This window comes from Bombyx mori, chromosome 23 (assembly GCF_030269925.1).
Source record: "Bombyx mori chromosome 23, ASM3026992v2".
In the NCBI taxonomy this organism is placed as follows: Eukaryota; Metazoa; Arthropoda; class Insecta; order Lepidoptera; family Bombycidae; genus Bombyx; species Bombyx mori.
In genome coordinates, this window is record NC_085129.1 from 11,040,022 (window position 1) to 11,264,239 (window position 224,218).

Below are 224,218 nucleotides of genomic sequence, written 5' to 3' on the forward strand. Positions count from 1 at the left end.
GCGTGCTCTGCGGAAACGGATAAAGTTTCGCCAAAATAATGTAAGACAGAATTGTTCCCCTTTAAAAGATCTAAAAAAAAGTCCGCGACGGCATATCTATATGTTAAGGTTGGCTCACTATAACGTTTTATACGCCAATAATTTTTTTTCTAAATTATAGCGTTATTTCTGAAGGTGTTTTTATAAAGATGATATTAATCCTTATCCAAATAAATAAGTTATTCATTACAACATAAATAAAAAATTATTGTCGAATTGATAACTTCCTCTTTTGAAGGCAAAAAATCAAAATAAAAAATAAATGTTTGGGGTGGACAGCCTTTATCACTTAAGGATATGAAAAATAGATAGTAGCCGATTCTCAGACCTAGTGAACATACTATTGATACACAAATAAAACCAAAAAAACATGGCTGGCAAGCTACAATTGATACACAAATAAAATAAAATAAAACATGGCTGAAAAATGTATAGTGAGTAAGACAGGAGACAGGCTTCGTCCTCATCCCTACTATGTAATGTTTGCTGGATGAGTGGTGACACCTGGCGGGGATAACTGATCGATTGATAGTTGATCACTAGTCGACCGGCGAGGGTGGAAGATCAAATTGAATTTAAAAAAAATCATAATTAAAGGAACTTGAAATTATAAACTCTGAATAAGAATTTATCGTACTACAATTGTATTATATGATTGCCATCTTGCAACCTTATTGCGGATCTGTGAATAGAATTAAAAAAAAATTCGGGATGGAAAAATAGGGGTTTATCGTATAAGAGTGAAAATTGAGAGTAATATGAAATTTTTTAATAATAAAAAAATTGCCAAAAAAATTAAAGTTTATAATTAACAAATAAAAAATAGGGGTTGATCGTAGAAGGGTGAAAATTTAGGGTTATATGTATTTTTGTATGCTGTATCATAAAAAAATAAAAACAAAGCATTTTGGCTAAAAAATAAAAAATTAAATTTAAGGGTGGACCACCCTTAACATTTAGGGGGATGAAAAATAGATGTTGTCCGATTCTCCACCCTGGCCGATATGCACGCTAAGATCACGAAAATCGGTCGAGCCGTTTCGGAGGAGTTCAATCACGCACACCGTGACACGAGAATTTTATATATTAGATAAAAGTAAAAAAATCAATTCCAAGGAAGTCCATGCCTTGATCTCTAGTACGGAATTCAAATCTGAAAATCGAATGACTGTAATTATGTTTCAAGATCTTCAAAAGGCAAATCAACATAAATTAATTGTAATAACATAAATTATGAAAACTGGTTTCATATATTTTATTTGATCCCTAAATTAATTTCAGATAAATTGAAGTCGTCGTGGCCTAACGGATAAGACGTCCAGTGCATTCGTGTTGAGCGATGCACCGGTGTTCGAATCCCGCAGGCGGGTACCAATTTTTCTAATGAAATACGTACTCAACAAATGTTCACGATTGATTTCCACGGTGAAGGAATAACATAGTGTAATAAAAAAGAAACCCGCAAAATTATAATTTGCGTAATTACTGGTGGCAGGACCTCTTGGGCATCCGCACGGGTAGGTACCACCACCCTGCTTATTTCTGCCGTGAAGCAGTAATGCGTTTCGGTTTGAAGGGTGGAGCAGCCGTTGTAATTATAATTGAGACCTTAGAACTTATATCTCAAGGTGGGTGGCGCATTTACGTTGTAGATGTCTATGGGCTCCAGTAACCACTTAACACCAGGTGGGCTGTGAGCTCGTCCACTCATCTAAGCAATAATGAATATAAGGGCGACATTTGAGAAAGCAATATTAATATCAAAAAATTAATTTATGGGCGACATTTGAGAACGCCAGGAGTAAAGTTTACTTGTTTTATTTTGTTAATTATAATTTCTTTAAACTCAAAAATGTAATAATAGTGACTTATTAAGTTATTACCTACCGCTTTAGTATCCGTGACTGTGGACAAGTTTAGGAACTTGAATCAAAATCTGCATGTTTTCTAAGTCTATTGAACTCATGAAATTCTCACCATTTAACTATGAGTTTATTTCATTTGATTTAATCTCATACAAAATCTATTGGTTGTTACTCAGATATTTCACTTCATTTTCTGGGTTTTAGAAAAATTGTTATGAAGTATGTTCCTAATGCCTTGCAATTTTGCAATGGCCGATAAAAAAAATCTTTTAGGTTATGTTGTTTACGATCCGTCGTGTTCAACGTTATTGTTTACTTAATTTTTGTTAAGTTTCAATATTATATTTCGATAAAACCATTGAACGGTGTGCAACTTTGAGTAAGACTAGCTGAGTGGGATCAGTGAAGTTTAAACTGCTGCCTAATCAATACCACTTACGGTTAACTTGTTTGTTATTTTTATTATATTAACCTTTTAATTAAGAAAACCATGCCACAAACGGGTGCAACTCGTTACCAAAAATTTCTTAAGTCTGAAAAGGCAAAGACTAAACTGAAAGCCAAAAAGGATCTTCCTAAAGGAACAAATGTTACTAAAACAAATTTTAAAGTGAAGAAAATTGTCATTAAAGAGCAGCTTAGAAAACGTACTGAGAAAGAGGCGTTGTCTATACGAAAGCTGAATGTTAAAGAACTCATAACACGTCTAAATCATTTTAACACAAATACCCGGAAAGACGCTCTCGATGGACTCACGGAACTAATTTCAGCTCATCCGGAAATTTTAGAAAAAGATTTAGGACTAATTATTCATGGAGTTAGTCCAATGATTTTGAATGTTGAAAAAATCGTAAGTATTCTAACTGATTATAAATCAATGAACCCACCAATATTATTTTTATTTTGTAGATGATAGTTCTGGGTTATTTGTCAATGCCTCACTCACATCACAGACTGATGCTTAACTTGTGACATCACAGCCTGACTCATGGTGTAGAGCAGAAATGCTGACCATTTGGGCATATTTTTTTTTAGATATAGTCATGTTAAAACATGAACTCTTGAGATGAAACTCATCGTTAAGAATCTGCATTGCCTTGCTTGCATTCCAAAGTATTCTGTCATTGTGAAATGCTGTCCATGGTGACCTGGATGTAACGGCTTATTAACCCATCATCTAAGCCATAAATTATTCTTTGACTTGTGAAGGCTCAGACACAAGAATCATTGATTTTGATCACATTGTGCCCCTTTGTGCAAATAATAAAATACAGATATGAACTAGTTGGTTCAATCACCAGCAACAGAACCTACTATAAAAATCTGTTAACTATAGTCATGTATGTAGGGTCTGTCTGTGGGCTGATAGGACAGCTGTTCTTGTGCGATTTAAGTACACAACAGTGGCCACATACTGGCTTCGGCCATGAACTATTATAGTTGCTTAGACAAAACAATCTGTGACCTGTAGTGATTGCAAGTTCTCCCTACCTATATAAAAAAGATACAATGTAGGGATGTTAATTTACAAATAAATATTATTGTAGGGTAACTTTCTGCGAGACTAACTTTCTAGCGACATCTGATCACAGAGACTCAGGTCTTCATCCAGTTTTTGTGATGGTAATTACCTTGTGTACTTGCCCACTGATGTATGGAAGCTTTGGAGGGCAAGTCTCACAGTTTAAACCTATATATCTTGCAGATTTTCAAGTCTCAACAATAAATTTCCATTTGTTCAGTCTTCGACCGAGGCAGTATACTACATAAACAAATAGTTAAGCTACCACTAATGCCTTACAGAGGTTTTGTTTTAACTCTTGGTTTATAAGAAGCTCATAGTCAATAAATAAATAAGTAGTAAATGTGGATAAGTGCAGAGTGATAAAAGAAAACATTTAAAAAATAAATAAAAATCTTTTAAGTACAAATCAATTAAGAAATTTTTAAGCCACATTGAATGTTTTTAATTGAGGCACAAATTTTTCATTTATCCAAATATTGATTAAGGTTTGTAGAACTTTTATTAACATTCGTGTTTATTTTTAGGTGCGCCATGAATCACTGAAAGTTTTACACTTGATACTTTCGAATTTGAGTGTTGAGAAGATAGATCCATTTTTTGATGTTATGTCTACGTTTCTAAGGAGTGCTATGACTCATATTAACAGTAGAATTCAAGAAGATTCTCTACTATTCTTAGATATTCTCCTTCTATGTGCCCCAATGAAAATGGCAAAAGATTTTTATAGAATTATTCCAAATTTTTTAGACATGATATCAAAATTACACATTGACTCAAAACCTGGACGAACACTTACAGTTAATATGGAAAGCCAAATTACAAGTGTTCGTTGGAGATCTAAAGTTCTTCATAGACTTCAAGATTATTTACAGAAATTTGTCATACACAACAAAGTTCTTGAATTTGAGAAACCTATAACAGAGTGTACAGAAGTTTTTGACCAAACTAAGCTAAAGTATTATCCATTATTTAAGCCAACTTACACATCAGTATGCTATTTGAAAATGCTATCATCCAAAAATTCTCAAGAGATTGTATCTGTTGATGAAGTGGAACAATTGAAAGGCTATATAGACAACTTGATGCCACTATTATTTGAAATATGGCTTGAAGTGTGCCCAAATATGAACAAGGAAAAAAACATTGAGACTGTTGTAAGTGAAGATGCTGCATCATTATTAAAACATTCTCTTGAGATTATATTTTTGTTATGGGACCTAATAGAACATCTCAACAAGAAGAATCCGAGTTCAGATATAGAATCATCTTTTTGCCAGAAATATAAAAACTTATATACATTACACTTTGTGAATGCTTTTCCTTATGTGACAAATGTTAGAACCAAACAAAATAGTGATACTTCCCTTGAGAATGTGATTACGGACTCAAAATTGGTTTTAGAAAATTTGAAAATATGCCACTTGTTCATATTATTAAATCCAAAGATAAATTTGAAGTTACAAAACAAAGACATTGTTGCTATCTTGCATTATATAGAAAAAACTTTCAACCATAATACTAAAGATGAAGTAAACGATGCCATCATTGAAATCATGCACACCATATTTTCAACTGAAGTGAGTAACTGGAGTAAAACATGTAGTGTAATGGATGGCTTATTCCGGAAAATTATATGTGCCTACTTCAATAAAAATATGTCCGGATCGTGGAAACAAAAAATATTCGGGGTCCTATGCAAAGTTGCTCTTAATGATAAACTAAGTCATTTTCATGCCATTGATGCATATGAAATGTGGCTCAAGAATCTACCAGACATTTTATTGGGTAGTTCAGTTACAGAACAAACCATAGATATTATTCATAAATTTGCTGTACAGAGCAATGACAAATTTAATATAGTCATCAAACCTAAGTTGTCAATGATTATAGAAAATCTGCCAAATATTGTTAGTTCAGAAGCTGCTAATAATCCAAACATGTATTATAAATTATTTTCATTATTTTTTTGGATACGACCTTGGGATAATGAATCCTTAAATGTTTTAGAAAAACAATTATTGGACAGCAAATATAGTGATGATCATTGTAAATATATTATTGATACGTTAAAAAGTAGAACTGGAAGCACCTAATCCAAATCTGTAATGTATTAAAAGAAATATAATTACTATTATAATGTATTTTTAATAAACTCAGACACTATTTTATACAAAACCAACCCAATCGACTATCAAATAGTGTTAAGGGTACAAACATTACAGAACAGGTAACAAAACAAGCAGGACAACATTTTCAGAGTACAAATAAAGTATAAGTTGCTTATTCACAAGAGCGAACAAACAAGCAACGTTTAACCTTTATAATATTTAAGTTTCTTATATTATTTATAATACTGCTAAATTTTACAATAATATATCATATAACACACACTCCCAATGAAATTGTTAACATAAAATTTAAAATCATAAATAAACATCACATACGTTTTTCAAACAATAAATTTCACCCATTAAACCTGCAGAGTTAAAATGGTAGAAATATCGACCAATTTTAAATATGCTTCTCACATTTGTACCGTTATTCGTACATCTGAAGCGGTGAAACACAGGGTGCATCTCACAACGAAATATGATGTTGATGTCAGCCTCAATGAAGCAGTTTCCTTACATTGTTTATTAAGACTAGTATTTCCATTTAATAAATACGTAGTTAAACAAAATAAATTAGCTACACTCTTGAGTAAATCTAAATGTTTGGCAAAATTTGGCTAAAATATAATATACACCAATTGAGAAGTTTAGTACAAGTCGACGAAATTCGAGAAAAACTTAATATTTCGTTATTGTATCAAATAACGTTTTTGCGCGTTGTAGATTGGAGCTAAAACCATTATTTCCTATTATGCAATAGGTACACTTAGCTACATAAGAAGACTAATAAATGAGTATTTTTGAGAACAATTTTCCTCATAAAAATAATTATGAAAGTGCATTTCATGCGAAATTGTATCATTGTTGAATTGTTGCATCAATAAGTTTATTATCATTTTGTTAATTTAATTGTGAATAATAAATTATGCTGCTTATCAAAGTTTAGAGTAAAAATAATGGATGGATGTATATGTACCTAATTTAAAAAAATATATATTGAAATTTAAAAAACTAAAGAATGGTCATTGCATAAAACGTAAACGTGCTTTTTTCATATGAACCAAATTTCCACAGAAAGAGCGAACATTCAAAGCCTTATGCTCCAGCAGAAAGTAAGCTAAATTTAAGCTTGAGCAGACCTCTTTCAAACAGAGCGAAGCCTTATCTCAATACTAAACCAACAAGCAATAAAATGTTTATATATAATTATAAAAGATATTCCTGATTCTAAAGGAATCATCTCAAAACATGAATTGTCTTTCAGTAATTGTATGAGATAATACATTATACTAAGATCTATTTTCGAATCTGCCTTATTGGGTTTTCCTTTTATTGGATTTTTTTGCGCGGGGTATTGTAGCAGAGGCCGTCAGCATTGCCTGGAAATAAAAGGAGTACATTGAGAATTAGCTCAAAGAAGCATAAGCACCCAATTTTTTTATAACAAAAAAAGAAACTCTCAGCAAAAACACAAAATACCTGCCAAGGATGAACAACTATTCTGACGGCAATATACAAGTGATTATGTATTTGTTTAATCTTTATTCGGTTATTAAAGTCTATATCAAACATACAACACAAACGGACAACAAAAAGAACACAATAGTTTATGCAAAACAATAATTTAAAACCAACACTTAAAAAATTAGAATTATTCATGTTTATTAGTCTAATTTACAAAATAGTTAAGAATATTCACATGCATTCTAAGCCAAACAAAAAAAATAATACATTATTTACGGTTTTTAAACATCTGTGCTTTTCGATGTTGTCTGTATTTCTTCGTGCAATGATAAAAACTTATATTCCGGATAATTCTCCAATTTTGCATCAATGATTTTCTGTAACGCATCACTGGTTTTTGTTATATTTTCATTGTTATACGCTTCGACGCAGTCTTTAGGATCACATGTTATTTCAATTTCTGGTACTTTTGTGACACCACAAGGATTACTCAGATCGTGGCAGCTTTGAAATTCGTCAATAATTTTGTCGGCCGTAGAAGATCTCCTACTATTGCACGTAGATGTTGAAGAATCATTATCGTCACCTTCCTTCCCACCACCTTCTGATCTGTGTTGATCATCAGTTTTACTCCAAAAAGCTAGTTTACCTGGCAATTGTAACAGTCTGCTTATACTAGAACTATTAATCAGCATTCTAGCTGGGGATTTAGATTTGTCACGCACTCTTTTTGCAGGTTTACTATCTCCGAGTGTTTCACTATCGTTTTCTATGATAGTTTTCTCATCTCGTGTATTATTAGCTATATCTATTGAAGATTTTTGAAGTTCTGTCATGTTATTTGAAAAATCTTCTGCAGTTTGGTGGATGTCGTGTTGTATTAATTGTTTTTCCGCTGCAGGAACCGGAGGCGGCGGCGCTTTGCCTTTGCCATATTTGCCTTTAGGTGACTTTCTTTTGCTTTTCGGTGAATTATCAGGGGTGCCGAAAGAGGCTTCATCGTCAGCTGAATCGATACTGCATATATCCACTGTTGCTTCAGTTTGGACATTAATGTTGTCAGTATCTACAGTTCTAGTTTCAGTATCTATAGTTCTAGTATCAGTATCTATAGCACTGGTATCAGTATCTATAGCACTAGTATATTTATTTTCGTGTCCTTCAATATCAATATTGGCGTCACTATTTACGTTATAAACTAAAGTTTCATTGTTCTTATCAACAAATGAATGTGTTTCGTGCTGGTTAATTGGCTTATTTTCTTTTGCTTCAGAGTGAAACGGAATGTCCAAATTATTATTTTGTTTTCTTTCATATACCACAATATTTTCATCTACATTATCAATTACTTTTTCGGAATCTTTGCTTAACGTAGTTTCTTTAAAATTAACTTCTTTTTGGTCCCAGGTATCTGCATTGTTGGATTCATTGTTAGAACTCGATTGTAACGGGTAATTACCTAGCACTTGTAATATTTTAACTTGGTTGTCTACATACTTGTATAAGAACGGGGGGTCAGTGTGGGACAAGAATAAGGGAGTTGAGTATTGTACAAGGGGGGGTATATTCGCAAATTCAAAAGCATCGTCGTCGTGTAGCTCCTCGATGATTACTTCACTTCCCTTTAAATAAAAAGTACTTAAGTCTACATCAAAATAAAACTAAACAAATGATTAATTAATGCTAATAAATGCTTAACAGACTTAATGATAGGAATACATTTAGTACATGTTATTATTTTATCTTTTTTTTTTATAAAGCTTAGTTATTAGATTTGTGGAAACACTTTGACTCTACATAATTTTTTAATAACTTAATTGTTGCAGCACGTTTACAACTTTTACTCCATTGTTATTTTAGTGAAAAGTACCGGTGTTTGTTTTTCATTGCTACTAGATATTGTATATCAAACCCAGCAATGTATTAAACGTCAAAACCAAACGACTGATGATGATCCGATAAATTTCATTAGGAAATGAGCGTTCTGCGTTATTTCATTTCTAAAGCTATGCTTAGCGATACGACAAACTCATTCTTCTCTCTTTACTCAGCACCTTCCTACCCTGACAGACATACTGTATTATTCGAATCAAATTTTCACTTCTATAAAGATATGCCGTTTAATCTATATGTAACCGTGCCTAATTCGTTACATTTCATAATCAATACTATATTTATTAATACTATATGCCTGTGTCTCTTAAGGATTCACACGCCGTCAACACCAACCCTTTAATAAGAGTGCCGTGGCCGTCGGCTCCACTCGCAAATACATCGCATACGTTATAGCAATAACTATAATGCTTATATGCTACGCTTTAATGCTAAATATTGAAATAATTTAATAATTCTCACAAATTACAAGCATTTAGCAAACTCTCAAGTATTCTCGTCGTAACTAATAAAGCGTTTTTTAACTTTATCAAAGATAGACTAAAAAGTGTTAAAGAAAATTACAAGTACATAAACCGCGATACTATATTAGAGACAAGATAATTATAATATCAAATATAAATAAATAATAATATCAAATAACATTAAACTATTGTTTCATAACATTTTTTTTATCTTGTTTTAAGTTCCGTATTCTATTTTAAAAACAACTCACACAAAATTTAAATTGTGTTTACACCCAACAAACACATCAGTCTATAATATTTCCATACTAAGTGATTTAAAAAAAAAACACTTCTAGAAATTTACTCTATTGAAATATATCTCACCTTTGAATGGACTTACAATGACTATATAACCAGTGCTTCACTGCATCAATCAAAGTTTCTATTTCACTGAACTGGTTTGATAAATTGTAGTAAACAAATGAAATACACAATGTGTCTCGGAAAGGTTACATCAAAACCGAAATATGTAGCGTGTACTTCAAGTATTTGTTCATTTTCATCATCATTCTCCTGCCCTTCTCTCAGTCACTGTGGGTCGACGCAAAATGCTTTCTCCTTCCATACTCCTCTATCATATACCATTTCTTTGCTCACTCCCCTCTTACAAATATCGTCTTTCACGCAATCCCTTCATTGCTTCTTAGCTCTACCTCTTCCTTTGATCATTACCCGCAAACCCGCAAAATTATAATTTGCGTAATAACTGGTGGCAGGACCTCTTGTGAGTCCGCACGGGTAGTTGCCACCACCCCGCCTATTTCTGCCGTGAAGCAGTAATGCGTTTCGGTTTGAAGGGTGGGGCAGCCGTTGTAACTATACTTGAGATCTTAGAACTTATATCTCAAGGTGGGTGGCGCATTTACGTTGTAGATGTCTATGGGTGTTGAACTACGGTGAATGGGTTCCAGTAACCACTTAACATCAGGTGGGCTGTGAGCTAGTCCACCCATCTAAGGGGCCATCCATAAAGTACGTCACACTAATTTTAGGACTTTTGAACCCCTCCCCCCCTCCTTGTCACAGGTTGTCACATTTTTATAACCCCCCCCTCCTGATGTGACGTCACACATTTTTTTAATTTATGTATGTATTTAAAAATAATCGAGAGAAAACAGCTATTTTCATTTTTTACTTATTTTTATTAAATAATAATCTAATAAAATCAACATAAAGTCCAACATTTCATAAAACCGAAAAAACAATATAGATCAAGTTTGTAAATTTTTAAAATTTTTAATTCACATACAAACTTTGCGTTTTAGTATTTTAAATTTTAACATGTGACGTCACAAAAGTATTGACCCCCCATGCCCCTTGTCACACGATGTCACACTTCGGTGATACCCTCCCTCCCCATTAACGTGTGACGTACTTTATGGATGGCCCCTAAGCAATAAAAAAATTATTAACAAACAAGTCTGAATTGCAATGGCTCAGAATAGTACCACCCTTTCACCCATACGTTCCCGCGGATGTCGTAAACTAAAACTAAGGGCTACACCAGACAATGGGCAGCAGCAATCTCAGAACGTTATACCAGCGTATGGAGATCGTTAAATGACATTTACTGGTAGTAGCGCGTATTGTAAACCCACTCTGGTAGGTAGCACCATCTTGCCAATTTCTGCGGCAAAGCAATTTCGAGGTTACGTCAATGGCCGATAACCACTTAACTGCAGGAGGGCCGTGAACTCGCTCAAGTGTACACAGAAAAATACTACTTATCTAAAAAATACTACTGTCAACTATTTAATAATTAAAATTAATGGCAATTGAATATGTATGCAAAAATAGTGAATACTTTTGCAATTGATGAATTTTAAAATTTTGTTGATTTCTATTTTTTTAATACTATAACGTTTCGGTTTTTATAACCTTTCCGAGATATCTAGGTATACCAGTTTTTAATACTAATCATCGCAAAAGTTACAACTAAATTATTACATTAGTCGTGTTCTTCGTTTGTTTTGAACCAACAGACAAAAAAAAGTCGATGATGAGAAAATATTCTTTTGAATATCATCCACAATAGTTCGTTTCTGTTACAGATAACAGTTTAAAATAGTTTTTATTATAATAATACCGATTTTGGAAGAAAGTATTATATTTTAAATGAAGTAGTATTATATGTAATGTTGCTTCATGAAAACTAAATATTCTAAATTCAATATCCAATCCAATTCAGATCTCAATTGTTGTGATGTATTTTAAATTAAAAAACGATTTAAAATATTTTCCATGAAATCCGTAGGTACATTTTTGTGTCGCCCAAACATTGAATCGTATTTATTTTGATTATTATAAAAGTTTTCTGTTCTATTCCATGAGATTAATGCAATCGAAACGGTCAATTAAAAGTTTACCAGACCTCGGCGGCTTGGGGTCGTTTGATGGTGGTGACCGTGGTCCGCACCGGGCGGGCTTTAGTTCTCGCCGACGCGCCCAGCGACGACGTGCGGGTCAACGACCCCGAGTTGTCGGCACTCGAGTAACCAGAACTTATGTCCTCCGACGATTTTATGTGACTGAAATAAATCAATATATAAAATTTAGAATTTTTCAACTTAATAAAAGGTTTAAAAAAAGTTTAGTTTGGCATTTTTTTTTAACAGTAAACTAAAATATTTTAAAATTTATTTATTGGTGTTACTACATTGTGAAAACTACTGGTGTTTGTTTTTCATTGCTACTAGATATTGTATATCAAACCCAGCAATGTATTAAACGTCAAAAACAAACGGCCGATGTACGTTTATCCGATAAATTTCATTAGGAAATAAAAATATTTTTAAGCTATTGAATAGATTTAATCGCGGGCCTTGAGCGCGGCTTGAGAGCGGAATCGTGAAATTCCGTAACGAAAAAAACCTTCCACCCTTCAATACGCGACACAACGATAGCTTTTGCGTCAAGCGCGCATCTATCGGCGACAAACGGAATTGTAAAATAGAAAATTATATCACATTATAATGCGTTGGGCGTGCCATTTTCTATCACTTAGTCGAAGAATTTTATTACTACTCCTACTACTCATTCAGTGATTGGAGTGGCATTAAAAATAAACTAGCTAAACCGTTGATTCTGGGCGAATGAGAGTTAGAATTAGCATCCAAAGGCGTGTCTCTATCCCATGTAGCGCCCTCTAGTCAGTGCGCGGTCAAAATGGAATACTCACAATGTAGCAGCTTCATTGAAAGTTAGCCCACTGAGTTTCTCGCCGGATCTTATTTTATTGTCGTTTTAATATTAAATTATCATTGTCGATTTATAATTGCATAAGTTGATAAAATGCTATGCAATAGCTTTACCGCGGCAGTCTCCGCGTGCCACACGTCTTTTTTTATTTACATTTATTGATTTAATTGAAAATGTTTTTAAGTCCAGACTCGACGAACGCTTTAGGTGAATAGAACGATATGAGCACCACTTTTTGACAAGGACTCATACAGATTCGATAACTCTACGAATAAGATTTAAAATATATACTGCTAATAATGAATCATTGTAAAAAAATCAGACTACGGTGACCAAATTTTGGGGTTTACATAGGAAAATCACGAGACTCTAGCTAACCTGAAATCGGGTTCGTCGGTTCTCGGGCGGGGGCTTCTGACGTCCACGTCGACTTCAGGAAAATACATCGGCTGTCGGCTGTTCGATTCGGAAGCACTACGACGATAACCACTATAAGATAATATTAATCTTCCTTTAATTTTTTTTATTGCCTTTGCAAACGACCATACGGCCCACCTGATGTTAGGCGGTTACCGTTGCTTATGGACGTCAGCAATGCCACGGGTAGAGCCAAGCCGCTGCCTACCATTGAGTAATCTCCACAAGCCTCGTTTGAAGAAGGACATGTCATAGCGCTCGGGAAACACCGTCGAGGGCTGTTCATTCCAGAGACGGATGGTACGTGGCAGAAAAGATCTTTGGAAACGTATTTCGCATTTGTATTCTAAATAACTCAGTTTAAGTATACCACATTTATACATGAGGGGTAAAAGGCTTATTTAGTTTATGCGACATTTTGCATTTTGCAACTTTAGAGGAGAGCCATTTAAACATTAAATTAGGAAAAAATATAACAAGAAAACTTAATTGTAAACTTAATTGAAGTTCAATTAAAAATGAACTGTTGATGCTAATACCAAATAAAACGGACCTTTAATTATAAAGATAAATGTTGCTTAAACCTCTTTGGTTTCCCGCCTTTCAGATGGCCTTTCAACCGTCGATATGTACATATTTTCTAGATGAAATAATACGGGCGTTTCAATTTTCGAATTGCGGCGATTTTTTTTCTTCTACCTAAGCTGATAGCCTTAGAGGCTATTTCAGCGGAACCTTAACTAGTAGGTGAGCTCACGGGGCTCAAACCTGACGACGTTGCTAACACGAACTCTAGCAAGAGCCGTGCTTCGCAGAATTCACCATCGGATCGGAAACGCGACCCACTGAGAAGATCCGGCGAGAAACTCAGTGGGCTGTGTCTGAAGGTATAAGACAGCGCCCTTTTGACTTCCGCCATAGGTAGAATCGAACTCTCAACCTTCGGTGATCAACCGCTAAGCCACGAAGTGTACATTGCGGCGAACATTCACCGCATTTTTAATGTAAGTCTATCCCAAATAAGTATTAGGATGGTAAGTTTTTTTTTTAAGTAGGCAGCAATCAATTCTATTAAATCACCTTTTGGGTCCACGTCTAATCAGTCTAGGTTCGGTGAGCACGTCGTCCGCTTCATCCTCACCTCGCTCTTCACGAGGCTCGCACTCGGTCAAATCCGATAGACTATAGCTTTTACGGATTTGCTGTACGAGCCCGCCGCCGCCCTGTAACATTATTTTAAAATATTATATTTCGCTCTCCCTAATTTTACATTTAGAAACAACGTAATGATATCCATTCTCAACAGGGACGAGCCACTTTACTTAATTATACTGTAAACCTAAGTCTTTTCTCAAACAAAAAGCCAATTTACCACAGTTTTGACTAATTCTGCGGTGAGCCAATCATGCTTGTCTTTGTAAAGGGTGGAAGACTTCGACATTGGGTCTCAAAGTCTCAAGATATGCTGGTTTATATAAACATTTCGCTGGCTGACATTTTCTTTATTGAGATAAGGATTATCATTCTACTAAGCCTTTTGATAGTATGTTTTTATGTATACAACGCGTCTCTCAATTAACTCTTTGAGGTTAAGTGAGCTAAAAACTGCCCCACCTTTTGTTTAGTTTTTTATGCATTGTAATATATACTTTAACAAACTTCAAAGTATTGAAATTACTCATAATCATTCAGTTTTAATAAAAAAAAATTAATTTTCACTCGTTTGGCGATTATTTTTTAAAATGTTATTAATTATTTTTCTTAGTTTTGATTAATGATTTATGCAAGTTAATCAAAAAGAATATTCAATTCCATTAAAAAAAATGTACAACCATTTACAGCTTTTATTTTCTTTAAAATCGTGTGCCCCAAAGAGTTAAACGAATACGCTATTTTAATATCACTTTAATTATTTGGTGATTTCATTACTATGACTATGTAATGTAAAAAAACTATGTGTTATTTAATGACAACATTTGGACGGAGCTAATTAATAAATTGATTGTACTTACACGGGCTCCGAGTTCTGTGTAAAGCTTTGTAAGGCAAAGCGCGTGCGTTATTAAATTCTATAATACCTTATGTCAAGAAAAACTCGTAAACAGAGTAAGTTCTATTTATTTTAGAATAAAACGATAATTATATTAAATCAGTCACACGATATTAAGAACTAAGCACACACACACACAGTTGGCACGTATTCATGCGAACATTACAGCTAAAAACTAAACTAAACGAATAGAACGGGTATCATGCTAGTTATAATAACATAAACAAAATGCCAACATGATTGTGTGAGGTCAGGAACAACGAATTTAATGCAAATTACAAAAATTTACACGGACGCTTTTCGTTTTTAAGTTGAAAATAGATAAATAGACGTGAGAGAGAATCGTGTAGTGTGAACACCGAGAAATAAAAAGATACAAAAGTTCAAAGAGATTTTATGAGTTCATTAAATATAAATACATCTTCAGCTTTGGTTCGATTCGGAGATTTTGGCCTTAACATCAGTGGCCGATATTGAAATATTAAACTATAAACCGTGATATGTTTCTAATAACCTTACTAGTTGATATTCGTATAATAACATTATTGACATTAAAATAACCACGTGCGTCCTGCGCGAGCGTCCTGTTTTATGAATTTCCTACTGAATATTTAATGTTTCCTGGCAAAGTATCAATCAAAAGTCGTAAAAAAATCGAGATCGAAAGTTTATCGTACAAAATTCCTCAAAATAAAACTCAAATAGAGCGTTCAATACAAACTAAATGTGTCGAAACGTATTAACTTTATCACAGAGCGAGATGTGTGAAGCGGACTTAGCCTTAACTCTGTCTGTGTTTAGGCCTACATTGATAGTTATAATTTTTGTGTACTTAGCTATTATTAAACTCGTTAAATTAAACGATTTCATTTACGATTATATTATAAATGTTACTTTGCAAATTATATTTTAAAAAAAACAACAAGTGTAAGCAATTTTATGAGGCGAAATCACCTTATTATCGGGCGCTAGTTGTCTTTCAGTCTTATCAATAATATATTAACGATTTTACGCTACTTTTACGTTTTGTTACTTTAAAAACTTTGAATCAAATATATTTTTAATTTCGATCAAGTTAACTAAAACAAAACAAAAATTCTTACTATTTCCATTTTAGTATATATTAAACTCTATTGTGTATATATCGAAAACGGTAAGGTGAAGGAAATATGAATTGAATAACATTAACGCAGGCCAAGGAAATTGTAAGCACGAGACGACATTCAATTCCGTGTTGAACAATTTCCTGTTTGACGATAGGGTTGATGCAAGCCCGCACAAGCGGCCACCGCCATCCTGCTCACTGTTGCCTATCTACCAATGCAGTTGAGACTTCGGTCTCATACCTCAAAGTGAGCTGCGGTACCTATAGGAAAAATATGAGTAAACGCTTAACATCAGAAGAGTTGAGTTGTAGTGGAAAAAAAAAAGTGTTAATTTGGCTAAGGCTGAATCCGCTTTAAAGATCGCACCCGTAGTCTCGAAACATTTAAAAAATCACAGTTGAGAAGTGTTTGGATCTAATAATATAATTATTCAGTCGACCAATATTTCTCTTTCTTGTGCGGTCTGACTCCTCGTTTTTCGTCCTCTGGATTTGCTTCTAGATTTTTTTTCTTTAACGGTTTTCCGCTTGCGTACAATGTTGCCTCGACTTCGAGCAGCCGAGTCGGGTTCGTAATCTGGGTCGCTCAAATCTCCAACGCCCATTTGAAAGTCTCCGCCTTCATCGTTATTTTCCAATTCGACAATTTCCACGATGCCGGGCATGTTGTCTTCTGAACGTTGAAATTCTAAATCTTCATACGGTTCTTGGTAACCATCTGTGACGTCACGGGCTTGGATCGCCTGCCTAGCCCTCCCATCCACGCCCTGTTCGGGACTCGGCAGGTTGAAGTTCTGAGTGAAGCAGCAAAGGAAAGGATTTTCGGAAAAAGAACAAGGTAACGGACGGGGAGAAATTAAAAAAGCGTGTTAATAAAATAAAATAAAACAACATTAAATTAATCGAAGCCGATGTGGACGTCAAATCAAAGATGATCAAAACGAGGTGGACATGCTTGATGGTTGTGTTCAAGTGGATTTTACTTTACAACGAGATTTTTACAAGCGCTGCAGAAAATTAGAACTAGATTATACAAACAACGTTGAATGTGTTTAATTATTTACATAGACTTTATCAAACATGCCTAACCGTTTCATTGTGTGATTGTCTATAGGCATTGCGCTGGAGGTGAGGGAAAAACAACAAAAAAAATACTCATCTAACTCACTCGTGTACTGTTAAAGGTTAAAGCCCGCTCTTGCCCTTGTTTAAATTAGCACATCATAAGAGCTGTTGGATTCGAATCATTATTACATTTTTATTAGTCTGGCGATTCAATGTGGTACTGATTTAGATAAATAATAGGCAATGATGTCGAAGGATTTGTAAACTGTCAACAGGTCTTATTAGGTATCTGCTAAGCATGCTGTATTTCTAGTCAGTGTTTATTTATAACAAACCTTGATAGCGGTCTGCATGATGACCGTTGTAGCATAGTTGACGCCCTTTGTGCCTAAATTAAGCACAGTATGGTAGCCCTGATCTTTAGCTTTCGCTATGTACTCATCTATTTCCTGAAAGAAAAAAAAATGTTATATGATCACTGTTTACCAACAACAAATTTAATAGTTATCTGTATTTAAAAATATAACAACTCTTATAAATTACAAATTACAATTAAAATTTTAGTGATTAAAATAAAAACAGTGATTTGTTTACCTGTTCCCGCCTGCACAAAGCCGGATGTACAAATTTTCTGTAGAGTATGGAGGATCCTTTCGTTGCTGGCGACAAAAGCCACAGCACTAAAACAATCTTCACCTCGTAATAGAACGGAAACCATGATAGGAATACATCAGTGAATGTTTCCGTGCACGTGAACAAAGCGAAAACTATCCAGTACATCATCCATTTTACCTGAAAGTGGAGTTTTGGGATGAATAATTAAAAACACATTTAAATACGCAAGTCTTGGTGTGAAGATGTTTATAAATACACAATTCATATAACGCAACATAAAGCTTTAGATAATATAGATTTTTTTTTAAATATAATTCTAATAAATAATAAACAATCGCGATTTGATATATAAAGAGCAATGCCTAACCACTTAACCACGAGTGGGTCGCAACCTGTAAGTTAATCACTTACGCTAATAAAACTGTAATAATAGTGCAAAACCCGAATTTTCGCTGGATTTTTTCGTTCTAAACATGTACAACAACTCTAAAATTCAATATTTCAAAGAAATTAAATAGGCAAGTTTTCTTTCAATTGACGTTTCTTTACCAGATTTATATACTTTCACATGAACTGTAATATCATTGTTTTCCACTGACCTATTTAAGCAATTGAGCGCTTTACCAATCAACGCGTAAATTGAAATGAGGAAAATTATTGCCAATGTTTAAAATAACTTTTTAGGTCATCTGTTTAAGTTAATAACAATTAATTCATTTATGATTAGGACAACGGGAGAGCGGTGTTAACTAGGATATTTAGTTGAATGTAGGAAATCAGGAACAAGGTAAGGCCACAACGGGAATTCAAGCGTTTCAATGTGAGCATAGGCCGTGGCAAGGGCGGTGTTGAATTTCGAGGGCATTTACGTATAAAATAGCACTATTAAACCACACTGTACTACCATTTATTAAACTTTATGCCCCAACGGTGGCGAACTTAATGTCTAATTCTTTATTAGTCAACCAAGAGTGCTGTAGATATCATGGCTTTATTGTCAATTATTAAATATAATAAAACAATAATAAAATAAGTCTGCATTATATACATACATATATACAGTATACATGTGCATAAAATTTCACGCAGTATATATAAATAATACTTAACTATCTAGGTGTATTTTTTTTATTAAACTTACGTATTCCTTCAAATTCTTCGTCCGTACAGCTTTATATGAGGCATACGCCGGATACAGAGTTCCAAATACTAATCTGCAAAATGGATATACGACCAAATATGAAATCATCCTTGGAGCAAGCAGTCCTGTTGTTAGGGCGAGTAAACAGAAATTCCCGAGTGTAACTCTAGGAATGCATTTCCTTAAAGCGGGTCCCAAATTCACAACTAATGGTTTCCAGACTCGTCCATTCGATTCGTCGAACGGAAAGTCTTCTGCGGAATCTTCATCGATGTAGGGTTCGTATCTTACTAGATCGCGAGTTTCAAAACTTTTACATTCAATTGCACGCGTATATTCGGATTCGAGTTTGTTTATAATACAGCGGACACTGGATAGTCCGAGGCTCAACACCGGCAGGCGAGGACTGTCGTCACGGTTACGGAACACGCGACCAGCCTCCATGGATACGTTGCCGACGACATTTGTAGCCTACCGACTGATGTAATATAATATACGATTTATTAACGTCCACTCAAATGCGTTCAATTTATTATTTACGATGCGACGACCGTGAATCTCGCACGATTTGGACTGGTCCGATAAAGAACTGTCATGTTATAGTTGGCTTTTGGCGTGCTATTATGCACCTTGTAAATAAATATCGGCTGATTTACGGGCGCAGGTCGTTCAAAGCCCAAGTAGAGAAATTAACAATACCTATTGCTTACAAAATACCTTTGACTTTGAGTGATTGTACCGTGTAATTTAACGACGTCACAATAAACGATTTTCTAATCTTTGTCAAGGTCGTAATTGTCTATTTTATAACAGTAACTGTCCTTAGTGGTTTTTGGGGCTGTAACTTTCGTTGTTTTTTTTTAAATTTATTATCTATAATGGTGCAATATTTTTTAGACAAATATTATAATATTCATCTAAATTCTAAGCCATATTTTTACTGTTCATCCTTCATAATGAATGATATCTAAAAAGTAGGAATGCAAATCTGTTTTTAAATAATAATATTACAAATAACTAAACAGTCGTGTCATATTTGATCAATTCGGCCTAGAAAACGCTAACAACGTTTATTTTTTAACAGATATTAACAATCTGGTTAAATGCACGAGTGCGTGAAAATAACGAGTTACCGCGAACAATACGGAAAGTGGATATTGCGTTTCGGTAAAGTTTATGTGAGTCGGTAATAACGAACAGTACAGAAAAGAAAAACAATGTAAATAGCGACAATTCAGTGAATAATGAATATTAAATGGTCAAGCGGTCTGTAGGCGATCATGTAACGTCCAGTCTAGGATGATCTACCCTGATCTTTGTATCCTGCTTTGTTTCTGACTCACTACTGCGGTCGCAACAAAATGAACGACTTTAAAAATAAACAATTGCAGATGTCAGTGTGTAGGCATTGCTGCATTGTGTCTTTGCATTGTATCGAAACAATAGATTAATTTTTAACTAAACAAGAACGTTTCAGAATTTAGTATTCTAAGAAAAAAATAATCCATTTACTATAAAATTAATTAGATTATAGTCAGTAAATAGAGTAACTCGAACAACTCTCTCTATTTGGACGAAAGTAGAACACGATTAGAAACGATCACTGACCAAGTATGTTTCAGAGCTTCCCTGGTACCGAATCCCAAAATAACAGGATGAGCAACCCGATCCCAATGCTCCAAATCCCGATTCTCATAACATCAACCAGTCGTAAAATGAACTCTGTCTTTAATCAAATTGTGAATGTAATACGTCTTAATAAAGTAACAATACTACGCGTTATTGTTAGCGCTCTAATATACTGTTATCTTTAGAATATTGTACTTGGAATTTGTTGTAAATGATATTGTTAATTTCTCAGAACTTATCACGTCCTAAAGTGACTACGAAAATATAAATATTTTTCGAGCTTGATTCATAAACATCGGTCGTTCGCTCGAAATCAGTATAAGATATTGGTGGTACACTAACCGGTTATAATCTATTTACAAAAATAAACTCCTCATGAGCATGTAGGTCAAGAACCTCTCTGCAGCACTGATGCATCTGTATGCTCGCTCAGCATGCAATGTTAGAAATCCTTTGTTCAATATTCAAGGACTTTAAATGTAATCGTACAAGAATTTACGCAGTATTGAAACTAAACATTATATTATTATGTATTAAAAATGTATTTCAATTTGGTCTTGTTATACATATTTTTGACTGTCTCTTCCAGTTGTGAGTTCTAACTACTTCACCACGAATTAAATTGAAACGGAAATCATAATAATTGAAGTTTCTCTGAAAAAGTAACCATGAATCATAACATTTTAAAAACTCAATTGCAGGGTTCCGTATCCCGTATCTGGATGACCGTTCACTTGTTGAATCCAAATTTAAACTGAAAATTTTACCTTATCTCAAAAACTACTCAACATACATAAATCATTAAAAAAAATCTTTTAGAGTATCGTTTATGTTTGATAATGTATTAGTTTTGCTTATTTTTTTTAATTAACATGTAGCCCAGCCCTCACATATTCGTATCTTTACAAGAGCATAATGTAAGTACATATTTTGTTTTAAATTATAAAAAATCACATAGACACCATCACTTAATTTCCAAAACTTTTACCCTACACACGTTTATATGAAACACGTTTATAGTACATAAAGCGTACCTACATTCCATATTTCGGTCAGTCAATCTCTATAAAGGTAAGACGGCTGTGGTATTCGGACAGTAAAACCTATAAACCCAACACAAAAAAATATAAAATTCAATATTATATCTCCAAATAATACTGTTTTTTTTTTATTCGTTGACCTCGTTACACAACCAAACAATTATTGGATCATCACTTTAGCTTTCTCAATTATGGCCAGCCCCAGTCTTACTTTCACCTATATTCAACACACGTTTCATCATACGTCCTGTAAAACCGGCGAATCCTTTCAATAAAGTACAGTTATTGGTGAACCGAATAAGGAGCGGACGCATCGTACAATTGTTTCATAAACCAGGGTCGATGTAACGACTAGTCGAGCGTGGTTGCATTGTAATAAAAATCATATAACAACTGAGTAAAGACAACCCACTTTACAAATTGTTTCCAATGATGCTTTAAATAACAATTTGGGAAGGTCGGTAGAGTCCCATCGTTAATTGTTGAGCTAATTCGACTGATCTATCTTCTAATGGGGTCACGCCAAATACACGGCTTATTTTGTAGTTAATCCGGTAAAATATCGAGAACAATACTATGTTAGTTCTAACAGTCTAAATTAAGTAACTAGTGCTACACTATGCTTCACGTCGGGATGTTTATTAGATTTGGTTTTTTTTTTTTTTTTCCTACCTAAGCTGAGAGCCTTGAGAGGCTATATCAGCGTAACCCTAACTTTTGTAGGTGAGCTCACGGGGCTCAAACCTGATGACGTTGCTAACACGAACCCTAGCAAGAGTCGTGCTTCGCAGAATCTACCACCGGATCGGAAACGCGACCCACTGAGATGATCCGGCGAGAAACTCAGTGGGCTGTTTAGCTTTGGTAACTGCTTAAATTCAGGCTTGCTGTGAATCCAATCTATGATAATATAAATGATTTTCTAGGTAAATTAAGTTTTTCATACAATGACTAACGTTAATTGTATGAAAAGCATCGATCTATTAACACTACTCGCGCGCTAATTATCGTATATTTAATAAAAGAAACCTTCTCTGGAGTGCCAATAACAAGAGTACTAAGAATTATCCCAATTGGATAAAATTAAATGGCTTAAGAGCCTATAGACAAACAATATTTTTTTTATTTATGATAGATAATGAGGTCTATTAAATCACAAAATTAAAAAAGATTTTTAACTTAAAATTCAAATTTTAACACAATATGTATTTATAAATATATTTAAATTAGATTCAATTGCCACTCATAAGCGGGAGCATCACTTGAGATACTTCGAGCAATTTAGCTGATTGATTTTTCGTAGTGTTCGTAATTTCCAGTACAAAGTTTATATGATTATAATTTTTTTGGAAATATGCCGTTTTTTTTAATGCCAGTTTTAAATGAGTCTTTGTGGAAAATGACCTAGTGCGATAAACAAAGAAAACAAATTATATCTAATGATTTCGTCACGTGATAAAATGACGTCTAAAACACTTTGTTTACGTTATTGAATTATCGTTTGCAACTTGCGCATTTACTTTAAGAGATTGCACATGTTGTAAGTCAAAAGACAACAAAAACTATCGAATCGATCGGGCTTGTTCAATTACAATTTCAAATTAGTTTCGTTTTGCTGCACCAGAAATCAAGCCACATCCGCGTTTAATCAATATAATTCAAGTAATAACAATGAACATATAACCAACGTCATCACTACATAACAAAGTCGCTTTCTCTGTCCCTTTATCTGTCTGTCCCTATGTATGCTTAAATCTTTAAAACTATGCAACGGATTTTGATGCGGTTTTTTTAATAGATAGACTGATTGAAGAGGAAGGTTTATATCTATCCATTAAATAGTGGAGAAATCAATAATAAATTACAGTTTCCGAAGCGAAGCGAGGGAAGGTCGCTAGTAGAGTATAAGTGTATCTGAGTTGTCCTATAAGTGGATCACGGTTGTATGTTTCGAAACTTCCGCTGAAGAAAACACAGAGTGAAACAAACGGAAGACTGTAGTGATGAATGACTTACGAAGCTTTTCAGTTTTTATATTCTGACTTTTAAAGAAGTCATTAACTCTCCGCCCAAAAAGCGCAGTTGAGTGGGCGCTTTATATGTTTTTATAGGGCTGGCTTCAAAGATATGTTTCAAAATGGCCTTGTTTAGCTACCAAATTATTTATTATATTTAGATCTCTTCAGTCTCGCTTAGATATTGGCGGGAAAAATTATCTTCGTTTTAGGTTATAATTACGTAATGAATGTAAAATCTATACTTGTTAAGGAATATTTTTTGAAAATTTAGTAGTAATGCAAACTATAATCGAAATAATCAACGTAGTTTAATAATAGCTCCCAAATTACCGTCCTGTGTCAATTATGCTCTTAACTTAAATACCCTAGCTTAGTAAATGAATTTAATTAATCAAAAAATAACAAGGTAAATAGAAACACAACTGATATCTTAAGATGTATTCATCATGACCATATAATTATACATTCAATTGTCATGTAATTTATTAACATACCTACTGTATTGAAAATTAGATGTATATAACAACTACATGGTCTTCATAATATATCGTGATCCTAATGTCGATTTTAGTACGATATGACATTTTTATACAAAATAAATTAAGCTCAAAAAAATAGTTAAAGAAACACGTAATTCAGCCGAGGCTATACCTAAAAAGGCAAAGCAAGTGTTCTCAATTCGAACGCAGTGTCGGAGTCAAGGTGTACGTCCTTAAGTGTACAGTACAGTATGAACGCACTTGGAACAGATGCTAATAAATCGTTTGCAAAGATTAACTGTCGATAATGAATCACACTACTGTTAGATGTCAATGCACTTCACTTTGCACGAAACAGCAACGCCGACGCAAGTCGTGGACGCCGCAGACCACGCTTAACTGCTGAACACAGGCGGACCGGCCGGGTTTTGTCGAAAATAGCACCCGGCAGTGAACCGGGACACCCCGATGACGAATTCCGCAACACTGCTGTTCCTTTGTTTGTGGTGTCTCGGATATCGTATTACAATATTGCCTTTAAAATATTCTAAATTGATGCAGGGCAAATTGACTATTCGCCTAGAAATTCGGATTACGTCTGAAGGTGAAAATATGTTTACAACCCACAGCAAAACGCAGTGTGGTGTTGCCAAAATTTTGGATAGCCAGCTAATACTAACTAACATCAATGTTTTTGGAACTATGCCAGGTGTTAGGGCCGTATTTTACAATACAATAACATTATAAATGTTTGAATAGATCTAGATGTTTTGTCAGTAGGTAAATAGGTTGATACCTTTTGAAACTGATACATCAGTGTGTATAGTGAAAATTTAAAGGCAGTTTATGCATTTTGTATCGTAATTTGCATAAGTATCAAGATTTCAATGCAAAAATCTATATTGATTGCTTTTATTTAGATAAATAATAGGTAAATGAACATGTACAAGCTCATGAGCCATACTATGATCTTAAACTGGTGTTCACAGGCTCCATAATTAAAATACCATATATGTAAGAGTTATGGCCCATTTCGTAACAATAGTAACTGGCATTTTAAGGATGAATAGACAATTCACAGCAGAAATACTTAGGTTGTCTTTTCATCAATGAGGAAATAGCTTAACTGCTTTGGCTTCAAAATTAACAAATAAACTCTTAAAAGGAAGAGCTTCTTAGTCCAGTATACTGCTGTCTTGAAATATAAATAAACCATAATATTTCCTTTTTTATTTAATTGTTGAATATCAATTTACTAATATCTACTAATATTGGTTTCAAATGCAACATTTCTGGACATTTTAGAAAACTACATGTTTATTAATAATAATACACTGTTGTGTTATTTTTAAAAGGAGAACATAGGTTTATGGTAAACCAGTATTTTTTAAATTTTGTAAAAACAAATAAAATTTACTCAGAATTTTCAGATTCTGAAACTGAATTGTAACTGTAATTAAATTCAAAATTTAATCCAAATTCATTAATGAGTATTTAGGTAATTTTTATTAAAGAATATTTTTAGGCATGCTGGCAGATTCTTTCAACAGGAAAGAATTTTGGGAGCAATGAATGTATATATAGGCTAATGATGCTGATACAGCAGGCATAGGAACAGTACTAAATTTGTCTTTAGAAATATTATAGTGAGGCTTCTTATTAAAATACTATTAATTCAAACTTCTTTTACTTTACAGTCGCCGCGTATACAGTACAACTTGAAACTAATTGAAAATTCATTAAAAAGTGAAATAGGAACCATACACCAGACATAATTGAAAGGTAAAATAAAGATAAAAGGGGATGAAATGGGATATTAAACTTTGCATCTTAATCATGTCACTATAAAACCATAAAAATATTACTTATAATTTTGTTTTATTGCCTTTGTAGGCAGACGAGCATACGGCCCACCTGATGGTGAGTGGTTACCGTCACCCATGGACTTCAGCAATGCCAGGGGCAAAGCCAAGCCGCTGCCTAAAAACTAGTATATTATGCGTGTGACTTGTTATCCTTATTTGAACGTGAAGTCTGGATTTACATAAGTTCATGTAATATTGAATTACAATTGTTGTTCATGTTCACATGCACTTTAAAAATAAGGAAAATAATTTATCATTTTGATATTGTTTTAGTATTTCAATTTGAAAGCTTTATACAGAAGTAAAGGCTTAAAAAGCAATGTTATACTTCGATTCATTGATAATTTCTGAAGATCGACATTTTTTTTAAATAGAAAAACTTCAGGATCATTTTTAGAACTGTTACTATCGATATGAAATGAGGAAAATAAGTAATGACAAGATAAAGTTACTATGGGATCCACAACCTGTTGCTATCACCATTAAATGATTTTAATCTAAGTAGGTACATACATATAATTTTAAATTATCTGCTAACAAAGAAAAATATTCAAAATTTTTCAAATATTTTTTTATAAATTTTCGAGACTTACATGACCAGTCGGGAGATTATAGACGATATCATATTAATTTGTTACATAAGAAAAATAATCTTAATAAACCACAATAATAATCATAGCAAAACACAAGCGCTTGATAAACGTCTAGTCTGCCATGTTGATTTTCAGTTGACTTGACATAACTTTGACAACTGTTTTGGTCACGTGACCAAAAATCAATGTTGGTGTTGGGATAATTATTTTTGTGCTAATAAGTCTGTAAATTGTGAGATTATCAACAATGGATCAGCCATTTACGAAAAGTAATCAGCTAATAATTAACTTAAAATAAAATTGGATAAATTAATTTACGTCGCGACAAGAGTGCCATCTGTTGATGATTTAAAAAAAGGGAAATAGAAATAAACTTTAGGATTTCCTTGAGGGTTTGAAACGCTTTTGTGTAGTGTGATATTGTGTGTGAGCGTGACTTATTATGTTTTTTAACATTTCAATACAATTAATATGAATACCTAACTTACTGCTAAAGATCATTCACCTCGCTCCATCTATCGTTGAATAGCTTTTTGTTCTAATCTTTGAATAGAACAAAGAACATAGATTAATAATTTGGACATTTTACATGAATTTCAAATACTGAAAAATAAGAAAAAAACAATTAATAAAAAGCTTACATTGCAGATTGAATGATGTTAAAAGTACCAGAACTAAATATTTTGTAGTGCCACCTCAAAATCTATTTCAATTCCTTAAATTAGAAAACTCTAACGTGATAAATGTTTTTTTACCTTAGCGCAAAATACTTGTTTCGTACCAGATCATCAAAATAAATTGATACAAAGAACGCCATCTGTAAGTATTTAACAATACTAAAACCTATTCAGAAGCTCTGTGATCGACTATATCAAAATCCAGCTTGCCTCAAAGGAAACTCGGGAAATAGTACCATCTAAATTTGGTAAGATAATATCGGCCTCAATATAATTCTGTAGTTTTATAAAGACACCCGACTTCACGAATGTTCAACTGTTCCACAGCATTTTCAATTTAAGCGCATAATACCATTAAAACCTGCTGTACAACTGAATGTTGTACGTTCGTTTGTCACGTAGTTTCTCTTCATTCTGTGAAGAGTATGACGTGTAGTGTGTTGAACGTTAAGTTTTTAACGTTGTGTAGTTTTCAAAAGTGAATAATGTGATTGTGTACTTCGTTATGGCCTATAAATATCGTGAAGATCTAGTTGGCAAACGATTTCTCGCAGTGAGTGGTTTAACTAAAATTAATGTGAATAGAGTTTCCGAATGGGGTTGGAAAGCTGGTGTTATCAGAGCAGCATCACTCAGAGATAACAAGAATAAGGAACTCCAGGTAAATAGAATACCTTCGGAAAAAAACCCACTTAAATTAGTTTTAGTTTCATTCATGTTTTTATGTAACTTGTTATGATTATCCCGGAAATGGTCTTTGAACTCGCGCTCTCGAAATACGAGCGATCTCGCAGTGAAGAATTTACCTTTTGGCCAATTTCCATAGTTTTATTTTTGCACAACCATGTTCGAAATTATTATTAAGAAATATTATAGTATTCGTACGTACATACCTAGCATAATAATTTCTTTGTCCACTTATTTTTGTTGTACGTTTTTAATAAATATATAGTTTGACCTTGGCTCGGAATTCTACCTGTGTAGGTAGTTGATGATATTTTTAGTACAGTTGCGCATAAACCTCACACGTCTTGTTAGTTACGCTTTTTAGTTTATCAGTTAATTGGACTGGCTCTCGGTCCATTTGGTCATAAATGGCTACCAAAACACATAGCAATTATCCCTCGCTACCGTTAAAATCAGAACGCAGTTTTCTTCATTGCAGAAATGACGAGTATTGTATTATTAGTTTGCACTAAGCCCTTCGAGATAAAAAGAAGTCAAACAAGGTCTATTTTGCCAACAAAATAAATATTAATGGTTTGGCGCCAAATCAGATTTTTATACTACATATTTTTATTGAACCATGAATAGGTATATTTGGTTTCTTTTGTTTTCTTCATTCTTTCACGTACACGTATAATGTGCTAGTTTTTTTCGTTGTGTAAATTTCAAATTCATCTATCCGGTATGGATAGTCTGCAGACTACAAGTAAGCTGGCTGGTTTTGCAGGCGGATCGACGAAACATATAAGTCGTAAGGGTTCGGTTTTTTCGCCATATGTCTTTGTATGAACTAGGCAATCCTAAAAAGCATAAATGCAACACGGCCGTTTTTATTTTCAATGTTAATTTAAATAACTAAGTTACTAGCTGATAATGTCGGAAATTGTTACAATTAAAAAACAAGAAAAAACCGCGTCATGTTCCAGGCAAATAGTTATTCCTAAGAATTAGAAAATTTCTGCTTCTTGCTTTGAGCCAAAAATTGAGCTCTGTGGTCATATTTAGACAATCCTATGTCCAGCAGTGGACGAGTGTGAGTTGTTAATGATTTTGCGCAATAGTTACAAAGCTCTCAAATTCTTGTTACGACGATTTTGCTAGAGGAGAGAGGCAATTCGGTGGAGAAATTAAAAAAGGCGGTTTATGATTCGCATAAATTTACAACATGTTAAATTTATCAATAGTAAGGACGTTGGGACGCATGGTTTAGTAATTATTTGAAAGTTTTCAATTATCTCAATCGGTTATGGGAGTGAAGAGAACTAAATGCATAAGGCGCTGGGTTCAGTGACCTCGCTCTCACCGCGTTCGATGCACCGACCGCCCGCCGTCGGCCGTATGCTGTCGACGAGTCCGACCCAAGCTCCCAAACTTGTGTTCGTTGATTCTTGCTCTAAAGAAAAAGAATAGAGAGACGAAAAGATTTAACGTTTTAGCTCGATACTCGAATTGAAATTTCGGATAAAATAAAATATTTATTTTAACTTTCATTTGACTATTAAATGTTCGTTACTTTGATAATTAAATAATTTAATATTGCTAAGAAAGGTTTTTATATGAGTCGTAAGGCTAAGCTGCTTTTGGGTGGCCATCCCGTTTTGACTTCAAGTAATTACATAATCTTCCAAATAGTAATTAAATAAATAATAAATTCCAAAGAGATGGTGCGACATCGTGAGACGCATCAAGTCTGCCCCTTCCAATACTACATGACGATCACGACCACTCTGTCAAGAGTGACCCGATTGAGAAGAAGAAGAAATAGTAATAATAGTTAATACAACCAATATCTACTAAAGAGTTAAACTATACTGTTTTGAAATTAAAATCTAGTTGTAGGTATATGTTTATTGTACTTTAATAACCAACCAGAATTATCACGTTAAGTTTTAAATGGTAATAGGTTGTTAATCTATGTACTTATGATTTTTATAATCAAAAAGCCATTACTAGTCAATGTTTCCAGATGTCCTGTCCAGAAGTGAGTTTCTGCGCGAATTATGAATGAATTGGCGAAACCGTGCTTACAGGTGGATGTAAAATAAAAAATAAGGACTATAGACTCCTTTGTTTGTTTTGTATAAATTATACAAAATTTAAATTCAGACTTCCACATCTACATAGCTGTGGGCATCAGTGTTTCCGTTCATAAAAACATGAATGATTAGCATCGCCGATATGAAATATACGGGTGTACATTCAACATGCCATTTTCTACGAATGCGAACCCCGTACGATTCAAGACTTGCTTTCCAGAATAAACGTAGGCTGTGATGATTTCTTCAAAACATGTTTTTGCAAGTTGTTTCCGTGTTCTATTGGTATGGCTCACAAAGTTTGCTCTTCGCTTCTCAAGTCAAATTCCTTAATACTCTTCAGGTTTAAACCACGTACTTAACTTTTGCTTTACCTTTTTGCCACGTACCATCCGGCTATGGAATGAGTTCCCCTTCACGGTGTTTCTCGAGCGCTATGACATGTCCTTTTTCAAACGAGGCTTGCGGAGAATATTAAGCGGTAGGCAGCGGCTTGGCTCTGCTCCTGGCATTGCTGAAGTCCATGGGCTACGCTAACCACTCACCATCAGGTGGGCCGTGTGCTCGTCTACCTACAAGGGCAATAAAAAAAAAAACGAAGATTTGCTATTCTTTAACACTCGCTAGGATCCTGTGGTTCGGTACACGGCTTCCTAACACTTTCAGACTGTGACTGTTTCCCCCGGTGTCGTTTATACATGCTTTGTAATGTAGAACAAATCACATTTACTTTTTGGAAAACATAACTTTGACTGCAACCAACTTCAATCAACACTATAATCACTATTTTTACATTACTTTTATATTATAATTAACCATCTTTGTAATGTTGCTTATTGTATAGAATGGAAAAATATAAAGAGTACCCTTATTTGAAAATCAGTCTATGAAGTAAAAAGGTCATTAAAAATAATCAACGTTATATTAGTATGTGTTTGTGACAAAGTTTTAACGGTGTAATATATACAATATCATATTAAACAAATAGATAGAGGTGGTGAACTAAACTTTCAATTAAAAAACAGTAGATATTACAGAAAGTCAGGAAAACAGGATTTTCATCATTTTGTCGCGTTTTCTTTATCAGTATAAAGTTATTATTAAACAAATCATTTTATTGTGTTGAATTGCTGTTCGTAAAATGATATTATATAATTTATTGGCGAGTTAATCTTTTGACTTTGTTTAATTCGCTCTTCGTCAAGAATTACTCGTTTTAAGGTAATTTACTTGAGAGCCTTGACCAATAATTATATTAACCGATAGCAATCTGCATTTCAATTATGTTGACGCATAAACATCGTTAGGCATAGAAAAAAACATGTGTATAATCAGTTTATTATCAATGTCAAGATCGAATTTTTTTTTTAAATTTCGAACACACTCTTTTTTAATTCTAGCAAAAACAAGAATTAATTTTCACCCAGAATTACCATATACTCACAAAGATTTTGACCGCAAGGGAGAGGAAAACTCAGGCTACGATAAAAACATCTTGTTCGTCTGTCCCTTGGCCCACTAAGCAGGGTCGGCACAACATGTGGTCGTAACCATTATACCATAACATTATAATATAGAATAGTATGTATAGTATCCGATTTTGTAATAATGTATACAGATTACGTAGAGGCAGATGATGGTTATTTATTTATTTAAGCTTCATTGTACATACGCGTACCTCCTGCGTATTTCAGCTGTAAAACAGGTGGTAGGGAATCGTTCTACAGTAAGGTTGTGACTTCGACAGTATTCACGTTGTGATTTTTGCGCTATTCGCTATCTTCGGTAATCACTGAACACAAGAATTATGAGTGCGTCGGCTCAACAAGAGTAATGAAATAAATATAAACAGAACCTGTTATGTTATAATGTGATTAAATTATAGTTTATTTTCATTATAACGGCTGGTTTTTTTAAAAATAATAATGATACTAATACAAAAGTTTGTACCCGCGATTTCATACTCATAAGTGGGAAACCGTATTATATTAGTTGCTCTTGGTTGTCATAACTTTTTTTTGGTTGTACACTGGCTTCCATTGTACCGAATTTAAGTCAATTCGCTGTTAAATATGTACGAAGTTTTAATGAAAATTGCTTCAGTACATTTTGCGCGGTAGTCCCGTTCCATTTTGCGATCATACCAGCCGCCTTCTGAGCAGGATTTATCGTTGTCTTGTCTATATCGTTATTGTCGACCTGTCTATATCCCTATCATAGCTGATGAGCATAACCGATAAGCGTGGTGACCACTGTAGGACATTTAAGCTGTAAGGTCGTTTCTCTTCGAAGACAGTATCTTAAACATCGTACATTTTTATAAATGCAAAAGACTTAAAATATTATAAGTAAAAAAGTATAAGTAAATAATTATAAGTCTATATAGATCGATTTGAGCTGCTCGTTTTTAACGATAATTACAAGTAATATGCTCAAAATACAGAAAAAAACTATGTTATTATAGGTAATATTATAATTGTAAGTCGAATTCATGTATTTACTTGTAGAGTTGGAAATAGACATTTCAAACATGATAAATATGATTTTAAAATGAGAACTGCATTTATTATTTGAAATGCTTACATCCAGTCTAATATGACATTTATGTAGGTACATCGTTATTTATATTGTAAATGCTGTAATGATTATGATAATAATAATAAACCTATTCTGATAACACAAACCTAAATGATAGAGAACGGCAAGATGTTACTACAAAGAATTACCATTTATTTTATTTTATTAATAGACACTATTGTAATGTATATTTTAAATTTTTGATTTCCGTTACAATTAAACACGCTTCAAATACTCGTCGTGTCTGTCGAGTCATACTGTCGCGTTCCAACAAGAAGAGCTATTGTCGACCGGTCACAGAGACTTACATTACACAAAATCAAGGCACACGACAAAAGCCAACTCGGGCGGTGATGCGTTCGCACCGCTGCAGCGTTCCTCAGATATAAATAGAAGACATATCTTTGTTTGTACCACTGCAACGGTGTGCGCTCTCCCGCCGAGTGAGGCGCACCAGACCAACTTCGAGAGTCCGCTATAAACGCACGCCATGTGATTTGTTTGGATTGCCCATTCGGCTCGGGCTATTGAGGTCGAATAGTTTTTGACACAGGTGTCTCTTCTGAAACAAAAGTAATCTGAAAACGAAATCTCGAGAAACTAGTCTCGACAGAAATATGTTGACTACCGTTACGAAGTGAATTTTACGTGTAGGGTTATTTAGCTATAGATATAATGTACAATTTTTTTTGTATCGTAGATGCTCAGACTACCTTGCTGGCCTTAAGCAGTTTTCGTTAGCGTTGCTGTTATTAAATTCTAATTAATACAAATAATACCGTAATTTTTTTTTCCATTTTGAATTTTATAAAAAGTATCTTTTCGAGCTACAATTTCCGTCTGTCATTCTGTTTTTTTTTTGTTTTGCTACTGAAATTCTTTCTAAACACATATTCGCGAATGACTTCCACGATGAAAGAATAAAATCGTGTAATAAAAATCAAACCCGCCATAATTATAAATTGCGTAACTAATGATGGTAGGACGACTTGGGGGCGCACGGGTAGGTATAACCGCCTTGCGTATTTTGCGTGAAGGCTGAGGCAGTCATTGTACAATAAAAACTGAGATTCAGAGCTCATGTTTAAAGGTGAGTGGCGGCATTTACATTGTTGATGTCTAGAGCCTCTGGTAATCACAAAAGCCACAAAAAATGTTCATGCCAGATCATTTAGATCATAAAATAGTAATAATATCTTACCTCATTTTCTAACTTAAACTCAGCACAGAATTTTGCCAATAACGGGATTGCTATATATACTATATAATATATACCTAAGTAAAATTGAAGACAGAGACTGGTCACGAAATTGTAAGCTAAATCAAACTACGTGAATACGTGAATGGTATAAAGGGGGAAAATAATACACTTATTTTAGCTAACCAATAATCGAATACGTAAAATTGTAATATATGAAATAAGAATCTTAAATTAACACTGAAAAATATTCTAGAACATTAGAGGCCCCGAGATCGTTCATTTCACATTTGAAATAACGCTTCGTTAATTTTACCTACGGCGAGATGAACGTTTGGACCAAAAGACCATGTGTGACCTAAATATGTCGTAATAAACTACCTATTTAACCCTTTGATGCGCGAGGCGAAACGTATTCAATTTTTAAAGGCCTGTTTTATTTACGTAGTTGAATAAATAACGACGCCTAATTAAATATTTCGAAATATCGTTTTTTTTTTATTAAAAATTAATCGTGTTGACTGTGATTTCTTTCATAAAGACCATCGTACATTTCTTCAGATTTATTTTTGTTGTTAAATCAAATTGATAAGAACCATCCGCACTATCTTGATAGGTTAACCCTGTGGTTTAAAATATTCGTCTAGTCGTATACAACGAAGTCTAGACTAGTTTAATAATAATCACAGACCGATGACTAAATCTTTGCAACATACGTAACCAAAATATGAACAGCTTGCTACTGACCTTTACATATATTATACTATCATAACTTCTACTATAAACTTGGACTATGCTCGGGAACTTGATCAATGTGGTCAGTAATTACAAAAATGTATTGTTACGTGAAAATAGGTTAGGCAAGGAGATTATTTTTTAAATGTAATACGACTCCCGATCTTTATGCCTATCATAATCTAATCAAATGTAAATTTTACAGTAAAGTTTTCTTCATAGAATTACTGTCAGTAATGAACAATCATTTAAAGCTTTTCTTGTAATTAGTATAATCTTTTAAAACATTAAAATACATTTTCTTCTCTAGATTGATTGGTATCCTTTTACGTAGCTGTGTAGTTGCGTTCTTTTTAAATTAAATAGCTCTTTATGTGGAAACCAGAAGCAATAAGTAGTTCACGTTAAAGAACAATAACTGGCTCGAATAAGTTTCTAATACACTTTCACAATACGGTCCAAATAGAGGAATGCTACAATCAACACTATCATCCAGCTGATATGAGTATTGTGCAAGTGGCGAACAGCACAGATCGCGAGGGCGAGAGAGGTAACTAGGTCGCAAGGGTGCGGAGGGAGCCCTTAGGCCACTTATCAAGCTGGCTCGCGGCCGTACGCGGGAAAGCGAGTCCGTCTCTCGAAATTTTGTAGATATCTGCTGCTTTGTCGCAATGTGAAAATTTGAAATTTGAACACAAAGTCGTTGACTCTGACACTGCTGTGGCGAAAATAAGATTTGATTGTTATGTCTGTAGCGCATAGTACATATTATGTAGATAGTTATATAATAATTCATGGCGACCCTTAATACCAACGAGGCTGAGATTTGGACTATTTAATATGGTAGCTAAATACATTTCTTTATGCAGTTCTACCACCCATTCTGTTGTTAATTATTTATTATATTTTCCAATTTTATGTAAGAGTCGACTCGACGAAACGAGTCGAGAAGTCGGCGAAATAGTTCCAGGTTAATTCGGACAAAAAAGTCAGACAAAAAACGCGTGTTGTTGTCCTAACATTCCAATCACTGTATTCTTGGCTTCACTGACACTTGCTTCAAAACAATTCTTTGATTCGTAATCATATATGGACGCTACTTACTGATACAGATTAGTACCTACTTCGACAAAGGCTAATAATAACGTTCTTCAGTAGCTTAAGGTATGAAGAAAACAAGTTATAGTAATTATCAATATAACAACAATCTCATCAGGCATAAAACTTCCATGTCATTCACGATTTGTAAACAGGAATATATATAGTATTTTAATTACCAAATTAATTCATTCATCCACTATCCAATAAAAATATGGAACCTTTTACACGATTACCGATCTCGTTACTTTATCCATTAGTTCGTCCTTTTTTACTCAACTTACTATCCCGCTCGACGAAGCCGGTGGTTTTAAAACAACTGACGTCGAATCCATTGGCTGGCTACTATATATATCTATACTCGTATATACTAGTCGTGTATACCTACAATATGTATATAAACCTATTTCATGTATCTGACTTTCACAAAAAAAAAAAAACATTGTGATAGTGTATATCCAATCTCGAATCGAAAGACGAGAACCATAGATAGCGTTGGGCCACGTAAATGATAATTTTCCTGAAATAATCACTCCTAGTATTGGAACTTGTCGAACTGGTTTTTAGTTGTGATACATTTTCTACATTTCAAGTAACTAGATAGGCCGGTTGTTCTAATTACAAGACTTTGAACCGAGTATATCTTCAGGCTATTCGAGAAATGGCATTTTAATTGGAATAAATTATTCGAAACAATAATTTGTCAATTATGAGTATAAAATGTTTAAAACTTCCCGCTGTGCCTTTTATTAAAGTGGAGAATGCGGAATACGAGTTGAGCGTACGCGGCGTTATGTAACAGTCAGACATAATCTCGATTACAGTTAGTTATCTTGCAGAGGCTTAAACATCGTTTTCTTTACGATATTGTTTAAATTGACGATCTGTCCCTATATAGTATTTGTGTGACCTTGTACAGACCCTTTGCAGGCAACCTGCGTGGCCTCTCAGTGCCATCGACCAAATTATTACTCGTAAACTTGTTTTTACAGGTCTTATATGCTTATATTTTGAAGAAGTTACACAGAAAATGTAGTATTTCAATCAAATTAGTGTTATTAAAATGGTGTCAAAGTTATTTTAGTAAAATGAGCTCTTCCTGGATCATTAAGTAAATGATCACATAATATATATGTCTTTGTTAGCTATTAACCAATCCAATTAATTTTTTTTTACGATGGTTTATTAATGCATTAATTACTAAATCGGTCTTACCGTTACGATGTAAGATATGTTATTGTAAATGAGTTCTACGATTAATAATTACTTACTAGTAGTCAAATTCTCTTTTAACGTGAATTGGAGGCCACAATAATATTACCGTTTTAAATAAATACTTTAATTTTATTAAGATCTCCCAAGTGAGATAAAATAGACCAATATTTTAATTTCGTTTCATGATTTGATGTCATGTAATCTACATAGATTCAATGTCAATTCAAGAACATTTTTATAGTGAGTAGGTACATTGCATATGAAAAACATCTTGAAACCATAGTGAATTGAAAATGCATACTTATGCCTACTCATAACAAAGTTATGTCTTCCTTGTTCAGAATCCTTTTCACGAGGAAGATTGGAAATAGCTTACCGTCCAAAATGCAGACAGGAGTCGACCCAAATACCCGTGGAATCTTCACGTTTTATGGACTGAGATTCCATTCTTTAAATAGCTTTGTCATCACCAAAATAAAATTACCTTTTTTTATATCACCTGTCTACGCATCGTTTCGCGTTTCACTCATGAAATCAGAATGAGTATTGTAAGCTTTGTAAGCCAGTGTTGTAAACATGATGATGCCTGCAGGATTACTTTGTTGGATTTTTAGTCTTGCAAACAAAAGTAATGTATTACAAATGTAAGAGACATGTGATGATGTTTACTGTATTACTGTACAGTACAATCATTTAATAATGAAAAGGAACCTAAAAATACGTCAAACCATAGATAATACACATAAATTAGCAATAGATAAGCAACTCAAGCACTCAACAATAATGTTTACGGGCGTCGGCCACTAGATGGCTTCGTAACAAATTACCGATCCTATATTTTATTTTTATCAATTTGCCCATAAGAAATAAAGACTTGTATGATTTACTAAATTTTTTTCTGTATTTAGTTACACAATAATTAAATGTAATAATAACTTTAACAACATATAAGTTTATGGGCATTCGCTACAAGATGTCGATACAAAAAAAATATTTGTCTTAAAGCATCGCAGTTTCAGGGCCCTGTCTCAAACGTTCAAAAAGACCAATGCTTTCTTTAAGTATTTTTCTAATCACCGAATGGTCTAAATAAATATTCTAAAGGTTTTAGGTAGTGTGATATATGTATTGTAATATAAAAGATACGTATAAAGCAATTTAATTTAATAGGTTTATTCACACTTACCCAGAATTGCATAATTAATTAATTTACGTTAGTTTAAGATCTAACCGTCAAGAATAACCACCAGGAACCTATTGTACAGTTAGCTTGCAACGATTAGCAACACAATAGCTGAAGGTCTATTGTCTACCTTACAGCAAGGCACTTAGTACATATATTTAATTTTAATACAACCATCTTAAGAACAATGGACAATTTACATTTAACAATCAACTTCGTTAAATCTTTAGATCACAGTTTGATTTCAAACTCTATTGATCTAGGATCCAAATTTTGACAGGCCATTTAGTGATGTCCAGTACGTATCGATCTATACATTTTATAATCCGCAACTGAAAAACCGAGGTCAACGGTGGTCGGTCACGCACTACTAGTTTCTTGTTTCTTCAATTCGATAGCTCTGCATTCTTAGTAGGTCCTATGAAAATAAACAAATGATTTCATACAAACGATTGAACTCAAGGAATCCACCGTAGAAGCGAAACAGGAAGCATAGCGGGCACGCGACGGTTTCTAACGGAGCGTGACATGAGAAATTAACTGTTATTTATACCAACAACGATGGACCGTTTCAAATAACCTGTTACAGCATTGACGAAAGTATTTTAAAGTGTGAGAGTGAGCACGAAACGCCCACAGCGTCACTAATGAGAATCATTCATAGACGTAATTAATTTCGCTATAGGTAGATATAGGACTGAATGGTAATGAAGCTTTAGTGAATTTCAAAGTTTTAATTACTGTTTTTATCTGCACGAAGTCGTGCTTGTTGTATGTACTGCAGTGAGCAACCATGACCACAGACCTTCCTCGGCGAGCGGGCCACGTCGAAGGTTTTTATTCCAAGGTTTTTTTCATGATGATTTAGCAATATTACGACCGATTTATTGTAGTTTTAGCTCTTTGATTTTCTCTAAACATTTGTAGTTTTTTTTTTTATTTTTTTTTTATTGCTTTCGATAGGCAGACGAGCTTACGGCTCATCTGATGGAAAATGATAACCGTCGCCCATAGACATCCAAACTACATCAGTGACTCAGATGCGCTGCCTATCCTGGCCTTATGTATGTTACACAGAACCCTACCACCAGTTAGTTTTTATCGATCGTTTACAAGAACCTACATCATTTTAGGCTAAATGTTTCTAATGGTAGTTCTGTCGACACATTGGGATGTGACGGAAAGCATTATATTTAAATCATCATATTATTAAACTACATTCACAGAATTTGAGAAGCCGAAGACTAAAAGACGGTCATATGATCACGATTTTTTTTAAATTACCCGAGACCAAGATTTTTATTAAGTATATACGAGATTGTAACTATACTGAGACATTAGTACTTATATTTCAAGGTGGGTAGCGCATTTACGCTGTAGATGTCTATGGGCTCCAGTAATCACTTAACAACCAGGTGGGCTGTGAGCTCGTCCATCCCCCTAAGCAATAAAAAAAAGATTAAACCGTAAAATTGTATTTAAAATCGTATAAAAAAGTTAAAGTTTATCATTGCTTTAGGAACGTTATAATTTACTACTCATAGTAAAAATAGAAGGGAATTATAAGTTACGGTTCGCACACCGCCTGTACTTGACGATCGTAATTACGCAACGGCCGAGCGCGGGGCCCTAATGAAACCCCCAGGACTAATTAACATTCTACATAATATAGGCATATATATACGCATAGACAAATGTATAGCGTAGCGACCAAATTTCACGGAGTACTAAAACTTTTGAACGAATTTGATTAGCAGCAGTTCCAAATCGTTTGTAAAATTTTGTTGTTAATTTAAACATTTTTGTTATATTAAAAAAGGTTTTATGCTACAAATATTATACTTACTACTACGACTGGTGATGTTCGTTTTAAACGCTGTGCTTTCATCTTAAATGGGAGCCTCAACCATATTTATAGGGCGTGCTGGATTTTTTAATCTATGTTAGATTCAAAATCTATTTTTTTAACACGTTATGATTGAAAAATCGTATTATTCATGTGTAGGTGCTTTGCACGCAATGTATGCGAAAAAGGTAAAAATCAGTTTTCACTGGGATTTGAAGATCCCCAGAAAACTGCAGGTTTTTTCCGTTCACCTTAGAGTTTGTTATTGTTTTAGAAAACAGCCACGTGGTATTTGGTCCACTTTATATCCAGGAGTGATTATCGATGCTCATGACCAGCAGAAACCTCAGGGGCATAACTAAATTGCTGCTAACAGCTTAGTTAATTAGCTAGCTAGTGAATTCTCTTATGTATATGTCGCAGAAGAGGCAATCGTGCAAAGAGATTGCGCAACACCAAACGATGACAGTTCTGAGACGTATTCATTCTTTCTCAGTCAGCCAACGAATGTGTTTCGATTTCACTTGAGCGATGACACCTCGACTCTGCCGAAGCAAACCACCATCCACTAGATGGCACGCTTTCGTTTCGTTTGTCGTGTCCGAATGCAACATTTAAATTGTAATTCTTAATGTCCGCAACCCGGTGGTAGATTCTGCGAAGCACGGCTCTTGCTAGGGTTCGTGTTAGCAACAACGTTAGATTTGAGCCCCGCGAGCTCACCTACTAGTTCGGTGAATCTAGAATAACCCCTCGAGGTTACTAGAATAGGTAGGAAAAGAAAAAAAGGAGTTCACTCCAGATCACAAAATACAGAGAGACAGATAGATGATCAGATACAGATCTCTGAATGAGCGCAATATTACCACACAATGTACTCTAAGAACTGTATAAAATAGAAATTATGGAATCATCTCAAAGAATTCCTCTGACTCGCCATAGAACCTACGGTAAAAATACAGAGAGAACCGAAGTGCCTCGGTAGACTCAGAGGTTACAAACGATGCATGAGAACGAGATTATCGACATTCCGAACGATGCGGTAGTACAATAGTTCATTCGTCTTTCAACTTCGGGAACAATCTCATTACACCCTGTATACTTAATGCTATGCCTACATCCATTAATTACATGTTTTATTTAGATAAGTAAATAAATATAGATAAACATAACAGGGGAACTTTAGACAAAATTATTTATACAATAATTATTTGTAGGTAATGAGAAACGTTATCACTTCGCGTGTTATCTCAAACAAGAAGTCATCCGATGTATTATTTATACATAAGGCAAATAATACATTGGATGACTTCTTGTTTACATTTAATTTTGGTAAACAAGCGCAGCAATAGAAGTTATGTTACTTAATAATATTGAAAACTAATTGTTACTTCCTTATTTATTATTAAAATGCATATACTTACAGATAAGTATAGTCATGGTAGTCATATTATTAATAAAGATAACTATAGTAATAATATTGTAGATTTAAAAAAAAATTTAAAATGCACTCAGTTCTTATTTTTATTTGGGTTCCTGTTGATTGACATTATTATTTGTGTTTATTACAATAGACTACAGAAGAATATAGTCTAAACCCGTTAATGAAGTTCTGTGCCATAAGTGTTTAATGACGGGGAATGAGAGTGGTATGTTTTTGTGTAAACTTGGCTTTCATATTACTTAAATGACTACTGCGAACAGTGACGTCATAATTCAATAAAGTGTACCCTCTATTTTATTCTTTCTCTTCCACTCTTAATTCTCGCACCTCTTAATCACTTTCAACATCAATGCTTTATTTTTGGGCCTATAAACTCACTATCTATTGCTACTGGCAATTGAAATTATTATACACTAGCGGCCCGTCCCGGCTTCGCTTGAATAGTAGTTCACGCGATGTAAAGAATTTTATTGGAGTTTTAGTAAGGAACCCTAATTATTTTTTAAATTTATAAATATAGCCTATATCACCCGGGGATAGTGTAGCTTGCCAACAGTGAAATATTTTTTTAAATCGGTAGTTTCGGAGCCTATTCAATACAAACAAACAAATCTTTCCTCTTTATAATATTAAGTATAGATATACCGTAAATATCTATCTTAGACGGCACATTTGAATAAGAATATAGTTGACTAAGATCATGTGTATTTCTGGAAGACAGTATCTTTGCAGGGTATAAAGATTATATCTTTTGAGTATTAATCTCGTTGTGCAATACAATCTTGCTCGTTTGGGTCTCGTTCCAAACCGGTTCAACCAACTGAGTATTATCAGATTTTACGTTTGGTCATTTTGACACTTCGAGGTACTTAATCGTATGATTCCGTTGTATGATGGTCTACCATGAAAGCTGCGGCTGTTTAATCGTAAGCTATATCTGAATGATAAACATCTGAGTTCGACTGGATAATATTATTTTGTAGTACAGTAACACGTATTAAAGTTAACGTGTATTCAAATTTAGATTTTAGTGACATGACCAATTAAAAAGACTCAAAATACCCAAACCAGACCAGACTAAAAATTAAGAAATAAAGACTTATTATTATATATTTGCTTAACATTTTATGTTTATGTTTCCGTTGGCCAAGGAATACAAAGCATCGAGAAAAATACATACTCTATATCAATTACAATCTTATTTGTACATAGTTTAATATAGCAATTTAAACAGTTTTATTTCTTAAACTGAATTTTAAACGAAAGTAGGCCTGTATTTGTACCTTTTATACCATGTAATTTATTTTAGCATTTCAGATATTCATTTTGAAACTTATTTCGTTTTGAATTTGTATTATTTAATATATGTCAACCCATTTTATTAAAATATTCATTCAATAGGTTACCGTTTTGTGAGCGATTATATTACTGCGATTTATTATATCTATTTTATGAATATTCTAATCATATGTCCTGGGATCTAGTTTATATTGTATTTCATAGGTATTCCAGACACTAGTAAAAAAATTTTTCTTTGTTCTGTTTTTTTGTTTGTTTCTGTTAATCAGAAATTTTATTTGTATTATGCTACAATGACATAATAATGAGGGATTCCTTTCAATCAATTCACGGTCGAAAAATTAAGCTACATTTTGACGAACACATAAGCTACATTTTGAAATATTTATTTACTATTTATTCATAAGCAATAAATTATCAAGTGATAAAGTTTAGTGTTTAAATGTTGTTAAATTATTCTTATATAACCATGGAGACATCTTTGCCATTGATTTTGTCACGCTCTTTATCCTATTTGACTATCGCTATTTTTCAAGGCGTTAAATAATATAATCAGCCGAAACAGCGACGGCCTTGCTTGCTTAACATTTCAACATCGGCATACACAACAAACTACGGTCATCGACCTAATGCCAAAGAACCTTGTTATTGTTCATTTTGAATCAATGCAAATGAAATTTTGAATAGTGAAATGATAACGCTGTCGCGAAAGATGATTTATGGGTTTGTTAAATTAAATATAAGACTGTGTTTTCTTGTTGTTGCAATCATCTAAGAGTAAATTAACAACGCAACCTTAATTTAATGGGATGTTTTGTGTCTCCTTAGGAAGTGCTCGGGTAGCTGTTAGCAAATCCCACCCCCTCCTGGCTGAGCCTTTGCTCGCCCACCTGTCCTGGTGAAACTGGTAAGGCCACAGGGCCACCAGTAATCCTTCAATCATTAAAAAATGATGTTTTGTTTTGTTTATAATCGATAGCAAATACCGTTGATTATTTTTTAAAACAGCATCAACGTTGACTTTAGCATGACGTATAGCAAATTAATGAAAGGTAAAGTGAGTGCGTAGCAAGAGCATCTTTCTGTCTCTCTCGCACTTCAAAGGCAGTGAAGTCATAAATCGAAATAATAATATGTAATTTTTTTCTTTTTAAAACCTTCGTTATTAGGTTTGAAAGAATTGCCGCTCTTCTGAACGAGTTTTTTTTTCACAATTTATTAACCAATTTTTTATAAAAACAATGAACACATTGACTCAACGAGTCTATCTACCTGAGTTTGTTATGTAAATTTTCTTATGAAAGATTCTCTAGTTATAATTTTAAATAGCTCAAAAATTTTGCCGTAAAATTCTCTGATGACGAATACAAGATAAAGAAAAATGTTTCTATGAGTAGTAAATATTGATAAATGATGAACGGAAATATGATTAATGTCTGCGTTGAAGGAAGGAAGGAAGTAATAAGTTATGCCCTTTTATGCGTTGATAATATGCCATTAACAATAAATGCCGATATTGACAGGGCTCGACGCATTTTTCAGTTTGGCCATTTATATAATATTATTAGCTAATTAAAAAATTATGGAATATCAGCCTTTTAAAATAAACCAAGTGGTTTTTCGAATATTAATACGAACGACCAATTATTATCAATGCTCAAATGTTCTGTATACTTCATTAGAATTATAATAATTATACCGTTTCGAAATACAAGAAAGAGACAGCAATATTTCGAGGTGATTGAAACCCTCCTAGTATGAGGGCAAGGAACGATTACATGCAACCCCATTTTAAACCTACCGTGGAAAACGAGCGGCTTCCAAAACTAGGTCAGAACGTGAAGGGACGAATTTGGGACGAACCCTAAGGGAGAAATGGGAACGTTGGTTACTGCCTCCGAGTTTATATCTCCAGCGAGATGAAATAGAAAATCCGCCCGAAAATATTACATTTAAACTGGCTTTATCCGTATATGTATTTAGATAAAACATTCGCTGTCTTTATTGTGATCGATGGATGTTCATTTATGTCAGATCTATCGCACTATTATCGAAAAATGTAAATTTATCACGTTTTACATTCAATAAGTACCATATGTTACTATACAATCTTTGTATTCACGTAAGTGCTTTAGTCATGTTTGCAACTCTCGAAAGCCTTGGAAAATACCAATCCGTTATATATTTCATGAATATGTATTACGTGTGCATTTTTTTCACTAGAAAACAGATCTGCATGTATTGTTTAACGCGGGAAAGTTTCGTTGTTGTAAATGATTGAACAGCTTCTGTAATAAAATGCACCGTCTAATCTAAAATATTTTTCTATTCAATTAATATTTGTAATTTATCATCAAACTTATTATGTTCTATAATTTAATTATTTGAATAAAATGCTTATTTTTAGATTCTGAACTTCATGATTTTATTAAAAATCCTTGTACATTGCGTCTCAGAATTGTGTGATTGAAAATTAGGGGTGTGTTGTGTTTAACATATACCCCGAATATTTTTTTGTATTACTTTGTATACATTCGTATTTTGGATTGATCAACGCAGTTTGGACAATTGAAACATTGAAACATCGGAGCCCACCTCGAGATATTCAAGTCGAATCAAAGCATACCGAGCCACGAACCCTTTTTAAGAGCTATCTAAGTCTTCAATAATGTAATTTATAATAAATGTACATACATTTTCTGATCTTAATTAACACTGACAGAGCCTGCCATCTTCGTCGGCAATACTTTTTTTAGCTAGATCAGTGGACGAGCTCACAGCTCACCTGGTGTTAAGCGGTTACTGGAGCCTATAGACATTTACAACGTAAACGCGCCACCCACCTTGAGATATAAGTTCTAAGGTCTCAGTATAGTTACAACGGCTGCCCCACCCTACAAGACGAAACGCATTACTGCTTCACAGCAAAAATAGGCGGGGCGGTGGTACCTACCCGTGCGGACTCACAAGAGGTCCTACCACCAGTAATGTGCTCTGCGTCCATCTGGTCCGGCGGCCGGATATTCAACTTGGCCGTTTATGTGCAGGCGGACGACGTTCGATCCAAGCGGAAGTTCGCTTGAAGCATTTCACTTTCAGTTGTATGGTGTGTTAGAACCGAAATGTAACATATTTTCTTTTGTCCCTACTTATTCGCTGGTAGCCTAAGGTGAGCTCACGGGCTCAACCTGAGAGAATTTGCTAACACTAGCCCCTAGCAAGAGCAGTGCTTCGCAGAGTCTACCACCGGAACAGAATCGCAACCCACTGAGAAGATCCGGCGAGAAACTCAGTGGGCTACTGTAGCATCATTTTGAATCATAAACCGAGGTCATATCTCCAAATACCCGGTGTTGATGCCGGCCGCAAACTAGGCAGCTAGGCAGCTATTTTTCTTATTTTAAATGTCTCGATAATTTTGGTCCTTGTTAAGCGTGTTGGAAAAATCGTGTTGTGTGAGCTTCATTGTTTTTATTTATTTTTAATCATTATTATATACTATGATTATGGTCGTACAAGGTCGATTTCAACGGAGAAAATCACCATAATTAACACCCGTAGATATGTTATCGACATTCTAGTGGATTTAGATATTTTTCTTAAAAGTTCTGAGTTATGTATTGCAGAATTGTCTTTATATTTCCATTGTTTACATAAATATGTTTTCTTTAGTCATAACATAGTGCTTTATTTACACGGTCATCGTTATGTGGTACAAAATAAACTATTCGCTTATTCAACGTGATTTGTTTTACAGTTTTGTGATTGGGTTAAATGGATAAACATAAACAAAAACTGATATAATGATACATTAAAAAAAGCAAGTTCATTGTGATAGCCTGACTAAAACAAATAAAAAATCTTTACAATTTTCAATTAAGGTACAGTATATAAATTTTCACAAACAAAATATTAGACCATATTTAGATTTATTCTAAACGGGGTCAGGCGTGTACGTACAAAATGTTATAGTATAAACCGTTAGTAGAGGGTTTTCGTGAAATACCAAACAACGGGTTGTGTTCTTAATAAAATTTATAATGCGATGTATAAGCATTACCTACGATAGCAATCGAATTTGAAATCAAAGCACGTCGCAAAGAGGCCAGCTGGTGGCGGTTGTGTTGTGTCGCAACTACGAGATTTCGTAACAACTAATTTTGTTTCTTTGACGACATGTGACGTAATTTTCATAGCGTTATTTGTACACTGCCATCGGAATAAATCGCGTATAAAAACAAAATACAGTACTGTTATATGTATTTACAAAATCAGGTACCTACAACAGTCTTGCGTTATGCGTAGCGCCCAAGAATTGTGTTGAACAAAATGATTCTGTACGAATATATTACAAAATATCAGTTTGATTCCAACCTTTTACGCTAACCTTTAAAGAATTATAAGAAATATTTTTATATCACCACACGTCTTACGTAATTTAAAATTTAAAAGGTTATGTTAGTTACTTTGTTTAATAAAATTGAAAGGTGTTATATTACATTGTTTTTTGTCCATTCACCTACTACTAATGTAACTATTATACATTCTACCAAGTTCCATTATTCTTTACTAAATCCGCTTACAAACATTTTATGATTATTCCAAAAACGTGTTTAATATTAAAAAGTACAACAAATATGACTACATTACGGTACTGAAAAAAAATATTAAGTTACGTATTTACCGCCAATAAATACATAGTCTAGCCGAAAAGCTGATGCAATAGAATGGCTCCAGACTCAGTTGCTCAACGAAAAAGTATTAACATTGATTTAAACTTAAAATCTTTGAAAGTTTTATTTTTCTGTCCACGAGCCAACCCTGAATTCAATTTCAGTTAATTCATTTGGGTTTTCTGTGTTAACCAATGTTCCAAATGCATGCCCAAATACTTAACCAAATCAGAGTGGGGTAGACTTAACTGCAGGTTTCACTGAGGGCATATGCTATATGTGATGCTATATGTCACCTGATTTGATTTGCAGGCACTAAAGCGACAGATATTTAACCAACTGCTGTTTTTAAACAGTGCTCCTCGAAGGCATAAGGAAGCTTTGTTGGAATTGGAACAAGTCTTGGTATGATAGACAAAAATTTTACCAGATCATTTATCTGCGAGAGAAGGTCTAAACTGTAAATTGACTACAGCACGAAAGTAAGCACCTAAGCTCTCTGAAACTTCTGCATTAATTTCATGAATTGCACGGGCATCATTTTCTTTGTCTTGAAAGATTATATTTTTAAGGTATGAAAAGCAACCAAATGGGTATGTGAGAGGAATAAATAACTGACTGAATAAATAAGAATTCATCATCATCATTTCAGCCTATCGCCGTCCACTGCTGAACATAGGCCTCTCCAATAGATTTCCAGTGCGACCGGTCCATTGCCACCTGCATCCAACGAGACCCAGCGCTTTTTACTAGGTCGTCGGTCCATCTAGTAGGTGGCCGTCCCACACTGCGCTTGCCAGTACGTGGTCGCCACTCCAGGATAATAAGAATTATTTATGCCATAATGTGTGAAATAACTGATGTATATCGAAGATACTGGAACCATACTCTTGCACTCAAGGAAGCCCTTATCTTGTACACTCGATGCACTTGTTCTGTTGTATTGTGTGTGCGTGCATAGCACTGATATACTCAATGGTGCATAGATTGAAAATTAACTTGATCGTCGTTGCTTTTCGGGTCGACAATCACAAACTTTAAGAGGAATCGGCAGGAGGCTAATGAGAAGATAGGAAGTTACAGTAATAGCTTGTTAATGGGATTTAAATGACTATAATAGTTTGTGATTGGAATATAAATATCTGAAATTACCATTTCTGAACACTCTGGGAAACGCAAATTTTCGTGGCAGCTCCTTTAAAACATAAGGTTATGAGCCCGGGACAGATTTCAGCCAAGTTCATGCGTTCGTTCAAAATCATTTTGCAGTCAATTTTAATACCACAAAGATATGATACAAAACACGTTTAAATATTTCTTGACGCGACTTTGTTTCCCTAAAATATTACTGCTATTCAAAATAGCTTCATTCTTCTCGCAGGGTTAATTGTGAATACAGAATTCCCTTCCTTTAAACTTTGCATTTAATATTTCAGAGCCGTTAACGAACAACAAAGATCTTGGAAAGTTAATAAAATGATAATGATGTTAAGGGGTAGATAACATATATAATTCAGGAAAAAAAGGAAATTTTTCTATTGGCTTCAGTGGAGAAAATCTACAAAGAACAACAATATTCGTATTGAATCACGTAATTGTAAAATATCGTAATTTGAAGCGTTGTTGCTCAGGTATTTTTTAAATAACCGTGTTATTGGACCTAACGTTTCGTATTAACATAGTTATTTAATTTGTAAATTTAAAATGTTCTAAGAATTAATATATTCTAATATAGTTAAACCTTTGTGGTATTTTTTTTCTTAGAAGAATTGGCTCAGATCTTTGCTTATAAGAAAAAAATGGCCTAGAATGTGCAATTCACAGAACGCTTTTTGGGTGTACTAAATGGGCATCTACCGACCTTTTTTTCCTACCTAAGCTGATAGCCTTGAGAGGCTATGTCAGCGCAACCCTAGCGTGTAGGTGAGCTTACGGGGCTCAAACCTGACGACGTTGCTAACACTAACCCTAACAAGAGCAGTGCTTCGCAGAATCTACCACCGGATCGGAAACGCACTGAGAAGATCCGTCGAGAAGCTCAGTGGTGGAAACATCTGTAGGTTAATTTACTCGCAGAGCCCATCGTCGCAAGCGACGGGTTCGGCGGTAACGATGACCGGTGCTTGAGGAACCTAAAAGTTCCGTTAGTTGATCGGGAGGATCCGAAATGACATATTTAGGACGACGTCGACTTTTTACCATCAACCACCGGCTAGCCTATGAACTCCAGATTGATAACTGTGGATCGGGAGACAGTCTGTTGCACCCTGTCGTAGCCTAAGATCCAATTCTATACTGCGTAGTACCCAGTATAGGCATTGCAAAATTCTGATGTTAGTTAATTTAATATGTTCTTATTAGATCTTAAGTTTACAAGTCACGTTTGGGACTTAACTACTATTAGGCCAAAGAAATGAAAAACACGACGTAATAATTTATTTCATCATTCTTTTGTCAAGCAAAAGACACCGAAATTTATTAAACTATTATTATATAAAACTTACACGTGTACATACTGTCCAAAATGATTGAATTCTCCAAGGACAAAGTAACAACGCGCCTTATTGTCAAATTGTAGTGATAACCATAATTAGTTTTAATGCATTTTGCGTTGTGTGTGAGAATGCGATGATTTTTTTATATTCAGAAGACTGGTGTTAAGACGGCAATAACAGATAAGTGTGTGTACCATAAGTGTGTATTCTATATAGTCTCTCTCTCTTCGATCGGTTCCTCACTGCTGAGGATCGTGACTCCGTCCGATTTCGTCAACCAACTGTCTCCATCGATCCCGCCCTGCAGCCCGGTGGAGTAATATAGTACATAGTAACGAATCAAATTTAGGTTTATTTACAGTATCCTTGGGAGCTTATGAAAAAAATAGAATTCAGTAAAAACTAAATTAGTTAAATAATTGTGTGCCAAAATTGGACACAGAAGCCCTTTTTCCCCTTCTTATTCGCTGGTAGCCTAAGAGGCTATTCCAGCTACGCCCGGACGGGAGAATTTGCTAACACTAGCCCTAGCAAGAGCAGCGCTTCGCAGAATCTACCACCGAATCGGAATCGCGACCCATTGAGAAGATCCGGCGAAAAACTCAGTGGGCTGTGTCTATGGCGAGAAGCCCATAATAAATAGCGATAAAAAAAATCTTAATGCTAGCGCTCCCTCGCCGTTGCATCGTATGCCTCAAATTATGAGATCTTATCAATTACTCTATCTTTGGAATAGCCTCAAAAAACGGGAATCCAGATTCAATGTGATTAGATCGGTGAGTCCGGAGCCAACCGTCTCGATCTAATTTTTTGTACCTGACGGCAGAGCATATAGACATATTTATTTTTTGATACTATAGAAACTTGTTTTAACAACATCTAAAAAGTATTCAAGAATTTTACGAAGACCAGTCTTTGAGAGTTGTGAAGGCGTTTATGTTTCAGAATATTAGATTCATTATATATTGCTATTATTTTTTAAGTTTATATTAATGACTAGTGTATACCGGCTACGCTTCGCTATACATATGAAATACAATCATTTGTTGAAAAGATTCGAGCACCATCTATCTACCCTCACTTGAGAGTATATTACAATCTTTCCCCGTTTTTTTAAGGGATTTAATGACCTGGTAACTAAGACCCTTAGGTCAAGTCTAATTTTAGTTTTAATGAAAACTGCACTATCACATTTTTATATATGAAAAATGATAATATGAAGTGAAATGTAATAAAGTTGATTAATATGAAACATGGCATGGCATGAAATGAAATGAAATGAGATAAGATAAGATGACATGGGATGAAATATAATCTCAGAAAAATGGTGGTTATTTGCGGAGACTTTTTCTGTGGACTTTTTGCAGGATCTGGAGAAGTTATGTTCAGCGGCTTTGTTTTATTTTCCCACATTTGTGCACTTTCACAGATACTAAACAGTTAATAACACAGCCCCCGTTATTAGACATTTAAAACTGAAGAAACACATCTCACGGAATCCCCGAGAGTCTCTGCAAGTGGATCGCTAGCTTTTTGGATGGGCGGAGCATCACGGTCGTTGTAGACGGTGACTGTTCTGATACCATGACCATTAACGCTGGCGTTCCACAAGGTTCGGTGCTCTCCCCCACGCTTTTCATCCTCTATATCAATGACATGCTGTCTATTGATGGCATGCATTGCTATGCGGATGACAGCACGGGGGATGCGCGATATATCGGCCATCAGAGTCTCTCTCGGAGTGTGGTGCAAGAGAGACGATCAAAACTTGTGTCTGAAGTGGAGAACTCTCTGGGGCGAATCTCCAAATGGGGTGAATTGAACTTGGTTCAATTCAACCCGTTAAAGATACAAGTTTGCGCGTTCACTGCGAAGAAGGACCCCTTTGTCATGGCGCCGCAATTCCAAGGAGTATCCTTGCAACCTTCCGAGAGTATCGGGATACTTGGGGTCGACATTTCGAGCGATGTCCAGTTTCGGAGTCATATGGAAGGCAAAGCCAAGTTGGCGTCCAAAATGCTGGGAGTCCTCAACAGAGCGAAGCGGTACTTCAGCACTAAAGCACAAGTCCGGCCTCGCGTGGAGTACTGCTCCCATCTCTGGGCCACCAGAGTAGAGTTCATCCATAGTACCTGAAGCCACTGCGGTCATCCACAGTGCGTTTCCAGAGGTCTTTTTTGCCACGTATCATCCGGCTATGGAATGAGCTCCCCTCCACGATGTTTCCCTTGCTTGGCTCTGCCCCTGGCATTGCTGAAGTCCATGGGCGACAGTAACCACTCACCATCAGGTGGGCCGTATGCTCGTCTGCCTACAAGGGTAATAAAAAAAAACACCAAATAGACAAAATAAAACAAATCACACAACTTCACTCCTCGCGTTCCCGCCAAAAAGTCCTTCGTTCCTCGAAGTGCAATTTGGGCAAAGATTGAAATAATTCAGAAAACGACGAGTTAACTCATAGAATACGAATAATATTACAGTAAAGAAATTGTACAAATATCCATTTTTATAGATAATAAGTGAATGTTTTCTATAACAACAACAAAATGACTTTCATCATTGTTATCAGACAATCACCTCAGTCAATGTACTTACTTGGCTATTTGTAATATTGATAATGAAATTGCAATATCTGCAATTAATGATTGGGTTGTATTGGATTGATAATATTAAAATTGGTAAACAATCAGAATATAAGTTGATAAACAAGTAATGTTTAGGTTATTCGGGTTAATTTTCTATTAAAAGATTTAAACAATAATAATACATTTGTTCTTTTATTGTCATAAAAATAATATTAAAAAATATTACATTAAAAGATATTGAAAAAAAGTTATAAATAAATTGAACTAAATATGAAAACAATCAAAAGTATGCCATGTGAAAAACATACAACTGTCTTAAAAAGAGAACAACCAACTGGCCAAATAAATATAATTTAAAATATAAATTATGGGTTCGTCCGCGATCTATTAGTTGTGTATTGGTACAGTAATTATTTATAGATTTCTTCGTTTAGTTCATTTTTCGTTGTCATTGCCACTAAATTAGAGCCTTCTGGTGGACCATCGTGTGCATGCAATACTGTAAAACAAATGGTTGACTTTTTATTTCAGTAAGAAAATCGTCTGACTATCAATGGGTTGGTGAATGTCGTAGTTGAACCAACTCCACAACTACCACCAACACCTTCACCACTCTGTATTTTGACAGCTCTTATCCTTTGGGGGTTTGTCATTAGTGCAAATCCCATGTATCCAATGTGTCTGAACCTTTCCTCTGAGCCTCGTTCTCTCTATCTGCTTACCTGAAAACATTCAGATCTTTTTTTTATTTGTTGCTTAGATGGTTGGACGAGCTCACAGTCCACCTGGTGTTAAGCGGTTACTGGAGACCATATACATCTACGACGTAAAGGCGCCACCCTACTTGCGATATAAGTTCTAAGGTCTCAAGTATAGTTACATTCCATTACTTGTAAATATGAGTGAAGTACTCTATTACCCTATATAGAAGTTGAGTTCTAAGAGGATGGACACGTTGGTACGGTGAGCCACAGGAATATTGAGCATTTATTTTCAATACTACATCTGGTCGATTCAAATAACTATATTTGATTTATCCATGCTCAAGATACCTCGACATTGCGATTCGCTACGAACACTGATGTGACCTTGCCACAAACAGAACGTACCTAATTGAGTGAAACACAATTTTTTATCTCCCTTTATTTCGTTTGTTCTCTTAAAAACATCAAAAACTTTACCTTTGCTCTCTATTTTTTATATAAAAATAAAGTATTACCTACAAGAAAAAATAAAAGGAACAAAAACTAAGTATTCCATCTCCATAAAGTAAATACACTAAAGTTCACTCTCATTGGGAAAAATCGAAGCCTATAGTGACCCAAATTAAAATGGTATTTTTAAAAAAGATTTGTTTTGTATCGAACTATTTATTTTTAAAGAAACAACTGTACCTGAAATATTCACGCCCATTTCGTTGCTTGATACCAAACTACTAGATACTAAATATTTTAATGAATAAATATTTTTCCGAGACGTTTGGTTCTTAACTCTTTTATTACGTCATTCTTCAATTATAAATGCAACTCTGTTTCCAAGGTTGTTGGAAAAGAAAGATCTTGAAAAGGCTATTACAGAAATCTAAACTGCCAAGAATCTTCCAACTGCCCGTCATTAGATAACACCTAATTCGTCTGTTGCCTTGAAATAGAACTCAAAACCGAATTTGGACTTGGTCACTTGTTTTCCCATCTTTAGGGTTAATAACACTTGCTGCTGATGGATACGATAAAAGAACAATTTAGTAATAAATGATCGAATATGATATAAATCAAGAACTTGTTCCCTTATTAAAATTAATAAGAAACACAAAACTAAAGTGTGTCGCGTAATTAAATAGAGAAGCGATAAAACCAGGATCTTTAAGTAAGTAAAATGGAAGTAAGTAGTGTAGTGTAAGTAGTAAAGTCAAATATTTTGTTGAGTGATATAATAATTGAATTATCTCTTTTGTATCACTGCGACTGTGTTGTTCACTGCCATATTTACTTTCTAATGTAGGTATTATGCAGTAACTACCTATTCGACCTACTTAAAGGGCGAAAGCCGTAAGCTTGAGCATTTTTGGCGCCTTTATTATTTCTTTAAATTAACTATCACCGGCCTCAAATAATGATCAACAATAATTATAGCAAACACATCCAATGTGCTTTTGTAATCTTACTGTTTGTTAAGATAACAAATAACTATGGACAATAACACTTTTGTTTCTCAGAGCTAAACTACCTGACCAAACATAAATTAGCAAACATTCTGCTGTAGGTAGGTAATAAAATAAAAATCGACACGTTCTCAACAAAGCAGAACGTTCGCCGTCTGATGAGTGTGATGACCGCTAAGAATGCATCTCACGTGCCGCTTACAGCTGCTTCCCCATTCTGTTCGCGGCAAGGAATATTTGAATAAAGAACAGTTCTTTTTAAATGCAAAATAATTTAGGTGAAAGAATTACATTGACCATTTTATGAACACGAACTCTTGAAACAGTACAAGAGAACTACTACATACAAATATATTTGACCAATACTGAAACCGCGATAGAAATTCCACTAAGTCAAACGTTATACTTATAATAAATAATAAATAAATTTAAAAAATTTTCCATTTTTAAAGTTATTTACGTATATATATTTTGTACGTATGTACTCAGAGTTAATGTGATCTGAACCCCCGTTACCGGTAGCTCCCTTTATCCCGCCGGACTGGAGGCTTTATCAGAGGAGCTTTATAATCAACATCACAACGCAAGGCACTTATAAATGGAATCCAGCTTTACTGCCCGGACTGTGCGCCCGTCGAAGGGAGAATCGTTAGGAAGTACTCGTAAATATTTTATGTTACAGTTACTGCGAGTCTTCCATTTCAGTATTTTTACCAAATAAGAAGCTTCCATACAAACACTTTTATCACGTACTCTAAAAGCAAAACAAATAAAAGTATTGTCGATTTCGTGCGTGGTACAACTATACCTATGCTTAGTTCTGTCATGGTACGGTGTAAAATACTGGCTTTTGTGTCGATTAACCGTTATTTCAATGCAGTTTCGTTTAAAATCCAAGAAAGGTTTTGATCACATGTTTCAAAGAAGCGGCAGGATTTACGTTGTGAATTCTATAAGCCCTGGTAACCGTAGAAAACTAGGTCGGGTACGAGCTGATCAGGCCATTGAAGCTAATACTTGATTATTATTATTTTGCTTATATGGGTGGACGAGCTCACAGCCCACCTGGTGTTAAGTGGTTACTGGAGCCCATAGACATCTACAACATAAATGCGCCACCTACCTTGAGATATAAGTTCTAAGGTCTCAGTATGGTTACAATGGCTGCCCAACCCTTCGAAGCGAAACGCATTACTGCTTCACGGCAGAAACCACAGAAAACAGAAACAACGGCTGCCCAACCCTTCAAAGCGAAACGCATTACTGCTTCACGGCAGAAATAGGCGGGGTGGTGGTAACTACCCGTGCGGACTCACAAGAGGTCCTACCACCAGTGGGTATGAGTTTTCAATTGACATTAGGCGTTGCAATGCTATGTGATATTGACACAATTTACTAGGATTTCTCTGATAGTAGCGATTTGATAAAACGTATTTGATAAATAGTTTTTTGTTATCTATACCTTTGCGGAAGGGCTAAAAGCATTCTGAATGTAATGTATCATGTAAAACGAAACATATTATTACAAACAAAGGCTGATTGTTTTTTTTCTTCGTCGCAATATTAGTTTTTTTATTAAATATGTCCTCTTAAAACATATTCATAAAAACTTGTAAACCACATCAAACACATTAAAGAATGTGTTTGATGTATCAAGATTAAGCAGCCGCTTAATGACCAAACACACCAGTATAACATGTTTAATAATGGTAATACAAAAATGGAAATAAGTAAGTTCGTTGTGATGAACCGATTTGCCCGCGTAGTGTTGTTTCATTGAATATGGATCACGCGAGGTCGGTCACTGCCAGCAAGGTCAATAATAAATCGATCGTCAAATAATACAGTGAAAATATTGTGAGATTTTAATATGTTTAATTATGTTAATTTTATTACGTAACTCGAGCGCTTAATTTCTATGACAATAAAAACTTTTTTACAAAATTATTGATCGACTTCTTATCAGTTTCGTCTCGTTTCAGCAATCATTAACTACAACGTATAAATAAATTACAAATTTTCATTTGTCATTAAAACCCTAAAACCATAGAAAAATTAAAATTATTTATCTTAAGTTTTCAGCACTATACCGCCTAAAAATATTGTTTAGTCATCGTGTTTTTATAATGAGACCGACTGTTTATGATAACCAATATTCGCCCAACGATCGAAATTCAACCATAATCACTGGGTATCTTAAGATTTAGATTGATTTTTTGTTTTCCATTTTCTCATTTATTTCATTGTTGACGTTTTCAAAAAAAAATCTAATCAGCTGAAACATGTATCGGCAGGTATTGTAGATACATGGAACATGGTACTTAACTGTTTTGTCTTTTCTTATCTAATACTAGCTGACCCTTCAGACTTCGTAGTGCCTCAATCGATAAATAAAAGACCTAAACTTTTGTATAAAATAAACTTAAAACAAACAAAAGGGATCCGTCCGACGGGGGACACATCAAACGGAAAACAAAATTGATATTTTTATTTAATTCCGAGCATTTTCATATTTATCTACCTTTTAAACCTTCTCTGGACTTCCAAAAATAACTCAAGACCAAAGTTAGCCAAATCGGTCCAGTCGTTCTCGAGTTTTAGCGAGACTAACGAACAGCAATTCATTTTTATATATAAAAGATAGATTTATGTATTTCTCGGTTAATATTTTTATGAATACTCTTACAATAAACGTGAACTAAAGCCTTGAAAATAGCTAGACGTAGTTTAACCTGCTTTTAAAACACCTGCTTAGTATCTTTCGCTTGGAATGCAAATTCTGCAACAGTTCGTGTGTAGCCATTCCTATAACAAAAGCAGTTTTTAAAATTATATAAATATTGACTTATATATTTACACATACGATAATTAATTAACTTGAGTACAAAGATATATTCGAACGCCTTGTCTGGCGATTTGGGTTGGGTTTGACATTTTTGGGATTAATGTACCTGCACCACGTAAGTTTACGAGAGGCGTCAAGGTGAACAACCACACAACTGTTCTCATGATCTGTTTAAACAAGTTTCGTTATCATAATTTCGGTAGGTATATCATTACTGCACAGCAGTTCTGAGAAATACACTTTCTTTTTACTTTTTACTTTTTTTTAAGTCTCAAAATATTACGCGTATCCATAGATAGAGAGACGAATTTCATAAAAATAGAAATTCTCCGTGTTTGTCATTACGCGAGAAATCTAAATATGGTGAGAATTTGTAAATGAATTAAAAAAAAATATTTGACTGCGTGAACGGTGCTAATTTAAACGTTTTAAAAAGCGAAAGTAAATCACATGCAACAGAATTAGATAACACGTCGGACTTGAAGATAATAAAAAAGTTCTGATTCGGAATCAATTAAACTGTTCAGAAATATACAACAATCTGTGACTAAGACAATGCAACGAACATACAGCTTTATACAAATGTACAAGAAATTTTGTTTTATTGTTTTTTTTTCCTACCTAAGCTAGTAGCCTTGAGAGGCTATTCCAGCGTAACCTTAACTAGTAGGTAAGCTCACGGGGCTCAAACCTGACGACGTTGCTAACACGAACCCTAGCAAGAGCCGTGCTTCGCAGAATCTACCACCGGATCGGAAACGCGACCCACTGAGAATATCCGGCGAGAAACTCAGTGGGCTGTGTCTGAGGGTTAGAAGAAATTTAGTTGTTAACAGCGTTTGACTCTAAGCTAATCTGTAGATAATATTTATAATACAGTTACATTAGAGGCAATTCCACGTTTCGTTTTGCCCAAGGATAGGCAAGGAGTGTTCTCGTCGAATTAGTCGAATACGACAAAGTTCCAAAAAGAATAGTGCCACGGATAACCATAAAGAACCTAACACTGTTTGTTCAGAAAGCTTTATTATATTATTAGATGTTTACTATTTCAACAGTCGTATCGCATCCATATCATATCCAAAACCAGAAAGGTGTAAAAATGACCAGTAACTACACTTAGTAATTTTTTCATTGGCGGCATTGTTTTGTTTTACCATTACCATGTTACTAGAACTAGGGCCTTGTAAGCCCGCAGTCATGTGTTCCAGTTTTAACGTTGGCATTATCGCTATTTTACACAATTGAGATTTAAATATGTGTCAGTGTGGGGCTCCATTAAAGTTATAATGTCTATGGGTTCCAGTTAGACACGAACCCTCTCATTGTGACCACTGCGCCGGTAACTACATTCCCGATCGTGCGGACCGAATGGTAATCAGTCGACATTGCCCAAAGCACGTCATTTCGGATCCTCCCGATCCACTAACGGTGCTCTTAGGTGCCTCAAGCACTGGTCATCGTTCTCGTCGAACCCGTCGCTTGCGACGAAGGGCTCGGTGAATAAACTAACCCACAGACAGAGCCCACTGAATTTCTCATCGGATCTTCTCAGTGGGTCGCGTTTCCGATCCGGTGGTAGATTCGGCGAAGCACTGCTCTTGTTAGGGCCAGTGCTAGGAACTTCGCCAGGTCTGAGTCCCGTGAGCTCCCCTACTCGTCTGGTAATGCTGATGTAGGCTCTCAAAGCTATCAGCATAGGTAGGAAAAAAGTGCGTCATGAGCTCGTTCATCCACCTAAGGATTAAAAAAAGTGTGGAAACAGGGAATTATTTTTGTATGAAAATTATTTTAAAAGCACTAATGGCTTGGTATGACTCGTGCGGCATAAATCTTCTGTTAAGTGCCGACAATAACAGTAACTGTACAAAGCTTATAAGATAAGATAATTTAGAAGAAGATAAAGGAAAAATCGTTACTTTAAACTAAGAACTAAACAAAGCATAATTCATAATTCAAAAGCATGTATTGCTTTGAACGTCCAAGGTTACTGTTATCATGCCGATATGCAAGGAGTGTTTATCAGATTTTCTCACGCTTATTCTACTTTTGAATTGTAATGTGTTTGAAAAATACGATTGTAAAGAATCAAATTGATATATGTATTTTAAAAATCCAGGCGTGCTCTATAGGTACTATGCATACAGGTTAGGGTTTCCTAATTGGGATGAACGTACAAGGTTGAAATTCAATGTAAAGGCTAAAACAAAAACTAAAATATCTTTGGCTCAAACAACTTTGAATGTCTTGTTTAAACAAATTATCATTAAAATATTGTTTACTTACAATAACAAAAATAATTCAGATTTTCCTCGAGATATTTGAAAAGATACAGGAAACATGACAGTTTTTACGATTTTAGTAAATTCAATATCTACACAACTTCATAAACGTTTTCTGATGATATGGGAGCTTATAATATTAGAAAGAAGAAAAAAAAAGACGTGTGGCACTCGGGGACTGCCGCGGTAAAGCTATTGCAAAGCATTTTTTATCAACTTATGCAATTACAATTAGTAATAATTTAATATTAAAACAATAATAAAAACATTAACAAAATCAAAACATTAACTGTCCCCTTCACACTCATAAGCTAGACCGCGTGAGAGAGAGATGGGCAGACTTTTCATGATGTTCATGCAGTGCGACGTCACGCCGCGCGCTTATTCACAAACACTACACCAGCGCAACGTATGAATGTGTTGAACGCGAGCTACATAGTAGGCGTAGTGGGGGTGTCAGGTTATTTTCGTTACGGAAATTCTTGATTCAGTCGCCGCGCTCAAGGCCCGCGATAGAAGCTATGCAATAGCTTAATCATCGGTTTATTTACTGAAGCCATTTAAATTGAAATAATAAAGATCATTTAAATTTTAATTTAGAATGTAAGACAGAAAAACACGATTCTGTAGCACGTTTTACCTTTTACGCTTCTGCACGCTAATATAATAATGAAATCATCTGTTCAATATGCTAATGTGTTATGTGCGTTGACCTAAAGTTTTGTTGTACACACTAGTTTTCCGTCTCAAGGTCGGCGAATGTTTAGTTTCAGATACAATCGTGAGATTCATAGTTTGTCCGCGCCGGTAACAGCGTTCAATGACCCACTGAACCTAGTAGGACCGGGTACTGCTCATAAGATACGAGTTATGTGCGTATTCCTCGTGGAACCCAGAGGCTCAATATTGTTGCGACTTGTTATATTGTAGATCAAATTTTTTTTTAGTTTATAAAAATTTCATTTTCAATAGCGTAATCCGAATTTGTGGCATTTTCAATATAGTAATTTTCAGATCGTAATTTCATATGATAATGTAGTTAGCTGATTGATCACATAACCTACGTATTTTTGAATACTACTTAGTGTTCTAGTATAAATATTCGGATGCATGTTTTGCGTTCACAAGCCATACGCATTGATATTAATAATTACTGTAACATCCACCTGTATGTTAAATAGTGTTTTATACCATTGAATTGAAGTAATAATAATCTCGCGCTCGGCCTAGTTTTACAACCTTGACGTAGGTACTAGACGATTCTAATAATAATAGCAGACTCGTTTCCACATCGCAGGAGTGCAGATTCAATGGATAAGTAAATAACAAACTGTGACGTCATTCTTGTTGTGTGACCCGTCGGAATTCAAAAGTCGTGAATGTCGAAAGACGACTGACTATTGCTTCGTGCGGTTTTCTAATCGTCCAAGTTGTAAACGTTTGGCTGGCGTACAAAGCCTGTTTACACAAATAACCAATATTTCAACACCACATAATTCATTCGAACATTTCCCAAACGTTAACGATACGGCGATTGATGAAAATCAGATAACTGTACGGATTAACGAAGTACTAATATTTAATGCGAGGCGTTTCATTGGATTCTTTTAAACGGTTGCTAAGGTCTTCGATCGTTGTTCTTAAATGTCTTTAATCGTATTTGACCATATCATCCAGATTTTTAATAGCGTGCTCAGTAGTGTATAATTTCATATACCAAAATAATAAAAAAAACCTTTTTATTTATTTTTTATTGCTTAGGTATACACATTTTTGTATTAATAAATAATTAAAAATTATGTAGACAGGCCCCATCCCTCAAACCGAAACGCATTACTGCTTCACGGCAGAAATAGGCAGGCATGGGTGGTACCTACCCGTGCGGAATCACAAGACGTCCTGCCACCAGTAATTCCACAAATTATAATTTTGCGGGTTTGATTTTTATTACACGATGCTATTCCTTCGAAGTCAATCGTGAACATTTGTTAAGTACGTATTTCATTAGAAAAATTGGTACCCGCCTGCGGGATTCAAACACCGTTGCATTACTAGATACGAATGCGCCGGACGTGGTCTTAATATGCACATAGAAAATTAACATACCTACTAATACATAAATTATTGTCGGGCCGAGTTATCGAGTTCTAGTTGTAAACCAAAAAGAAGAGGGTAGATAGATTTGTCTGCTCTTAACATCCTACCCGCATTCTTTAGTCTACCCGTGATAATGGCAGTTCGTTGCAACAGCGCGAGAAATTACGGGAACACATTTAATATGAATATCATGGTAAGAACTCTTTAAATAACAGTGTTAATAAAATAATACAGATTCTACTTACATGTCATTGTATTACATAACTTTGTTATGGATCTTTTTTTGTATAACGTCGATCCGAAGAGGAATTTTTGCAATGAATCAAACGTATTAGTTTCGTGTCTTAAAAAAATATTATTCCATAATTTTATGTATTCAGAACACGCAATCAGTGTTATTCGTGATTTGACGAATGAAATTGAGTTTCTTTAAAAAAAATCACTGTAAAAAACATAATTTAAAAATATATGCGAACGTCTCGATCCATTTCTAGTTTATTAAAAATTGTAATACATTCTTCAGTTCCATGTTCTAAAATTAAAAAGATATTGTGTTAAAAGGTAAGTGTAACAGGAACGCAAAACAGCAGAGCTAAATACCTCGATGAAAAACAATAACAAAACAATTGCGTAACGTTTAATTTTAACGTCTCGACAACATTGGTGTTGCATATAAATCGTAACGTGTGTCCAATGCATTCGATGCACCGTCTACATGTTTTTATATTCAGTTTGTTTGCGGATGTGCTTACGTGCCCAACATTGATAAATAGGGGTCCTGTTTCGGTACTTTTCGATTATCTTTAAAACGATACAAGCAATGGGTTTTTTGTGTGTATGAAGTTACTAATGTTCTGTAAATATACTTATGTTACTGGCTGAAACAAACTCAAAAGTTCATATTTTCTATTGAACGTTTTGTTACATGCATGATCTGTTATATAAATCTTTATTTACATAATTAACGTATATAGGCGTTGTCATTTTATTTTAACTAGGCTAATTTAATTTTGCTTACCTAATGAATTTGGTGATAGACCCAATATTTAAGTATTAAGTATCTTAGATACGTACGATACTAAAAAGAGTACTACTGCTGGTCTTTCTTGATTTACAGACGACCGGGAAGTAATTGTCGATGTCCACGGGCAGCGATGTCGTTTTTATATGTTCGGACGCATGCCTATTTACCTAATAAATGAACAAAAAATCTAACTATGTCATTCATTAATAATAATAATAATTCGAAAGAGTTTCGTTAACTTAAGCGATCTATCAATTACGGAACAATTATCCACTAAATTAATGAAGAAACATTAACTTATTGTTTAGTACGTAATCATAATGAAGCATCTAAAATACATTCAAATGTATTCACGATTAATCGAGTCATCGTTTTTTTTTATTGCATAGATGATTGGACGAGTTCACAGTCCACCTGGTGCTAAGTGATTACCGGAGCCCATAGACATCCACAACGTAAATACCGCCACCCACCTTGAGATATGAGTTCTAAGGTCTTAGTATAGTTACAATGGCTGCGCCACCCTTCAAACCGAAACGCATTACTGCTTCATGATAGAAATAGGCAGGGTGGTGGGTACCTACCCGTGCGGACTCACAAGAGGTCCTACCACCAGTAATTACGCAAATTATAATTTTGCGGGTTTGATTTTTATTACACGATGTTATTCCTTCACCGTGGAAGTCAATCATGAACATTTGTTAAGTACATATTTCATTAGAAATATTGGTACCTGCCTGGGATTCAAACACCGGTGCATCGCTAGATGCACTGGACGTCTTATCCTTTAGGCCACGACGACTTATAAAATCGTGCTTCAAGGAATAATAAAACTCTTAGTAATATTTTAGTTCAGGTAAAATTTCATTCAAATAATCTTGAATTTTGACAATGTCTTATATCACACCTAAAAAAAACCTCATTATGCTCTATTCGATACATTAAAGGAAATATTCAAGAAAAAGCGTGACGGTGAGATTAGTTTCTACCATTATTTATAATATAAAATAGGATTTTATAAAATACTAGCGACCCGCCCTCGCTTCGCTTCGGAAACATTAAAACACACATGAAACCAAAAAAATAAAATAAAAAAAAATAAAAAAAGTAGCCTATGTTCATCAGGGACAATGTCGGCTTCTAATGGAAAAAGAATTTTTCAAATCGGTCCAGTAGTTTCGGAGCCTATTCGAAACAAACAAACAAACAAATCTTTCCTCTTTATAATATTAAGTATAGATAAAGCTAAAACAGTCATCAATTACTATTTACATAATATCTACAAAACACAAACTTCACTAATAAAACAAGAACTTGTATTAACATTCGAAGTCGGTCAAAAACAGCTGTCATATTATGATTCGGACTTTTTTATAAACTGTCTTATTTTTGTGTTCTGTTTATGTTTAGCATAAATAAACGTTACCGTAATTATTGTTTCTTAAGATGTAGTGTATGTGTAAAACTAATCCTATAACGGCTGTCTTATGCTTTTTTTTTAAATGTTAATTTAAAAATCTGCAAACGGCTTAAAAAAAGGGTATAATAGTTTTCATGTAACAAAAAGTTTGACTATTTCTTTGCATAGCGTTGTGCTGGGCGGGGTTTTTATTTTATATCACTTTAGTATAATAGTTACGCCATCTAGTAGAATTACTGAGAAGCTTATGTTCCAAACATACTCATGAAATAAGTTATGCTACTCGATGATAGGTGGCGCGAGCTTAGTAAAATAACTAAAATACAAGTTTAATTTTATATTTCGTTGTTGATCGTTACTGACCTCGTGTTTTTGTTACAGGTTTTAGTGGAATACGATGGTGTAGAATGGCAACGACGCGAGTGGGTAGCTGTGTATTCGCGACGAACTTTTCGCGTGTTTTTAGTAGAAAGGACTTTAGTTTGGGCTCCCAGAACCGTCGAGGGAAAAGAAGTGCAATGGCCAGCGTTGGTAAGTATTACATACTTCCTGTGTTAATCCAAGAAATTTACAGTACCTACAGCATGTCTGTCTGAAAAGTTTCTCAATATCTCCGCTAGGTAGACCTACCTGTAACGAAATCAACTATTACTTTGTTTTCACTTGTGACGGTAGATGGCGTTAAAATTCAATATGCAACATTTATTTTATTATTTTAAGAGCTGAACCCTTTAAAGGAGTCCTTTTTTTCTACCTATACTGATAGACCTGAGAGGCTATTTCAGCTTCTCCTTCACGTGTAGGTGAGCTCACGGGGCTCATACCGGGAGTGTTGCTCTGAGCCCTAGCAAGAGCAGTGCTTCGCAATACAATCAATCACTCTACAATACAATAATTCTATCTACCACCGGATCGGAAAAGCGACCCACTGAGAAGATCCGGCGCGAAACTCAGTGGGCTGTGTCTATTGGTTAATTTACTTCCCTTCGTCGCAAGCGACGGGTTCGGTGAGGACGGTGACCGGTGCTTGAGGTCACCATAGTCAGTTACTCTTGGCAAAGCAGTCGTAGTGATGTGAAATCCTTGTTTATTATAGCCTTGACAGCTGTTCTCCATATTTCGCGAACTGAGGCTAGGAGCACGCACTCGTTAAGTGGGGTTTTGGTAAGGAATTTCACTTGATCAGTTCAGTACATGGGGCTTCATCCACAAGGACTTTTACCGTTGTTCCTACTCTGAACAACAAGTTTCTCGATAGACTCTTATAGGAGAGGCCTATGTGCAGCAATCAATATCTGTTGTTGATGATGATAATGATAATATGAGATACAAATTAGCCTATTATACATAGGGACCAAATAAGGTCAGCGTTTGGCGAAATCCACAAATGTACTATTGTCCACGTTAGTAACGGCGTCCATTAAGATCTTTAAACCGGAACCCATTAAGTATTACTTTTTGATACAAATAGACAGGACGGTGGTTTAAACTCGTTTTTTTTTGTTTACGAAGTATAACGGCCCACCTAATGGTGAAAGGTTAGTGTCGCTCATGGACTTCAGCCAGGCCAGAGGCACAGTCAAACCAAGTAGAGTGATAGCCTCCATAAGATATATCTTCATAGTAAAAATGCACTTGCACATGCACACTTAACAAATCGAAGCTATATTAATTAATATTTTAATCAAGTTTAATCTTTTACATTTTGCATCTGTTTCGAAAATACAGCTTTAATTTTTTTATTTTCTACATTTCTATATTTAATTGTATCATTAGTGTTTTTTTATATATTTATTTCAACTGTAATTAAGATTCTTGTTTTTTTGTTTAGTTGTATTAATTATTTTCACATGAGCTCTTTTGGTTTCCTGACTCTAGTAATTATGAGTGCAACACGGTGTTTTCTTCATCAAAAATTTTTATAACTGAAGAAACTGTTATTGAACTGATATAGTTCTAATGCTCCTTTTCAAAATTACCTCTTTTATAGAGATTTCTTCGAGATATCATTATTTAACCTTATAATTAGATGGTAATACCTTTGGCAGTGTTGGCAATCGTTTGTGCACTAATTCAAACGCAATGAGAGTTAGGTAGGTACCTACTAATTTCTTTTACGATTCTCCTGCAACTGCGGCATGTTTTAAAATGAAACACTGATGTGACAGGCACGTGCCTCTGGCGCGACCTCCAATCGTGGATTCACGCGCGGCCCTCTTTAACATGGACATCACGTTCTGTCTGAGGTCAAAACAAATTTTGTCTCCTTCGCGCCGAAACGAAAATGTCTTACGAGTCTCTTAAGAGAGTTCGTTGTGAATTTTAAAACGCAATCCTTACGTTATCCCCAGGATGCATAATTTAAATGTACGTGTTTTTACTATAAGGCACGTTCAATCGGCTTGTAAGTCTGTTTAGCAACCCTAAAACGACCTAAATCACATTTGAATTTGCAAATAACGTTTATTTCAATAGATGGCGTTGGTAGAATTAAAGTTTTGACGTTAAAATAAGTTTCATTTTATTATTGTGTTGTTTTGTATTCATCGTTGGAGGTTATCAGAGCGCTAATAAATAAATAAAAAAGTGATCATATTTATTAAGTGTATAGGTAGTGTTAGAAAGAATAATATAGAAATAAAATACATGAAATTATCTTATAAGTAATTTATGTTTAAATATGTTACGCTCAAATACTGTATCTTCTATAATGTTGCTTGAACCAAGTTTTCACGAAATATTTTCATCAATTAAGTCAAATTCTCTCTTTGTTGCAGACATTCACACAACTTGCAGCTGACCTGACGATAGAGGCTGACGCCCAGCCAGTGGAATATTTGCATGACAAGCAGCTCCAATTTATGGACTACGCTAATCTACTCCCATATCAGGTTATTATTATTTGTTTAATGAATATTAAGTAGTCACATCTGTAGGAAAAACTAAATTTATGTTCCAAGTATTTGAAATTTGGTAAAAATATTATTTTTATAAAAATAAAAATACATTAATGTAAATTATTTTTAATCGCATTTGATGCATTAAGAACTCACCACCCAACTGTTGTTTAATGGTTACCAAAGATATAATGTCGAAGTCTCAATTCCATAGTGAGTCCCTGAAACTGGTACACATGACAGCTAGAAAGTTTAAGAAAAGTGGCAGGTATCGAATTGCGCAGGCTTATAATAAATCACCATCAAAATGTAATATTAACATATGTACATATTAAAACTAAACACTTACATATTATTTTAATACAAATGATTCTTTCGTTTGTATTAAAAATGAAATGATAGTTTTTCCCGTTTATGTGTATTTCGGATGTCTTAACACAGCACCTATTTTATACTCACCGAAATATCATTCAATCTAATCCAGTTATTAACAAACATGATATGATTTATTAATTGTTTAATTGATAAATGTATATTTTTTATTACTGTTGAGACACTGCATAAAGTTACATAAGAAATCTGTGTTATATAACTTTCTAGGGGAAAATACACATTTGTTATCTTATTTTATGTGTATAAATTATAATTCTGGCTCTTGTTGACATATTAGCTAGGTATATTTTATAGAAGCGGGAACATTTAAATGGGTGTGGGATGTATATGGCGTTCTATATTTAGGCATGAATAACTGTTTGTCCTCCAAATAAAATAAATTTTAATATTTTAGTATGGTTTTATGTATGCCTCTGTAGAATCGTTATACTTCTGTTACATACATATAATACATCAAACACTAAATAGGAAGGTAGGAATATAGGAAGCTTGGTTAAGTAACTATTTACTGATGGTAGGGCATATTATGTGCCCGCATAGTACATCTAGTACTATACAATTGCGACTTACACCTCACGTTTCAATTTCGGTTCCGGTATTTGTGTTGTGACGTTTTTTATTGCTTAGACGGGTGGACGAGGTGACCTGGTGTTAAGTGGTTACCGGAGCCTATAGACGTAAATGCCGCCACTCACCTTGATGTATGATTTCTAAGGTCTCAGTACAGTACAACAGCTGCCCCACCCTTACAACCGAACCGCATTACTGCTTCACGGCAGAAATAGGCAGGGTGGCGATAACTACCCGTGCGGACAAGATGTCCTACCACCAATAAATACCACGTGATGTGATGAGATGGCTGCAGTAACCATTAAACTATAGGTCGGTCGGGAACTCATAAACCCACCTAAAAGAAAGTGGAAACAGCGAACTACTTTGAATAGAAACTATCTTAAATACACTCATAGCTTAGAGCGAATAGCGCAACATAAATATTTTCTTAAAAGCCAACAATTACAATAACTGTAGAAATTTTACAAAATAAGGCAATTTAGAAGAAGACAAATGAAAAATAATTCGCTTCGACTAAGATCTAGAACAAAGCATAATTCATAATTCAAAAACATGTATTGCTTTGAACGTCCAAGGTTACTGTTATCATGCCGATATGCAAGGAGTGTTTATCTGATATTCTCACGCTTATTCTACCTTTGAATTGTAATAATGCGTTTGAAAAAGACGATTGCAAACAATCAAATTGATATATGTATTTTAAAAATCCAGACTATTGCATGCTTTAGGTACAGTGCATAACTTATTGGTAGGTTGTTCAATAATTTATGCAGTAAGTAAAAAGTGACTAACGGAATTAGAATCGAACCCAACTCCTGAAGTACATTGGGTCAGGATCGCTGACCGCTAGATCAACGAGGCGATTGAGCGTAGATATAGAACTTGACGTAATATAATTTAACTACATTTGTATTGGATGTATTGTATGTAATTTAATTATATTTTATTATTCTGTAAACTAATTACAATGAAAGAGCGTGCAATATTTAATGTCGTACTGATTAATTTTTAAATACAATTGAGCTCTATTCGGATTATGTAAACATATCCTTAACATCTTCCTCACCTTGTGACCTTCCGTGGTAACCTCACGATCAATAAAAATAAAGTGTTTTAATCAACATTAATAATAAGAATGATGTGACAAAAATCATATTTTTTACATTTATTTAAGAACGCCCAGTTGTTCATTTATGAAATACTGAATCTATAATTCGTATAATATATTCTTAGATTATTAAAATCACACGAGGCTTAATAAAATTATTGTGTTCTGAAATGCAATAATATAATTCATGTGAAGTGAAGTGATATGTATGAGATATTAAATAAAATATCAGATTTAACGGAAACATATCATATCATTTGTTTTTAACATATTTAAGTCTTTTATAACAAAACAACAAATGCTATGTTTTGCAGAGAAAATGTAGTGCTATTTTTTAAACAGATTCAAAATTCTTTTTTTCTTGAACTGCCCTCAGAGGCAGTGGTAGAGGTAGGCAGAGGATTTGCTGTGCCCCAGGCATTTCTCGCATTCATAAGCAACGGTGATCACTCACTAACCACAGTTTACTTAGCAAAGGTTTCCTACACTTTTATTACTGGTGGTAGGACCTCTTGTGAGTCCGCACGGGTAGGTATCACCGCCCTGCCTATTTCCGCCGTGAAGCAGTAACGCGTTTCGGTTTGAAGGGTGGGGCAGCTGTTGTAACTATACTGAGACCTTAGAACTTATATCTCCAGGTGGGTGGCGCATTTACGTTGTAGATGTATATGGGCTCCAGTAACCACTTAACACCAGGTGGGCTGTGAGCTCGTCCACCCATTTAAGCAATAGAAAAAAAAACAAGCTTGCGTCTGATACTAACTTTGACCTTTCCCATTTTTCAACAATTTATAGTAACCGTTGCAGGAAATCGAATGTCGTTATTTAACACAATTTATTAATACATTCAATACATTAAATTTATTTATTTTTTATCGATATTCTCTGACTCCAGATAGATTTCTAATGATAGATTATCTTATCAGGTCGAGACCGTAAACACGTTTCATATTGTAAACCAAAAATGTTTTTTTTAATCATCTGAATATTTATCTCATCTTAGTTTTATAGTGGTATTTTGTATTGGGTTATATTGCGGTATTAAAAATTATAACAAAATGTTTGTGAATTTAATTTTGAGACTAACATATAAAGTTTTAAACTAGTCCACTTTAATGATTTCTCTTATTGATCTCAGATTTCGTTTTGTTGATTAAAAAACACTCAAACGATCTCAGTGGCATCGTCAAATGACCCCTTATGACCTTTTTTGAAGCGGCTGCAAAACTCATTTCAATTATTAGACAAGCTTTAAGAGATTATACCCCGGTTTATAGATAACGTAAGATACCGTCTACATTGAGGCTTAATTCCTCAATAAACCTCTATTCGGAGCACGTGCTAAATACGCTTTTGTTGGCGCTTGGCTTTGATTTTTTATATTGGCAACAAAAATGGTAAACAAAAGAAACAAATTTGTTTTTTCCCTAATAAATCTATCTGATCTCGTTTATCAAAATCAGTTCAATGTCTTGGTGTAATTTCTGAACGAAGTAACTAATTATAATAAGACGGCAGACCTGCATAGAACAGAGTTCAAACCAAAAATGGCGGTAAATTAAGACGGTTATATTTTTTGTATATCTCGTTAGGCTTTCAGTTTTTTTAGGTAAATATGAAATATTTCTTAGATAGTATGGTTTTTAGTAGGCATCCAGTACTGAATTATCAAACTGTATTAACCTCTTCAGGGACATGGGCACATAGTAGTTTTTTTTTATTATTTAATTATTTTCTCACACTGAATGGCCACTTATAAATGGACATATTCTTTTTAATAAATAGTCACTATATTTGTTAATTTTTGTAGTTATTGAATTGTTTTCAATATGAAATAAATAAATCGCACATAGAGAATAAATTAAATTTTTGTTTTTTTTTTACTTTAAAAATTCGTCCCTGAAGAGGTTAAATATATGTTATTTAGCTAAGCCAAACTGGCTTTATCAATAGTAATTAATCATAAATGAACATCGTAATGTATGTATATAATCAGCCGACATTACTGATAACCTAAATCTACTCAGTACTAATAAAATCAAAGGCTGATTTTCTTTACTAGCAGTTATTAATAGAGAAGTTTGAATAACCTTTTAATATTTCCAACATGTTTATTCTTGACAAAAAAAACAAGTATAGTATAAAATAAATTTACATAGATGTACATAAATACAAAACGATTAAATATAAATATATATATTTCCTTATTGAAATTTCCTTGAACACAAATATCAAAGAGCTGTGGGTGTAAGAATGAAGTTCAAGTTCAGAGGAATTTTCCGATAAGTACATGGAATATGTTCATGTGGAAAATTTCCACCCCTTCGAAAGCATCTGTGAATTCTCATGCATCTTTAATTCAAAGTTTTTTTTTTGCCAATTTCGTTGTTTCATTGATAATACTAATTTGCAAATTTTGATACAACAGTTACCGGTCCGCGGTCGAAATAGCCTTTTAGGCAATAAACGATTACGTAGGGGGAAATAAAAACACCACCCAAAATGAATGAACCCAGCTATTACTGAAGCACAGAACACTATTACTTCTACTTCTGTACTAAAGACAAGAAAGAACAAAGAGAACTTCTGAAACGAAACATTTTAAGTGTTAAAGTGGAATATACAAACAGTATTGTTCTCCCATTTAGATACTTATTTAGTGAAAACATCAAAGACCTAAAAAGATAAAAGGGCCCCGGTATGTTAAAAAGCAAAACGCACAAGCGACCCAATTTCAACTGAGACGTTCAGAGTGTTTATCCAAACTTGCGCGCCCGGGCAAAGTGGGGAGATCAAGGACGGTGTCTGCCAAACACGGGGAGGGTTTCCCCGGGAGACGGGAGCCGGGAGGTGAGGGTATGTTTTGATGCCAGCCGCCGCGCCCGTTTTATTGATTTTCACCCACACCCTTACACGCGACCCGCACCTCCCCTTTATTATATAGGTACATTTATGGTGATGCAGCGGATATCCGGCCACTATTCGGTATCCGATCTTTTCGTTTGTTCTACCTGGTTATTGTGATTGTATTAACAATATTAAGAATTTAATAAAACAGCTGTATAACTATTGGCTGTCGTTATGATTTTAATAATTGACACGTTCGATTTCATGACTGAAATCAATCTTTTTTATTATACAGAATTATATTGTACATTTCTATATTTGGCTTCGACGTAAATTGAATGTTTTGTTGTGAATTTCTATCACACGAAAATGTGCGTAGGCAGTTTTTCCACATAATTGAATCATTGAAAAACTATTTTCAGCATAATAGCTGAGTTCTCTGAATTCTCATTCTTCAATAATTCATGATAAACTCCACAATATCGTGTTCACGATAATATAATATGATTGATCACTTTTTATTTCGCAAAGAGAAAACACTGTATATTTATAGTACTACACTTTAGGGTACTTTTATACGAGAGTTATTTATACTTCATATTTTCATCGTCTAATGTTCCGACGAAACGAAGTATATACACAAATAAACACACATTTTGTTTTGTTATTAAAGCTTGAAGTTATTTGAGTGGAAAGTTTATTACGTAAGTCTTCTACTAAGAGTAATTTAATATTCTCTATGTAAGACTATGTACAAGCGCTTCAGTAGTCTGAACGAAATGTTATTACGAGGAGGGATGTTCATTAACGTTAAATTTCCTTTCATCGCCAGCCAGCCGTGTTCCAGTCAGCTCCACCTATTTTTTCTCTCCCTTTGACGACTTGCTTTATATCAGTTCAAAAAGCAAGTTCTCAACTTTGCTTTTCATTATTTCAACTTTCGTTTATTAAAAGAATACGAACACTTGTTTTAAATAATTTATGCTGTTTAATTATGTCTGAAAGGTAAATTATTATCTAAATAAATGTCTTGAAATGTATTAACGTCAGTCTGAATTATTAAGTACGGATTGGGCTGTGTAAAAAGTAAATCTATACTAATCTATACTAATATATAAATCTACAGTGTTTTTTACGGATGTTCCGTTATAACTACTGAACCATGCATCCAATTGACTTGAAACTTGGTATCCATGTAGAAAATACATGTACTTAATGGATAGGCTAATATTTATATGAGTGTTGGACTCCCTATACCAGTTGCGGGGGCGTTAATGATGAGAATCTTTATGGGGGTGAGAAATAATAATGTAAATTTTAAATGCCCAGCGAAGCGGACGGGTACAGCTAGTAATATATAAATCTACAATGGTTTTTACGGATGTTCCATTATAACTACTGAACTATGCATCCGATTGACTTGAAACTTGGTATCCATGTAGAAAATACATGTACTTAATGGATAGGCTAATATTTATATGAGTGTTGGACTCCCTAATAATAATGACAATAAATAATAATTTTAATTTTAAATGCCCAGCGAAGCGGGTGAGTACAGCTAGTAGTGTATAAATATGAACAGTAATCTAACTTTTGAAATGAGGAATCGCCGTCATGCTAAAAGTTTTCTTTTTTGTTGTTACTCTAGACGGGTGGGCGAGTTCACGGCCCACCTAGTATTAAGTAGTTACCGAAGTTCATAGACATCACAACGTCAATCCCATCACTCACCTCGAGATATAGGATCTAATTTAATTGTAAGGCCCAACTACGATCGAGTTTAAGGGCTGGAACACGTGATTACTGCTTTGCGACAGAAATAGCCAGTAAAGTGGTAGCTTCTCGCGCGGGTTCGTAATGCGCTCAAGAACCAGAAAGAATACCACGAACACAAACAATACTATATAGTCGAGTTCAGTCACAAATGCTAAAAGGCTATCACAATAATATGATCTGAGATAGCTTATCTTGTCAGATTATTTGTCTCATATTGCTGCCTTTATATTTAGATCAGGCAGTACAATAAAAAGTAATACTTTTTTGTTTTCATGTGATAAAGTTGCTTAGTTTTATTAGTGATAGGATAGCGAACGTGTTACGTAACTATTCGTTGTCATAACAACGGGAGAAGTTCGTTCATTTATCCTTGTAATCGAAAGCCGTTCTATTATACGTTATTGTATATCGAAAAATATCTTTATTAATATATTTGATATTTAAATTGGACGAAACTGCGACATCAATTTTCCAAAAGTAATAACGTATTTGTGAGGAAAAAATAATATAATTATTGTTGATATAGGTGTTAAATGTTTTTTTTGTGGATAGAAGAGCTTACGATCTACCTTTGGTTGACTAGTTACCGGAGTTTAGGGACAACAAATTGAAAGGACATAATTTCATAAATTTGTTAATTTTTTTCTATTGTAGTGATACTAGATACTTTCATTTGAAATCATACAGAAGAAGGCTGTTTGAACTGTCGATAATAACGTTCTCACAGAGCGTTCTAGACCCTAAATCTACAGAGGGACTTGCTTGTCTGTGTTTTGTACTGATGTTCCATGAAGAGTACTTTCAGCAATTGTTTGAGATTGACTGTTTTCCAAGATTTTTTGCCATCTACAATCAAGTTTTGGAATGAACAATCCTCTCCAGCATTATGATAAATACTTCCTTAAGCGATAGTCAAGGAAAGTTTTCAGCGGTAGGCAGGGGCTTGGCTGTAACCCTGGCATTCCTTATGTCTATGAGCGATGATGACCACACAACATCAGGTGGGCGATACGCTCGTTTTCTTACTGTGGCAATAAATTAAAATTAAAACTTCTCTTGTGCGTGTAATAATGATTGATGCCCTCCATAAGCAATACCCTACGAGTACTGTACGGTAGTAATAGCATAACAATTACTCTGTAATTTAAACCAGAACGTTTGAAGGCTTCATCGTAAAAATAGACACCTATGTGACTGGCTACCGGTATGTAATCAGAACACATTAATCACAAAATATAAATGTTAATTCTGGCAATAAGTAAATCCGACCATTCATCACTGGAACTTCAAGATTTCAATTAAATTTCGTATTATGTAAATTACATTTTGGAAGAATAATTTAATGTTTCCAGATTTGTTTGTTGAGCACTAAAGCTGCCAAGCAACAATTCAAAGAAAATCGAGTTACAAACAGAAGAGAAAATTATGCTTAACTGTTTTATATAATTGTTCTGTTTTATTACAAGTCGTTATTACTATATCGTTGAAATTGTTCGTGAACATTGGTGTGTGGTTTTTCTACCGAAAAAAAACCACAGGGTTTTTCTACATCAGTCGGGGGTTTTACGTATTAGGCCACAGACGCTTACCGTTGAACAATTAGAGTACAAAAAGGCACTCATTTCACGAATATTTTTTTGTCACTTTTTGGAGAATTCAAATCATTAAATAATTGGAAAAACATGAATCGTTTCAGTGTTTTGTTTGAATGAAATGTGTGATTCGGGAATATGTATATAAAAAAAAACCACGAATTCGTTATAAAGTAATTTAAATGAAAGACGCAATTAAGAAGTTGATGTGAAAAGTTAAGTTTTTCAACTAGCTTGCACGCAGCGCGACTTCACAAAGTTACCGCAAAATTTAAACGAGGAAAGTTGGTTTCAGTTAGCTTACTCCACTGTCCGGTTCGCCTCGTTTGCCCCCGAACCCCCACCCTGAAAGGGTGCAGGGGAGAACGGGGCGACGTGGCATTGATACAGGCTTGTGTTAGACACGAGACAATGTTGCTTTGATCATTCTCCCTGTTTTACGAAGGACGTTATTATGTACGAAATTGCTTATTTGTTATGTTTCTCGGACCTTGATTCTTGAAGGACTTTATGTAAACTAGTTAGGTTTCTAACTCATATTTTAGCATTGTATTAGTTTAATTAGGAATGGTAATTTGTTTACTGACTCATTAAATCACGTGGGCGAATGTTTATAGTTGTTATACTCAGCTATGGCAAATTCAGGGAAATAGTCCGGCTGGACAGTGACGCATCAACTTATATTAAAGATTTCATCTTTGAAATAAATATAACATCTTTTCATTTGATATTTTAACAGTAACCACTTACATTTTAGGGAATTTCACCGTGTTTTTTTATAGCACAGATTACCTACCACCCACTTTCATATAATTAGTGTTGCTTGTGACTTATTTAGAGCAGCTTCCACGAAATCACGAAATTTCATCGTCTTTAAATTTGTTGTCTATTTTATGCTTAAATTGAGTTTGACTTGTTTTAGACGAACCCGCTTTTAGCAAATGGCTAAATAATTTAAAACCTAATTCGATTTAAAATAATTTAGTTAATAAATTCGATTAATTCGAACACAGTTTAAAAGCGAATTTGCTGCAAGTTGTCCTTAATTTTTCAAATACTTATTGATGCTGACACTAATCTAAATTTTTCAACCCCGGTGTAAGAAAATAGAAAATTCGATGTCGTTCTCTTATAAATGCATATATGTATCTGAAACTGTTGTTTGGTAACTTTTCGCAAATCATGTTTCGTCAGTTTTTTTTTCTAACCTAAAGGTATCGAACTTCCTTACTCATTTGTTCAATGGTTCATATTTAGAAATGTACATATTATGTATGTAAAGACGACAAATTTTCTGACAGGACCGCATTATATCAGCTGAAGCGCCGAAAATGGTGATGGGTCCGATACATTGGGCTATGATTGGGTCAAGAGAATCTACTGATATAGTGATAGATATAATGAACACAAGGCGTATCGTAAGCTAAAGAATCTGCAACACAAGCAGAACACACGTCGTCAGCAGACAGATGATATCTGCAAATATAGAGACAATTAGATAAAAAATATATTTAGATACGAAATTGGAAGGAAGAGGAAAAGAAGATCTGTTCCAAAATGAATTTCAAAACACACATACATATGTAACAAAATTACAAACGTAGACATATTTACAATTGACCACGAGCAAAGATGTAAAAAATGTCACAATCTTAGAATGACAACGTAAACTTAGTTATGAAGAGTTTTTTTTTATATATTTCGTATAAATTTTAGCTATCCCTTCAGCAATTTGCATCGGAATTTACTCACGAATATCATTGTTTTCCGCGTCGCTTCCCCCTTCGTACATGTGTAAATACAAAAGCGCAATTTATGTTTACGGTCTCAGTGTGTATGTGTTTGCATTTTCCCGCTCGTCCGCCACAACGGAGGAACGCATACCGCCAGACGTTTCATCTCGCTTGATGGATAGGGTTTAGTGCATTGTCTACGAACCTAAAACCTTTCGTTTACGACCGCTCGGGTTCGCAGGCGAGTAATAAAGCTACTCCTGGAAATGGCAAGCTAGTCGTTTCTCTGTTAAAGAATACCTGCGACTTAATGATTCTAAAATATAAAACTGCTTCATTGTTTCGCGATTTCGCTTGAATTTCATTAACAATTTCATTCTGATTTTGCAAAACAAGGTCTTTTATGTTCTTTGTTCATTGACTTTTTATTAAACTGAAGATTAATATGTGGGTAATGACAGTTAGTCCCCAAAACTTGTACATGGATAGTAAAAACCCTTGACTTATCTATTAGTTTTAGATTTATTATTCAATAGCGGGATTTACGATAGGATACAATTAATCATGTATTTGTTACTTTATCATTTGTTTCGAAATAATCTAACATTACAATAAAACAATAGACTTATTTATGACCCTTATTAATGTATGATAGTTTTTTTCTTGATTCGTTTTTATTTCTTTCTGAGATTTGCTCTTTATTAGTGTTACAATGATCAAGTGATTTATAATTATATATGTATTTTATTTATGTTCTACTGTAATATTTGGTAGTGATACTTAGTTATACACGAATAAATTCTTATGAAATATATCCCAAAATATGCTCTCATGAATGTTCACTATAGTGAAATGAGTCGCAGACCGTTAGGTCGGCACTTGCTGCATTTAGCTAAGAAAACTAGCATTAGAATATGAATGTTTGATTTATGAGTAACCCGCAAAATTAATAAAACAATAAATAACAGTCATTTAAAGCAATTTTATTGATGAGAATGTATCCAAAATGCGAATCAATTCTAATATCTCGGTATCTAGGCGGTACATAATCCGTGGGCATATCAAAGCAGAGTCTACAGGAAATTAAATGAGGACCGTACTGTCGCGAATGTATGCCAGACATAATAGCTCCCTGATACAAGGCACTGGCTCGATTTAGATATAACAATCGTGTACTGGTTACGGTTATATAAAACACTAGTAGGTATGAGTTACGTAACTTCATCCGCCTTCTTCTACTTTTATTTATTTCTATCTAATACGGACATTACGATGTAACTGTCGCTGCTTACCTTGAGTCATAGGTCAAAGTCTAAACTGGCTATTCTACCCATAAAACTGGAAAGCATTACGGCTTGGCGGCAGAAACAAATAACATGGCGATACTTACCCGTGCGGGTTTATAATACGCCTGTATAGCTCTTAAGGAAATTTCCATCAAAATATTTATAATGTATTCTATTTTCGAATACCGATACTTACATATTACCAAGGCTAATTCACTGAGTAATCTTTGATTTGAATGCAGCTTTGTTCTTATTCTTTCTAAATATAAATTTAAAATCTGTGATTTGAATACAGCTTTGTTTTTGTTTTGTAGTGTGCTATGCTATTTTGTGAGAATTAGGGTTTGAATAGAGAGAACGTACGTAACGTTAGAAGTACGTAAGTAAGAAGGGAAATTAAATAAAATACAATTCACGTTACAGAATCATTTTCACAGTATGTATTTGATTTCATTGATTGAATCGAAAATACTTACGAACGAATATGTAATACACGTGAGTGAACCTACGCGAAAATAGACGAGAGATAAAACCGTAGACTTTATTTTCCCTTATGATTGTTTTAGACATAAATGCCACACTTTGTTACATAAACAGGTAACATTTGCTATTTAGTACTGTAAATGTCAGAGGGTGTATAAAGTATGATAACAACCTCCTTTAAATTCGTATCACGGAGTGTGACCTTACTCCGTGATATGAATTACATTGAAGTCATAATAATATATACTTCAGTGGTCGCACCGAAGTTTTGGGATGCCTTTAATGAAACGACTACTGATTTATGTTGTTTTTAAACATTAAAAAATGTTACACTATAGTTTTTGTGATGTTTGAAAACAACAATCAACCTAGTATGTAAATCTGTCTTTTATAAAGTTAAACTTGTATATAAATGTTTTAGGGTTTTTATTTAGTGTCTTAAAAGTTATTTTGTTAGATATTGGTACCCGTATTTGTATAAATATAATAAAGGCTATCATTGACTATTTAATGTCTTTAGAACAATAAAGACCATTCTAGAGTTCCAACGATCCCAAAATGTTATAATCATTATGATTCACTTGTAAAACATCCACTAAACATTTTACGATGTCGATCAATCGTAAAAGGTTTACGATTATCGATAAATCTTCATTGTTATATCGAAGAGTAATACTTCAATGGAACTCTAGATATTACACGAAATGACACGCTTTATATGTATAAATATTCATCACTTTGTCAAACAAGATCAATTTTATCTATGTTCTCAACTTTAGGTCATGACTGCGTATTAATGATGGGGCGTAAAGGCGTAATCTCTCCAAATAGAGCAAGCGGACGGGCAAAATAAACAGTAATGCTCGTAATGGCTGCAGCCGGATTGCGTAACGCTGCTGACTCACCGCGACCGGCCGAAGCTCATCAGACCGTGACTTGACAACTTACGGCTTACGATTACAAACGTTGCGAGTTTCGAAAAACTGTTTGGCCGTGAAAAAGGGCTCCCACGCTTATGTTACGTGGCGTCTGCGTTCCACAATTTATAACCAATTCTTTCTGCCGTCAGATTTCAATTTGATCTACATTTTGCTTTATTTTACATTGGAGCTTCGTGAGCTTAGTGATTGTTCTATTAAAAGCTCTAAAAGTAATTATCTGAAGCTCAATTAGGAACGGTTAATACCCATTTTATAAGGCCTAAATAATTCAAAGCGTCCACAAAGCGAGTGACCCTGAACAAGTCAACAGTGTTAGCACACAGGCGGATACAGTAGGCTGTATCTATAAGTATAGTATAGTAGGCTATAGCACAGCTGCTGCAGGGAGAAGAGGGGGTCTGAAGGGGGCAGGTTCAACGCACCGGATACGTCTGTCGCCGCTCGTGTGCATGCAATACATTGAAACAGGTGTGGGTCTGGTTGCATGTGTGCGTGCGCTCTGTAACATTGACATAAATACTAGTGCATTCGTGTGCATGCACAACTTCTCATACGCGAGATACTTATGTTAACTGCGGTGAATTATTACTGCATTTAATACGATGTACGTGAGCAAGTATAATGCTGATTTGTGGTCTTGTGCGAGTGGTGTGTCTCTCTATGTGTTTGTAGGCCGTGACGCTCACATACATTTGATCCGAGGTCGATAGCGTAAAACGTGTTGCTTTAATTGCATAATTAATAGATTTGTGATCGTGATAAAAAGTAGTAGTATTTTAATAATACTGTTATTTCCGATTATCTTTTTTTTGATGATTTTCTAATTCTTTTCCTTTGCATTAAATAAATAAGAACTTAAATTTAATTTAGGAATTTAGATATATTTTGGTACTGATGGACATGTTATATGTATGTTTAATTAAAGAACAAAATTTGAATTGTTTAGTAATATAAGCTACTCCACTATATTTATAAGTTCTGTTACTCAAAGGATGTGAAAGTTCTTCTAGATATTTTTCTTTCTTGACCTATTAATGTTCAGACAAAAATCATTATACCATTTTAATTATGTTTACACGTGAAAGTGATATACTGTATAATATGTTTTGCTATTTGATCATTTCTTTTGGAGGTTTTATACTAATGTATTCATTAAGAATTCACACCAGCTGGTATCCTCTGGGTACTCTTGGAGTTTGGCTACGTTTGGAGCCTCTGGGTCTGCGGAGGGACTTCGGTTCCCTCTGTATTTTGTACCGTATGTTCCATGGGGAGTGCTCTGAGGAATTGTTCGAGACGATACCGGCATCTCGTTTTTACCATCGCACCGCCCGCCACCGGAGTAGAGTTCATCCATACTACCTGGAGCCACTGCGGTCATCCACAGTGCGTTTCCAGAGATCTTTTTTGCCACGTACCATCCGGCTATGGAATAAGCTCCCCTCCACGGTGTTTCCTGAGCGCTATGACATGTCCTTCTTCAAACGAGGCTTGTGGAGAGTATTAAGCGGTAGGCAGCAGCTTGGCTCTGCCCCTGGCATTGCTGAAGTCCATGGGCGACGGTAACCAATCACCATCAGGTGGGCCGTATGCTCGACTGCATACAAGGGCAATAAAAAAAAAATAAAAAAACTTTCTACGTATCACTGTCTCAGCTCTATTTGCCAATTTCTGCCACGCAGGCACTGCAGTAACTCAGGATAGTAATGATTGTGATGAAACGGAGACTCCGTATTTATATCTATGGCGGTATTGTGATATGTGTGGGTTTCGGAGAATGCTTTATATAAGGTCACGCCTTCAGCTCGATTGGGCATAAAAGCAAAAGAAGAAATCGAAACGAAAATTTATATAACGGAAGTTCTCGTGTTCGGCGAACTATCTATACTAATATTATAAAGCTGAAGAGTTTGTTTGTTTGAACGCGCTAATCTCAGGAACTACTGGTCCGATTTAAAAAAATCTTTTAGTATTAGATAGCCCATTTATTGAGGAAGGCTATAGGCCTAGGCCTAGGAAAGCTATATAACATCACGGTAAGACCTATACAAATGAAAGAAAGAATATTTCAAAATAGGGGTTTAATACTAATGTAACATTCTTATAACATTCTATAATTAACTTAACATTCTTAACATTCTATAATTCAAAAATATCATCACTTTCTACGTAAATGAAGTGGGGATAAAATTTAGCGTTATGCCAAACTAACTATTCAACGCGGACGGAGCCGCGGGCAAAAGCTAGTTTAAAATTAAAATAAATATTGTTCCAGAAATGGGACGCTCACCTCGCCGGTTCAGAGTCCGGTGTCGAGTCCGTTACTCTGTCAGCTCTGTCTGCTGAAGCGTCAGAGTGGCGGACTTCCCAAGACGGCCAGAGAATATTAACCACAACGCCGTCGGTGCTGGGTGGATGTAGAGCTCAGGTATACCGCGCCGCAGGAGCCACTCAGTGGTATACGGCGGTCATCGTTGGAGTCAATGAGCATACGGGGGTGAGTAAAATCATCTATTCTAATATTATAAAGCTGAAGAGTTTGTTTGTTTGAAGGCGCTAATCTCAAGAATTACTGGTCCGATTTGAAATATTATTTCAGTGTTAGATAGCCCATTTATCGAGGAAGGCTATAGGCTATGTAACATCACGCTAAGACCAATACAAGCGGAGCCCTAATAAAGAATGTTTCAATATTTTTTTTATTTATTGCTTAGATGGGTGGATGAGCTCACAGCCCACCTGATGTTATGTGGTTACTGGAGCCCATAGACATCTACAACGTAAATACGCCACCCACCTTGGGATATAAGTTCTAAGGTCTCAAGTTTAGTTACAACAGCTGCCCCACCAAACTGCTCAAACCGAAACGCATTAATGCTACACGGCAGAAATAGGCAGGGTGGTGGTACCTACCCGTGCGGATTCACAAGAGGTTCTTCCAAATCGGGGCTATTTTTTCCTTTTGAGAGCTTTCGCTGCGTCCGCTGCAGAAACGGTTAAAGTTTCGCTAAAACAATGCATGACAGAATTGTTCCTTTTTAAAAGATCTAAAAAAACAGTCCTCGACAGCATGTCTATATGTTAAGGTTGGCTCACTATAACGTTTTTATGCTAAACAAATTTGTTCTAAAATAAAGCATTATTTGTGACCTATTCCACGCAGACGAAGTCGCAGGCAAATGCTAGTAGTATTATAATATTTAATGTAGACAACGAAGACTAAGGACTAAGGTGACTATTACGAGTGGGATAGTCTATGCAGGGAATTAAATAGCTCTTCATACTAACATACCTTGAAGGTGGTTTTAACGAAGTTTCAGGGGCATTTGAAATTAAATTTTGTGTTCTATTTGGGTGCCTGTTTCTGTGTTCTTGTGCTATGGTTTTTTTTTGTGAAAGAAAGAAAGCGATTCTACGATTTTCTGTTTCTCTCTTATTCGGTAAGAAATTATCATCAACCATTTTCGACGAACCTTGATCTTGACCTATCATCAAGCATAATCCTTTTTGGGTTAAGTTAATTGAATTTTGTCAATAAATGTAAAATGATTAAAATGCCAAATGAACCGACCATATCTCTAAAATAGTTTTCCTTTAATGTCTTATAAACTAAATTGTTAAGTTTCTCTCGTAAAGGGCAACACGTATTGGATTTCTCGTTAGATTTTCCATTATGTTTCCGACTTTAGATCAGTGCGATGTAGCTAAACGACGCTATATGATAATCAAAACACCTGGTGAAAGCATTAACCCAATTATCGGTCATTTAGCTTGTAATGTCCTTAATCGATACATAGAGAAAGCTACCGTTAAACAAAGCCGAAAACACAGAAACTGGATACATACTTACGTTGTCTAGTACATATAATTCTGCCTATCATTATTAAACAATTAATAATTTAAAAAGAGCTTGTCCTTTTAAGTTTTAATGAAATGGAATCCAATTTGAATTTGTAAAATGTTAACTCATGTAACTGCGTAACTGTAAAACACATTCTACAACATAATTCCGAAGCAGGAAGTTCTGGACGTAACCGGTTTCGTTTACCGAACGCGTCGGCATCCAATGCGGCAACAGTACCCGATTTAAAAGGGCATGGTGTAGCTATCGTCGAGGGTATAGGTATGATGTGTGTTCATTACCCGATGTACAAGGAAACCTGTCCTATAGCCATTCCGTGTCGGTCCACAAACGAGGAGCAAGTATTCCGAACTTTCCACCTGTCTTCGATTTTAATTAATTACGGACCGAAAAGGGTAACGGCCCAGTCAATTTATGGATATCCAGTTGGAGTGGTTAGTTATCTCGGCACATAATTGAGGCCGAGTTCTAATAACAAATTGCCTGAGAACGACTATTCTAATATGTAATACCATACTAAACTCGACACTGTTGTAGTTTTATGTCTGGGCGGAGGTGGTTTTTTAAAGCCTTGCGTAATCATCATTCTCCTGCCCTTCTCCCAATCACCTCGGGTCGGGTCGGGTCGGCGCAATATGTTTTCTCCTTCCATACTCCTCTACCATATACCATTTCTTCGCTCACTCCCCTCTTACACATATCGCCTTTCACGAAATTCATCCATTTCTTCTTAGGTCTACCTCTTCCTCCTTTCGTAATACGAGTACACAAATAAACCAGCACCTTATCTACTTTAAGAAATCTTTATTCAACTAAAGAAAGTTTGTTTATCTATGATAATGAAGATAAAAAATTGAGGGTATGAGGGAACCCTTAATTTTATTTTAGGACTTCATATCGGCAATCCCAGTTTATTTAACTGATTAAATTAATTCAAAATGGACCAACCTATCGGTACAACCTCGTGTTCAACTTAGAATTTGGATGCCACTTCTGACCACGTTTACCCTCTGTCAACTTTAATAAATAAACTTTGTTGTTTTACATTACTAAAACACGCAAATGTTTTTAATTCATGTACCCAGTGTGGATTAATTAAATTTTCTTTTATGCGTCAGACACAAACAGTTGTTATAAAAACTAAATGAATTAACTTTAAAGTTTATTGTTATAGTATTTCAACTTTATGGAAAATTTAAATTTCAATAGAAACTTTAGGTGCTGATTTCAGTTAGTTTCACTTTATTGTATAATAGATACATGTTTTGTATTATTTTACATCATGCGTACATGAAAATATGATTTTTTTCCTTTTCCCATCTGAGTAACTGCGAAATGCTGACTGACTAAAATGCTTTTTACGTTTTAAATCTCTATTATTGGTTTTAGTAGAAAATTCTGTTATAATGTTCACATCGTTTGATTATATTCAACTAGAAAATCAATTTCAGTAAAGAAATATGTAATTTGATAAGTTCGTATTGAGTGGAGCAGTTGAATAAACACTTGATTGCGAGCACTTCTGCACAATTTTGTTTCGAGTTTTGTTACGTGCGGCACGCTCGCCTACCGTACAATTATTGAGATAACTCATCAAACTCTTCACTGACTGTCAAAGTTTCTGAGTACTCCAATCTATCTCGAAGTTCTCTAAGTAATTACAGTTAAAAAGTTGAGACGTTAAACAAATTTATACTGCGAATTAGCGAGTGGGAAACTTGCCCAAGTTCGCATAACTGGCGTCCGTCGTTGAAGTTTTGAGTAAAACCCCCTGTTCGCCCCCCTTCCGGGTTTCTAAAGTAACTTTCTTGGGAGTTCTCTCTTTGTTTCTAGAAAGTTCGTGCGCAACTTCGTCTTTTGGAAAACGACGACTTGTATTGAATACACTGTGTGGTCGATTGTTGCTTTTGTTGATTGGAAAGGCTTGTCTGTTTTCCCAACCGAATACTACTGACAGTTTTCTCAAGTTTTAGAATTATTTGTTTTATTAGGACTATTTAAATTGACTTAATTAACTACATCTGTCTTGTTTAATTCGCACTAGGACTTGTTGAACAGTAACGAAGTAATGTAAACATGCAAATGGGTTCATTGAACATTGTTAATTAAATTGGACATCTTTAAAATTAGTGCTGTCTTTTGGGTAATCTGTTTTTCTCAATTATAAGTAAATACTTGATGCATTTAGTAAAACTGATTAAAAATATTCAGAGCCAATATTCAAACGCTGTTAATCATTGAATCCCACACCGGAATTTATATACCTATAAAATAAGCATTTCTTCGTAAAAACAACATAAAACAGGCCCCTATGAAGTTTACGTTACGAAGCCGTGAGAAAGTTTGTATGAGCTTTCAGGAATTCAATTTGGAGATATAAACGTCGAAAAAATATTGCCGACTTTTTTTATACTTCAAAGCATGTTGTTTACTCAGATATTGATGAAATTTTGAAGGCTATTTTCGACTTGTTTTGACAATGTGAAAAATATATCATTGGTTAAAAACTATATTTTGAATTAGCTTCTCAAGACTGTGTTGTTTTTGAAATATACTTTCTAAGAACATAAAATGGCATAGCGTAAGAGATCTGTTGAAAATATATTAAAAGACCATTTTTGTCCACAGGAGCTGACAGTTACCGATGACACTGTTTTAGAAGAACATAGCGAAGATCCGTCTCTAGTTCAAATGAGGCTTCTCGGTGACGGTGGTAAGTAAGGTCCAACCGTCTTTTATAGTTGGATAATTATAATGCAAAAACAGGAGCTTGAAAATGACAATTTTTTGCCTACTAAAAGGATCTGGCGAAATATTGGTTGGGTGTCATTGGAACCCGAGATAGGATCGGTGAGGAAGCTTTTCAGAAAAATAAGATGAATATACCTAATACGGACGAATGACGGAAACTATCGTAGTACTTTTAATTTTAATCACTAATCTGAGTAGAATTTAATATTAAACACGACTAAAATATCGTGATTGGAATTATTGAAACTGTTGTCAGATTAATGTTTTAAATATTACACTTCTGTAGTGCAGATACCGCGGTAGAGTATTGTCCCGTACCTTATAATATCTATGCTGTTACATAATTTATAACTAAGGATCTAATGGCCCACACCACTTTAGAACAAAGGATATTGTATTGCATCATAGTAAAAACGATAACTGTTAAGAACAATGAATAATGAGTTTTATTTATTAAATCGTTTTATATGTTTATCAAAGATATTAAAGAAAACTGTAAATTAATTAGAAAAATATAATAGAAACCATTTGTTTTGAAATTTAATAAATAAACATGAGTACTTCGTACTAACTACATGCGTACTGTTATAATAATTAGCTGACACAACTAAATGTGTAGTAGAAATCATGGCTCCCATTTTTTTATAAAAAAATATAATAATATTCAATCATTTCAAAATATCCTACTATGTACGTTCTGTCTTCTGCACAATAGAATAAGGTGAACTTATTTTTACGAATCAATTGTAATCTATAATAGGCAACCGGACTCTAATAACAATAAAAAGGTATTATAATTATTTTGGGTGTTAATTAAATTACAATTATATTTCAGCGTTGATTTTCGTGAAACATCATTGGTTTTTATAATTAATCACTAAATAAAATAGAATTCTCCCAAAAAACGTGGAATTAAACCATGAAAGTAGTTTCAATTATGTCTTAAGACTCGCGAAAACCAAAGAAGATTTTTAATAAATTATAATTATTTATCATAAATTTTATCATTTTTTCACGACAACCTAAAACGCCAATTACAAAATATGATGTGATTTGTGTCTTTGTTATAATTAATATATTTGTGCATAGCCTTTAGTTTTTGGTTTGGCTTAGCCCCAAATGACGTCATTAGTTTTGAAGTTAAAGAATAACTAATGCCAAAATCCCATTTTTTTAATTTTTCATTTATTCGAGCATAATACAATAACTAAGTTGGGCGATTTTGTTGAGTCACTTTGTGTTTAAAAGCTTAGTATCAGATATATAAACTGGAATCTTATCTATGATAGCAAGAGCCAAAGATATGACATTGAAAACAACATTTTTTGATAACGAAATATAACATGATAAGCTCTCACTTCAAATATTATTTACATTTAACTATTAGTTAAACTATAAGATTAAAAATACAAAGAAATAACCAGACGATAGTTCTATTTGAATTAAATTATTATATTTCATGCTGTGACTGGGTCCTCAATTCACGAGTTCATCCAATGAGTTCTCAATCCACAACGTCGTGGTCATACAAAATAAAAAATTTAAAAGACATCTACACTAAATAAAATGAAAATATAATCAACGTAGTCGAAGCTAATCAAAAATACACTATTAAGAATAACTTTAAAACTACTGGTCAGATTTAGAGATAAAATTTAAATGTGACCACATGAGCAGAAGCACCGGCTTTCAAATAAATAAAAAAGAATGAACAAAATCGGTTCACCTAGAAAAAAGTTCTAAGCTCTATAGACGTAAAAAATACAGCGGAATTGAGAACCCTTCTTTTTTTTGAAGTCCGTTAAAATCATCATTGAAACTGCTTGATGCCACTTGAATTCGAAACTTCCCCCCTCCTAAGGATCGAAACTTACTACCAATAAAAACTAAAATCATTGACATTTTATTAAATTACGTTTTTCCTTTTGTGAAAGTCGTTCGTTAGTCGGTCATGTATATCCAATAACTATTTTCCGTTCACTCAATATATTTAACACTGAACTATAAAATATTCCATACAGTTCGTTCGTAGCATCTGTTCTTAATCGCTCTTTTGTTTAGATAGCGGTTGATGTGTTAATAACATCGGGATGTGTTACGCAATGTGTTTTAATTTATCGAATGTACGTGTTATATCATGCACAGCATAATATTATTGCTCGTAGTAAGCGCTCTACTCAGTGAATATATTCTAAAATCGTGTTGTGTGCCTCTCAATGAGCATTGCTGTCATTCAATTTTTATTAATTAAGAATAAAACATATTTACCGCTCGAAGTTATCGGCGAGTACGTTTACCTTGACAAGCTGTCCAATTAGGTAAGTCGAACCATGAGAAAGTGGTCAACCGTCGAATCGGATGACATATTTCGATAATTATAGTACTTAACTTTAAAATAGTCGTAAGATCAGGACTAATCAATTAAAACGCAACAAATGTAACTATAGGAATAATAAATATGTGCGATGTATAATACACAACCCTATTTTCAATTTCGACACACTAAATGTGATACATGTTTTATTATTGAACCACGTGCACATTTCTCGGATAAGTTGCAAGAGAACTCGAAGCCTTTATTTCTATGTTCGTAAAGTAAAAAGCATGCACGTTCTAAATGTGATTCCGTGTTATGTAATTCAGCGTACAACGACCTAAAGATGTTCTCGTAACATGTAAAGAGTAGCATTACCTTTATTCGCGTAATTGGATTGAAACCTTGCTAATGCAATGTATTTTTGCTGTTAAGGAAAAACACTATGCTGTTTAACGCTGATGTGGTCTTCCTGAACAATAATTTCAACTAACCCACAAGAGATGGCGTTAGTGAAACGCTTAAATAACAAAATGATGCTTGATAAACTTATTAAGTCTACAATCACTAATACCTTTTATATGTTCCTGATGAAGATCATATTTACAGGGGAAAACATTATTTTGCATTGGATTGCTTTTTATCTTTTAAATGTAAATAAAGTTACTTTCTACGTATTAAAATGTATAACATATTATGCGAGTTAGCTTAAATGTTTTAAGGCCTAATCTCTTAAATATTCTTATTAAGAATACTTTTGAATGACATAAAATATTTGGATATATAATAGATAGATAATATAATTGAATATTAATTCAACATAAAATATTTGGATATATAATAGATAGATAATATAATTGAATATTAATAGCTCAGTTAATATTCCAATAAACTTACGTTTTATAAGTCCTTATAAGCGAAGATTTATATTGGAGATCATTTTTAATTAAATCCGTAAGTCTTAGAGAAATACTCGAATGTTACGTAATTTTTTTCAAGCATGTCAATTAGCGTCCTTCTCATCACGAAATTAAATTTAAATCCCCCTTCTCTGTATCTCGAAAGTGTAATTGATACTTTATTACGAAATTCCTTGTAAACGTCTCGTAAGTAATGAAACTCCTTTGTTCCAGTGATAGAATCGATAATGCGAGGAGAAGTTGTGGGCGTTATGCCGCGGAGATCCCGTTCCAACCTTCAAGTGAGTACATGTTTATATTATACATAATTTCGTTATAAATACCACCCTCGGAGTTCGAGCTAATTTACATAATAAATACGTAATTATTAGCGTAATTGAACACAAAACTAATTTTCTTTTGCTTTTCAACAACATTCATTTCATTTTATCTTTAACGATTGGTTGATTTCGAAATAATTTTATTTTTCATTTGATAGTCACTAAAAGTATTAGTTATAAAATCTTTAATTTACATTTAAATGGAAACTATCTAAAAATATATTTATGGATTTTATTGTTTTTGAAGTATGTGACCAGTTTGTAGAATGAATGAAAAAAATATTGAATTATTTATCGATTAAAAATGCAATGTAGCTCCGTTTGTTTGATGATAGAATTCAACCCGTGTAGTGTCTTCTTAATTGTCTGTCACAGTTCCGATTTGAGGGGCCAATTATGAGTGTAAATCAGAATTTAAAAATATATTATGTATGTGCCGTATTTTTCTAAAGTAATACCCATGTATTTATCAAATTAAATGGCTCATTACCGTAGTTCCTGTACAAGAATATAATCTTATAATTTACAGAAAAAACATAAAAGAAACTCCCACGGCCCGCAGAAAACGGATTGATGTATTTTTTTTGTATTTTTATTAATTCTCCGTTACATTAAAAGAATATATTTCTAAAAATGTTTTTAAAAACGAAACAACATCGATCGAACATTTTGAATGAAACGAATGAAAAAACGGAATTAGACAAAACTCGTAATCTTTGTTCTACAGCGCAATGGAAATTATTATTAACTAGTATTGTTAAGTAACTGGAACTAACTTCACTATGTCGTACGTCGTGTTATTACAAACAAGCCTATGTAATTTTCAAGAGATATACAGTTCCTGTTGTTCACTATCATTGAATGCTAATACCGTATGTAAATTTGAATGTCTGTCTGTCCGTCGTCAGTTTATTTTGGTACCGAGCCGGTCGCGACAGGTCGATGGCGCCATGTGACGCATGATCTAACATTATCCTGGACTTTTCATTGCTACGTCTATATATGGCAGTAATGACTAATGGATCCCACTATCGTGTGGTACGATTTCAAATATACTTTTTTATCGGCAGTTTATGACAATATTTGAAAGCCCTGATAATAAAATTACATTCCTTACTAAATATTGTTCTGTTCACTTTTAGATTGCTATTTCAATTAGAATTGGACAGCGTCCTTTAATATCAATGCTAATTCCTTAAAAGCCATTGAATAAGAAAGATAATTGAAATTCATTTAGATAATTCCACAACGTACAATAACTTGGTCGTTTCCGAACAGAATGGAAGTCTAAACGGTCGAGTTTCTGCACCACTGAACTCATTTGAATATTGGTATGGAAACACCGAAGTACTAAGAACTTCGTTCGGTTCTCCCGACATTGTTTTCAACTAATGTTAATCTGAGGATGTTTGTGTTGGACGCGAGCGGGGCAAACCTCTGAATATACATACACATGTATGCTTTTAAACTTTGGCTGAAATTCTTAATTAGATCGGTTCCCTGTGCTTCGGCGTTGGAGATAATTAAATTTTAGCCGGTCCGTAAATAAGTCTAGTCTAAATTAACTTCTAAGATCCGAGTGTTTTCAATCTGTTTCTCAAAGAGGAATTAATTAGATTCGTAGCTGCTCTACGTACTGTGGGCGTGACAAATAGCTTATTAAGAAGCCTTGTTTTTGTTGCTTTTATTGATTACGACGTTTTGATCTATTTTAGCTTAGATAGGCTGACAAGTTAACGATGTATGTAGTGTTAACCGATTATCGGATTATGTGTAGATCTCAAACCGCTTACGTTGTAATAAAACCTTTTTTTTTTTCCTACCTAAGCTGAGAGCCTTGAGAGGCTATTTCAGTGTAACCCTAACGTTTGTAGGTGAGCTCACGGGGCTCAAACCTGATGACGTTGCTAACACGAACCTTAGCAAGAGTCGTGCTTCGCAGAATCTACCACCGGATCGGAAACGCGACCCACTGAGAAGATCCGGCGAGAAACTCAGTGCGCTGTGTCTGAGAGTTCATTTACTCGTCGAGCCCTTCGTCGCAAGCGACGGGTTCGACGAGAACGGTGACCGGAGATATAACCTGGAAGTCACATTTGCATCAGAACAAGAGGAATTGGAAACTTTCGAAGTGGAATGTATTCTACTGATTCGCGGTAGTAGTAGTTTTTACAGTAGGTTGGTTTGCTTTAAACGATGTTGTTCCTTTAATTTAGAAGTAGTTCGTGGATATGTTACGTCATATGGATATGTTCGTCGTTATGAAAACACATAATAGGTAAATATGATGATTATTTTTAAATTCAATATTGATTCCCTTATATAGTCACGTAACTTCAGGTATCATCTTCTGCTTCTGTCATACTGATTAGAGCTATGGTTTTTATTTTGCCTTAGGTCTAAGTTGAATAAAACTGTATTTAACAAAATATTTCCTCGTTAAACCATTGTCAGGGCTAAAAATATGAATAACAATTAACCATTTTTCTTTTTATGAACACGAAAATAGACCAAGAGTTTGGAAGGCTTCGTAAAGTTTTTCCGAAGAAAGCCAAAACAATTTTATTGTATTTTCATAAAGAAAAACGTTACGTTTTTGCTTAAACAAAATGTTGTATCCGGAATAACTCTGATTCAAATAAAAACTCATTTTCGTGATAACTTTTGTTGCTTACAAAGTACAATCAGAAAAGGGTACGATTTACTTGTACGTAAACTAATTTATGCTCAAATTTCGATTCAAAATCCCCAGATCTGGAAGGTAGACAGCTGTAGCAATTTAAGTGGAAATCTTGAATGACTAATTAATTACAGAATTAGTCTTCAAAGAGAATATCTATTCTTCAGACAGTTCGTTTCCATTTTGGTCTTAATTTAAATCTATAGCATTGATTTTGGCTAATTCCGCAGTAATTTGTTGAGACCACTGTCTCATACATAGTTATGGCTTTAGTTTTTTTTAATAGTTATCTGCCAAGTAAATTGTATTTTTGCTCTGGGTCGATCCGGTTTAGCCTCAGTCGTTTTACACTGTATATACATGGATTAAGCTCACATGTCGTTGACATTTTCTTTAGATATGTAAAAGGATTTTGAAAGCCAACCACGAGGGTACGGTCTAAATTAATTGGCTCTGTATGTGCACCCACAGGGGATTTTCCTTTAAGTGTTGCCTATGATGGTGAAATGTTAGCAATGTTCTGCCTAATTGCTTGTTTACTTTGGAAGTAATAAAATTACTTGATCGTTTCGATGTAAACATACCAAGAACCTTTGAATAAATTAATTAACAAATAATAGTTAGTAAACATATTATGTATGAACTTGACATCGACAATCTCTCTAAAATATTACAGAGTAAAGTGCAGAGTAAAATTAATGTTGATTTATTAATACAATACTTAAATACTTTGGCACTAAAAACCATATAAATTCTTCTTCTTTTTTTTCAGAACGGCAAACGGCTTATTGCGATGCCATTGTTTCCAATTTCGAGTTTTTAAAAAAGTTTTTCCGTTAAGAGAATGATTTTTAGAGAATAGATAGGGCGTGTTTCCAAGGTAGGGCAATACATACTAGCCCATAAGAATGAATTCAATTTTACTTAAATTTAGACACATTAGAAATACATAATATATATTCCAGAGAGAACTGTAAAACTTTTTTTTTCCAAACCTGAAAAGGAAATGGTGCCTTATTCAGATTCAGTTGTCTGCTTTACATGAGTGTCACGTACAGCCGTGCAATGGTCGATAGTGCTCATCTCGTATGCAACCAATACATACGCCTATAATTTAGATAACGCCATGTTTGGTTACACCAATCTGACGACACGCTCTACGTAAATCAAGCCACCGGTCTTTAACCACGATTGTATTTTTACTATTCATTTTAGAATTTTATTTTTCTATAACCGCCTTTCTCAGTGAACAATATACCATACTCTAATTTTAAAGTCCAGTTAGTGTATAGTATTTATTGTATCCTAAACAGCATAAAAGAGTTTTAAATTTGCAATTTTTTATTGTCATTCCTATTGGTAGGTACTACGTACAAAAAAGTTTATTTTTAAATTTAACTGAATTCATGCCGTTTCTGCTCAACTTGTTAACAAAGAATTACAAAAAAACTCCGCATTTGCATATCCGTCGGAAACCCTCTCCTTTGTCTGATTTTAATTTCCGAAATATTCACTCGACGTAGAACCTACAAATGATACGATTAAGGCGAACATTGCACGCCGAATTGACAAAAGGGGACGAATCCTTTTCGTTACAATTTGTCTGGTTCACCGACCCTTTTCGGAGAGATGAATTCACCCAGCGCCCTGAATCTATAAACAATTCATCTTGCCAAATCTACGGACACAGAGAAAATGTCAAAATCGTTATGAATAGGTGGTACCCTCCGACCACATCGATATAGAAAGTAGTTGTTTTTTTAAATATTCTTATTTCGAACGATATCGTGTTACTGTTATCTCTTTTCATCTCTTAGTGGAATTTAGCTATAATAGCATTCACCTATTGCTCTCTCACGTTTACGGGAGAACAAAGAGGAGACTTCAGAATGCACTTTGGAACGATTTTCGATTGCAAAACTGTTCCCGGTATTTGTGACTATGAAACTACTATTGACTCGAACATTCTACCATTGAAACTCTGAAATTAGTAAAACTTGTTTGAACTCCGATTTTAAATGCCTGTTTTAAATTTAAACAAAACCAAGTTATTTTTTTTAGGAATTAGTAAAATTTATACGTCTTACTCTAAAAACTTAGCCTATATTTGGCACGACAGGTGTCGGAATATACCTGTAAAATAAATTGAAACAGATTTAAGACAGTCGTACTTGAAATGACAACGAAAAACAAACAAGATAATATCTCAGATAAACTTAATGTTAACATCACGTGCGTATACCACAACTCCGCTCACGGCTCGAGGTTGTTACTATTAATCGACTGCTCTCTCGTCCGCTAACCTACTTATGTCGTCGAAGTGTAAACGTAGGCTTATATAAAAATAGACAGATTATTTCTTATTGAAGTGGGCATAAATTAACCATAATGGACGAGACCAAATGCGAACAGTTACGTGAGTCTGCTTGCGCAAAAGTCCGCAAAACTGTCCACTTTTTTTTTACCACATTAGCTTTATTAAATGGGTAGGCGAATTCACGGTTCTGAGGCATTAATTGTACTGTATCCACTAACGCTATAATCACATCAAAGTATATCCGCTGCCTCCTCTGCTTCCTTGAAACTTGAAGTCCATTTCTCAATTAAATTGAACAGTATTCAGTTCAACCGTGTTCTGTTCGTTTTTATAGTCTTATCTACATTGTTTATCATTTTTTTTTAAATATAATTCTACATCAAGCTGCGAACAACATGTTCTGAAGTTTTTGTGGAAACAGTTTGTGATTCCCGGACTGGCGATGGTTATAAAATTCATTCTAAGAGGGTATATTTTAAAAGTCATTACTATTGATGCTGCTATCTATAATATTTGTTGTTTGTTCGTTGATTAAAAGCCATAAATTAAGTTTAATGTGATATTTATTGTCGATTTCGTACAGTTGAGCATTAAGAATAGTTGAGTTAGTAACGCCACCCACCTTGAGACATGGAATTGAATTTTGAAATGGATTGAAATAGGTATAAATAGGTATAAAGGGGAAGCACCCCGTGTGGACTCAGAACGTACTACTCAATCCTCCGTCATATGGGTGATTTTACAGTTGGTAATACTACTGGCAGCAAAATATTGAAACGGCCACGCTTGGTGTTCGGGAGTTAAATTACGTATGCAGTAACATTACTGAGAAACTGTTTCACATTGGATACGTGCCAGTATCGAATCCGCACCTCCGTAACTTACCGATAAATTGTTATTAGATACTATCTGTTGATAAATAAGGATATAAATAGTATTTTCAATAAAGTAAACACAAAACGGCTCTACAATAAATTTGCCCAGAGGCAATGTAAATAAAATGAATTGTTAGTTTTACGATTGATAATTATCATTCATACGGGAATCCACATTCTGGCATCGGCACTGGGGTCATAGATCAACATAAATTAATTCAGGTTGAAACATAAAATAAAATAGCAGATAAAATTATAGGCGAGGAGAAAGTTAGATATAGCTTTGTATTTTTTTAACATTTTAAAAATACCGAATATTACCGTTAAAATGTTATTTTTTGGAATGTCCATGCATTAGTCGGCGTGTACATTGGTAATTAGTGCATCGAAATCAATTGTTAGATAACTGTGGGCCGACGAAGAGTGACGTAATCAGAATATCTCGCTGTTTTTCGCAAGCACGTAATGTAATAGTGATGACGTAATGACTGCATTTCTTTTTTTTATTTGAGAACTACATATTTATTTCAATATACATAGGTGTTACATATTCAACCAAATTTGTAAATATATTTGTAAATATATTTTATGTAAAACTTCAAGGGAAAATTTTGGTAAGAGCATGGAAAAAAATAGTCAACATTTCATTTGTCATCTATACATAAAACTGGATTATGACAGCAGATTGTAGGTACCTACCTACCTACCTAGTCGAAAATTTAAATTCGTCTCATTTGAATTTGGAACATTGAAGACACGTGGAATTATTCATGCAAAGATCTAGTTCCATTTCAATGAGCATTATAGAAAATGTAAAGTTTCTCATACATTGTTCCTAACACGTGTTAAGTTCGGAGGTCATCTGTATGGAGTTAAACTTATTTATTGTACTAAATGAATTAACGAGAGATCACGATCATCCTGATTTCCCAAAATATGGCGCGCCTAATATTACCATTGTTCACGGACACCGGTAATGCTTGCTTGCTGTACCTTCTTTTCCCCTACCGATTCGCTGGTAGCCTAAGAGCTACGCCCGGGCGGGTAGGTGAGCTCATGGGTTCAATCTGAGAGAATTTGCTAACACTAGTTCTAGCAAGAGCAGTGTCTCGCAAAATGTGCCACCGGACCGGAATCGCAACCCACTGAGCAGATCCGGCGAGAAGCTCAGTGGGCAAATATCTACATTAAAAGAAGAAAGAAACAAGCATTCGAAATAATAATAATGTTTACTGTATGCACTAGGTTTGTGTTCCAAATTCTTCTTTCCTTTTGCGGGCCTACTAGAACAGATTTCAACATGAAATAAGTAGTGCCCTTGTACTCTGTATCCTTATTGTCGTGTTTTTTCTAACAGCTGTGTGTACAAAATATATTAAATAAAATAAATAAATATATAAACGAAAAAGCGAGTATAGTACCTATCGTTGTTTACTTTTGTTCAAAACCATTTCCTTAACGACTAATTTATCTGAATAGTATGATTCAGTTCAGTACAACGTGGATAGGAAAAAACCATTTATTTGTCTATTCAAATCTAGGTCACCGACGACAACGCAACAAGAATTTATGACTCATATACGCAGTTTGATAGTTTGAGCTGCTGAGATCGTCCTATATTTGTTTTGAACTTAGCCTGACTTTACTGTTCTGCATAAATTATAATATGAACGAGTTTACGGTTCACCTGACTTTGAGTGATTACTGGATTCTATTGTATGTTTCGCCGTTCCAACTGGAATGCATGATAGTTTCACGCCAGAAATGGGCAGGATGGTGGTGACCAGTGTGTACGCAAATTATATTATTTGCGGATTCAATTTGTACTACAGAACATTATTCCTTTCTGGTCGAATGGTATGTTATTTTTACTGGAATCTTGTGAGCCCACACGGGTAGGTACTATTTGTGCCGTAAGGCATAGAAGATAGAAGCAGCCGTTGTACTTGTATACTTCGTTGTGTACTTATGTACTACGTTGTATTGAAATAAGAACTCAAGGTGGGGGTGGCATTTACTTTGTTGATGCTATGGGCCTCAGTCTTCGCTTTACACCAAGTGTGGGCCCTGAGCTGGTTCACCCGTCTGAGCAATAAAAAGTCATCTGTGAACATGTGTTAAGTACGTATTAAATTTCAAAAATTGGTATCTGCCTGCGGGATTTTAATCGGTTCGGTTAATACATAATATTAAGTAAACTGTAATATTACAAGTAATTTTATAATATGCCGCTACTTATGAAGGTAATAAACAGTGATCAACATAATTAAGAGGTATTTCGTATTGGTTTATCCTGTTATCGCATCCAACGGCTTATTATCAAAATTTGCAATTAAAATAATTAAAATATGTTGTTAATCGTAATTCATCGTTTTCTAGTCTATATATCTGTATATACAAAAGAATAGGCAAAGACAAAACAATTTACATTTTCTCCTCTTTCCAATCAAACTTCTTTTATCTATCTATATATATAAAAATGAATTGCTGTTCGTTATTCTCGCTAAAACTCGAAAACGGCTGGACCGATTTGGCAAATTTTGGTCTTGAATTATTTGTACAGAGAATGTTTAAAAGGTAAATTAATATGAAAATACTCGGAATTAAATAAAAATAATAATTTTGTTTTTCCTTTGATGTGTTATTTTATACAAAAGTTTAGGTCTTTTATTTATCGATTGAGGCACTACGAAGTCTGCCGAGTCAGCTAGTAAAGAATAAAATAATCAAAATATTACACATTTTAAGAAAGCTACTTCCTCAAATTCTTTCTCCCTTCGAAGCGTTTCTCGTTTTCGAAATCTGTAGAAAAAAACAAATGCCCTAAATAATGAAAGGGCGCTCTGTAATAAGTTGTACATTCATTTAGAAATAACAAAGAGGGGTGAGTTCGGGTAATCGGTAAAGTTTGTAACAACATCGACCGAGTTTCGTGTCCGCAAGCCGGAGTTGGTTAATGCGAGTTCCCGTACGAGTATCGATCGCGACAAGTACCTACGGGATGTCTGGATTCGTCTGGCGAGCCCGGGAACCGAACACGACGGCCCGCCTGTCCCCACCCTCGCGCCCGTTACCGTCAAAAGGGTCCGGATTAACGTGCCACTCACTACTTTGTTCTTGTTTTGTTTTGAAAGTTAATATTCATTTCAACCTGAATGGATGTGTAAACCTTTAGTTACAAACATAGATAGGGTTGTCCTATCTTCTTCCAAACCATTACCGAGTTTTTTAAGAATACAAAATATATAAAATTAGTTGTCAATTTGGTATGTGCTAGTTTTTATTCAATCAAGGATTTCCAACAAAAAAGATCTGTAAATATAAAATTCTTTATTTATGAAAGTACAACAAAGATAAATTAATACATACATGTATGTAAATTTGTTGTTATTTATTTGTTTCCCTAGATTATAGATTCTTACTTAAATGAAAAATATAACCGGACGACTCTTTGAGGTCGAAATTTCAATCGTCTATTACAATAATAACAGTCCTCAAACTTCATGTTCGTCGTTTTGCGGCAGTCTTGGTAGTAATAGGATTGATGCCAAGATTGCCGCTAATTGAATGCCATGCCATTAATTAGTATGAAGACAAATTTATCCCAATTACAAGTATGTATTCATAATATTTAAGAAATAAAAAATAAACATTAAATAAAATAATTCTTACACAGTAATTTTGTTTTAAGAATGGACTTGTTAATAAAATAAATCTAATATCTATCAAACAGTGATAAAAGTTTCTCTGTTAAAAAAATATGGACGTAATCTCATTGTTGTCAAATTTTAAAGCTTATCGGTGCATCAAAAAAGTTGACCTTGCATTTGCGGAAGACGCAATGTGTGTGAAATATAATTGGTTAATTATGCAAGTGTGTATGTCTGGTGGCCCGGACACGACTACGGGGCAGGCCGGCGCGGTCGAGGGGAGAGGGATGCGGGGGGCGCCCCTCCCCCATGACGCCAGTTTGCGCCATTCTCCCGCGCCGGCATCACTACGCTCGGTTACTCGTTGCTCGGAACGGTTTACCCAACGCATCTTTGCCTTTCACCGCACTACATGTTTTTGGAAATTCGAATGTGTGACGTCATCGTGAAGTGATATTGGTGCTTTGTGGCCGTTTCAGAAGGTGGCGCTACCGTGGATACTAGCGGTACTTGATGACTCATTAATTATTTTCAACCAAAGAACTAGCCTTAAACGTTCTGTGCTAATTTATAAACCAGTAGATGTTCATTGCTTTTATTATAGAATCATTTCATTATCATAACTAGTTCTACTATATCATTAGGTATATGTCTGTCTGAATGTGTTAAGAATAAATTGTTTTTTCCTGTAGCGCTTATTTGTATTATTTGTTAATAATTCAGCTCGCGTTCGTAGTAGTGTTGTCACTCGTGTTATATTTTATTTCTTTTAAATGTACACATACTTAAAAACCAATCATCGTAATTATCGTATTTTCGTGTTATCGTAAAAAACAGCTTGTTTGTTAATAAAAATACATTATTAAGTAAGTACATACAGATATGGATTTGCTAAAGTAATCATGTTTCGGGAAACTAGTTAACACTTTTTCCACGAGGCTGTATGAACGCGACTATCTCATACATACATACGTGCACATTACGTTACACGCAACAATGTGGGTGCAAGTCGCATACACCGAGCATGCATACAGAATATACAAGTAGATAGGCCACACCCTGATATAAATCGGTCTCTTTCCTACATGATCCGAATACTATACCGATTCATTTTACCTAGATATGGCTTTAATGACCGCTTATTTCTCAGAAGCGTTTATGGTAGTTCCAGAAAACAAGTTCTCGTGCGTTCTCGGATGCCGGGAATTAGAACATGTTGGCTGAATCGCGCGCTTCACTGATCGAGCTGTGCCACGCACGAACTGATGCCGACCGTATTGTTATTATTTTACGTACAGAAAGGAAACAGCTCGTTCACCGGGGCCCCTTGTTTGCTTTTGTTCTTTTCTAATTTCTTTGTCGGGTTTCATTGTTCCTCGCGCTGTTGTCGTAAACAATATTTACAGACAGTTAGAGCAGTTGGATTTGAGAGAAGTTAAAATTATATGAATAATAAACCATTAAGGTCGTTCATTCGTAAGTCATTGCTAAATACCGGTTTGCATTTAGCAATGAATTACGTAACTACGACAGGTGTTGGTTTAATTTAAGGCATTGTTGTCAGTGGTTTACGAAATAAACGATGCCCGTAAAGAGCAATAAAATCCGAATATGGCCTTGGTGCTTGCTAGACAGAGCTACATAAAGGCGATCCATGAATACCACAGAGTCCGTTTACGACCCACGCACGCCTACTCGCCGCATATTAAACTTAGGTATACGTGGATAAATCTCACCTGACAAAGCGGGACAGAATCTTCTACATATGCAGACATAGGTCTAATTTAACGTAAACGTATATAATAGGTACATACACGCGGCTCAAATTGCTAAGACCGTGGCTGTATCTCGAAAACAGTAATTTATATTTCAATTTATATTACTTAGATTTTTTCTAATCTGCTTTTTGCGTTTACTTATAACAACGGGTAATGCAATTTTCTAATCTGCTTTTTGCGTTTACTTATAACAACGGGTAATGCAACTCTCAAGCAGTTTAGTTGTTTGTTCACAACAAAAAAAAATGTTACAATGGAATTTTAATAATAATCTGTGGACCGACGGAGTGAGATGGGTCTACAGATTGAAGTTCCGACAAACGTTCGCAACGCCATTACGTTCCTATTTAAGGTAATCTCCGGCAGGTCGCATTGGAAAATCCATTATGTAAATAGCTCGTTTTATTTTAGAATCTTCTAAATGCTGACGTAACTTTACGATGATAGTTAAATGCTTTAATAATAACATTCTTTGACTCTTGCTTGTTTCGTATAGTATTAAACTACTTTTTTATTACTTTGGTAGACAGACGATATTACGTTTCACCTGATGGTGAGTGGTTACCTTCTTCCAGGAACATCAGTAATGCTGCACAGTCCTCAAACAATCCTCAAAAAAACGTATACATTAACAATTATAATTCCTTTATTGTAATACATCTTATATTTTAGATTACTTTTTACTGGTAGTAGGACGTCTAATTTCGCAGGGGTAGGCACCACCACCCTGCCTATTTCTGTCGTGAAGCAGTAACGCGTTTCGGTTTGAAGGGTGGAGCAGTCGTTGTTACTATACTGAGACCTTTGACTAATATCTCAAGGTAGGTTACATCAAGGCATTTACGTTGTAGATGTCTATAGGCTCCGGTAACCACTTAACACTAGGTGGGCCGTGAGCTCGTCCACTCATCTAAGCAATAAACAAATAAAACTAGTAGGTAAAAATTTTATACAAAAATTCTCATTTGAATCTACATTAAGATAATAATATGATGAAGTGAGCTCAAAGGTAGTTATATTCTCATCTTTATTGTTTCGACCTAGTTTAAAACGACGCCTTTGTTATATTCAAGTTGATTAATTACGTATTTCCCTTATACATATATACTGCGTAAGACATTAATTGAAGTGGGTTGGGCGTAATCCAAGTTTCACGTTTGGTCATTTACGAGTCAAACGTTAGCATTTAAAATAAAATATTATTTAACTGTGTTTTTAAATAATAACTTTAAATATAAATACGATTGTGAATTAATATTTTATGGTGTTCAAGGAATGCTTAACTATACTATCAACGAGAAATACACGTTCTGTCATAAAGTATAACTAGGCAATGAAAGATAATGTAATAAATGGTTCGAATAGAAATGATTACAGAACGCATTTATTTAAGTACTAGCGACCCGCCCTCGCTTCGCTTCGGAAACATTAAAACACACATGAAACCAAAAAAAAAAAAAAAAATTTTAAAAAAGTAGCTTATGTTCATCAGGGACAATGTCGGCTTCTAATGGAAAAAGAATTTTTGAAATCGATCCTGTACTTTCAGAGCCTATTCGAAACAAACAAACAAACAAATCTTTCTTCTTTATAATATTAGTATAGATAAATATGATTAAAATAAAACATAAATCTGTGTATGTTTCTTAAGACCATTAAATACCAGTTTGTAATCTAGTTAGTCAGTCCCCGAGGCTGGGTCCGGACCAAACATACCGGTTCTAAAGAACACACGAGGGAACTCGTTCTCAGTACGAACGGTCGTAGTTATTGTATTCGGCGTCCACCCCGGGGCATTGCAAGATTGAGAGATAAATGTACCGAGAACGCAGCCTACATCAAAGTACTGCCTACAGGCGTTTGGTACTTGAGAAAGCTAATATAACTAGAGGTCCCGCAGTAGTCGAAATTCGACTATAATTAATTGGAATTGTAAGTTTGTACACTATTATGATTGTATTTTATACTTCTGTAATCACAAATTTCGCCAAAACTACATTATAAAAATATTAACAAAGACCAACAATATTTAATCTATTCTCAATTTGACAACAGACGTCAGGAACAAAAGTTTGACAATAAATAGTATGCATGCGTGTGTGCGTCAAATACATGGTATGTAGTGTGTGTAGTGTTTCCTTTATTGATTTAATGTATCTTTTAAGCATTCTTTTAAAAAAATATTAGCATTGTGCACTTCTTCTCTATATTCTCTATAAGTGTGGAAAATTTCATAGTCCTCCGTCCGCGCAATTTTCGTAAAAAGGGATACAAAGTTTTTGCTTCACGTATTAATATATAGATGAATTGTTGACTTCACTCTTGTAAAAACGTCCTATCCAATTTTTACCTACGACATAGTTTTAATCTAAATTTAAGTATCGCGAGAAGTTGAAAATTCTCGTTATTTTCTAAACACAGGTGTGTTTCAAGGATACTATTGAGAAATGTATGTTTTTTAACTTTAATCTAAATAATCTTTATCGGAACAGATAGGTATAGTTTTTTGTAAAATTAACATTCCGAATAATTTCATTAAAAGTCATCGTATTGCACAATAGTGAAAAACTACTATGGCGTCGCATTATTTAGCATATTGTGAACATTAACCTTGCTTTCCGTTTGCTATGACAAATATAATACAAAAAAAAATCCTCAGTTACTCAAAAACAAAATGAAGAAAATGATTTAGTTTTTTTAGAGTCACTGACAATTATTATTCTGTTAATTATAATTAATGCCGTAGAAACGTCGCGAGTTCCAAAAGAATTTATTCAGTGATGTTCGATTTTCAATTTTGAATGATATGGGTATCAAAATTCGAAAACTAACTAACTTTATTTCTGTTTGTACGAAAATAATGACCATATTTATTTACTCTTAACTTTGTTTTGTAATCAAAACTATTTTTGACTCCGTTCCAATGTTCTGTTGAAATTAGGATTTTCATTTTCAAAATAAACAAAAAAACATTACTTTAAATGTAACTTATATAATAATAATAATATGTAATGTGAAATAAAAATATTCATAAATTGTTATTTCGTTAAACTCTTGTATAATCTTACAAACATCTTATTTTATTTAAATACCCGAGCAGACAAAGGTCAAACGGTCATAAATGTTGAGTAATATTTAAATACATTCAACAGTTTATCTGCATTGTTATGTAAATGTGCTTTTTGTTAAACTTAAAACAAGTTTTAAGCAGATGTATATATTTAAAACAGTAAGCAAATGTTATAAATGTCGTGGTAAATTTTCATTAAGTCTGTGAAGTCAATGCATTAATTATTACCCAAATAAATTTATGTACAATAATGTTTAAAAAAATGTACAGTGCAATTTTATTCCCAATTTATTATGATAAATAATCCGTAAATCAGATTATTAACATTCGATTTACGACATGATTAACTAAACTCATGCAATTTAATTAAAAGTTCCTTTCCCATAAAACTATGAAGTGAAATGAAGTCGTTACTCTTGCTTATGGTCTTAGAATGTTCGAGGTACCGGGAGACCGTTAACCTTCTGTATAAATGAACCGGTTAATCGAGGTCTGTTGATCCAATATTGCTTTAACTACTTTTCTAACTCCTATCATAATTTTGTAGAAGAGAATTGAGCTCATGCTAAACTGGATATCTTGTTGATGCTATCCCTCGGGGAAAGAGTACGAGCGAGCCCTTAAGGTGAACTTGTAAATAAATCACGCTCTACCACTTATTGTGTCATTCACCTGATGTTTACTAAAGCTGCGGGTGTTTTGATGGAAACGTTGAGAGGAATATCGAAAATTTCAGTGAGTTCTCGCACGTAATCTTATGTTTAAATGTATTTCTGATGATCTGGCAACATGCCTGAGAGTAAATGCAATTTCAAAGTAAACAGAAATGGACAATCATTAGTGTTCGTTCAGGCTTCGAAATAAAATGTTAACCAAAAATATATTAAATAACGCCACTACGAAGCTAGATGTCATTTAATAGGTGTTAATTAACTTTATTAATAATTAATTTGATTCAAAATATCAACCTGCTCCGAAAACAAACCTCACATTTAATTTGTTTCTTTACTCTCAGAAAACATTTACATAACATCAAATAACTCGGAAACCCAAACCGTGACTCAGTAAAATGTAACAATCATAGAGTATATGTGCGGATAGCTTCTTTGAAATTCACTACAGCCATGAACAATAGTGAAGCTATTTCATATAGAATATTGAATTTCCTTGTTTGAAACATGATATTTGTGTTTGACCTTTTATATTCTACTTCAAGTCTGATATTAATACAAAATGTTTGTTATGGTTGTTTTCGAGTAATCAAGTTTTTTTTTGTGTAAGAATTTTAAAAATCATATCAATTTTATCGAGGTTTTTGGGATTGGATTTAGAACGAGCTCCCCCCCACTACGATGTTTCCCGAGCGCTATGACATGTCCTCCTTCAAACGAAGTTTGTGGAGAGTGCTTAATTATAGGCAGTGGCTTAGCTCTGCTCCTGGCATTGCTGATGTCCATAGGCGACGGTAAACACTCACCATCAGGTGTGCTCGTCTGCCTACAAAGACAACAAAGAAAATAAATTAAAAAACCCATAAGAAAACAATGATTCCTCGCCAAATTATTAATGAACAACATTATTACGTAAAGATCGATACGAATCAAAGGTGAATGAATGCTTTGATAATGTTCACGATCTATTGATACTTCAAAAGGCTTCAAAGCACATACATAATAATACGCAGACTTTAAACTGCAAGTTGCTGTCGAAACCACTTAGTTACTAAATTAACATAGAACTCAAGTCAGTTCAAAGAACATAATAATATTCTACTGTTAATAATAATGAGACGCCCACATCAAAGCTCTAATTGAGACAAAGCGTGTTTCAAATATTCTGTTATTGAAATGCTTACGCTTATTTAATTAACACAATTACCTTTGTAATAACAATATAATTTATATTTAAATTAAATTCTTACATAATTACCGAAACTAGTGGTCCCGCAGTAGTCGAAATTCGACTATAATTAATTGAATTTATAAGTTTCAACATTATTATGGTCCTATAGTTACAGATTTCGCCAAGACAAATGCTCGTAATATTAAAGATAAACAATACTAATCTATTCTCAATTTGACTGCAGACTTTAAGCAATAACAAAATTTTGACAATTAACAAAGACTATATGTGTGTGTGTCAAATACATGGTACTGTGTGTAATGTTTTCTTTATTGATTTAATGTATCTTTTATGCATTCTTTTAAAAATATATTAGCATTGTGCACTTCTTCTCTATATTCTCTATAAGTGTGGAAAATTTCATACTCCTCCGTCCGCGCGATTTTCGTAAAAAGGGATACAAAGTTTTTGCTTCACGTATTAATATATAGTTGTCATATTACCGAAATTTCATATACATATAGTTAAACGCCACAAAGAGTTAACTGATTATAGGTTCCATCGCATTCTAGAGCGAATGGCATGGTTAAATTTAATATTGCATAAAATGGATCGTTGGTTTTTATGATGAGCTGTGAAATGTAAAATATATTTATTCATAGCAGTAGGTTTTGATGCTTAGATCAAAACATTTGTCTGTGTATATATGAGACCATAGTACAGTTTTAACGATACTTTTAATTAATGTTTAATGAGATCACTGAACGTACCTTTTACGACTACAGCGTATTTGTATTCTAAATTTGATACCATTCGTTTCATTTATTTATTCTAACTGACAATGAGTATAGAACATTATCGTCATAAATAAATACGATTAGATTAAAAGCGATTATCTGCCTAATTTACGATTGTGTATTCAATGCAACTAATAAAATTTTGAAGTTGATAAATAGTACATTGTTATAAACAACCTGAACAATTTTATATTCCCTTGATATATTTTATTAATTCGTGAATAGCAAAACGAAAATAGCTTCAATATTCCACTGCCATAAATTATTAATTTGGGGCGTTGCCAAGCGTTTAAATTTAGATAGAAACTACTGCTTCTTGTGTCGTTGTCGCGTTGGACATCGTCTAGGAGGGATTTGACGGATTAAAATGGATGGACACAAGGAAGCGTGTTATGTTAATAGGCTGAGAAAATGCAAGGCGTGCATTCCTTGTGTAAGTAGCAACCATGGCTTAGTTTGTGTCGCATTGCGTAGGTCAGTCATGAGTGCGGTACAACCACACTTTCTCTTTAATGCACCATTTCACTTTCACTTCAGACGTGATTTTGTCTTAAATATCTCGCTTTGATGTGGGAAGGTGACAGGAAATATGTGTTTGATGTTTTAATGTGCGTTATTTTTTTTTGTGAAACTGCTTTTATTATGATTTTAAACTTTGTTTCCTAATTATAATTAAATGGGCGTTTTCGGATGTTAGTATTAAACATTATAAAAATGAATTTGAAGTCATTTTTAAAATGAAATTTAAACTATCGTAAAAATATTTTTTTTATGAATACTTCTGTGGTATTGTCTGTAAATATATATTGATTGATAAATTGAAGAACCAGTTTAAAATTCGGAATCATATCGGAATCCATTGCCATTGTGACTTAAACTTTAAATCTTAATTTGTACGGTTGATATGAGCATCGGTAACAAAGTATGATACAGATGGTACGCAACACCATACGGCTTATGGAATCCTATCCCAAAGAATATTTGCTATTTTCGATCTTAAAATATTTATTGAACAATGATACCTATATTGTTTACATGAATAAAATTATTCCGGTACGTATACTTAAAAAAAATGGAATCCATTTGCTTTTAAATTTTCGTATGCAAAAATGTTGTTTGTCAATTTCCCGATGACGTAGTTTGATTTCAAAGTAGTGGCCTGCTGTGCACATAAACAAATCGGTCGGTGGGGGCTACTCAAATACCTCCCCTTTTAGGGGAGGAAAAATAAAACCCTGTCTCCCCAAACTGTCCTATTTTTCACGAGCGCTTCGCGTATCGTGTCGTTACTGACGCACCATATTTATTCACCCCTCAACTTTCGCATGCTTCCTGTTTTCTTATTTTGAAAACACGCGATTGGTCAGCTGAGTCAACATTCAGTTTAGTCGATAAGGTCTGCCGATTTATGTACTGCTTTCCTTTAGACCTTTTAAAAAAAAAAGTAAAATGCCTTCGATTACCTATAGGAATCTATAGAGCATTTGTTTTCCAAAGAGATAGTTATATCTTATCATAAATTCCGTAGAAGCTTATCGATGAAAGTAGTCGGTGAAATTTATTAATATAGTATTATGCTATCTATTATCAATCAACATTAGTGCAGTATAGTGAGCGGCCGCAGTGTTCTTATTCTGCTCGGTCAGCGCAATAACCGCTGCGATGGATCGCTGCTGTGTCGGCAATACTCGGCGTTTTCTTGCCGACACCGGCGTGACTCAGCATAAACGTCGAATGCCGTGACTCATGACTCGACGCAATTTCGACTAGGATCGCCTGCCGTCAGCTGAAATAAGTGGATTGGCGCTTTACGACTGACTGATTCCATTTTAAAAGATCGTTGTCTAATGTGACTACAAATGATCACGACAGAGCTTAACTATCCGATAAAACTTTGAAAATCTTTTTATGAAAAATATGCATTCCAGATATGATTCTCACAAAGACTTGAGTCTGTGACCCAAATTACTTTTTAATGAGGGTTTTTTTATATAGGTATTACTGGTGATCCGGAGGCTCTTCCCGTACTAGGACGGGTGGGCGAGGGGTGGGTTTAGCCGGGTGGCAATTGTCCGGGCATTCTGGGGGTGGTGCATCCATGACATTCCTCCGTCAAAGTCTGTTTGTGAACGCGCCGCGTTTATCCTCGGCGGGATTTACCTTATGCTTTGCAAACAGAGTACATGCAATTTTCTCTTTATTGGCACTTACAAAACTTGTATACGGCCTATAATGACCTATACGAATGTGGTGTTCGGTCACCCGACCCACACGCACTCAATTTGAGCCGCTTGCCCCTCTCAAGGGCAGCTGCTTTGCGAATGCTACTATCGAGTCGTAATCGCGACCTACTAAAAAAATCTGGCGAGAAACTAAAACGCCTCAATGTTGCTTGCTTCCTCTTGGTGTCCATTCTAACAAGTCTCGGAACACCTCTACAGAATCATAACACAAAAAAGTGATTACGCAGTACATTAAAATTTTAGGCCCAAATAAGTAATGTTAACCATGCTTGATTAATTAAACATTATTTGAATTAAAATAATTTAAGCCGAAGAATTATTTTCAAATTGACCGATTTATCTTGTTACAGAGGGTTGAGCGGGAAACAACGAAAAGTCCAGCAACTACTGGAAACAGGAAGAAAACAGGAACCGTTAGGAGCAACGGCCAGATTGCTCAAGTTGAACCTACTCCCCCACCGCCTACAGGTGAGAATAACAACACACATATTCAAAGTAATAAAGTAAAAAAGTAAAAAAAAATGACAACGTATAAATACACAAAATTATACGCTTCTCAAAAATCCTATGAATATAAATGTATTATATCAAATATGTAAATTGTCTGCGGTTATTAATTGGGTCGACAGTAGGTCTTACTTAAAAGGTTATTCGTGTGGCTCGAGCTTATCTCTTGAAAGTAATTACCGTAAATGTCAAGAACACTTGCATGTGAGCGTGAACCATTAAAAGCTATGTCACATTTTGTGAACGACGTTTCGATCCACCACTTAAATGTATGAATTATTGTATACAAGTTTAATGTTTTCAAATTATAATGAGCGCGTTCAACAATTTTTAATGTTATGCGTCTTGAATTTTACTGGACGATTTAAATTTTTTCATTTGTCATAATATAATACACTAATTTGCGTCTATGAATAGCAAAAGTTCCCACTGGAGTGGTTTCTGCTTTAGCCTTAAATGGGATTGAATTCAGAGCATGTAGGTGTGCCAAGGTACCTGTGGTGCCGTCGTTTACGTCGTATAGATTCAATGCACCATTCACTGGGGCTTTCGCTTAATTGGAATGTGGGTCTTTGATACCGAACTTTGATGCTGAATTCATAGAACACGTTTGGTAATGTTTGGTATATAATATTAGCTCAGTAAATTTCCACTATATTTTTTGGCCTATAACAGCTGTGAAAGAAATGTACATTAAATTCATTTCGTATTTATTGGCAATATTTAAATATACGGAAGATTACACGTTTACATTTGCACACTTGCATTTCTAAATGTGAGTTTTATGAATATGTACATTGTAAATGTTTTCGTATAATTCATCGTGTTTATTTATATACGAACGTTTTCGTTGGCAATACGCCAAGTCTGCATCAGTAAACGGGTTACTTAAATAGTTCTCTCGAATTTGCCGATGCCCGGTTACTGACTTTGTTACGTTTATTAATTAATTTTAACGAAACCGAGCAATATTTATTTTAATGACGGGTTTGTTTATTTCAAGAAGAGGGAAGTTTGGCCGTTTACACGTGCGTTTGTTCGCACGTTCTATTCTATAAACACAAAAGTTAATTTACCTTAAAACATGGTAAGCTTTTTTAACTGCTGCATTTGCAGAATGATTCTCTAGAAAATATATCTATGAAGAGCTGCAGTGAAAGATTCTTTTAAATCACCAGATACGAATTTATTATAGTTTATAACTGAGAAAATTTAATTTATTCATTGTACTGAATTTTCATTGAAACTTTTTAAACAACCAGAACAATTTCATTAAAACAACTTTGCACAACATTACTTGACTTAAGACTTTGCTAAAATTTAGTGGCAGATCAGATTAATCTGGAAGTTTAACTTAACAGCTTATTATTACATACTTACTCCACTTTTTCAAAAACTGATGACCGTGTATCCTAGATGATTACGTTAAAAATGAATGGCCTCCATTTGACATAGAATTATTTAACCTACCTATTCCTCTTTAGAAGTATTGTGCATTGTAAAAAAATTAGGTGAATAAATACAGGAAGGAGGCTTAAAACTAAAGTGCTAAAGTAAAGACTACTTGTCTGATTTAATCAAGTATCGAGAAGATTAATTACATGTGTGTTATAAAGCTTACAGTCTCGATGGAGATCGAACACAGAAATGATAAATTATGAGCATACACGATTATTATCTTCTCGATAATCCTACACGAGAACTGGTTTTGCAGTAATTGAGAATACTCATTTTGAATGGCACGCCCGAGGCATTAGCGTAATAAACTATCTGCTTCGGATACATATATACCGTCGTGTAAGATACACCTCTGAGATAAGCTCTCATAAAACTACTCCGACTAATGTATTTTTAGATATCAAGACATTTAATATTTGCCTATAATATAACGGTAGTCAGTTTTTTGTTTTCACACATTTCAAACCAGAATACCGGTTTTTACGTTTCTGTGAGTGTTTAATTTGCAAATAAATGACCAACTTGATTATTACTGACTGAATCGAGCGAACACAAAATAAATTCAACAATTCTTTGTTTCTTAACGTCTAGGTACTTTCTAAAAGTTTTCTTCTTGTTGACTTAATTATTTCTCTTTATTGATTTAATATTTAGCTTTTGTACAATGTTGAAGAGCAAAAAACGTTTAACTTAAAACAGGAAGCGAGTTCTTTTGTGTCCTCCTAAATGTCCTTTGAGTGGAATAATACGTCCGCGATAAAACCCGATAAAACGTGCTTTCATTTCGTGCGACAGTTGGGAGTGACAGTATTGTGACGTCACTGAATCGTTCGCCAACCACCCCGCTTACGAGGGTGGCTACAAGGGGGTCGACAGAGACATGTAACGTGTCACATTAATCATAAAAGGCCATATATAATACCATCAACGTTCGTTATAATGAGAATTTGATATCGCATTGTTTGACTTTCAATAACTTACCTATATTTTTATTTATGTAGTGTAAAAGACTATTTAGAAAGATAATAAAAATAAATTCCCAAATATATGTTAGATAGATATTTCGCATAAACATAAATTACTTATGCAAGCTATTACAAAGTCCGGCATTCGGATTTTAACACCTAGTCTAATCTTGAGCTTTCTAAAAAGATTTGAATGAATTATAAAAACACGTTTTTGTTTATAGTTATAAATTTTAGTGTCTATTTATTTAACAAAACCGGTTTCTTTCGAACAAGTTTTATTTTTATTTACGGTTTGACCTTCTGCTACGCTCAATTTGAATATTGTCACGGCTCAATATGTTTGGCGTTTACGTAACGACAATGCTTAAAAAATATTAAACAGGGCACACAATTTTAATGCACGTATTCAATGACAGCTCTTTTTTTCTTTTTTATTGCTTAGTTGGGTGGACGAGCTCACAGCCCACCTGGTGTGAAGTGGTACTCGATCCTATAGACATCTTCAACGTAAATGCGCCACCCATTTTGAGATATAAGTTCTAAGGTCTCAGTATAGTTACAACGGCTGCCCCACCCACCCTTCAAACCGAAACGCATTACTGCTCAGCTACGAAAGCTCAGTTTATATTCGCTTTAAACTTGATTCCAGTGAGAAGAGATACGGAACAAATATTGCCCGGATGGGTAAAACTTTGTTGGCAACGTGGTTCAGTCAAAGTTCGGTCACTTTCGTTCAATGTTTCGCGACTTGCTTCGTCGGCGGGAGGCCAACTTTTGAATGTGACTTAAGTTTCCAAGGTTGGAAATAACTTTTCTAGGTGCCCGGTGGCAAACAATATTGCTTTACATAATTATGTACTCTTTGTCCTTACTCGGCATAGTCACGTTTTAAAAGCCCTATCAGTTGTTTTCGTGGCAACGTGTATTGGACCAAAATTTTGTTTACGTTACCTATACACAACGCACACAAAACTTTCAAGACCGGGAACTTAACTTCCTTGAAACTTCTACACAGCTCTTAAACATACTCGATTACATAGTAAGGTTATGATTGAAACTATAATTAAAAAAATATATTCAAATTTGTATCTCAGAGATTACGATACGAAATACATAGTTCCATTATGTCTCTAAACCAATATGTATTATAGCCTTGGGTACAAACGTAGCAATTTGAACAGCTATGTACTTAGTACGTAGCGACTCGATTCTCCAAACATGAGATATTTGCTTGTGTGTGCACAAAGCGACGTGGTAGCGACAGTCCTTTGTACCAGTTAACGGAATTCAGATATTGGATAAGCTTCCGTCGAGCTCCGCATGTATATATCTAACAATTTAATTTTAATTGGTTGTGGCGTGTCGGAATCGTATTTCGTTCGCGTTGCGTTGTTGCGCTTAAACCTTAAGCTTGAATTGCAAGCACGAGGAAATTTATTGGACATGCTATTTATAAATGAGTTTTTGGACAGTTGCTAATTGATTTTGCGCTAGTCGTTTCTTTCAAATTAAATTCTCAATATTCCTTTATTAGAGGATATTAATCTATTCAAAGTTTTTTTTTTTATATGGTCGATTCGAAAGTCTCATAAAATTTTCACAAATGGCAATGAATTTGAATATTAGCGACCACAACGCACACATACAAATCTACTGTCGTACACGTAATAAATGAATTCTGTAACAACGTAGGAATCACGATAAACTACCTATCGGTATAGCAACGTCGGAGGAATATGGTGAATTTCGTGTTTTAGTGTGCGGCATTTACAGTTTGCATAATTTAGCATATTTACCGTAAATCTACTCGAAGCAAGATACTGCATTAGGAATGCCACGTTTAAATCACATCTCATTGAAATTGTTTTGGGAGTAAACTAAAAGTAACGTTCATATGCTTTCAACGTACTTTAATACATAACTAGAGGTCCCGCTGTAGTCGAAATTCCACTATAATTAATTGGAATTGTAAGTTTGTACACTATTATGGTCCTATTGTTACAGATTTCGCCAAGACTACACTATAGACAAATGCTCGTAATATTAAAGATAAACAATACTAACCTATTCTCAACTCGACTACCAACTTTAAGCAATAACAAAATTTTGACAATTAACAAAGAGTATATGTGTGTGTGTGGGTGTGTGTCAAATACATGGTAGTGTGTGTAATGTTTTCTTTATTGATTTAATGTATCTTTTATGCATTGTTCAAAAAAAATATTAGCATTGTGCACTTCTTCTCTATATTCTCTATAAGTGTAGAAAATTTCATACTCCTCCGTCCGCCGAATTTTCGTAAAAAGGGATATAAAGTTTTTGCTTCACGTATTAATATATAGACATAATTATTTGAGAGAAAGAGAGAGAGAGAGAATACACTTTATTGCACACCAAAACACAATTTACATTAAAAAATAGTCAAAAAGCAGTAAGATTTGTACAATAGGCGGTCTTATCGCTAAAAGCGATCTCTTCCAGACAACCGTTTAATTTAGAGAAATAAAATTTGAAGTAAAACTTTATACTTTATACGCAAATAAAATATACCTGAAAATATAATCAATCAAAATCAGTTGGTTCAATGCCGCTAACATAGTTTTTTTAGGTTTAAAAATAAGATGCCGTTAGAACGCTTTTTCATGACATCAATGCGACACGATAACCTCCCCTTTAAGATAGTCGCCACTGCCCGCTGGGATTCCCGTCGGATCTTCTCAGCGGGGTCGCGATTCCGATTTGATGCTAGATTCATTCACGAAGCATTTGCCCTTGAGCTGTTAGGCCTCGTTGAAGCAAAAAATGTTAGTTTACTGTTGGTAGGACCTCTTGTGAGTCCGTGCGGGTAGGTACCACCGCCCTGCCTATTTCTGCCGTGAAGCAGTAATGCGTTTCGGTTTGAAGGGTAGGGCAGCTGTTGTAACTATACTGAGTGAGATCTTAGAACTTATATCTCAAGGTGGGTGGCGCATTTACGTTGTAGATGTCTGGGCTCCAGTAACCACTTAACACCAGGTGGGCTGTGAGCTCGTCCACTTATCAAGCAATAAAAATAAAATAAGACACAGATGATTTAAGATAGTTACTAATTTCATAGTGTTTGGTTAGAATTTATCTACAAGATATACGATTACACTAAATAAATAATACGTAAGATAAAAATAAGCTTGCCAACCGATTTCATTGTCATTTAGATCACAAAATCGATTATATTTTTTTAAATAAGCACATTTAATATATTAAAAGTCATGATTATGTATTACAATGAATTAAATAAGATAAGGGTCGTGAACTAAAAGGCTAATCTTATCCGATGATAAGATATTATTAAGCTCAGTCCGTATTCTGATAAAATTAATAATTCAGTGTAGTGAATGTAGCAATCACAATGAAAACAGCTTTAATCTGTAGATATGAGCATGACGTTATCTTCTACCTACATTTCCATTTTTTCCTTTTATTGCTTAGATGAGTGGACGAGCTCACCTGGTGTTAAGTGGTTACTTGAGCCCATAGGCATCTAGAACGTAAATGCGCCACCCACCTTGAGATATAAGTTCTAAGATCTCAGTATAGTTACAACGGCTACTCCACTCTTCAAATTGAAACGCATTACTGCTTCACGGCAGAAATAGGCAGGTTGGTGGTACCTACCCGCACGGACTCACAAGATGTCCTACAACCAGTGAATATAAGAAAATTTCTTATCATAATGCTTGGGCTTAATAGTTTAGTTCTCACTCCCGAGAATATCAACAATAATAATTTTTCTAACTTGTCCCAATTCCACAAAATACCCGTGTTCAAGGAAAGTTAAGAAACTTATACTTCGATCTAGATTTCGGAGATTGTTCCATTTATCGTTTTCATATTGGGATAAACACTCACACACACGTCATACTCCTCAGCATAAAATAATTTTCAAAGCAAAAATAGTCAGATCACTCATACTATCTGCTGTAATCTACCTAAAATAATTTATATTATAATACGTGAAGCAAAAATTTTGTACTCCTTTTTACGAAAATTGCGGGAACGGAGGAGTATGAAATTTACCACACTTATAGAGAACGTAGAGAAGGAGTGCAGATGTTAATATTTCTTTGAAATTTTGCATAAAAAACACAGTAAATCAATAAAAAAAATTACACACCCTACCATATACTTGACACACACACACACACACACACACACACACACACATAAATACTCTTTTGTTTATTGTTAAAGCTGTGGTCAAATTGAGAATAGATTAATATTGTTTGTCTTTAATATTATTTGTCTATAATGTGGTCTTGGTGAAATCGCCGGTATCTGTGATTAAAGAAGTATAGTTTTTGACAGTAGAATCATAATAATGTTTAAAATTATAATTTAAATTAATTATGGTCGAATTTCGACCGCTAAGCGACCACTAATCTACCTAAAACGACCTAAAATATTACCACAAAGCTATCTAGCAGGAAATAGATTGATCCATTATCAGCAAATGGAATGTTTGTCTCATCAAATTCCTTCCTCGGGTTCGAATGTGAATCAATGACTCACCTCGAGAATTACCTTTGTTATTATATTTAAAAGTAATTGCAGCATGATCAAGTACGTTAATAAAACGCACGGCAACACCATCCGGCCGCAATTACGTGAAGGTCAGTGACACGCGACGCGCTAGTCGCGCTAGCCGGCCGTGCGCGTGAATCACCCTCAGTTAATTAGAAGAAAAGCGTCAGTCTGCGGGGGGCTTTATGTTTGTTTCGTTTCGAGGCCGCTGTTGTTTATTTGTTCCTAAGCGTGGCGTAGGCGTGCTCTATTTAGTTTGTTTGAATGTGGATCAGGTCGCAGGCGTGTCTGATGATCAGGTGGTTTGTTTCGGGAATTGATGTCATCGACAGTTCCCTTTGATGTCTTGGATGAAAGAATCTAAACAATACTTACCTAAATAACGTGTAAATAGATTTATATTTCGATGGCTATTTTAGGACTAAGTTGTCCTTTAGTTTTTACTATAATACGTTACCAAGAGAAATGTAGTCACAAAATGACATATTAGAGACATGAATTCTTAGAAAATACAATTCCTAATTAAAATACAGAATTTAGAACGTCACGAGTTAGAGCCTAGAACTTTACAGCGAGTAGTAAAAACGATATAACGCGATAGTAACATGGAACAGTAGAAACAGGTTGAACAGTACAAAAAACTGGATGAAACTTTTCGAAACAGAAATAGAAAAAAAACAGATAACGCTAGCAATTTATATTTAAAAAAAACAATAAAGACTAAAAAATAATTCATAATTTGTCATGAATTCGTGGCTATTTGAGAGCGCTTGTGAAGGCCTACTTGAATAAAAACGTTTTGATTTTAATTACTTATCTAAAGATACATTAAGCGTCTGTGTGTGCGTTGGCCTTATTTCAACCTTCGTTTTTGTGTATGATTTGTGAGTAGTGTTTTTCCATAATTTTTCACTACACCGCTGTAGAATGTCACGCATCTATTTTTCATAATTAATCTAACTCGTGCCAATAGGTTATGAGACTGGCTCTCGGAAATTACAAACAACAGAATATAATGGAATAAGTTAACATAACTAGTATATATAAAGGGTGGATGAGCTCTCGGCAGACCTGATGATAAGTGGTTATGAGAGCCCATAGACATCTACAGCGTAATGCCGCCACCTACCTTGAGATATGAGTTCTAAGGTCTCAGCTTTAACAGTACAACGCCTTCAAACCGAAACGCATTACTGTTTCACGGCAGAAATAGGCAGGGTTGTGGTACCTACTCGTGCGGACTCACAAGACGTCCTACCACCTATAAATTCTAGATGCTTTAAGAAATTAATCGATTTTAATATTTTACTCAAAATATTATTCTATTCTGGTCGGTTCTTTCAAAGTCTTATTTATCAGCACTCGACTGTTAGAGCCATTTGCAGCTGATAGCGTTTTAGGTTATGTACTCAGAATATCTCGAGATAGTGTAAGAGGTTACCAGTGTTTGCATTCGTCTTTGTCACAGATAACGCTATTATTATTATTATAACGATAAAATTGTGTACATTTAGATAAAACTTGTAAATTACGTGCTACCACGTGTTTTTAGGTCAATTATTCGCAAAATATACAATTTTTTTTATGCAAATCGTTGCGATTACGAGAACAATAGTCGGGGGAAATCGACACCGTGAAGAGCGAAGCACCTGCGTAGGCATAATAAATCGTGTCGGGCTCGTCACGTCGTCGTTACGTAAAGAACAATGGCCGGCTGTGAACGCGGCCGTGAACGCGACTCGAATATACGCGAAATCTATTACATTTATTTATTCAATTTTATTCAAACGACGGCTCCTCAAATGACATTGGCGTGGAATCGCAAATGGCTGACGGTAAAGTTTCCGTCCCCTCGCACTGATACTGTAAACAATTATATATTTCCATATTACAATTTTTTATGTCTAATATGTAGTCAGTATTCGAGAATCAATTTGATGAACTTCGTATTAAAGTTTTCATTACAAAACCATTCCTTAGACTTAATTTTTAAGAATATAGTTTTCTTATATAACACCAAAATTTGGTTTATGAACACGATTATACGTTTATCTTGATTGTCGACACGGATGTTGGGCTATTATGTAAGGGTGTGTTCTTCAAATAGAAGATAGTTCAAGTGTCGATGTATCAAGAAAAAACATTATTAGAAGACAATTTATAACAATTTTAATTTACAATAAATTTTCCTGATCATTTTCGAGGTAGGTACGTTTTTATGAGTTTAGATGGGTAGACGGATTAACACAACTTCGAGTGTTAAGCGGAAACCAGAGCTCATAGAGACAGTCGCAGCCCACCTCGAGATATTCTATCTTGATCTATATGCTTTATAATAACGGTTTTCCTACTAAAGAAGCAAGATAGCGATACTAATTTGTGTGAGCTCACAAGACGTCCTGTTGATGTTGCATATCATAAGAATTACTCGGAAGAGTAGATAGAAACAGGTAAAATGTTATGTAAACATATTATTAAATATGACGCACCAGTAGAGTAGTTTGGTACAGTTATGAATTTAACAATGTAAATGATGACATTATCTAGCGGGAATTTACCGCAATAAATTTAATCTCGTCAGAGCGTCTTCTTCGAAGTATCTGTAGTTGCCGAATTCTAGTCATGAAATCGACACAGTGATGTCGATTACAAAAGTAGGCAATGTCTAAATAATTTTAAACGGATATTATTGTTAAAATCCACGTGCTTCAATAGCAGCAGTGACATAAGCTGAAGTATATTTATTTCGTGGAACAAATGTATGATCAATAAACCTGGATTTGTCCTCAACTGCTATTTACCTCATGAATGTAATACCGGAGCATAATCATATATGAATTTATAAGAAATATACAAAAGCTTCATTGTACACGCTAAACAAACCGGAATCCTTACATTCGACGTTACGTTATGTGTACTTTCACCTCGGAGTACCGTTACCCGAACGTAAGCTGTTCGCATGTTGCTAATAAAATATTCAATCTTGATTAACTCTGAGCTTGGAGCCGAATATTTGTCTCAATAGAAATAACAACAATTTCTTAAAGCAGGATTTTTTTATATAATTACTAAAATACGTGGGAAGGTTAAGAGAGCAACTTGAAATTTTAATCTTCGGCTTTGAAATAGGCCTTCATTTCACTTGAATTTACAATCTTCTTTGGGTTCGTATCTCTTGCTTGTAAAACAAAGATTTTGAATTTGTTTTCTCTACTGAGAATTACAATCGTTATTGTATGTTATAATTATTATATTATTCAAAGCTTTACTCAATTTTAACTGTTATTTTATAATTAAAACTATTCTTTGTAAATAAATCTAATGTTTATTATTAGCAATAAAATTAGTAATGTATAAGTATATTATAAGACATTTCATCTCAGAAGCTACGCTGAGGTGTAGGTTCAATATTGTTATTAATGGCCGAAACAACAATTTGAATTTGTAAAATATTTATCATACGCAATAAACACATTGATGCTATCTGAAATTCTTATATGTTACGTTTCCATGCCCACTAAATATTTTCGTGATTAATTCAAAATCTTTAAACGTAGCGTATTAAACCAAACACGGGGATCAAAATCGGGCATAAAAACATCATGGCAGAACTTGTATCAAGAACGCAAAGATTATTTATTCCAAACGACAAAACTGTAAATCACTACAATCCACATCGCGTGAGTTGTACAAATCACGACTTCACAGGACCACCAGAGTCCGAGAATTTTTCACAAGTTGACGCAAATGCATTCTTCACACAATTATCAACTGCTGTGGGTACTCTCGCCCGTTACGACCTTTTATTTGCCCTGCTCGCTAACACCGGACCGGTTTCGAACTAAAAACCGGTAACATAAAATACACGATTCGGTCTCTATCTTGGATGTAATCTTCGATATACATTCATCTCTCTAAACGGGAAGATTCATGGTGCCCTTTAAAGGGAATTTCGCTGTCGAATCTTAATCGCTTCCTAGAAGAATTTATCACCGGCCTTTCGTAGAACCTGCCCGTTGCAGTCGTCCCTTTTATGTTATGTTAGGGTCGGCACTCGGTAATGTGGTAGTTTTATTTTAGATTGAAAGGAACCGCTAATTGAATTGGAATGCAGTCTTTTTTTATAAGCGATTACGAGTTTTCTCTCGTACTTATTTTTCTAGTAGCATTATACCACAAGGTTAGGGTACCTAAAAGGTTTAGTTTATAATTCTTATTTTTTATTGCTTATATTTGTGAACGAGCTCAAAGCTCACCTGGTTTTAAGTGGTTACTGGAGCCCATAGACATCTACAGTATAAAGGCCGCCACTCACCTTGAGATATAAGTTCTAAGGTCTTAGTATAGCTACAAAAGCTGCCCCGCCTTTCAAATCGAAACGCATTACTGCTTCATGGCAGAAATAACCAAGGCGGTGGTACCTAGGTACCTACCCGTGCGGAATCACAAGAGGTCGTACCATCGTTAAAAAGTTAATCACCAAACAAAGCATAGCACATTTAAAAATGCACAAATAACATTTCGCTATTGCTGTTTTTATTGTTTCAACCTATTTATTCGAGTCATACATTGAAAGAATCTAATTACCAATAATTTTCAAGACAGCGAAAGTTACGTCATGCGCTTGTAGTCGCGTGAACGCAGCGTAAATTGATCGTTGCGCTGATTGACGCTCATTGCCATTTGTGCATTAAATTAGCTACTTGCAATATTACTGCCATTTATAAATAAATTATCAACGCATTACCTACATTCATACTAGTTTTTGTTTAATTTAATATAAGAAACAGGTTCATATTATTCTCGGTCTAAGGTCGATTTCTTAACGTCGGTCGTTCGAATATAAGCTGTGTTAATTTTTTTAATGATTATTGATAAGTTTTTCGTCTTGGATTTTTTGCACGGTGCAAATATATCACTGTGCCGTTAGTCTTTTATTTAACGAGTGTAATCTGTTGTAATTAATCACTGTTCGCGTAGGATGTCTCCGCTACGACAACCACACGCAGTGCTCGTTTAATTATAGACGTTGCTGTATCACTGTTACGTTGTTATGGAATTATCTTTAATTACTATCAGTCAATTCATAAAATTGTATTACATAACGTAACGTATATTTTTAATATAAAGATACTGTCATGTTTATTACGCGTAGTAATAATAGAGCAGCTACGATTTTTTTGTATATGATTTACGATTCGGTTCAATGAAGATGTTACGATTTATCGGTATTATTACTGTCGAAGTATCGATGTGTGTTTCTTACTAAAATAAACCGAACTTGCTTGAAATCAGCCTTGGTAAAAGTTAACAGTACATTTACCGATTTTCTTGGAAATGAAATAGAATTACGCGGTAAAGTTATTGCTTTCTATTTAAAGTATTTCGTTTCAAGGCTACATTTTACTTTATTTTGTCTAATTACAAATGGTACTATTATTTTATAGGATTTTTCTGTAGATAATATTCCTCTGTAGAAAATATCATAGTTGGGATACATGCCACAAAATTACATTTAGATTATTATGTAGATATATATTATTCATAAATTAATTCCTAATTGTATTAATATTGAAATCGGTCAAATATATAGGAAGCCCTAAGTGGAACGACAATTTTAAACCGGCAATAGCAAATTTGTATCCGCAGCGATACGAGTGTGGGAAGGGTGCACATGTTCGTCAAAATGGCGGCTGCGGCACGCGCAGTAATGGCTGCCGAGTGTCGGCCTTGGGTCGTACTCGCAATCAGCTTATTATTCAATCTCATGTCGCGAATTGGTCCGAGGTCCACCGGACGTTGAACCTACCGCTCTATTCTAATCATTTGAGTTTGTTTAGAGAAGTTCCTTAGGCTGTTTATTACATGACACGTTTGCTTCGAAAGCGTGTTCTTATTAAAATAAAGAAAGTGGAAATGTCGACGATGACGATACCTTTAAAAATTAAATGAAACCACCTCAAAGCATTAATTGGACAAGGTGCATTTTTCCCTTACATATTCGCTCGTAGCCTTAAGGGGCTTAGCAAGGTGCACAATTCATTCCAATTCATTCATGTAATCGTGAACTATTTGGTATTTCGAATTCCTGTTATATTAGAAAACCGATAATATATTTATAACGATAAATTATATAAAAGAAAACCAGAACAACTGGTACGCTATCTCTGTCTTAATTTAGATTTCCGTTGATAATGTAGGTAAAATACGATAGTCGAGATGCTTTCAGCTCAGTGCCAATATAACTTAAAACTGGTGTCAAAATCACAAAGAAAATCCCATTTAACATTCCAAAGGTCGTCGGTCGGCGAGGTTGACGTAAATCCGACACGGTCCGTTATGTCTTCTCAGAGAACAATAGCGTGTTCTCACTGCTCGACTAATGAGAAATTCACGTCCTTACGGATCCATCAGATCCAATAACTCTTGCATTAGATACCTTCAGCTCTAACACTAGGAGCAGGCTGAGGAACCCCGGTAACCGTACGCGTCGAACTCGACAAAGAGGTCGACGTGCAGCCTAACCCATGCATCAGCCCGCTGAGTTTCTCGCCGGATCTTCTCAGTGGGTCGCGATTCCGATCCGGTAGTAGATTCATTCGCGAAGCAACTGCTCTTGAGTTGTTAGGTCTCCTTCGGAGGCGCTCGGGCAGTTGTTAGCAAATCCCACCCCTCCTGGCTGAGCATTTGCTCGCCCACCTGTCCTGGTGAAGCTGGAAAGGCCTCCGGGCCACCAGTAATCCTTCAATCATAAAAAAAAAAAAAAAAAAAACTAATGAGAAATATTTGTTTTCAGCTTCACACAATAGCACTGTTCATCGTTGCTTTTAATATTTCCATCTTAAACACAGTAATTATTTTCTTTTGTTACCACGTTTATTTGTGCCTTTCTATTTTCATTTATTAGGTATTGCTTTGTAATATATTACAGTTATAAACGTTAATAAAATCAAGAACATAATTGTAGGTTTAATAGCCGGATGTGAACTGTCGGTAACCAGAGCAATAATAGTGATAGATACAATAAAATTATTGTTTCGTTTGTATCTAAATAAAGCAAGTAATAAATTAGTGTTGGTAACGTTCCGATGGTTCGACCTTGATTGAAGGCTCATTAGTCGTGCAGTCAAGACGAGCCAGACTACGCATTGAACCGGTCCCGTTCGTGAGCTGTCATGATTTATGCTTTTGCCTTTACAAAGAACTTGTTTTTTTACTAGACCGGTTTCGCCCGGTCGTTTGGTTTTTGTTGCGCTACCTGGATGCCGGGGGAAAAAATATAGTGTCAGCTTTTTTCGTCGTAATAATAATACAGTGGATTCCTTTTGTAGCGCACGCGGACGTGGGCACTGCTAGGAACGTGATGTGATGGCGCTGTGGCTTCATTATATTAATGGACTCGACCGGATGAATACAAAGACGGAGCCTTTAAACTTTATCGCGTGTAGAATATACGTGTTCCCGGTATACGTGGCGTGAAATTAAGATTTATGAATATGACAGCAATCGCGGTTAACGTTCATTTAAATTATGTAGGAGAACCAAATACATAACACACTAATCTGTGTTACTATGGTATCTCAATTGTAGTCTCTACATTATGTTATCGCGCCTGCTCCAATAATATTTACTCTAACAGCAAAACCTACATATTACATATGCATAAAATGTGTCGACACAATCGCTAAATTGTAACATGTTTAATTTAAGCTGCTATTTACAAGATAAATAAATGTAGGCTAACAACGTTTATTCGTTTATTTATACGAAACTACTCTTGTTTGCCTCAATTATCCTGTAGTGTTAATTAGTGCGTATAAGTCAAACAGCTAAACTACGAACTGATCGACGACCTCTATTCGACATTGAAAACGCGAGGCGACCCGGCCTCTTCACTTCCATTCGTTTTTGTTGCACATTTTTTGTTGCTCCGCGCCGTATTTATCAGCCGCCATTTTATGTACCACCTGCCGCGGTCGTTACCCATTTATAAAAACTCCCCTCTTTTAACAAAAGAGGTTCCCGAAATTATTCTTACTTATAATTACGACTCCGAAGCGTTTACATTTTTTTTACTAACAAAAAAAATCTCCCTTTAAATTCTTTCGAAACAGCATTTCTTAATAGTCGCATAGGACCCGTTTTTAGACAGCAAAAAATGTAAACAATTCTGGTTTTTGTAAGGTTTTCGGAATACGTATAACTTTTATTAATAATAACTGCGACGTGTGGTTGCAAGAATTATGGCACCTTAAAAAAATATGTGCTCATCGTTAATCACGCTAACTTCGTTAATAGGTACAGTAATTAAAACATATCTAATAAAAAGTATTATAAATCGATTAAAAATTCGTTACACGGAAATTAACGAACTAAGACTTGGACTGATAATATTAATGATCAATCCCAAGAATAAAAAGATAAAATAATTATCATTTCGAAAAACTGCTAATCGCTTTCATTATGAACACCAATCAAAAAAATTAAAAAGAAAAAACTTCCTCAATGAAGCCAAACATTACCGAAGACAGTTGTCAAAGAAGTTTTGAGTAGATATAAATTCCAGTTTAGTTCGATATTGCTCAAAGTTGGTCTTATAAAGTTAAACAAACTTCTTTTCAAAGAAACGGAGAAACTTTTAATTCTCTTTCTGCGGATTCTAATAAGCGTGGGGTAGAACTTTGTTCCCTGTTCTATATTAGTTGTTAGAGCTGTCGGGTCAAACAATAAATCATTAAATTATTATTATTTGAAGCGTTGTACCAAAAATTTAGTTGTATTATTTGAGCTTGTTTATAATACAGGTTTTAAGGTCGACACTTCATTACATTATTAATTTGTGAGATCAAAATTTATGATTACACCACATTTAATTTAACTAATAATCATAGATCGTGTCTTTTCCGTCGAAAACATTTGAAGTTCTTTGGTATTAAATGTGATGAACAAAAAGGGGTGAAAAAAATAATATGTTATTTATGGTGGTATGTGATAGGTTACTACAACACCCAATTAAATTCGGGACTACTAAAATTATCTAACTATGTCTGTCTCAATAATAGATATATTGAGACTTAGTCTTATTTAGTCTCTTTAGTACCTATCTTCGTAACCTGTTAAATTCCAGAATCAAAAGAACCGATTTAGGTCGATATATAGGTCACTGTATTTCCGTAACTACTCTATTTTCTGTCACAAGATATGTAAACAGGCAATGTCGTAATAGGATTGAAATAACTGGCAATCACCCATCGGTATTATATCGTAAAACCCCAAACGTAATAATGTAACATTTCTCAGAAACAATAACCTCGAAAGCAATTGTAATGTAACATAAAACTCGACTACCGTCATTGATGTTGAACACACATCGTGATGTTTACAAACACAGATAGAATGAGCTCTCGCATTCCATTAATGTGAAGTACACATCTCCACGCGGCGTGACCGGGGTCGTCGCCGGTGTCAGATCAGATGGCCGACTTCCACTAAATGAGCCCAGTTTGTAAGATAAGTCTTGTTATATTTTGAGTTGGCATCCGACCTTTAATTTATCACGAATTCAGAGATATAATCCGCGGACAGCTGGCTCCGTTGTTTTAAAAGTAAGCGATCACATTGCCTGCCTCACATATGAATAGACTCATTATGCGCGGGGTTATTTTTAATGTCTTTTGATTTTGTGACTTAAAAATACCTACGCGGAATAATTAAGAGGAAACTATTGAGTATTACTGCACGTCATTTTATGGCTTCGTTATTAATTTGTTCATATATTAACTTTTAATCGATCAACAGTTACTGGAAGAGCTTGCGATGAGTTTACACGTATGATTTGAAGGATGGGATAGCCGTTATACCTGCTATAAATCAAACAATAATATAACAAGACGGTATTCACGTAGTCACAGAGAGTCGCAGAGAGTAAAATATTTAATAGCTGTTAATGAATTCTATTCCCAAGTGTCAAAGATCAATTCAAGATAATTAATTGTAAAAGAACTAATTATCTTCTAGTCATTACCAGAACAAGTTTATTTCGCAGTAAATGATTAAAATATGTTGAGCAGGTTATTTATTAATTCAATAAAATATGGGTTGGTCAGAAATTTGAGCTATGTATAAGCTCTGTTGCTGTTATCATCAGTGCTGTTAATTATGTTTTTTGCGGATGCAGTTACATAAACATGTATGTACGTGTTCTATCTTGCTAATCAATATCAATATGGCTACAGTTACGACTCGGCTAGCGTACTATAAAAACACTAATAAAAATAAACACTGACAAAGATTGTTAACTCCGATACTTCAAAGATTTTACGGTGAAACTTTTATAGTACAAATTAAAATGCAAAGTGGTGAAAGCTTTTTGTTTGTTATGCCTCCTACGGCTTAAGGCTAAATAAATTATGAGTATCAATTTGAATGTCGGTATTCGTTATATATTTATTACTTGGTTAAATGGTATCCAAATTATTATTATTATCGAATGCTTTAATATTATACAATTAAACTTGAATACACTATTTCAAAACCTAAAGGGAATATTTTTTTAGCCATGACCGCTCCCCTTCTGTCGGCCATTATGTTCGGCTATTTTCGAAAGCAAAAATAAAAGAAAAGAAATCGCAACTTTAATACATGACCTGTATTTGTTTATCGGTAACGAAATACTCACACGATGCTTACGAAATTAAATTAATTCATACCAGTATTAAATAGGATAAAAATAACAGATAATAATTGTAACAGTAATAATGATCATAATGTTTTTAATGTTATAAAATATTATTTTAAACGTAATTGAATTGTATTGAGGTCATATTATTGTAAAGTTGGTTAGACGTTAAAGCCAATAGAAGTACTTATGCACATATAAATTGTTATACCCTATATGTGTTCGAAAGCCAAAGATTTAATGACATTAACACGTTTATTTCCATGATAATCAAATTGAGCGAAAAACGCAAGAATTCAGATAGTGGCGTTGGACGCTGGACGAAGATTTATCTATTGTTATCACGAACGTTCGCGGGGCCTTTAATAATTCCGTGGACAGGTCAACCTTGACACCAATCATCCAATGTTTACGTTTCATTAAAAGCTTTATGTTTCTTACCAATTTATTCTTGTTTATTGTTTCAGGTAAACAGTTCTGCTCACAACCATACATCTTTCCGCGAGTACGGTAAAGTTTCTTCACAAACGCTGAGTTATTTTGAGACTTTGATTTATAATATCCGCTTTTGAATTCTTACGGGGAATAGGTTATTTTGTTGCATCAACACGTGTATCATGCGCGCCGGGATTATTATTAAAAGTCATGTTGAATAGGCTCATCGTCTTCGGTATTCAAATATGTAGATATTATATTTTATATCTATTCTGTTAACACAACAAACGTTAGATAAATATTATGAATAAATTATATTTAAATAAGAATGTTTGTAGCAGTCGTAACCTTCAGACTATCTACATATAATTACTTACAAACATTATCTCACTATCTATTTGAATGCTCATGTGTTATTGTAAACAAGTTCATGAATAAGTTTTTTACTATATGACATTATCTTTAGGAATAAAAATAATTGATCCGATCTCTTGCTTACAATGTAACGTCAAGCTTATAATTTTTTTTTTTTTTTTTATTGCTTATATGTATGGACGAGCTCACAGCCCACCTGATGTTAAGTGGTTACTGGAGCCCATAGACATCTACAACGTAAATGCGCCACACACCTTGAGATATAGTTCTAAGGTCTCAGTATAGTCACAACGGCTGCCCCACCCTTCAAACCGAAACGCATTACTGCTTCACGGCAGAAATAGGCGGGGCGGTGGTACCTACCCGTGCGGACTCACAAGAGGTCCTACCACCAGTAATTACGCAAATTATAATTTTGCGGGTTTCATTTTTATTATACGATTAGTTAATATGATATACTCGTAAATCATTACTTCCATCATAATCATCCCATGAAGTTGGATGCTATCCCGCCCGGGTTGACTGATTTTCTGTGATGTCATAAATAATCCAGTTCTGGTTTGAACGTAGGATAATCATTATTTTAATGCAATTGACCTTGTGGTCTGTAGAAAATGTTTATTTATTTTCGTTGATTATACTTCGTAACCTTGAATTTTAATCTTATTGTAGTAACAATGTAACATATGTGGTTCCCCAATTACAAATTGTAAAAAACAGCGTTCAAATTCCACAAGTTAATTCACATTCAACTCTGATAAATGGTGTTTAGTCGAACGTGTGCGAACAGCGAGATCGGCAGAAGCCACGATGAGAATGAATTTCCCATGAGGTTTGTTCTATGTACAGAAACGTACCGTGGTTACTGACCTGATTACACTTACGACTCGTGATCGTCCATTTTAACTATTTAAATCTGACTGAATTCGTGACTTGCAAAAGTCAATGAGATTGATTTTCTCGATGTTTCTCGATCTAGTCAATGTGATGAATTTTGGGAATCGAATGAATGGCTTTATCTAGATGTCCTCATAAAGGTTATACCTTGAAAGGAATTTGTAGATCTTACCGAAAATATAGATAAGCTCGTAAGTCATGGTTCATTAAAAACACAATAAATATTAATAAGTGGAGAAGTCACTCATGATAATTGTATGCGTAAACGTAATGTCTGCATTAAAACGTGCATTGAATATTAAATTACGTTGATAGCTGACTCAGTAGATATTAAATGACTCAGTTTGTCTTCTCATCATTAAACAATTGTTTCAACTAAGCTAATAAAATGTGCAATTTCAAATAACGAATTCACGAATGATCAATATTTTGCACGAAAATAGCTGACTGTTTGACGTCAATAAAATTGACGCATACACGGTACGGCTTATAAATCTGGTACTGTGTTTCCCGTTACTGGGAAACTCATGAATGGAACTTAAATATTTTACTTCGTTTTATTGTCTGTTTCCACGAATCTGTACATGTTTGCTATCGTTAGTCTGTTACTTTATTTAATTCTATCCAAGTGAAATATGTTTTTTCTGTCCGCACTAATTGATCAACATAAATATTTTGTAAACAAGTAAGAACACTGTTTAAATCGTTTATTAATTATTTTTCTACCTCACTTTTTCTGTATGTTTTTTTTTTTGTGGTCACTCCTGAATAGCTGGTCTGAGTTTGTATAGGTCTCTGAGTGTATTTATTTTCAAGGCTATACAATGCTTGCCCAGCACGTTAATACAGAATAGACTTAAAACTCATTAACCGGCGCCTGATTATCTAGTTAAATGTAAAAACAAAGAAATATGTATATACATTAACACATTAACAGCGTAATGAGAAACCTGTATTTAGAATTCAATGGAATTGCGCCACAAATGTTTACCTTATTCATTCGCAGTGCATCATGTTCGCGTGACCAAGTGAATTCATTGTATGATCAAAACAAATCATAATGCAGTGTTTGTTATAAATCTTGATCAATAAACCTCTTGTGTCAGCCACCGTTTAATGTAACTTCGTTTTCCGTTATTTAAATGTTATAAGTTCATATATTCTGAGTGCCTACGGTGTAGGATTGTCTGGCTTTTATCCAAAACGTCTGCCAGACATCTCTAGAATTATTTTTACTTTCATTCTAAATCAAAGCGAAATATGTTGAATTAAAAAATGCTTCGTTCTTCATTTTCATACAGACGTTTATAGGTTTACGGTTCACAAAGGCATTTACTGTTGTTACTGCTCTGCAAAACGTGTTGTAAATGTTAATTGAAAATTGAAGAGATCAAGCTAGCTTAAAAATTACAATACTTTATCGCGTCGAATTTATAAACAATAAAGGTAAATAACGAATTCCTTGAAATAAAGTCATGTGATTTTATCTTAAATTAAAGATAATAAAAAAATTTGTTGAATTAGATAAGTTATCATTGAACATGCTGTTTGTTTTTATTATCTAAAGAAATGCAGATTAAATCAATTACTTTAATATTATTTATCGTACGTTCCCTCATTATCATATCGCTATCAGACAAGTTATAATGCCCTGTGATTTAGAATTAGGTCATCGTCAAAAGTATTAGACTGTCGATTTCCGTTTAAATTAGCTATTTCCTATATTATATCACAAATCACGTCAACTCAGATGTTTTATTTAAAAACACAAATTCTATTAAATCAATGTTCATGGTCAACTAAAAATAAAATAATCTACATGTTATCAACGACAAAATTGTTGTTGACGATAATATAAAAAAACCAAATATGGTATAAATTGATTATAATTGACGTTTGTGGTATGCTAAAGAAGTTGATAATCGTGTAATGAATATGCGCACAATGCGAGACGGACATCTCCGGGCGCGCCTCGATCTTGGTCAAGGCGAGGCTGTCGACCGTGGAATCACGCCAAACCTGCCCACTGTAATGAACGCCGTTTGTCATATTTTTTATTGGAAACAATGAGCGGATAATAATATTTAATGAACGGTGACGTCGTCTGTGTAATCTCTTGCAAAGGTAATTTGACTGTAGAGATAAATCTTCCTTGTCGGCGGAGCGTAACGTTGACACGTACAACTATCCGATATGAGAGGTCACGACTCACGGTCCTCTTACAGGCGGAAATTTTCCGAACAGAGACAGTTTCGCTGCAGCGACTTCGAATTTTGTTAGATTGCAGAGAAATTTAAAAATGTCTCATTTTGTTTTCAACAAAACTGTTTTATTTTGTAATACTTGTGTTGGTATACCAGCACACGAGGAATGTAATGTAAATTAAGAAAAGTAGCGCGGTTTCGTTAATGTCTTGGCTATGTTCCAAACTTGAAAGTATGGTCATGCAATTTCAAGGGCGAAACGTACATTATATTAGTACTTAAAATGTGTTAAACGATTTCAAAGTCAAATCACGTAGTAATTTTGAGAATAAAGTTTCTGTTTCATTTCGATAATAATAATCAAAACACGCACATAAAAGCTTTAGAAGTTCAAACATCAAAATCACTTTGATTTTATTTTATGGAATGATTTATTGCTGTCAAATTACTATTTGAATCCGTTATAAAGTCGTCTACTTGCGTAAAGGCGTCAAACGATTACTATTTGTTTGAAAATTTACTACTAACAGAATTTGCTGGCCGCTATCCATAAAATGAGGCATCATAAATTATATTCCCCAATTTCCGAGCATCGTAACACGAACGAAAACAAACCGTAAAAGCGTGATTCACGCATTCGTAAATGCGCAGATTGTTGCTTGGAAACACAGAAGATCGATTTGTAACCGATCTATCAAGTCAAATACAATGATAAAAGCTAATTGTTTTTTGCAATAAATGAGATGATTTTTATTTTTATTGAAACTACTGCTATCCAGTTTGAAGCGGTTTTTAACTTAGGTATCTGCAATCGTGCTCTGATTCTCAACTAAAATATTTATGGAGAAGAATGAAGAATTTTTTGAACTCAAATCGTTAACGCTATCTCCATTGTTTTATTTTTGAACTTCGAAATTCTATAAATAAGTACTTTTCTATTGGAAAACCTGTAGTTTGGACGTGCGCCAACATTCATGTACGAGTAATCGTATTCCAAGTGGTCGTATCAACTAAATGTTGATTGATGGTTTCCCTTCTCTGTAAACGACCGGATCGACCTTTGCCGTAGCAGTTAACTTGAATATAAATGTTATAACAATTTTCGCCCAATCGAGTACTTTGGACTTTATTACAAAACGAAAAAAGAACATTGAAGCCGGATGATAGGATGGGATGATGGACGATGGACGTAAACTTATATAGTTTTGTATTTAAATAATTTTCTCATTATTCCTATATAGTATTTACTTCGGTTTTCGTGAGTTGAAAACACAATTAAAACTACTTTACGGCTTAACGACTAACCGTGGTACGTGAGTGACCTTGAAAACTGTAAAGGATTGGAAAATTTTCAGAAATAATATAAATGGGAGATTAAAGCGTAAAAATAGTCTTAATCATCTTACTTAAATTGATTGGAATTGACATTTAAATGACAATTTCACCCTTGCGATCGTGGATTTTGTATGGCGTTGAATATTAAGTAAATCCATCGGCTATCGATATTAGAATCAGAGTAACCTGTTCTAAATTTAATTACCGTGTCCATGATAATATTATATTTAACGAATCAAACATTTATTCGTGCTGTTTTATCTTTTAAGTTTTATTAATATTCGTCCATAAAGTTCGAGGGAATTTCCAACAATTTCCACAATATGTTATATGCTTTAATTATGTCATATTGTTTGGTACGAAAACTTGGATAAAATAGTACAATACGCGTGGCTACAAATACACTATTAAAGCCATGTGGAAATTCTAACCTCTTACGCTCAGACTTCTCGCTTAGACACTATATGCTCTCTCTCGTCGAACTCGACAAAGAGTTCGCCGTGCAACCTAACCCATGAATCAGCTCGCTGAGTTTCTCGCCGGATCTTCTCAGCGGGTCGCGATTCCGATCCGGTAGTAGATTCATTCGCGAAGCTACTCTTGAGCTGTTAGGTCTCCTTCGGAGGCGCTCGGGTAGCTGTTAGCAAATCCCACCCCTCTTGGCTGAGCCTTTGCTCGCCCACCTGTCCTGGTGAAACTGGAAAGGCCTCCGGGCCATCAGTAATCCTTCATTCATAAAATAAAAATAAAAAAAACTATATGCTCAGTGTTAACACGTTGGAATAAGAATTTAAAACAAAAGTTATTATTCACTTTTATTACGTTTTAAATTTCATGTTACGACACTTGGGGTACTACCTGGTACTACTAAAACTTTTCACGTGCGGAACTTCAACTTTGTGAACTTTCAGGTCAATATTATACAGTTTTTTTCCCTTTTCTTGTAGATGTTACATTGCACCAGTCTTGTTTTATGATTATAATCAAACGTATTTTTTTGCAGAACAAATATGTAGTAGTAATCTGTGTTTAATTGTATGTTATAAATGAAAACTATAGTATAAAATATAGACAAAACTAAAATCAATAATTAAGCTTAGAGAGAACCAAATTAAATCGTGACTCGCGAGAGTGCTTCTGAATTGTGATGAATTTCAATTAATGAAATCTAAATCAAAAGGTGATCAGTCGCATTAGTCACGATCAGTTTTTAGGTATATAGAGAATTGTTTTCTATATTCTATTTAGTCGCACAAGGTAGGGCCCAAAGTAGTTTGATATCTAACAGATCTTGTAGGGATTTGAAGTTGTAATTTTGTTTTGAAACAGGCTGAGATCACTTTAGACTGAGGCTGAGACTTTATTTTGGGCAAAAGTCATAACTTACAAACAACATTTATTTTTATTGCATATATGTGTGAACGATCTCACAATCCACCTTTGTGTTAAGTAGTTGTCGGAGCTCATAGACGTGACTTCGTATATTCCGCAACATACCACGAGAGAGCCTGAAGAATTGATTGTATAGAATAAAAGCTGTCCCATCCTTCAAATTGGTAAGCATTACTGCTTCGTGGCATTCGTGGATTGTAGTAACTACCGGTGCGGACTCACAAGACGCGTAACCAACCAGTAATACAGTAACGTACAGATTATCCACTTCCAAACATTGTCTACAGCTCTTTTTCCAAGAACAAAATAGTACTATATAGTTCGGATCTTGGCAACTGCGCAATTTCGCCTACTCACATTAAGGATAACGTGTTTATTTTGTAACTTTCACAACTTTTGTGTTGATACAATTCTCTCTTTTGGTGAAAGGTCTTTTAGTACTCATTAAATTAATGATTTTATTAAGTTTTTTTAATGGTTCTGTTGAATAATTCACTCAGGTAACATTAAATGTAATGTAATTATTGTAATAAATTTAACTTAATATTCTGGTCCAGCGTGACCATTCACTACATAATTAATAAACAAATAATACCTTTCAATAGTTAATCTATTTGTAAATTACTGAATTACTTGATCGAAGGCACGTTCGAGTTAATTAACTTTTAAAACATTTTTTTTGTCCTTAGGTATCAAAAAAACTAAGCACTTTTAAAAGATTCCGAAATAATCTGATAGAACCTCGGCGTTGTGGAACTTCGAAAATTTCGCCCCTTGCTACGAGTTTGTACCGCCTTTAAAGGGGTATGCCGCGGGTGGGTACCGGGTAAACACCCCTCACTCCGGTTTGTGAATACCGCTTAAACTTCTCTACGTAATTGCTGTCTGGCTGCGAATAAACTTTGTATTACATTACCCGAGTTAATTTATAGTGTCTTCTTATTCATTGCCTAAAGTTAGTTTTGTTTTCCAAACGACCCGAGTTATGCCAACTAGTTGAAGTTTCGAACGCGTGTTTCATCAGAATCTCAGTAAAAACTTGTACGAACTATACTTATGATGTGTATTTTTGAAACAAGTTTCGTCGGGTTATCTAATTATGTATAATGTTTTGCCCAGTTTTGACTGTTTTGGCTCAAAACATGTTTACACTACTTATAATGACAGGGAATTTCGGAAAAGATCATGACCTTGACAATGCCTTTACACCTAACGCTTTAACACGCTTCCACTAACTTGACATGTATCTATTTATTTAACTACATATTTAACGGAAAATATAAACGTAGCTTTCGTTAACTTCAAGACATCCGATTGACTTGAAACTTTGCGCATGTCTCTAGGACCAACGATAATATAAAAATTGTATTATTTCGGCCTAATATTCTGAAAATATCGTTGGGATAACAGAATATTTTGTAATTTAATAATTAATAAAAATATAATGCTATGTGTGGGTTTGTTTATTAAGTTATACAATAATTTTTTTGTGATTACGTTATTACCAAAACAAGTACTTAATAAAGATAAATCTTTCAGTATCGATTATTATGGTGGTTATAGTCACGCTTCAAGCATCCATTATTCGAGTATTCGGTCACGAAATCGTGATTGCAAGTTTAAAACAGATCCATTAAACGTAGCGCCGTGGAGACGACCAATTGTGTCTCTTTCGTACACAGACGAAAGTTCACAACTGTGTCAGCTCACTAATTGACTATGAACTTTACTATTAAGAGGTTAAGTGGGCAGAAGTTTATCGGGGACGAGCCTTTTAGTCACAACAATATGAGGAATCTATAACTAACAAAATAATATACTCGTACTATGTATATAATAGCTTAAGATAAAATCAAAGTAGTAAAAAAATATTCGATACATAACGAATTGTAGCTTAATTGAGCAATCGCGCAGTGAATGCCAATAAATTTGATGAACTCGCCGCAGAGGTTATCATCTATGTTGTCGAGACACAAGCTTGTTGTGGCAGCTCTGCCAACGCACATTCCATGTCGAACGAAACACATTTATTATTAGACCCGCATGATAACGATAAACTAACGAGGTCAGACGAGAGCTCGCAAAAAATAGAAACGCTGCTTCACCGCGCGTGACTAAAGACTCGATGCAGGCAAGATGGCGTGCACATCCGTCCCACTCAGACTACTGCAATCGCCTAAATTCTCCCGTTCTCTCAGATTCGGCTATGGATATTTTCATTTTTATTGCGAACCGACTAGTTTTTACATAGTTTTTTGTCGTTTAATTTCACGAATTACGTGATGGTAGTTCCGAGATTTGAGATTGCGACCGACTTTTTTTTTGGAGTTTCATTACGTAATACGACAGATTAGGCATTGAGATATACTTTCATGCAGTTAGTATTTAAAGTTGAAATATTAAAAGAGTATCGATTCTTAAGGTTCGCTTATTTAGATATTATTAATGTAATAGTTGTCATCATTCTATAAATTTAAATAAAAGAACATAAAAACATCTACCGTTATATCGTCATCGGATTTAAATAAAATTTTAATGGATCTTAGAGCAGAAAAATAAATTAAAAATCGTAATTGCAATTTTATTATAAGAAATCGGCATCTAAAAATAAACTAATTTTTATTAAGCTATCTTTTTTTAAATATTTTTTACATTTAATTTTTTTGTAAGCTATTTTGTAGTAACCTTATTTTTGCAGGTAAATATTATATGTTATAGGTTTCACTGCGGTTGCTACTACGTTCATGGTTTATTCGTGATTTTGTATTTATCTGAGTATATTTTAATACTGTAAACTACCAAAAATTCATGGGATAATTTAGAGTTTTAACAAAGCTCTTTATTTAGACCTTTTGTTAGCTAGCATAGGAATTACGCTCCAAACACTTTAAAATTAAAACTGTGTATAGTTTATTTATTGCATTTGACATCATTAATGTATTCTACAAAAGATTACATTTTTATAGAGTGGGTTTTAATCTGGAGTTTCTGATGATGTGATTTATACATTTTATTTTAAATTGATAACTACAAACAATGAACCTCAACGTTTATTTAACACCAACATTTAAAATATAAGCGCTGATGACTGTGAAAACGCATTATCATTAATAACCGTTAAAAGGGTTTGCAAATCAATCAATAATTCAATAGCACTCGTGGAATGTTGCACAAATAAAAAAGCACGTGGTGTGCAGCCGAAACGTTCCGCTCCGTTTAACGGGCGTACGTTGTGTTGCCAGGCGGACGCGCGGACACGTGATGTTTCTGAGCGAGCCCAATTCAAAATGGCCGCCAACGCCAGTGCCGCCATTCGCTTTCCCACGTCGCGTACCACCACTTCGCACGCTTCATTCTTGTTTCTTTTCTAGTAATCAATGCAATATATATAGAATTCTGTTACATAGTTATTGTTTACGAACTAATATAAAGTATTGAATGTGAAAATAATATGTTGCAAATATTGTTGTGGCCACTAAATGTGTCACATGTCAGAATAAATTTTAGATCATTACAGTGATTGTTAAAAATTTCATGGGGCTCCCAAATATATATTTTTCTCTTCAGTGCAATTTACAATAAACTTACAATATAATAATACAAATAAATTTACATAAACTTATGGGCCTACTAGTCTTTTCGGTGTATGTTAATTTATATTATGAATTCAAAATAATTATTTAAAATTTTAAATAAGATACGCAAACGGATTCCTATAAGCGTTCCGCTCAAATATTGATAAAGCGGATAAAGCGCAAGCTTACTACAAAAAAGAGGTCGATGCCTTCTGCTTGTCATACTATAAAACACACAAGTATGTAGGTATTTATTAGATGTAAATTTCCATGGAATTTTATACAAGATATAGCTCTTTTTTTTAAATGTATTTTGATTTTTACGATTAAAGTTTTAAATTAAAAAGGTCTTATAAGCAACATAGGTAACTATGTCAACACAAAAGTTTTGGAATGATTTATAATATAGTAGTACATGAAAAATAAACAAGTAACGATGAAAAGAAACGAAAATGTAAACTCAGAAGTATTATCAAAACAATGCTATTAATTATTTAAAGCTAACGGATCCAACAGTTGTCTTGTTACTTTATATTAATACTGGATAAGTACACCTTGATACTGGAAAGTGCACATAGCACACATGAGTTTAACAACGTATTTTTCTTCTTTTTTCCCTCATCCCATCACACTATATGGGTTCAACGCAGTATGTCTTGTTAGCATGCTGCATACGGATTTGGCATAAATTTTACGACCTGACGTCAACCCTCCTTGAGTTAATTCTCCATAATTATATCCATTATAACTTGCCATAGGGAAGAACTTTTCTGTTCCTTCTTTTGGTGTTTCTTTTGTTTCATCCGTGTTTGGTTCTATGATTTATATTTTAACAATATAAACATTGCACTAGAATTTAGATTTTCAATACGAAAAGTATAAAAATATCAGATTTTATAAGCCTTTCTCTATTTTCATAATAATGTTAAATTAATGGATTTGACAACTACGTTATACCATACAAATTTCGAACTTTACTCGTGGGCTTAAAAAGATCTTTCAGAAAAAAGCTTTTTCTTAATATTTGTGAATACAACGAATAATCAGCGAAATCGATCGATTCGAAAAAAAAAAGAAGATTTTACTAGTGGTAGGACTAATATAAGTCCGCACCGTCCTACTATTTCTACCGCGAAGTGGTCATGCGATCCGGTTTGAAGGGACAGCCGAAGGAAAGATTATTGTTGACCTGGAGGCCTGTCCAGTTTTTCCCGGACAGGTGGGCGAGCAAAGGCTCAGCTAGGAGTGGATTTGCTAACAGTTGCCTGAATATACACATTGTGATGTATAGACATGGGCTCGGTTAAGCACCGGTAAGACCAGGTGGCTCGTTCAGCTCGTCCACCCATCTATTCAATAAATAAAAATATTGTAGAAAATACACTTTTGCCAGCACATATTAATATTAAAAGCGGTTCATTTATGGAAAAAATAGCTCCGTGTTTTGTTGAGGATGTGTGTCATGGCTGAAGTCTGTGCGTGAGTAATGCGACTACCATCTAATACATATTCAGAAGACGGCGAACCACGATCATACATGATCGCCATTGGCCCGGGAACTAGCAGAATACAAATGCAAAATTTACGGCGAAACCAATTTCGATTTTCGTTTCCTGTATTAATTCTGCAGGAAGCCATTAAATTCACACCTTACCGAATTTTACTATTTTGAAATTGACGTTATTAAATACACTGAGTGAAAATAATTCTTATCCACCACATAAAGCACAAGTTTTTGTTACATCAACTTTGCCATTATGTGACATTAATATTTAATTTGTTTGTACTCGCTTAATCAGTCTGTTTAGCGTTGACCTAATTTGTGTTGATAAGAGTTATCGACTCACAACAAGTTTGAAGTTCTAGTTGTGCAATTTTGTTATCACTTAGTAGTTAACGTTCGATAGATAAGTTATAGCTTGAGTGTTGATTTTTCAAGTTCGTCAACGTCCTTTGTTCTTGCTCAGAGTATTGTGATCACTTGTTCCACTGTCGTTGTCAGTTTGCCCTTGAGTAAATTTTCTTTATCAACATTTACGCGCATAACATTCACACTATGACGGTAGCTTGTTTGATATTTAAAACATTTGTAAGTTTATTAAACTTACTGTAATTTTCGAATAGTTCCACTGGTTTAACAGCGAAAATCAGCTTCAAACATGATCGATAGAAATAAAGCATGTTGTTAGCTAAGATCAGTCATATTAGTAGCTTTAGATTTAAAATTTCACAATAAGTTCTTAGTTGAAAGGTAAAATTTCAATAATATTAAGTGTCGTTAAAAACTTTCGAATAAAATTAATAAACATCTTAAATAATCTGTCAACGATTAATAATACGATTTTATTTAACGAGTAACAAGACAGAACTATTGATTCGGTCAAGGTGACCTTCTTGCGTCCACTCACATCGCAACTTAACGGCTCCCTATTCAATGTAAATTTTGTGAGACCTTGTTCACAACTTGTGAATTTCATTTCTAAACCGAGATCGAAACACAATTATAAATGGTTTCTACGGAACGTCCCACAAACATTGAACACTTGTCGTTTTTCGATTGCATCGCCACTAATATCTTTCAACAACAAAAGGAAGAGGAACACGTGCTGCGGGCCGCCATTTTGCAACGTAAATAGCAAGATGGCGTTGCGCCCCTGCTTGGCGAAAGTACTTGATAATTATAAGCGGCACGGCGTGCAGGCGAACTGAAACGGGAGGATCTACGACCAGGCCGGCACACGCAACGTTTGACTTGATTTATATCGCTCTCTTGTTTCCATTCGGTCGATTGTTCTCTCCTTTATGTGTTTCAGCCTCTCAGTTCTGGCATTGTTCGCGACGATCATGGGAATTGAACCCACTCGTGGGTATACGATGACCTTATTGTTCGATTTAATGCTATTGAAAAACCACTTTCGTTCAAGGTTCAAGTTCAAGAAATAACTAATAATTTCATATCTTTACAAAATTGTAAACGGGGTATGGTTGATCGTAAAAAATATCACCAAAAAGTATTTTGTTTCATTCAGACTTTTTCCCCTCTGAAATTCAAATATGATGCCGGTGACGCAAATTGTACATAAAACTATTATTCAAACATCAACCGCTCCGATAATATAAACATACATTTTCTATACACCTTGAGCCATTTCCATTTATCTTCTGGATGTATTTCAATACGACAATTTATATGCAGCCTTTACGTAAAAGCGTGGTAGGTATGTGACATGAAAAATTTAGTTTTTTATACACAATCATGTAAATTAGATGATTAAATTCGTAATAGTTTGGTTACATCCTGAATTAAAATACGAATTTAACCGTGTCAACAACGGTTTTAGATTTATTTATGCGCAGAAACTTAACAAGTTTTCAAATTCGTTTTCAAACAAAATCTAATCAAAAATGTGCGCATGCATAATAATAATATTTAATGCAACAAATGTGATACGTTAGAATCAATTTAGAAGAAAATGATTTCAAGACGCAAAAATCAAGCTAAAACTGTTTAAATCGGATACAAAAACACATTTCGTAATTTATTATTAGTCATAGAAAACCAAAAATCTAGACGGAATTTTAAACAGTTTATTATTCCATTTAAATATTCATGTCGACCTCATTAACATACTAGGCGAACAAGTTGAAACAAAATGGTGACAATCCGGAATTTGAATATCTTGTTGTAAATAAGTTAATTCACATAAAATTCTGTCACCAATTCAAATTGTAATCCAGGGTCATTTTGTTGTTATTATTGCACAAATGAAATTTCGGTATTGGGCCGAGGGCAGTGAAGTAATCCATCTTAATTCGGAACTTCTGTTTTTGCACATCGCCCGTTTGCGGAATGACCTCGATGGCGTTACTTTTCAATCTGTATTCGCTTGTTAACGTTTAAGTGTTTTTTTTTCAATAGTGGATACTCTCGCCACGGTCGATGTGAAATCGATTAATGTTTTATTTCTAGTTTTTTATAAGTAAAAACACTTTAAATACTGCGTCCTCTCTGCGACTGCTTCCTAATTGTAACTATTGACCGTGAAATAGTTTTTGTACACATAGAACTGTACGTTCGAGACACTCACGTTTCTTTTTTATTCCCCAGATATCCCCAGAGTCTAGTTCTCTAGTTATATTCTTTCGAACATCCTTAAAGGAGCGACTTTTATAGTGTACAGTTTCTGATAGTTCTTAAAAACAATCGTTCTCTTTGTAACAGAAGCTAAATTACATTGACGTTGATGTCGTCGCGATTGCGTTTATTATGTCTTTAAAATATACATAAATATATTGTTGTCTGAAACGTGACCTCCAAGATTTATAATTAATCATGCCCCGTCCGTACGTACAAGTTAGTTACACTGGCGATAAGTCGGTGCATTGAACGGGCCAGGCTGATAATGTTTTCGTTCGCGTAATTCGATTGTATTACAGTTGCTATTGTTATCGCAATGTCTTATTCTTTTAATTACCGTAATTTTATATTCATTAGATTCATTATGAAACCGCTCATTGAAGTTTTAAAATTAGTACTAAGATATCTATAAATATTCTTTTATCATAATTATCAAACAACGTTTGTTACCGTTAACCTATTTTAGTAACAGCGCCACATGCCAATTCAATTGACCCCATTCTTCAAATTATTTCTGCGTAAACTCTTATATCGAGTTTGTGAAAACACATCTATTTTAAGGCTATAAAGTCGCAAACTGCTCCGACTTATTATTTGTTTGCTTTAAAGCGTGAACGTTTGCCAAGTGTATACTTGTATACAATATTCGACGTTACTCAGTCTGATTTACTGTAAACAAAGAGAGAGAGAGAAAGGCGTATGATGAAAGATATAAAGATCTTTCCGATTCATTACAACATTCGTAATACAAAATGTAAATATTTATAGCAACGCTTGTACATTCCAGCAACCGAGTCCGATTATGTTTGTTCTCGTAATATGAGATTTTAACATGAGTGGCGGACCATATGGGACTTGTGTCGTGTTTAATTGCACATATAAATTCAACAAGCTCCATCCGGTCAGACGAGAACTTTACTGACTGGACTGGATCTGAGACACGTCCGTTAACTATCTCTAGCAAGAACCAGATCTTGAACACTCCTTATCTCATTTAGAAAGCAAAGTGCATGTAACTACATTTTGATAGAGAGAAAAAGCGTTCTCTATCGCTTGTAGTTACTAGACGGATTTCGAATATCGTTTTCTATCTAACGTTCCACATTCATCAGATAAATGGAAAACCAAACAATATGCTCTGGGTACGTATAACTATCTAATCAGTTGAAACGTTTGTCGTGTTAAATATTTTCGGAGATCTACATACAACGCTCTTATCTATGACAAGAATATCGAATTACTCAGTATAATTAATTGTTCCATGTTGCTCTAGCGCCAACAGTTAAGGCGAAAACACATTTGTGTCGGTCTTATTAGCAAAACATGTCGGCACTCCTATATCATTAAGATTAATGTATTCGCTCTGAAATCGGTCTGCAAACGAAGTATATATCGGGCAATGAACGCGATTCAGTCCCCATTTCTCACGTTGAGACCAGTGCTAAGACTGGTTCATCAAGATGCCGCACAAGGCGATGATGCGGTGCCATAAAGGGTAAAACGGCATGTGTTTTTGTACTCTCCCAGACATTCTGACAAAGATTGCCTTAGAACGACGTATACGAGGTTCTGAATTACCGATTTGCTTAAAATGTTAAGGGAAGAATGCTTTGTATTTGATATTATCCTAATGTATTTGTATTTTTCAAATTAGATGAACCCCGCGATTTTACTGCCTTGGAAACCTTAAAGAAAAGTAGTTATCATTGCTTATGGAAATTGGCTACGTCAGAGGTACAGCTAAGAATCCACTGCCTTGAAACTACACTGAAGAAGAAACATTGTTTATTAAAATGACACCATAAAGGTGGAGCCTTGGTCTAAACATTATGTAAACAAAATATATGTATTATACTATAGAATAGTAGTACGATATAATGACCTACAGATAATATAATTATTAACAATCTGTTATAAAACAATAATTAATTCATAAATACCATTTTTGTTGTTCACCTGGGCGCCCTATAGTTTATTTCACAAAACAGCCGTTGGCATGCCTCAACCGATACTAATGTTTTAATAACAGTTCTGTACAATTATCAGGATTAGTATTGTAATTGAGGTAAGAAACAACGCAATCTGCTATGATCGAAGACGAACAAAAAGGTAGCGAGATTATTCAGGCCATAAATATGCATTTGCCTCACTACGGCATCGACAAGCTATTATGCTAAATAGCAAACAGCGTCGATTTGCCATTAACAGATAAATGTTTTCTATTGCATAACTCACAAACAGGTTCCAATAAAATGCCAGACGTCTCATACCATACGAGTAATATACACAGCTGTTTCTCACTTTACACCTACCTGACAATTACTGACATGTTTTTCTCGACGAATTGATTGCATGTTTCATTCCTAATATAGAAGCCGCCGTCTTTTGCACGATGTTATAGAAATAATTAAACCACTGTCTTTTGGTCACTCAAAAACAGGTCATTAATCAGAATATTCGACATACAAAGTTCTTTGTTGGGATAGTAATAACGAGGTTTAGGTCGATTTTGTCGTTTTTAGGAATCGACACGGTACAAAAAAAAAGAGGATCGTTTCAGTACGACCACACGGACGGGTTTATATTTAGAGCGGGGAACAAAGGTAATGAGGGGTAGTGGAGAAAATAGGATTACAAATCCATTAGTCGTGGACGCATATGAGTTGAAAGGTTAGTGAACCGGCAGCTGGGACGGTCGACTCAACTCAACTCATGCGGGCGAACAGAAACGTGTACGACGTGTCCGCTTGCCGCTCCGGTGAGCACACGAGGTCATACAGTACGATAACGATAAATTTACTGCGGACTAGCACCTTGCACTGTCTATTTCAATGGTACCAGACCACCTGGTGTTAAGCCTCTGCTGCCACAAGAATTGGAACGCGTGCTTACTTCGCGTCTGGCATAGGCCGGTGCTAACAATTTATGTGATCTCACAACATGCCCAATCGTACCGTGGATAAATAATTAAGCACATTTACAGATTTTGGTAGTTTTTTTTTTTAATAATTCTGTTCCTTTAACGTGATAGTCGTTCGTGAACAAAATAACTGTGAAATAAATTTACTGCCGACTAGCACCTTGCACTGTCTATTTCAATGGTACCAGACCACCTGGTGTTAAGCCACTGCTTTAGCTCAAAGTACCACCTTGAGTCGAAGTCTCATTTTCACTCACAAGAATTGGAACGCATGATAACTTCGCGTCTGACATAGGCTGGTGCTATTAACTTATGCGATCTCACAACATGCCCAATCGTACCGTGGATAATTACACACATTTACAGAGTAGTTGTTCATGAACAAAATTACTGTGAAGGACAGTTAGAAAAATAGTAAGTTCATGACGACTAAGTACGCGGAACGTCTTGTCTATTAGGCGACGGACGTTTCGAATTAGGAGACAACAAATATGACACTGATAAATCGCTTCGTGTAGAATTCTGTACCATTCGGTATGTTAATTAGACGCTTTAATAGAACCAAATATCTTAAATTAAATATTCGCTAAAATGTATATAAAGCTTAAATATTATGTCTATTTAAATCATAAGATCATCAAGAGCATGCAAACTCATTTTTAAATCGAACATGTTAAATTTAGGATTTAACCTTGATTGAGATCATCTGGTACATAATATTATAAACATGTCAACCGTGTTTCAATATATTACACAAGGATAAAATTTTAATCTTGAAACCTATTAAAATGTATTAAATAAAATCATGATCATTATTGATTTTCATAAAATTTTGTTGTCACGTTATGCTAAATATAAACGTTGATAATTTAATTTATGGTTATTTAATAGGGGTCCTTGAATCAGCTCAAAAATAAATTATTTTCTGACCACATATTAGCATTTCTAATAACAGCTACATCTATCTCGGAGTGCGGCAAGTTTTATTGAAATAAAACTATACAACGAGTTTTATAAACTAAAAGAAGGTTATTTGTTTCGCATACCTTCTACTTGCCGAAACAGGTTACCGCAACCGGTCGCCGTCTGCTATTCTTAACAGGCATATAAATATTCTCTGAATTTTTACGTGACCTTTGTGTATGAACTTTAAGTAGGATTTATTGTTATGCTATGTTCTAAATTATTATTAAGACGGTATTTTAACACGCTCAATGGTCATTTTTCTAAACTAAAATAGTCTATATTAATATAAACATGTTTTTATTTCGTAGTGAGATTTGTACTCTACGTAAGCGTATGTTTATTTATTATTTGCCACACATTTGTGGTCGATAAACTCATGAATATTGTTAAAATTGGTTTTTCTTTTTGTTTCAGGATCATCACCGGAACGAGACCCGGCTGAAATTAGCCAAAAAGGTACCTAATTCAATATTTTACATAATTTATGTAAACATTACTTGTTTTATCATTCATACATTTATTCATTATTTTTATGTTGAACAAGGATTTGAATTTGGTTGTGAAATTATACTAACAAATCGAAGGAGCGCTGCTGTCATTCAAACGTTTTGTTTTTCATAATGCATAATATTATCAAGGAAATAGGTACCATACACATAGAGAACAAGTATGGAAATGTTACTTTTTAAATTTTAAAAAGCAGTCGTAAATACTTTCTGTTTTGTAATTTGTAACTGTAAAAGTAAATTGCAGTAACGATAACTTTGTAATGTCCCAATGCGGTCATAAAATATGGCATAATAATACTTGATTAACGATTGCAATTGATTGGCTAGATATCTGGTTTAAAGATCTCAAATATATTATTAATATTATTAAATCATTTATGCGGAATACTAACGACCTTATTTTTAGTTATTTTTTTATTTATTTTTATTGCTTAGATGGGTGGACGAGCCCACAGCCCACCTGGTGTTAAGTGGTTACTGGAGCCCATAGACATCTACAACGTAAATGCGCCACCCACTTTGAGATACAAGTTCTAAAGTCTCACTATAGTTACAACGGCTGCCCCACCCTTCAAACCGAAACGCAATAACTGCTTCACGGCAAAAATAGGCAGGGCGGTGGTACCTATCCGCGCGGACCCACAAGTGGTCCTACCACCAGTTAAGTTTGGTTTGGTGGTTCGACTATTGACAAAAGATAAATCACCTAAGGTCACAACGCATTAGCTGCTTATACATTTCGATTGTATACTTGCCCTAACGGTTATTGTGAAACATATTTATACTGAAAAATCCAGATCACCTTCCTTAATTTCACATTCAAATCCGTAAGTCTGTTTGTTCAGTCCTCATCTGCGTATGCATCGATTTTATTTATACACAGCGGTCGAGTTTTGAAAGCCAGAGGTCGTAGCGGACGACAAATACATTTGTTATTATCATTTCACGATCTAAATTTCAATTAACTACCCGAGTAACGGGGTCACGTCGTTTTCGATGGATGTTTTCTACATAATTCTTTATTCGTGCGTCCGTTTCGGTTATGTTAATTTAGCTATTATTATGTACTGTGCAACGGTTTGTGACTAATTCGTATGTGCGCTGTTCTTGTTCGTGTCGTGAATTATATTTACAGAAAAATACTTTGGATCGTTGAAGTTTAACGTGTTGTGTCGTTCGTTGACCAAATATCCATAATTCTTGTTGGTTTGATACTCTTACATTAATGTGGTACTTACATGTTATCTGTCTGTTGATGCTTCTTACATCAGTTATCTGGTTTTGTATACACTAGCTTTCAGAGGTAACTTGACAAATTACATGGCTCAGTTGTATTTTTTCCTCACACTTGAAGTTAATTCTCAGATATTATTATTTAACCTAAGCTCCAAGATATATTTGTTTATCATGCAGCTGACCTTTTTCATTGAACTCTTATAAGTACATACAATCGACGAGACTGTTCAATGGACAATAATTGCCTGCACTTTCGTTTAGTAGTATTATTTAATGCTTGCAAAACGTGTTTTCGTTTATAACTTTTAATTATTAAAATACATATATGTGAAATTACAATTATACTAAAATGGCTTGTTACCGGTCTATACCGGTCAAGTTTTTTTTCTCAGAAATAATAATTACAAAACTCGCTCTACAAACAAACGAATATATTTTCGAGGTAATTGCGTACTGGTATCTGTGCGTCATCTTATAATCATTTATAAAGATTTTACACGTAGGTATAATTAACTGAATGAATATTCAAAACGCTCCTCATGCGAATCATTTATGGGCCTTGGTTTGGCATCTTGATTTTTTACTAAACGCATGCGACTGGTTAACATTTTTATTGGAATTAAAATAATAGTTCTAATCTGAGTATGTGGATGTTTAGTTTATAAGATCCTACTAAAATAAAAATAGGCAAGTCGTTATTTTACTAAAATGAACACATAAAATTCAAGGATATTTACTAATTAAGTCATAAAATTAATCTATAACTCGAATTTAGTGCGATACAATAGTTTTAAAATCATGATGAAACCCACTCAAGGTGCCCTCAAATTCCGGTAATGAGCGCGACTAAATGTTGCGACTACGTACATAGAAATACCAAAGTATAGCTGCAGATATTAACGCTAATTGCGCTTTGCATTGGCTATTAAATACCAAGTCCAACAATAAAGCCGTAGTAGTAATCTTGACATTACAACACACTTATGAAACTTTCTATTTCGCACGTCACTAGCTCTGGCGGGCGTGCTGTTTATTAGCGCGTATTGACAGCCGACACAAAAGTATTCAGAACTACGAACAATGTCCAGAAGAGGTCAGACGAACAAACCGAACCAGTATTTCGTTTGTGAACAACCAAGAAAGTGGCCGGTGAAAGTACCCGTTCAAATCGTTCGACTGATTTATTAAATGTTTCATAACTCTATTCGTAACGAAACCGGTTCTTTTTGTGCTTATATGGCTACGTTTTTAACGTTATAAAATAGCCGGCTAATAACAATGACGATAATGTATGGGGATTTGAAAGCGAACCTGCCCCTTTTGTTACTCCAGCCACCCGGGTGAGGACCCCGGCATATTATGTTGTTAAATAGATTCGGGGCATCTCTCCTTTCAAAAGGTTACAGTTATTCTTCACTACCTGTACGTTGCTTTGGATGGAATCGCCTTCTAAATTTTTTCCTAAGTCAAGCTTTAAGATTTGTTTTTTGTCACTGATAAATCGTTATCTATGGGCATCTTTTATTAGGGAAGGAAAAACTAAAAAGATGAATGTTTATTATGGCTTCTTTTTTTCGTTTGTATATTCACTCGGTTCCTATTCAATCTAGTTAAAAATTTGTGTAGCTGTGTTGTTGGCACTAAGGGTGGGTTTTTGGACAAATAAATGTATTTTATAATCGAAGTCGTAGTGTTGCGTAGTTGGGCTTCCCAGGAATAAAATTTATATTTTATAATTTACTCGGCTTGAAATCTTACGCAGAGTCCATACAATCGCAAACATTAATATTGTGGGGTCATGCGCGGTCAAGACATCGAATTTTTTCATCATTATCTTCTTGAAAATAAATTTGTTTTACGATAAAGAGATAATATGAATACCATAATTACCGGAAGGCAGGGTCCTCGCTTCGTCATAAGCAGACTTGTTGGTATTACCTATTTTAATGGACTGACTCGGTGGTGTACTAGTTAGAACCTGTTACTGTTGCGCCGAGGGTCGTGGGTTCGATTCCCTCATAGTGCGATGAACAGGTTTGTTTGCTCAATAAATGTAATATAATATATAAACGTATGTAAGTATGTATGTCAGTCTGTACCCATAATACAGCGAATCCTAATTTGAGGCCGGATGACCGTGATTTATTCCCAGTTATTATTATTGTGATAGGCGTATTAATGACCCTGCAAATGAATGAAACTTCGGGTTGCTAGTGGCTAACATGCCGGACATACTTATGATCTCTGGATATTTATGCTTAAAATCTAAAGGGTTAAAGAGGGTTAAAGGACCTTGGCCGTTATCCAGAAATTTATTATAAACTAGCTGACCCGGCAGACTTCGTAGTGCTTCAGTCGATAAATAAAATACCTAAACTTTTGTATAAAGTAAACTTAAAACAAACAAAAGGAATCCTTCCGGAAAATTGTTATTTTTATTTAATTTCATATTTGTCTACCTTGTAAACCTTCTCTGAACTTCCACAAATAATTCAAGACCAAAATTAGCCAAATCGGTCCAGCCGTTCTCGAGTTTTAGCGAGACTAACGAACAGCAATTCATTTTTATATATAAAGATTCGTCAATAGCTTTACGTGAATATAATATTCCAGCTTTTCAATAAACAAGGTAATGACAGTACCCGTAGGTATGCCGTGTAAACATCTGCACGCGTCACCTGTGCTCTCTGCAATAACTAATATCATTAAATTTAATTTAGCCCGCATGCCTCGTGCAAATGTACTTTGCACACGCTTGCATTTATTATCCATGTGCTTATGGCGTGTTGGTAAATGAATGCATTCCCAATATAACGAAACTCGTTTTTTCTTTACGTGCAACATTCGACTTTCCAATTTATTTAATTAAATAGTACATTTTATTTCGAACCACGACACAAGGTGCGTTTCTTGAATTATAATTATATTGAAAATTGTTGTTGTTTGGACGCTAGTTAAAATAGCAAAAGTATTTTTCATTTTAATGTGATTCGTAACTTGACCGATATACCTAAATATGAAAGAAAAACAGATGGAACATAACTGAGTAAAGCTAAAACTAAAGCTAAAAGGATTAATCGGCGCAACCAACTTAAATTACATGAGTAGACAAACGAAACAAAAGAACATAATGTATAATATCAGACATGTGACTGAATAATGATCATATGATAATGTCTCGTTCTGAGTCGAATTGAATATTTAACGAGTAACATGAGGGGAAAACAAGCGCTCCGTGCGTCTGTGAACATACTTTATGTCAGTTAAAATTATTTTATTAGTTCCTGGCAGGCCGTGCAATTTAATTAAATCACATTAATTATTTTATCTTACCTCAAGCGTTTTACAAAGAGCAGTAAAAAGTAAGTTAAATAAAACCAAATTAGGACAAAACAACTCTCGGTAATCAAAAGAAAACAAAGTAGGTATTAATTTAATATGCCCGTTAAGCAGATACGTAATTCGTTTAACCTTTATTTCGCCTTCAATACTTTCGACCCGAAACAGCATGTTTGGGATATCAGCGTAATCACCTCTGTCATGGTGAGCAGAAGGCGCTGCTATTTCAGGGTCGTGTCTCGTACAAGCAAGTGTCAGTTATTCGAATCACCCCGCCGGTCGCCACCTGCGCTTTGAGCCCCGACCGGCAAAACGAGTTTCGAACGATCGCAATCCTCGTCCGCCGTCGCCTTCTGCAGTTATGAAACGTTATTTATCGCCTTCATGATTTTATTTTACCGCTTGCGCAATAATACACGCTTTGATGGATACGACAACAACATCATTCCATGGCCTCGTATGAGGATATAATAATATCTGCGTGTGGTCTCATTTATTTTCAATTTAAGCTTAAGAGTTTTATATGACCTCAAATTTTATTAAATTAGCCTTCCAGAAACACTGACCCGAGTCTTGATTAAAAAAAACGCGCCACGTCTTTGTTAGTAAAATTTATAATGAATACAGAACATCAAAATAGACATTATCAACGAATAGTGAATCAGATTTACATAACGCTCGGTACAAAGAGCAAGCTTTAAATGCCAGGTGAACGTTTGCTCAACAATATTACTATCAGGAAGCCACAAACTTAGGCATTTGATCTCAAAAGTTATCGAGTACCCTATTCAACCGAGCGAGACAACAAAAGAGGATGATTGACGCGGTTTTTGCTCCGATACGGTCCATTGATTTCTCAATTTCTGTAGCTTTTCGTGATAAAAGAGAAAGTAGTGCTAATTTAAATGCTAAAAAAATATTAAACGATATAACTTAGATTGATGATACAGTAAGATATGCCACGTTTAATGAAGACGCTTTGCTGTCGTTTTCTAAAGAAATTGCTACACGTAATATCGGTGTCTGATTACGGTGTCAACTGTTACTGTTCTGTAGAAGGATCGTATGGATAAAACTGAATCGAAATTCGAATAATGCATTCAAGATGGCAGTGATTGGAGCACCGCGTCGTCACGAGCGCTGGAGTAGGCAGCTACTTTCTCCTAACGGGACTTACCGCGCTCCTCTCGCCGACGCCGATTGCACAGACGATTACGACTATGACATCCATTTTGAATTTTATTATCTGCGGATTCACGATGATTATAATACAACGCATTGTGTAATACCTACAACATCAATTAAGGCTCTCATGTATCTATCTGACCAAACGTATTATAAATATGATTTATGTTTTTTAATGTATGTACATAATAATGAAGCTAATTAGGTAAAAGCTGATGCTCTGATATATCGTTTGATTGTATAAACGTGCGATTGTATAGTAATTTAATTATTTTTACTGTATATTTAATATAGATACGTACCAATGTTACGAGATTCTCCTCTCTAAGTGAATGTAAAGTTGCACATAATGAGTAGAAATGTTAAAGGTCATAAGTCACGATCTTTAACTCCACGACTTTAACAGTATCTGTAACTTTATGTGGTGTTCTAATAACTACTATTATTACATTTTGTCTGTACTGGGCAGCTAATTGAATGTGTCTCGTGAATTAGACAGTACCTGAATATAATTTTGGGTTAGTGGCTTTTACAAAGTTATAGCAGAAAGCTGGCAAAATATGATACCGTCAAATGTTGTTCGATTGAAACATCAGCTGCTTAACATTCAATTTCACACATGTTTCATTGTCAGTAAATATTTTCTAACTATATCGTGTATTCTGTAACGATTGATGTAGCACTCGGCTCCCTTTCCCCCTCCGCGACGACGTGGAAAGTGCCTGGCTATGAGCCAAAATGTGTCGAATGTTGATCTTCCAAGAAATATGCATCTATCCTCACTTCAATGCTAGTGGAACTTGGCGCCGGCTCGTTAATTACGCATTAAAAGATTTGTTTCAATTATGCTTTGCTCCACTTTATAAAAGTCCAGATAGTGTAAAATAGTAAAGTTGACAATTCAGAGTCGGCGTGCGCACATCCAAAACGAAATATTCTTGAAACGTCACGAGAGAGGTATTGATTTCTTTTCGATAAAAAAAAACCATTGTCCGTTTGAAAGCTCGCGAGCACAAAGCGTGAAGACTACAAAAAGCTACTGCACAAAAAGCACGGACGGTTCGGTGCGGTTGCGGGCGCGACTTGCATTATTCCAGTCTACGAAATGAAACGCACATGTGAGGCAGATGTTAAGACCCGGTTTTTTTTCAAATGTGATATGCTGAGGGCTCCGCCCTCGCCTCGTGAGCCACCCCGCTGAGCAGTCACTGACCCCTTTTTGTTGTATCGAAGGGTACTACTATGACATTGTTTTGACCTGTTTTTCGAATTCCTCCAACGTATTTATGTAGACGTTAATGTTCACATGTCCCATTTTATCGCTCATTGAAAACCGGTTACGTATTTTCTTGTCGCAAATGATTGAAATTTTAATTTCTGTAATTTTAGATGATGATTTATATTGAAATGTTGTTTTTTAAATGAGACTTGTTTTTGACGATAAACGTTTTTATTACTGCGTATAAATAGATCGCTCCGTTGTTCGTCCACGTGTTTCGTTTTAGTGATATCCCGGAGAGGGGGATTGACTCCGTCGGGTCGACAGGTTTCAAGGTTGCCACCGAAACTTTAACATGTTTATTATCTTTGAGTTGAGGTTACGTTTATCAATTCCCCGGCTATTTTTAGTGATGACACAAATATTATTACATAATTTTATTATGGCTGTTTTAAATGCTCGTAAAATACTACTTTGATATTATTATCAAATTATATTATTATTACTATATCGTACACTGTAGTAGTAGTTTTTAGTCTATGTTTTTCGCAAGTCATGGTTGAATTTTTTAATGTTTATTCTATTAATTTTACAGTTCAACGTTTCAAACATTCTAGGTTTTTGTTCACGTTCAGGAAAATATATTATATTATACAAATTATATAAACTACGCAAAATATTATAGGTTTATTGAAATATGAATAAATACATTATAATCACATACGATGACACTAAATAATTATTGCTCATAAAACCGCTAGTTTCTCGACCATTAATTACATCATTAATTGGAAATTTTAGTATCGACCTTATCATAAACTACATTATGCCAAGCAAAAGAAACACTTGAGGTCAAAATTTTCGGTGACCACATAATTTATTTGATACTCAAACAAATAATTGATCGCAAACTTTTCTATGTAAATCCGACATGTACAGAAAAAGAATAAGATCGTAAAATATCGCTCGGCCACGACTACACCAATCTAAATTGCTAAGTTCATCGCTCTAGTAATCGCTTAGCGTAGCAATCAAAGTCCAACTCAATAAACGCAAAATAACCAGTCGCTCGAGGCAAAAACGATGAAATGTTTACGAGAAACAACTCCTTTTATTTCAAAATAGATTTGAATATTTTTTGAATGCGATTTTAAAGGAACGTACCTACTCGTATTGTTCTGTGTCACCTTATCATACATTAAACTCGAATGTTAATTTTTAATGAAGGTCGTTACTACTATTAATTATTTACATTTACAAAACAAAAAAAACATTAACATAACTTGTTTACTATTAAAGACGCGTCTCCAGAATAATAATTATTTAATACCAAGTCGTAAACATTCTGAGAATTAAAATTCTTAGAATGACAACGCAACCAAATCTCGGGTAGCAGGTAGACGAGAATCTTCGATGTTTTTGCTCCCGTCCTCGTTCGTGTTACTACTATAAATTATTCCTTTCTTCATTCCATGTAAATGCCTCACCGTTTTTCTACGGAAGCCGCTGGGTTTGTTCGGTTCCCTCCCACGAATATAGTGTTGTGTTTATAGAACCGGTTGTCTTATCGATGCCGGAGCTCCCGTCTCACTTTATTTCATCTTCCGCAGCAACAAGTCAAACGAGACGTTCTATAATCAATTACAAAAAAAAAAAAAAAATACAAAATAAAGGCCGATATTTGTCGAAATGTAATTAGTAAGAAAAGTTCAGACTTACCTTCACGGTACTTAAAGTTTGTATTTAAATACTACCACATTTAATTTTTGTAGGTAATAATATATATACATATATGTATGTACATAGGTATAATTACCAAGACAAGTTTTATGGAAGTGAATACTATGAAATATATTAATTATAAGGATGCTTTAAGATGGAATGGTTTTGTGAATCAAATAATTGCCGATTATAAGACGTACTTTTGTATTTTTTTGAAACATTCATTACTTTTTTCCCCTACCTATGCTGATAGCCATGACAAGCTATTTCAGCTTGTCATTGACGTGTAGGTGAGCTCACGGAGCTCAAAGCGGAGTGTTTCTAACATTGGCCCTAGCAAGAGCAGTGCTTCGCAGAATCTTCCACCGGATCGGAATCGCGACACACTGAGAAGATCCGGCGAGAAACTCATTGGGCTGTGTCTATGGGTTAATTTACTCATCGAGCCCTTCGTCGCAAGCGACGGGTTCGGCGAGGACGGTGACCGGGTAATTACTGAAAATCATAGACTGCTATTGAATATTACCGGCGATAATAACAAGTACATAGGTGTGCATAGCACGTAATCGTACCACTCAATTTTTTGGCACAATGCGTACAAATTCTCTTGGAATTGAATCGGTACTGTACTATTATTTGTAAACAGGCCGATCGGGCACCGACAACGAGCGTGGCTAGGGTTGCCACCTTTTTTTTTGCAGATAAAATACATAGGTTATTATAGGTAAGAAAAAAAGTGCATAGTATTGAAATAAAGTACAATTTATTATTCATTATTATTATGTTTAAATGCGTATGTTATTTATTACAATTAAATAAAAATAAACCAGAAATTGTGACAAATAATGACATTGTTGACATTTGAGTTTAAGTTGGGTTCAGAAATATTTGTTAAAAAACGAGAGCTCAGGTGATGTGGCGTTGGCGAGCAGCGACATCAAATGAGCAATCGATGTATTTCGCTTAACGAAAAAATACATATGACTAAACTTTTCAAAATCCCAAAGAAACCTAAACATGCCAAATAAAGTATTTTCGTGTACTTTATTGTTCACATAAAGTATAGAGTACAATTACCTGAAATAACGTACATACAATACTTTATTATACTCGTAAAGTACAGGTGGTAACCCTAAGCGTGGCTCCTAAAATACTTCAAACAGGAATTGAACCCACGCCAACTGGTGTGCGTAGACAGCGACTCGCGGAATCCTCGTAAACTTTCGACTATACGACATCAAATCTATTTTCGTCTGTTTTCGATATTCGTTTTATTTGAATTAACTCTGCAATTATTTTATTTTATTTTATTTTATTGCTGTGTATACGCAGCAGACGTATACGAGCAGACGAGCTAACGGCTCAGTTTTTTTGTTGTATCCATCAGAAAAATAGGTTTTTGAATCATTAAAATATTATGAAAAAAATTATAACAGAGAGGGAGATAATGACTTATAGTAAACAAAATAAATAAACAATGCGAAACATTAAATACACAAAAAAGGACAATTGGCGGTGTTCTTGCTAAGAGCGATCTCTTCCAGACAACCATCTGGTGGACACATATATACATACACACATATATACATATATTTATAAATATATTATACAAATATGAATAATTTAAATACGGATATCATATTATGATTCGATTTTGAACCGGAGTATGAAGGGTCATTTGATTTACCACATCTGCAATATATTATTAACCTTGCGTGCTCCCTCAGTCGACTGTATCGACAATTGTACGATGATTGATTGCGCAACACTGTTTACACAACTGTTTGGAGTCGACGTGCATTAAACAATACAAATTTAGCACTTTACACACATATTTTGCATCTTGTTTTCATATCAGGCTTACATTATTTGGATTGTTAACAAAGACCTTGTTTCCAGAGAAATCATACAGCAACTATGCAAACAAATACGAATTGACATAGTAATAAAATAAAACCTCTTTGGATAATAATTACAAGTTCACCTTCAAGTGCTCTCCAAAATGTGTTGAGGGTCATCCCACATTAAATTATAAGAATTGTTTTTTTTTTTTTCATTACATCGTTTGTCTTGAAAAACAGCTACTAAAATATGTACTATTGTACAAATTGTATTAAACATTAATTACCTACTTGAAACATGAAAATATTTTGAATTTATTTTTACTTAAAAACGAATGTAACGTATTCCAAAATGATTGTTTTCGTATTAAACGTGATATTGAAATTCAATATATTTAATTAACATACTCTCATTGTCATTATGTTATGCCTATGCTGTTCAGACTTTGAATCATTCCTCAAGTCCTCAAGTCCATCAATCCGAAATAAAATAATCGTTTAAGTCCCACACTACAAGAAATCCATTATCCTCCTTCATCTAATCGTTTACTGCTTTAAATTTCAACACATACTCTCTAAATCTGTTACTTCTGCACCATTTGAAATATATCTTTATTTAGGCCACGCATGTTCTCACAGCTTACACATTCGTGGCTTTTGATCGCTTACACTCCATCGAACCTGTGCATTGACCGTACGTACACCTTGCTGTTTATTATTACCAAAATGTTGTGTAGGTACATGCCTGTACGTTTTCCTCTAAACACTTTTAGCCAAAATTGACACGTAAAATATTTAATACTCGTTTACTTTGAAACGTTTTTTGTTTCATAAAAATAAAGCATAACAAACGAAAATTAAAACTAATGAAATCGAGCGCCTTTGCATTGTCTCTGTTCGGTGTCGTGTAACCGGTTCTGAGTTCGTCACGCGTGTCGACTTCGAGGAAACCAACAGTAAAATTGTTTCCAGCATTAGCATTCCTCGCACGCCCGCTATCGCTCTTTGCAATGTCGCTGAGAGCTGTACTGAGTGCGACCGATCTCATCTCCATATTCTATTGTTTGCGGTTGTAGCCTTCTTATGTATTTGTTGCCATGCGAGGCCAATGAAAACGATAATCAATTACTCCCATGTCGATCGTTGTCCAAGCGATCTCAACTGTCACTTTCCTTTATTGCCTCATCCACAAATAACACTTAATTTAAATACGGATACGTCTGCAAGGTCCCAATCGGAAAACGTCTGCCCCGTATCACTGGCCATAATTTATTTATTTGTACGTCGAATGCGAAACTATTTAAGTCCGAGCAACCCGAAAGAAGGTTATTCGCGTTTACACAATGTTTGAACGTATACAAAGAAGAGTTAAACGAACGCTACAGACATTAATCAACGTTGTCAGTAACCGTAGCCGTCTCCAGGGGATTAGCCGCACAGATATTCTATTCTCCGTCCGTAATTAATAGCTTTTGGCAAGAGAGCGTCGGCGGGCGCGCACAAATAGGTTTCGTGACGAGACGATGCAATTGCGTAATTAGATAATTAACACACGCGATATTGAAACAATGCGAGTGCACACGTATAGGAAACGTCGGTTGATTGTAACTGTATACTCGGTGATGTGGCACGCGCATAATCGCGGCCCACGCTCGTGTAAACCGGGCCAACGGCCTTTTGACCATACTGCCGACAGATAGGAATCGACAATACACAGAGATGAACGCAACTCTTAGACGTCCACAAAAGGTCAATGCAATAACAAAAAACTATATATATCGGTGTGACGGATATCGACAAACTGTTGAATAAATAAACTCTAATTCGTATATTCATTCGTTTCATACACGAGACAACGCTTAACATCTTCAAGAGTACAATTATAGTCATCGAGTGAAGTATCTCGACAAAATTAGGTTTGAGTTATGAATTTATTTACGCCCACGGCTTAGTCATTGACTTCTGGCTTCTTGATTTGTTAGCATGCCATTACGTATGTGTATTTTGCAATGAAACCACCTAAGGAATAGATATTTGACATTAGAATATGAAAAATGAAAATTTCCATTCGTTTTTTGTTATTGATCTAAATAAGCAGACGAGTTAACCTTGTGTTAATTCATTAATAGTGCCCCTATAAACATTGCAACGACTATCTCACTCTACAAAATGGAACGCAAGACTACTTCGATCCAGAAATAGGCAGGACGGTAGTAATGGCAATAATTCTTTCGGACGTTACATTTTATTTCATCATTGTGAAAGTTATTCGTAAACTAGGTTTAGGTACGTACATATTCACATAAAATAATCGAAAGCTTTTAGTAGTTTGAACTTTTTCAAACAATTATCACACGATGCGTCTTACAGCGCTCTCAAAAATATCTGGTAACGTTTCATTAAATTCTATCACACGCGAAGAGCATTAAATTGAAACGGTATCTTGATAATTTGTAGTAACTAATAATATTTATTATCTAAGGCGGATATGAGTTAATGAAATGGCCTGGTCTGGGACCGGTTCTCGCGTACGGGCGCCAAGAATCCGTAATCAGCAACAAATAAAACGTTATACAACTGAACGCTGTGAATGTATGAACGAGCTCACTGTCAAATAAGCCAATTAACCGCGAGTCAAATTCTCACGTATGTTTCATCGTAATAAAAATTATTTGGTATCATCATAAAATATAACAATTAATTATACGTAAATTGACACCGCAGATGAGGCTGTCCTGAACAACATTAAATTGATGTTATCGACGATACGACTTGATTCACCTCGATTTCTTTCCTGTTATTGATCCGAACGCCACATTTGCATATTAAAGCGAAAATAATAACATACCAGTTTTCCTGTCGTGTTTATACACCGAGCAATTTTTATAACGTGAACTTTATAAATAAACAAGGCAAAACGTTACAATACTTCGTAATTAAGTTAATTTGTTATGGATTAAATTAATAGTATTAATAGTAATAAATGTATTTAAAAGTTAATTATAGAAAAGTATATATTATGTTTATTCCTTTATAATTTTTCCTTCCTCACCTACTTACTCATTTAGGCAGTAGATGATAAGTCATTAAAAAAAGATACGGAAATCATAAAATAACAATTAAACGTTTATCGTAATTAAGGCTATTTAAAGTCAAATGAAACAAAAGTTTCACTCAATGTTATATTTGTGAGAAACCAATAATGTACTTTTTGTTCATATTATTGACATTGAAAACTCGTTTTAATACCGGTTTGCTATCGTAACCTGAACACGTCGACTAAATGTTAATCAAGGTTTTAATTTTATTAGTAGTAGTATGCCCGACGAAAATGGTTATAATTGATTTTATTTCAAGGGTGTTTTTTTTTTGTAAAGTTTTATCTTCACTAATGTATGCGACCTACTGAGCATGTAAGAAACCATATACGGGCAATAGACACGTGTTCCGCCACGTAACAACGGCCCAAGAAAGTTTTACGAAACTAGACTGCCAAAGCTCAGATTATTTATATGGAGTCGAGAAAGTAAAGGCCGGGGAACGTCTACTGAATAGCAAAACATTACGGACCGTCGCGTCGGCTTTGATTGCGCAATAAATATGGTAGATGGTGGATTATGGAGTGCGAGAGTCACGCGCGTTAACAACAACCTTTTAAAAATACTTGTAACAAAAGTATGGAAATATTTTTACGACTTCTTTGTGGAGTTTATTACCTTAATGTTTATAATGAAAGAAAACAAACTGCAAATTCAACAAGAGATATGGTCTGACTGGTCACGATTCACCCGATCGACAATGCAATTGCCGAATAAAAGCGCGAACAACAGAATCGTTGGAACGTGAAAAACGAAACTATCACGATTGTAATTTGCGCTACTGTACATTCAAAGGAATGCCATTATGTTACCTTACTTGCCGCCGTTCTGACTGGCCCACATAAAACGTGTAGATTTTCGGCCCGATAATGTTGGCCTTGCCGTTTTAAACTATCTGACATTTGAATTGCATAAATCGTATTTAAACCGCACAATTTATTGGATGCAACTAGTTCTCGCGCAATTTAATTAAACTGTCGATTATTATTGACGTCGCTAGGAGACACGAATGAGTCATCGAAAAGTCCAATGGACACACATGTTCCCGACGTTAATTTTTACGAAGCTCTGTTTGTTATTCATATCGAATCTATTCGTGATGATGTCATCGTAATATTTTATTAAATTGTTCTGTTTGGTACAAAAGAGCGTTGCCGCAAAATGATAATAAAAAAACTGATTTATTATTATTATCAATATAGTGTGAAATATCATAATTACAATGTGTATAATGTTAGAGTTCGCCTATCTACAAGTGATGGACGTGGGTTGTGTTATCTATTTGCAAAGTAGAAATCTAATATGGATGTGGGGCGTCGTGACTCGATAATGGAACATACAAACGTGATGTTGACACGAAAACGTGAACGTAATTCGGATATTTACGCGGACACGACGTCTATAATAATTATATACTATGTACAACTATTTAACACACTTATGAGTTTTATTGGCCTTATTCAGAACAAAGCATTCGATACATAAAATGAAGCACTCGCATCTCTAATAACGATGAATGTATTTAAAATAAATTTTCAACAGTTCAATCCGTATGATCCATTTTTTTTTATCCTGCCCTTCCCAGTCACCTGGGGTCGGCGCAACATGTTTTCTCCTTCCATACTCTTCTATCATATACCATTTCTTCGCTCACTCACCTCTTACCCATATAGTCTTTCACGCAGTCCATCCATTTCTCCTTAGGTCTACCTCTTCCTCTATATCCTTCCACATTCATAGTTAACATTCTCTTACCAAACTCATTTTCATTTCGTCTCATAGTCTCATCACATGTCCATACGATTCCAAACGCGCACTTCTCAGCTTCTCTGTAACAAGTGCCACTATCAGACTTCCTCTAATATATTTATTCCGTATTCTATCCATTCTCGTTACTCCACACATCCATCGCAACATTCGCATCTCTGCATGCAATCGCCTTTCATCGTCATTAATCGTTGAAACGAATATTAATCTAAGCGTACCCGCAAAATTGTGTCATATCTTACATAAATGTTATTCTTTTACATGTGAATAAAGTAAAGAGGGTGAGTAAGGAAAGCCGCTGAGGGCCTTTGTGTGCCGCTGGCGTCTGAAGGGTTAACATGGAGGGTCTGCGTGGGTAGAGCGTGGGCTCTAACTATATTTAGCACTCTACCTACTTAACGATAATTCTACTTTAATAACGGCCGTGTTAATTTTTGCTTTTAATTTAAATCAATCGTAATCAATAAAACTGTTTATTATTTCAAATAATTTCATTAAAATCTAAATTGTCACTTGATCACTAAGAATCGTTAGCATCAAATTACAATATATAAAAGGAAAATATTCCACGAAGGCCTAACAAAATTGCGGGTGAATAAAATCAGCTGTTCCGAGGGGAGTATTGTAAGAAATAATGAAATAAGGGAGGTTTTTGTGCTCAAGCATACGGATTCTACCGTTGTCATGGCGATTGCCCGGAACAGGAAATATGTATGTACGTATGGTTATTATAGGAACAAATATAATAAAAGAAGTGATTGAAATCGTTAAATTTTACCTACGATAATAGCGTTTTAATCAATAAAGAAATTGTGATAAAAATATGAAAGTATATATAAGTTTACGTTAAATTAACAATAGTGTTAAAAATGTAGCATTTAGGTTAACTATAGAAAAGTTTTAGGAACTATCGTCAAATAAAAGTTTTGGGATAAACATCCAATAAATAGCATCTTGTCATCATAAATAAAGGATTACTAATCAAAGTTTCGCCCCAGGATTCACTTCGATTCATGGCGACAACGTAAACAGCCTTCAAGGTATTTGGGGGAGGGGGCGGGTGGTTATTCCGCCCTTCAGCCCACTTCCACCCCATTTCTCCCTTAGCGGCTCAATTGTGACGTTTTCTTTATGCCTCCCCTCACAGTTCAATAATCTTTCAACGCTATTGAAATTATAAAAACGTGTCCCCCTTTCAGAAAATATTACGTTATAAAAATGTGTCGGAATTAAATAAATTGATATGATTTTTTGTTTTGTTTTGATTCACAATAGTTAATTACGAAAAATTTACAATAAAGTAAATATTTTTTTATCTGTAATACTTTTATCAAACAATGTCCCAATCGAAAAGACTTTAAAAACATTTAATGCACTTATTCATTACATCGGTATTCCGTAACAGTTAATTTAACGTGCCGACAAACACACATATCTTGGCGCTGTTCCAATCTGCAGAATGTGTGCAGTCTCTAAAGAGCTCGTACACCGGACCCGTGACAACTAATGGCCAAGAGTTTAATGCTCTTGCTTTGAATAGGCCTAGCCTTGGGGTGGACACCCTCCTCGTTTAACTAGTGCTCGGCCTTTCTGTCACTAGTGATTTAGTGACGTTATGTTTTGTAATCTATCCGTTTGAGACCGTGAATGGTAATGACAGGAAGTTACATAAATAGTTGATGACATGTTATGGAGTATGTTTTTTATAGATTTTGTCTCTACAATAGCGGTTACATTCACATTAAACGTTGCGCAATAGTAGTCAATAACGATTAGTATATATTTTGTAATGATAGGTTATCTATGATAATTGTCGTTTGTTAAAATTAAACAGCTCAATATCTCGTTTACTTTTGCGGACGTGCAAGACTTGCAAGACATATTGTTACAATAAAGGGTGTTCGCATTTGAAAATAAAAATCCATGAAAAGGTATACACGTTAACAATGCAATCATTGTGCTCCTTTGATTAGTGAATTGAGTGAGGCACATGGTGGTTCGTGGCGAACGATCACGACTTTCTGATCTCACGCGAGCTTGGTTCCCAGCGCTTCACTACAAATTGTTTAGGTATAATGTGTGCAAAAAACACCCTATATTTCATTGCTTGACTAGAAAAAACTATTAAGAAACGAATGTAGACGGTATCGATCGGCTCTTACCCAGTAAATGCTTTAAATTACGGATCAATATAATGTTTACAATTATCAGTATCAGAAAAGACTTGAGATAGCACGTGTCTATTGATAAAAATGTAATTACGTATAAATAAGGAAAAGTTATAAGAAAATAAGAGTTTAATCATATGCTATTAAGTAATCAAACCCTTTGGCTAATGAGTTATTATACACAGCTGAATGTTATAATGAGCAAGTAGGGTACATATAGCTATTTTATATGCCCCGTGAATATTAAAAAATGTGTAACTCTTCAACAATAGGTGTTTGGGTATCGGTGCCCGGAAGTACGGCTGTATATGCAGCTGTCTGTGTACTGTTATGCCGTCTGTTCATCACGCAGATGGTATAAAAGCGATTCTAGTACACGCTCAACAAACTGACCCACTTGTAAACATCAATCGGTCTTCTGTATAACTTCAAAGGCTCCGTAATTTATTTCTATCATCGAAAATTCATTGTTTGCTCTCGGCGTTAATACGTGAAGAACTTTGGAAATCTTGTTATTTATTACCTACCTACTCATAATATGATAAAACGCAAATTCATTGACCCACCTGGCTTTTATCGGTTGAGTATTTAGATTCTCGAACTTATCTGATTACAGTGCGATTACGGTCATTCTAATGTTAAAATTAGAGAAGCTCATAATTTTGGGTAGCATAGAGGGTAAGTGCGCTATGGGCAGAACATCTTCCAGATTGTCAGATCTGATTAAGAAAGCGGTTGTTTATACAATGGGGTCTATGCCACCCATGACCGAGCACTATGGAGGAAAGTCACATGTGGTTGCGATCCTCAGCAGTAAGGGAACGATGAAGAAGAAAAAGTAGAATGTTAAAATGGAACACTCGATTATTTCGTTATTAGGAGCAACAGTGGTACCCACGCGACATACTAATTTTTTATTTTTTACAACATTATCGAATATTGTTAAAATCCGCCTCATAATTATGTACCTAAAAAGGATTGGGATTTATCAAGTATAATATTAGTATTAATATTATATTATCCCACTAGGTGGAGTCGGTACAGCGAATTTTCTATTCCATTCTCTTCCGTCAGTCGTCATCTCAACACGCACTCCTCGCTCTCTCTCATATCGTCATTCACACACTCTATCCATGTCTTCTTCGGTCGACCTCTTCCCCCTCTACCTATACGTGTCGATCACTTGCATTGTTATCAAAAGTTTGTTTGTTCAAGTTTATATGTATTATATCTTATAGAGTGTAATGAACATTTCACGCATGTGCAGTGTGCTGAATAGCAACCCTTTGTGGTCCCTGCAGACGGGCGGGCGTGGGATTTCATTTACATTCATCGAGACCTGTTCAACGGTATACGTTAAGTTATCATTACTTTAATTTACCTTGGCGACAATTCTTTTAAAAGAAAATAATGAGAAATCACTCAATTCAAAAAGGAAACCGCTAGTAAAAGTTTGTGTTTTTGTAATATCACAAATGATTTGTTTTTAAAAATTTAACAAGTGAATTTATTGCCAAATCCACATTTTCTAGATTATTTATTTGACTATTCGCTGGTGTTCTCTTTGCGCTAACAAAAGTATTCATTTAAATATTCTATGATTATATTTATTGAGAAACGTCCCCTGTTTACGTCGAATTGCTTAGCGAGGGAAAAGACTTGATGGCGATTACACGGAACAATGGCGGCGCGTGAGAGTCGCAGCGTCGTATTGTACGTTTCAGTTTATTATGTATTAAAACGAAGCATGCTCTATTTACTCGGACGGCAACAATAGAAACGAACAATAATGATTTTGTATTAATTGCACATTGCATGCCAATGATAATTGCTTGTAATACTCGAGTCAAGATCGTTACGTGCTGACGGAGTGCAGCGGAAGCGAAACAATCAAGAATAACCCTTCTATTCATATCTGTCCATAAAATATTTATAACTATTGATACTATGCACCCCACGCTTTTTTTACAATAAAATCATTTTTTCGTACACTATTTTGAATTCAAATTTATTAAAATTTATTTTAAATTTTTTAGCTGGATTTTCTATAAAAACGTATTTTGTTAGTTTTTTTAAACTATTATTTATTTTTCATTTTTTAGTTGAATTTCAATTTTTTTCAATATTTTTTTAAATATTGAATACCAAATTTCGTGTTACCAACCTTTTGAAGGGGGTCAAAATCATGTTCAAAGATTCCGTTACAAACATACATACTTCTGAAGCTAATAATAAAAGCGTATTAAAAAAATTCGCTAAACTGATAAAATGATCTGAACAAGAGTAGTGGTGAACATCATGAAGGGAGTATTAATATTCACGATGCGGCACACCCGGAGCGGGCAGGCTTCACAAAATGGCTGCCCGAGGCGCTCAGCTCGACCGAGTCGTGACCGCCAGGAATCCACGCGCTCGTTTCGAACCCTCATCAATTATGCATGAATGCGGCCGAACGCCGATGTTTACTCTCCATGAGACAACAATTTATTGCGTCGTGCGGTTTTTGACATTCGATCGGCGACCGGTCCTCGGTCCTCGCAGATATGATGACGAAATACTTCGATTCACAGCGGAAGTTTCACTTATTCCTTTGAGTTAATAATAAGTATTAACTATCGTGACAAACTTGTTATGGCAAAAGTCCAGAATTATCGTTTAAAAATTCTTTGATCTAAATTTGAGAAGACTGCGTCCAAGCTATTGGTCATGGCTCCCATGACGCTAATGAATAGTGATGTTACAAATCGACCGCTGTGTCCACTAGTAGAATATCATCGTGACTCACTATTATTGCATCAGGCATAGACGTGGAATTAATTTAATCGTAGTATCGATTGTCGAGTAGTTCTCAACCGCAGCTGTGTAAGCTATCGATAAAGCTGAATAACTTATTGTTATTTTAGCAGTCGTGATATAAAATTACGACTTTGTACTTTGTGTGTATTCTTAAACAAGTTGCGAGTTGAAGATACTGACCCCGTATATGTATTTGAGAAACATGTGTAACGAATAAGGGAATTTTATAAGCAAACAAAACTAATTATGAAATTAAAATAGAACATATGATAAGAAGTATGCGATAAAGTTTTAAAACAATTAACAACTAATGATCCACAGAGTACATGAGAACTGTTTCAAGATTATGAACGAAACACTTCAATCGTAAATGCCTTTAAAATGTACAGTCATTAATGCTAATTTGAATAGTTTTAATTTAATGTGATTAGTATCAAGGTCCTTTACGATATTATAAAAATAACTAAAGTTAAGTCTAAATAGTTTATTTTTTTTGAATTTGTGTTTCCCAGAATGTTATCGGGTACATAAAAATAAGTTAAATGTAATTTACGTGAATGTATTACAAAAAAAAGCTGTGCAAATAATGTGCGGGATAACGGGGTCGTTATCAGCAACTGCAACCAGGTTATCTATCAACTGCCGTGTTTGTTGTATTTTGTTATCAACAAATTCCCCACCTCTCTCACTATGCGAGCTATCTTATGTATATGACTGTGTACGCCAACAATTGTATGATAAAACATTTATTTTTAGGAGATTATCTAGTCGTGAGGTTGTGTTCCTACTTCATATCAAAGAACGTGATTATGTAGACATGCGCGTGGTTATCTCTCTCGAGCATTACCGCTTATCATTGTTATTTAGAACATAACAGTCATTTAAAGTGAATGTGCCCATTAAAAATAACAGCTCAATGTTTATCTTGTGATGCAGTTTTTATACATCGAATGTGTAAATTACACAGCATTAGTTATTCGCATGTAACCGCTAACTCGATTAGCACAAGGCCAAAATCAGGTATGCGACCTCTTTGCTTGTTTTCACAAAAAAAAAACTTCGCAAACAGGTTTTGCCTAACAATTTACTTACACGTATCCGCTTGCCCGCATGACGAACCGAAGTAATAAAAACTGTGTTAATAATAAATACAGCGATACGTTGTATTATGCATGTTAATACGTAACAAAAAAGTAATTAGGTTTTTCGTGATATTATTATTTCGGCCAGAACAAAAAAATCGTTTAGTGTAATAAAAACGTTTTAATAACATTCTCTTTACGTTTTATTAAGCGTAGCGTTCGTATAGATTAAATTCGCAGTATAACGATATATAAAGTTACTCTATATCATAAACTATTACGACTGTGTAACTCTCAATGGATTTCTGTCATCATCTATAACCTGTATGAACTCCGCTCGTTAAAATATGTGGGTAAGTAAGTACATACATTTTTCGGATAGCATGTCAAGAAATTGGACGTATTCCAAATCGTCGAGCTATTGTAAAACATTCTCTATATGTTACGGTTTGCTGGTTTGTATTTGTTTACATTTCAATGTATTCCATTCATTTCATCATTTTCATTTATTTTATCATTGGTTAAAAAAAAACAAATCACCACCTTAAATTATGTTCTTGAGTGCCAACGCTTGAGTTTTTTTTAAGAGATCTTACAATTTACCTATTATTAAATAGCCTTGGATATATCATATAATATGTTCAACAGATTTATAACCAAAACAACTCGCACAAGTTTTTACGGCAAGTCAAACCAGCTAAGACACTAATAGATCTTGTTACATGGAAAAACGGAAATACCAATTCTGTTTCCATGAAATAAATTAATATATTGTAACATTATTATGTTCTAGTAATAAAACTCTTTCGAAGTTCTCCGTCTCGTTACGTAGGCGGCACGATTTCATTAAACTCACGACTTTAATATGATAAATGAATATTTTAACATAATTTAAGAAATTAAATTTGAGCCTTTGATTTCGGGATGTTAAAGTAATAATATCTAGTTTTCCTGCTACATTATTTTTTAATGCTGTAGTTGGGTAGAAGAGTTCACCGCCTCTGTAGAACGAGATATCCATAGAACTGCTAAGAAATCAATGACACCATAATAGTAAAAATAATAAATTTATAAATTGCTGAACTTCACAAATCATGTTTCGTGAATTGCTATACATAAAAAAATAACCCGGTTGATACATGACCGCTCCCCAAATGCATTGTGTGAATAATTTGAGATCTTCACCGGTTCATCCCATGCGTGCAGGGCTTTACATCAGGTGCGCTCTTTGTGTGCGACTAGGGAATAGGAGCCTCCCCAAAATTATGCCCCGCCGTCTTGCTTCACCCCCGCGTTGCCCTTCACTTGTTGCTAGTGTTGCTACGATCACGATCCGCTACGTCGCTGTCGCGAGACTGCCGCGGCGGAGCTCCCCCGCCCCCTTTTCCTGCAAACTCCACTTCCCCCGGTCCCCGCGTTCAGTTCTTTGTGCGCTACGGAGGCTCTAGTACGTCTGCAAGGCACGACTAAAATTTTCAGTCGTGATAGTGTAGCTTAACAGAGTGCTGACTGACTACGTTGTGTGTGTGAGTGCAGGTGAACGTATTTTACAATTTCCTGGCCGCATTCAAGGACACCTCAGGATAATATCAGGATTCATTAAAACTTCGCCGTAATATTATTGTGAATATCTGTGATACTAACTTTCGTTTAGTTTAAAAGGAAGTTTTAGATTTAATTTAACGGAAGATTAATTTGTGTTCGTGTTATTGAAAAGAGTGAAGCTGTATAATATTTCAAAATTACTTGGATTCTGGAACTATTTTCCACACTGTAAGTACTAAGGAATCATAGTAGTTATATTTGTCGTTTAATAAATAATTTCACACCTCGTCGCGAATGATGCCTCTCGTCTTTGAAGTAATCGATAAATTTAACATGTGATGTGGCACGTCATAATATATGTTGAACACATTTGAACTGGTAATCGCTTACGTTGTTATTAAATAAGGCAGTAGCTCATTACCTGCAATTTGAAATCGTTTCTAAGTTTTCGTTCATTAAACAAGCAGTTCTCATGGAAAACCGAAGTAATACTCCAAAGTCATGAACTAGTCATTAAATTGATCCAAACTGGTTTTAGAGGAAAAAAATTCCGATTTTGAAAAATCTCGTAACATATCAGTCATATCGATTAGCCTCTATTTATAGCGCCATTAATAGCTACTCACCTTCCGTGATTCCGCTTAAATCGTTATGGCTAACGATCGTGCTGCTGTCGATTAACTCAAAACTGTTAATTACAAGTACCTATTAGTATATTAATATAACCGATTAACGACAGCTCAACGTATCGCGTACAATAAATAATGCGTTACTTATCATGTTATTACACTAGTCGTGTATCGAATGACCTTTAGTATCGGTATGCGATATCAAGCAACGTTTTCCGAGCGTGCATTGTTAGCGTAAACAGCAATTCGTTATCGATTCGAGAGCTTTATCGCTCTATTGTTTGTTGAAACTCGGAATGACCCTTCGTGCTTGTTCCACCTAATTCCTGTTATCTAATTCCTTTGTCTTACATTACGATCGTTATTCGAACATTTCTAGCACTACTTTCTTTACTGATCATGCATAATTGACATTTCATTTGTGCAAAATAGATATTTTAAAATTGCAACAAAACAAATTCCTTGAATACTTGTCTCCAGTTAAAATACTTGGTGTCTGAATTTACACGTTATCACTGCACGTCGTGAGATGGTAAGCAGAGATTGCAGTCTGCTCTGCTCCGTGCTCTTTGGATAGCGCATTGCGCAATTTACAACACGAGTCAAGCAGTCGTGATAGATACTGAGCTACACTGTATCTTCAAGGTGGTATTGCAGGCCAAGTCACGATAACCGATGCGCCAAGAACGTTTTGTAATCTATACGAGCGATCACAACAATACAACGAAACGGGCGAACCGAGTTTCCGTATATTAAGCAAACGCTTTGACATTTAAAAACTGAGAATAAAATTATACAATTACTATAGAAAGTGAATTCAGAAAGTACTTGACCACGTAGGTACATAATTATCATAATTATGTTATTCACTTAACATTCCACTAAAAAAGTGTAATTGCAGTGCGAAGGGGGACAGGGAAAGCTTTGTCACGAGTAAATGTATTAACGGTTATTGTCCGAGTGGAAGTGTTTCATTACACGGTCGGTGAGTTGGAATCGATACGCTTCGTAGGTTTTAACGAGATGGCTTCGACTTCACGAACGCGCTTCGAAACATCGCATCGTTATAAATTTTGACTCGTGGCTTAACGTTTAAACGTAACATAGCATACTGCGATGGTTACGCTGAAATTTAGCAGAAGCACGTAACATAAACCGTGCTCTCGATTTATAATCGTTTATCTTTTCAAAGAAGTAGGTATTAAATAAATCAAAAATTTCAATACTCTTCAGTTCGTGTTTCAAATAGAAAGGCCCGATGATTGATCGCCGCCAGTCATGCGGTCGGTTTCATAGAACTCGTCACAAATAGTTATGACGGTTTTGACCTCTTATCCTCATCAATACTTTACTATAATGGAAAATAGAACTCAATACGATTGTTTATTAGAATTGCACATAAATTGACGCATGCTATTTACGCAGCTGTGTGGTGGGTTTACCTATACTCGAAAGATCGGTAAAAACAAAATGTCATACGTAAAGTGGTATGTTAAAATGAATAATTCAAAACTGCGCGTGTCTCCGAAAGCACAAAGAGTGCCTACCTACCTATTATATTTGCACAGTTTGAAGGCTCGAATTTCACAGAACTATTTGCGTCGCCTTACATAACCCACTTAATACGGATCCACCTTTTCGACTGTTATAATTTAGGATATGTTATTTTATTATACGTACGATGTGAAATTTTGTTGTTTGGTTTTTCTTAAACGTTTTTGTATAGTCTGTGAAGTATTCGGAACACGTCGAATTTTATTTTTGTGCACAAATTCTATGTGCTGAATAGGCTTACGGGCTCCGTCTGAGCGTTTGTCTTGTCAATCACTTTGCCGTAAGGAGTCTGCGTTTCCCCGCCGAGTTATTTGTTACTCTATTGTCCTCAGCTTTTGATCATGGTCGCATTGTTTCACAACTTGTTTATTCAATAGTTTTGTTTATTCAAGTCATGTCTATTCTACTTTTCATCGATTCTTTTATTTCGTAAACACAACGTTTTTCATTTCTTGTTACTGAACATTGTTTATCAACTGTTTATCCGCTACCTATCTATCGAGATTGTGCAACGCACGTATCCATATGCCCACTCAAGTTTGTATCATATTACGTCATACCATTTGTATTCTGATTAGATTAGCGTTTATTTTTGAAAGTATTTATAATATTACTCTATATTTGCATATTAATATTATATGTAGGTACACATACTGTATCTGTCACCTCAAGGTCTTGGTTTTTCAATGTTATTTTTTTTAATTATTTGACATCAAAGACCCGAGCTGGTAAAAGAATACGAGTGATTATACCACAGGTAATGTATAATATAATTCTTGGGATTTCTTTAAACCGGTTTTAACGAGTTAATTAGTAGCTTAAAGTTAAATGGCTTCCTCGACGCTTGCCTCAACGATAACTTCGCGGTAGACTATTAAAAATGTTTTTTAAATCATTAAATATTTACAGTGCTTAAATTAATACTGGAAGATTCTTTACGCGATTACGAAGACGGAGACCTCGTCATGTAGGGCATCTCATTTAAATTCCTGATTAATATACAAATAAAAACCGCATAGAATTTCAAACTATTTTATTTTCAGTCAGATATTTTTTGTGGTCAACACACACACGCACACACAGGCATAAATATATATGTTCATATACAGAGGTAACGTAACAATTCGTTATTTTTAAAATTTCGGTCATCCCATTTCAGTAAATTATTTTATAGGTGATTAGAAAACCTGTCAATGTTATCTAACTGTCTGTGTAGGTACGTATTTCGCAAATTTTATGAGGCGCGTCTTTGTCACATTGCCCTCGTTCTGGTGAAGCGCCAAATGTCCGATGATCGCTGAGCGTTTGGCGCTGGGCGTATTGGCTACGATCCAGCCGTCATTCGCGTGTGGCTTGATGGGAGTGCCAACATGCTTGGCTGCCCACGTAAACATAATCTCACGTATCTTATCTTCCTGTTCCGGTTTACATATTCTACTTTTAACATATCTAACATATCTTTTTATATTTGACCAACAGCAACAAACATTGTTTATTCTTAAAAAATATTTTCGATTCGAACGTTCTACTAGATAATTTGGAACCGTGACAATAAAATTGTTATGTTTGTCGATGACTTATTTTTGTTAGAGGCAATATAAGTATAAAGTATAAAAATAATTGTAATTTTTTACAAGTTCCCCGCGTGGGTGTTGCGTGAATGAGCCCGTTTTGGCTTCATCCCAAACATGCTGATGTTTCTTCGCTCGTTGTTGACGTCAGTCGCTTGAAAATATGCATCTGGCACACTGGTGATAACAAACATTAATAATTTGATGTGACACGTGGAGAGTCGCCTTTATAAATAAATTTGAATTGAATATTGCTTAACTTTAACTTTATACCGTATTACTAAATACTAAAATATTAATTTCTGATTTCATTTAAGGATGATGGTGATGATTTTGATTTCATTTAAATACAAACTAATGTATTGTTTATATTGTTCCAGGTCCTGAAAATTGTGTCAGTGAAAGTGATGTCGTCAATGTTAGTGAGGAAACCAAGTGTGTAAAAAAACAAGAGGAAGTGAGCAAATCGGAGGTGTGCGCTAAAAGTGACAGTGAAGTGAAGAGTGCAGTGAGTTGTGGTGTGGGCGCGGATGGTGTTGCCAGCGCCGTGGCCTCCGAGGAGGACGACTGTGTGATAGTGTGCGCTCGCGATGCAGACGATCGGTCCGACTCAGGAGTGAGTGGTGTCCGGTCAGGCGGCTCCGCCAGCTCCGTGGAGGAGCGGGAGTGGCGAGGTATGGCGCACGGGTACGGCGGAGGACCGCCGCCGCCCTTGCTGCATCTACCCGCTCCGCCGCCCCCCTCGCTCTACGCGCCTGAGCTGCTCTGGAAGCAGCGCTACCAAACCCCGTTACATCCGCCGCTTCATCATGCCATCACCGATGAATACCTTGCGTATGACAGAGAGAGACATGAAAGACTGCTACGGTAAGCCAGTTTTGATAATTATAGTTCAGTTTCAGTTTGTATTAATCAACAATATATAATATTCGACAAGATCTGTAGATTTATTTATTTATAAAGAAAATAAAACATTGTAGTACTTAAATTTTACTATTTTAATCTAAAAATGGCCAGTATTATTGCGTTAGCTTTATTTACATGTGTGATATTTACATACTGAAATAATTGTCATTAACATAAGACTAGTATTACATTTTGTACCATGTTTTAAATCGTTCAAGCTAACGGTCCACCTGAAATTGATGGGTTACCGAAGCTCATAAACATAACATGAATGCTGTCTGTCACCCATCCTAATTGATGACATCTCACACTCTTCAAACCGGAACGCATGCCAGCTTAGTAGCAAAAATTGGCAAGATGATCTATCTACTCGTGCTTGCCAAAATTAAATGCCGGTTGACAATCGTGGTACGCTAACACAAGTACTTAGACAAAAGCCTTTTACCTTACTTACAGGAAGAGATGGCTGCCTACAAAAGGCCTTTTATATGTTTGTCAAAAAAAACGTTATCTAAGCGGTGAAACGAATCTAATATGGAATTTAAAGAATATAAGCATACTGCTGACTTAAATAACTGCTCGTATTACTCGTCTTTTAGCGTTAAAAGGAATCGACATTTAAATTTTTCGCGTTTACTTAATCAAATTAACAATTTGCTCAATATCTCCCTTGTGGTCTAAATAGTACGAGTATCAATCACATTTACGTTAATTTGATTCAAATTCAGTCAAACTAGCAATTTCTATGCGATCGATCTGTTACAAAACATTAATATTAAATGAAATGTAGACAATAAATTAATGAAACAAATTAATTTGGACCTCAATTTGAATTACATTATTACCTAATAACCAGTTGGTGGTCGATTTCACTTGACGAACTAAATTTTATGCAGCGAAACGTTGTTCGTATGTAAATAGCAGTCAAATGTGTTATGTCAGGAAGTGTGTGTGGAAAACGACATCCTTGAGCCGGTCATGAATTTTAATTCGATTTGGACGCGAATGAATAGGTTTTGTTTTATAATTGACGTCAATTGAGCCATTAATGAGCGGAAGTTTATTCTTTTTATTTCATCAGTATAGATTATACTAGATGTTGCAATTGGTATGAAATCGTTTATTTGTATTTAAAAATAACCACGTCAATTATGTAAAACCAATCGATAATGCTTTATGATTTATTTCTTTACATGGCTTTTTATGATCTCATGCAGAGCATATGTTAGACGATATGTTAAAACGTCCCATTTTAATAAAATAACACTAAATCAATCTCGTGTTGATTCTAAATTGTAAGATTTTGATTGTAGTTTACAGGTAAAATGTTAATGAGGTAAAAAAAAAATCAAGGTTAAAGTTTTAAATGTGGCTTCATTTTAATTGAATTGATCACAAGCTTATAATAATATAATGCCTAATCAGATTTTTTATTTATCTATAAGGCGTTTTCAATATCCAGACGAGTTTCTTTATATATATGAAATCGCTCATAAAATGTTCCGTAAATAAAGATTTACTGTTTTTGTTGCGTTATAAACTGGTGAAGTAATATGTCTATGATCTGTCTATGTCTATGATGTCTATGATGATACATATCATAATTTATTATTATTATTACCTACACCTCTTATATTGTAATACGAAAACGCAAAATTATTGAGGCATTTGTGAGACGAGTTTGTAACCAAAAACCTTTAATAATTTTTTAATTTTTATTAATAGTAATTATTACTTAACGAATCCAATTGCCGAAACTTGTGTTCTGACTACTTAATGTATAATCTAGGTACTATTATTATAGTGCTTCTTGTGAAGTATACTCGCGACCTATTTATGAAACTCAGTATACTAACAAATATTCGCCCATTCACGAAAACGGATAAAAAAGGTTTTTCAACATCTTGTTCGAAGAATTTCAATGATAGATTCCTTATAAGTTCCTATCCTTTTCTATGAGCCCGAGGTAACTAGAATTAATTAGAAACCAATTACCCGGTATAATGAAACACAAAATTATAAAGTATTCGAAGCGTTAGATTAGTGATGTCTAAAAACAACACGAGTATAAGCCGTAAAATATCTTAATCCGGTCGAAAATAAAAATAATTATAATTAAAAAAAAATGGGTTGGTAGGACAGCCTTAGTTTCGGAGGCCGTGCCGCTTTATCGAATAATACTTTCTTATCTACAATTATTGAACACAACATACAACACAGCTTAGCAACATACATTAAATTAATAATCTAATATGGCAGGCAAGTTAATTCATTTGGTATTAGGACCATACTATGAACTCAGTGTGAACAACCAAATGATGTTTTATTATTAACATGACTAATGCAATTTAACATGCACACATGAACGATGTCCGTTTAAAACTTGGCAAAGTATTAACTACATAACGATATAATCACTGATTTGTATGCGAGTGAAACAATGGAAAATAATCGTGTCCATCGGCCCGCAAACTCACCTAAATAAGGGAAATCGATATCTGCTATTTTGAACAACGAGACAGAGAGAGAGAGAGAGAGAAATTGTTAAAACTACTATAAAATATGTTGACATAACCTTGTTTCAAAGAATAGATTATTAGCGTACTGTTAAACGATGTAAACACGTTTTCTGCGTTTATACCCATGACGTAATGTAGAGAAATCCGAGGCATTTGCGTAAATGCTATTGGTCTTGAATCATCGGAGTTCTTGCCAAACGAATATTATATTATGCATATTGTGGTATTAAATTACCAAGATCAATACAACGTGTGGCGATAATTATGTTCTGTATAAAACAGTGAAGTAATCGAGAATGAGTTGCATGAACTTTTATGGCTAAAGTTTGTTTTCGACGTACCTATGAAATACTTATTGTTATCTTGCACTGACGTACATTACAGAGAAATCATTTTTACGCTTGGTTTTTGTGTATAGCGCCGTATAAAAATTTAAATTATGGTCACGTCTATTATGCTAAGTCGAAAATAATTTCCGCGAAATGTCGTTTTGTGTAATTCTAAAAGGAATGTGATTTGTATAGTAGATTATTTCAGCTAATGAATTTTTTACGTGAGTTTATTTACTAAAGTATTTTTTTTAAGTATAATTGTGGAATTAGATTTTATCGTTTTTCCAGTAACTTAACAACTAAATTTCGTGACATCGGTGACTATTGGAGCTGCCCTATAGTTAACCATGTCTATTAAGTCAGTTAAAACATCATTTAACAGTTACCCAATAAATGTATTAAGATAAACAATTTGTCGAGCCGTAATTGGATACGTTAACAGCATTCTGGTTTATGGAACCCATTCAAGGTTCGGAATTACGTCACCATCCGAAAGTTGTTGTAGGCCAAGGTCGATGAAACGTACAGTCAGTCAGCTGATATACAATTGTGAATTTGCATTAATTTATCATTTAATTCATTGATGCCATGTTACTTGTTTGTATTGCATGAAATTAATAAAAAGTACCTAACGGTCAAAGAATATATATATACCTTTAACTTTGGTTTGACATAATTAAAATAAAATGGAGATGTATTTTCTAAGTTAGCCTAAATTCAGACAATTTTGCTCAATTCAATAATTTTTTAAATATCGCGCACCACTGAAATAGTAATTTCTAATTTATTTAGATAAAACAAGAAAACCCATATAACTAATTTAATAAAAAATAATGAAAAAGAGTTCTTAATAATTTTTCATTGTGGCTAGTAGTAAGTTTTTTTGACACATTGCGGGATACTGTTGTCAAAACTTTGAAAACAAAATAATAAACAAAGAAGCAACAATGGTTTTCGAAAGAATTATTTAATATGAGCTTATAAAAACATCGAACTTTTTGCATGAGCTGGTAAATAAAATTCAATGTATTGTTATTGTCTCCAAACGTACTTTGTACTTGATCCAATTACATATATATATATTTAAATGTGAGTAAATGGATCATAAATATATAGCGCAATGATTCTTTGTTGCAGAGAACGAAGGGAACAAGAGCAACAGATGCTGGAGAAACAGCAGAAAGAGAGAAAAGAGAGAGAAAGAATAGAACAGGAGAGAGAAAGAGAACGAGAGAGAGAGAAACAAGAAAGAGAAGATAAAGAAAGAAGGGAACAAGAAAATGCTGCCTCTAAACTTGTTTCGAGGCATTTTGAAGAATCTCTGAGACTAGCCAATCAAAAGGTATGTTCGAAAATAATGTTCGAATTACAAAGACAATTAAGGGTGAGTTTAATTTATTGTAGTTATTATACGTATTCTAATTGTTTCAGAGGGGAGAGCGGAATAATTTAACATGGTCGATAATGCACAGCTTGACACCAAACCGCGCTGCTCCAGCGCCAGAACACGATAGGTTACGGGTACCTACGTCGGAACGCAATTATTATTCTCCTCCGGGACATCCACCTACGCATCCCACCCATCCTCAACATACATCCACACGGCCACCCGTTTCATCCCCAGGAGACTACTGCTCCCCACATGCTCGTCTTGTATCTTCCAAGGCTCAAGATAAGAATTCGTCACATCCAGGCTTACCCAAAGGAGAGCCAAATTTCGCACCTTATAATTATCCTCCATACAGAGCCTACGAAAAAATAAAAGATCCACATTTGCCGGCTCCACCGCCACTAGTTTCAGAGAAAAACACGGTTATAGTAAAACACGATGCAAAACAAATTCATCTCGAGCAAAATCATCAGTATCCGAGTAAGCCTCGAAATGATCCTTCCCCCCATTACCTTCCTTCTCGAACATATCGGACGGGGCCTTCGCCTCATGCACCTCCACACCAAACCTTACAACCGGCTCCGCATACTGCTGCTTTACCTGCACAGGATAAAAGTGGTCGACGGCTGTATCAGCCGCAACCGAAGCCCCAGCTGCAACGGTCACCGGCCTACTACGCAGCTGCTCCTCCAGTAAAACCGAAGGTTTCGAGTCCTGCACCTCCACATATTTACGGAAAACCTAGTAATTCTCAAGTATCCACGCATTATGCCGTCGCTGTTGAACCACCACCTCCACCGATTGCAAAAGCGGAACCTCCGCCTGTACCATATCCGCCACCATCTACGTTCTCGCCGGTGCCTAGAACGTGGCCTCCTCCACCGGCACATTCGCGAACGCCTGAACCTCGTCCAACACCACGGCATGTCGTTGATTCAACCTCGACGTCACCGTGCCAAACGCAACCTTTAGATTTGGGTGTGCCTAGAGATGATTCCGACCGATTATCCCCTAGAAGAAGAGCAGCACTCGGTTCGCCATCGCCGTCGGAATCTGATGCGAAACGACGCCGTCTTGAAGAATCAACAGCACCTCAACCCCTTATAGCTGCAGCAGCAAGTGTAGCACGCGCTTCCGCTGGGTCTGAACCAGCACCGCTGGCGCCAGGACCACCATGCGACGTGCGTGTACCATCTGCAGATGGAAGTATCGAAACACCAGAACGCGCAGCGGGTGCTTCACCGGCCCCAAGACATGCGCTCGCCGCGAGTCCGGCTCCAGCGACACCTGTATCTCCCCTAGTCGCGTCTCCTCTACAGGCTGCGGCACCGCCACCTGCACCGACACCTCCTGCACCACCGGCGACACCTCCAGTCTCTGTAAGTGGCGACGCTGATACACCTGCGAAAGCTGCGTCATCTCCACGTGATGGCTCAGCTCCAGTGCGGCATCTTGGAAAAAAAGCATGGCTTCAGAGACACGAAACCGCACCAATAGGTGAGGGAGATTGTTCGGGAGGAGGAGGTACTTGTATAACACTTCCAATGACGATCACGCGAAATTCAGAGCAGGATGATTCTGGGTCGAACGTTACCGTTCCAGTCGCGGCGAAATCCATCCAACGGTCCGTCCGAAAAACTTCCAAACCACGAAAAACAAAGGAGCCCAACGGTCGAGTAGATGATGTAGAAGAGGACAGTTCCAGCTCTGATCGCGAATCCTCGGCCCCCCCTAAACGCAAACCTCCAAAGGCAAAACGGAAAAAGAGCAGCGTCGCCCGCAAGATCGGGGATGAACCGAAACGAAAGAAGGCCGCTGCCGAAAGTGGAAGCGAAAGTGACAAAGAGAGCGATGATAAAGATACAGATTCGGGTGGCAGCGGAAGTGGCAGCGGGAGCACGTCGAGTAGACGCGGTGCTGGTCGAGCGCGCGGTCGCAGGTCCCGGGGCGGCGGCCGGGGCGGACGGCGCCGTGAGGAACCGCCTCGCCGCAACGTTGGCAACACGCCCGTCAAACCCCCACAGGACTCTTTTCTGCAGAGCGGACCGTGTTTCGAGGTTGCTCCGCGTCTCGCCAAGTGTCGCGAGTGTCGCTGGTCACCCGCACAGCGAGATAAAGATATGCCGAATATCTTCTGCCGTTTCTACGCTTTCCGAAGACTGAAATACGCTAAAAACAGACAGTTGGCTATAGCCGGCTTCTCAGATCCTTACAAGGACGCCGAAGAGGTATGTGCCGTTATTAGATCATAACACTTTTATACTTTATTAAACTATATAAAGAGGAAGCATTTTTTTTGACCAATATTATTTTGATCTGCAGGAAGATAAGAAGTTATGGTTGTCGTCATCAGCCGGTGCCGCCGAATTAGACATTGAGATGAGTTGCTTCCTTTTGAGGGAGATTGGAGACCAGTTCTGTGAACTGCTACAACAAGAGAAAGAAGCGGAATCGCACCATTTGAATACTGGTAAGTGTTTTACAATTTATGCTTAAAATTAATCAAATTCCAATTAAAAAGATAACAATTTATATTTTTTTACGGTTGGAAAAAAACAAAACATTTTTATCTTTGTTTTAGATAAGACAGTAGCATGGAAACGTGTTGTACAAGGAGTTCGTGAGATGTGTGATGTTTGTGAGACCACACTTTTTAACTTTCACTGGACTTGCGGGAAGTGCGGCTTTGTTGTCTGCCTAGACTGCTATAAGGTAAATATTGACAGAAATTATCTTTAACGTTACATTAAACAAATTAAGACGGACATTAATTAATAGAAAATCTTTGGTTTTCTCGAATTGTAAACATAATAACATCTACTTTTGCGGTGTTACAGTTTTTTCGTTTGTAACCGTAAAATCTAAAGTTTTCGTAACGCTTCAAATAAAATAAGGACAATAGAAAACACGAGAGTAATGTAAAAGTAGTTTCAAAATAAATAGGAAATCGTTAAAATCCATTTATGAACTGCGTTGTAATTTAAAAATCGTAAACTCACAAGAGTTGAAACTAATTATAAAATTGTTATCTGTGATGTTGCAGACAAGAACCACAACTGAAGCTACCACAAATTCGAGTAGTGAGACAAGTAGTACAAGCAATGTCACCACTAACGGAGAAAGAGATTCCTTTGGGTAAGTTGAAAATATAATAATACCCCTAAAATTTTCAGCTTTTTACTAGAAGTTAATGTTACAGCCGCTAACGACCCAAAGACAATGAACGGGAAAGCCATTGGCTACGAAACATCATATCTTTGCGCTTAAGGATGACGCTATCCTCGCGATCCAACTTCCAACATCTCATATTAATTTTTATACAGAACTTCGCTAATAATAATATTATTATTATTTATTTTTCATCACTTAGTCAATAGATCACACTGTGGATTTTTTATTATACATATACACAAAATAAGGCTAGTTAATTAAGCTAAAAATCTTGGGTAGATATTTGCATTGCCTTATCTAGAAATTCAGTTTTCACAATTGACAATAATTACGATTTCATTATGATCCACGGTTTCACCAGGACATGTTCTATGATTTAAAAAAATGTAGAATACAATTATCATTATTATAATGTATATAGGTATTATTTTCAAAAAAATATGTTATTATCTTATAATTATATTGCTTTCCGTAGTGGAATTTTCAAGGTTTTTGCGAATATTAGTCAGGAACAGAAAATTTCAGCCAGCCCAGTTGGTACACCACTGTGTTCCATTTTCAAATGCTGATATAATTGTTACTTTCAATTCACAATATTCGGAATATTAAATTTTAATTCAATACTAATACGCCTGTAGCTGGGCCCAAATACGATTTGGTTACGCCACGTTTGGTTAAAGTGTACAATGCTATCTGATATTTTTGTAGTTCAACACGAGTTTGGTCTGGTTTTTTTTACGAAATCACCTAATTAGCTGAGAAACGTCTTAGGCTTGAGATCAATGCGATTCTGGTTGGTAGGATATGTTAGGAGCCGGCATGGTTCGGTACCTCTCCATTACTCTGCCTAGTTTTGCCTTGAAGTAATCATCCGTTTTGTATACAAGAGTAAGACGCTATGCCAATTGCGATTCCGACCTTTTATGTCAAAGTGGATCTTCTAGTGTTTGGTAACGCTTAATTTATTCACGCTCTCCGGACCGGTCATCGTTCCCATCCGGACGAAGGGCTTAGCGGATAAATTAATCCACAGACACAGCCCACTGAGTTTCCGATCCGGTGGTAGTAGATTCTGCGAACAACGGCTCTTGCTAGGATTAGTGTTAGCAACAGCGTCAGGCTTGAGCCCGAGTTCACCTACTCGCCCGGTTATGCTGACATAGCCTCTCAAGTCTCCGGATCGCTAAACTCTAAACTACAATAGTGTTGTATTGTTTGTTTGCAGCTGGTTGACGTGTACAATGGGCGGCCCGCACCCCGCGCGGCGGCTGCTCCTCACGCAGATCGCGGCGGGCGGCGCGCTGGGGGCGGCGGCGACGCGCGTGCACACCCTGCGCTCTGTGTTCGGTCTGCCCGCGTGCTCGTGCGGACACGCGCCCGCGCCCTCGCCGCAACGCCGACAGCAAGCCAAGAACCTGCTGCAGATCGCGCTCAATAAGGTATTCACTTAAACTACGAAAATGGACTATAATTAATTGAAATTATAAGTTTGTACACTTTTAGTATTCTATTGTCAAAGACTAGTCGTTACTGGTGGTAGGACCTCTTGTGAGTCCGCACGAGTAGGTACCACCACCCTGCCTATTTCTGCCGTGAAGCAGTAATGCGTTTCGGTTTGAAGGGTGGGGCAGTCGTTGTAATTATACTTGAGACCTTAGAACTTATATCTCAATGTGGGTGGTTGCATTTATGTTGTAGATGTCTATGGGCTCCTGTAACCACTTAACACCAGGTGGTCTGTGAGATCGTCCACCCATCTAAGCAATAAAATAAAAAAAACTTCTATAATCACAGATTTCGCCAAGACTACATTTTAGACAAATATTACTCGCAATAAAGACAAACAATACTTAATCTATTCTCTATTTCGCCACAGACTTTAAGCAATTAAGGTTAAATTAATTTAAGCAAAAGTTTCACAATAAACAAATAGTATGCATGCGTGTGTGCAATGCGTTCCTTTATTGATTTAATGTATTTTTATGCATAAAAAAATATTAACATGTTGCACTCCTTTATATTCTCTATAAGCGTGGGAAATTTCATACTCCTCCGTAAGCGCAATTTTCGTAAATAGGGGTACAAAGTATTTGCTTCACGTATTAATATACAGATATTTTTTATAACTGACTTTACTTAATAACTCAGTAGGTATTAATTAGTTACAGAAGACCACAAGATATCACAACGAGATTGTAGTTTCAGTTGTACTGTTAAACGTATATCCCACCTAAACTGGGATGAATGTTTGATTCATGTCAGCAATAATTGCAGGTGGTGTGTATCCGTGTGAGGGCACAATGCACCTTAACTTCAGTAAAAGTGGTTGCCGATTGCTCTATACTGCTATCAAATCATATTCTAGGATTAATTTATGATCTCATTAATTAAGGTTAAAAAAATTCCCTAAAGCTTCTATTCCTTCAGCATTTTCTAACCTATCCCACGTTTTTGGCCGTCACCTCGAGCCCTTTCGCCTTATAGACAAAATAATCAGCCCTGTCCACGTTGAAATAAGGGGCTAAAGCCTCAGCTTTTAAGTCGCCAACGAATTCGAACGGGTCTGAGTTCACCTCGTGATGGTTTCCGTTGCTCAGGGACCTCCCTAAATTGTCATTGCACTAAGATGTAGAATCCGACCAGTACGCATGACCACTTCACGACAAAAATGAAAAAATAGGCACCGGACGACCTGGACCTAAATACGCTGCCACTAGAGAATACTAGTATTTAGCATTCCCCAAAGTTACATTCTTTCTCTCCAACATCTAAAACTATATTGAAATATGTATGATGATAACGCCAATTACTAATGTTCTATTTTGCCTGTGTTATTTGTAGAATGTGAAAAAGGAAGATGTCAAGGAAGAAAGTACTCCTACTAACGGTTCGTCTCCCGTGAAATCTGAAAATGTAAAGACTGGCAGCTCCATCGTTAGCTGGCTGTCGGATTTGCCCATAAAGTCTGAGAGTAAAGATGAAAAGTCCGATTCTAGTACCTCGGATTCGGATGAAGGTGGAAATTATTCGACGTTGCGAGAGTTACTGATCAGGCCGGCTCCGGAAGGCGGAGAGGTTCAACCGAAGAAGAAACAGAAGAAGAACAAGAGTGACGCACTCGAGGACGTCATCTCCAGCATCGTCGACGAGAAGAAAGACGAAGACGAAGATGAGAAACCGTTCGTTCTCTCGAATGTGGTTAAACGTTACGACAGGAGCGGACGCAGCCGCGAGGAGCTGCCCGTCAGAATTATGACCCTGACGGAATCGAAGCTTCTCTACCCTGATGTCCCGCATGCCTGGCTCTGTGACGGCAAGCTGTTACACCTCACGGATGCGGTGCACGCCGGCAACTATAAACCTTTCCAGGTTTGTTTCAAAATAAATACAATACTATATAATCCAGAATCTAACGTAAATATTTACATAATAAAAAAAAGAATGGAACATTTATAGAAAATAAAAGAAAATGGTATTAATGAAAATAATTTCTTTGTTACAGGACCAGTGGAAACGTGGTCAACCAGTTCTAGTCTCTGATGTATCTGCTCTGCTCGATAAGGATTTGTGGTCCCCCGAAAGTTTCTCACGCGATTTCGGTGACACCCGCGTGGATCTAGTGAACTGCGCGTCCGGTCTAGTCGTACCCAACCAGCCCGCAAGGAAGTTCTGGGATGGATTCGATCTCGCCGTCAAGCGGCTGCGAGACGAACGCGGCGCTCCCATGGTGCTCAAGCTCAAGGACTGGCCTCCGGGCGAAGACTTCGCCGAGCTGCTTCCGGCGCGCTTCGACGACCTCATGCGAGCTCTCCCTCTCTCCGAGTACACCTCGCGCAACGGGAAACTGAACCTGGCCGCGCGCCTGCCCGAGTGCTTCGTGCGACCCGACCTCGGACCCAAGATGTACACGGCGTACGGCGGCGCCGGCGGGACCACCAACCTGCACCTCGACGTCAGCGACGCCGTCAACGTGATGGTGCACGCCAGCGCGCCCGCAGACGCGCCCGAGCGAGCGCGGGAGGCGGCGCGCGCGGCCGAGGAGGCCGGCGTGGACGTGCTGTCCCGGCGCCGCGCCCGCCTCAAGCCGCCCGCCGCGCTCTGGCACATCTACGCCGCCAAGGACGCCGACAAGATCCGCGACTTCCTCGTGCGGGCCGAGCTCGACCGCGGCGCCCGCCCGCGCCCACAGCACGACCCCGTCCACGACCAGACCTGGTACCTGGACGCGGCGCTGCGCGAGCGGCTGTACCGCGAGTACGGCGTGGAGGGGTACGCCATCCTGCAGTGTCCGGGGGACGCCGTGTTCGTGCCGGCGGGGGCGCCGCATCAGGTGCGTAACCTGCTGGACTGCATCAAGGTGGCGGAGGACTTCGTGTCGCCCGAGAACGTGTCGCGGTGCTTCGAGCTCGCGCAGCAGTTCCGGCAGCTGTCGCGGCAGCACTCCAACAAGGAGGACAAGCTGCAGATCAAGAACATCGTGTACCACGCGGTGAAGGACTCCCTGTGCTGCCTCGAGGAGGCTCTCGCGAAGGCCGAGTGAGTCGGGTCGCGAACACCTCCCGCATTTGATCTCAACCTCGAACGTAGCTAAGTTCCGCATTTAACGTAAGATTGGGGGCGAGTGTGATGCGCGCTGTGTGTGTCGCCGCGCGTCCGTTCGATTGTGTACCAGTTGTGTGTGTGAGTGTACTCGAAATGTGATTTTAGTCCGTCGCGTTCGCCGCGAGTGGAGTATGTGCAATGTAAATTAGTCTGAATATGGTGATATCGTTGAGATGTGGATGTTTTATGTTCCTTAATCGAAATACAAATAAACTCTTCAAGTTATCTACAGCTTGTAGCTATAATGGTATGTATCTATTGTGTAAATTTTAATTCGAATTCCATCGAGTACATTATAAGAAGTGTATACTTTTAAGTTATTGTATTTTGAAGTAAAACATATTCGCTCGAAGCATTGTACATTAAAACACAGCGTGTAGATAAGTTTATCCTATTATTAGATTTCTCAATTTGGTTAGTATGTTACAAAATGATAGTTAAAGTACGTGACAATTTAGTTTTGTCCTTTGCTGTACTAGCAAGATTTTTTTGTACTGTGTATATTATGTATGGTTATAAGTTGGAATAAAAAAAAAGATGTTTATATTAATGGAAGTTTTGTTTTTAAATCCCTCATTAAAATATCGAAATTAATTCTACATATGAGTCGTCTATTATCAAAGGTGGCATTCTGTGCATTTGGACAAAAAAATGTTATTGATATGTCAATACAGATTGATTTGAATATAATCGTCTCCTTCAAAGAATACGGTTCAAAACTTGCATTAAATAAAGGTTAATAGTTACCTGTTATTTATCTAAGATGTCGTTCCGAAGAGTTTTGTGACTGCCAATGGAATACAAAGTCAATAATTCGTTTTTCTGATTTACCAATAATTGTCCAAAAGTCAGATTGCCGGCTTTGATAATAGACGACTCATATGTGTGTAGCGGGTAGCCATCATACAACGCAAGATAATTGACAGATGCCTGAATCTCGCTTACGACATTTTCAAGATAAAGCGCATATATACAAGTTCCGAATAACAACAACATTCGGACCGTCGGTCTACCGAGCAATATCATCCGCTCGGTGGAAGATCTTTCCTTTGTCGTATATTCCTACATGTGTATGTTTCTTCAGGGAGTTTTTTTCTAAAGTTGAGATTTGATAGTCATGCGCAAGAATTATGCCGACGTAGAGGTTTAAGTCGGCATAACAAATTCGACTGCCATCTTATTTTTAAACTCCACGCCTACAGAATGGATAATCTACGGTGCATTAGCCTGAAAAGCGGAATACCTGATATTCTTAATCAAAAAACACAATAATGATATTTGTTAGTCCTTCCTACAGTAGTATTATTATGTTTTGTTCCACAATCTTCATTTAATCACCGAGGTTACTTGAAGTCGATCACTAGAAAAACTCAATGTACGTTATATCAAAGTTCATATAGGTAAATAATATACATAGATGTCCCTATTGACAGACACTGGGTCGATGACTCCATTATTCATAAGAATAATGGCTATCAATCATATTTAACAGATACATAACATGATACACAGGATAAGGGTAACAATAATAAAACTACTAGTGTCAATAAATTGGGGCCGTTTATTTTATTTGACTTTTTTTTCTCTAACTAATCATTGGTAGCTAAGGGCCGAGTCACACCGGAATGGCAGCGTCGCGGCGAGCACTTTCAGTGTGAAATAATTTTAAACTTTATCTTAGATATACTTAAAAGATCAGTCTCGCTTGAAAAGCTAGAAAAGGTCGCGACACTGCCGCTGCCTGCCCGCGGTGAAGCGAGCAGCCGCGCGCCGCGTGCCTCTTGTCGGTGGTTCTGCCCGCGGCTGCCAGCGGCGACACGAGTCCGCTCGCGGCACCGCGGTCATATGAGTCGACTATTATCAAAGCCGGCAATGTGACTTTTGGACAATTATTGGTAAATCAGAAAAACGAATTATTGAGTTTGTATTCCATTGGCAGTCACAAAACTCTTCTGAACGACATCTTAGATAAGTAACAGGTTCAATACTTGACCTTTATTTAAAGCAGGTTTTGAACCGTATTCTTTGAAGGAGACGATTATATTCAAATCAATCTGTATTGACATATCAATAACATTTTTTTGTGCAAATGCACAGATTGCCACCTTTGATAATAGACGACTCATATATTATAATAACCAATTCCATCATGTTCACTCCAAACAAACGTTTTTTTTATTGCTTATATAAGCTGTGAGCTCGTACACCCATATGGACGAGCTCACAGCCCACCTGGTGTTAAGTGGTTACTGGAGCCCATAGACATCCACAACGTAAATGCGCCACCCACCTTGAGATATAAGTTCTAAGATCTCAAGTATAGTTACAACGGCTGCCCACCCTTCAAACCGAAACGCATTACTGCTTCACGGCAGAAATAGGCAGGGCGGTGGTACCTACCCGCGCGGACTCACAAGAGGTCCTACAACCAGTAATTACACAAATTATAATTTTGCGGGTTTCATTTTTATTACACGATCATTGCCGAATGAAGAAACTAAACTAGTCAAGAGGAGACTAGGCGCGTGCAGTCTGGAGGCCGCGCGAGGCCGCCAGCGGCGACGCTGGGGGCCGCTGGCATCGCCGCCGGCCGCTGCCATTCCGGTGTGACTCGGCCCTAAGACTGTTACACTCTACAAAACTTACATACGCCCCGTCATGACGTATGCAAGCGTAGTGTTCGCTCACGCGGCCCGCACTAACTTGAAACCCCTTCAGGTTATTCAATCCCGATTTTGCAGGATAGCCGTCGGAGCACCATGGTTCCTAGGGAACGTAGATCTCCATGATGACCAGGAACTTGACTCAGTCAGTAAGTATCTACAGTCGGCATCACTGCGCCACTTTCAGAAGGCGGCACAACATGAGAACCCTCTCGTCGTGGCCGCTGGCAACTACATACCCGATCCTGTAGACCGAATGGTAAACAGTTGACGTCGCCCAAAACACGTCATTACGGAACTTCCCGATCCATTAACGGTGCTTTTAGGTAGGTACCACAAGCACCGGTCACCGTCCTCGTCGAACCCGTCGCTTGCAACGAAGGGCTCGACGAGCGGATTAACCCACAGACATAGCCCACTGAGTTTCTCGCCGGATCTTCTCAGTGGGTCGCGTTTCCGATCCGGTGGTAGATTCTGCGAAGCACTGCTCTTGCTAGGGCCAGTGTTAGCAACACTCCAGTTTGAGCCCCGTGAGCTCATCTACACATTAGGGCGAAGCTGATATAGCCTCTCAAGGCTATCAGCATAGGTAGGAAAAAAAAAGACTTTCAACTACACGTGGAGAGGTAGAGGAGCTCACGGGCTCAATCTGAGAGAGTTTGCTAACACTGGTCCTACATAGCAAGAGTAGTGTAACGGGTAAAAGACAAATTCGGAGTATGAAAACTTGCTCGCTGACATTGAATCCTGTGAATGCCTCAATCTCAATCTCAATATGTAAATTAGCGTTTTCTTATTGTTCTGCTAATTTGCCGGATATCTTGCAACGCCCAATTCTCTGCTGCCACTGCGTTCCAGATTGGTGTGTCATCGTGAATCCATCCCACATTAAATAAAAATTTTACACAATATTCACTGTTTCACCCTTTACCTTACCTTTATCATAAACCTGTGCTTTAGTAGTGTCTATTGTCTAATCATTGAATGGGCAATTCTATACCGGGCATAAATGTGGCCGCTATGACGCTTGAAGACGCTGAAGACTCTATTCCGCTACCTGTACAGCTAGCAGAAATTTGCTGGGTTTTGTATTTGTGTCTTCTAGCATCATCTGTTGAAAGTTTTGTTAAGCAAAACGTAGTTAAATAATATTGGGCTAATACATACCTACATCGCATATTTCTTTCATATAAAAAAAATCATTAATTTATTTTTGCACCTTCTTTATCTAGCAACAGACAAGTCTATGCATATTTCATCATTAATCGGTAAGGTTCAGAAATACTTTGATCTTTTTTTTTTCTACCTAAGCTGATGGTCTTTAGAGATCACGTCAGCGTCACCAGGCGAGTAGGTGAGCTCACAGGGCTCAAACCTGACGTTGTTGCTAACATAACCCTAGCAAGAACCGTGCTTCGCAGAATCTACCACCGGATCGGAAACGCGACCCACTGAGAAGATCCGGCGAGAAACTCTGTGGGCTGTGTCTGTGGGTTAATTTACTCACCGAGCCCTTCGTCGCAAACGACGGGTTCCACGGGAAGGATCACCGGTGTGATGTCAAGACAATAAGTAAAGTAAAGAATTGCTTTTAGGTCTTTAACGTATTCCTTTCCTTGACAAAATATCAAAATAATTAATAAAATATAATAAGTACCTACTTTATATTGGCTGAGCATCTTCTCTGAATTTGATTTCGCTTTTATCAGTTTTTAGTTGTAACTCATGGATTACCTGAGATTGTAGTTAATATAATTTAAATGTGAACTAGTAGGGTTAATTGTAGTCCGAACTCCATACAAATTGGAGTAATTTTTTACGCTATCGAGAACGTTAAAAACTCGCTCTAAGCACACTGATACCTTGCTTAAAAATTTCACGTTGCGTTGCGCTATCTATGAGCTACAATAATGACATAATAGATGGTCCATGAGATTACATGTTTTTTTTTTTTTTTTTATTGCTTAGATTAGTGGACGAGCTCACAGCCCACCTGGTGTTAAGTGGTTACTGAAGCCCATAGACATCCACAACGTAAATGCGCCACCCACCTTCAGATATAAGTTCTAAGGTCTCACGTCTAGTTACAACGGCTGCCCCACCCTTCAAACCGAAACGCATTACTGCTTCACGGCAGAAATAGGCAGGATGGTGGTACCTAACCGCACGGACTCACAAGAGGTCCCAACACCAGTAATAAGTGTAACAAGCATAGATTATACACTTAATATGTAACAAGTGTAATGTCCATATACGATGTCAGTACATCAAATCTACTTAACAGTGACATCTATCGGGTAAATGTCATACTATAGTTTTTTATACTCGATAATAGATGTCACATTCATGTTTTGACGAAAATGTTTGAACATTTTTAAATACGTTTAACATTTCTGTAGATTTATGATTTAGGTGCTACGTAATTTTTTGTGACCTGTATCAGTTATTGGAATATATGGTTGTAACTTTATTTGTTATGCTTAAAATTTTAAAGAAAATGAATTGAATAACGATTTAAAGCTAAACATTAAGTCCAAAACAAAACTCGGTTTGTTAGTTCTGCTATTCATCAACAGATATCACTAAAAAGAAAAATCGACCAAAGTAAATCACATCGAAAGGACTATATTATACAGTACAGTTTAATACAGTTAACAACAAGGATATCCCGATCCCGTTACGAGGAATACGATGGCGTTTTATCTGCTTCAAATCAGATATTCCCTGCCTATTCCTGCCGTGAAGCAGTAATGCGTTTCGGTTTGAAGGGTGGGGCAGCCGTTGTAACTATACTTGAGACCTTAGAACTTGTATCTCAAGGTGGGTGGCGCATTTACGTTGTGGATGTCTATGGGCTCCAGTAACCACTTAACACCAGGTGGGCTGTGAGCTCGTCTACCCATCTAAGCTATAAAAATAAAATAAAAAATGGTACCGATTAATCCAATTTTATTAACCAGTATTATACTACAGTTTATCTCTTCGATCAACAATATTGATGATCGAAGGTTTATCTATACGACAGAAGACAGACTAAACTGTAAGATTGATTGTACAATAAGTCCAACTGCAGTCATTTAGCCATTTTCTAATGACTTCTTTAATGTATGCATTAAAAGTACATCACGCAACGGTTTTGAAAACTTACTATGAAAATAATGCTTCATTAATACTACTAGACATATTTTAAATATAAAGGTAGGTATCACGTGTTAACTCTAAGGGAGGAAAAATTAATAGTAAAGAGATTTTACTGGTGATAGGACCTCTTGGGAGTCCGCACGGGTAGGTACCACCACCCTGCCTATTTCCTCCGTGAAGCAGTAATGCGTTTCGGTTCGAAGGGTGGGGTAGCCGTTGTAACTATACTACTGAGACCTTAGAACTTATATCTCGAGGTGGGTGGCGCGTTTACGTTGTAGATGTGTATGGGCTCCTGTAACCACTTAACACCAGGTGGGCTGTGAGCACGTCCAGCCATCTAAGCAATAAAAAAAATAAAAAAAACTCGAAATCTATCAAATTTAAATGAAACTTTTTCTAAAAAACTGATATTTTTTTACATAGATTAATGCTATATTTAAAATACCTAATAAATTGTTTATACTTATAAAAAATACAGATTGTATGACACGAAGCAATGAACCCCATTTGGTTAGTTGGCTCATAAATCCACGTTCATTAAAATAATCTTATTTATGTATTAAGTGATGACCTCAACTACGAGATAAAGTCTTTATTCACTATACACTACCTTGTCCTTTTTGTTTCGATTCCATTCCATACAACAAAGATGGCAATGGACGCGAATGATGATTTTGTTCACTAGTTGTTCGTCTGTTTGATATTATCGGTGCTGGTACCTCCTCCACACTCGGACAGGTTATAAAAAGGTCCGAGAATTCAAGCTTCGCGGAGTCTAGTGCAAGTTGGTCCACCGAATTCATCAGTTTCGTTCCAATATGAAGACCATTATTTTCTGTGCTTTCGGTAAGATTATATTTATCTTATTTTTGTTCATAAAATTGCCTAGTGATAGTGCTAATTAAATTGTTTTTGTGTTTTACGTTATGCAACGGAGCTATAGTTTTTTTCCACAATTAATTCAACAGTTTTGCAATGAAATGTTCTATTGATTTCAACGTAAGGACATACATTGTTTGTTTCTCATTTGAAATTTCTGCGTAGAATGAACTCCATTTCCAGAAAAACTATAAATTTAAAATTGGTTCATTACTTTGCTGACAGAATGAAAAGTAGTCGACGTCGCCCAAAACACGTCATTTTGGATCCTCTCGGTCCACTAACGGTGCTTTAGGTACCTCAAGCACCGGTCATTGTTCTCGTCGAACCCGTCGCTTGCGACGAAGAGCACGACGAGTAAATTAACCCACAGACACAGCCCATTGAGTTTCTCGCCGGATCTTCTCAGTGGGTCGTCTTCCGATCGGGTGGTAGATTCTGCGAAGCACGGCTTTTTCTAGGGTTCGTGTTAGCAACAACGTCAGGCTTGAACCCCGTGAGCTCAACTACTAGTTAAGGTTACGCTGAAATAGCCTCTCAAGGCTATCAGCTTAGGTAGGAAAAAAATACTTTGCTGTTTTCGTCAGTACCTTGTTCGCATTTTTTCAGTCTCTCAGTTAGTACGTACATAATAATTGCTTTCAATGCAATGAAAAAAACCGTATGAATGCGCTCATGTTCTCAATAAGCATCAAGCGGACCTCTCATGAGGGACCGGAGACTCTTAATTGGATTTAAATAAACAGTAAGCTTTGTTCAGTAAGGTGCTCAAATTTACTCATGACTAATGCCGTAGGTACCACTATGCTGCCTATTTCTGCCCCAAAATTACGCGCTCCGGTTTGAAAGGTGGGACAGCAATTAGGTACTCATAAAATTGTGAACGACCTCATCTCTCATAGCAAGCGGTGGTATTAACACCTTGTGGCCTATACCAGTAAAACATAAAATAATCAATATACTTAAATTATTAATTTAATTTTCGTTTAAATTATTTTGTCAAAACCAACAACTTATGTTAGTAGTTATGAATAGGGATTTAAAAAGTGATTATCAAACGAACATTTAATTGTTCTATTTTCGTAGATTTTAAAAATGTTCTTTCGCTTAGTATTGAATTTCTTTAGGTGATTGTTAAAAATATATAATTTAAAAACAACAAAAAGGGAACACGCTTTAACAGCAAACCGAATTATTAATTAAAAATAATGTATCGTTATCCCAGTTCCTAGTTAGGACCTTAAGACAAAGTATAAGATCATTGGATTGTCTTCGGTTCTTGTATGTGTCCAAATTTTCAAGTTCATTGGAAATCTTGGTGTTGGTCACAATTACTTTGATATATACTTCTAATAGAAGCATGTTAAAACTCAATGAAGCACTGAAATTATGATTAGGGCTAACCCTGCACATATTTAATTAGGCATAATTCGAGGTGTCGTTTTTGATCGTATAGTGATGTAACTAGCTTTTAGTAAATTTAAGAATAAACAAGAATGGGAAAACAGGAAAAAATACGATAAATTTATATATCATTTAAGTAAATTAATGCAGAACCTAGATCTACGTTGTTCATGTTATATGCGATTTTTTCCTTAATAAAACACTATCGACTTCCTCTATCAATAACGAGCTAACGTTCTCTTGAACTGGTAAACACAAGGCTTTAGGAGATTTTTCTAAACAATTCCAGCTGTGTTGTTCGTGGCGGTGTCGTGCCGTCCCGACAAGCTGGACCTGAAGCAGGTGAAGGCTGATGCTGAGCGCAAGAAGGCCTGCATGCATGACTGCACCAAAGCTAATCTTGACCCTATCTGCGCTGGAAAGACAGGAGAGAAACCCAAGTCATTCGGAAACGAGTGTGTCATGAACAACTACAATTGCGAACACAAAGATAGTAAGTATTTACTGGTGGTAGGACCTCTTGTGAGTTCGCGCGGGTAGGTGCCACCGCCCTGTCTATTTCTGCCGTGAACCAGTAATGCGTTTCGGTTTGAAGGGTGGGACAGCCGTTGTAACTATATTTGAGACCTTAGAACTTATATCTCAAGGTGGGTGGCGCATTTACGTTGTAGATGTCTATGGGCTCCAGTAACCACTTAACACCAGGGCTGTGAGATCGTCCACCAATCTAAGCAATAAAAAAAAGTATAATATATTTACAAAGTAATTAGTGTAAAGTAATAGAATTTAAATATATATTTCAGTTTTCAAGAAGCATAAAAATTAATTTGTTGTGTGCCGAGTGTGCTTTATCGGCGTTCATTTATCGTTGCAGACCGTAATTGTATGATTTTCAAGGAATTCATAAATTACCGTGGTCTAAAAAACCTTGTTACTCGATTTCGGAGTTCTTGGAGGACGTTTTTCATTACGTTGTCAAGTTTATTGTATCACCTTAATTGAAGTTTTCCTCTAGAATTGGACATTTCCTGTTTTGATCTCGTTGGTTCCACTTTAGTAACTACATTACGTTGTTAGCTGGTGCCCTTAATCGTGAATCACGTAGTATTAGCTCACTTTTTCCAGTAAGAACTACTTCCGTCCGATATTGTTGCAATATAGGGACGATACTACACGATTAACGTTGTTAACTATTGTGATTTTTAATTCAGGAATGTAAGAGCTCAATATACATTTAAACTGGTGGTAGGACCACTTGTGAGTCCGCACGGGTAGGTACCACCACCCTGTCTATTTCTGCCGTGAAGCAATAATGCGTTTTGGTTTGAAGGGTAGAGCAGCCGTTGTAACTATACTGAGATATTAGATCTCAAGGTGGGTGGCGCATTTACATTGTAATGTCTATGGGCTCCAGTAACCACTTAACACCAGGTGGGCTGTGAGCTCGTCCACCAATATAAGCAATAAAAAAAAAACATATTTTGGATGAAGATTTAATTATGAAATTAATAAACCCATCTAAAATGTATTTTTGACATGAGTGACCAGTGACCTTTTTTTTTTTTTGTTAATTGTAGGTAATTTACCGTAATTCACAAGAACACTAAACTCTTATTTTGGTAGTAAAAGTAAATATGTATTTCACTGAAAGCAACGATTGGTCCTACCTTATTTTTATTCTTGTGTTCACAGCTGACCTAAGTATCCTTCTTGATTAAGGCCTATAATATCAATCATAGTTTAAACTAAAATCGAAGGTTTAAACTGTCACTGGAGATTAGGGCAACTTAGCGTCTCGCTTTAGTTCTTATTATAGCAAATACAAACACGTCTAGCTCATGATGGACTTAGATGTATAATTCTGTTAGGTGTTCCATTCTACATTAAATAAAGCATCAAAACATTTGAAATTGAATTGAAATTCTATGAATTATTGTACCTGTAAAATGTATTTAAAAGTTGCACAAAATAACACAATAGATTATATCAAATTCGCATAGGCATGAAGCCGTGACGGTGATGTAATTCACAATGACATTGTTCCGGGCAGTAACTTGTTTTTCGCTGCATTGTTTGGATTACTTTGGATTTAAATATTGAATAGGAATGTCATTTAAAGTAGATCCGTGTTATTTATTGAAAAAAAAGGCTTTATACTATTATTTATTGCTTTGGTAATCCGCAATACTTGAGTTAAATAAGAAAAAATACCTATTTTATTTATTTATTTTTTTGGCATCAGATGCACTGGTCCTGGTGCTGAAAACTGTTTTTACCGGAGTCCGTAGACGAGTTAAGACGAACCCACGTTAAGACCTAAACTATTGGATTATTTATCGATTGTTCATTGAAATATTGCTTGGTGCTATGCGGCCCAATTACATGTGATCAGTTTTATTTTTGTTTTTGAGAAAATATGATTTTTTTAATACATACCTAGTCGATTTTTCATTTCGTTTCCAATAATGCTAACGCGTTCATCTGAGCCACATTGTGGAAGCAACGCACCGTACACCAAATTGCCTACCGTAATTTAAGATGGAGGTCCAATCACATTGCTCGAAGCAGTTTCTCCAATAAAGAAGTGTTATGGTTGGAACGAAGCGACGATCGTTGGTAAAATCATCAGGATTTCCATAAGGAAATTATTGGTTTAAACATCAGATCAAGGCATCGAGTTAATTTAGTCTGAGGTTAAGCGAGCCCAGAAGAGAATGTGAGAGCATTTCATTACGACAATTATAATGATAATTAATAACTACTGCTACTACTACTTTTACTGGTGGTAGGACGTCTTGTGAGTCCGCACGGGTAGGTACCACTGCGTTGCTTATTTCTGCCGTGAAGCAGTAATGCGTTTCGGTTTGAAGGGCGGGGCAGCCGTTGTACTGTTAAAAGTCAGACCTTACAGCCCATGTCTCAAGGCGGCATTTACATTGTAGATGCAATAAAAAAATATATATATACCCATCCAAGCAATAAAAAAATATATTACTAATATTTTTATTTTTATTCATTACAGCGTTGCGCAAGATCAGCCAAGGCCAGTGTCCTGGATCAGATGGCATCCGTCTCTCTTGAACACTGAAGAAACAATAATTAATCACGTTGTTTATAGTAGGTACTAACAGCATTGCTTTCGATAAATTATACTCGTAATATTGGCATATAAAACTTGCTTTCTATTGGAATTTTTTTATTGCAACATCAATTAACGATGTCACTTTTTGTTGTTATTGTATTTATAAAAAAATCAAAAATGTTTTACGTTTTCTTGACGTCGTTTAAACAGAAATGTAGTCACTGTAAACGAAATAATTAATTATCTTTAATAAGTAATACAATAATTACCTCGTTATATGTATGCGCATATTAAAAGCTTTAACAAAACTTTTGTTTTGTATTTAAAATCTAATAATGTTATGTGTTCATAGCTAATGTTTTGTGGCTTAATTAGTACAGGTAACTTTTATTGCCCTTGTAGGCAGACAAGTATAGGGTCCACCTGATGGTGAGTGGTTACCGTCGCGCAAGGACGTTAGCAATGCCAGGGGCAGAGCTAAGCCGCTGCCTATTTTTTTTTGCGTTGTCAAGGGCTGCACAAAACCCTAAAGTATTCGAGATGTCCGAAATAGTATTAGTATTAATATAATGACAATAAGAAACTCGAGACGAAAAAACATGGCATACAATGACCTCCTCCTCCTCACGTTATTTCCTCACTGCTGAGGGCCGTGACCATCGTGTTTAGACAGGATTTTATTTTTAACTGTAATAGAAATAATATTTCTCATGAAAATGCATTTTAGCGACATTATAAACAAATATGTAAGTACATATATGTAAAAAATGCAAAGTTTAAATTAGACACAGAAATACACAACAGAAATAGATGCGGGTTGAGCACAACAGGTTGCTGTTTGTTTGTTTTGTATGGGAGGATTGCTGGTGGTGGTCATGGGTGGGCAAGCACGAGCTCAGCCAGTACGAACGGGGTTAGCTAACAAGCTAACCGAGATGTGACGATCCGATATCTCTGTGATGACTATAGGTTTCGGCGTCCACTTAACACCAGGTGGTTCTGAAGTTTGATTTCCCATTTACGCAAAAAAATATATTGTAATTTACGTCCTTAGTGGAACAAGAGTTCCTTTTTTTTTTTCCTACCTAAGCTGAGAGCCTTGAGAGGCTATTTCAGCGTAACCCTAACGTTTGTAGGTGAGCTCACGGGGCTCAAACCTGATGACGTTGCTAGCACGAACCCTAGCAAGAGCCGTGCTTCGCAGAATCTACCACCGGATCGGAAACGCGACCCACTGAGAAGATCCGGCGAGAAACTCAGTGGGCTGTGTCTGGGAGTTAATTTACTCGTCGAGCCCTTCGTCGCAAGCGACGGGTTCGACGAGAACGGTGACCGGTGCTTGAAGTACCTAGAAGCACCGTTAGTGGATCGGGAGGATCCGAGATGACGTGTTTTTGGCGACGTCGACTGCTTTCCATTCTGTCCGCAGGATCGGGAATGAAAGAGTTCCACTGAAGTAAAAACTGAGAGTAAGAACTGCTGATGATGGTGTCAGCATAATGTATAAGTTTCCATTAGCTCTTTGTTTTTTATTATGCCTATCTATCTTGGTAAACTCGAGAGGTTCTACCAACTTCACCGAACCTGTAGGCGAAGCTCACGGGGCTCAGCCTAACAAATTGCCTAACACTAGCCCTAGCAACGGTAATGCTTCGCTGAATCTAACCACCGGATCGGAATCGCGACCCACTGAGAAGATCCGGCGAGAAACTCAGTGGGCTGTGTCTCTGAATTAACTTACTCGCCAAAATCTTCGTCGAGTTCGACGGGTTCGACGAGAACGGTGACTGGTGCTTGGAATGGTTAAAAGCATCAATAGTGGATTCGGAGGATCCGAAATAACGTGTTTTCTTTGTTTTCACCCAGGTCCATTAAAGCTAGTAAACTCCTCGAGGTTATTTATTAGCAGCAAAAATTCTATATTTCACTATTACTTTGCTATAACTCTGTTCTACCTACCTATATACATATGTATGTATATTTTATGTTAATAATATTCAACCACGTAGTCCACGAATTTTATACACATTTAAGCGTCTTTTCAGTAGTCTTTTAGTTCTCTTCTATATAGTACCTTTTATAATCCTTTTTGAGTATTGATCTGAACATGTGTGCAAAATAGATTATGATGCTTACGACATATTTACTTAGGCTGGTCGTGTTAATTATTACGAATTAGATCATTTTGATAACATATGACCTAGCTGAAGCAATCGTATGCAACTAGACTGCTTGTCGCCTTTGCAGTAATTATGTTTTTACAATGCTCATTTACTAATTATAAACTTAGGTATTTTTTAGTGTTCCATAGGATTTATCACATAGAAAAACACACTAAATCAATCATAACACATATCAACTTCAATAAAAATGTCAACTATGTATTAGTATTTTCAAGTCTCTGTTGGTTTGAACTTTGGAATCGTCAAAATAGGTTGCTCAGGCGAGATTCCAAATACCAGCTACTTCGATTTGTCTCCATAAAGAGGAGGGCTGCTCGGATTGTCGATAATTACATTCTCACCGATTGTTTGGAATGTCTGGGTCGATGTAGAAATTTCAGTTTTCTCTATGTTTCCACTGTATCTTCCATGTTTTTTTTTCCTACCTAAGTGGATGGTCTAGAGAGACCATATCAGCGTAACCTTAACTAGTAGATGAGCTCACGGAGCTTAAACCTAACGATGTTGCTAACACGAACTCTAGCAAGGGCCGTGCTTCGCAGAATCTACCACCGGATCGGAAACGCGACCCACTGAGAAGATCCGGCTTAAAACTCAGTAAGCTATGTCTGTGGGTTAATTTACTCGCCGAACCCTTAGTCCCCAGCGACGGGTTCGACGAGAACGATGACCTGGTATTCCATGGGGAATGCTCTGAATAATTATTTGAGATGAACCCATCATCTCGTCTTTACCATCACACCGCCTGGCGCCGGAGCAGAGTCCAAACTTACCTAGAACCACTGCGTTCGTCCGGGGTGAGTTTTGAGATGGGAGATCCTTTCTGCAACGTACCACCTAGCTTTGAAATGAGCTCGAGCGGAGTTCACGATGTTTCCTGATGTTCACGATGAACATTGTGATGCATCTGTCTTCAAACGAGGTTTTCGCAGAGCACAAAGCAGTAGACAATGACTTAGCTGTGTCCCTAGTTTTGTTCTGTTTTCGAAATGTTTATTTAGAAATGCTAAAACAACTGTCCAGTTTATTTATATTGGACAGTATTCAATGAGCGTCTGAAATAAAAATGTATTTTATGTTCTGAAATGGAGTATATATTCTTAAGATATTTAAACGTAAATAAGAAGCCATTGATATCTAGTGTATCGTAAAGGCTTAATGGATAAGTGAGTTAAGGAGACGTTTATGATTTGTCAAGGCCAGCAATATTATCGAAGGTGCGTTTAGACTTTAAACAGCTATGCATATTTTATACATTTTTTACAAAGTAGTTTTGTTCATATTATAAAACTTATTCGCTGTTTTTATATCTGTGATCTTCACTTACAATCGACATCCATTAACATAATCTAAGCTGTCGCTTTTATATATCAAATTTTTGTTACATTTCGACTAGGTATTTTAAAGTTAAAACAGCTTAAAAGGACAATGCCCATTTTCTATGGGCGTTTGGGCCCCTAAAAAAAGTTGTCGGGTGATGATGATTTTAACTTAATTTGATAGACAAAGAAATATCGTTTCATATTCAGAAAACGATTTTTATATTCTTACCCAGGCTTAAGAGAAATCTGTTTTTTTCTGCAACTAAAATTAAGTTGTTAATTGTTTTCTTCGAAATCAATAATCGCTCATCATTATTTACAGTACATATTAAATAAGTTAATTGTGGTTAATGTTGCTAGAAATAAGCCCTTAGGTACATTTTATTATTATTATATCCGCATAATAATAATAAAATATATTTATATAGATATTGTTGTTGTTGTTGTTTTTAAATTCGCCAACAAGCAGGCAAAGAGCGTAGCCTATACAGCCTAGGCTGTCATAGTTATAATTTTTATGTTAATAAAAATCCGGTGTATTTCTTTTTATTGCTTTTTGGGAGTTTTGACGTCAACTTGATGAATAGCACATTGAGTGAGCGTGAATTTCCGCAGACCTTTTATCTTGAAAAAAAAAACAGTCACTGCTATGTTAGCCACAGTTTTATTCCAATGCCTCAATAATCGTGAACAACGATTATTGACATTTAATACACAAAATAACACCCAATTTGTATATTATACATCACAATAAGCTATTAAAAAAACATAAAATAAAACTTCACCAGTTTTGGCAGCAACCCGAGTGAAGCGTCACTACGCTTGCTGCCAAAACTCTCTGATCATATATAATAAGAATAGAGTAATGGTAGGCCATTGAGATTTTTACTAATGGAATCATTAATATCTAAAAATATTAAATAAATCATGGTTTTAAGTAATAATTATTATTACAATACATAAATATTGAATTGAACAACAATAAACTAAAAAGTCTGTGAATTATAACCATTAGCAATTTTTTAAATTTGTTGTTCAAGTCACAGACAACTCTTTCGTTTGTCAGCATATAAGTTTACTATAAGGCTGTATGGGCTAATTTTCCCTTTGTCTATTGGCGAATTTAAAAACTATGGCACTCAGTTTTGGGCATGGAGTTAATATGTACCTACAACTGGAGTGCTGTCTAATGCCGAGAAATCGGTCTCGAAAGAGAATACTTTTTGGTCGCGGTGTCCTTGTCTAATGTGGTGACCATATATAATTTAATTATAGGACAAAATTATACACATGCATCAGTTTTGAATTTACCTTAAGTAATTCTGTGTAACCCTATGTAAATACAAAACACGTGCTTGCAACCTTTTATTTATGTAAATTCAATTCTAAACATTGCTTCGTCGTCATGGTGATTTTTTTCGACGGTTTTTTTTGGAAATTGCTGCGTTGTCGAAAATCTAGCACTGAGTTTTATTATAAACATCATTACCTCAGTTCTATTACTTAAACTTCCACAAACTCATGTTTAACGTCCGAATACTCAACCGCGACTTAAATAATATATTATGTTGAACTTAATTACGCAATTCCTACTTTAATGTACTGGCTAAGTGGGCCGTGCAAATTAATATTTGACACACTGAGTGAGACACTGAACAGACATGGTCTGCGCATATCGGGTGCTCTTTTCCTACATTCACATCTTTAATTGATTTAAAATTGCTTGTATTTTTACTTCTGTGCTATTTTCATGACACGTGTATATTAGGTCTACTAGTTACATTTTAGGAAATAAAACACAATGGGTAATAAAATGAAATGAACTGAAATTCATTTATTTGTTATATGTAGACAATTAAATAACTCTTAAATGACAAGTCAATACACATAACACGATACACATAGTACTTGATCTCTATTTACAAAATATTGGTTATACATATTATTATTATTAAGTTCAGTTAATTTTCTGTAGTCTTATAATATAACATTTCCTCTATTTTAAGTAAATTCTTTTTTTTTCAACGAAATACATAATTTATTTTAATCAATATCTAAGTGGACCATCAGTATCATTAAAATTTCGCAATTTAAATTTCAATTCAATTAAAAATCGCCATTTTTCTCTAATAAATCTAAAATCGACTTTATATTTACAATCACTATTTCGCGACTTTTAAGTTTTTGTTTCAATACCTTAACATCTTGTCGTAATTTTGCTTTTCTCGGGGTATTTTTTATTTCTTGCGTTTGAGTACTTGATTCTTCTTGTTTGACCTTTATATAGGACATTTTCCAGAAATTCCAACGTCATATTTACTAGAAGATCCTCCTCGTTCGCTTAACGTCAGGCAAATGATATACATGCTTGCGTGCGACGCTATTCAATACAATAAAAAAAGTTCAAAAAATACCACGTGATGGCTCTTATAATATGAAAAATACATTGCAAAATTATAGTTTTCACGATTGTTTTTTCAAATTTAGTATATGACATAGATTAAGTACAATTTACAAGACAAATGGTATTAAATATTATAATGAGACAAAATATCTCACATTTTAAAAATATATGCTCACACTAGTAAAAATTTATCAATGAATCTGACATATGGAAGGATATTCCACAAACTGGAGAGGATTCTCGCTTAAAACCACTTACATTAAAAGTGTTCACCATGATTACACGGAAACTTTCACGATTTTCGAAAAAAAACAAGCCACAAGCTGTATCAGTGCCATTTTAACTTCGCACTACAAACGTAAATAGACGCCATTTTTCTTTTAATCCATTCATAGCTCTTTTTCGGTGATGCCAACAATTAATCTGGCTTTCCACCAAATTCAACATGAAAACCATCAGAAATCTACGTACCTACCATTAAATTTTCCATTAAACAGAGTTCTTATTAATATAGAACAATAATTTTTTTGTTAATAAGTTTTATTAATATATGATGTTCTATTAAAAATCAATATATATCATATAATCAATACTTCTTATATAATTTATTTTAATAAATTGTCATCATCCGAAACTAATTTCACCATAACTTTGTACGTTTATTTTGAACCAATTTAATTTTTGACGTTGATGGAAATTCTAAATTCTCGCAACATTTTCTAGTTAAGTTTAAGTCACATCGTTTAAATAATATGTATTTAGATATATTATTGTCATAAAATGTTTAAAATCCTGTAAAGTGGATTGATTTTAACCTTTTCGATAATTTTCAACAACGCCCAAGCTACTAAAAAATCCACTAACCACTAAAAGCCATTTTTGATAACTAAGACGGGGGTCCAAATTCCGAGATTTTATGGAAAATCCGCTAAGCTAGCAACACTGCTTTTTGTTTGTAAAATGTGCGAGAGGGACACCACCACTTAATAATCATTCTCTTTTCAGACCGTTTTTCCTTACATCTTTTGCTATTTAAAAATAAACTTTAAGCCATAGACATAAAGTATATTTTTAGTTTTTATGTCAAACGAAGTAAGCACTCCAGTTAGAATAGTAACTCTATGGTTTTGGGATGTTATCAAGTACCGGTAAAATGGGGCGATTAGGGATTGAGAGGCGAATCGGGAAAAAACTGGGAAAATCTTTCGACGCTCAATATAAGTTTGATATTCGTTTCAAAATCTTCCATTTTTTGTAGTTTAATAGTAGAATGTTGAAAGTTCACAAAACAACTCTGAATATGCATGATAATAGCTGCTAACTTATAAAAAATCGCGTTTTAAATTAACTTCCTGTGGTGGTAATTATTTTAGTGCTAGAAACTTTGCTCTCTTTTATTTATTTGATAATAATAGAAGACGACTATGATTTATAAACGTTATTTAGTGTTTGAACCAGCATATATATTAAAGGTAAGTCTCAGTTGTTATTGGTTTTAATGTATTTGATTAAATAAAAATACATGTAAAAATCTGTTGCTTTTGGGGATATTGGGGACGTCTTAGGTACAAATAACAACGAAAAAGGGGTCGATTGGGATGAGAATACGTGAAATGGAAACGACCTAAGTATAAATAGGTACAGGTTTGTAGGGTTGTCTATGTAGTTATAACAATATTTTTTAAATTTGTTGGTAAAAATCTGGTTTATTCGAAGCGAAATTGGGAATAAGTCTTTAGTTGAAATAGACAAGCAATTTAATATAAGTAAGTCGATTTTGCAGAGACATGTAACAAGATCAATGAAATCTCAAGGTGGACAAAAATGTCTAAGTAATACATAATAAAATATTTAATATTTGTTCAGAGTGGGGGTATTCATCTGATTAATCCATGGAATAACCGACACACCTAATCTCTTAACCCAGATAGAAATATCAGCCCCTAAGTACTTACCAAGAACGGAGAAATATAAACCGTTTCTAAGAAAGCCCACTATATATATATATATATATATTTGTTGTTAATGCACTGTCGATTGCACCTATAATTGAGGTGATGTCTGCCATGTACTTTTGTCAGTTTTTAAATTTTTTTTATTGATGACCACTTTGTTGGCGCATCTAAATAAATAAATAAATTAAAACTATATATAAAAATAAAAGTAGTGCCAACCCTAGCAAATTTCTCATTACGTCCCAATTAACCGCAATTTTCGGGTAAATAGGGATTACACCTATTTTTGCATTTTTTGCTTAAACTGGAATGCTAGTTGTATAATTTTAAATTAGACAACAAAGATGCCCCCAAGACTCAATCATTTTGATCCTGATATAGCATTATATACATCAACAACTACCTTAAAATTGCTCATAAAGTTGGAATTTGTCCCTAATCGCCCCATTTTACGGTATGTAATTTATTTTTTTGTAAAACAATGCCAGGGTGAAAGAAATGTTGATACATAAACTAAACAACATGAAAAAATAATTCATAGTTTTTCAAGTACAAATAGTTTTGTCATGAAGTTGGCCCACTTTTTGGCATTGTCCTTTACATGTTGTTAAATTGATGTCATATTTAAGTGTAAAAGTGTTTTAAAAAACCTTTGTATTGTAGTGATTTAATCACAGGTTTTGTCACACACATAAACATTTTTTCAAGAAAGAATATTGACTTCAACAAAATAAAATGAGATTATCATCAGTGTAGTCGAAGTCAAGCTTAAGTGCATTATTAAGGCTAATTCAAAAACTTTTGATCATGTCTTGATAGTATTTAAATTGGACAACATGCGAAGTTTTCAAATAAAAAAAGAGTCCTCAAAATCGATTCTCCTAGAAAAAACTTCTAAGAAAAACACATAATAATAATATTCAAACGTCCTTTTCAAAGTAGAAAAAAAGTAAAAAAAAAATTAAATTCGAAATATTAATGGACTCTAAATGCACTGTCGAATAGTGAATTAAACAAATCGTTTTATTACTACAGAACTTTATTTATTGTCATTGTCATAATTTCATTAATTTATTACGTGTAATTAAACAGTTACACATATCATAATGTACTTATCAAAATGAATACTTAATATAATAAATCTTACCAAAACTTATCAAAACCTTAAAATTAGAGGTTTTACACCATAGATAAAGGAAAGCGTTTGATTTTAAACGTAGGTATTCCAATTTATTCATGCATGCACATGAGTGGTCATATTGTAAACAATCACCAAACAAACATTAAGTATGTAATTTAACATTTGAAGAAGATACAATAATGGTGACCTGCTAATTTAGGAACTATGTAAACAAATGAGTATTGTCATCAAATTATTACGAAAGACGCGACGTGTGCAAATATATACTGATTAAAATTATTTATCCCTAAAATTACGTAAAACACAAATAAATTTTTTCCATTGAGTACGTTGCCAATTAACTAATGTAAATGATCTATCGTAATATTAGATGGGCTTACAAATATAAGTTCCATAAAAATGGCACTAAAACTTAATCATATTTTCTTAATTTCTAAATTATTCAGCAAACTCCCAAACTTGTGACGGCGTAATCTGTAACGAAAAAAAACTATTTAGCTTTAACAATCCCCTGAACATGCACAACCACCCCAATGTTAATATTACTATCTATTTTGAGACCTGAGTTCGAATTCCGAAATGTGTTGTTTAAAAAAATGTCCCACCCTTTAAAATTATAGCATTTGATTATTCACCTTCATTTTATTAATTTTATTACACAAGTATACAATGTTCATTTTATGAACAAAATTAACATTGCATAAAATAAAAAATGAGCAATTATATCTGTCATAGTAACCTAAGATCGGATGAAGGACTAGATATAATAGGCGAGAAAGTCTGAGGAAGCGTGAAAATAGCCCTGGTAATTAACAAATTAATAGGGACATGTGATGCGTAGAGAGAAAATGCATGTGACTAGGAGATGTATGGAAATGGTAGTGCAAGATAGAGGTGGAAGAGGTCGACCGAAGAAGACATGAATGGAGTGTGAGAATGACGATATGAGTGAGAGAGAGGAGTGAGTGTTAAGATGACGGCTGATAGAAGAGAATGGAATAGAAAAAATCGCTGTGCCGACCCCACACAGTGGGATAAGCTGGAGAAAAAGAAGAAGAAGAAGAAGGACTAGATATAATACAACGAAGACTTTGACCTTATGTATGTGTTGGTGTTGACATACAATTGTGTAATCAATTCACACCAGAACCTCCATAAGTCCATCAACATCTATGCAAACAAAGAGGTCGTCCAAATGCGAATCGAAGCGCATTACACTAACAAAGTAAAACATTGGTTCGTAAATGATTCATAAAACATGAAAGGTCAAAATGATACGATAATGTGAACAAGTAATCAACTAATGCGAGAATTATAAAATTGCACGTCCGTATTATGACTAACGATTGTCGGAATAGAGTACTTGTTGTGTTTTTTTTATTGCCTAGATGGTTTGACGAGCTCACAGCCCACCTGATCTTAAGTGGTTACTCGAGCCCATAGACATTTACGACGTAAATGCGCCACCCACCTTGAGATATAAGTTCTAAGGTATCAAGTATAGTTACAACGGCTGCCCCACCCTTCTAACCGAAACGCATTACTGCTTCACGGCAGAAATAGGCGGGGTGGTGGTACCTACCGGCGCGGACTCAGAAGAGGTCCTACCAAAAGGTGAGAATATTGTTTAGCTACTTACACGTGCTTTCGCGACACGAAACAGCCTCGAGTTCACATAGAGTAGCGAATGTCCTCGCCGTTCCGGCTGCATCAAAGGCGCATACTGGTCCTGCCGGCGGGGCCACGCACCGCCCTGCACACAGCGGCGGCGGCACCCCCTCGCGGACCCTCGCTCGGACCAGCTCACCCGGGGCTCTCATATCCGGTGCGCTGACTTCTTTGACGCTCCCCAATCTCGTTGGAATGAACGGTAGACTGGCGCAGTCGGCTTTTATCCATACTGTAATATTGAGGTTTTAATTTAGAGATAATCACGACAGGTTTTATTATTTATACGTATTGCAAAATATGAAAAAGTACGTAATGGAAAACATATCATCATCATTATCCTCCCCTACTCCCAGTCACCTGGGGTTGGCGCAACATGTTTTCTCCTTCCATACTTTTCTATCATATACCATTTCTTCGCTCACTTCCCTCTTACCCATATCGTCTTTCACGTAATCCGTCTATTTCTTCTGGGTCTACCTCTTCCTCTATATTCTTCCACATTCATAGTTAACATTTTCTTACCAACCTCATTTTCATTTCGTCTCATCACATGTCCATACCATCCCAAACGCGCACTTGTCAACTTCTCTATCGCAGGTGCCACTTTCAGATTTCCTATAACATAATGGAATGTAATGTCTCCACGTAATGGAAAACATAGTGTATGGGTAAAGTTTTATTTCTTAAAGTATTATAATTTTCAAATGACAAAGATACATTTTAATATTGAATATCTGCCACTATCATCGAATTGTCCATTTAATTAATACAAATGTAATTTAATATTTTACGCTATCTGAAATCTCGTGTCCATAAAATAATATTTAATGTGATTCTTTGTAAATTTGAAATAATATAACCGGTTGTTATATAAGGTGAAGCCTTCGATCAATAATATTATATGGTATGCGGATTTACTTTATTATATACAATTGAAACAGTTGTATATAGCATAGAAATTCAATGTGTAAACAAATTTCTAATTAATAAAAGTTCATAATTTAATAAAGAAACTCTATTAACTCATGGATTTTTTCAGGGAATTTTTACGGGAAATGTAAATTAAATTTAAAATTGATAAGAAAAAGGACACATGAGCTATTAATCGTTTCACGTATTATTCCGTTCTGGTTTTGAGAATTATCGTTGCGTGACGTATTACTTGACCTCTCAATCTAATCGGCATTATTTATTTTCCTAATGTTTCCCAGTAATCTCATGAATTTCGTGTTAACGGTCATTAGCGGGATGGTGATGAAACAATTTTTTTAACGCAAACTAAACAATTTATAGATTTAATAAAATAATCTAATTAATTTTAGGCACTGACCTAACTCATGATACTCTAGGTCAGTCTTAGGTCAGGTCGCGTTTTTATGGTGTACTTTCCATAGTACCTATGAATAAAAGGAATACCAATTTTCTAGTCATTTCTATAAAATTCCGTTAGTTGTATACAAATAAATATGTAAATATCGTCAAAGCTTATACTTTGAACGCTGTGCCCTATCAACATTGCTCATACGTAAACAATGACACAACCACGCCTCCTCTCATTTACTTAATTTTGTGTAAACATGTAACATCATCACTAATAATAGTGATTACAGCTATTCAATATTATCTATCCTCAATTATTATGCAACGGAATTATTTGTTATTTGTCTAATTATCGAATATTAATAAAAATATATTTAAACGTTCCTACGTAGTCAACATTTTCTGAGGAATCTACTACGCGATGCGGTTTAGTTTACGTGACACATTATTTTAGGTTGTTAAATTTACTTCTATTTGCTAATTGTTCGTTGTTTAATGGCGTTGTCTAGTAAAATGAATAACACTTTTTTATATTCTTCTAATACCTAACGAGTTCTTCTTAAATAAGAAGACCGTAATTTAATACGTAGATTTCTCTTTCTCGACAGACTCTTCATGTTAACTCTTAGAAAGTTTAAATTTCGATTTAATGTTATGATCGTATCGCAATCGACTACTGGTAGATACCGCCATCTTGCTTATTTCTACTACGCAGTACCATTGTGGTCCGGCTCGAAGGATCCATCTACCTTTATACCGTGCTTAATATTCGAGTTAATAATGTTTCGAGACGGATAGCACAATTCACATAGTGTTGTGTATGGACTTAGGTGACCAGTGTGCTTAGTACGAGTTTCTGAACGGTCTCGATAGCGTAAAAGTTAACTCAAATTTGTATGGAGTTGGAAGGTTTGCCTACGTTTGGCGCAATAGTATACAAATTTGGGTTAACTTTTACGCTATCGAGAACGTTAAAAAACTCACACTAAGCACACAGATATGTCCGGAACTCTTCTGCTCAATAGATGGCCAACTGTTTCGGAAAGCATTTTTTTACATCGAATGCAAATTAACACTAACAAATGAAGCAGTAATTGTGTAACACAGTCGCGTGCCGCTCCTCATATTATTATCTTTATCGAATCGTGCAGTGACCCAAAACAGCTTCTCTTCTTATATCTCTTCTTGCATTATTTTTATAAAACTGCGCAGTTTAGAATATAGGGTAAACATATTGATATTGTTTTTATTGTTAATGATTTATGGCATCTTTAATAGGGGCCCAATTATTCGGTAATTATTGAGTACAATGATTATTGAGAACAAAACTTTTGGATTATTTTATTACAGCGTTTATAGTAAAGTAATTAGGGACTATACCAAAAAGAATGTTAAATTCAGAGTTATGTTTCTATATTTGTTTATTCTGTTTATTGTTAGTTTGACGTGTTTGTGGTTCGGAAGCAACGCAGGAAACAACAATATTTTTTTTAAATAGGGATGGTTTATGAAGACAAAGTATTTTTTTAATAATAATTTATAAATGTCTGAGTCACATCAATTATTCAACGAAATGTTGAAGGATATAGTTGTATTGGTGAATCATAAATCCAATACAAAGTTGATAAAAATATTAATCTAACTATATAGGTTAAAAAGGCTTTAGATCTTTTTTGTTAGCTATAAGTTAGTGCTTACGAAAGACTTTCGCTCGACTAACATTAGAATTTAGTATCGGAATCATCAGATTTCTTAGTTGCCTGATTATTGTATTGTAAGCCCACTATACTAAATCCTACCTAATATTGTCGCGAAATATCCACCCGGAACAATCTCACTCACAACATATCCTGCAGTCACATTGTGCTGGTTATGAACTCCGGCATATATTGGACAACAATTGAGCCTAAGCTCCTTCATAGTTCGTCTAAATAAAATAGTATCTGAATTTGCTAGGAAGACTGAAAGCCGCATGGCTGAACTCCGGGACTGCCGATGTTTGTGAAATGACAATTAATTATACGATAGGTTATAAATTTATGTAATCTATATATATAAAAAGGAATTCGTTAGTCTCGCTAAAACTCGAGAACGGCTGGACCGATTTGGCTTATTTTGGTCTTGAATTATTTGTGAAAGTCCAGAGAAGGTTTAAAAGGTAGATAAATATGAAAATGCTCGGAATTAAATAAAAATAACAATTTTGTTTTCCCTTTGTTGTGTCCCCCGTCGGACGTAGGTATTGCTTTTGTTTGTTTTAAGTTTTGTAACAAAAGCTTAGGTCTTTTATTTATCGATTGAGGCACTACGATGTCTGCCGGGTCAGCTAGTTGGATATAAATTTATAGATATACAGAACGTTCTCCGCTGTTCGGTTTTTACAAACAGAGCCTTATTTGGGTACAATTAACAACTATAATTCCAATAATTAAAAACTAACGCTTGTTTGCACGTGCCATGTCGTGCTGTTTTTGGCACTACACAGATGATTTTCGTTTTAGTACTATGAACGTATGATGGTGGCGCGTAAGCAGTTTGAACAGATAGTTGTTATTCATACAATGACGCTGTAAGTTGAGAAGGGACGTGCACAAGCGAGGCTTCGGAAGTGAGCGAACTTGCAGATACCGCAACAGGATTTGTCACATGCGATCCATGTCAGTCGCAGTCGTTGTTGGGTTTATACTCTTGCCGCCTTTGATACTAATAGTAGTGGAGCAGGAGGAAACAGCTCTTCGCATACTACGTAATTTCTGAGCCTCAAAGAGCAAAAGGTCAATGCTTGGAGAACAGTTGTCAAAGAGATGTAACTAGTCCAATACATGCGGAGTTGGACCTAGATACAACTTTAGGGTAGTCGCAATGGTTAATAGTTCGATGTGGATTGTAGTGGGTATATATATAGTTCCAGGCTTTGTTCTATATTACCCAATTATTAATGGATAGTCACAAAAATGCAGACCTAGGTCTGACTAGTATTAATAAAATAATCCCCAATCAGCACCAAAAACTATGTATGATCTTTAAAGTCTAAGGTAATTATGATAGCGACTATTTAGTATACTACTTATAAGTAATCTATGTATTATAACTAATCTATAGATTAAACCGTAAAATTAGTTTAAATTACATCTACGATTCGCGAAAGCCAAAGAAAATACTAGAAATACATATTACAGATTCATGAGCAAATTTATTATATAGTTTTACAACGTGAATACTCAAAACAATATCTCGGACCTTAATGGAAGCTCAATGAGGCAAAAGCTATAATTAAACGCGCAGAACGATCACACATCCTGCATTAAAACTAAAATTAACTCAAAGTCGTTAACTGTCGTCTGCCATGCAGTGCGTATGAAATAATGATGCTTCGAGGCAATTAAATTGCATTTTGACGTCCGTTTGCGTCCTGTGATCGATTGGACGGCTAATTATAATGTAAATTACGAGCTAAATTGTGTGGTGCCAATGAAAATGTCCACTATCCGAGGAATATTTTCATAGAGAAGTGCTCGTAAATGAAAATGTCCACTATCCGAGGAATATTTTCATAGAGAAGTGCTCGTAAATGAAAATGTCCACTATCCGAGGAACATTTTCATAGAGAAGTGCTCGTAAATGAAAATGTCCACTATCCGAGGAATATTTTCATAGAGAAGTGCTCGTAAATGAAAATGTCCATTATTCAAGGAATATTTTCTTTCATAGAGAAGTGCTCGTGATCTGATAGATTAATTTGTACGGCTTTGTTGTGAGCTACGGTCAATTTCGGGGAAGGTAGAGATAAAACTAATTTTTGAATGAGCTGAGACATAAAAATTTTGGAAATGTGGATGTAATAGAAATAGGCAAAATGCTCTGAATAATATTCGTCTATCGTAATTCCCCTTCAAGATGTTTGCTGAGCGCTATGATATAAAAGACTTAGATAGATGGCACAGATATGCCCCTGACATTGTAGATGTCTATGAGCCTCGGTAATCAGAACGGGTGCTCGCCTGCATTCTAAGAAAAATAAAAAAGCAGGATGTACTGGTGGTAGGACCTCTTGTGAGTCCGCAGGGGTAGGTACCACCACCCTACCTATTTCTGCCGTGAAGCAGTAATGCGTTTCGGTTTGAAGGGTGGGGCAGCCGTTGTAACTATACTGAGACCTTAGAACTTATACTTCAAGGTGGGTGGCGCATTTGCGTTATAGATGTCTATGGGCTCCAGTAACCACTAAACACCAGGTGGGCTGTGAGCTCGTCCACCCATCTAAGCAATAAAAAAAACTGATAATGTGACCATGGCCAACCTGAGTAACTATTGGGCTCATAAAAGCTGTAGCAGTCCTCCTATTAACTTAGTTCTTGCTTAAGTTCATTATCGCACGTCCCTAATAGTGGTCAAGTTCACATAGGTGGGGACCACCATCCTGTTTATTTATCTCAAAGCTGCGTTAGACAAGTATGATCATACTCTAAGAACACCAGTAGTATTAGCCCGCTAACCTCAATTTCTCGGTAGAATGCTGTCATAAATTGTCACTCTTCTACTGTATTATGTACTATTAATAACATTGTCTCCTTACTCTATTCAGTACTATGATTACTGAAGCTTTCCAAGAAAATAATACAGCTTACCTCACATATAAATTTAAATATATATAGACGTTAAATAGAAGATTTGCAGTTCCGAGATTTTATCTAATAATTATATTCAACTCTACTGTTTATGTTACGTTCTGGGTAATTAGGAAAGAGCAGTTACCGAATTGCATAGGTAATATTATATCGTCACTCTTTTTTGATATGCGACTTAAAGCTCAAATTGTTTATTAAATAACGACTATATTCTATAATCTATACTCTCTCGAACCTATAATCCCTATATTCTATATCTATCCCTATATTCTATAATATAATAATACTATATTCTATAATCCCTCGAACCTTCCCATGTAAACTTTATGGCAGGAATATATAGGACGGTATTACAAGCCCATGCAGTCAATCAATATATCCCGTCACCAACTTAAAAAAAACATGTAGGTTTAATGAAAGTTATTCAGGAACATGTGTTAGGGAACATCTATTTACCTATAAATTTGATAACTCGCAGAGGATTTGAACTCTAGCATAATCGCATGCATAATGCATATTCGCCTCACTCACTTCACTAGGTCACGAATGGTTCTAATGTTTTGTAAGCATTGTAAACTTAATGTGTTTACTTTGTGTTAATGTTCACTTAAGTGTACCATAGTTACAAGCTTTCAAAATATTTGTTAATCTTCTCCAAGAACAAAAATGACACTCGATTCTACTTTTTTTTAAACTACAAGCTACATACTACCTTCTTTGTATTAATATTACCTACAACTCTATAGAGTATAGTGTATTGTCTATGCTCACAGCCCTACTTCACAGTGGGCGTGTGGTCGATAACCTATAGATCACGACGCCAGCTAGTCTAATATATTAGACGCAGTCCGTATTTGATAGTTTTTGTTAAATTGTTGTTATTTAATGTTATAAATACTTGCGCCAAAAATGGGTAATGGTTTTGATATTGAAAAGAGGTTGGTAGGTAGATAGAATAATGGGATGGAGAAAGAGCGCCCAGGACTGATAAATTAAAAAAAAAAAGCTTTTCGAGGTTAAATTAAAAATAATTAACTAATATTTCTGGTATCAAACGTACCTAGTTCAATGTTGACGAAATTCAAAGGAGTATCTAAAACTAATTTTAAAAATGTAATCTGCTGCTTTTATGAACTAATTATCATAACTGTTTTAGTTTTCCAAAGGTTTAATTGAATATGCAATTTTGAAAAGGGCACATCTCTGAAATTGTAAAATGTTCAGGAAATGAAAAAAAATTGATTATTTTCTAAATCAGTGTAAAATTTAAAATATTAACTTTTGAGATATATTTTGGTGTTAATTAGCAATTGAAAATTACTGGAATTATTTAAAATGGGTGTAGGTAAGCCTCAAACCTACATGTATATGAATAAAACGTATTTAACAAAATATGCGACATGTGCCCTTTTGGAAATTGCATATTCAATTGTTCAGTTAACTCAGGGAAGTTTTACATAAAATATGATGGTATGTTTCGAACGCGCTCTATTCAATTAGTACACAGGGAAATCCTTTATGACCTATTAATGAATACATAAGATTATAAGCAGGAAAATGAAATACCTAACGGTGATTTCATTGAATTGTTTTTAAACTACCTACCGTAATAGAACTTAAGTACTCACCAGTCACTAAAACTATACAAGCAAAAACCTTTCCGCTTAACATTTCCAACTGAGTCCAAATACAGACACCACCGCACAGCGTACGAGATAGTCTTAATACGAAATACGAACGTTGCTCGTTTATCTAATTACCAAAACGCGCGAATTGTCGTTTTCAGGCGCACAGATGTTTATGGGTGTCGGCTTATCGATTCACTGGTGCATCAGAAACGCTCGAAGCGTGTTCCAGGATGGAAGGAAGGGGGGATGCGATCGGTGGTGGTGGAAGCGATAACCTCTGTCACGGCCCGAGGACGGACTACAGATAACAGAAGCGACTTTCAAATGAGAGCGAACATTCTTTCGTTCAATAGATAAACTGCGAGGCGATTGTTGCTTTTGTTTTTATTCTTAATCTTTAACTAATGTTTTAATTGATACGGACATTGATTTAAGGCTCACGTTAGCTGCGGAAGCAACTTGAACTTATTAATCTGAAAATAGCTTTTTCTTGGGTTTTATATGTTTAATCTATTTAATAAGCGCTTAAATACCACTTAATTCATATATAATAACATCAAAATTTAATGTTTAGGCAAAAATGAAATTTCGTTCCTTTGTTATATTTAACTACTACGAATTGTATAAGCATCGAGTAAAAAAGTACAAAAATGTAATATTTTCAAATCATAATCGATTAATCAATAGTATGAGTATATAGTATATATGTAGGACACAACATGACAACATATATAGTACATAATAAGAGTATATAGTAGTACACAACACGTGTAGCGTCAATTTATGAAAACAAGCATTTTCTGTCAAAACAAGATTGATGATTTACCAGTTCGAAGAAAGTTCATCATTGATTTAAAATAATTCTTTTAAAATTATTATTTCTTATAAATCCTAGTCTAATTCACATTTGACTAGTCACAGGCCGATTTCATTAATTTGAACTTCAGCATTGGACTAATCCTATTGCTATTTTAAAAAATACATCTTCGTAACGCCGAACTGTAAAGTGTATGCGCCCTTTGAGTACCTCTTGTAGCACGTAATCGGCTAAGAAAACCTGAGAGTAGATAATGCCTATAAAACAATGAATACATATATGATATAGAAAATCTATCTGTTTTTTTCAAATGTATCTATTATTTCCCGTCATTACTTAACTGTACTTAAAGTATTAAGATAGGTCACGGCTGACAATAGTTTCATTCAAATTTATTGACAAATACAATTAAACAATATTATTATGTCAATTTGAAAACACGACAACAGCGCGGGCACAGTCTCTTTATAAATTAATTTTTATTATTATTGAAGGGAAAACTTTTTTAGCATCGTTGTGATTCGAAAGTCGATGAAACGAAAAAGCGACAGTAAAAAGGGACAGACAAATCTATACTAATATTGTAAAGCTGAAGAGTTTGTTTGTTTGAACGCGCAAATCTCAGGAACTGCTGGTCCGATTTGAAAAATTCTTTCAGTGTCAGATAGCTCATTTACTACGTTTAGATACATAAGATTTAACGTGGTAGAAAATGAAATAGGAAGCATTATAGTGTTTCTTATATTCGCGGTTCTCTTTGTCATCTGCTTCGTACCTAATATTAGTACTTAATACATCTATACTTCTATACTATAATAATATTATAAAGAGGAAAGATTTGTTTGTTTGTTTGTATTGAATAGGCTCCGAAACTACTGAACCGATTTGATAAATTCTTTCACTGTTTGGAAGCTACACTATTCCCGAGTGACATAGGCAATAATCTTTTTTGAAAAAAATTAGGGATGCTTACTAAAACTCCAATAATGTAGCCCAAGGTATAAAAAAATTACCTAAAATATTCTTTACATCGCGTGCCCTGCGAAAACTATTGATGATAGAATAAAATAATGTACTACTACTTTGTAGAACAATTTATTATTTACAAAAAGTGTCGCGACCGCATATGTCTAACTATCGTAGTTATGCCGCAAGAAGTGTTAATTTATTTAAAAAAAATAAAACAACGTCAAATATCGTATCAATAATCGTATATACGAATAAAATGTAAAATAATTATCAAATTTTGCATCATTAAAAAAAACCCACAATCCACTTCTACAACGTGTGAATTGCACAAATGGTTTTTTTATTGTTTATGGTTTTGACATGTAGGTACATTAGTTGTCATCATTTCCATTAGATCATATGGTAATGCTAATTAATCGCTTTCATCTCATAATGAAATAAACAAATGGTTTTTACTAATTAAAACATTGTAAGTCAATAATTCCTACGTTCAACAATAGCACATACATTCTAGTTTTAATGGCTTTGATTCTGCTGGGTGCCAACAGTTTAGGATCGGGCACTGTAGTGAACCTTGGTGGAGGTTTCTGTATAGTACTGGATGTTTGTGGGCAGATGATGATGATGAGATTTTAATATTTTTTTTTAATACTAAATACTAAAGTACTAAAACAAGTACTAATTTTAGTCTTATTTTCAAATTTTCATTATTTTGTTACTGCGTGTAGGTAGTTTTTCTGTTTTTTTTTTAAGAATTCAGGATTACTAATGGCCTGGAGGCCTTTCCAGTTTCACTGGGACAGGTGGGCGCGCAAAGGCTCAGTCAGGAGGAGTGGGATTTGCTAACAGATGCCCGAGCGCCTTCATAGGAGACCTAACAACTCGAGAGCAGCTTCTTAGCGAATGAATCTACTCCGGATCTGAACTTGTAGGTAGTACGATCGAGCAGTACACAATACTCAGTGGTTACCAGAGTTCATAGACATTAATTATGACATGAATGGCGGTAATCACCTTGAAACCTGAGGACTAGGTCTCAATTGTATAATGGCTTTCCCGCCCTACAAACCGGATCGCCTTACTGCTTCGTGATAAATAGATTATTTTTAATGTAAGTGCTCACTATAGGTCCTAAAACTAGTTATCTTTAAATACCAGATAAATGTCTAACTATTTACATATATGTTAGTTTATAGAAGTTCTTTAAAAGCGTGATATCCTCTAGGAGTCTAGTCTTTCGAATGTGTTTTTTGTTATTATTTATTACAATAAAATATTGTGATCCCTTCTAAGATGTCTTAAGTAAAACTTCAAACTTTTAAAAGTTATGAATGAAGGTTTGACATCTTTTGGAAAAAGCAGCGCCAGTTAGCTTTACGCTACCGTATTTTATTAAATCAATTACAAGTAAAACTATGTGAGTCAAACTACTTTAAGCGTCGGTTAAATGGCACGTTCATATAACATGTTTAACATGCAGTTAGGTACTATTACTACTATACTTGAGACCTTAGAACTTGTATCTCAAGGTGGGTGGCGCATTTACGTTGTGGATGTCTATGGGCTCCAGTAACCACTTAACATCAGGTGGGCTGTGAGCTCGTCCACCCATCTAAGCAATAAAAAAAAAAAAAAAAAAAAAAAAAAAAACTTTACCTTTACCGTATATGGTGATAAATAGATATTATTTTAAATGAACTGTCTAATAAAATGTTGTAGAAAATAAATGATTTTAAACTTATTAAACAGCCTTCATATCAGGCGCTACGTAAAAACAACTACTTTAAGTTTGATTTTAAACAGACTTTCTTTTACTTTGCTAAATGTTAGAACTAAGGGGTTTAAGCAGTATTTAAATTAAAATCATTAGAATTATTCGATTTTTTCCGCAAATTATTCGTTACTTTCCATTCAAAAACTTTGGACTGCATTTCATTGCATTAGCTTTACAGTTATCTAACTTTTTAAGCCAAAACGATGCAGCTTCGCAGTATTAATAAGCAGAACGGCGGCATCGATTCGTGCGGATATAACACGCACCATCACTATAATTCGTAAATAGATTCAACTTTAAAAATAAACGAAAAAAATATATAGGGGTGTGGCTGTGTTATGGACACGGCCGTTTGTTGTACGTGAATACGTCTCGTAACGGGTAATACAGCCCGATGTCGATACAGAAGCGATTCATCAGCGCATCATCCATCTGCGTAATTTCAACCGTCCCAGCTGCAGATGTACTGGCACCGTCGTTGATCCGCTCGGCCGCATTCATTACTTTACGTTGCCGGCACTGCTTGACTCGATCATATGGTGTTTTATTGGTACCATTCGATTGCTGTTGCGATGCCCTTTCCAACCGTATACGATCTCTGTATCTCGATTTGGCTTTTCGACGCGTATAGGCCGACATTATATATTTTTTAATATTATTTTTTTATTTTAACACATTATATTCACAGTTACAATTTTACACTAGTGTTATATATATAATCGATAGATTTTGACGAGAGCTGATGATTGAAACTTGAATGAACGTCGTAGCTTCACCGAGTCGAAAGTTATACTAAATGGAAATCTCGATACGCAGCAAAATTACTACCTCCATGACGATCTGGACTTAGAGTCCATCAGTAAGTATCTTCAGTCGGCGTCGATGCGCCACTTCGATAAAGCGGCACTACACGAGAACCCTCTCATCGTGGCCGCCGGTAACTACATTCCCGATCCTGCGGACAGAATGGAAAGCAGTCGACGTCGCCCAAAACACGTCATCTCGGATCCTCCCGATCCACTAACGGTGCTTTTAGGTACTTCAAGCACCGGTCACCGTTCTCGTCGAACCCGTCGCTTGCGACGAAGGGCTCGACGAGTAAATTAACTCTCAGACACAGCCCACTGAGTTTCTCGCCGGATCTTCTCAGTGGGTCGCGTTTCCGATCCGGTGGTAGATTCTGCGAAGCACGGCTCTTGCTAGGGTTCGTGTTAGCAACGTCATCAGGTTTGAGCCCCGTGAGCTCACCTACAAACGTTAGGGTTACGCTGAAATAGCCTCTCAAGGGTCTCAGCTTAGGTAGGAACAAAAAAAAAAGCAAAATTACCTTCAAAATGGCGGGGCTGCCCCCTCCCCCGCGCGCGGTGTGTTACAGTCCTTACTTAGCGTAATAAATTCTTTGATTCTTTAGCTATCCAGTGGTGTAACTGAAATTTGGATGGAGATGATAGATATGTAGCTACAACACTAAACTGTATCCCCCGATTTTGTTATCATTCGTTTTTTTGGATTGCGTCCCTATGGAAGTAATTTTAAAGACGTATTCACGTCAAAACGGGTGTGCAAAATTTGATCGATTAGGTTTTCAAAGTGAAAACTACTTTCACATTAGAAACACGTTTTTTTCTTCCTTTTTTTCCTACCTATGCTGATAGCCTTGAGAGGCTATTTCAGTTTCTCCTTGACGTGTAGGTGAACTCATGGGGCTCAAACCTGAGTGTTTTTAACACTGGCCCTAGCAAGAGCAGTGCTGCGCAGAATCTACCACCGGATCGGAAACGCGACCCACTGAGAAGATCCGACGAGAAACTTAGAGGGAGTCTATGGGTTAATTTACTCGTCGAGCCCTTCGTCGCAAGCGACGGATTCGGTGAGGACGGTGACAGGAATACGAGTGAAAACGGTAAACTTATATAACGTTTTAGCTGCGGAAAAATGAGCTAGAAGTACTTCTGAAGGTTTTACTTCTACTGCATGTGAACGTACAAATGTTTATTTAAATCCTATTGCTGTTTCTTCATTTGAAAAAAAAATCTAATTTGCATTGCCCATTCCCCCGTTTTCTTCTGTAAATGTGTACAAGTTTGTATATTTCTTTACAGAATACAGGTCGTTGAAGTCTTTGATAATGTCCTGCTCTCTCTTTTTTTTTCGGTAACTCGCTGTATTTTTGCTGTATTTTTTTTTTTTTTTTTTTTTTTTATTGCTTAGATTGGTGGACGAGCTCACAGCCCACCTGATGTTAAGTGGTTACTGGAGCCCATAGACATCCACAACGTAAATGCGCCACCCACCTTGAGATACAAGTTCTAAGGTCTCAAGTATAGTAACGACGGCTGCCCTACCCTTCAAACCGAAACGCATTACTGCTTCACGGCAGAAATAGGCAGGGTGGTGGTACCCACCCGCGCGGACTCACAAGAGGTCCTACCACCAGTAAATCACAAGAGGTCCTACCACCAGTAATCACAAGAGGTCCTACCACCAGTATTTCTACAAAAGAGTAACTTCAATATATTGGACAGCTTTGAAATGGAGAAAACTAGCTCCGTTTAATAAGACGTCGTACGTTTCCAGGGAACACTCAAGTGGGAGTCGTGATCACGGGTGCCTACGAAATTATCTAGCTTTTATCTTATCGAGTTTAACAATAAGTAAAACGTTCGTACATTGTGCCGTTGAAATAATGTAGTCTTACAGTAATAGCGTATCTGTCTATATAAAGTCAATGGGAAAATCCCGTTAACATTTTCTCTAAGTGTGCGTCGTTGAATTACCAATTACAAATCACAAGAAACACTGACTAGTTTCAAAAGTGACGTAAAACGTATTCACAAGGGCTGTTTGTTTTTTTCTAAATATCACCTTATAAGGCAATTGATGATGTGGTCCATCAGACGTTACAGGAATTCCTAAACATGAATGTTTCTATGCACCTTGAAACATAAGGTAAAAAATAGTCTTAATACCATTCAAATCGGAACGTATGACTCAGAAAAACGCCGGATGGAAGTATTGATTTTACCAACTTAATATCTCGGTTTTCCGGGTTAGAGCATGCCTCGGACATTCCAGGTTCCAATTTTCATCTTCTTGCGAAGTTGTGCTCGATGATCCGCTGTTCTGTCACCAGTAACATTCTGTCCGCACTTCGGTCATATTGCCCGCCGACAGTCAGATAACTTGGACAAAGTGTTTGTGACGGGCAAAGTAGAAGGAAAGAGACCCCGCGGCCGATTACCTAGCCGTTGGTGTGATCAAGTAACCGCTCTAACTGGGTTGCCAGTCGCAACCGCCATTCGAGCAGCTGAGGACCGGACGAGATGGAAACAGCTCACGAGACAGGCAACGGTCAAGTTTCAGGGACACGACCTTCAGCAATGAAGAAAGCGACGAAGAAGAAGAATATCTCGGAATAGCGAGCAGTTGTAAAATGAACGAAATAACTTATTACTTTGCTTTATTGGGTAAATAAATAGTAATTGAGAAATATACGAAATAAATAAATATAAAAAAAAGAATTGCATTTATTAAAAACAACATACTACACGTATTGGAAAAGAACAAACTGTCTTCTAGAGTTAAAACTTCATTCCGAGTCGTTGGGAAAGTTATGACCGAAAATGTTTATGAAGGACTACTTGAATAAAAAAGACGCTTGGCCCACAACAAAGAACACTTCAATGTCTTTTGAATGAAATGCCTTCGTCAGATTTAAAGACGATATAAAGATGTGCCTATATAATTTAAAATGTTACTGTGGCGGTAGCTATCATACAACACACGATATTTGACAGATGCGCGAATCTCGATTACGACATTTTCAAGTTATGGTTGCATACAAGTTGCAAACATTTGGACCGTCGGTATCATAGACCTATATAGTTCCGGGTGATGGAAGGCCGGCTATCCTCGACCCACGCTGGTTCTGACCCAGCGGGGTATTCCGTAGGATAGCTCACTCTAACCGGCGCCATCTAGGCGGGCTCCGGATAGCCTGCCGACCGAGAGGGCTGGTGGTCGTGGCGCCGACGACCGCCAGTCCGGCGTCCCGAGGGGGAGGGTGATGGGAGAGATGTGCTCCGCACTAAACACTTCACTTTCCCCCCTTTGCCTTTTCATGAGTTCTGTCTCATGTGAGGTTTGGACGTTGGTTGTTGAGCGACAGGAGGTTTTAGTCGGTTCGACTCCGACATGCTCCGCCCGCCGTCCCCAGTGGAGGGCGGAAGTCCGGCGATTTCCTCCTGAACAAAAAATAAAAAAAAGGCCTATATAGTAGGGACACGACATATTGTTCTATACGTACAATTGCTTATATAAATAGCACCCATTTTGAAGGCACACACATAAACATATATCTATCTCGTTCTTACTCAGCACTTTAACTCGCAGGAAAACAATATAACAGTATTTCAGTGCGTACATAAAATGAAACATGAATATACGTAAATGTCTCCGTCTCCGTCTAATGAGGCCGAAAATCCGCCATGTTTAGCGCGCCAAATGTCATTGTCACGTCAGTTCGGCCGTCTGTTTTGGGTTGTACATTATTTATTGGCTTTGATATCGATTTAATATGATTGCTTATATAAAATTTCTAGTTTTATCATGCTTAAAACATACAAAAATAATAATTAAAACATATTTTATAGGATCTCAAGAAAGTCGATGCCCCAAAACTATTATCTATATATATTTAAATTCATTATGGAGCCCTCATCCGAAAGATAGATTATAAACTTAATATATTTGAATCCGAAATATCGGACACCATTTTTCAGTCGGAATCTATTCATCATGGCACTAATCATAAATACCTCTTTAAAATATGTCATCAAAACATATTTAGACATTCTGTTTAGATATTTCGGGAAAAAGCCTACCGACAAAATCTCTTCGGAACTATTTAAATAAAATAGTTTTATTCCGCAGTGAGTAAAACACTATTGTAAATTCATTAAATATATATAAATAAGTCACAAGGAATGACGTTTGGAATTTCATTAACGAATAAATGTTCTGTAGGTGTTTTTTTTATCAGGCGGTCCCTTGATAAATTATAATTTGCGTGCGGTGCGATAGTGTGGTGCACCTTCCTTGAGGTGCGCTGCGGTAGTGTGTTACGGACTTTAGAGTCAGCAAAACAATTAAAATAGATTGTAATAGTCTAAGAAAAACACGTACTCAAAATACGATAACATTCAGCATGCTAGAAATGGGCTGATGGCACTGTACTATGCCATATCTATAAGTTTTGCGGCAAACGACAACTTTATAAAATCAGTGTAGCAAATTTTAAAAATCGTCATATCGTTTACTTGGAAAATTTGAAGCACGAACTCGTCTTAGATTTCACATAA

The 224,218-nt window shown here is 35.3% G+C and overlaps 5 protein-coding genes and 3 long non-coding RNA genes across 17 annotated transcripts; 3 read left to right on the plus strand and 5 right to left on the minus strand.

The window, feature by feature from the left end:
• Positions 1 to 793: 793 nt before the first annotated feature.
• Positions 794 to 2,595, minus strand: LOC134201096 (uncharacterized). The gene is made up of 2 exons (XR_009976275.1): positions 1,927 to 2,595; positions 794 to 1,192 (listed from the first exon to the last, which is right to left on the minus strand). It is a non-coding gene; the product is annotated as an uncharacterized LOC134201096 (long non-coding RNA).
• On the plus strand, positions 2,395 to 5,566 carry LOC101737127 (testis-expressed protein 10). The gene is made up of 2 exons (XM_004932622.5): positions 2,395 to 2,754; positions 3,954 to 5,566. Exons 1-2 carry the CDS (start codon positions 2,395 to 2,397, stop codon positions 5,520 to 5,522), a joined length of 1,929 nt encoding a protein of 642 aa, XP_004932679.2. The 3' UTR covers positions 5,523 to 5,566.
• A 1,301-nt stretch (positions 5,567 to 6,867) lies between these two features.
• LOC101737270 (uncharacterized) lies at positions 6,868 to 26,778 on the minus strand. 7 transcript variants are annotated; one of them, XM_062675248.1, is made up of 8 exons: positions 26,619 to 26,778; positions 18,995 to 19,067; positions 17,833 to 18,030; positions 17,574 to 17,687; positions 14,099 to 14,241; positions 12,980 to 13,090; positions 11,775 to 11,931; positions 6,868 to 8,626 (listed from the first exon to the last, which is right to left on the minus strand). In XM_062675248.1, the coding sequence occupies exons 1-8, from the start codon at positions 26,648 to 26,650 to the stop codon at positions 7,286 to 7,288; spliced, it is 2,169 nt and encodes a 722-aa protein (XP_062531232.1). In that variant the 5' UTR covers positions 26,651 to 26,778; the 3' UTR covers positions 6,868 to 7,285. The 7 variants fall into 7 exon arrangements, with proteins under 7 accessions (XP_062531232.1, XP_062531229.1, XP_062531228.1 ...); XM_062675245.1 differs by lacking the exon at positions 26,619 to 26,778 and adding an exon at positions 24,422 to 25,019 and having other exon boundaries at positions 18,995 to 19,472; XM_062675244.1 differs by lacking the exon at positions 26,619 to 26,778 and adding an exon at positions 24,333 to 25,019 and having other exon boundaries at positions 18,995 to 19,465.
• A 907-nt stretch (positions 26,779 to 27,685) lies between these two features.
• LOC101737516 (lysine-specific demethylase 3A) lies at positions 27,686 to 186,424 on the plus strand. Of its 4 annotated transcripts, none has more exons than XM_004932625.5 (17): positions 27,686 to 27,956; positions 64,619 to 64,768; positions 67,015 to 67,128; positions 82,142 to 82,363; positions 86,357 to 86,441; positions 89,927 to 89,994; positions 109,636 to 109,753; positions 146,108 to 146,149; positions 173,335 to 173,821; positions 177,849 to 178,053; positions 178,143 to 180,329; positions 180,424 to 180,571; positions 180,683 to 180,813; positions 181,145 to 181,236; positions 182,498 to 182,711; positions 184,114 to 184,641; positions 184,775 to 186,424. In XM_004932625.5, exons 1-17 carry the CDS (start codon positions 27,801 to 27,803, stop codon positions 185,810 to 185,812), a joined length of 5,985 nt encoding a protein of 1,994 aa, XP_004932682.2. In that variant the 5' UTR covers positions 27,686 to 27,800; the 3' UTR covers positions 185,813 to 186,424. The 4 variants fall into 4 exon arrangements, with proteins under 4 accessions (XP_004932682.2, XP_037875429.1, XP_062531225.1 ...); XM_038019501.2 differs by lacking the exon at positions 27,686 to 27,956 and adding an exon at positions 61,859 to 61,986; XM_062675241.1 differs by lacking the exons at positions 27,686 to 27,956; positions 64,619 to 64,768 and adding an exon at positions 66,795 to 66,900.
• LOC134201095 (uncharacterized) lies at positions 52,588 to 54,791 on the minus strand. Its single transcript, XR_009976274.1, has 2 exons — positions 53,803 to 54,791; positions 52,588 to 53,130 (listed from the first exon to the last, which is right to left on the minus strand). It is a non-coding gene; the product is annotated as an uncharacterized LOC134201095 (long non-coding RNA).
• Positions 186,425 to 192,476: 6,052 nt separating the features above from the next.
• On the plus strand, positions 192,477 to 197,354 carry LOC692945 (kazal-type proteinase inhibitor). Its single transcript, NM_001046785.1, has 3 exons — positions 192,477 to 192,527; positions 194,254 to 194,457; positions 196,987 to 197,354. Exons 1-3 carry the CDS (start codon positions 192,500 to 192,502, stop codon positions 197,043 to 197,045), a joined length of 291 nt encoding a protein of 96 aa, NP_001040250.1. The 5' UTR covers positions 192,477 to 192,499; the 3' UTR covers positions 197,046 to 197,354.
• On the minus strand, positions 195,801 to 201,082 carry LOC134201094 (uncharacterized). The gene is made up of 2 exons (XR_009976273.1): positions 200,781 to 201,082; positions 195,801 to 200,284 (listed from the first exon to the last, which is right to left on the minus strand). It is a non-coding gene; the product is annotated as an uncharacterized LOC134201094 (long non-coding RNA).
• Positions 201,083 to 205,931: 4,849 nt separating this feature from the next.
• On the minus strand, positions 205,932 to 215,441 carry LOC101737658 (uncharacterized). Its single transcript, XM_004932626.5, has 3 exons — positions 215,299 to 215,441; positions 207,691 to 207,951; positions 205,932 to 206,525 (listed from the first exon to the last, which is right to left on the minus strand). The coding sequence occupies exons 1-3, from the start codon at positions 215,339 to 215,341 to the stop codon at positions 206,494 to 206,496; spliced, it is 336 nt and encodes a 111-aa protein (XP_004932683.1). The 5' UTR covers positions 215,342 to 215,441; the 3' UTR covers positions 205,932 to 206,493.
• Positions 215,442 to 224,218: the final 8,777 nt, after the last annotated feature.

Excerpts from the sequence above, each read along its gene's own strand:
- LOC692945 (NM_001046785.1), top strand. The coding sequence starts at position 192,500 with ATGAAGACCATTATTTTCTGTGCTTTCG. Across the intron at positions 192,528-194,253 it reads CATTATTTTCTGTGCTTTCG|CTGTGTTGTTCGTGGCGGTG; the intron begins GTAAGATTATAT and ends AAACAATTCCAG. Across the intron at positions 194,458-196,986 it reads CAATTGCGAACACAAAGATA|CGTTGCGCAAGATCAGCCAA; the intron begins GTAAGTATTTAC and ends TATTCATTACAG.
- LOC101737127 (XM_004932622.5), top strand. The coding sequence starts at position 2,395 with ATGCCACAAACGGGTGCAACTCGTTACCAAAAATTTCTTAAGTCTGAA. Across the intron at positions 2,755-3,953 it reads TTTTGAATGTTGAAAAAATC|GTGCGCCATGAATCACTGAA; the intron begins GTAAGTATTCTA and ends GTTTATTTTTAG.
- LOC101737516 (XM_004932625.5), top strand. The coding sequence starts at position 27,801 with ATGGCCTATAAATATCGTGAAGATCTAGTTGGCAAACGATTTCTCGCA. Across the intron at positions 67,129-82,141 it reads CTAATCTACTCCCATATCAG|AAATGGGACGCTCACCTCGC; the intron begins GTTATTATTATT and ends ATATTGTTCCAG. Across the intron at positions 146,150-173,334 it reads GGCTGAAATTAGCCAAAAAG|GTCCTGAAAATTGTGTCAGT; the intron begins GTACCTAATTCA and ends ATATTGTTCCAG.
- LOC101737658 (XM_004932626.5), bottom strand. The coding sequence starts at position 215,341 with ATGTTAAGCGGAAAGGTTTTTGCTTGTATAGTTTTAGTGACTG. Across the intron at positions 207,952-215,298 it reads TTGTATAGTTTTAGTGACTG|TATGGATAAAAGCCGACTGC; the intron begins GTGAGTACTTAA and ends TCAATATTACAG. Across the intron at positions 206,526-207,690 it reads TTCGTGTCGCGAAAGCACGT|ATTACGCCGTCACAAGTTTG; the intron begins GTAAGTAGCTAA and ends TTTTCGTTACAG.
- LOC101737270 (XM_062675245.1), bottom strand. The coding sequence starts at position 19,438 with ATGGAGGCTGGTCGCGTGTTCCGTAACCGTGACGACAGTCCTCGCCTG. Across the intron at positions 18,031-18,994 it reads CGAAGAATTTGAAGGAATAC|GTAAAATGGATGATGTACTG; the intron begins GTAAGTTTAATA and ends CTCCACTTTCAG. Across the intron at positions 14,242-17,573 it reads TCATGCAGACCGCTATCAAG|GGCGGCGGCGGGCTCGTACA; the intron begins GTTTGTTATAAA and ends ATAATGTTACAG.